This window comes from Stegodyphus dumicola, chromosome X2 (assembly GCF_044657685.1).
Source record: "Stegodyphus dumicola isolate Sdum_Otavi_A_Nest chromosome X2, ASM4465768v1".
NCBI lineage: Eukaryota > Metazoa > Arthropoda > Arachnida > Araneae > Eresidae > Stegodyphus > Stegodyphus dumicola.
The window spans coordinates 82,869,914-83,092,065 of record NC_140781.1 but is presented as its reverse complement, the minus strand read 5'-3'; the positions used below and the strand labels follow the sequence as shown (position 1 = coordinate 83,092,065).

Here is a 222,152-nt window from a genome sequence, read left to right as displayed (position 1 = left end):
GTCATGGTTCCAATTTGAACATGCAGGTCAGTTCTGGAACCCAGAATAATTCCACCCCAAACGAGCATTCCTGCACCACCGTAACGGTGTCGTTCAATGATGTTTTCCTGGTGGTAACGGCTACCTGGAGCTCTCCATATGGAAGTCCGGCGAGAATCAGACTGCAAGCTAAACCTGGACTCGTCGGAAAACATCACACAAGCCCACTGTTGCGGTGTCCACAATGCATGCTCTCTACTCCAGGCTAACCGCAGGCGACAGTGAGTTGCAGTAAGTGGAACGCATCTGACAGGTCTACGAACATATAGACCAATCTGCCCTAAGCGTCTGTACACGGTCTGCCTTGAAATTGTCGTACCAGTGTCTGAAGAGAGTTGACGAGACAGGTCTGAGGCTGTGCTCCGCCTGTTTCTTTTGGCAGTAACTGCCAAATACCGGTCCTCATTCGGCGTTGTAACTCTGGGGCGACCTATGCTGTAACGTCTACTCACATTACCATCATCTTGGAATCGTTGCCAAAGCCTGGAGATGACACTCTGGGCAATTCCAAGTTCGTCTGATACTTCCAGTTGGGTACGCCCACATTCCAGACGGCCGATAATTCTACCACGTAAAAAATCATCCAAATGCGTCCTTTGTGTCATAACTATTCGGTTATTGCACTGAAATGCTTATAAAGCGCCTGCGAACAATTTTACTTCTTTGCCTGTATTCCTTATATATCACTCTTTTACAGTCTCGTCATTGTGACGTACCATCCGTGTCATTTGGTTATTTCCTGAAATTTGCATATGATTCTTAAAGATGCGTGTAGTGATTTTACAGGTGATATATTTATTTTAGAGTTCGATTTCCTCGTGACTCGGAATTATCCTTAATTTACGGACATGAGTGTAATTCAGCTATCATGGATAATTCGCAAAAATCTAAAATCCCAACAATCACGCTCAAAGAGAGCACAATGAATTGGGAAGATATCAAAAGGCATTTTCCTCAAACTAAACTTAAATTTTACGGACAACGAATTCCTGGTGCCATGAAGGTTTATGACGAAAATCCGGATCCGGAAAATTTCCCGTCCGCAAAATCAAACAATTCACCAGAAGAGTAGAAGAAACTTTCGAAAAACTTCCCCTATATTTTGCTGAACTTAACAACACCGACGAAGGAAATGCAATCTACAACGTAAACAACATTTTTAGCTTTAATGTAAGGATCGACAAATATTAGGATTGTTAGAATACTAAATGACCGGATAAGAATATCTGTTAGAATACTAAAAAGCAATTGTTAGAATACTAAATGACCTTAAAGTAGAGCATCACTCTTACGTTTTGCCTGAGGAAAGACATATTCAAGTAGTGATTAAAGGATTAACATCCCGTACTGTAATCGATGATATCAGGGTTGACTGAGAAAGTGAAAATTTCAAAGTAGAGGACATTAAGCAAATGTCTCGCCGTCGTAATGGGGAGGTTACGAAACTCCCACTTTTTATTGTTTCTCTGCCTAGAACGGAAAGCTCAAAGAAAATATATAATGTAAGATACTTGTGTGATATGAGAGTCAGGTTCCAGGAATACAAGGGGCGTCAAGGCCCACTCCATTGTTTCAGGTGCCAGAGTTTTGGCCACACCCAAACAGGGTGTAAGTACGCCCCCAGATGTGTTCGCTGTGGAAAGGATCATGAGTCCAAAGACTGCCCTGATAAAGGCAATCTCGAAGTACCGTTATGCTGTGCCAACTATGAAGATTCTCACACCGCCAGTTTTAGGGGGTGTGAGAAATTCCCCAAGAAAAAAGAAGAAAAGGTAAAAGTTTCCGGTAGCAGAGTTATCGAAAATAAAACATATGCACAAGCCCTGTCTGTGGGGGCCTATTCCGATATGATAAATGAAGCCAAAAAAGTCTGCGGAGATCTGGCAGAATTAGTCTCTGTTATTAAAAGTGCCGGCTTTCATATCACACAACACGTGAGACAGATCACACAACCTAATCAGGAGAACAGTACTTCCAACAATGCTAATAATGGGGAGTAAATCCCCTCTCAGAGCACCCATTAAATTTATGACGTGGAATGCTAGAAGCATTCAATGTAAACTTCCAGAGCTAAACGACTTTTTAGTCTCACAACATATCGACATTGCTATGCTTACTGAGACGCATGCTACGCCGAACATGAGTTTACAAATTCTAAATTTCAGGCGTTATAGATGCGACAGGCTAAGCCATAGGGGTGGAGGAGCGGCTATCTACATTAAGAACACCCTCTAATCATGCTTCATCAGTGGTTACCGGAATAACGGGCTAGAGCTCATTACAGTTTCTGTACTGTTACCATATTATGGTATTGTATATTTTAATTCTCTCTATAATCCTCATCATCAGCTGTTAGACGTGAACCTACTTTAGGATATTTTGAAGCTTGACAGACCTGTGATTCTGGCTGGTGATTTCAATGATAAAACGAAGAATGGTTCTGCAGGAAGTCAAACCCTAAAGGCCCGTTTACACTAGCGAAACTGGTCCCAAGAAACGTACGCTAACGTCCTAAGAAACGTAAACTAAGTCGAACGGTTAATCTCAAAGGGAATTGACCTAAACCCAAGAGATGAAGAATTTTAACTCCGAACCTATGAGATGAAAGATTTGGCGAATCACAGACTTACAAACTATCACGAGGGTTTTGTTGATGCTATATGCGGAAAACATGGCGGAAGATTTGATTACGTCTGATTGCAAATTAATTACAGAAGTGCAACAACACCCGATTTTATGGGATAACAGAAAAAAAAAAAATATCGAATGAAAAGAGGACAAGACGTTGCTTGGCTACTGGTTGCCGAAAGACTACACCGAGATGGTATGTATCCATTTATTTATTTTTTGCTCCTTTCGAATTGCAATGTGCTCTCTTTTATTCTAGCTCTCTTTCGACTAACGCAATTGTTCAAGTACAAAATAGGTTTAATAACGATTACACGATAAAAATTTGTTGACATATATTAAATTATAGCATTTTAGAACATTTCTGAAAATCTGAGTTTTATAAAATTTAAATAAGCTCAGTAGATGGATTTTTTAAATTTAAAAATTATTAACTGCTTTAAACTGTATCTAAATGTACACTGTTCTATGAAAATTATATGCAGCAATCTTCAATTATATATATTTGAAATTTTTTCAAAATTATAGCAATTCAGATGATTACATATTTTTAGCTATTGTCTTTACATTAGTTTGCATTTCCTTTTTGAAACATGTTACTAAAAGCTTATGAGAAGAAGAAAGTAAAAGTATTAAGTATGAAGATCAACAGTAGTAAAAATTTAATTAAAGTTTTCATTCTCAATTTTCAGAAATACATTTTCTTCATTTCTCATGCAAATGTTTATTCCGAAATACATAAAAAATCCATAAATATAAAAATATCCATATATAAAAATATGTAACATCCATATTTCATTTTCGTATGGATACATTTTGTCTTTAATAAATGAATATAATCATTAATCCTATTTCCATAGTATAAATTACTAAGGGAAAAATTACTAATTTAACGCCTTCTAGTAATTACTAATTTACTGATACAAAAAAAGAAATATTTGACAGTCTTTCAATTTTTACTTTCAGGTTTTTGCTAAAAAATAAAAATAACTTACCGTAATTCGAGTATAATTGAAAAATAATTCTGGGTACTTCTGCCTCAGTGACGGAAACAATGTTGCATGAGCGAAATATGTATCTCGCTCTTGAAATATTGACCGAGCTCATTTTCACCATGAAACACAAACGCTTTTGTACAGCAAATACAAACATATTAGATTGCTTCTCAAATGCATAAGGCGCTTTCTTTCTTCAGCCTTTTTAACTTTCTACATTCTACCGCAAACTTTCGACATTGTAAGCCAAAATAGGAAATATTGCCCATGCGCAAATCAAAGCGACTTGATTGGTTGGATTCTTAGGCTTTGAGAATTACAAGTGTAAACGGATGGCATCCTTGGGAGTAACAACTTAACGTTCACGTACGTTTTTTGGGACCAACGTTCCGCTAGTGTAAACGGGCCTTAACGGTGAAAAGCTATTTGAATTTGTCTGCAAATAGCCTATTTTCTTCTATGCACCCAGAGAATACACATATCTGCCTGATCAGCCAGATAAAGGCGATATTCTACACCTAATTATTACCACTACCTCAATCCCTGTAGACATTGAGGTTTTCCACGACCTAAATTCAGATCATGTACCTGTCGTAGCCACCTTAAACACTTAAACACCGAACAACGTAAGATCGCGAACTGGAAAATGTTTAGTAATTACCTTTCCAAGCCTCCGCCCAGTGCCTGCAGTCTGAGAACTACACAAGATATCTATTTTGCTGTGTATCAGCTTACACATACAATAAATACTTCCTACAATAAGGCCGCAAAGTCGATCCAGATAAATCATGGTACAGACAGACTTCCTTTGCATATCAGGGACTTAATGAGTGAAAGAAACAGACTGAGGAAAAATTGGCACAGATCATGGGACCCACACGATAAGGCCAAGCTTAATAGGATTATTACACAGCATATTAGAGAGTTCAGAAAAGAGACTTGGGACGAAAAGATTATGAGCTACAATGAACACAATAACAGTGCTATTTGGTCTCTCGTGAAAAAAACTTAAGAACAACCCCTCGATCTCCAAGCCCATTCGACCCAATAATAAAACTGCCCTGACAAATAAAGAGAAGGCTAATATTTTAGCTGAGCACTTCGTTGACCAGTTCAAGCCAAACGACGATCTATGTGATATGGAATTTACCTAGAATTTACTTAGATATTGTGTTAAAGACTGGTTACAAGCAAACAGTAATGCAAATGTTCTAGAACTTGCAAGTCCCCAGGAGATACTGAGCATTATTAAACAACTGAAAAATAAGAAAGCACCGGGATATGACAACATTACGAATGTTGGAATTAAATTCTTACCTCCGGGTATCATTACTAGATATACAGGTATCTTAAATGCCTGCATCACAATTAACTATTTCCCAAGTTTACGAAAAGTGCGAAAATGATCGTCCTGCCCAAACCAGATAAAGACACTACAAAGCCTGACGGTTTCAGACCGATTAGCCTGCTACCAGGACACAAAAAAAAATTTTTAAAGCGTCGTTTTTAAACGGATGGAACCCTACTTAGATAAATTACCAGCAGAGCAGTTTGGCTTTCGCAAATCACTGTCCACCACCAAACAAATTGTGAGACTCACTGCGTATATTGGAAGCTCTCTGCACAATCGCCAAAGCATCGCCTTACTCATGCTGGACGTGGCGAAAGCTTTCGACTGCGTCTGGCATGAGGGGCTCATCTTTAAGCTCATTAGAGCTGGTTTATCACCTGCACTTATCAAGCTCGTTCACTCGTTTTTGACGGGGAGAACTTTCCACGTCTCAATTGGTAAGGATACTTCGGATAGCAAGAGAATTAGAGCCGGGGTCCCCCAGGGTAGTATCCTTATTCCCGTGCTCTATCTGTTCTACGTAACTGATCTGCCCAAGACCAATTTATATTATAATTACTTCTTAGGATGTTATGCAGAGGACACCGCCATTTCGGTGAAGTCTGCTTGTCCCAACCTTGCTATAATGAAACTGCAAAGAGTTATGCCCCAGATAGAATTCTGGTGCCGTAAGTGGAGAATTTGCATTAATGCGGGAAAATCACAACTCTTATTCATCAGGAAAAGGAACACCAGAACTGTAATAACGACAAAACTTAGACTATTTCTCACTGAGGTTCCAATGGTGAACAAGGCTTCCTACCTTGGGGTTGTCACCAATTCAAAATTTAACTGGTAGGACCATATCATCAGTGTTCGAGGCAAGACGATAGGGGCTATTCAGAGCCTCATGCCACTCCTGAACTCAGACTCGAAAATGGACCTAAGAAGGAAGAGACATTTATACATTGCAGTAATCCGCCCTATCTTCGCCTATGCTTTGCTGGCCTGGGCCGACATCAGAGATAAGGACTTAGAAAAACTGCAGATTACTCAAAATAAACTTCTTCGTACCATGACCAACGCGCATTTCTTCGTCTCGAACAGGACTCTGCATGAAGACTTGAAAATTGAACTGATCCTCACTTTCTTGCATAAATTGAAACGTAACTTCTTTACGAGAGCTCTGAACTGCCCTCATATGAAAAACCTTAAGGTGTTTGATTATATGATACTGGAGGAAGATAAAGAGTTGAGACCACTAGCCGCTTACCTCACCCGCGACTTAAACTTCCCGACATAGCATGCGTATCCATTTGTACATAGTGTATATACTGTAAATATGTTTTTCTTTTCTCACTTGCTATGCATTTACAACTACATAATATCTTATATATAACGTATTTTAATGTATGTGGATTTGTAACTGCATTTTGTATGCACATGTTAACAATTAATTCATTTCAGTGACGTCTTCGAACTTTACTTATCAGGAATAACTACTTAAGAATGTAGTCTTTGAACTCTTAGCGCTTTCTACTAATCCATATCCTATCCTGGGAGGGGTCTCCCAGGGTAGCATTTTAGAATCTATTATCTATATTATTTATGTTCATGATTTTCCAACCTTCCCTGAAGATTACAACTTTCAACTGGCCTGTTACGCGGATGACTGTCTGCTGTTTTTCTAAAGATTGATTTTACAGACACGCGGCATTCAGCGCATATAAACTTTTCGGATAATTTATTAGTTCTCAAATAGTATATAGACGTTTTCACTTAAATAAAAATTTCGCGTATATTTTGTAAAACATATTCAAAATAGCTTATGCTTCAGATGTTTCATTTTAGTTAGCAGAGTAAAATAAATAAGATATGAATAAAAACTTTCAATAGTGTCAAATGGAGAAATAGTTAAAGTGTAGAGTGTGCAAATAAATTGATCTTGATTGCATTTTAACAAAAATTTCAATAAAAACACTGTAAATTCATACTCAAAAAGTAACTTTAGAATATGTTGTCAGTTAAGTCTGAGATATATGGAAATAATTGTGCAAGACTCTGAAGAAACATTTTCTTTTAAATGTGTGAAACGTTTCATAACATATATGGAAGAAGAAAGTACAGCATTCTGAGTTTTGGATGCTTTTCTCCAAATGTAATATAAATACAAACTAGAAACAGTAATAAAACGTCCTTCCCCTCCAATCAGATCACCTTTGTGTTGCATTGTATTTGTAATACTTCTAAAAATCCAGTTTTTACCTAAATTAAAAAACAGTTATTACATAAAAGATAATAAATTTGAACATATAAGAATGAATTTTGTAATTTGAGTTATGTTACAAAATAATTCATAGTTTATATATTTTATGTTAATAATTTAGATAAAAACCTGTCCTTTCACAAAACACACATTCTTAAATTGTAAAAGGACGACTTAACCACATGTAATTCATTTCAAAGCATAAAAGAAAGCTTATTTTTTATTTTACACAGCAACAGTCTCATGCAGTCAAGTTTTTTTAATTGCTAGTTGTTATACATAATACTTAATTTTAAAAACATTCTTATTAGAGGGCATAACTAAGAAACCTCTCACAGAGTGATTGCAAAGAATGTTGTTAAATTTACAAAAGTATTGAACATATATTGAAGAGCACTGTAACAAGAAAGTACTGTATAAAATATGTAAATTTAGCAAAACTTATTTTTTAGTATTTGCACATAGTTTCCTCCAAATGAACCTTAATGGGAAGTTATTTTGCGAAAATTTAAAAGTATTAAAATGGCCTCTAATTAAGATGTAACTGCATTTATAATCATTTTGTAATTGTGAATATTATTGCAATTATATTATGACTTACAACATAATTGCATAAAGTAATGAAATTAAGAATTCACAGACAGAATGTAAAATAATTACAATGCAATTACCTAAATTGTAATTATAATCACTTATTTAATACCACAATATTATTACAATTACAATGTAATTTAAATTGGGTACAACAATTGCATACCCTCCACTCAAAAGGAGGTACTGATAGGCCTGGACGTTATTATCAACAAAAAGCCTGTTCAGGACAGTTTGATGACAATTTCCACCGGGCGGAAAGTACATTCTTAAGCCCAAGCAAATCATGGCAATAAAAATCATTTAGTCTCATGATTCATTATATTTTCTATATATTTATACATGTATAAGTCACATATCCTAAATTTGAACTCTGCACAAAATTATTTGCCTATATTTTAACATACTTTATGAATTATTAGAAGAGATATCGCAAATATCTTCTAAAAATAACTGTCAAATATTTGTATCCATTAATTGATTCAGATACACACTTTTATTATTTAAGTATATCAAAATAACAGTTTCATGTTCCTGAAATACAAAAATTATGGAAAAAGTTAAAGTAATATTCTTAGAAGCATATGATATTACTCACCAGATGCAAAATTATAATTAATTTTTTGCCCTAAGTACAAGTTTATTACACAGTAGTAAAATGTGTAACTTAACAACATGTTATATAAAAAATTAATGATAATAAGTTAATCAGAAGTGAATTAATTCTGCAAATAAACTTTCTGCACTTGAAAATTACTTGAAACTTTTCTACACCTGAAGGGAGAGAGGTCTAGTTAAAATTAGATTTGTTATAATTTCAGTTGGACCAAACACCTTCTATATATATATATATATGCATCACTAAAGAAATAAATAAAATTATCATGCTTAAAAAACAGATGAACATATCAGTTTTTTCCCCTTGTTACCCTTTACATTGAGAAATACAAATAGTACAACGCTGAAAAATATTATCCTTGAAATTTTGTTAAAATGAGGGAACACATACCATCTTTTTATTTAAGCATTTCACTTCAAAGACAAATACACATACCAATTTATTTTCACTATCCTTTTTACTGACAAATAACATGACATATAAAAATGAAAAACATTATCCTTGAAATTTAGATAAAATGAAGTAATACATACCATTTTTTATTCATGCATTACTAAAATCAATAAAACGATTATGCTTCAGAAACAGGATACACATAATATACAAGAGGGCCCACCAGCGGCCGAGCGGTAAAGTCGCTGAACACTAGTAGTTCGGTCCGAGGTTTGAATCTCGCGAATGGGCTGGCTGCATGGGCGTTTTCGTGGTTTTCCCCATGTGTAACGTGTATACGAGCCAGTTTCCCTTAGAAAGTCCTCCACGAAGGCATCCCTCCCCTTAGGCAGATAGCCCTCGTGTGCTTTGCCATAACTCAACACACCACCATAATATACAAGATACACATTCTGACACATATTCATGAAGGTTCACTGAAACATCACAATCATCCAGTACTTTAAATAAAGCAATATGTAATAACAAAATGGGAAAATTTACGCACGCTGGACATCTTTTTTTCTATTGCATGTTGTCTGACATGATCCACAAGTGCCTAAAAATGTACCCAAAGAAACACATTTCAATATTAACATAAAAATTGTTTACTGATTAAAATTCTTTCATTTCATATTAGTATTATAAAGATCATGCACGAAACAAATCTACTTTCCCATATTTTTAAGTAAAACTTAACTGAAATTTTATACTGGAAAATAGGCTATATTTCTATATATTACAAACAAGAAATTAATACCATAATAATATACTCATAACCTAGGAGAAAGTAACATATATAATATCAAACACAGAAATTTATATACTCGTAGCCTATGAAAAAGTAATACATATTACATAATACGCAGAAATTATTTAATATAAAACATATATACCTTCTAAAATTGTTTTATTTATTTCAAGGCAGTCGATTTCTTTCTTATTGGCTGATACTGATGAATATGAAACGTTATGGGCTCTTTTGTTGATAAGCTACTGTGTAAGGCCTTTGCATCTCGTAATAAAATTATCAATAATTACTTTCTTAATTTATTTGATTGTTATGCATGCATTAAACACTACACATGCATTAAAAACATAATTATTTTTGAAAAATACACATGCAGAGTTTTCACAAATTTAATGTTCTTATCTGAATGTTCTGCATTCATTTCGAAATCTTTACTCCATTGCCAAATTGTATAATACTGGGATTATAAATATATGGTACTTGCACAATCCTTGCAATTGTTGAAATCAAATTATATATATTTTTTCTCACACTATTCAATTTATTTTATTGACTTCAGATGTCAGTGTCAAAATTCTGGAATTTATTTTAACCGAGAAACGGTAGTGGGCACCGTGCATAAGCAACTCATCTAACTTTTCAACAACAGTGATTATAAAATAAGGATAAAAATTATATATCATTCCACCAATATTGCAACTCATTATGTTACATATATCTTTAGCAAATATTCAGATTTTAACTCGCGTTTCCAAATTATTACTTATTTTTTAATAAATTTCAATATGCTAATGATTTTCATGTTACATTAGTATAAATTCCACAATTGGCACAGGAAAACAAAATCTGCGCTTTAAATTAGAAGAGAAATTTCTTTTCCACATTCAAAACATCCACATTGGCGATGTTTGGCGACGGGTACATTAACCCTAGACTAATTTAATTATAGCTATTATGACAGAAATTAGCAGATACTTAGGTTATTGCACACAAGAATTTCACTTTACTTGCACATTATAAACATCGGAGAAGATATAAACTCTAAATGAAGGCGTAAATAATATTATATTTACTAAGCAAAGTTGAGCACCTGAACTAGGTTTCCAATTGTCTCTTCGGCAATTCTTTACCCATATTTTTCTTCTTTCTTCCCTTTTAGGAAATTTTACCAATATATGACCTTTCCGTGAATGATTTGAGCAATTAATAGCTGCACATCCCCCCCCATTTTACACAAAAAAGCACAAGAAATTGTTGTACCGCTAACTATGCAGACGCCATTAATACTCCCACTTGGGATCCCGAATGCTTGATGATTCAGCCTGGTATATAGGAGCCTTACCTCAGACAGCTTCTGGACTTTATTTTCTACTCCCTCGCCAGTTTTCAAGGGACTTACTTGAGATATTTTTCTTCTTTTTCCTTCCTCTCCCTGCTCCCTCCATGGGATTAATCCAAGAACCTTTCAACACCATGCTCATAGTGGATTTCCTTCAGGTTTACAGGGAAGTACTGCGAATGCAGTAGAACCCCTGTATAAATTACCTCTGTATCAATATCAACCTGCCCAGACACTTTGAAACTCAGGTGCCCACTGGGCTGATTTTAGTGAGCTGGTAACAGCGCGCTTTGCGCGCTAACCCAGCGATAATTGTTCTGATTGGATTGATTCGACCACAGACGGCGTTAAAGAAAGTCATTTTCCTGGTACAACTGCTGTACCGTCGGTTTTAGGAGGTTAAGTAAGTTTTATGTATATATGGAAAGGAGGGAAAAGAAAGCCTGAAATTAAAACTTGTTTTAAAGCAATAAGTAGATAAATAAAATACACTTGATCTATTAACTCCTCAAAACAGAACTGTTATGTACTCTAAAAACAAATCCCATATATCGCATCATGGTACATAAAACTCTTACAAAAGGAGAAATATGTTATTAGGAATATACTCTTTTTATTTATTTGATAACAAATAAGAGTAAAACATATGCAACATCACATTATGAAAATCCTGCAAGTCATTACAATACTATAAGACATTGATTAGCAAGGTGAACATCAGTTGATCATTCTTTTACAGTAGCAATAAATTTTTTATTCAAAATTCTTAATATGCCAAAACAGATTTACGATCGATGCCTCGGATTTAAGGTCACACAAAAGTAAATTTGATTTAGCAGACCATGAGATCTTCCATGACAAATTTATGAACTATGTCATTTATGAGCAAATTAACTCTCTTCAAAATGTACCCGAAAATTTAACAAGAGCATGCATGAAATTTAATATTAACATTTAAATCACTAGTATTTAATTACAGTTACATGTATTAAATGAATTTAATCACGCTTTCAAGAATGAAATTTTCTGGAAACCGGAACCGATGGAAATTCCCGAAGAGAACAGATTCCAACTGCTGAGGAAAATTGCAGAAGAAAGCCTAGAAGGCGGAGCCAACGCAGAAGCCCCTCCCCCACCCATTGTATTCTCACAGGAAGCGAACGACTCGATTACCCTAGATGAAATGTTTACGAAGAACTGTGTCGAACCTCATGAGTGTCAAATGAGAGGAAAATCAATCTTCGTCTATACCAAAAACTTAAAAGACTACAGTACGATGAACGAGCTACTTTTAGAAAAGAAAATCCCTTATCACTCATACCAACTTTATTGCAAAAAGCCAATACGTGTAATTCTGAAGAACCTCCCAGCAACTTTTAAAGAAGAAAACATCCTACAAGACCTTAAACGCAGGAACTTTCCCATAGAAAAAGTAAAGCAGTTCTCAAAACGACGTGATGGCGAAACAACTAAACTTCCTATCTATCTACTTGAGCTCAAAAGGACCCCAGAAGGTAACAGGATTCATGAGCTTAACAACATATTCAGTTTCAACATCACTATCGAAACGTTTAGCCCTAAGAAGTGACCTGTTCAATGCTACCGCTGCCAGCAGTTCGGCCACTCACAATCATGCTGCAATAACCCCGTCAGATGCGTTAAATGTGGACAATAGCACAGGAGCAATCAATGTTCTATGAAACCGGAAGACAAGCCCTGATGTATATTTTGCGAACTTTGCCATGTCAGTAGTTACAGAGGTTGTAACGAGTACAAAAAACAATTCGAAAGGAAAAGCAGTACACCATAAACTACAGCTCCCGAATTAACAGAGGGAAAACTTTCTCAGACCAAAGACTGCTGAGTTCCCAGCGCTGAAAAAACCATCCCAAGCTACTTATAGCGAGAAACTGAAAAGTAAAATTACGCCTCCACCGAAGGACATCCACGACGCTATGGCATGGATACAAGATGACAAGATTTATTAACGCATAACTCAATTATCTCGTGCATAGGACAAATCAGAGCTGCTAAAAGTCTGGCAGAGAAGCAGGTTTTCAGGCAGCCATGCAGAATCGGAGAATTAGAAAAGTAAATGCATCTTTCCTATTACGGACCATTCAGATTACAGGAAATTCACGCAGCTATATTCTTGACGTCACACTTCTAATTCTATCTTCCTCTACCCACGCAGCAGCGGTCTGACCGTTTCTTTCTATCCTCGGAGTAACTCCGAATTTGTTATACGTAAGGCTCACCATCGCTTCATCGAAAATCCTTTTCTGGAATTCTCTGTCAATGGTCATCTATGTTATGGTAGGAAAGCCATGTTTTTCTCCAGGCGTTACACGCAGGATGAGGCTTATTAGCCCAGGGGCCTGATTTCACGTGCTTACGCACCTGAGCCTTAGAATCGCCTGTTGTGTGCTACCGAACATTTATTCGACAATTGATAGGAAAATTTCTTCTTATTTCTCTTCAAAAAGCGTTGTTCAAAAAGCGTGTTCAAAAAGCGTTCAAACACACAAGAGATGCAGAGGGGTCGAGATAGCATTTTTGTCCTAGCACTCAGATCTGTGTTTATAAACTGGAGTTCCATAACTTCATTAAAAGCAACAATATTCGAACAAAGCGTGTATACTCCCGATTTCTGTTTGGTTGCGTAGTTAACAGAAGGAAAAATAAAACTCTGCGCAGAAACAAGCTCCTGAACCCATATTATACGAGCGACTGCAATGCTATTGTCACATCTCACCTTAGTCGAGATTCCACAGAGATGTGTTAATGCATGGGTGAAGATGATATGCCTGGTTTTACATCTGTTGCTTTAATTTGATTAGAAAAACAGATTAGTATGAGAAAAAGTAAAAAAGCAAAGGACTTTTTAGAAATGTAATATTTATTCTAATGATAGAAAACTGAAATCTACATTATTTTTCTAAATAACCTCTCTGGACATCAATGCACCTTCCCCAATGTTTCACAAGTTGCTTTATTCCGCCGGAAAAAAAAGTTTTTCGGTTGCACTTGTAACCAATTTTGCACTGCATTAATGATTTCTTCATCTGTGGAAAATCTTCTTCCCCCTTTTCAATGGTCCAAACATATGAAAATCGCTTGGAACCAGGTCTGGACTAGATGGCGGGTACTCCAGGTTTCAGTCTAGTTCACGACACATTATAATAGTTCTCACTATTGACAGTTTCGCCTCTTGGAGTGACATGAATGGATGCTACATCTTCCAAGTCCCAAAATAGTGTTAGCATAATCTTATCAGCTGATGGTTGAAGTTTTAAATTTCTTAACTTCTGGTGATAATGAGTATTTCCAAACCATGGAAGCACCCTTACCTTCTGCTTCGTGATGATATACCAAAGTTTTAGCTACAGTAACGATTTGCTGTAAACATCCGTCCCCCTCGCCACGATTAACGGGCCAAGTGCTTACGACAGATTTCCAAACTTCCAAGAGCCTTATGCTGCGCTTATAATTTTTAGGCGCCCATCTTGCACGTACTTTTTGAAAATTTAGCCTATCATGTAAGATGGAATACACGGAACCATAGCTGATATGTAACGTATTGGCGATTTTGACTGTGATTCGTTTGTTTTCCGTCACTATACCCGCAACTACTTTCAAACTGTTCTCAGTCTTTGACGGCGATGGCCTTCCCGATCTTTAGAGTTCTTCCCTCTTTGAAGCGCTCTATCCATTCGTAGATTTTGCTTCGAGATAAACAGCTGCCAGCATAGTGACCTTGCATTCGACAAATGATTTCTGCAGGTTTAACACCTTCCGCAAACTAAAATCGAATCAAAATCTTCATTTCTTCCTTGGTGCATTTCGAAAATAGAGCTTCCATGTTTAACGGCCTGACACAATAAAAGTACTAACGCGGCAGTAAGAGAGACACATTGCATAGAAGTGTTGCTGACTACAACAAGTCAGCGATGGATATTAGCACGTTTACCAGAACGTAGTGCGAGAAATTACAAAACTCCCTTTATAAGGTATTTCTCCCGCCTTCTTAGCATGCCTTTGTGGCGTCAGCACGCTCGACGCGTCGAGCTGCGTTCACACCAACGCGATCACGTGTAAAGCGTTAACCAATCAGAAGTGAGTTCAGAGGCGGCATTTGCCGGATGGCCGGAGATTGCGTGAGTTGATTCAACTTCAACTTTTTGACGCCAAGTGCAGTTTAAGGCTTCTCGTTTCGAATGTCCAGTTTATGTCATGGTTTTTAAATGATTGCACTTTCAAAAATTTTTCTTGATGAAAAAAAAAGTCAAATCGACTAATCTTAGTTTAAAAAATGCATACGCTAATAGAATAAATAGCTTTATAAATTATTTTAAGGAAAATTCTCAAGTTTATTAGTAGTAATAAACCTTAAAAATCAACCATAAATGATATATGGTTGATAATTTTTACAGAATAATCTAAAGCAATAGATTGTTGCAAGAAAATAGTGATGGATTTCGAAATCCCAGATTCTGAATTTTTCTTAAAATATGTCTACATCAGTTTAAGTTTGCTCTTGTTGCCTAACGGATAAAACGTTGGCTTCTCGAGTTAAAGATTTTGGATTCAAGCGTCACCAGAGTGGTGTTGTAATTGAATTGGTATTTAAAAAAAATATTTACAGAAAATATTATGGAGCCCAGATGCTTCTTCATTTTCCTGAAGGTGAAGTTTGAAAACGATGCTCACCCACAAGGTACCTTAGCGCGGAGGTAACACGCTCAAGTAAAAAATTTGACTTTTTTTTGGGGGGGTGACACAAGAAACTTGCACTTATTTCATTCATACAAACCTAATTTTCGCTCAGCATTGTGTTCATTATCCTTCTTTTGGCAATGAGCCTTTAGTACAATTCATAAGATGATCTGACTACTATGATCTGATTCTAATTCGGCTGACATGAGACTAGTAAAAGCGATACTGGTATTAGTATAAAGTTGCTGTTTCATCTAATTAAAAAATTTATTGAGTTCTGAATTTTAAACGAGTGGTGACAAGTAAACTATTTGCTTAAAAAATTTAAGAAAACTGTTGTTTATACAGAAAAGAAGCTCGCTAGTATGTATCTGATTTCATGGAATACTTCTATGCATTTTAATGGCTTCATGTTTGTTTTTTTAACATGCATGACCACTTTTCGACAGGTTTAATCTTGGTGTTAATTTTTCATTAATTTAAAAAACTTTTGCATGAGCATTAGCAAATTTGCTAATTGTGGAATTCAATTTTTAACGCAGAAAAAGAAGTATTATATAAAATGCAGTTACTTCAATGAGCTTTAGACAAAAGTGACCTTATAAAATAAACCTTTAGATAGTGGCTGTTCATTAATATATGAATGACTAATTGAAGTAATTACTGTTACACTTAAGGCATGTACATACGGCATGCACTTAAGGCATGTGTTATGTACATACGGCAGAAACTAAAATATTTTAAAAAAAATTAATGTTGTTTATTAACTTAACTCTTTTTTTAAGTGTGATATTTAATTTAGCAATGCTGTAAATCCTAAATATATTTACACAAAACATACTTTTTTATTGCATTATTTAAACCGATTAAGGGAAGTTTATTTAAGGAAGCATTTAAAGGAAGTTCATACATCATGCGAAAACATTTATGGTATTCTACCACATGAAAAATTTACTCTCCAAAATAGAATCATGCAATTAGGATTTTGAACTATCATTAAAAAAAATTCATAAATAAATTAAATTAGATCTATACAGCGTTTGATATATACAAATGATCTATTTCTGGGATATCCTATTCCTATAGTCCAAATGGTTCTTTTCTGAGATATTCTGACAAAAATTAGTGTTATGCTTTTGAATAAATAGTTCAATGAGCGCTAAAAATTCATCGAATTGATGAGGTGTCATGCGAAAGTAATTAAAAGAAATTTCGTTTCGTTCTAGAGCATTTCTTCAATTAAATTATTTGCATCTCCTTACTGCAGTCATCTCTCACATATTAATATAAACCACTGTATTCAGCTTCTCTTACACAAAACAAGAAGTAAAATAAGTTTTAATCGAGGAGAAATTAAATGCATTTTAATTAAAAAATGTAATCGTAAAAAGTCAAAATACCACACAAAAATTTCACGTTTTTCCCAGTTTCCGATATGAAGCGCCATCTAGTGCGAGCATATTACAACTTATAAAGAGAAAGTTGCCGCGCTGCTGTGAACTGATGTACGCGCAAAGCGTTTTTTTACGCTTTGACACTTGACGTCCCAACGGACCAGTGTGAACGCAGCTTAATCGAGAGGTCCGTGGTTCGAATCAAGACGAGGGCTTTGCTGCTCATTTTTCATCTCTCTTGCTTTCAAAAATATACCCAATGTCTCTATACCTTTACTTTTGACTTTCCCTCGTACATATGCACAAATAAAGATAAACATCACACATAAGTCATTCACCACAGTCAAAGGAGAATGACAGGCGGAATTCCACAGTGGTAGCAAGCATGCTAGTTCCAAAGTTAACCAGTTTCACGCGACATGAGTGAGGTCACTTCAATACTTCACAGATGACTACCAGCGACGGACAGGCCTGTCCAGTCACAAATTCATCCCTACCGGACAAGAGGTAAAGCTAGTAGCGCCAACTTTTTAATCTTTCTGCTGTCTAAAGGACCGTTCTGACTGGGGTTTATCTGAGTTAAAGGAGTGAGTTCCTTGTGTCGACTAGCTCTCTTATGCGTGCAGTACATATTTTTTAAGTCGCTGCGCTATGGGAAAAACAGGTTTTGTAGACGGGTCAGCTACGTCAGTTGTTTCTGTTAGCTCAAATAAACTCCAGTCTGTACATCCCGGAATAGTTCTCTGCACTGTACTCCTCGAGTTCCGAAGGTACGAAGAAAGAAGTCACAAATATCTGGTGTTCAAGCGGACACGTCTTTCCGAAGGTGTGACGACTGGTAGGGCACCAAGAGGAAGCGGGAGATCGGGCAAAGGATGAGGATCTGGAGAAGCTAACGGTTACAAAAAAGCAAGAGAATCATTGAGAACAGAAATTAGAGAATTCGAATTCGAAAGCTTCGAAGAATAATTCCTAGGACAGTTTTCTTGTCAGGCACGAGAACGGTGAAATGCTTGTTGCTACCAGCAGACCTAGAAGGGACCATAGTAAATACGAGTGAGCGGAGGTTTTTACCACGTCGGTACGCACAAACACATGAGTACAAGTGTAGGAAGCACGAATGAAATTCCTGTGTTGTGGCATGATGTAACAGTCGAAGACAGCGTTTTTATCACCGCTCGAAAGTCAGGAGAAAAGAAGATGGTTTGTCAGGAGCAGAAAAGAGTTGAAAGAACTCAGATCGCAGTCGAAGCGTCATTCCGTAAAGGAGTTTGGCGTTTGTACCTTGGAGGTCTTGCTTGAAGGAAGAACGTAGACCCAGAAGCATAAAAGCAAATGATATAGTCCAAGTGTTATTATGACACTTTAGGGCTGCTTTTAGATCACGGTAAAAACGTTCCACCGAGCTATTTGCGAGAGGATGATACGCCGAAGTTCGAATTTGACGTATTCCAAGCATTGATGTTACAGAAGCGAAAAAGTGAGACTGAAATTGTCGATCTTGATCAACTGTTATGATTGATGGTACATCAAATCGTGAAATCGAACTAGAGATAAATTTCCCAGCCACAGCTTCAGTAGAGATGTCTTGTACCGCAAATGATTCGGGCAATGGAGTAAATCTGTCGACGCCGCAGGTCAGAAGATATCGGTAACCATCAGACGGAGGTACAGGACAAACGATATCCTCTAATTTCTGTGCTCAATGATTCTCTTGCTTTTTTGTAACCGTCAGCTTCTCCAGATCCTCATCCTTTGCCCGATCTCTTTCATTTTGTACTTTGATTCCTTTTCTTCCAATATACATCCAAACTGAAATCAGATATATTAAAATCTAGCAGAAATTTTCATGTATAATGCATGTGGAAGGAACGAGTCCAATTAGCAATGTTCTTTTATCATAGACGCCCAGACAAATCTTTCTTGTATGAGCTGGAAGCCCCAATACCTGGATGCGACAGATTGTGGAAAGAATAAAAGACTTTCAAGTTTCAAGAAGTACGTAAGGTCGAAGTTTGTTAATAAAAGTGCCGTACATTAATTACTTGGAGGTCTGGCGTAAGTTGTGATGACTTGAATTTCAATGAAATGTTTGGGCCTTCACTGAGACGTTTCAACTCGTCATCTGTGGCTTGCCACGAAACCCAACGGTGCATTTGCATCAATGTTTTGAATGCGGGAGAAAGCACCCGCCTCGATGTTGCTGGAGCCAGCTATATGCCGGAAGTACATACTGAACTCACCTATGCAATTTAAATGCCTAATTTGCCATGGTGAAGCAGAATTTGATTTTGATGTCTAAAATATTTTACAGCTGCATAAATGGCAACTAACATTCTGCCATATGTGCTATATTTTTGCTCAGTGGAAGAGCTTTCGCGAGAAAAACGCTAATGGCTGATAATTGTCAGTGTGTCAAAGGTTTAAGACAGCTCCGGTGGAAGTATCAGAAGCGTCAATCAAAATACATAGCTTTTTACTAAGAGTATGACAACCGAGAGTTGCAGCGTTAATAAGTCGTGCTTACATTTTTTTCAAATGCCTGCAGGTGTTTTATACCTGAGACAGTGGTAAGGACACCTAAGAAGGAAACAGATGGTTTTCCGAGTACGGGTTTAAACTCAAAAATGTTAAAGTTAGGGTTTAAATTCAAATCGTGTTTATTTAAACGATCGAATGATTGACATGTTCCTCTCCGTTTAAATGTAAGTCATAAATTTCGTCGAAGAGATTCTGTATTCAAACCAACCGTGCCCAGTTTTGTAGGAAAACTTGAATGCACAGATTGCATAAGCCACCGGAAACGATATGCCACCTTCTTCCCCATAAAATGAATGCTGCCGATAGCATCAAGTTCATCAAGCAATCAAAAATGATCCTTATCGTATCGTCATTTGTCTACCTTTCAGCTCATTATGTTAAAAGCTCTGTGGTTAATAAGGAGCATGATTCTGTAGCGATGTGATCGGGTGTGAAGGTTACAGGATAAAGATACAGCACAGTGGCAAATTTATGCTGCCGGAATGTCAAAAACCGAAAAGGAAGAATCAAATTTTGCGTTATGAATATAATGCAAGAAAACTAAATATGAATCGTGCTTACTGGTCTACCAACAACTGCCCCGATATTCAGCCGATGCCATTGCAATTGCCAGAGCGTAAAACGGATTGAAAGGATAGCCGATTTCTTCATCGGCACATAGTTTTTCTAGCAAAACATCCATCCAGTTTCCGTCACAGCCACATGTTATGCATAAAGGTAGGCAACGTACGTTATTCTCGAATTTTAGGCACCCTGTGCTTTGCAGAATATCATTTGTTTCTAACACGTGCCTTATTACACGTAGTCACTAGTGAAATACAAAACAGTTTAAAGTCATACCAGTAATCGCACCATATTCCGCTAGATCTCTATTATCCCTGATTTGACACCGGCGGCACTGTGGAGTTATAAAAAAGTCAAAGATCCAACGGAACAATTCGAGTATACCAGTGAATTTACAGAACACGTGAGACGCACTGAATATCCAAGAACTCTCAGATTCCTATCAAACTCTCCGTGGTTCGTTAGGAACACTGTCATCTATAATTCTCTAAAGAATTTACCATTAGATGCCGAATTACTAAACATCAAATTCAAATTCTAAGAAAAATGCGATTCCTCTACTCACGAAGTCATTAAAAACAAAGGGGAGTACGACTATCTAATCAAACAGCCGCATAAACGGCCCAAAACTATATATCATAATGTTAGATGATAGTTGTATATATTTTATTCTTTCGACTATTTAATCTAGATTTTGTTTCATCTTATTATGGACTTTGCCCGGTACCAAGGCTACTGTCTTTATCGGAGATCGGAGATCATCATTCGTTAAGTGGTGTTCGACCCGAGGGCCTTTACCACTACATGTTTATCAATCCCCTAAGGACCTGTAAATGTTCGTTAAATTCCATAAACTGGAAAAGTCCTGTGCACTTGTAATAAAAGTGCAAAGTCTTCAGTAGTGAAGAAGTTGATCAGGGGTGGCGACTTATATCGGCCACAGATGAAGTCTTCGTTGGATAAGCTATAATAGCAACTAAATTTTGGCATATCTTTTACACATTATCGTATATTTGACACAGTATCGTACATTAGTAAGATGAAAAGGATGATAAAGATGAAACAAAATCTAGATTAAATAGTTGAAAATAATAAAATATATACAAGAACTACCATCTAACATTATGATGTATAGTTCTGGGCCGTTTATGCGGCTGTTCGATTAGATAGTCGTACTCCCCTATGTTTTTAATAACTTCGTGAGTGGAGGAATCCCATTTTTCGTAGAATTTGAATGTAATCTTTAGTAAATCAGCATCTAATGGTAAAATCTTTAAAGAATTATGGATGACAGTGTTCCTAACGAACCACGGAGAGTTCGAGAGGAATCTGAGAGTTTTACTCTGAAAACTTTGAAGCCTTGCTCGGTTTGAACGTGCAGTAGCTGCCCACGCCGGAGCGGCATATAGAATTATGGGTCGGATTGCCTGTAGATAAAGTGTTCTTTTAGCGTTGATATTTAACTTCGAATATTTGCACATCAGAGGGTATATGCTCATTAAGGCACGTTGTGCTTTGTCTCTGATATAATTAACATGAAATTTGAAAGTTAACTTCTGGTCGAGATAAACACCTAGATATTTTACTTGGTGGTCACGTGACACGATTTTTCCGTCCATTGTAATTTCTTCTAAGTCTTGAGGGATATTTCCTTTTTTAAAGTAAATCACTTTTGATTTTTCGGGGTTAATTTTAATTTTCCATCCTTTAAACCGGGGTGAAATGTAATTAATGGCATTCTGTAGTTTATTTCTTGCATGATATGGATTAAGTGAGTGACATAAAAGTGCCGTGTCATCGGCATAGCATGCAGTGAGAATATTTTCAATATTAGGAAGATCATTAATATATAAATTATAGAGAAGCGGGGAAATTACCGACCCCTGTGGTAAACCCGCGTGAATTTTTCTTGTGGTAGAATCTTGAATCTTAACTTGAAAAGTTCTGTTCTTTAAAAAATCAGCGATTAGATGGATGATGGCAGGTGGGAAATTATAGTTCATCAGCTTGATGATAAGACCGTGATGCCAAACTTTATCGAAGGCTTTCTCTACATCCATAAAAATAGCAGCAACTACTTCCTTTTTATTAAAATTTTCGCCTATGAATTCTACGATTCGGGCGATCTGCTGAGTCGTTGAGAATCCCTGGCGAAATCCAAATTGATGGTCTTTGATGATGTTATTTTCATTAATAAAAGTGGTGAGTCGAGACTCGATAAGCCTTTCGAAAAGTTTGGCAATCGCAGGCAGAAGACTGATCGGTCTAAAGTTACTTGTGAGATTTCCAGCTTTGCCAGGCTTTTTAATGACAGTTAGAATGGCGTGTTTCCAATTTTTTGGGAATGTATTAAGTCTTAAACATGCGTTAAAAATATTTGTAATAAGAACGATGCCTTTCCTTGGGAGGTATTGCAGGGCCTTATTAGTGATATTGTCATATCCAGATGCTTTCTTTGGATTAAGTTTCTTTATAATTTTCTGTATTTCTTTGGGAGAAGTCGGGTTGTTTTGATTTTCAGGATCTTTGCAGAGGAAATCGGTCACGTGATTGATAATATTGATATCATTCGGGTGTGGGAAATTATTTATATTAAACTGTTGTTCATAGTTATCAGCGAAGAGGTTGACAATTTTCTTATGATCGTAAATTTTGGTATTATTATCATCAAGAATGGGTCCAATATTGGAGGGAGTGCTTCGGATAGCTTTAGTAACTTTCCACACAGAGTGGTCGGTGTGCGAAAGACTTTCAATGAAGTTATCCCAGCAATTGTTTCTGTACTCTTGGATAAGTTTTCTGAGGTTTCGATTGGCAGCATTAAAACTTCTTTTGTCTTGGGTGGAGTGAGAACGTTGATAAATTTTTCTTAGTCTATTTTTCTCTGTAATGTTCTGTCTAATATTGTGTGGGAGCGTATAATTAGTCTGTTTTGGAATACATTTGGCGTGGTTGAGGGCTTCGTTGATTTTACTGATAAGATAGGCTGTGGCATCATAAATTTCGCTGTTGTTAGTCATTTTAGTGGTAGCAGATATGTTTTCTTCAAGGTGATAAGCATAGTTTTCCCAATTAATACGGCACTTTATAGGCGGAAGACCATGCTTTAAGCCATATAAAGTGAATTGTACTGGTAGGTGATCTGAAAAAGTTCTTTATACACTTGGAGAAAAGGTATTTGAGGAACATTGAAGGTAATTAAGATGTCTAATACATCAGAAGTATTTGAGATTTGATGAAGATGCGTAGGTTCATCTGGACCATAAATGTTGATATCAGGGTTGTTGATGATGTAATTATTAAGAATAATTCCGCCTGGATTATTTCGCCTGGAGTTCCAGTTAGCGTGTTTACAATTTAGGTCCCCAGCAATAATAGTTGGATAACCTAAGTTGAGAATATAGTCAAGATCTTGAGTGTTGAGGCTATTGTTGGGTGGCTTATAAACAGCAATGATGAGATATTCTTTATTGTCACTGTTCAAAATACATGCACTTGCTTCAAAGCTCATAAGGGGAAGAGGAAAGATGGTACTGTTTAGGCATTTTTTCATGAGAATAGCTATACCACCACCACGGTTATGAAGACGGTCAGATCTATAGATGTTGTAGTTGGGAATTTTAAATTTGTCATTCGGTTTGAGGTGGGTTTCACTTAATAAAATAACATCCAGACTGTGCTGGTTGATGTAGTTTTGAATTTCAATTTTTTGATTTTTAATACCATTATTATTATAAAACATAAACTTGGCATAATTAATATGTTGCATGGTATTTGGATTAGCCGTATGGGCGTAATTATTCATGCTCGTTCTGGATGAATATCTTTAGTGCTGTCATTGCAGTCTTGAGCCTGGAGTCGGGGTTAGAAGCCTGCTTGTATTGCAGGTAAATTTGGTAAATTTCAGTAATGAACCCGGTGAATTCTTCAAAGGATTGTTCTTCTGTGTCTATGTTTACTGATTTTCGTTTATTTTTGGAGGATTGATCTTCTTTATCGTTATTTACAGATTTCTTATTATTCTTGAGGGGTTTCCTGTCGTTAACCGTCTTCGGGTTGCTCTTGGTAATCGCCGCATATGATTGGTTGTACGGGGCAGTGCCCAAATTACGTGATTGGCTGAGAGTAGCCGGACTCTGTTGATCTTGCTTATTTTGGGAACTTTTTGGTGTTTCTTCTTCATTAATTTTTTCAATAGCTGTATTTCCTGGTCTTTTGGGGCATTCCTTACTACAGGATGCATGTCCTCCTCCACAGAGGACACATTTTGCAGGAAATTCTTTACCTTTTTGAGGGCACTGGAAGGATTTGTGATTCTCGGCGCATCTGAGACACCGGGGCATATTTTTACATGCACGTTGAGTATGCCCGTACCGTTGGCAGTTGAAACACTGCGTCGGTCCGGGCCTGCTTTTGTACGAAACCACTTTTACTCTAATATCAGTAATGTGACGTACATGATTAATTAATTTTCCAGCTTCAGTGCGTGGTAGTTTCAACATAAAAAACGGGTAGGTTCACAGCTATGCCATCGCGCATGCGCTGTATTTGTTTGCATTTTAGTACTGGAATGTTTTGAGATTTAAGATCATCTTCAATTTATCATCATTAAATTCATATATCACGTGACAGTCTACTTCCCTATGAGTATTAAGATATAGGTACTATCACCTCAGACGAAAGCACAAAAATTTTTAGGACTTGAATATAATATTTTCTATTTTTACTGTACGATACTGTGTCAAATCTACGATAATGTGTAAAAGATATGCCAAAGTTATTATTTGCTATTATTGCTTATCCAACAAAGACTTCATTTGTGGCCGATAGACAGCGCCACGCCTGATCAACTTCTTCACTACTGAAGACACCCGGCACTTTTATTATAAGTGCACAGGATTTTTCCATTTTTATGAAATTTAACGAACTTTTACAGGTCCTTAGGGCAATGATAAACACGTAGTGGTAAAGGCCTTCGGGTGGAACACCACTTAACGAATGATGATTTCCGATCTCCTTAAAACGTTATATGCATGTATTTTGAAGCTTTTATCTCTCTTTGCCGTTGAGCGTAGTATGACCTGGATAAATACGATGGACATATTAGATAACTGCAAAATGTATCTGCAATAAAGAAATTATCTTGAGCTTTGTAGTTAAACATCGTTTCATTTAATTTTAGTCTTCTATTATTTTCTCTGTATCACCATCGCACCATTGAGAAACCGATAATTACACACGCTGTTCGAAAGCCTCATGTGCTTCCCGTTCCTCTTTCTAGATTGCATTGTTTGAACTGGTAACTTTCAAGCCTCATACATGTTTTAACCTTATTTCCCTTTAACGGAAATAACTCAGATTATAGATTCCTCTTTTTTATTATACTATAGGTGCCATCAGTACTATTTTTTTAAAAAAATGAGTATTATTTGGGAGCTCGCTGTGGTAAATTTTGATTTAGCCGTGGTTCATATTCAATTAGCTGTGGCTCATATAAAACTTGCTATAGATTATTTTTTCCTCCTTCTTCTCTGCATGCTGTACCTCATCCTGGAAAATCGGAATTTCTTCCTAGAAATCCCATCTAGGATCTACAATTGTATTTCTAGAATCATCAACAGAATGTAAGTTCTTTTATTACACACTTTGCTAACATTTTAATAATAGAAACATTAAATCTGAAATAATCAAAACACAGCAGATTACTGTAATACTATACCATTTAAATATTTTATGTATGAGCTCCAGGTTTATGGAATAATTTAACTATTTAGCTGAATGAACTGGAAATCTTTATAAACCAGGATCTTTAGACGATTTTAGCAAGATTTAAAATAGAATTTCTGCATTAAACCACTTCTGTTTTGATAATTTTGAACATTTCATACCTAGAATAAAATAAAGAAACATCTGCTACCAAACCGTTACAACACTTTATTTCTTTAAATTGCATACAGACTTATTTAAATATGCTGCTAATGCAAATTTGTATATATATTTTTAGACGGAACACATTCGCGGCTGTGAAAAGATCACCAATATCTGACAGCAAATATGATGAATCAAATCTATTTTAAACATATCTTTTTTGCACTTCATTCAACCATACATTGAACTAAATTATAAAATTCTGTAAAAATTTGATTTATATTCACAATCTTCCAGAACCTGCATTGCATTAATTTAACATATTTACTATTTTAAGTAACTTCAATTTGTAAAAACTTTATTTTACGTTTATTAATAATTAAGTCTTCAATACTAATAAATGCAAAGATGTTTAGCAGTAATTTTCTGAATGACACAATTATTTGGATAAAATCAAGAGATTTTTCTCTAATTTGTTTTCTTTACAATATTTTTGCATATTTATTTTACCTAGCGCAAAATATTGCACAAAACACTATAATAGAAAGCACCAAATCAATAATGTTTTATGGAATCTCAAAGATGCTCCTACTTGAAGTTACAGATATAATTAAAAAATAAACCAGATGTCCCCAAACCATTAAGTACATAGATGTTACATAAAACAAGTTTTTATAGTGACTTTATTCCATGCATCTATTGGTTACAGAAATGGCCTTCTATGTGTGAAACCTTTAAATGAAGAAAATATTTATGTTATGGTATTTTTTAACTTTACCCAGCATGGTTTTGCTATTGTGAATATAAACCTAGATTGCATTTCACTGGCAGCAATATTGCTCCAAGCTGGAAACATTATGTAGCTAATACACTTTCACATGTTTTCATAGTGTGTAGCTGTAAGTTACAGACATGAATGTTGTAAGAGGTGTTATTTTTATAAAAATGTAGCTATTAGCACACTTTTACATTATATCTGTAATATATTTTAAACTGGCATGACTTTTATTCTTTTAAAAATTATTTCAATATTAAACATGTGTGACAGAAATAGAAAGAAATGGGGAAATCATAATTTTGTACATGATTAACTCTCTGACTACATAAAATTCTATGTTGCTGTTTAGCGATACCAGGCATTCAATCAGAGTCTGATCATACAAAGTTTCTGTGGTTTTATCCATTGTTTATGTTCTTTTTTAAATAACTAGTTTTTATTATGCCAAAAAAAAAAAAAATAAATAAATAAAAGGCGTTGGCTGGTGAAACTGACTAATGAAGTTCAGTTTTCAGCCGTGCCTAGGGGCAACGAAAATGAAAGTGGGGATGTTAATAAAAATTTATGAAATGGCAACAAATTCACAAAAATAGTGGTGACACAATTTTATGGCTTTTCAAATGAATCTGTAGAGGGCCTGCAAGTAAAATAGACTTTGCTGTACTGTCAGAAAATGCAGGCAGAATGCTGAGTGCGGGAACATAAAACAAAAATTACTGTTGGAGGTGTTCCAGCACCATCTGCAAATAAGTAAAACTGTAGACGATGAAAACATTTATAGATCTTTTTTTTTAGTTCTTGTACAAACAGTAGATGTGGGAAATGAGTTATCACTGAATGCATGCTGTTGCAAAACAACAATAATAACATGTATTCTGGTCACACGTAACACATCCAACTTCAGTACTACGGTTTACCGTAAACCTTCATCAGTTTGCCTTCCACCACACTTTAAATCATGTCATCTGAATAAACAAAAGTTAGCTTCATTTTATTCCTATGTTTTCCGTGCTCTTCAAGTTTGCTCCTTCAAACTATCCCTTAATGAAGAACTAAATTATTTAAAAGCAATAGCTCTTGACAGGAGCTTTTCACCCAACATTATTAATCAAGCAGTTCAAAAATTCTCATCTCAACACACTAAAAGGCACACTCTTGCTTTAGGAGATTATAAAAATTTTGCCGTCATTCCCTTCTTTCCATTAACTAGCTATAAAATTGCACATATTTTGCAGAAATTTAACTTTCAGGTCGTTCATTCTCCCATCAATAAAATTTCGAGTTCCATACTCAAGGACCCCATTCCGGATATGAATTCTTGGGGTATTTATAGGATTCCTTGCTAGTGTGGTTTAATTTACATTGGCCAAACTAAGAAAGCCTTAAAATTTCGCGTCAAGGAACATGAGGCATATGTTAGAAAAAAGGAAACACAAGTCTTCTGTTGCTCAACATTGTTGTTTCCGAAAATTTCACTCTCAATTTTTCTGCTGCCAAAATTATTCAAAAAACATCTTCCATTGGAGAACTGGATTTTCTAGAGACATTTCACATTCAAAAAAATCTTTCTGTTCTAGTTAACCATCCTAATTCCAATCCATCTTTGACTTCAGCCTTTAAAGAAATTATGTTTTAGTTCTGGTTTCATCAACAGATGGCGCCACTTGCTTATTCTTGTCCAGGCTGTCTTAACCTTATCTAATCATTATATCCTATCTCGTTCATTTGCGGTTTTTCAACTCAGGATGGAGGTTCGGTAAAGCCATTGAAACTAGTCTTGTTTAAATTTTGAAAATATAACGATGATTTTTGTTGTTTGACTTCTAAATTAGTATTTGTTCAGTGTGCTATCGTTTCTTAAAAATAGAGCCTGCTTACAAAATGCGTTACTGTTGCAAAAACATAAATTAGGTTTTACCAGCTATGAATGCCTACAGTGATCAAAGATATATTTTGTCATAATCTTTTATACTTAAAATATTTTTTACAGTTTTGGAAACATTCTTTCAACTCCATGCAATTGATTACTAAATACAAAGTTTTATATGCAATTATTCTCTCTGCATACATTGTCGAACAATTGCTACATGGATGACCATAGCAGCAATAACAACTACAAAATGGAAGCCAGGAAAACGTGGAAATTAGCATAAGTATGGGATATAGTATGACGTGTTGTGGGTGTGCAAATTTTGGATCATCGAAGTTGTGCGTCAGGATTAAGTACACTTACATTCATGGCTACCAGCCACAGGGGTTCCACTGACTGCTGAGCACAAGACTAGATGCATTGTGTGGTGTCAGCTTCATAGTGCATCGACCTTTGAATGGCATAGGATTTTGTTCACGGATGAATCTCGTTTCTGTCTGTCAGGAATGACGGCCATCAATGGACATAGTGGCGACCCAGAGAACGCTACGAAACAGCCAATTTTGCCAACCGTAACGCCCATCATTATGGTTTGGGGAGGCATAATGTTTGATCACAAAATGCAACTGGTACACATTAATGGCAGTTTGACAGCGGACCGCTGTGTCATGCAAGTTGTGGAGCCTGTTGTTATGCCTGGTTGCAGTGTGCACCCAACACAGTATTCCAACAAGACAATACCAAGCTGCATGTTGCATGACATACTCATAACAGCCTGACCTGATTTCACATCCTACCCTGGCCGGCAGCCTCTCCAGATCTGAATCCCATCGAATACCTGTGGGATGTCATTGAGCATGATATTAACGAAGGACCAAGGCCGCAAACCCTGGATGATATGCTTACAGCAGTGGATGTGGCTTGGCAAAGGCTACCTCAGGCAACCATCAATGAACTCATTGAAAGCATGCCTCGCCAGACTGCAGCCTGTATCGCTGCCCTAGGTGGACATATTAGATACTGAACAAATTGATTTATAATGATTCTATGTGTCTGTTTTTTTATTCATTTGCATATCAATCTCGTAACTCTCAAACGTGCAATTTGCATAATACTATGAGCATTCTTTCTTGGTGTTGCAATTTCACTTTTGGGGAGTGTATTTCAAGATGCATATATATATATATATATATATATATATGTTTTTACAGACATCACAAAAAATATTTTAAACTGTATATGTATACATACAGCCTTGTCAGTCAGTGAGTTTTAAATGCTACTAAATTACAATGCATAAATCTTAAATTTGAGAATTATTTTTTGCTGTTTTTATATTTTTGTTTTGCAGTATGCTTTACATAAGACCTTTTGAGTTTACAGAGATGTTTTTCATTTCATAATTATTCATTTTGATACTTAAAAATTTTATGAAAAGTTACCATTATTTTAATATTTCTAATGTAATTTCAATTTTAAATTATGCTTTAATTAAAAATTTCTGCGCTATATATTTCCATAAATAAATGCAATTTTTATTATTACTGATAAAAATATTAAAATATCATGGAGAGTAGTAAGAAGTTTACAGCCTGCAGTAAATCTTAGTGGTCATAATTCCAAACACTAACCATGTCCTTGACTGCTTGATTTTAGGGTAACACGGTAATAAATCCAGTTTTTATCTATGGACTACAGGAGTGTGAGGGGAAAAAATCAAACTAAGGCATAGATTTAAATATTATTCCGAAATAAAATCAGTTTTTAAAAGATTAGGAATCAAAGTGCATTTACTATTTCGGGATTTCAGAGCGGAAAGTGTGTTGTGAGTTACCTCACTTGTCTGACAGTAACAACAGAACAAGCCCATGAAATTCATCAGCAAAAGAATACAAGATTGCACTTGTCATTGGCAAGAACCTTAAGCACCATACAGGTAACAGTATGACTTTACTCAGTTCCTCCCCCAATTTTGATTGCGAGCATACCAAGGGGGATGGGACCAAGGATCTCCCATACCTTGTCCAGACACCAAATTCTCGAGTGACTTTTGTCTCTGTACATATCTGGAGTGCCCCCATGCTGTGCAGACACTATACAGTTACAAACATCCAAGCCTTCTCAGGAATTTGAACCTGGCTCTTTCGGTATGCTAGTCAGCATCACTAACCACTATCCCGACTGGGCATCAGCCCTGAAAGTAGAAAGTTGTTACAATAAGAAATGTTAAGTAGGATAATTTAGTGCCTCTAAAGATGTTTTTGAGCTCCCACATGATGCAAAAGTATTTTATGAAATTTTTATTGAGGTTAATGTTGTTAACTGTTTCAGGATAGGATTTAGGTTTCAAGGTAGGTACAAATTTGGAACGGCTCCTTTTAGAAGATGTTATTTTGTGCTCGCCAGGAGCAGCGTTATTTTTTTTTTTTAATTTTATTTATTTATTTATTTATTTATTTATTTTAGATTATCCATTTTGTGGCAAGCACTATTATTATGTTAAATATCAATAGTTTTGATGAAGCTCGATTTCTGGATATTTTGGGCAGACATCAATTCCTAAAATATGACAAGAGAATCTGCATTGCTTAAGAAAATTTTACACCGAAATACATTATTTTGATTTCTTGAGTACTCTGAATAATAATTTTAAAATAAAATATTCCAATCAAAATTAAGTTTCCACTCAATCGTAAATTGCGTGTGACTTTTTATTAACTTCTGCTGTTTTCAAATGGCACTGGCAACTTAAAGATATTTTTAACACAAAATAGAATAAGAATTAAAAGCTTTATGTTAAATTAAGGATTTAAATAATTAAGCATAGTGCTGTGACAGGCTCCTTGATATTCTCGGTTTTGGTGCACATGCATAGATGAATTTTTATCTCTCTGTGCCCGTCAAGTTTGTCTTAGGCAATACTCTTTCAAACGAATTTTTGTCTATGGTGTTTTTATGCTCTGTAAAGTATTATTTCATTTCCCATTCAAAATCTTTCCTTACAGTGAACTAATAAATCTTAATAGTGTTATTTAAACTATAAACGTTCTCTCTGTAGGTATAAATATGTTTACTTAAAACTTATAATTGAACTTTTCTTTCAGATTTTTTTACACACCACCTCCTTTAACCACCTTATACATCCGTCATCAGTCTCGAGAGGTGGAGGAAGTTGACATTCAGTATGCTGCAGAGCAGGGCAATGATTGGTTTAACGATGATGAGAGCTTTTTCAGGGACTCTGATGATAATATTGAAGAACAAGAAAATTAAACTTGATTTTATCATTTAAGAACTTTTATAATAATCAAAGATGCATTTTTGGCTAAAGTTATATGTAATATTTTTTGAACAAATTTTATTATAAACATTTTTGCTGAAGTTATATATAAAATTTTTTGAAATTCTTTGAATAGTAGCCTCTACATTTCTAAACATAAAAAGGTTTACAACAGTTTACTCCTTTTCTTATATTAGTAGTACATTAATCTTACGATGAAAAGATTTTCTTATCTGGGATGGGCAAAAAAACTTATATCAAATCCTGAATACTAACTTTCTCCAAATGTACACACACACCAAAAAGTATGAGCAGGAGAAGAAGGCAAGATCTGTAGACATCATGTAAACAAATTTGCTCATTTTAGACTTCTGAATTCAGGCCAGTATGGAGTCAAGACAATGCAAGAGGCAGAGGCGAAGTTCATTTGTGGACAATCAATCGTACTTTAACTGCTTGTGAACTACAAAATGCTCTGTGCACTTTTACATAAATACTAATTAGCAATTAAAAATAACTGCATATTTGTTATGGGAAATAAGAAATTCAGGAAAAATAAATACAAATTATAAAATTCCTGTACAGTAAAATATTTTCCAACTTACCAAAAGACCATGTCTTAAATTTTATACACATTGCTACAATTATCAGCACAGTTTTAGTACAATGCTTATTTTAATAATGTTTATGATTTATTTCAAGTTAAAACCTATCAAATTTTATTACATTCATGAATTTCTAAACTATGTATTTCTTGATTTTAACTCTTTCCTCGTGTATTTTATTTGTTTACATGATGACAAATACATTAACTTCAAATAATCACTAAATTTTATTACATCTTTTATAACTAAATATTCAACTTAAAATTTTTAAGAACACTTCCCGGACAGCCATCATCCACACCATAGTTTGTGTGCACATCTGCATCAAAATTTGCATGACTACGGGTCATTAAGAAGTGGCAGGACAAGTTAGGACAGGCCACAATCGACTCGCTCGTTCATTAGGCAAGAAAGTGTGTTGGTCATGGTGGAGAGTAATTCAAAGACCAACATACGTGCCACTGCCTCTCAATTAAGAATGTCTCGTGCCAGTGTCCAGCATGTCTTGAATGCTTAGTCCTACCACGTCCTTTTTTCTCCTTTTTTTTTACTTAGTCCTTTTTTCTCCAAAGGTATCAGTTACCGCTCCCTGATGACTATCCAGAACGTGTGTCTCCCGCACAGTGGTTTCTGGAAGAAAGTCCCCGTGATGTTGCTTTCCCAGCTTATGTGTTGTTTACGGATGAGGCCACATTCAACAGGGATGGCGTACTTAATTATCACGATCAGCATTTGCAAGCTCAAGAAAACACCTACGGTGTGTGGCAGGACTTCCAAGTTAAAGTACGGGCAAGTTTACTCGGCGTCTGCGTATTTGAGCTGTTTCTTTTACCATCCAGGTTGAATGCCACAAATAACCTGATTCTCCCGGCTTCCTTGACGATGTTCCAGGAAATGTGAGGCGCAACACATCGTTCCAACATGATGGGGCGTCTGCTCAATTTGGACTGGATGTTCACAGCTATTTGGACAAAATCACCACCGCATCAATGGAGCTGCTACCATCAAAGAAACTCTCAGTGTGTTTGAACATGTCTGGCAATCAATGGTCCATCGGTGTCAGGCATGTTTGGCATCTGATGGTGCAAACTTCGAGCATCTGTTGTAACATTCAAGCTGTTGTACACCATTTGTATTCATGCCCAATAAATGTTTCAAACTCTTGTAACAGGGGTAAGTGGTAGAACATGTGAAAGAAAACTCTTGTTTCCTTTCCCATCTTCTAGATCCGCTACCACTTACCCCTGCCAATGACGGGCATGGGATCCTATGTAATTCTTAATCCTTATGATGAGTTCCACCTTCCCCCAGGTGTCTGTCGCAACTTTTACAGGACACCCTGTATAATTACTGAAATAATTAATTACAGTTGCCATACATCAAATGATGTCAACTGTCGATAAATAGAAGTTAATTGATTTGGACAAATAAATTATTATTATTATTTTGATTACATTAACGGACTATCAGTTTTCACTCATTATCGCGAAGTTCACGCATCTCACACTATTCTTAACATCATTTCAATTAGAACAAGCAATGCAATATTAGGTTGATATTGAAATTATTTAAAGAATTATTTGCAAATGGAATGAATAAATTGACTATAAAAACTTATATTTCTTCACCTTCGTATTATTCACCGTACTTGCCGGATTGTTAGATGGGCCTCTCAATTTCAGTCATCCAACAGAAAAAAGGGATTCAGTTCTAAAAAAATAAAATGAATAAATAGCTAGCAAATAATTTGAAATAATCAATTTCAATTTATTAATAACACTTGTATTCCTATGTAAATTAGTAATTTGGAAAAATCTTTCCCCCCCTTTTTTGGGGGGGGAATCACTAGAAAATGGGGAACAGCATTAAAACACTCACCCATCATGCCAACATAATCTCCAGGCACTTTCTTGGGATTTCTAAAGGTGAAAAGCTAGAGGCATGGAAAGAAGCCCTCATCGGATAAAGAAATAAAAAACTACCACTAATGCAGCACTAAAAGAGATGTTTTAAAACAGGTTACATCCTAATTTTGAATTCTTAATACAAAGCAGAAAAATTCATAAGACAGAAAATGAACTTCGAAAAATAATACAACATCATTTTATTGCCAGCATTTGAAAACAAACCATAAGTGGTTCTCGAACTACTGAGAGAAAAATAAGTTTCCTACATCTGTTCTAGGAAATCACGATGCATTCAAATAATGAGAAGATATGGAAAAATGTATTTTTAATCTTATATCTTAATAATGAATGCAGGATTAAAAAACACTCACAGCCTTCTCTCTTTCTCTACTAGACTACTCTTCCCAGATGTTCCTATCGGCAATGAAAAATGATTTCCATCATCTTCAACTCATATTCACCATTTTTGGCAGGAATATGAAATGACCTCAGTTATCAAGGTGTTCAAGAAGGAAAAAAGGAGGCAGTTTGAATGTGATGTCACTTTCTACATATTTCAACCAGATAATGCACTAAAAGAGAAATAATTCATTGACATAATCAACGATTACCCCTCCGATCAATAGGCATTGTATGCTACTTTAGGCCCATAAGAGGCTGAATGAAACTCCCAAGTGATACTGGGAGGTGCTAATAATTGGTACACAGTTTAAAAGTGTTTATATGGCAGAATTCAAAGCAATAAGAATGCATCAGAGTCGGTTCTAGGCTTTTTGCTGCCCGGTGCAAGCTCTGCAAATTCTAAATTCTGGCACCCGGTTTCTTCCAAAAATTGTAAAAGGTTTGACACCTGTAAATTCTACCGTCTGGTGCAACTTTACAGGTAGCACAGCTTTTGGCGCCAGCCCTGGCCTGCTTTTATTACTCAACCGTCTAGAGTGGCAAACTGTGGCCTGAAATCTTCTCATGATAACCACTTCTAAAGAAGATAAACATCCACTGGAAATGATAATGGCTGTCTTTGAGAGAATTCTGTATATATTCCAAATTCTTATCTGTGCACACAAGATGGATACGGCTTTCAGCTGGGCGTATGGCATGTTTAACAGGGGTTTCGGGGCTCTTCCTCTGTGTAGCCTCATCAGAGCCATCTCTTCACCCACATACAGGATGACCATTGAGTAAATTCAAGAACTAATTGTGACTTTGGAAGTGGAGAATGAACATCAACACTTTCTGGTTAGGTACAGGGGTTTCATGAACTGGCCACCTCCTTGATCCTGCCTTCACAGAATATTTCCGAGCCATTTGGTGGGCAACGTCGACACCAAATTTTGTTGAGTTATAAAATTATATTGTTTCTGGAAGCCTTTTTAGGTGATTATTGTCAAGCTCAATAAGACATTTTTGCTGGTTTTTCCCTGATAAACTGTCAAAATTATATCATTATGCTCCAATAACAATGTATTGTACAATGGCATTATTACCTTTTTCACAAATTCAGGTACTTCTTTCCCATTTTGTTTCATCGTTCCAGTTAAACTAGTGATCTTCATTTTTAACATTTGAGACAGATTTAGTATAGTGAAAAAATTATCCGTAATGATATTTCTTAATTTATTTTTGAAAGGTTCTATCAAATGCAAAACGACGTATTCAGACAAAGTTAGGTTTTAAGGACGTTCCTCATCTTTATCCAAATATGGAAAACCATTGAGCACGTATTTACTTTTAACATCAGCGGCAAGCGAGAACTCGATACCAAATTTATTTGGTTTACTTGGCATATATTGCATGAAATAACATCAGGCATTACAAGAAAACAGCTGTTCTTTAATATATATATATACATGCTCCTGATGTATAGCAAGTTATCGAATTTTCAATAAATTTCTTCCAAACTTCAGAAATGAAACAGAATTTATCTGTTTGAAGGTGTTCAGATCGTGTAATTTTTTTGTCGAATTGCAGAAATTTCAAAAGTTCTCTGAGTCTATCTCTCGCCATAGTATCGCGGAAAAAAGGTGGACCCCAAACAACAGATCATAGATTATCAAGATCTATATTATTTGCACCGTATATACCTCGAGCATACACAATTGATATAAAAGCATCTAGTTCGTCAAAGCTGTTGAATATTCATTTTTTCCCAGTTACCAGTGAGCTTCTTCCTGTGCACAATTTTTGATATGACGAAGCATAGCCTCATCTATAAGTAGCCTCCATGAACTAATTGCTTCCAGAAGTGATGATTTCCCAACACGTTCCATCATTTTTAACAAAAGTTCCAGAGTTCACTTCACCTGAATTTGAATCTGATAACTTTTTACGTTTATTTACACATTGTTCTTTCTTCCAGAAGTGTTTTTTCTGCTAGTACATTGTACAGGAAAATTAGATACGGTATCTTCATCCGAGGAAATATTTTCCTTACCTGGAGGTTCATATTCATCATTGCTGATTTTTTATCATTATCGTTTTTGGATTCATTTTCTCATAATTCTCGCATATATTCGAGGGCCTCGCTAACTGTTAATTTACGTATATTTCTTCCAGCCATTTTCATCTAAGATCAATTTTATCTCTGGGGGTAAACAAGGTGGCAAATATCAAACAGACACTCAAACTATCAGCAAGGCAATGCGAAAAACCAGTTGTGTAGTCATAAAGAACCAGGTGTGCCCCATTAGACTACCGCATTGGCTACAGTAGTATTGCATCACATTCCATTCAATAGTCCAAAACAAAATACATCAGAGGCAAAACAATCCTTGAATACGCTTATTTCTAGACATTGCTAAGGCTTTTGACAGAGATTTGCTGGATGCTCTCACCTACAAATTACCCGCCCTGGGCTTCCCAGGCTACGTCATCAACATTATTAATTCCTACATAACCGGTAGGTACTTCGACGTTCGCGCTTCTGGCACAAACTCCATGCTATCCAGGCTGATGTTCCACAAGGGTCCTTACTTGGACCCACGCTTTTTATTATTTACGTGAATGACATACCAACCACACACGGCACAACATTAGCTATGTAATCAGACGACACTGCGATGCTAGCACAAAGTGCATGCGTAGATCCAGTCATTCAACGATTAAAAAACTACATCCATACATTAGAGAACTGGCTTATAAAATGGGAAATTCAAGTCAACGTGGATAAAACACTGGCCATTATGTTCACGAGAAAAAGCAAATTCAAGAAAAATCTCATTTTTAAAGGCACCTCTATTCCCTGGCCCAAGCACGCCCCTTATCTTGCAGTAATCGTCAACAAAACTCTTACATGGGCCCCACACATTACATCTATAAGTATTTAACGTATCATATTTTCACACATTGTTATTGGTATAAAAATAGGAAAAGTCAAGAAATTTTTTTTCAATTCCGTTAGAACTTTTTAACAAAATCGGAAACAAAATTGCTTTTGGGTCAAAAATGATCCAATCCGCGGTTCTAGAGTTAAATACGTGTCTTTTCAAGAACATTTTTGGCTTTTCTTAGAGACCTATGTCAGATCACTTTTGAAATTGATAGAAATTTTTTCAATCTCTGCACCCAACCAAGGCTCCTTTTAAGCTTAATTTTAAATAAGAGGTAATTCTTTGAAATGATAAGTTGTTTCAAGAAATCTGTATTGAAACTGATGAAGATATCACTTGCTTCATTCTTCATAAAAAAGTGAGTTTGTTCTTTCAGAAAATCTGCTTTATTCGTTTTCTCACATTTTACAATTAAGTTTCAGACTTTTTGGAAGAAAAAGATTCTGCTTTAACAGCAGACTTGATAAAACCTAAAACATATGTAGTTTATTCGATAGATTTGTTTAAAAAGTTTTATAAATCAGTTATCAGCTCCAAGGTGTTGACCTGAATCTAATAAAAACGAAAAATTTAATTTCTGTGTTTCTGGAAAAGTTTTATAGCAAACTTGAGATAAGATAATTTATAAGTGAGTTTTTAAAAGTGAGTTTGTTCTTTCAGAAAATCTGCTTTATTCGTTTTCTCACATTTTACAATTAAGTTTCAGACTTTTTGGAAGAAAAAGATTTTGCTTTAACAGCAGACTTGATAAAACCGAAAACATATGTAGTTTATTCGATAGATTTGTTTAATAAGTTTTATAAATCAAGTTATCAGCTCCAAGGTGTTGACCTGAATCTAATAAAAACGAAAAATTTAATTTCTGTGTTTCTGGAAAAGTTTTATAGCAAACTTGAGATAAGATAATTTATAAATTTAAAAACTGTATAAAAAAATGACAAAGATGAATCTCTAATATTGCCACTATTTGGAAGCTTTGGAATTGGACGTTAAGAAATAATAATTTCCAGATACTTTAAGAATGAATTTAGCCTGGACTTTAGAATCCATTTTTCTACGGAATTTTCAAGCCATCTCCAAACTTAAGAGCATATGACTAGTTGAAATTTATCTTTACATTTAAATACCAAAACCTTAGGCTACAAAAGCAGTTCCTGGACTTTATTTTAGTTAACGGAATATTCTGTTTCAAAGTAAAGAAATTCATCTGAGCCTGGGTAAATGGCAGAAGTAACTATGACTCTATTAATGAATATTGTATAGAAATTTCCCGAAGTATTTTTGCCTTATTAACTGCAAAGCGGTTTAATGCAGTAACAATTCTGAAAACCAGATATGAAACTGGCTGCAGATAACTAATTAATCGCAGAGAACTGAAAATGTTGTTAACTAAAAGAGAGCCGAGTATTCAGAAATCAGGACAAACTCATTACACTTATCATTCTCCTTATAGTTATTTTGTTACAGGTTTAGAATCCCAACTTTTTTATTCTAAATATTACTGTGTATTTACTGTTAAATTCATAAACACTCAGATAACTCAGCCTCGCCATTATTGTTTTATTACATATTCTTATAACAAAAAGCGATGTTGATTCATAGAAGGTATTGAGTATTAATTTTCTTCCATAAATGATTGATTTATTTCATGAAATGAAAAATGTTTCCAAAAACGAATTAATGAATTTCACTTCTTTTTCTGAGACTTCATCGAATGAATCTACAAATACGCATTTCTACAGTTGCTAAAACAAAACTTATAAGTTTTCTTCGCTTCACACAAGAAATATCTCCTGCGTTTCAAACATTATTTACCTCTTGTCTGTGAAAAAGAATTCAGACTAAAAAGAACTTTAAATCTTTATTTTGGGCTACATATATTTGTATACTATTCGTAATTTTGCTTAAATCTTTTCCTTCACTATTATATAACATAATGCAAAAGGACTATTCAACAGTCAAATCCATCTGTGATTCAGTTAGTCGTCTCATCTAAGAGAATGATGCCTACGGTGAACAGCACAGACAGCTCGATATTAAGCACGCTAGGAAGTAGCAAAGGTGCACACAATACAGGACACGTCTTACGCGGGATTCACGCGCCAGCGGCCGAGTGGTAGGTTCGCTGAACACTGGTAGTTCAGTCCGAGGTTCCAATACCGCGAACAGCTGATTGCATGGGCGCTTTCGTGGGTTTTCCCAATGTGTAAGGCGTATACGAGCCAGTCCTCAACAAAACGTCCTCAACAAAGGCCTCCCCTACCCTTAGGCAAACAGCGTTCGAGCACGGGATTCGTAGCCACATTCCCCCTCCTGCAATAATCAGCCTATGTCAGGACCGGAGCTAGGCTTTTCTAAATTCCTTCATCTCTTTTTCTCTAAGTTCTAAAAGTTTCGTCGCCCCTAAATTTTGCAGACCACTTCGAATTCCCGGCCCCTGCCCTGCGTTTGCCACTAAATAGTCTAGGATGGCAAACCGTGGATAGAGTCTTCTCTATGATAATCACTTCCAGAGAAATCAAATATCGATGTTGGTATAAAGTACAAAAATAGTTTGATGTATATTGCTTTTAATATAATTATTAACTTCACAGATAAATTTTACTAGCTTTCGCATCCACCAGTGGCCGAGTGGTAAAGTCTCTGAACATTGGTAGTTCGAATCGAGGTTCAAATCCCGCGAAGGAACCAGCTGCATGGGCGTATTCGGGGTTTTCCCCATGTGTAACGTGTCTACGAGCCAATTTCCATTGCAACGTCTTCCACAAAAGCATCCCTTCCCTTTAGCAGATGGCCCTCGAGGCTTTGTCGTAATCACATAAACCCAAGCAATCCACTCAGTTTTGTGTTCATCAAATTGAGCTCCAATACTGTATTAAAAACAACAGGATTCAAACAAAGCGCATATACACTCGACTGCTGTTTGGCTGCGTATTTAACGTAAGGAAAAATAAGATTTTGCGAAAGCAATCTCGTGCAGCCATATTATACGAACGACTGCAATGCTGTGGAAGCATTAGGTTAATTTCATCAGAGAAATCTTTATTCAAACCAAATACGCACAATTTCTTTGAAGAGTTTGAATGCACGGACTGCGAAATTAAGACGAAAAATATCAGGTAAAAAATTTTTCATTTCTTTCCAGATATAGTGATATTCAGAGGCTTAAAAACAACTTTCTTTAAAAAAAAATATCTTCTCTTTTAACCTCTGGTACACATATTCATTTTCCCCTTCGTTGATTAGCATCATTCTCCCCTTTCTGATCGCATATGAGACAATACCAGCTATTTCACATAATTTCAATGATCTGTTGTTTTTATTATATCGCCATCGCACACTTAGAAACCTAAAACTCTGTTTTGTTTGCTTTACATACGCTGTTGCATTGTCTCATGCTGCTTCTCGTGATGTAGAATTTTGAGCTCTCTTAAAAATCAAATGTTTGAATTGGAATTTTTTCAGATATACAGGGTGTCTCAAAATGTCGTTGGCAAACTTAACACGCTGGTATGTCATACCATTGTAATGTTCTAATCTAGAATTTACAGCTAAGCGTGTGGAACCTTGAGAACTGATAAGCGATTAATCGCTTTAGCTCAAAGAACAGAAACTCAAGAAGGATTAATTACTCTTTATTGCTGAAAATAAAGTTCACAGATGACCCTTTCTCAGGACGTACATAAAAGCCTCCACTTTGGCTTGAACTCAAGAATACCAAGAAATAAAACTTAACTAATGCTTTGTAGTATCGTGTGGCCCCAATTTGTCAGCAACTGTGGTAGTGACTGCTACTAAGCGTAAATTTACACAGACACGTAAGAAGGGTTTAAAGCCCTTTTTATTCAACTATTAAAATAATAGCTGCGTCCACTTGACGCTCACAGACTACGCCGAGCCGGCGGTTTAACTGAAACAGAACGTAAAACTGAACAATAATGACTGGATGAATAAAATAGCGTGAACACTATCCACGAGGCTCTGAGATCTTAAACTAACCTAACCGCGTTCTAAAATACCGCTGAGATTCAGCGAGCTTACTAATTAAGCAGTTGAAGATTCATCAAAAACTGCCGAGATCCTTCAATAGGTGCAAAATTAAGTAATTCTTTTTTCCCAAATACATGCAATATCTCTCAGCTGTAAATTTGTAATGTTACTTAAGCCCGTTGACGACTATCAAAGTTTTTTTTTTTTTTTTTTTTTTTTTTTTTTTTTTGTTAATAAAAAAACACCTCTCTACTTTCAGTAACCATGTGCAGCTATTCTTTTCTCGTTTTCTTCTAGTGCATTCTGGGGATAGTTCAAAGAAAATTATTATGCAGCAAAACATTCTAATAGCTGGGGATACTTACATAATTAATAACTTGTGTCACTAGGATCCAAAAATTACATGTTCCATAATGATTCACTAGGCCAAGTGATTAAGCTAAAGAACACAAAGACTATTTACCTTAGTGGAGAAGGATGCTTTTGTGGAAAATTTGTAAAGGGAACTGTTTCATATTCACAATATGCACAGGAAACACAGTGAAAATTCCCATGCAGCTAGCACATTCGCCAGGATATAGCCCCAGCTGAAATTAGTGTTTAGTGATCTTAGCACTTGGCTGCTACTAGGTTCACAATAAGTATGAATTTTAAAAAGTTAAATTATTCTTAAATGAGGAAAAGAAAATAAATGGTGTTTGTTTATAGAATAGTAGTATATTTCTCTTGCAAGAACAGAAATTAGATATTACCATTTATGAGCTTGTACAACCATCAGACATGTGTTTTATTATAATACTTTATGCTTAATATATTATTTCATATTTTTCTTAAACATTCTTTGAATAGCATGCACTATATTACTAAATATAAAAAAATTTTTACATAAATTTTATTCCTTTCTTATATTAGCTCAAAAGATTTTCCAGTCTGGGATTAAATAAAATATGATAAGCCACTTTGGCAAATAAATGCAACTGAGGATGCTAACTTGTGGTTTGGCACTCTCTATTATGGGCACCCCTTTCCCAGGGACGACAGATCAAAATTTGTAACACCTTTCAAACCGAACCACTAGAGTAATTAGAATTTCTCTACCAATGCAGGATATTTAGCCTATGAAATGAGTAACAGAAGACTGGTTGTCCTGCTACTCACTTGGACGGCTAATGCTACTACCCTCTGGGAGAGCATACACTGCCCTTTTGGATAGTAAGTAGGCTTGGGTATTTTATACCTACGGCGCTATGACTGTCAAAGTACAGATCTCTCTCAGTACAATCAACACCCCCTGGGGCATCATTTTGAGACTGACAAACTTTTTTAAAGTTCTCAATCTTATTCTTTTCATATTGAACAGACACACAGCAAATAATATAAATAGGAGAAGAAGGTAAGTTGTTGTGGACACAATATAAGCCAGTCCATTCACTTTGGGTGACTTTTGAATCCAAACCAGTATACAGTGAAGCTAATGCCCAGGGTGCAAGTGAAATTTATTGGTGAAGAATCAGTCCTACCTTAAACCTCTGACTGGCATGGAGTTTCACAAAGAAAGCCCAAATTTCTGAAAACTGCCAAGATAAAAAGGTATTTTCCTGATTTTAATGCCAAAATGCCCCAGGTACTTTATACCTGGATTTATGCACCTTTAGCTTTTTGGACATACACTCCTCAAAAGTGAAACAGCAATACCAAGAATGCATGTAGCATCATGCAAATTACAGGAGCGAGAGTTGTGAGGTGGTTATGCATGTTAAAAATATATGTAAATGTGCCAGTCCCAATATTTACTTTATGAGAATTGGCAACAACAGTTTTGTTGTCATTCTATCCCTGTCTGGTGTGCATAGCTGTGGTTGCTTGTTCCCATGTAACCTGATATTCCCAATATATTTTTATTTGTTCGACCTGGACTATGTCATTTCTTTAACCCACGACTAATCTCGATTTTTAACACGTTATCAGCACGAAAAGCTCAAAAGGAAATGCCATTATGATCCAGGATTGAAGATCGCACCGAAGCCTAACCGCGCCGATCGCCGAAGCCTAACCACGTTGTGAATCTGAAGTGAGCTGGATAACCATCCTTTAACGAAGTAAATAAAAATTGTTTTGGTTAATTTAGCTCGATATATTTACTTAAAAAATGACATCTGAAGATTATAAAATGCCGAAACTAAACGGCGATAATTATGACACATGGTGTATACGTTCGCGTGCCGTGCTGGTGCAGAAGAGATGTTGGGAAGCAGTGGAACCCGGATATGGAATTGAAATGAATGAAGCGGAGATGAAAAAGAATGACGAAGCTCTTACCCTATTATTCCTCATAGTTGAAGATACATTTCTAGATGATAGCGGAGATTGTATTAGAGCCAGAGACGCCTGGAACTGTTTAAAAGAAATGCATACAAAATTCGGTTTGCTTCACGTACTGCAGCTTATGAGAGAATTTTTTAACATAAATATGAAGCCAAATGAGTCTGTCCAATCCTATCTAGCAAGATTAATGGACTTACATAGAAAATTAGCTAATGGTGGATATGCATTCACAGATAGAGAAGTGGCCCTAGTGATGCTGTTGGGACTGCCTAGAAGTTATGAATCGCTTATCCTAAGTTTGGAAAAAGATGAAGCAAATCTGAGAACTACAATTGTGAAACCAAGGCTACTCGTAGAAGAGAAACGTATAGTCAGAAATGAGAGTTCAGCCAAAGTGTATCATGAAGAACAAGCTCTTCACACTAAAAGTTTTGCCACTAACCAGAAGAAGCCTGCATTTGGAAAACCCATGAAGAAGTATGCAGCTAAAAGGCCAAATGAAGAAGAAACTAACAGAGGAAGAAATACTAAATGCTTCAGCTGTGGCCAGTGGGGGCACATATCTAAAAATTGTGAAGAGGCCAAATATCAGAAACAAAACAGCGCCAAAACTGCAGTTGACCTCAAGACAAACATTGCACTTCTGGCAAATGAAGAAAAATCAAGAAAAAGTAATCTGTGGATTTTAGACAGCGGAGCTACAGAACACATGACCTCTGATAAAAGAAAATTCTCAGTCCTTAAGAAGTACACATCTGAAGTTGAAGTTGCTAATTCAGAAAGAATAAAGGTCACTGGAATTGGAAATATTTCATTTTCTGTTGGAGAAGAAGACGGAGAAAAAAACATCACTATTGAAAATGTCCTATATGTTCCAGAACTAGGAGGAAATCTATTATCCATTGGTAGAATTGAAGAAAGAGGCTTAAAAGTAGAATTTGCTGAAGGAAAAGCCAAAGTAATGATAAGAATGGAGATACTCTTTTATCTGGTGAGAAAAAAGGAAGACTATACATAATCGAAGAAAAGATGGCAACTGCCTACGCTACGAAAACTGAAAGTGCCGACTTGCTGCATCGTAGACTTGGTCATCCACATTCTTGTACAACAAACAATATTGTCCCCATCGACAGAAACCTGAAATCAACAGTATTAGCAAATGAACCTTGCCAGGTTTGTATTCAAGGAAAAATGAAAAGGAAGAAATTTCCAAAAGCCGCTAGTACAAAAGCTAAACACATCCTAGAAGTTATACATTCAGATGTTGTTGGCAAAATTTCTCCCCCTTCCTTTGGAGGCTCAAATTACTTTGTGACTTTCACGGATGAATTTTCTCACTATACCACGGCATTCCCTATGAAAACCAAAAGTGACGTACTAGAAAAATTTGAGGAGTACCGTTGTATGGTAGAAAATCTCCAAAACAGAAAAATCAAATTCTTGAGAAGTGACAATGGTGGGGAATATATAAGTGGAAAGTTTGACAAGTACCTTGCTGCACATGGGATCCAAAGACAACTAACTGTACCTGACACGCCTCAACAAAATGGTCTGGCTGAAAGACTGAACCAAACATTGATAAACACAACGAGATGCTTGCTTATTGAGTCCGGAGCAGATCACAGGTTTTGGGCTGAAGCAATGGCCACTGCGGCCTATCTCCACAACAAGCGGCCATCTATGGCAATTGATGGCGATATTCCGGAGGAACGATGGTCAGGGTATGGAAGCAAAACAGACCACCTCAGAGTTTTTGGATGCAGAGCCTGGAGCCATGTTCGCTCACACTCAAGAGGAAGCAAGCTTGATTCTAAAGCTACAGAATGTGTTTTTGTGGGATATCCTAAAGGAGTTAAAGGCTACAAATTGTATGATCTGAAGAAGAAACATTTTTTCGTCAGCAGAGATGTCATTTTTGAAGAAAATGTTTTCCCTTTAAAACTGAGCAAGTGTGACAATCCTGCAGAAGAAGCTACCCTTAAAATTCAAGACTTTGAATCAGAATATCCTTTGGACCTACCTGAAACAGAAGCTCGTGACTCATCTCTAGATTATATAACTCCTGATGTAAATAACTTGGATGAAACCGAATGTCCCAATACAGATCCAATTTACCGAAATTCCGAAAGATGTCCAGACATACAGCTTGAAAATACTTCAGATTACAAAGATGAAGGCCAATCAGTTGCTCAAATACAAGACGTTGCTAATAACCTAGACCCTGAAATCGAAGTAGCAGCCAGAAACCCTACCCGTGGAAGTGAGAGAGGTGAAAAAAGAAAAACCAAAATTCCTAAACGTTTCGAAGACTTCTATCTGTACGATGCCCAAGAGGTACAACAATCTGAAGAAAAGGACCCAGTAACCCTAAAAGATGTCCTGAAATCACCCGCTGCTGACATGTGGTTAAAAGCCATGGAGGAAGAAATTCAGAACCTCACTCAAGCTCAAACCTGGGAACTAACTACAAAACCACCAGGAGCTAAGGTAATACCATCCAGATGGTTGTTTCGTAAGAAAAAAGACGAGATTGGGAACCGAGCAAAGTTCAAAGCCAGATTGGTAGCAAAAGGCTATCTGCAAATGCCTGGAGTGGACATTCAAGACACCTTTTCACCAGTCATCAAACTCAAATCTGTAAGATTATTGCTTGCCGTAGCTGCAGAGAAAAACCTAGAAGTTCACCAAATGGATGTAACAGCTGCATACCTTAATGGAATCCTAGAAGAGGACATATATATGGCACAGCCAGAAGGCTGCATTGAGAAAGGGAAAGAACACCTTGTCTGCCACCTGAAGAAAAGCATCTATGGTCTTCGACAATCAGGACGTGCATGGAATACTTGCTTGAATGACTTCCTGATCCAGTATGGATTGAAAAGGTCAAATGCAGAACCTTGTATTTACTTTTGTCATGAGAAGAACATCATAATTGGAGTTTATGTTGATGACCTCTTGATAGTTGGAAACATGCCAGAGATAAATGAATTCAAGGAAGGCATTAAGAAAAGGTTCAGTGTCAAGGACCTAGGTCCTGCAAGCCAGATCTTATCCATGCGAATATGCAAAGAAGATAATGGGTCATACACACTAGATCAAATCGTTTATGCATCAGAAATCTTAGAAACATTTAAAATGACTAAAGCAAAATGTGCATCCACACCACTGGACCCCAGCATAAAATATAAAAATGTAGATGAACAGCAGTGGGAAGAAATCAAAGAAAACAGCAAGGGAATCCCTTATAGACAAGCTATAGGAAGTCTTCTATATTTGACTTGTGGTACTCGCCCAGACATGGCTTATTCTTCCACTTATATGAGCCAGTTCAATGAAAAACACACGGAAGAACATTGGAGAGGTGTGAAGCACATTCTAAGATACCTAAAGGGAACACGACACAGAAAGTTGAGATTCCAGAAGACAGGTGAGCCACTTCAAGTCTACTCAGACGCTGACTGGGGAGGTGACAGAACTGACCGTAAATCTTATAGTGGTTATATAATGCTACTCGCAGGTGCTCCAATCTCATGGTCGAGCAAGAAGCAATCCACAACAGCTTTATCGACGACAGAAGCAGAGTATGTGGCAATGTGTCACACTGCCAAGGAAATCCTATGGATTAAAAATTTGATCAAGGAAATCTGTAGTGAATTAGCTGCTTCACCTCAAAAAGTGCTAGTCGACAACCAGGGAGCAATCTTCTTAGCAAAGAACCATGTTACTTCTGAAAGAAGTAAGCACATTGATATTAAATTTCATTTTCTGAGAGACCTAGTGAAGGAAAATGTGATTATATTTGATCATGTGCGATCCAGCGACAATCTCGCTGATCTCCTAACTAAGCAGACCTCAAAAAAACTTTTACGTGACATGAACTATGCCGGGACTTGTACGTAAAAATGATCTCCTTTGAAGTTTACGACTGATAGTGTCTGCGTAGAGACTTGACTTAAAATTTCAGAAAGAAGCCTAGATACAAATTTTTCTTAATTGCTTTTATGTAAACATTGTGTTTCCTAGTATAACTTAATATGTGTTCATTTAATGATGTAATTCATAAGTAGAAGTCAATAGTGTTTAAGCATGTAATAGCAGCTACATTGTTTTTCTGTAAATGTGTACAACCACAGCGTGATAAATTTTTGTGGAAGTATGTAAGTATCTTGCAAATAGTGTGACTGGCAAGGGGGCGTGTTAAAAATATATGTAAATGTGCCAGTCCCAATATTTACTTTATGAGAATTGGCAACAAGTTTTGTTGTCATTCTATCCCTGTCTGGTGTGCATAGCTGTGGTTGCTTGTTCCCATGTAACCTGATATTCCCAATATATTTTTATTTGTTCGACCTGGACTATGTCATTTCTTTAACCCACGACTAATCTCGATTTTTAACAATGCAAATGATAAAAGTTGTGCACACATTGGATCATGTGGTATGCATATGCAGGCGTTAAAAGATCAGCCACTTTCCCTTCTCGTAAACAGCATCTGAGGGTTTATGAAGCATTGGAGACTTTAGAAGAAAAGTGGAAAATTCCACTGAGATGTCGGCGAGTTCAATACCATCAGTTAACAACCGAGGAACGTGACCGTATTATCGAACTCCATGAACTTGGTTTGTCACTGCGCACAATAACCACTTGTGTTAGGCACAACATATGTACCATCCAATGCTGTCTCAAACGATGGATTCAGGTCAGTGCACGTGAACGTCGAAGAGGAAGTAGCGTGCACAGGTGCACATCAGAGAGCAAAGACAGGCACATTCGGCGTTCAAATAATGGAGACCCTTTCTCTAAATCATGTGACATCAGAAGCTGGTTGCCTCCAAGAGCAGGTGGATCTGCGTCCACCCAAATTATACGGTACAGACTGCATGAAGTACACTTACATTCATGGGTACAAGCCACAGAGACCATTAACTGCTGAGCACAAGACTAGATGCATGGTGTGGTGTCAGCATCATAGTGCATGAACCATCGAATGGCATCAGATTTTGTTCACAGATGAATCTAGTTTTTGTCTGTGGAGGAATGACAGCCATCAACGAATATGGTGGCAACCTGGAGAACACTATGAAACAGCCAATTTTGCCGAGCATCACAGAAGGCATAGTGTTTGATCACAAAATGCCACTGGTACACATTAACGGCAGTTTGACAGCGGACCACTGTGTCATGAGAGTTGTGGAGCCTGTTGTTCTGCATGGTTGCAGTGTGCACCCAAAACGGTATTCCAGCAAGACAATGACAAGCTGCATGTTACACGGCATACTCATAACAGTCTGACCGGATTTGACATCCAAACCTGGCCGGCAGCCTCTCCAGATCTGAATCCCATCGAATATCTCTGCAATGTCATTGAGCACGATATTAACCGAGGACCAAGGCTGCAAACCCTGGATGATATGCTTACAGCAGTGGATGTGGCTTGGCAAAGGCTACCTCAGGCAACCATCAATAAAGTCATTGACAGCATGCCTTACCGCACTGCAGCCTGTATCGCTATCCTAGGTGGGCATATTACATACTGAATAAATTGATTTATAATGATTCTATGTGTCTGTTTTTTTATTCATTTGTATATCCATCTCGCAACTCTCGATTGAGCAATTTGCATGATGCTACGAGCATACTTTCTCCGTGTTGCAATTTCTTTTTTGAGGAGTGTATTCCAAGATGCATGTATATACATGTTCTTACAGACGCAGAAAAAATATTTTAGACTCTATATTTATACATATATGGCCTTGTCAGTCAGTGAGTTTTAAATGCTAGTAAATTACATTGCAAAAATCTTAAATTTGAGAATTATTTTCTGCTGTTTTCATGTTTCTGTTTTGCAGTACGCTTCACATAAGACGTTTTGAGTTTACAGAAACTTTTTTTCATTTCATAATTATTCATTTTGATACTGAAATATTTTATAAAATGTTATCATTATTTTCATATTTCCAATGTAATTTCTATTTTAGACTTTAATTTAAAATTTATGCGCTATATATTTCCAGAAATAAATGCAATTTTTATTATTACTGATAAAAATATAATGGAGAGTACTAAGAAGTTTAAAACCTGCAGGAAATCTTAGTGGTCATGCTTCCAAACACTAACCATGTCCTTTACTGCTTGGTTTCAGGAAAACATGGCAATAAATCCAGTTTTTATCTCTGGGCTACTGAAGTGTGAGGGGTAAAATCAAACTAACACATAGATTTAAATATTATTATGAAATGTAATCAGTTTTTCAAAGTTTAGGAATCAAAGTACATTTTCTATTTCGGGATTTCAGAGCTGAAAGCGTGTTGTGACTTACCTCACTTGTCTGACAGTAACAACAGAACAAGCCCATGAAATTTATCTACAAAGGAATACAAGATTGCACTTGTCATTGGCAAGAACCTTGAGCACCATACAGGTGACAGTACGACTTTGCTCATTTTCTTCCCCAATTTTGATTAAGAGTATCCCGGGGGGAGGGCGAGGATCGGCCATTCCTCATCCTGACACCAACCTCTTGAGTTACTTGTGGCTCTGTACACATTTAGAGTGCCACCATGCTGCACATACACTATACAGTTACAAACATCCAAGCCTTCTCAGGGATTTGAACCTGGGTCTTTCGATATGGTAGACAGCATCACTAACCACTATCCCGACTGGGCATCAGCCCTGAAAGTAGAAAGTTGTTACAATAAAAAATGTTAAGTAGGATAATTTAGTGCCTCTGAAGATGTTTTTGAGCTCCCACATTATGCAAAAGTATTTTATGAAATTTTTATTGGGGTTAATGTTGTTAACTGTTTCAGGATAGGATTTAGGTTTCAAGGTAGGTACAAATTTGGAACTGCTTCTGTTAGATGTTATTTTGCGTTTGCTAGGAGGAGGTATTTATTAATTTGTGGCTAGCACTATTATTATGTTGCATATTAATGGTTTTGATGAAGCTCGGTTTCTGAATATTTTTGGCAGGCATCAATTCGTAAAATATGATAAAGAATCTGCATTGCTTAAGAAAATTTTACACTGAAATACATTTTTTTTTTTTTTTTTTGATTTCCTGAGTAGTCTGAATAATAATTTAAAAATAAAATATTCCAATGAAAATTAAGTTTCCATTCAATCGGTTATTGCATGTGACTTTTTATTACCTTCTCCTGTTTTGAAATGGCAATGGCAACTTAAAGATATTTCTAACACAAAATAAAATAAGAATTAAAAGCTTTATGTTAAATTAAGGCTTTAAATCATTAAGCATAGTGCTGTGACAGGCTCCTTGATGTTGTTGATTTTGGTGCACATGCATAGATGAATTTTAATCTCTCTGTGCCTGTCAATTTTCTCTTAGGCAATACCCTTTCAAACGAATTTTTGTCTATGGTGTTTTTATGCTTTGTAAAGTATTATTTCATTTCCCATTCAAAATCTTTCCTTACAGTGAACTAATAAATCTTAATAGTGTTATTTAAACTATAAACTTTCTCTCTGTAAGTATAAATATGTTTACTTAAAATTTATTATTGAACTTTTCTTTCAGATTTTTTTACACACCACCTCCTTTAACCACCTTATACATCTGTCATCGGTCTGGAGAGTAGAGGAAGTTGACATTCAATATGCTGCAGAGCAGGGCAATGATTGGTTTAATGATGATGAGTTATTTTTCAGGGACTCTGATGATGATATTGAAGAAGAAGAAGATTTAACTTGATTTTATCATCAAAGAACTTTTATAATAATCAATGATGCATTTTGGCTAAAGTTATATGTAATATTTTTGACCAAATTTTATTATAAACATTTTTGCTAAAGTTATATGTAACATTTTTTGAAATTCTTTGAATAGTGACCACTACATTTCTAAACATAAAAAGGTTTACATCAGTTTACTCCTTTTCTTATATTAGTAGTACATTAATCTTATGATGAAAGATTTTCTTATCTGGGATGGGCAAAAAACTTTATATCAAATCCTGAATATTAACTTTCTCACAATGTACACTCACGCCAAAAAGTATGAGCAGGAGAAGGCAAGAACTGGCAGACATAACGTAGACATATTTGCTTATTTCAGACTTCCGAATTCAGGCCAGTATGGAGTCAAGCCAATGCAAGAGGCAGAGGCGACGTTCATTTGTGGACAATCAATCCTACTTTAACTACTAGTGAACTACAAAAAGCTCTGTGCACTTTTATATAAATACTAATTAGCAATTAATAATAACTGCAGATTTGTTATGGGAAATATGAAATGCAGGAAAAATAAATACAAATAATAAAATTCCTGTACAGTAAAATATTTCCCAGCTTATCAAAAGACCATGTCTTACATCTCCAATTTTATACACATTGCTACAATTATCAGCACAGTTTTAGTACAATGCTTATTTTAATCATGTTTATGATTTATTTCAAGTTAAAACCTATCAAATTTTATTACATTCATGAATTTCTAAACTATGTATTTCTTGATTTTGCCTCTTTCCTTGTGTATTTTATTTGTTTACATGATTACAAATACATAACCTTCAAATATTCACTAAATTTTATTAGATCTTTTATAACTAAATATTCAACTTAAAATTTTTAAGAACACTTCCCGGACAGCCATCATCCACACCATAGTTTGTGTGCACATCTGCATCAAAATTTGCATGACTATGGGTCATTAAGAAGTGGCAAGACAAGTGAGGACAGGCCACAATCGACTCGCTCGGTCATTAGGCAAGAAAGTGTGTTGGATATGGTGGAGAGTAATTCAAAGACCAGCATACGTGCCACTGCCTCTCAATTAAGAATGTCTTGTGCCAGTGTTCAGCATGTCTTGAACACTTTGTCCTACCGCCCCTTTTTGTCTCCAAAGGGATCAGTTACCGATCCCTGATGACTATCGTGAACGTGTGTCTTCCGCACAGTGGTTTCTGGAAGAAAGTCCTCATGATGTTGCTTTCCCAGCTTATGTGTTGTTTACGGATGAGGCCACATTCAACAGGGATGGCATATTAAATTATCACGATCAGCATTTGCGAGTTCAAGAAAACACCTACAGTGTGTGGCAGGACTTCCAAGTTAAAGTACGGGTGGGTTTACTCAGCGCCTGCATATTTGGGCTGTTTCTTTTAGCATTCCAACATGATGGGGTGCCTGCTCATTTTGGACAGGACGTTCATAGCTATTTGGACAAATCAGCCCTGCATCAATTGAGCTGCTACTGTCAAAGAAACTCCCAGTGTGTTTGAGCATGTCTGGCACTCAATGGTCCGTTGGTGTCAGGCATGTTAGGCGTCTGATGGTGCAAACTTTGAGCATCTCTTGTAACATTCAAGCTGTCGTACACCATTTGTATTCATGCCCAATAAATGTTTCAAACTCCCTTAACAGGCGTACGTGGTAGAAGATGGGATAGAAAACTCTTGTTTCCTTTCCCATCTTCTACATCCGTTACCACTTACCCATGACAATGATGCGCATGGGATCCTATGTCATTTTTAATCCTTATGATGAGTCCCACCTTTCCCCAGAAGATTGTCGCAAGATTTACGGGACACCCTGTATAATTACTGAAATAATTAACTACAGTTGGCATATATCAAATGATGTCAACTCTCGATAAATAGAACTTAATTGATTTGGACAAAAAAATTATAATGATTATTATTATTTTGATTACATTAACCAACTGTCAGTTTTCACTCATTACTGCTAAGTTCATGCATCTCACACTATTTTCAACATCATTTCAATTAGAACAAGCAGTTCAATATTAGGTTGATATTTAAATTATTTAAAGAATTATTTGCAAATGGAATGAATAAATTGGCTATAAAAACTTATATTTCTTCACCTTCGTATTATTCACTGTACTTGCCAGATTGTTAGATGGGCCTCTGAATTTCAGGCATCCAACAGACAAAAAGGATTCAATTCCAAAAAAGTAAAATGAATAAATAATAAATAGCTAGCAAATAATTTGAAATTATCAACTTCAATTTATTAATAACACATGTATTCCTATGTAAATTGGTAATTTGGAAAAATTTATCTTTTTTTTTTTTTTTTTTTTTGAATCACTAGATAATGGGGAACAGCATTAAAACACTCACCGCATCATGCCAACATAGTCTCCAGGCGCTTTCTCGGGATTTCTAAAGCTGAAAAGCTAGAGGCATGCAAAGAAGTCCTCATCGGATAAAGAAATGAAAAACCACCACTACTGCAGCACTAAAAGAGATGTTTCAAAACAGGTTACATCCTAATTTTGAATTCTTAATACAAAGCAGAAAACTTCATAAGACAGAAAATGAACTTTGAAAAATAAGATATCATCATTTTATTGACAGCATTTGAAAAGAAACCATAAGTAGTTTTCGAACTACTGAGAGAAAAAATAAGTTTACTACATCTGTTCTAGGAAATCAGGATGCATTCAAATAATGGGAATATATGGAAAAAGGTATTTTTAATCCTCTATACTTTATACATATTTTAACCAGATAATGCACTGAAAAAGAAATAATTCGTTGACATAATCTGATGCTGTAATGTAAAAAAAAAAAAAAATGCTTTCTTGCTGTAGTCTTAGGTAAATTATCTTAACAGATAGGGAATGCTCTCAAAGTGATTACTTCATACGAATGCCTACTTGTCAAAAGACTAGCATTTCTGAGAAAACAAACATAACCCAGGATTAATGACTAAATTACAATTTCATACAACAATCATTCCCTAACCTGACCAACAAAATCAAACAACAGTTTTACGCATATGTGTTAATTAATATGTTGAACTTCATTTGTTTTCCAGAATACATGTGTGGCATTATATTATGTTAATTAACCGGTTATTATGGTTTAAACTTTACTGTCCCTTCTTTCGGTTTCCACGGCAGAATGCAAATTAGCTTGCGTGTATTTAAACTGAGGTTTTAAGATTATAAAAACAGAGCGCGTTCTGACTCCCGAGGTCCCGTTAAGTTGCTGTTAACTCAGATAAGAATTGTAGACTTCAGTCTTCCATTATAATTGCCGGTATTTGAATAGTTATGCTGGTTGGATTGCAAGAAAACTTTGTGTTAAATTGAATTGTTTAGCCTTTAACTACTTGCTTATTTTAAATTTGAACTTACTGTTATTCAAGTTAGCTCGCCATAAGTGTTGGCTGAGTTGTAAGCACAAGGTACGCCTTGTACATCTGCTTTGTTAGCATTGAATATTTTCTAAGCTTGATTCTGCACTTTCAACCCCAAATACATTAAATCAACGATTCGAAAATGTGAGTGGTACCCCTCTGATCAATGGGTATTGTATGCTACTTTAGGCCCATAAGAGGCTGCATGAAACTCCAAGTGATACTGGGAGGCGCTAATAATTGGTACACAGTTTAAAAGTGTTTATATGTCAGAATTCAAACTATCCCTCTGCTTAATTTTCCGGGAGCATATTATTTGCAACTGATACCTGTATCCCCAACATGATCCGTTGGTTGCCTTGGTCTAGCGTTAGCGTTTTGTTTTCATGGAACACGCCTCCCTCCCCCCGCCCCCAGGAAGCAATGAGAATGCATCAGAGCCGGTGCTAGGCTTTTTGCTGCCTGGTGCAAGCTCTGCAAATTCTAAATTCTGGCACCCGGTTTCTTCCAAAAATTGTAAAAGGTTTGCCACCTGTAAATTCTACCGTCTGGTGCAACTTTACAGGTAGCACAGCTTTTGGCACCAGCCCTGACCTGCTTTTATTACTAAACCGTCTACAGTGCGCAACTGTGGCCTGAAATCTTCTCATGATAACTACTTCTAAAGAAGATAAACATCGACTGGAAATGATAATGGCTGTCTTTGAGAGAATTCTGTATATATTCCAAATTCTTATCTGTGCACACAAGATGGATACGGGTTTCAGGTGGGTGTATGCAATGTTTGACTGGGGTTTTGGGGCTCTTCCTCTGTGTAGTCTACTCAGAGCCGTCTCTTCACCCACACACAGGATGATCATTGAGAAAATTCAAGAACTAATTGTGACTTTGGAAGTGAAGAATGAACATCAACACTCTCTGGTTAGGTACAGGGGTTTCATGAACTGGCCACATCCTTGACCCTCCCTTCACAGAATATTTCCGGGCCATTTGGTGGGCAACGTCGACACCAAATTTTGTTGAGTTATAAAATGATATTGTTTCTGGAAGCATTTTTAGGCGATTATTGTCGATATCAACAGTGGGATGAAGGAAGCTCAATAATAAGACATTTTTGCTGGTTTTACCCTGATAAACTGTCAAAGTTATATCATTATGCTCCAGTAACAATGTATCTTACAATGGCATTATTACTTTTTTCACTAATTCAGGTACTTCTTTACGATTTTGTTTCTTCGTTCTAGTTAAACTAGTAATCTTCATTTTTTAACATTTGAGACAGATTTAGTGTAGTGAAAAAATTATCTGTAATGATATTTCTTCCTTTATTTTTGAAAGTTTCTATCAAACGCAAAACGACGTATTCAGACAAAGGTAGGTTTTAAGGACGTTCCTCATCTTTATCCAAATATGGAAAACCATTGAGCACGTATTTACTTTTAACATCAGCGGCAAGCCAGAACTCGATACCAAATTTATTTGGTTTACTTGGCATATATTGCGTGAAATAACATCAGGCTTTAGACGAAAACTGCTGTTCATTAATATATATATATATACATGCTCCTGATTTATAGCAAGTTATCGAATTTTCAATAAATTTCTTCCAAACTTCAGAACTGAAACAGAATTTATCTGTTTGAAGGTGTTCAGACCATGTAATGTTTTTGTCGAATTGCAGAAGTTTCAAAAGTTCTCTGAGTCTATCTCTCGCCATAGTATCGCGGAAAAAAGGTGGACCCCAAACAACAGATCATAGATTATCAAGCTCTATATTATTTGCACCGTATATACCTCGAGCATACACAATTGATATAAAAGCATCTAGTTCGTCAAAGCTGTTGACCATTCATTTTTCCCCAGTTGCCAATGAGCTTCTTCCTCTGCACAATTTTTGATATGACGAAGCATAGCCTCATCTAAAAGTAGCCTCCATGAACTATAATTGCATAGCCATTTTCAATATTTCGCTTTGCATAACTGTTTGGGCCATTCTTTTCTTTGAAAACATCACGTTCAGCAATTCTTCTATGCATACAACTTCCAGAAGTGATGATTTCCCATCACGTTCCATCATTCGTAACAAAAGTTCCAGAGTTCGCTTCACCTGAATTTGAATCTGATAACTTTTTACTTTTATTTACACATTGTTCTTTCTTCCCAGAAGTGTTTTTTCTGCTAGTACATTGTACAGGAAAATTAGATACGGTATCTTCATCCGAGGAAATATTTTCTTCACCTGGAGGTAAATATTCATCATTGCTGATTTTTTATCATTATCGTTTTTGGATTCATTTTCTCATAATGGCCGCATATATTCGAGGGCCTTGCTAACTGTTAATTTACGTATATTTCTTCAAGCCATTTTCACCTAAGATCAATTTTATCTCTGGGGGTAAACAAGGTGGCAAAAATTGAACAGACACACAAACTATCAGCAAGGCAATGCGAAAAACCAGTTGTGTAGTCATAAAGAACCAGATGTGCCCCATTAGACTACCGCATTGGCTACAGTAGTATTGCATCACATTCCATTCAATAGTCCAAAACAAAACACATCAGAGGGGAAACAATCCTTGAACACGCATTATTTCTAGACATTGCTAAGGCTTTTGACAGAGTTTTGCTGGATGCTCTCACCTATAAATTACCCGCCCTGGGCTTCCCAGGCTACGTCATGAACATTATTAATTCCTACATAACCGGTAGATACTTCGACGTTCGCGTTTCTGGCACAAACTCCATGCTATCCAGGCTGATGTTCCACATCCACGCTTTAAAGGAACCATGCTAAAAACAAGTAGTATCCAATTAATCTCAAACTAGTCAAATTTATGACAATATGGAAGATTCATAACGTTTTGTGTTCATCAAATTGAGCTCCAATACTGTATTAAAAACAACAGGATTCAAACAAAGCGCATATACACTCGACTTCTGTTTGGCTGCGTATTTAACGGAAGGAAAAATAAGATTTTGCGAAAGCAATCTCGTGCAGCCATATTATACGAACGACTGCAATGCTGTGGAAGCATTAGGTTAATTTCATCAGAGAAATCTTTATTCAAACCAAATACGCACAATTTCTTCGGAGAGTTTGAATGCACGGACTGCGAAATTAAGACGAAAAATATCAGGTAAAAAATTTTTCATTTCTTTCCAGATATAGTGATATTCAGAGGCTTAAAAACAACTTTCTTTAAAAAAAAATATCTTCTCTTTTAACCTCTGGTACACATATTCATTTTCCCCTTCGTTGATTAGCATCATTCTCCCCTTTCTGATCGCATATGAGACAATACCAGCTATTTCACATAATTTCAATGATCTGTTGTTTTTATTATATCGCCATCGCACACTTAGGAACCTAAAACTCTGTTTTGTTTGCTTTACATACGCTGTTGCATTGTCTCACGCTGCTTCTCGTGATGTAGAATTTTGAGCTCTCTTAAAATTCAAATGTTTGAATTGGAATTTTTTCAGAAATACAGGGTGTCTCAAAATGTCGTTGGCTAACTTAACACGCTGGTATGTCATACCATTGTAATGTTCTAATCTAGAATTTACAGCTAAGCGTGTGGAACCTTGAGAACTGATAAGCGATTAATCGCTTTAGCTCAAAGAAGAGAAACTCAAGAAGGATTAATTACTCTTTATTGCTGAAAATAAAGTTCACAGATGACCCTTTCTCAGGACGTACATAAAAGCCTCCACTTGGGCTTGAACTCAAGAATACCAAGAAATAAAACTGAACTAATGCTTTGCAGTATCGTGTGGCCCCAACTTGTCAGCAACTGTGGTAGTGACTGCTACTAAGCGTAAATTTACACAGACACGTAAGAAGGGTTTAAAGCCCTTTTTATTCAACTATTAAAATAATAGCTGCGTCCACTTGACGCTCACAGACTACGCCGAGCCGGCGGTTTAACTGAAACAGAACGTAAAACTGAACAATAATGACTGGATGAATAAAATAGCGTTGTAGAGACATTAGGATATTTTGGAAGCCAAAGAGATGAAAAATTAGCAACCGCCTTCGCCGGGAATCGAACCACGGACCTCTGAATACCGGCTCAGTGTGCAGAACCACTACACCACGAAGGACGCTAGGAAAGTGGGAGAAATACCTTATATACTCCCCTTTTTAAAGGGCGACTAGGGTTTTAGTGGACCTAGTCGCCAAATCCTGGGTGTGGAGAATCATCATCCACAACCCTTTTAGTTCGGGCGCCACTGTAGAGACATTAGGATATTTTGGAAGCCAAAGAGATGAAAAATTAGCAACCGCCTTCGCCGGGAATCGAACCACGGACCTCTGAATACCGGCTCAGTGTGCAGAACCACTACACCACGAAGGACGCTAGGAAAGTGGGAGAAATACCTTATAGCGTGATCACTATCCACGAGGCTCTGAGATCTTAAACTAACCTAACCGCGTTCTAAAATACCGCTGAGATTCAGCGAGCTTACTAATTAAGCAGTTGAAGATTCAGCAAAAACTGCCGAGATAGGCGCACAGGCCGAAACGCGCGGTTCTTAAATTTCTACCTAGCCGCCTTCAAGTTCGCGATTCAAGAAGCACACCTGCAATCTCGTTTTCCTTCAATTTAAAACTCAACTTACTTCTGCTAAATTTGAATATACTGCGCGCTCTACTACAATTTACATACTCTAGCATTGGCAGTTCTAGGGAAAAGTAAAGGCTTGACATGAAAGACAGCTTAAACTTAAAATAAATGTTAGTTAAAATAAATATAAACCCTACAGCTTAACTAAAAAGATATCAAAATGCTAAAGGAGTTGGTCCCTTAAACGCTAATCAAGGGCCTGAAATACGGCCGAGAATAATAATAGCTTAGAGAGAGTGTAGGCAAAAGGAGAACGTGCGCTATACAATATCTGGCTCTCTAACGAAGTCAGTGGAACTTCGACTTTAACTACGGCTCTTCCTTCATTTGCATTTAACCGCGATTTCGAAAACACATTCTGGCAGAAAATCGTAAGCTGAAATTAAGAGCGACAGGAAAGTGGCTTTAACTAAAAATAACAAGTTAGGATAGACGTTTCACCGTGACAAGCAAGATTTACATAGGAACTTGTGTACGAAAATGCGAACGGTAGCCGCGAGACGATAATGTTCGCAAGAGCAAGAAAGAAAGGATATCGAAAGAGGTTGTTAATATGACTTTTATTAAAGAACATGGTTAAGTCACAGAAGATGTTCAAAAGTCTTTCCAATTGTCACAAGGCATGCTTCACAACATAGACGCATGGATTCGCGGGTCCGTTCAAAATGAGCAGATGTGTCACGGACACGTCCCTCCACTTCCAAGATCATGCCGACGAAATCCATGTCTGATGTTGCGGTCGTCTCGTACACCATAGACTTCATGTACCCCCATAAGCAGAAATGCAGGGGATTCAGGTCGGGGGATCAGAGCGGTCATGCGACTAATCTGCCACTGCCAATCCCGCGATCACGGTATGCCCTATGGAGGTATTCTCGCACAGTGCTCTTAAAATGGGCAGGCACTCCGTCATGCTGAAACAAGATTCGGCGTGTAGCTGCTGGGACACATCTGGTTGCCATCAGATCCGGCAACACTCTTTCCAAAAAATGTCCATAAAGACCCGAGTTAATAAACCGATTCATTCTTCTCCTGCAACGTCCTCGCCTAAAATGATCACATTTCCCACTCTCCCATAAGCCTGCGAACACTGCCTTTTAGCGGTCGCCATTGTAATTTTCGGAGCCAAATTCCCATGTAAATCTTATCTATTATGGTATAGCAGACCAACATGTAAAGTTTGACAACGACCTTTTAAAACACCCTCTATTTGTCAGCGTGATATATATAGCCTTATATTCCCATACACCACAAGCACATGCCAGCCTACTGGAATATTTGCAACGGATTTCATTTTTTGTGCACCAGTGGTTGTCATTAATACCCCGAATTGTTTTATGATCCTGGAACTCCATGCCTGCCATGCACCTGATAAGCTGACATGCAGAATTCTACGTGCGTGTCTCTTAACCTTAACTTGGTTTCATACCATCCACTCTTTAAAGGAACCATGCTAAAAACAAGTAGTATCCAATTAATCTCAAACTAGTCAAATTTAAGACAATATGGAAGATTAAACTCAAAATCGCTCAGCAACTCTTATTTCTTTCTATAATTTATTGACATCTCATGGGCTAGCTACTCCGAGGTTTTCGTTTTTTTTCCTGGGTATAATTCTGAATACAAATCAATTATTCTTAGACTATCCTACACAAAGGCATCTAGGCCCACGATAGAGAACATTTGTATTTTATGCCTTAAAAAAAATTACCATAAACCAGGATCCGGTGAAATTCTTATGGCCGTATAACGAATTATCAATTTCTGCTTGATAATTTTCATTGCCAATGATAGAAGAAATATAATCAGTGATTGGTTAAAATATTTTGCGTCCGTTACAACACTTATGTGCTACTTATGCTATGTAAAGACATAAACAGCAGAGAGAAAATATAACACCATTTATATGGACGGTTATGGTTAAAACAATGCTGTCCCTCAATATTTAAAAAGCAAAATGGCTCCCATGGCATTCCTTTTCCTCCCCACAAAAGAATTAGCTTTTATTTTATTATTAATTAGCTACCTGATTTTCGATTTTTAATGTGAATGTACGGTACGATACGATACGATACGATATGATACAATATCACATGACACACTTTCCTTTCCTGGAAAACTGCAACAGTAATAAAAAATGTTATACTCATTCTACTTCAGTACCAATTGGTCTTTGGATTTACCCATCAGTATGAATACATTTCTTGATTTCCGTGTGCTTTTATTCAAGATATTTGAAATAGGTATAGTGATTTTTCTCCTGTATTGGATCTGCAGAATTTCTTACATCTTCATCAAGAGGAAGTAGGTCCTACATTTACATACTCTATTAATATTTTAATAATAGATAGATCTGAGAAAATACATGTTTCCATAGTGGTTCATAATCATGTAACTGGTTTTTACTTTATTGCATCTGTTTCAGAAATAATGAAGATTTTTATTAATAATAGCTTTATTCAATATAAGCATAAAATTAACTAATTCATACTTTAACATGGTTTTGGCTAAATTATAATAGCTTGAATGCAGTTTTTCTAATTTCATTTTCACAAAAAACGTTAAAAATTTTTAGTTGGCGCATTCTGTGATTCTCATTCTGAATCGCACATAATTTGTACTACAGAAAAGCTTTATTATTCACCCAAATTTTTCTTTTGTAAAACAGATGCAGGTTTTAAATCAAATAAAACCTTTAGACTAGGTAAAATATTAATGTTCAGCATTACATTACTTTTCATTACAATTCGAATATAGACGTCAATTTCTCCAAAAGAAACGAGTTTCTTATTTAACATTTTCTACGCTTGTTTTAAAGAAAATGAAACGAAACTGATGGATTCTATATAAGAGACTAACAGTAATAAGTTAAGCATAGTTAGCATTCAATTTAATCTTACTAATTGAAAGTTTCTTCACCATTTTAATTAACTTAACAACTACATTAAATAATATTTTGGGTAATTCTAAAACGGTGACATTCCTTATGCAACAAAAGTAGAATTTGAGTTGCATCGCTTTAAACTAAGGGTCAGAATGCTTCATAAAATTTTAAATCATCGAAAGAAATCAGACTGTTATAATATTCTATACCTTTTACCAATGATCTACAAGTTTGCAAAATAATTTAACTTCCTAGCTGAATAACCCAGAAATATTTATTTATTAGGATCCTTTAAGCAGAATAATTTTAGTAAGCTTTAAAACAGAATATTTATATCAAACTGTTTCTGTTTTGATAATTTTCTAATCATTTTGAACATTTCATACCCAGAGTGAAATAAAGAAACAAATATTCCTAAATACAAACTGTTAGTTATAAGACTTTGAACAGCAGTTTTGAAAAATTATAATTAATATCTTAAGAAAGTGTGTGTGTGTAATTATGGCAAAGCCTCGAGGGCTATCTGCCTAAGGGTAGGGATGCCTTCGTGGAGGACTTTCTAAGGGAAACTGGCTCGTATACATGTTACACATGGGGAAAACCACGAAAACTCCCATGCAGCCAGCCCGTTAGCGGGATTCGAACCTCGGACCGAACTACCAGTGTTCATCAACTTTACCGCTCGGCCGCTGGTGGGCTATCTTAAGAAAGAAAAACTATCTTACTCAATATTAGCCTTGGACCAATTAGCTTGAGCATAAAAATGATTACTCATTTATGAGTATATATATAGCTAAAACAAACAAATATCTTAAACAAGCTTTACAACCAAATTTTAGCTTTCAATATGTGGTTTCTTTCTAAACAAAATCAAAATTAATGTTTTGTTCAAATTTTGAATAGAGTCAAATGCCCTTAATTTAAAGCATTTGACTATGACTCTATTCAGAAATTTCTTAAATCTATTTAGGTGACTTATTTGTCATTAAATATTATAAAAATTTAACTTATCTTCTAAATGACACACAGTAACAACATTCATGCTATGGAAAATGCAGTTTTTAATGCAGCTTTAGAATAATTGTATTCCAGACTTATGGTTTCTGTTTTCTTTTTTAGCTTCTGCACTTTTTCCTACTCTTTTTTTGTTGCCAACTCCCATTCTTTTTAATTTTATATAGATTTATATATGCTTCCAATGCAAATTTTATAATATATTTTTAGAAAGAAAACTACTTGTGGATGGATCCCAAAATGTCTCAAAAAGTATCTCAATAGCTATAAATGTGAAGCAGAAGATTCATGGCTGTACACCTAGTTTACCTTTATTACTGAATAATTTACTTTTAATGAAAAAATTAACACTATTCTTATATTCCAGATTACATACAATTAAATAAATTACTGTTATGAATAAAAACAACTTCTTAATAGCATAAAATCTGCTGTTATTGCCGTAATGTTGTCTTCTCCATTTCGCATTTTTAACAGAAAGTTTTGTTTTACATGATTAATTTGTGATCCTAATTTCTACACTGATGGCTGAGTGAATCCCTAAGCCAATTTATCATGAACTGATTAAACAGACATGTGTATATATACATACATATATAAATAAAAGAGTAACATTAAATTTAAATAATTCTCTTGCGCACTGCTGCAAGGAATGAAATTTGAACTTTATTTGTATAAAGCTAATTTAAATGAAAATTTTAAATTATGAAATTTTAATTGCGTACAAATAAAAGGTTAATTATTGATAAATTTACAATATCATTTAAATTCTGAGAGCATATGTAAATTAAGTGTCAGTATATAAAATCAGGGATAAATATATAATATTCCAAAAAATTATTCCCCCCCCCCCAATTTTTTTTAATTTGTTAAGACTAAATTAATTTACATAAGTGAATAATTGTTGAGCAGGCAGGAGACAGATCTTATCAAGGGGAAGTTGCCTACAAACCTAACTCTTCAATTATACAATTCCTGCTTCATCATCCATATAGGTATGGGTATAGTAATATTCAAAATCAAAAGTAAAACCAAATGTAGTGAATTACTTAAAAAAGAAATTTAAATTAAAGGAATTTTGACAAATTTAGTAAGCAAATTGGCTATGAATCAAAATATTGATTAAATGTTGATTAAATTTAGGAAAACCAAATTTTTTTTAGAAAAGTTTAAATAGTTTTTTAAGTATTATTTTTTGTATTTTAATAGATTATATATAGTTTATTTTTGGTTTAGATGCATAAGTAGTGTCGAGGAAGATTTCAATAGGCAGAGGTTTCTAAATTACTTTGGTTTTCAAATTTAATGATGCACAGTAATGGATTAGAAATCAGAAAAAGGCCTGTCAATTGCTTGCATTTTGCACCCAAAAAAGCTCTTACAGTAATTAATGCAAAGAATATGCCTGAACATGTGGCTAACATAGAACCAGAATATCTCTACCTTATTTTGCCTTCTAAAATGACTTAAGACAGTAAAAAGTGCTTTTCTGAAAATATAAAGGCAAACCATAATTGTTTTGCAAATAGTTTTAAATTGAAACTGGTCTTACTTTAAGTAAATGAACAATTTGATGTCCATTAGAGAATAAAAAGGTGTAATCGTGAAGTTCATGGATGTTCTATTTCTTAAAGGAATGCATATCAAACATGTATGCATTTTACCAAATTGTATCATATCAGAAATGACTAGACAAATCAAAGATATTGCAAAGATATATACTCTGGAGCAAAGAAACAAAAATTAATTTATTTGGAATTAATGGGAAACAAATTCCTTGCCAACCTGAAGCCCAGGCATAGAATTCAAAATACACAAGGAAAATTGTTAAAATTAGAGACAGCAGTCTTATGTTGTAGAATTTTTTTCTTGGTATGCTGTGGAACCAAGTTTCTTCTATAGATGGTATCACAACCAAAGATGTGGATATCTTGAAGAACACACTTACCATGGGCAGACAAATTATGTCACTAAAATTGCTTCATTAACAAGATAATATCTCAAGCATTCAGCAAAACAGACATGCTGGTTTAAATAAAATAGATTTTTCTGCCATAGCCTTCTCACTCATTAAACCTACATCCAACTGGGAATTAATGGTATGAATTAAAGACTGAAAAAAAAAATATCCCCATCAAATCAGAAGGAACCTAGAGAACTATGCACGATGCATCATGTTCAGTTCTTGCAAAATAATGTAAACCATTAGTAAACCCCACAGCAAACAATACTCCTGTCCTTGCAACTAGATATTAATCCTTCAGTGGGTGCAAAATTAAGTAATTCTTTCTTCCCAAATACATGCAATATCCTCAGTTGTAAATTTGTAATGTTACTTGAGCCCGTGGACGACTATCAAAGATTTTTTTTTTTTTTTTTTTTTTTGGTTAATAAAAAAACACCTGTTTAATTTCAGTAACCATCTGCAGCTATTCGTTTCTCGTTTTTTTCCAGTGCATATTGGGAATAGTTCAAAGAAAATTATTATGCAGCAAAACATTCTAATAGCTGGGGATACTTACATAATTAATAACTTGTGTTGCTAGGATCCAAAAATTACAAGTTTCATAATGATTCACTAGGCCAAGTGATTAAGGCAAAGCACACAAGGACTATTTACCTTAGTGGAGAAGGATGCTTTTGTGGAAAACTTGTAAAGGGAACTGTTTCATATTCACAATATGCACTGGAAACACAGTGAAAATTCCCATGCAGCTAGCACATTCGCCAGGATATAGCCCCAGCTGAAATTACTGTTTAGTGATCTTAGCACTTGGCTGCTACTAGGTTCACAATAAGTATGAATTTTAAAAAGTTAAATTATTCTTAAATGAGGAAAAGAAAATAAATGGTGTTTGTTTATAGAATAGTAGTATATTTCTCTTGCAAGAACAGAAATTAGATTTTACCATTTATGAGCTTCTACAACCATCAGACATGTATTTTATTATAATACTTTATGCTTAATATATTATTTCATATTAAGCATAAAGTATTATAATAAAACACAGTGTTTAGTGATCTTAGCACTTGGCTACTACTAGGTTCACAATAAGTATGAATTTTAAAAAGTTAAATTATTCTTAAATGAGGAAAAGAAAATAAATGGTGTTTGTTTATAGAATAGTAGTATATTTCTCTTGCAAGAACAGAAATTAGATATTACCATTTATGAGCTTGTACAACCATCAGACATGTGTTTTATTATAATACTTTATGCTTAATATATTATTTCATATTTTTCTTAAACATTCTTTGAATAGCATGCACTATATTACTAAATATAAAAAAAAAAAACTTTACATAAATTTTATTCCTTTCTTATATTAGCTCAAAAGATTTTCCAGGCTGGGATTAAATAAAATATGATAAGCCACTTTGGCAAATAAATGCAAATGAGGATGCTAACTTGTGGTTTGGCTCTCTGTATTAGGCGAGGCAGTGGTCTCGCAAGTTCCCTGTTGAGAAATAATTGCACAAACTCATCTACATCGTACCATTCTGGGCACCCCTTTCCCAGGGACGACAGATCAAAATTTGTAACACCTTTCAAACCGAACCACTAGAGTAATTAGAATTTCTCCGCCAATGCAGGATATTTAGCCTATGAAATGAGTAACAGAAGACTGGTTGTCCTGCTACTCACTTAAACCGCTAATGCTACTACCCTCTGGGAGAGCATACACTGCCCTTTTGGATAGTAAGTAGGCTTGGGTATTTTATACCTGCGGCGCTATGACTGTCAAAGTACAGATCTCTCTCAGTACAATCAACACCCCCTGGGGCATCATTTTGAGACTGACAAACTTTTTTAAAGTTCTCAATCTTATTCTTTTCATATTGCACAGACACACAGTAAAGAATATGAATAGGAGAAGAAGGTAAGTTGTTGTAGACACAATATATGCCAGTCCATTCACTTTGGGTGACTTTTGAATCCAAACCAGTATACAGTGAAGCTAATGCCCAGGGTGCAAGTGAAATTTATTGGTGAAGAATCAGTCCTACCTTAAACCTCTGACTGGCATGGAGTTTCACAAAGAAAGCCCAAATTTCTGAAAACTGCCAAGATAAAAAGGTATTTTCCTGATTTTAATGCCAAAATGCCCCAGGTACTTTATACCTGGATTTATGCACCTTTAGCTTTTTGGACATACACTCCTCAAAAGTGAAACAGCAATACCAAGAATGCACGTAGCATCATGCAAATTACAGGAGCGAGAGTTGTGAGGTGTTTATGCAAATGATAAAAGTTGTGCACACATTGGATCATGTGGTATGCATATGCACGCGTTAAAAGATCAGCCACTTTCGCTTCTCGTAAACAGCATCTGAGGGTTTATGAAGTATTGGAGACTTTAGAAGAAAAGTGGAAAATTCCACTGAGATGTCGGCGAGTTCAATACCATCAGTTAACAACCGAGGAACGTGACCGTATTATCGAACTCCATGAACTTGGTTTGTCACTGCGCACAATAACCACTTGTGTTAGGCACAACATATGTACCATCCAATGCTGTGTCACACGATGGATTCAGGTCAGTGCACGTGGACGTCGAAGAGGAAGTAGAGTGCACAGGTTCACATCAGAGAGCAAAGACAGGCACATTCGGCGTTCAACTAATGGAGACCCTTTCTCTAAATCACGTGACATCAGAAGCTGGTTGCCTCCAAGGGCAGGTGGATCTGCGTCCACCCAAATTATACGGTACAGACTGCATGAAGTACACTTACATTCATGGGTACAAGCCACAGAGACCATTAACTGCTGAGCACAAGACTAGATGCATGGTGTGGTGTCAGCGTCATAGTGCATGAACCATCGAATTGCATCAGATTTTGTTCACAGATGAATCTAGTTTTTGTCTGTGGAGGAACGACAGCCATCAACGAATATGGTGGCAACCTGGAGAACACTATGAAACAGCCAATTTTGCCGAGCATCACAGAAGGCATAGTGTTTGATCACAAAATGCCACTGGTACACATTAACGGCAGTTTGACAGCGGACCACTGTGTCATGAGAGTTGTGGAGCCTGTTGTTCTGCGTGGTTGCAGTGTGCATCCAAAATGGTATTCCAGCAAGACAATGCCAAGCTGCATGTTACACGTCATACTCATAACAGTCTGACCGGATTTGACATCCAAACCTGGCCGGCAGCCTCTCCAGATCTGAATCCCATCGAATATCTCTGCAATGTCATTGAGCACGATATTAACCGAGGACCAAGGCCGCAAACCCTGGATGATATGCTTACAGCAGTGGATGTGGCTTGGCAAAGGCTACCTCAGGCAACCATCAATAAAGTCATTGACAGCAGGCCTCGCCGGATAGAAGCCTGTATCGCTATCCTAGGTGGGCATATTACATATGGAATAAATTGATTTATAATGATTCTATGTGTCTGTTTTTTTATTCATTTGTATATCCATCTCGCAACTCTCGATCAAGCAATTTGCATGATGCTACAAGCATACTTTCTCCGTGTTGCAATTTCTTTTTTGAGGAGTGTATTCCAAGATGCATGTATATATATGTTCTTACAGACACAAAAAAAATATTTTAGACTCTATATTTATACATATACGGCCTTGTCAGTCAGTGAGTTTTAAATGCTAGTAAATTACATTGCACAAATCTTAAATTTGAGAATTATTTTCAGCTGTTTTCATGTTTTTGTTTTGCAGTACGCTTCACATAAGACCTTTTGAGTTTACAGAAACTTTTTTTCATTTCATAATTATTCATTTTGATACTGAAATATTTTATAAAATGTTATCATTATTTTCATATTTCCAATGTAATTTCTATTTTAGACTTTAATTTAAAATTTATGCGCTATATATTTCCAGAAATAAATGCAATTTTTATTATTACTGATAAAAATATAAAAATATAATGGAGAGTACTAAGAAGTTTAAAACCTGCAGGAAATCTTAGTGGTCATGCTTCCAAACACTAACCATGTCCTTTACTGCTTGGTTTCAGGAAAACATGGCAATAAATCCAGTTTTTATCTCTGGGCTAGTGAAGTGTGAGGGGTAAAATCAAACTAACACATAGATTTAAATATTATTCTGAAATATAATCAGTTTTTCAAAGTTTAGGAATCAAAGTACATTTTCTATTTCGGGATTTCAGAACTGAAAGCGTGTTGTGACTTACCTCACTTGTCTGACAGTAACAACAGAACAAGCCCATGAAATTTATCTACAAAGGAATACAAGATTGCACTTGTCATTGGCAAGAACCTTGAGCACCATACCAGTGACAGTACGACTTTGCTCATTTTCTTCCCCAATTTTGATTAAGAGTATCCCGGGGGCTGCAAGGATCGGCCATCCCTCATCCTGACACCAACCTCTTGAGTGACTTTTGGCTCTGTACACATTTAGAGTGCCGCCATGTTGCACAGACACTATATAGTTACAAACATCCAAGCCTTCTCAGGGATTTGAGCCTGGGTCTTTCGATATGGTAGACAGCATCATTAACCACTATCCTGACTGGGCATCAGCCCTGAAAGTAGAAAGTTGTTACAATAAAAAAATGTTAAGTAGGATAATTTAGTCCCTCTAAAGATGCTTTTGAGCTCCCACATTATGCAAAAGTATTTTATGAAATTTTTATTGGGGTTCATGTTGTTAACTGTTTCAGAATAGGATTTAGGTTTCAAGGTAGGTACAAATTTGGAACTGCTTCTGTTAGATGTTATTTTGTGTTCGCCAGGAGGAGGTATTTATTATTTTGTGGCTAGCACTATTATTATGTTGCATATTAATGTTTTTGATAAAGCTCGGTTACTAGATATTTTGGACAGGCATCAATTCGTAAAATATGATAAAGAATCTGCATTGCTTAAGAAAATTTTACACTGAAATACATTTTTTTTTTTTTTTTTTTTTTTCCTGAGTAGTCTGAATAATAATTTAAAAATAAAATATTCCAATGAAAATTAACTTTCAATTCAATCGTATATTGCATGTGACTTTATATTCCCTTCCCCTGTTTTGAAATGGCAACTTAAAGATATTTCTAACACAAAATAGAATAAGAATTAAAAGCTTTATGTTAAATTAAGGCATTAAATCATTAAGCATAGTGCTGTGACAGGCTCCCTGATGTTGTTGATTTTGGTGCACATGCATAGATGAATTTTAATCTCTCTGTGCCTGTCAATTTTCTCTTAGGCAATACTCTTTCAAACGAATTTTTGTCTATGGTGTTTTTGCTGCTTTGTGAAGCATTATTTCATTTCCCATTCAAAATCCTTGTTGACAGTGAACTAATAAATCTTAATAGTGTTATTTAAACTATAAACTTTCTCTCTGTAGGTATAAATATGTTTACTTAAAACTTATAATTGAACTTTTCTTTCAGATTTTTTTACACACCACCTCCTTTAACCACCTTATACATCCGTCATCGGTCTGGAGAGGTGGAGGAAGTTGACATTCAGCATGCTGCAGAGCAGGGCAATAATTGGTTTAACGATGATGAATTATTTTTCAGGGACTCTGATGATGATATTGAAGAAGAAGAAGACTGAACTTGATTTTATCATCGAAGAAATTTTGACCAAATTTTATTATAACTATTTTTGCTAAAGTTATATGTAACATTTTTTGAAATTCTTTGAATAGTAGCCACTTCATTTCTAAACATAAAAAGGTTTACATCAGTTTACTCCTTTTCTTATATTAGTAGTACATTAATCTTATGATGAAAGATTTTCTTATCTGGGATGGGCAAAAAACTTTATATCAAATCTTGAATATTAACTTTCCCACAATGTACACTAATGCCAAAAAGTATGAGCAGGAGAAGGCAAGAACTTGCAGACATAATGTAAACATATTTGCTCATTTCCGACTTCCGAATTCAGGCCAGTATGGAGTCAAGCCAATGCAAGAGGCAGAGGCGAATTTCATTTGTGGACAATCAATCCTACTTTAACTACTAGTGAACTACAAAATGCTCTGTGCACTTTTATATAAATACTAATTAGCAATTAAAAATAACTGCATATTTGTTATGGGAAATAAGAAATTCAGGAAAAATAAATACAAATAATAAAATTCCTGTACAGTAAAATATTTTCAAACTTATCAAAAAACCATGTCTTACATCTCCAATTTTATACACATTGCTACAATTATCAGCACAGTTTTAGTACAATGCTTATATTAATCATGTTTATGATTTATTTCAAGTTAAAACCTATCAAATTTTATTACATTCATGAATTTCTAAACTATGTATTTCTTGATTTTGCCTCTTTCCTTGTGTATTTTACTTGTTTACATGATTACAAATATATTAACTTCAAATAATCACTAAATTTTATTAGATCTTTTATAACTAAATATTCAATTTAAAATTTTTAAGAACACTTCCCGGACAGCCATCATTCACACCATAGTTTGTGTGCACATCTGCATCAAAATTTGCATGACTACAGGTCATTAAGAAGTGGCAGGACAAGTGAGGACAGGCCACAATCGACTCGCTCGTTCATTAGGCAAGAAAGTGTGTTGGATATGGTGGAGAGTAATTCAAACACCAGCATACGTGCCACTGCCTCTCAATTAAGAATGTCTTGTGCCAGTGTTCAGCATGTCTTGAACACTTAGTCCTACCGCCCCTTTTTTTCTCCAAAGGGATCAGTTACCGATCCCTGATGACTATCGTGAATGTGTGTCTTCCGCACAGTGGTTTCTGGAAGAAAGTCCTCGTGATGTTGCTTTCCCAGCTTATGTGTTGTTTACGGATGAGGCCACATTCAACAGGGATGGCATATTAAATTATCACGATCAGCATTTGCGAGTTCAAGAAAACACCTACAGTATGTGGCAGGACTTCCAAGTTAAAGTACGGGCGGGTTTACTCGGCACCTGCATATTTGGGCTGTTTCTTTTACCATCCACAAACAACCTGATCTTCCCAGCTTGCTTGACGATGTTCCAGAAAATGTGAAGCACAACACATCGTTCCAACATGAAGGAGCGCCTGCTTATTTTGGACAGGACGTTCATAGCTATTTGGACAAATCAGCCCTGCATCAATTGAGCTGCTACTGTCAAAGAAACTCCCAGTGTGTTTGAGCATGTCTGGCAATCAATGGTCCGTTGGTGTCAGGCATGTTTGGCGTCTGATGGTGCAAACTTTGAGCATCTCTTGTAACATTCAAGCTGTCGTACACCATTTGTATTCATGCCCAATAAATGTTTCAAACTCCCTTAACAGGCGTAAGTGGTAGAAGATGGGAAAGAAAACTCTTGTTTCCTTTCCCATCTTCTACATCCGTTACCACTTACCCCTGATAATGATGCGCATGGGATCCTATGTCATTTTTAATCCTTGTGATGAGTCCCACCTTCCACCAGAAGATTGTCGCAAGATTTACGGGACACCCTGTATAATTACTGAAATAATTAATTACAGTTGGCATATATCAAATGATGTCAACTGTCGATAAATAGAACTTAATTGATTTGGACAAAAAAATTATAATGATTATTATTATTTTGATTACATTAACGAACTGTCAGTTTTCACTCATTATTGCTAAGTTCACGCATCTCACACTATTTTCAACATCATTTCAATTAGAACAAGCAGTGCAATATTAGGTTGATATTTAAATTATTTAAAGAATTATTTGCAAATGGAATAAATAAATTGGCTATAAAAACTTATATTTCTTCACCTTCGTATTATTCACTGTACTTGCCGGATTGCTAGATGGGCCTCTGAATTTCAGGCATCCAACAGACAAAAAGGATTCAATTCTAAAAAAATAAAATGAATAAATAATAAATAGCTAGCAAATAATTTGAAATTATCAACTTCAATTTATTAATAACACATGTATTCCTATGTAAATTGGTAATTTGGAAAAATTTATATTTTTTTTTTTTTTTTTTTAAATCACTAGAAAATGGGGAACAGCATTAAAACACTCACCGCATCATGCCAACATAATCTCCAGGCGCTTTCTCGGGATTTCTACAGCTGAAAAGCTAGAGGCATGGAAAGAAGTCCTCATCGGATAAAGAAATGAAAAACCACCACTACTGCAGCACTAAAAGAGATGTTTCAAAACAGGTTACATCCTAATTTTGAATTCTTAATACAAAGCAGAAAACTTCATAAGACAGAAAATGAACTTTGAAAAATAAGATATCATCATTTTATTGACAGCATTTGAAAAGAAACCATAAGTAGTTTTCGAACTACTGAGAGAAAAAATAAGTTTACTACATCTGTTCTAGGAAATCAGGATGCATTCAAATAATGGGAAGATATGGAAAAATGTATTTTTAATCCTCTATACTTTATACATATTTTAACCAGATAATGCACTGAAAAAGAAATAATTCATTGACATAATCCGATGCTGGAATGTAAAAAAAAAAAAAAAAAAAAATGCTTTCTTGCTGTAGTCTTAGGTAAATTACCTTAACAGATAGGGAATGCTCTCAAAGTGATTACTTCATACAAATGCCTACTTGTCAAAAGACTAGCATTTCTGAGAAAACAAACATAACCCAGGATTAATGACTAAATTACAATTTCATACAACAATCATTCCCTAACCTGACCAACAAAATCAAACAACAGTTTTACGCATATGTGTTAATTAATATGTTGAACTTCATTTGTTTTTCAGAATACATGTGTGGCATTATATTATGTTAATTAACCGGTTATTATGGTTTAAACTTTACTGTCCCTTCTTTCGGTTTCCACGGCAGAATGCAAATTAGCTTGCGTGTATTTAAACTGAGGTTTTAAGATTGTAAAAACAGAGCGCGTTCTGCCTCCCGAGGTCCCGTTAAGTTGCTGTTAACTCAGATAAGAATTGTAGACTTCAGTCTTCCATTATAATTGCCGGTATTTGAATAGTTATGCTGGTTGGATTGCAAGAAAACTTTGTGTTAAATTGAATTGTTTAGCCTTTAACTACTTGCTTATTTTAAATTTGAACTTACTGTTATTCAAGTTAGCTCGCCATAAGTGTTGGCTGAGTTGTAAGCACAAGGTACGCCTTGTACATCTGCTTTGTTAGCATTGAATATTTTCTAAGCTTGATTCTGCACTTTCAACCCCAAATACATTAAATCAACGATTCGAAAATGTGAGTGGTACCCCTCTGATCAATGGGTATTGTATGCTACTTTAGGCCCATAAGAGGCTGCATGAAACTCCAAGTGATACTGGGAGGCGCTAATAATTGGTACACAGTTTAAAAGTGTTTATATGTCAGAATTCAAACTATCCCTCTGCTTAATTTTCCGGGAGCATATTATTTGCAACTGATACCTGTATCCACAACATGATCCGTTTGTTGCCTTGGTCTAGCGTTAGCGTTTTGTTTTCATGGAACATGCCTCCCTCCCCCCCGCCCCCGGGAAACAATGAGAATACATCACAGCCTGTGCTAGGCTTTTTCCTGCCTGGTGCAAGCTCTGCAAATTCTAAATTCTGGCACCCGGTTTCTTCCAAAAAATTGTAAAAGTTTTGCCAAATGTAAATTCTACCGTCTGGTGCAACTTTACAGGTAGCACAGCTTTTGGCACCAGCCCTGACCTGCTTTTATTACTAAACCGTCTACAGTGCTCAACTGTGGCCTGAAATCTTCTCATGATAACCACTTCTAAAGAAGATAAACATCGACTGGAAATGATAATGGCTGTCTTTGAGAGAATTCTGTATATATTCCAAATTCTTATCTGTGCACACAAGATGGATACGGGATTCAGCTGTGTGTATGGCATGTTTAACTGGGGTTTTGGAGCTCTTCCTCTGTGTAGTCTACTCAGAGCCGTCTCTTCACACACATACAGAATGATCATTGAGTAAATTCAAGAACTAATTGTAACTTTGGAAGTGAAGAATGAACATCAACACTCTCTGGTTAGGTACAGGGGTTTCATGAACTGGCCACATCCTTGATCCTCCCTTCACAGAATATTTCCGAGCCATTTGGTGGGCAACGTCGACACCAAATTTTGTTGAGTTATAAAATGATATTGTTTCTGGAAGCATTTTTAGGCGATTATTGTCGATATCAACAGTGGGATGAAGGAAGCTCAATAATAAGACATTTTTGCTGGTTTTTCCCTGATAAACTGTCAAAGTTATATCATTATGCTCCAGTAACAATGTATCTTACAATGGCATTATTACTTTTTTCACTAATTCAGGTACTTCTTTCCGATTTTGTTTCTTCGTTCTAGTTAAACTAGTAATCTTCATTTTTAACATTTGAGACAGATTTAGTGTAGTGAAAAATTATCTGTAATGATATTTCTTCCTTTATTTTCGAAAGTTTCTATCAAACGCAAAACGACGTATTCAGACAAAGGTAGGTTTTAAGGACGTTCCTCATCTTTATCCAAATATGGAAAACCATTGAGCACGTATTTACTTTTAACATCAGCGGCAAGCCAGAACTCGATACCAAATTTATTTGGTTTACTTGGCATATATTGCGTGAAATAACATCAGGCTTTAGACGAAAACAGCTGTTCATTAATATATATATATACATGCTCCTGATTTATAGCAAGTTATCGAATTTTCAATAAATTTCTTCCAAACTTCAGAACTGAAACAGAATTTATCTGTTTGAAGGTGTTCAGACCATGTAATGTTTTTGTCGAATTGCAGAAATTTCAAAAGTTCTCTGAGTCTATCTCTCGCCATAGTATCGCGGAAAAAAGGTGGACCCCAAACAACAGATCATAGATTATCAAGCTCTATATTATTTGCACCGTATATTCCTCGAGCATACACAATTGATATAAAAGCATCTAGTTCGTCAAAGCTGTTGACCATTCATTTTTTCCCAGTTGCCAATGAGCTTCTTCCTCTGCACAATTTTCGATATGACGAAGCATAGCCTCATCTAAAAGTAGCCTCCATGAACTATAATTCCATAGCCATTTTCAATATTTCGCTTTGTATAACTGTTTGGGCCACTCTTTTCTTTGAAAACATCATGTTCAGCAATTCTTCCATGCATACAACTGCCAGAGGTGATGATTTCCTAACACGTTCCATCATTTATAACAAAAGTTCCAGAGTTCACTTCACCTGAATTCGAATCTGATAACTTTTTACGTTTATTTACACATTGTTCTTTCTTCCCAGAAGTGTTTTTTTCTGCTAGTACATTGTACAGGAAAATTAGATACGGTATCTTCATCCGAGGAAATATTTTCTTCACCTGCAGGTACATATTCATCATTGCTGATTTTTTATCATTATCGTTTTCGGATTCATTTTCTCATAATTGCCGCATATATTCGAGGGCCTCGCTAACTGTTAATTTACGTATATTTCTTCCAGCCATTTTCACCTAAGATCAATTTTAACTCTGGGGGTAAACAAGGTGGCAAAAATCGAACAGACACTCTATCTATCAGCAAGGCAATGCGAAAAACCAGTTGTGTAGTCATAAAGAACCAGATGTGCCCCATTAGACTACCGCATTGGCTACAGTAGTAGTGCATCACATTCCATTCAATAGTCCGAAACAAAACACATCAGAGGTGAAACAATCCTTGAACATGCTTATTTCTAGACATTGCTAAGGCTTTTGACAGAGTTTTGCTGGATGCTCTCACCTATAAATTATCCGCCCTGGGCTTCCCAGGCTACGTCATCAACATTAATAATTCGTACATAACCGGTAGATACTTCGACGTTCGCGTTTCTGGCACAAACTCCATGCTATCCAGGCTGATGTTCCACAAGGGTCCTTACTTGGACCCACGCTTTTTATTATTTACGTGAATGACATACCAACCACACACGGCACATCATTAGCTATGTAATCAGACGACACTGCGATGCTAGCACAAAGTGCATGCGTACATCCATTCATTCAACGATTACAAAACTACATCCATACATTAGAGAACTGGCTTATAAAATGGGAAATTCAAGTCAACGTGGATAAAACACTGGCCATTATGTTCACGAGAAAAAGCAAATTCAAGAAAAATCTCATTTTTAAAGGCACCTCTATTCCCTGGCCCAAGCACGCCCCTTATCTTGCGGTAATCGTCAACAAAACTCTTACATGGGCCCCACACATTACATCTATAAGTATTTAACGTATCATATTTTCACAGATTGTTATTAGTATAAAAACAGGAAAAGTCAAGAAATTTGTTTTCAATTGCGTTAGAACTTTTTAAGAAAATCGGAAACAAAATTGCTTTTGGGTCAAAAATGATCCAATCCGCGGTTCTAGTGTTAAATACGTGTCTTTTCAAAAACATTTTTGGGTTTTCAAAGAGAGACCTATGACAGATCACTTTTGAAATTGATAGAGTTTTTTTCAATCTCTGCACCCAACCAAGGCTCCTTTTAAGCTTAATTTGAAATAGGAGGTAATTCTTTGAATGATAAGTTGTTTCAAGAAATCTGTATTGAAACTGATGAAAATATCACTTGCTTCATTCTTCATAAAAAAGTGAGTTTGTTCTTTCAGAAAATCTGCTTTACTCGTTTTCTCACATTTTACAATTAAGTTTCAGACTTTTTGGAAGAAAAAGATTTTGCTTTAACAGCAGACTTGATAAAACCGAAAACATATGTAGTTTATTCAATAGATTTGTTTAATAAGTTTTATAGATCAAGTTATCAGCTCCAAGGTGTTGACCTGAATCTAATAAAAACGAAAAATTTAATTTCTGTGTTTCTGGAAAAGTTTTATAGCAAACTTGAGATAGGATAATTTATGAATTTAAGAACTGTAGAAAAAAATGACAAAGATGAATATCTAATTTTGCCACTATTTGGAAGCTTTGGAATTGGACGTTAAGAAATAATAACTTCCAGATATTTTCAGAATGAAGTTACCCCAGACTTTAGAATCCATTTTCCTACGGAATTTTCAAGCCATCTCCAAACTTAAGAGCATATGACTAGCTGAAATTTTAATTTACATTTAGATAACAAAACCTTAGGCTACAGAAGCAGTTCCTGGACTTTATTTTTGTTAACGGAATATTCTGTTTCAAAGTAAAGAAATCCATCTGAGACTGGGTAAATGGCAGAAATAAATAGGACTCTATTAATGATTATTGTATAGAAATTTCCCGAAGCATTTTTGCCTTATTTACTGCAAAGCGGTTTAATGCAGTAACAATCCTGAAAACCAGAAATGAAACTGGCTGCAGATAACTAATTAATCACAGAGAATTGAAAATGTTGTTAACTAAAGGAGAGCCAAGTATTCAGAAATCAGAACAAACTCATTACACCCTATTCTTCTCCTTACAGTTATTTTGTTACAGGTTTAGAATCCCAACTTTTTTAGTCTAAATATTACTGTGTATTTACTGTTAAATTCATAAACACTCAGATAACTCAGCCTCACCATTATTGTTTTATTACATATTCTTATAACAAAAAGCGACGTTGATTCATAGACGGTATTGAATATTAATTTTCTTCCATAAATGATTGATTTATTTCATGAAATGAAAACTGTTTCCAAAAATGAACTACTCAATTTCACTTCTTTTTCTGACATTTCATCGAATGAATCTACAAATAAGATTTTCTACAGTTGCTAAAACAAAACTTATAAGTTTTCTTCGCTTCACACAAGAAATATCTCCTGCGTTTTGAAACACTATTTACCTCTTGTCTGTGAAAAAGAATTCAGACTAAAAAGAACTTTAAATCATTATTTTGGGCTACATATATTTGTATACTATTCGTAATTTTGCTTAAATCTTTCCCTTCACTATTTTATAACATAATGCAAAAGGACTATTCAACAGCCAAATCCATCTGTGATTCAGTTAGTCGTCTCATCTAAGAGAACAATGCCTACGGTGAACAGCACATACAGCTCGATATTGAGCGCGCTAGGAAGTAGCATAGGTGAACACAATACAGGACACGTCTTACGCGGGATTCACGCACCAGCGGCCGAGTGGTAAGTTTGCTGAACACTGGTAGTTCAGTTCGAGTTTCGTATACCGCGAACTGCTAATTGCATGGGCGCTTTCGTGGTTTTTCCCAATGCGTAACGCGTATACGAGCCAGTTTTCCTTAAAACGTCCTCAACAAAGGCCTCCCCTACCCTTACGCAAACAGTACTCGAGCACGGGATTCGTAGCCACATCCCCCCCCCTGCAATAATCAGCCTACGTCAGGAACGGTGCTAGGCTTTTCTAAATTCCATCATCTCTTTTTCTCTAAGATCTAAAAGTTTTGTTGCTCCTAAATTTTGCAGCCCACTTCGACTTCCCCGCCCCTGCCCTGCGTTTGCCACTAAATCGTCTAGGATGGCAAACCGTGGATAGAATCTTCTCTATGATAATCACTTCCAGAGAAATCAAATATCCATGTTGGTATAAAGTACAAAAATAGTTTGAAGTATATTGCTTTTAATATAATTATTAACTTCACACATAAATTTTCCTAGCCTTCGCATCCACCAGTGGTCGAGTGGTAAAGTCGCTGAACACTGCTAGTTCGAATCGAGGTTCAAATCCCGCGAACGAACCGGCTGTATGGGCGTTTTCGTGGTTTTCCCCATGTGTAACGTGTCTACGAGCCAATTTCCATTACAACGTCTTCCACAAAAGCATCCCTTCCCCTTAGCAGATGGCCCTCGAGGCTTTGCCGTAATCACATAAACTAAAGCAATCCACTCAGTTTTGTGTTCATCAAATTGAGCTCCAATACTGTATTAAAAACAACAGGATTCAAACAAAGCGCATATACACTCGACTTCTGTTTGGCTGCGTATTTAACGGAAGGAAAAATAAGATTTTGCGAAAGCAATCTCGTGAAGCCATATTATACGAACGACTGCAATGCTGTGGAAGCATTAGGTTAATTTCATCAGAGAAATCTTTATTCAAACCAAATACGCACAATTTCTTTGGAGAGTTTCAATGCACGGACTGCGAAATTAAAACGAAAAATATCAGGTAAAAAATTTTTCATTTCTTTCCAGATATAGTGATATTCAGAGACTTAAAAACAACTTTCTTTAAAAAATATATCTTCTCTTATAACCTCTGGCCCACATATTCACTTTCCCCTTCGTTGATTAACATCCTTCTCCTCTTCCTGATCGCATATGAGACGACACCAGCTATTTCACATAATTTTAATCATCTGTTGTTTTCCTTATATCGCTATCGCACAGTTAAAAACCTAAAACTCTGTTTTGTTTGCTTTACATACGCTGTTGCAATGTCTCACGCTGCTTCTCGTGATGTAGAATTTTGAGCTCTCTTAAAATTCAAATGTTTGAATTGGAATTTTTTCAGATATACAGGGTGTCTCAAAATGTCGTTGCCAAACTTAACACGCTGGTATAACATACCATTGTAATGTTCTTATCTAGAATTTACAGCTAAGCGTGTGGAACCTTGAGAACTGATAAGCGATTAATCGCTTTAGCTCAAAGAAGAGAAACTCAAGAAGGATTAATTAACCTTTATTGCTCAAAATAAAGTTCACAGATGACCCTTTCTCCGGACGTACATAAAAGCCTCCACTTGGGCTTGAACTCAAGAATACCAAGAAATAAAACTTAACTAATGCTTTGTAGTATCGTGTGGACCCAACTTGTCAGCAACTGTGGTAGTGACTGCTACTAAGCATAAGTTTACACAGACACGTAAGAAGGGTTTAAAGCCCTTTTTATTCAACTATTAAAATAACAGCTGCGTTCACTTGACGCTCACAAACTACGCTGACCCGGCGGTTTAACTGAAACAGAACGTAAAACTGAACAATTATGACTGGATGAATAAAGTAGCGAGATCACTATCCACGAGATCTTAAACTAACCTAACCGCGTTCTAAAATACCGCTGAGAATCAGCGAGCTTACTAATTAAGCAGATGAAGATTCAGCAAAAACTGCCGAGATAGGCACACAGGCCGCAAAGCGCGGTTCTTAAATTTCTACCTAGCCACCTTCAAGTTCGCGATTCAAGAACCACACCTACAATCTCGTTTTCCTTCAATTTAAAACTCAACTTACTTCTGCTAAATTTGAATATACTGCGCGCTCTACTACAATTTACATACTCTAGCATTGGCAATTCTAGGGGGAAGTAAAGGCTTGACATGAAAGACAATTTAAACTTAAAATAAATGTTAGTTAAAATAAATATAAACCCTACAGCTTAACTAAAAAGATATCAAAATTCTACAGGAGTTGGTCCCTTAAACGCTAACTAAACCGCGAAGTTATCAAGGGCCTGACATACGGCCGAGCATAATAATAGCTTAGAGAGAGTGTAGGCAAAAGGAGAACGTGCGCTGTGCAATCTCTGGCTCTCTAACGAAGTCAGTGGACCTTCGACTTTAAGTACAGCTCTTCCTTCATTTGCATTTAACCGCGATTCCGAAAACACATTCTGGCAGAAAATTGTAAGCTGAAATTAAGAGCGACAGGAAAGTGGCTTTAACTAAAAATAACAAGTCAGGATAGACCTTACACCGTGACATGCAAGATTTATATAGGAACTTATGTACGAAAATGCGAACGGTGGCCGCGAGGTGATAATGTTCGCAAGAGCAAGAAAGAAAGGATATCGAAAGAGGTGTTAATATGACTTTTATTAAAGAACATGGTTAAGTCACAGAAGATGTTCAAAAGTCCTTCCAATTGTCACAAGGCGTGTTTCACAACATAGAAGCATGGATTCGCGGGTCCGTTCAAAATGAGCAGATGTGCCACGGACACGTCCCTCCACTTCCAAGATCATGCCGACGAAATCCATGTCTGATGTTGCGGTCGTCTCGTACACCATAGACTTCATGTACCCCCATAAGCAGAAATCAAGGGGATTCAGGTCGGGGGATCAGAGCGGTCATGCGACTAATCTGCCACTGCCAATCCCGCGATCACGGTATGCCCTATGGAGGTATTCTCGCACAGTGCTCTTAAAATGGGCAGGCACTCCGTCATGCTGAAACAAGATTCGGCGTGTAGCTGCTGGAACGCATCTGGTTGCCATCAGATCCGGCAACACTCTTTCCAAAAAATGTCCATAAAGACCCGAGTTAGTAAACCGATTCATTCTTCTCCTGCAACGTCCTCGCCTAAAATGATCACATTTCCCACTCTCCCATAAGCCTGCGAACACTGCCTTTTAGCGGTCGCCATTGTGATTTTCGGAGCCAAATTCCCATGTAAATCTTATCTATTATGGTATAGCAGACCAACATGTAAAGTTTGACAACGACCTTTTAAAACACCCTCTATTTGTCAGCGTGATATATATAGCCTTATATTCCCATACACCACAAGCACATGCCAGCCTACTGGAAAATTTGCAACGGATTTCATTTTTTGTGCAACAGTGGTTGTCATTAATAACCCGAATTGTTTTATGATCCTGGAACTCCATGCCTGCCATGCACCTCATAAGCTGACATGCAGAATTCTACGTGCGTGTCTCTTAACCTTAAGTTGGTTTCATACCATCCACCCTTTAAAGGAACCATGCTAAAAACAAGTAGTGTCCAATTAATCTCAAACTAGTCAAATTTAAGACAATATGGAAGATTAAACTCAAAATCGCTCAGCAACTCTTATTTCTTTCTATAATTTATTGACATCTCATGGGCTAGCTACTCCGAGGTTTTCGTTTTTTTCCTGGGTATAATTGCGAATACAAATCAATTATTCTTAGAATATCCTACACAAAGGCATCTAGGCTCACGATAGAGAACATTTGTATGTTATGCTTTAAAAAAAATTATCATAAACCAGCATCCGGTGAAATTCTTATGGCCGTATAACGAATTATCAATTTCTGCTTGATAATTTTCCTTGCCATTAATAGAAGAAATATAATCAGTGATTGGTTAAAATATTTTGCGTCCGTTACAACACTTATGTGCTACTTATGCTATGTAAAGACATAAACAGCAAAGAGAAAAAATAACACCATTTATATGGACGGTTATGGTTAAAATAATGCTGTCCCTCAATATTTAAAAAGGCAAACTGGCGCCCATGGCATTCCTTTCCTTCCCCACAAAAGAATTAGCTTTTATTTTATTATTAATTAGCTACCTGATTTTCGATTTTTAATGTGAATGTACGGTACGATACGATACCATATGATATGATACAATATCACATGACACACTTTCCTTTACTGGTAAACTGCAACAGTAATAAAAATCTTATACTCATTCTACTTCAGTACCAATTGGTCTTTGGAATTACCCATCAGTATGAATATATTTCTTGATTTCCGTGTACTTTTATTCGAGATATTTGAAATAGGTATAATAATTTTTCTCCTGTATTGGATCTGCAGAATTTCTTACTTCATCATCATTAGGAAGTAAGTCCTACATTTACATACTCTATTAATATTTTAATAATAGATAGAACTGAGAAAATACATGTTTCCATATTGGTTCATAATCATGTAACTGGTTTTTACTTTATTGCGTTTGTTTCAGAAATAATGAAGATTTTTATTAATTATAGCTTTATTCAATATAAACATAAAATTAACTAATTCATACTTTAAAATGGTTTTGGTTAAATTATAATAGCCTGAATGCAGTTTTTCTAATTTTATTTTCACAAAAAAATCTTAAAAATTTTTAGTTGGCGCATTTTGTGATTCTCATTCTGAATCACACATAATTTGTACTACAGGAAAGCTTTATTATTCACCCAAATTTTTCTTTTGTAAAACAGATGCATGTTTTAAATTAAATAAAAGCTTTAGACTAGGTAAAATATTAACGTTCAGCATTACATTACTTTTCATTACAATTCGAATATAGACGTCAATTTCTCCAAAAGAAACGAGTTTCTTATTTAACATTTTCTACGCTTGTTTTAAAGAAAATGAAACGAAACTGATGGATTCTATATAAGAGACTAACAGTAATAAGTTAAGCATAGTTAGCATTCAATTTAATCTTACTAATTGAAAGTTTCTTCACCATTTTAATTAACTTAACAACTACATTAAATAATATTTTGGGTAATTCTAAAACGGTGACATTCCTTATGCAACAAAAGTAGAATTTGAGTTGCATCGCTTTAAACTAAGGGTCAGAATGCTTCATAAAATTTTAAATCATCAAAAGAAATCAGACTGTTATAATATTCTATACCTTTTACCAATGATCTACAAGTTTGCAAAATAATTTAACTTTCTAGCTGAATAACCCAGAAATATTTATTTATTAGGATCCTTTAAGCAGGATAATTTTAGTAAGCTTTAAAACAGAATATTTATATCAAACTGTTTATGTTTTGATAATTTTCTAATCATTTTGAACATTTCATACCCAGAGTGAAATAAAGAAATAAATATTCCTAAATACACACTGTTAGTTTATAAGACTTTGAACAGCAGTTTTGAAAAATTAGAATTAATGTCTTAAGAAACAAAAACTATCTTACTCAATATTAGCCTTTTACCAATTAGCTTAAGCATAAAAATGATTACTCATTTATGAGTATATATATAGCCGAAACAAACAAAAATCTTAAACAAGCTTTACAACCAAATTTTAGCTTGCAATATGTGGTTTCTTTCTAAACAAAATCAAAATTAATGTTTTGTTCAAATTTTGAATAGAGTCAAATGCCCTTAATTTAAGGCATTTGACTCTATTCAGAAATTTCTTAAATCTATTTAGGTGACTTATTTGCATTAAATATCGTAAAAATTTCACTTATCTTCTAAATGAAACACAGTAACAGCATTCATGCTATGGAAAATGCAGTTTTTAATGCAGCTTTAGAATACTTGTATTCCAGACTTATGGTTTCTGTTTTCTTTTTTAGCTTCTGCACTTTTTCCTACTCTTTTTTTGTTGCCAACTCCCATTCTTTTTAATTTTATATAGATTTATATATGCTTCCAATGCAAATTTTATAATATATTTTTAGAAAGAAAACTACTTGTGGATGGATCCCAAAATGTCTCAAAAAATATCTCAATAGCAATAAATGTGAAGCAGAAGATTCATGGCTGTACACCTACTTTACTTTTATTACCGAATAATTTACTTTTAATGAAAGATTTAACACTATTCTTATATTCCAGATTACATACAATTGAATAAATTACTCTTATGACTAAAAATAACTTCTAAATAGCATAAAATCTGCTGTTATTGCCATAATGCCACATGTTGTATTTTCCATTTCGCATTTTTAACAGAAGGTTTTGTTTTACATGATTAATTTGTGATCCTAATTTCTACACTGATGGCTGAGTGAATCCGTAAGCCAATTTATCATGAATTGATTAGACAGACATGTTTATATATACATACATATATAAATAAAAGAGTAAAGTTAAATTAAATTTAAATAATTCTCTTGTGCATTGCTGCAAGGAATGAAATTTGAATTCTATTTGCATAAAGCTAATTTAAATGAAAATTTTAAATTATGAAATTTTAATTGCTTACAAATAAAAGATAAATTACTGATAAATTTACAATACCATTTAAATTCTGAGAGCATGTGTAAATTAAGTGCAAGTATCTAAAATCAGGGATAAATATATAATATTCCAAAAAACTATTCCCCGCAATTTTTTTAATTTGTTAAGACTAAATTAATTTACATAAGTGAATAATTGTTGAGCAGGCAGGAGACAGATCTTATCAAGGGGAAGTTGCCTACAAACCTAACTCTTCAATTACTCAATTCCTGTTTCATCATCCATATAGGCACGTGTATAGTAATATTCAAAATCAAAAGTAAAACTAAATGTAGTGAATTACTTAAAAAAGAAATTTAAATTAAAGGAATTTTGAGAAATTTAGTATGCAAATTGACTAGGAATCAAAATATTAATTAAATGTAAATTGCCAAATTTAGGAAGTATTATTTTTTGTATTTTAATAGATTGTATATAGTTTATTCTTGGTTAAGATGCATAAGTAGTGTCGAGGAAGTTTTCAATAGGCAGAGGTTTCTAAATTACTTTGGTTTTCAAATTTAATGATGCACACTAATGGATTAGAAATCAGAAAAAGGCCTCTCAATTGGTTGCACCCAAAAAAGCTCTTACAATAATTAATGCAAAGAATATGCCTGAACATGCGGCTAACATAGAACCAGAATATCTCTACCTTATTTTGCCTTCTAAAATGACTTGAAGACAGTAAAAAGTGCTTTTCTGAAAATATAGAGGCAAACCATAATTCTTTTGCAAATAGTTTTAAATTGAAACTGGTCTTACTTTAAGTAAATGAACAATTTGATGCCCATTAGAGAATAAAAAGGTGTAATCGTGAAGTTCATGGATGTTCTATTTCTTAAAGGAATGCATATCAAACATGTATGCATTTTACCAAATTGTATCATATCAGAAATGACTAGACAAATCAAAGATATTGCAAAGATATATACTCTGGAGCAAAGAAACAAAAATTAATTTATTTGGAATTAATGGGAAACAAATTCCTTGCCAACCTGAAGCCCAGGCATAGAATTCAAAATACACAAGGAAAATTGTTAAAATTAGAGACAGCAGTCTTATGTTGTAGAATTTTTTTCTTGGTATGCTGTGGAACCAAGTTTCTTCTATAGATGGTATCACAACCAAAGATGTGGATATCTTGAAGAACACACTTACCATGGGCAGACAAATTATGTCACTAAAATTGCTTCATTAACAAGATAATATCTCAAGCATTCAGCAAAACAGACATGCTGGTTTAAATAAAATAGATTTTTCTGCCATAGCCTTCTCACTCATTAAACCTACATCCAACTGGGAATTAATGGTATGAATTAAAGACTGAAAAAAAAAATATCCCCATCAAATCAGAAGGAACCTAGAGAACTATGCACGATGCATCATGTTCAGTTCTTGCAAAATAATGTAAACCATTAGTAAACCCCACAGCAAACAATACTCCTGTCCTTGCAACTAGATATTAATCCTTCAGTGGGTGCAAAATTAAGTAATTCTTTCTTCCCAAATACATGCAATATCCTCAGTTGTAAATTTGTAATGTTACTTGAGCCCGTGGACGACTATCAAAGATTTTTTTTTTTTTTTTTTTGGTTAATAAAAAAACACCTCTTTAATTTCAGTAACCATCTGCAGCTATTTGTTTCTCGTTTTTTTCCAGTGCATATTGGGAATAGTTCAAAGAAAATTATTATGCAGCAAAACATTCTAATAGCTGGGGATACTTACATAATTAATAACTTGTGTTGCTAGGATCCAAAAATTACAAGTTTCATAATGATTCACTAGGCCAAGTGATTAAGGCAAAGCACACAAGGACTATTTACCTTAGTGGAGAAGGATGCTTTTGTGGAAAACTTGTAAAGGGAACTGTTTCATATTCACAATATGCACTGGAAACACAGTGAAAATTCCCATGCAGCTAGCACATTCGCCAGGATATAGCCCCAGCTGAAATTACTGTTTAGTGATCTTAGCACTTGGCTGCTACTAGGTTCAAAATAAGTATGAATTTTAAAAAGTTAAATTATTCTTAAATGAGGAAAAGAAAATAAATGGTGTTTGTTTATAGAATAGTAGTATATTTCTCTTGCAAGAACAGAAATTAGATTTTACCATTTATGAGCTTGTACAACCATCAGACATGTATTTTATTATAATCCTTTATGCTTAATATATTATTTCATATTTTTCTTAAACATTCTTTGAATAGCATGCACTATATTACTAAATATAAAAAAAAAAATTTACATAAATTTTGTTCCTTTTTTATATTAGCTCAAAAGATTTTCCAGTCTGGGATTAAATAAAATATGATAAGCCACTTTGGCAAATAAATGCAACTGAGGATGCTAACTTGTGGTTTGGTTCTCTGTGTTAGGTGAGGCAGTGGTCTCACAAGTTCCCTGTTAAAAAATAACTGCACAAACTCATCTACATCGTACCATCCTGGGCACCACTATTCCAGGGAGGCCAAATCAAAATTTGTAACACCTTTCAAACCGAACCACTAGAGTAACTAGAATTTCTCTGCCAATGCAGGATATTTAGCCTATGAAATGAGTAACAGAAGACTGGTTGTCCTGCTACTCACTTGGATGGCTAATGCTGCTACCCTCTGAGAGAGCATACACTGCCCTTTTTGGATAATAAGTAGGCTTGAGTACTTTATACCTACAGCACTATCTCTCTCAGTACAATCAACACCCCCTGGGGCATCATTTTGAGACTGACAAACTTTTTTATAAAGTTCTGAATCTTATTCTTTTCATATTGCACAGACACACAGCAAAGAACATGAATAAGAGAAGAACGTAAGTTGTTGTGGACACAATATAAGCCAGTCCATTCACTTTGGGTGACTTTTGAATCCAAACCAGTATACAGTGAAGCTAATGCCCAGGGTGCAAGTGAAATTTATTGGTGAAGAATCAGTCCTACCTTAAACCTCTGACTGGCATGGAGTTTCACAAAGAAAGCCCAAATTTCTGAAAACTGCCATGATAAAGAGGCCTTTTCCTGATTTTAATGCCAAAATGCCCCAGGTACTTTATACCTGGATTTATGCACCTTTAAGTTTCTGGACATACACTCTTCAAAAGTGAAATAGCAATACCAAGAATGTGCATAGCATCATTCAAATTACAGGAGCGAGAGTTGTGAGGTGGTAATGCAAATGATAAAAGTTGTGTATTCATTGGATCATGTGGTATGCATATGCAGGCTATAAAAGATCAGCCACTTTCCCTTCTCGTAAACAGCATCTAAGGGTTTATGAAGCATTGGAGACTTCGAAGAAAAATGGAAAATGCCACTGAGACGTCGGAGAGCCCAATACCATCAGTTAATAACCGAGGAATGTGACCGTATTATCGAACTCCATGAACTTGGTTTGTCACTGCGCACAATAACCACTTGTGTTGAGCACAACATAAATACCATCCAATGCTGTGTCACACGATGGATTCAGGTCAGACATCACACGATGGATTCAGGTCAGACGTCGAAGAGGAAGTAGCGGGCACAGGTGCACATCAGAGAGCAAAGACAGGCGCATTTGGCGTTCAACTATTGGAGACCCTTTCTCTAAGTCACGTGACATCCGAAGCTGGTTGCCTAGAGGAGCAGGTGGATCTGTGTCCACCCAAATTATATGGTACAGACTGCATGAAGTACACTTACATTCATGGGTACAAGCCACAGAGACCATTAACTGCTGAGCACAAGACTAGATGCATGGTGTGGTGTCAGCATCATAGTGCATGAACCATCGAATGGTATCAGATTTTGTTCACAGATGAATCTCGTTTCTGTCTGTGGAGGAATGACAGCCATCAACGAATATGGTGGCAACCTGGAGAACGCTATGAAACAGCCAATTTTGCCGAGCTTCACAGAAGGTATAGTGTTTGATCACAAAATGCCACTGGTACACATTAACTGCAGTTTGACAGCGGACCACTGCGTCATGCGAGTTGTGGAGCCTGTTGTTCTGTGTGGTTGAAGTGTGCGCCCAACACGGTATTTCAGCAAGACAATGCCAAGCTGGTATATTCATAACAGCCTGACCGGATTTGACATCCAACCCTGGCCGGCAGCCTCTCCAGATCTGAATCCCATCGAATATCTGTGCAATGGCATTGAGTACAATATTAACCGAGAAACAAGGCCCCAAACACTGGATGATATGCTTACAGCAGTGGATGTGGCTTGGTAAAGCCTACCTCAGGCAACAATCAATGAACTCATTGGCAGCATGCCTCACCGGACTGCAACCTGTATCGCTGTCCTAGGTGGTCATATTAAATACTGAATAAATTGATTTATAATGATTCTATGTGTCTGGTTTTTTTATTCATTTGCATAACCATCTCGCAACTCTCGATCGAGCAATTTGCATGATGCTACGAGCACACTTTCTCTGTGTTGCAATTTCTTTTTTGAGGAGTGTATTTCAAGTCGCATGTATATATATATGTTCTTACAGACACAGACATCAAAAAAAAATATTCTAGACTGTATATGTACACATATACGGCCTTGTCAGTCAGTCAGTTTTAAATGCTAGTAAATTACAATGCATAAATCTTAAATTTGAGAATTATTTTCTGCTGTTTTGATATTTCAGTTTTGCAGAATGCTTCACATAAGACCTTTTGAGTTTACAGAAACTTTTTTCATTTCATAATAATTCATTTTGATACTGAAATATTTTATAAAAAGTTACCATTATTTTAATATTTCCAATGTAATTTCTACTTTAAATTAGGCTTTAATTTAAAATTTATGTGCTATATATTTCCATAAATAAACGCAACATTTATTGTTATTGATAAAAATAAAAAATATCATGGAGAGTAGTAAGAAGTTTCAAGCCTGCAGGAAATCTTAGTGGTCATGCTTCCAAATACTAACCATGTCCTTCATTGCTTGGTTTTAGGGAAACATGGCAATAAATCCAGTTTTTATCTCTGGGCTACTGAAGTGTGAGGGGTAAAAACAAACTAACACATAGATTTAAATATTATTCTGAAATGTAATCAGTTTTTCAAAGCTTAGGAATCAAAGTACATTTTCTATTTCGGGATTTCAGAGCTGAAAGCGTGTTGTGACTTACCTCACTTGTCTGACAGTAACAACAGAACTAGCCCATGAAATTCATATACAAAGGAATACAAGACTGCACGTGTCATTGGCAAGAACCTTGAGCACCATACAGGTGACAGTACCACTTTGCTCATTTTCTTCCCCAATTTTGATTAAGAGTATCCCGGGGGGAGGGCGAGGATCGGCCATTCCTCATCCTGACACCAACCTCTTGAGTTACTTGTGGCTCTGTACACATTTAGAGTGCCACCATGCTGCACATACACTATACAGTTACAAACATCCAAGCCTTCTCAGGGATTTGAACCTGGGTCTTTCGATATGGTAGACAGCATCACTAACCACTATCCCGACTGGGCATCAGCCCTGAAAGTAGAAAGTTGTTACAATAAAAAATGTTAAGTAGGATAATTTAGTGCCTCTGAAGATGTTTTTGAGCTCCCACATTATGCAAAAGTATTTTATGAAATTTTTATTGGGGTTAATGTTGTTAACTGTTTCAGGATAGGATTTAGGTTTCAAGGTAGGTACAAATTTGGAACTGCTTCTGTTAGATGTTATTTTGCGTTTGCTAGGAGGAGGTATTTATTAATTTGTGGCTAGCACTATTATTATGTTGCATATTAATGGTTTTGATGAAGCTCGGTTTCTGAATATTTTTGGCAGGCATCAATTCCTAAAATATGACTGAGAATCTGCATTGCTTAAGAAAATTTTACACTGAAATAGATTATTTTGATTTCTTGAGTAGTTTGAATAATAATTTTAAAATAAAATATTTCAATGCAAATTAAGTTTCCATTCAAACGTATATTACATGTGACTTATATATTCCCTTCCCCTGTTTTGAAATGGCACTGGCAACTTAAAGATATTTCTAACACAAAATAGAATAAGAATTAAAAGCTTTATGTTAAATTAAGGCTTTAAATCATTAAGCATAGTTCTGTGACAGGCTCCTTGAAGTTGTTAATTTTGGTGCACATGCATAGATGAATTTTAATCTCTCTGTGCCTGTCAATTTTGTCTTAGGCAATACTCTTTCAAACGAATTTTTGTCTATGGTGTTTTTGCTGACAGTGAACTAATAAATCTTAATAGTGTTATTTAAACTATACACTTTCTCTCTGTAGGTATAAATATGTTTACTTAAAATTTATTATTGAACTTTTCTTTCAGATTTTTTTACACACCACCTCCTTTAATCACCTTATACATCCGTCATCGGTCTGGAGAGGTGGAGGAAGTTGACATTCAGGATGCTGCAGAGTAGGGCAATGATTGGTTTAACGATGATGAGTTATTTTTTAGGGACTCTGATGATGATATTGAAGAAGAAGAAGATTGAACTTGAGTTTTTCATCAAAGAACTTTTATAATAATCAAAGATGCATTTTTGGCTAAAGTTATATGTAATATTTTTGACCAAATTTTATTATAAACATTTTTGCTAAAGTTATATGTAACATTTTTTGAAATTCTTTGAATAGTAGCCACTACATTTCTAAACATAAATTGTTTTACATCAGTTTACTCCTTTTCTTATATTAGTAGTACATTAATCTTATGATGAAAAGATTTGCTGGGATGGGCAAATAACCTTATATCAAACCCTAAATATTAACTTTCTCACAATGTACACACGCACCAAAACGTATGAGCAGGAGAAGAAGGCAAGATCTTGTAGACATAATGTAAACCAATTTGCTCATTTCAGACTTCCGAATTCAGGCCAAGAGGCAGAGGCGAAGTTCATTTGTGGACAATCAATCCTACTTTAACTGCTAGTGAACTACAAAATGCTCTGTGCACTTTTATATAAATACTAATTAGCAATTAATAATAACTGCAGATTTGTTATGGGAAATATGAAATGCAGGAAAAATAAATACAAATTATAAAATTCCTGTACAGTAAAATATTTTCCAACTTATCAAAAGACCATGTCTTACATCTCCAATTTTATACACATTGCTACAATTATCAGCACAGTTTTAGTACAATGCTTATTTTAATCATGTTTATGATTTACTTCAAGTTAAAACCTATCAAATTTTATTACATTCATGAATTTCTAAACTATGTATTTCTTGATTTTACCTCTTTCCTCGTGTATTTTATTTGTTTACATGATGACAAATACATTAACTTTAAATAATCACTAAATTTTATTAGATCTTTTATAACTAAATATTCAACTTAAAATTTTGAAGAACACTTCCCGGACAGCAATCATCCACACTGTTACAACTCGAAAGCGAAATGAGCGAAAGTTTCTGTTCTGCCTGTGGCAATGGGGAGTCGAAAAACGAACTTGGAAGAGAGCGGTCGCTCACTCGGTTTCTCTCGATAGAATTTGATACGAAGGGAGGATAATCCCCACCTTTTGATTTGAAATTAATCTTGAATTATGTATATATTATAATATAAAAGATGTGTGTAAATAAAAGTCATTAAGACTTAATTGAAGTAGTTATTTGAATCGAATATAGAGATCGAAAGCTCTCCCAAATAGAACTATGGATTTTAGAAATGACATATTTTAGTGGTGCCTTCACCAAGGGACATTTGGATTAGAATTTCGAAGATTAGCAGATGGATTACCTGTAAATAGGTAAGTAATTCCTTTTTCTTTGAAAATTTGGAAAAAAACTGAGTTTCAATATTGTGATTAGTCAATATTAAACATGGAAGCTTTAGACAAACTGAAGCAGAAACGTACGAATGAACACAGTAGCGTTATGAAATTAATTACAAAAATAGAATCTTTATTATCAGAAAATATCGAAAACACAAACATTGAGGAATTGCAGGAGATGAATGAAACAATTATCGAAAGAGAAAACACGTTGAAAATGTTGAATTCACAAATCGAAACTCAGTTAAAAGATGCTGAAGAATTTGAAAAAGATATTACTGCAAGTGATAAATACAATGAACAAATAATGATTGTAAAGTTTAGAATTAAAATAAGATTAAATAAATGTAATGAAAATTTGTCTGTGAAAAAGACATCAGATGCAAATTCTTCGAACACTTCTGTTTCTGAAATAAATGTATTGTCATCGGCTATGAAATTGCCAAAGTTAAATATTCCAAAATTCTCAGGAGATGCAGGAAAATGGTTAGAATTTTTTAACAGTTTTCAAGCTGCAATGATCAGAACAAAGCGTTAAGCAAGATTGAAAAATTCATACAGTTGAAATCATTATTGATAGGGCAAGCATATAATGTTGTCGAAGGATTTCAGTTAACTGAACACAATTACAATTCGTGCTTAGAACTTTTAAAAGAACGCTTTGGAAAACCAGAGAAAATTATAAAATCACATATAAATAATCTTTTGGACATAGAACCAGTTAAGAATTCTTCTAACTTAAGTGCACTAAGAAGATTACACGACGCTTGGGAAATAAACATTCGAAGCTTAAGTAATTTAGGAGTAACTTCAGGTTCGTATGGACACTTGTTAAATCCGATATTATTGAATTTATTGCCTCATGATTTGATTCTCGAATATCTCCGAAAGCATGATCCAAAAGAGGAATCTGATGTTACAGGTTTAATTGCTTTTTTGAAAATCGAAATTGAATGCCGCGAACAAACGTAAATGGGTTGGATTTTAATGGGAAAACTATTTGATCGTATTGAAGATGGGGAAAATGTAACTAATGCCATCTCAGTGACTTCTTTATTAATTCACACATCGAAGATTGAAATTTGTGGAAATTAGATTTATTGGGGATTCAAGACCCTGTTGAAACAAAATACTTACGCAGTTAACAAACCAGAACCGAAACTCGCTCCATTTAACGGAAAGAATAAACACTTCGACAAACACATAAGTTATTATAAATACATAAACAATAAGTTTAACTCTAAAGTTAACCCCTTGTCGGCGGCAGAATTATTAGCTCCCGTAAAAGAAGAAAACTGTATTTTTTGCAAAAATAACACACATAATAGTGAAAAGTGTAATATAAGTGTAAATGAAAAATGAAATGTATTGCGATTAGAAAGTCGTTGTTATGTTTGTCTGGCTCAATCGATTTTCTGATTGTTCTGAGAACTCTTGTGTATACTGATACAAAAAACATAATGCAACCCTTTGTTTTTGTTACAAAAATGAGAAAAAACCCGAAATATCCCAATCAAAAAGAGTAGAAAATTCAGCGTGCAATCACATTACCATCGGTAGGAATAAAATATTTTTATAGATGGCGACAGTAGAACTTAAAAGTAGGTGAAGCAATAAATTAGTTCGTTGTTTATTTGACAGCACTAGTCAACGCTCATATATTCAGAAACGTCTGTCTAAACAACTGGGATTAAAAGTCGTGGGAAGGGAAGAAATAATGATTCATACTTTCGGATCTCAAGTGCCTACCAAGCAGAACTGTGCACGAGTAGAAGTAAAAATAAAAAACATTTTCGATAACAAGGAATTAATTATTCAGGTTTTAGAGACTGATGAAATATCGAGTGCTGAGCTAGACTATCCTCCTGAAAATATTCGGGAGTTGTTAAAAGATAGGGGAATAATTTTAGCGGACGTTGATCACGAATATTTAGATAACAACAACGTATCTTTACTTATTGGAGCTGATAATTATTGGAAATTAGTAAAAGACAAAATTGAACGTTTGAACTCATCATTAGTTACAATGGAAATGGGTTGGATTTTAATGGGAAAACTATTTGATCGTATTGAAGATGGGGAAAATGTAACTAATGCCATCTCAGTGACTTCTTTATTAATTCACACATCGAAGATTGAAATTTGTGGAAATTAGATTTATTGGGGATTCAAGACCCTGTTGAAACAAAATGCAGAAAGGAAATGGAAATTGCCGCATTGAATCCTTTTAACGAAACTGTTACCTTTAAAGAGGGAAGGTATGAGGTTCAGTTGCCTTGGCATACTTGCCAACCTATGACACTCAAAAATCAGGAGATTTTTCACAATGTTAAAAAGACTTTAAATGATAAAAATATAGTTTTTAATAATGAATTTACTTTAAATAGTTACTAAGTCTTAAATGCAAGCAAAACAAAAATACCTTAGACATAAAAAACATTTTTATTACTTTCATCATTTAAAAAAAAAAGGCACTTTAATCAGTTTTCATACAAATGTTATGGACAGTGGCAGATTTTGCTCTCGTTAAGAAAGAAACTTCATAATTTTGTTCATAGCAATTGCCACGTAGGCCTGCTTTCGCTAATAAAAGTTTTTCTAATGTGTCATCACTAATATTAGATCTAAATTTAGTCCTCGTTTTCGCAACAACACTGAAAATCCTCTCACACTCTGCATTACTATGGGGAACTGTCAAGATGGCCAACATAATTCTAGAGAGTTCACTATATTTTAAAATTCCATCAGCACCTTTCAATTTTCCAATTAACCTCCACTGGGTGTCAATCCTAGCTGATTTTATAACTTCATCCAAGTTTTCTAATTGTAAACTGCAAAATTGCGACTGCAGTATATCAGTAGCAACATCAATATCATCATCTTTCATGACTAAACGAAGTAACACAGGAAATCTGTTCAAAAAGTACCTTATATCAAAAAAAGATGCATTTGCTAGAGCAGAAACATCAGCAACTTTAGCATGCAAAATCACTTCATCTTTGACTAGAAATTTATGTAGTGTGTAATCACATACTCGACAGAAGTAACTTCTAACATGAAGATAAAACTTATTTTTGTCTTCTTCTGAAAGTTCTTCCACTACTTTTGTAGTTGCAGCTCCTATTACCAAATCTTCATCTTCCTTCTGGTTTTCTGTTTCACCATAAATCACATCATATATAGAATTACAAGACAAAACACAGACTGGTTTTACAAACTTTGATAAAATGTCTTTAAACAGATCATAAATCATTGATTGCAAAACATGAATTAATGGAATTCTGCTTTGTATAATTGTGTTCAGAACATCGAATGATGGCAAAATGAATTTAAAAAAAAAAAGGGCAAAAAGCTTTGTTAAGGTCTGAAGAAAAAAACATAAATATTCGTTCTTCACAAGATAAACTTACAGTAATCGGAAAATGTTTCGTGTGTTGAGCAATTTTTTTTTTTATTATTTTGAGAGAAATTTGTATCAGCTTTACGCTTATATTTTGCAGTATTATTTTGAGAACTGCCAGTTGAATTGCTGAATGATGCAGAAATTACAAAAAATCAACAATGTGTTCATCCACATTTAATGGTAAAGAATCTGCCCCTTCTTCAGCTGCTAAATTTAAGAGGTGACAGGTGCACCTCATAATCTGCAAATCTGAATTTGCCTTTCTTAAGATGCCTGCAACACCAGTCTTCAAGCCTACCATTACTGGTGCATTATCGGCACCAAGCGCTAAGCAATTATCCAGAGGGACTGCATTTTATTTTAAAGTTTAATAATTAGCTGTGGTATATTAAAGCCTGTCAAATGTCCTTCTAAAATGGGGACAGAAAGTAAACTGCACTCAATTTCTTAAGAATCTGGATTAAAAAAAGAAACAACAATTGGATACAGTTTTGAATTGGTATTATTGCTTCCATCCGTAGAGAGGCAGAACGGAGCTGTTTTAATGCAATCAATAACTGAAGATTTATTTTTCAAACCCATTTCTTTAACAATTGCACCTGTTTTGGTCCTTGCACTTGAGTATTTCTTAGCGATTTCACTATCGGGAAACATTTTTCTAAATAAAGCTGCAGTGTGATCCGATGCATTCAGTGGCAGGTTGTGCTCCAGTAAACAAGCAGAGAACAGACATTCTGCATTAATAACTTTTTGGTCCTTTGTTTCCGAAGAAAAATTTAATTTTTCGTTTTTTTCAAAATAACTCATGTTATCCTTGTGTTTTTGTGTACGCACATGTTTGAGAACATCCGCTCTTCCAACATACGAAATCGAAAAATCGCAACGACAGGCGGTACACATCGCAAATTTATTACATTTCCTTGAGGAAATAATGGAAGGAAAGTCAACTGTGTACAATTTTTGAAACGTGCACGAGTATTTCACCTTTCTCGCAGACATATCAAAAGACGATAATTTCTAAAACTATTTCCTAAAGGCACGTGTACTCACACAACTCAGGACAAGATGAACGAAATAGCGAAAGAACATCCAAAGAACGGCCAACGACCTTGAGCTTGCTTTGTGCTCATTGGCTAATATATGCCAGATGACACGCAGTGGAGCTCGATGCCCATCGGACAACTGGAGAACGACGTTTCTGGATACGCATGCTGTCAATCACAAAGCAGAAATTCTCATCTGATTCGCAAGGTTTCACTTTAGATATAATCTAGAGAAAATTCAGTTGCTTTCAGATGTCCAAAATCACTTTTTTTTTTTTTTTTTTTTGTTCATATAACGAAGTATTAAGCCAAGTTCCATAAAAATCATGAGAAATATTAAGAATAAGAAAAAGTCGGGAGAAATATATTGTAAATCGGGGGCGGGAGAGCGGTCAAAAATCGGGAGTCTCCCGCCTAAATCGGGAGAGTTGGCAACTCTGCCTTGGGTAACAGAAAAAAACTGTTTAAGTCAAAATTTCGGTATTGCTAGACAGCGTTTAAACAGTACGACACACAGGTTGATACAAAAAGGCAAATTCGAGGATTACGAAAATGTTTTCACAGATTGTTTAAATGAAGGAATTATAGAGGAAGTTCCTGAACATGAAATGAATAATCAGTGTCACTATGAACCACATAAAGGGGTATTAAAAGAACCAAGAAATTGACCACGAAATTGCGACCGGTATTTGATGCTTCCTGTAAAGACAAAAATTCGTGCTCACTTAATGATTGCTTAGAAAAGGGTCCAAATTTGCTGGAACAAATTATTCCTATAATTTTAAGATTTCGCAAGAATAGAATAGGAGTTATTTCAGACATAAGAAAGCTTTTTTGCAAATGTCAGTGAATAAGAGTGATCGAGATTTCTTACGATTTTTATGGTGGAAAGACTTTGACAAGAAGAAACTTGAGGTTTTAGACAAAAATGCGTTGTTTTTGGATTGAACTGCACTCCCTTTTTATTGGCTGCTGTATTAAGCCATCACATTGATCTAAATTCGTCTAAATATCCTGAAACAGCGGAAAATTTAAAAGAATCATTCTATGTAGATAATTGCATCACATCTGTTCCTGATGAAGAAACACTTACGCGATTCATCGAGGAATCGAAACAAATATTATATTCTGCGTCATTCGATTTGAGAGGGTGGGAACACATTTCTCTTTTGAAATCTGAAGACAGTATAGAACCTACACCTGTATTGGGAATTTTATGGGATAAAGAAGATGATAGCCTTTTCTGTGAGGTGAAGACTGCTACTTACAAACCAGTGAATCTTACTACAAGAAATATATTGTCTGCGGTCTTCACATTTTCGACCCTATGGGTTTTCTCTGCCCTATAACGCTAACACCTAAACTACTCATACAAAAGACGTGGTTGTTAAAAATTGGTTGGGATACAAATATACCCGAAGACTTAGGAAAAGAGTTCTATTCGTGGATTGATGATTTGTCACTTTTATCCAGTATTAGAATTCCAAGGGCTTTACATATAAATGGAAATGAAAGTCTTAGTCTTCATACGTTCTGTGACGCAAGTAAACAAGCCTATGGATGTGTGATTTATTTAAGAAAAGAAACAAGTGTAAATGTATTGGTGTATTTTCTTCTAGCTAAAAGTAGAGTGAGTCCATTAAGAAAAATGACCATAAATCGTCTAGAATTATTATCCTGCTGTATAGGAGTCAGACTCGCAGCTCTTGCTTTACAAACACTCAAATTAGACAACGTTCCAAGCAACTATTGGACAGATTCGAGTACTGCTCTTTCTTGGATCCAAAGAGATGACCATTGGGTGCCATTTGTCGCAAATAGAGTAAAAGAGATACGAAAATTGTCATCGGAATCTGAATGGCGTCACATTCCAGGAAATTCGAATCCAGCAGATATACCATCATGAGGGTGTTCGATTAAGAGTTTTGTGAAATCTCGCTGGTGGCAAGAGCCAGAATGGCTTATGAAGAACGATGAAGAGTGGCCAACTAGGGAAGTGATTACTAACGAAGAAGAAATTATGAAAGAAAAGCGAAAGAACATTATTTCGACTTTGGCTAAGATCACCGCTGAAAAATGGTATCTGATTTACTTTTCAAGTTACTTTAAAATTGTGAGAATGATTTCTTGGATTTTAAGATTCATAAATAATTGTAGACATGGAGGAAGAAATTATGGCAAAACCCTGAGTGTTGAAGAATTGGACATTGCTGAGAAGAAATTAGTGAAGATCGTTCAACAAGAAGTATTCTCTAGTGAAGAACAGTTGAAGGGACATTTTACTTTCAAAGATGAAGAAGGGATTATAAGATTGAAAACGAAGATTTTGAGAAGACATGATGATGAAAACTTCCGGTACCCCATTGTACTTCCAGCGAAACATGAATTAGTAGAAAGAAGGATACGAGACTACCATTTACAACTTTTACATGCTGGTATTCAAGTTCTTTTGACCAATATTCGTCAAAAATTTTGAATAATAAAAGGAAGAAAAACAGTACAAGGAGTCATATCGAAGTGCGTTCAGTACAAGAGACACTCGGCGAAAGCTCTAGATACAGTGCCTTGTCCTCTCTCAGAAGATCGAGTCAGAGATGCTTATGCATTTGAGGTGACAGGTGTTGATGTAGCAGGACCACTTTATTTAAAAAAAAATAGAAAAGCTTGGATCTTGCTTTTTACTTGTGGAGTTTATCGTACGGTTCATTTAGAATTAATTCAAAGCTTATTGACTAATGGATTTTTTCTCGGATTTAGAAGATTCATAGCACGAAGAGGACGGCCTAGAGTAGTATACAGCGATAATGGCACAAATTTTGTAGGGGCAAGGAATTTGCTCCGATCTGTTGACTGGAACCAAATTATCAGAAATTCTTCGATAATGAAGATTCAGTGGAAGTTAAATCCACCAACCACAGCATGGTGGGGCGGCTGGTGGGAAAGACTGGTTCAGATGATCAAGAAATTATTGAGAAGAGTCCTGGGAAAAGCATTACTTTCATATGAAGAAATGTTAACTATCCTGTGTGATGCAGAAGCAAATATCAACTCCAGACCATTAACATACGAGTCAGAAGATTCCACCGATTTATGTGCACTCACTCCATCTATGTTTATTCAGGATGTGCAAACTGAAGGTGTTCCGGATCTGGACAGTTTGGATAAAATCAACTTATCGAAAAGATGGCGATACCACCAAAAGTTACGTGTGGAATTTCGTAAAAGATTTAGAGAGGAATAGCTTGGTATATTAGTACATTGACCAAAGACTGTACCTTGGCAAACTATCAAGAAAGGTGATTTAGTGTTTGTAGAGGACGACAGAAGGAAAAGAACAGACTGGCTTATGGGTCGTGTGATCGAAACATACCCAGGAAAAGACAACAACATCAGAGTGGTGAAAGTAAAATCATCTAGTGGTGAACTGTTAAGACCAGTTCAAAGAATATTTCCAATGGAGATAAACAATAAAGAATCTATCTTTGACCTTAAAACTACTGAATCATCCACATCTCCGAGAAATACTGGTAAAAGGAATGATTTAGTAATTGATACCAAAAACTGTGTACTTAAAAATTCTGATAAAAACATTCAGTTTAGTAAATATGGCAGAAAAGTTGTGAAACCAAAGAAGTTCATTTAGTTTAATTTTGTTTTCATTACCACTATTATTTGTTTTCTTTATTCCTTTCTTTGAATTTAAATTTTGTATACAATTTGATTTTCCAGTTTAGTGAATTAATCTCTTTTGCTAGTATTTTTCAGAAAAGAATTTTTTGCCTGTTGTTTTAAGAATGTAAGTTTGCAGAATATTAAGTAAATTAAAATATTCAAGATATTTGTTACGCCTAGGTGAAATTGTTGATTTTTGTAAGATTTAAATTACTCATCTTATATTCGTATTTCAATTTTCATTTCAGAATTGTTTTGATTTTTTCATACGTTGTCAAAAATCAAAAGGTGGGAGAAATGTTACAACTCAAACGCGAAATGAGTGAAAGTTTCTCTTCTGCCAGTGGCAACAGGGAGTTGAAAAACGAACTTGGATGAGAGCGGTCCCTCACTCGGTTTCTCTCGATAGAATTTGATATGAAGGGGGATAATCCCCATCTTTTGATTTGAAATTAATCTCAAATTATGTATACAGTCAAAAGTCGTTAATTCGGACACCCATAATCCGGAATGATCTATAATCCGGACCTCAAAGCTACAAACTTTCTGCGCAAGCGTTGCGTTGACGCATGCGTGTAAGACCTTTACGGCTGCGAATATGCGTGTGCGCAAAATATGTTTACGAATGCGCGTTTAATGTATAACGGACGGTATAAGCTAAGCTAAAATTATCTAATTCAGTTAATGTTGCAGATTGCATTGTTCCTTAATCTTCGAATTGGATTTGGCTTATTATTTTTTGCAGACTGATAGAGCAACGTTGTAAAAGCAAGCTTGAACTTTCGATTATGTTAAATAGAATTTCTGATATATATTTACTAATATGTAAAGGATCTACAAAGCGAAAGTATGTTTCGAAGTCCATTAAACAAAAAGTGGAATTACTGCAAAAAATGGATAAAGGCATATCCTTTGTTTATCTAAACTTTGTTTATCTTTAACGCCGCGGCGCCGCGCAATGAATTGGAAGTTGATCTGTCAGCACTATCCTTATTATCTGGGCAGATGTTTTTATTTTATTTGGCTTATAATTCCTTACTAAATGTAGTATTTCATCTCGATGTACTCCATCTTTGATATGATTAAAATCGAATTCCTCGTCATTATAATTCGATTCCGATAGCGAAGAAACTGACAGAGGTTATTGAAAACGAAAAAATTTCGATTGACAAATTAGTCGGCATTCTCGACACAGCAATTATAGGACTTGAACAGCGGAACTTTGTAACTGAACAAGAAATTATGTCTGTTTATAGAATTAAAGAGAATGTATTATGACATAAAAACCGAAGCAACTTAAACAACTTACATTGAAAGAAATGTTTAATAAAGTAAACAAATAAATATTAAGCTTTTTTTTTTTTTTTTTTTTTTTTTTTTTTTTTTTTTTTTTTTGTAAATTTTGATACCCTTTAGATCATAATTGTTCTCTATTTCATAAATTAGGTTTTCATATTTTTCATTTTATAATTTCTGCATGCGATCTTACCAGATTTAAACTGATGATCTATAATCCGGAAAAATCGATAATCCGGAATCGCCGAAGTCCCGACGAGTCTGGATTAACGACTTTTGACTGTATATTATAATATAAAAGATGTGTGTAAATAAAAGTCATCAAGACTTAACTGAAGTAGTTATTTGAATCGAATATATAGATCGAAAGCTCTCCCAAATAGAACTATGGATTTTAGAAATGAAACACACCATAGTTTGTGTGCACATCTGCATGAAAATTTGCATGACTACGGGTCATTAAGAAGTGGCAGGACAAGTGAGGACAGGCCACAATCGACTCGCTCGGTCATTAGGCAAGAAAGTGTGTTGGATACGGTGGAGAGTAATTCAAAGACCAGCATACATGCCACTGCCTCTCAATTAAGAATGTCTCGTGTCAGTGTCCAGCATGTCTTGAATGCTTAGTCCTACCACCCCTTTTTTCTCCAAAGGGATCAGTTACCGCTCCCTGATGACTATCCTGAACGTGTGTCTTCCGCACAGTGGTTTCTGGAAGAAAGTCCCGTGATGTTGCTTTCCCAGCTTATGTGTTGTTTACAGATGAGGCCACATTCAACAGGAATGGCATATTAAATTATCACAATCAGCATTTGCGAGTTCAAGAAAACACCTACGGTGTGTGGCAGGACTTCCAAGTTAAAGTATGGGCGGGTTTACTCTGTGCCTGCATATTTGGGCTGTTTCTTTTACCATCCAGGTTGAATGCCACGAACAACCTGCTCTTCTCACTTGCTTGACAATGTTCCAGCAAATGTGAGGCACAAAACATCGTTCCAACATGATGGGGCGCCTGCTCATTTTGGACTAGATGTTCATAGCTATTTGGACAAATCAGCCCCGCATCAATGGAGCTGCTACTATCAAAGAAACTCCCAGTGTGTTTGAACATGTCTGGCAATCAATAGCCCGTTGGTGTTAGGCATGTTTGGCGTCTGATGGTGCAAACTTCGAGCATCTCTTGTAACATTCAAGCTGTCGTACACCACTTGTATTCATGCCCAATAAATGTTTCAAACTCTTGTAACAGAGGTAAATGGTAGAAGATGGGAAAGAAAACTCTTGTTTCCTTTCCCATCTTCTACATTAACTACCACTTACCCTTGACAATGACGGGCATGGGATCCTATGTAAATCTTAATATTTATGATCAGTCCCACCTTCCCCCAGAAGATTGTCGCAACATTTATGGAACACCCTGTATAATTACTGAAATAATTAATTACAGTTGGCATATATCAAATGATGTCAACTGTCGATAAATAGAAGTTAAATGATTTGGACAAATAAATTATAATTACTATTATTTTGATTACGTTAACGAACTATCAGTTTTCACTCATTATCACTAAGTTCACGCATCTCACACTATTCTTAACATCATTTAAATTAGAACAAGCACTGCAATATTAGGTTGATATTGAAATTATTTAAAGAATTATTTGCAAATGGAATGAATGAATAAATTGACCATAAAAACTTTTATTTCTTCACCTTCATATTATTCACTGTACTTGCCGGATTGTTAGATGGGCCTCTCAATTTCAGTCATCCAACCGACAAAAAGGATTCAGTTCTAAAAAAATAAAATGAATAAATATTAAACAGCTAGCAAACCTAATAGCAAATAATTTAAAATAATCAACTTCAATTTATTAATAACACTTGTATTCCTATGTAAATTGGTAATTTGGAAAAATTTATCTTTTTTTTTTTTTTTTTTTTTTTTTTTGAATCACTAGAAAATGGGGAACAGCATTAAAACACTCACCGCATAATGCCAACATAACCTCCAGGTGCTTTCTCGGGATTTCTAAAGCTGAAAAGCTAGAGGCATGGAAAGAAGTCCTCATCGGATAAAGAAATGAAAAACCACCACTACTGCAGCACTAAAAGAGATGTTTCAAAACAGGTTACATCCTAATTTTGAATTCTTAATACAAAGCAGAAAACTTCATAAGACAGAAAATGAACTTTGAAAAATAATATATCATCATATGTCAATAATGACAGCATTTGAAAAGAAACCATAAGTAGTTCTCGAACTACTGAGAGAAAAAATAAGTTTACTACATCTGTTCTAGGAAATCCCGATGCATTCAAATAATGGGAAGATATGGAAAAAGGTATTTTTAATCTTCTATACTTTATACATATTTTAACCAGATAATGCACTGAAAAAGAAATAATTCATTGACATAATCCGATGCTGTAATGTAAAAAAGTAAAAAAAAAAAAAAAAAAAAAAAATGCATTCTTGCTGTCGTCTTAGGTAAATTATCTTAACAGATAGGGAATGCTCTCAAAGTGATTACTTCGTGCAGATGCCTAGCATTTCTGAGAAAACAAACATAACCCAGGATTAATGACCAAATTACAATTTCATACAACAATCATTCCCTAACCTGACCAACAAAATCAAACAACAGTTTTACGCATATGTGTTAATTAATACGTTGACCTTCATTTGTTTTCCAGAATACATGTGTGGCATTATATTATGTTAATTAACCGGTTATTATGGTTTAAACTTTACTGTCTCTTCTTTCTGTTTCCACAGGAGAATGCAAATTAGCTTGCGTGTATTTAAACTGAGGTTTTAAGATTGTAAAAACAGAGCTTGTTCTGCCTCCCGAGGTCCCGTTAAGTTGCTGTTAACTCAGATAAGAATTGTAGACTTCGGTCTTCCATTATAATTGCCGGTATTTGAATATTTATGCTGGTTGGATTGCAAGAAAACTTTGTGTTAAATTGAACTGTTTAGCCCTTGACTGCTAGCTTATTTTAAATTTGAACTTACTGTTATTCAATAAGCTCGCCATAAGTGTTGGCTGAGTTGTAAGCACCAAGTACGCCTTGTACATCTGCTTTGTTAGCATTGATTATTTTCTAAGCTTTATTCTGCACTTTCAACCCCGAATACATTAAATCAACGATTCGAAAATGTGGGTGGTACCCCTCCGATCAATGGGCATTGTATGCTACTTTAGGCCCATAAGAGGCTGAATGAAACTCCAAGTGATACTGGGAGGCGCTAATAATTGGTACACAGTTTAAAAGTGTTTATATGGCAGAATTCAAACCATCCCTCTGCTTAATTTTCCGTGAGCATATTATTTGCAACTGATACCTGTAAACGCAACATGATCCGTTTGTTGCCTTGGTCTAGCGTTTTGTTTTGTTAGAACATGCCTCCCTCCCCCCCGCCCCCGGGAAACAATGAGAATGCATCACAGCCTGTGCTAGGCTTTTTGCTGCCTGGTGCAAGCTCTGCAAATTCTAAATTCTGGCATCCAGGTTCTTCCAAAATTGTAAAAGGTTTGCCGCCTGTAAATTCTACCGTCTGGTGCAACTTTACAGGTAGCACAGCTTTTGGCGCCAGCCCTGGCCTGCTTTTATTAGTAAACCGTCTAGAGTGGCAAACTGTGGCCTGAAATCTTCTCATGATAACCAATTCCAAAGAAGATAAACATCGACTGGAAATGATAATGGCTGTCTTTGAGAGAATTCTGTATATATACCAAATTCTTATCTGTGCACACAAGATGGATACGGCTTTCAGCTGAGTGTATGACATGTTTAACTGGGGTTTTGGAGCTCTTCCTCTGTGTAGTCTACTCAGAGCCGTCTCTTCACCCACATAGAGGATGATCATTGAGTAAATTCAAGAACTAATTGTGACTTTGGAAGTGCAGAATGAACATCAACACTTTCTAGTTAGGTACAGGGCTTTCATGAACTGGCCACCTCCTTGATCCTGCCTTCACAAAATATTTCCGAGTCATTTGGTGGGCAATGCCGACACCAAATTTTGTTGAGTTATAAAATGATATTGTTTCTGGAAGCATTTTTAGGCGATTATTGTCGATATCAACAGTGGGATGAAGGAAGCTCAATAATAAGACATTTTTGCTGGTTTTTCCCTGATAAACTTAAGCTGATCAAAGTTATATCATTATGCTCCAGTAACAATGTATCGTACAATGACATTTTTACTTTTTTCACAAATTCAGGCACTTCTTTCCGATTTTGTTTCATCGTTCTAGTTAAACTAGTTACCTTCATTTTTAACATCTGAGACAGATTTAGTGTAGTGAAAAAATTTACTGTAATGATATTTCTTCCTTTATCAAACGCAAAACGAAGTATTCAGACAAAGGTAGATTTTAAGCACGTTCCTCATCTTTATCCAAATATGGAAAACTATTGAGCCCGTATTTACTTTTAACATCAGCGGCAAGCCAGAACTCGATACCAAATTTATTTGGTTTACTTGGCATATATTGCGTGAAATAACATCAGGCTTTAGACGAAAACAGCTGTTCATTAATATATATATATACATGCTCCTGATTTATAGCAAGTTATCGAATTTTCAATAAATTTCTTCCAAACTTCAGAACTGAAACAGAATTTATCTGTTTGAAGGTGTTCAGACCATGTAATGTTTTTGTCGAATTGCAGAAATTTCAAAAGTTCTCTGAGTCTATCTTTCGCCATAGTATCGCGGAAAAAAGGTAAAACCCAAACATCAGAACACAGATTATCAAGCTATATATTATTTGCATTGTATATACCTCGAGCATACACAATTGATATAAAAGCATCTAGTTCGTCAAAGCTGTTGACCATTCATTTTTTCCCAGTTGCCAGTGAGCTTCTTCCTCTGCACAATTTTTGATATGACGAAGCATAGCCTCATCTATAAGTAGCCTCCATGAACTAATTGCATAGCCATTTTCAATATTTCGCTTTCCATAACTGGTTGGGCCACTCTTTTCTTTGAAAACATCACGTTCAGCAATTCTTCTATGCATACAACTTCCAGAAATGATGATTTCCCAACACGTTCCATTATTTGTCACAAAAGTTCCAGAGTTCACTTCATCTGAATTTGAATCTGATAACTTTTTACGTTTATTTACACATTGTTTTTTCTTCCTAAAAGTGTTTTTTCTGCTAGTACATTAAACAGGAAAATTAGATACGGTATCTTCATCCGAGGAAATATTTTTTTTTTTATCTGAAGGCATATATTCATCATTGCTGATTTTTACATCATTATCGTTTTCGGATTCATTTTCCCATAATTGCCGCATATATTCGTAGGCCTCACTAACTGTTAATTTACGCATATTTCTTCCAGCCATTTTCACCTAAGATCAATTTTATCTCTGAGTGTAAACAAGGTGGCAAAAATCGAACGGACTGGTACACTCAAACTATCGGCAAGGCAATGCGAAAAACCAGTTGTGTAGTCATAAAGAACCAGATGTGCCCCATTAGACTACCGCATTGGCTACAGTAGTATTGCATGCCATTCCATTCAATAGTCCAAAACAAAACACATCAGAGGGAAAACAATCCTTGAATACGCTTATTTCTAGACATTGCTAAGGCTTTTGACAGAGTTTTGCTGGATGCTCTCACCTACCAATTACCCGCCCTGGGCTTCCCAGGCTACGTCATCAACATTATTAATTCCTATATAACCGGTAGATACTTCGACGTTCAAATTTCTGGCACAAACTCCATGCTATCCAGGCTGGTGTTCCATAAGGGTCCTTACTTCGACCCACGCTTTTAATTATTTACGTGAATGACATACCAACCACACACGAGACAACATTAGCTATGTATTCAGACGACGCTGCGATGCTAGCACAGAGTTCATGCATAGATCCAGTCATTCAACGATTACAAAACTGCATCCATACATTAGAGAATTGGCTTATAAAATGGAAAATTCAAGTCAACGTGGATAAAACACTGGCCATTATGTTCATGAGAAAAAGCAAATTCAAGAAAAATCTCATTTTTAAAGGCACCTCTATTCCCTGGCCCAAGCACGCCCCTTATCTTGCAGTAATCGTCAACAAAACTCTTACATGGGCCCCACACATTACATCTATAAGTATTTAACGTATCATATTTTCACACATTGTTATTGGTATAAAAATAGGAAAAGTCAAGAAATTTTTTTTCAATTCCGTTAGAACTTTTTAACAAAATCGGAAACAAAATTGCTTTTGGGTCAAAATCAGCTCCAAGGTGTTGACCTGAATCTAATAAAAACGAAAAATTTAATTTCTGTGTTTCTGGAAAAGTTTTATAGCAAACTTGAGATAGGATAATTTATAAATTTAAGAAATGTAGAAAAAAAATTACAAAGATGAATATCTAATATTGCCACTATTTGGAAGCTTTGGAATTGGACGTTAAGAAATAATAACTTCCAGATATTTTCAGAATGAATTTACCCCAGACTATAGAATCCATTTTCCTACGGAATTTTCAAGCCATCTCGAAACTTAAGAGCATATGACTAGCTGAAATTTAAATTTACATTCAGATACCAAAACCTTAGGCTACAGAAGCAGTTCCTGGACTTTATTTTAGTTAACGGAATATTCTGTTTCAAAGTAAAGAAATTCATCTGAGCCTGGGTAAATGGCAGAAGTAACTATGACTCTATTAAATGAATATTGTATAGAAATTTCCCAAAGTATTTTTGCCTTATTTACTGCAAAGCGGTTTAATGCAGTAACAATTCTGAAAACCAAAAATGAAACTGGCTGCGGATAACTAATTAATCGCAGAGAAATGAAAATGTTGTTAACTAAAAGAGAGCCGAGTATTCAGAAATCAGGACAAACTCATTCCACCCTATCCTTCTCCTTACAGTTATTTTGTTGCAGGTTTAGAATCCCAACTGTTTTATTCTAAATATTACTGTGCATTTACTGCTAAATTCATAAACACTCGGATAACTCAGCCTCAGCATTATTGTTTTATTACATATCTTATAACAAAAAGCGACGTTGATTCATAGACGGTATTGGGTATTAATTTTCTTCCATAAATGATTGATTTATTTCATGAAATGAAAACTGTTTCCAAAAATGAACTACTCAATTTCACTTCTTTTTCTGACATTTCATCGAATGAATCTACAAATAAGATTTTCTACAGTTGCTAAAACAAAACTTATAAGTTTTCTTCGCTTCACACAAGAAATATCTCCTGCGTTTTGAAACACTATTTACCTCTTGTCTGTGAAAAAGAATTCAGACTAAAAAGAACTTTAAATCTTTATTTTGGGCTACATATATTTGTACACTATTCGTAATTTTGCTTAAATCTTTCCCTTCACTATTTTATAACATAATGCAAAAGGACTATTCAACAGCCAAATCCATCTGTGATTCAGTTAGTCGTCTGATCTAAGAGAACGATGCCTACGGTGAACAGCACAGACAGCTCGATATTGAGCGCGCTAGGAAGTAGCAAAGGTGCACACAATTACAGGACACGTCTTACGCGGGATTCACGCACCAGCGGCCGAGTGGTAGGTTCGCTGAACACTGGTACTTCAGTCCGAGGTTCGAATACCGCGAACAGCTGGTTGCATGGGAGCTTTCGTGGGTTTTCCCAATTCGTAACGCTTATACGAGTCAGTTACCCTTAATACGTCCTCAACAAAGGCCTCCCCTACACTTAGGCAAACAGCGCTCGAGCACGGGATTCGTAGCCACAGTCTCCCCCCCCGCAATAATCAGCTTACGTCAGGAACGGTGCTAGGCTTTTCTAATTCCTTCATCCCTCTTTCACTAAATTCTAAAAGTTTTGTCGCCCCTAAATTTTGCAGCCCATTTCGACTTCCCCGCCCCTGCCCTGCGTTTGCCACTAAATCGTCTAGGATGGCAAACCGTGGATAGAATCTTCTCTATGATAATCACTTCCAGAGAAATCAAATATCGATTTTGGTATAAAATACAACAATAGTTTGATCATATATTGCTTTTAATATAATTATTAACTTCACACATAAATTCTCCTAGCTTTCGCATCCACCAGTGGCCGAGTGGTAAAGTCGCTAAACACTGGTATTTCGAATCGAGGTTCAAATCCCGCGAACGGAGCAGTTGCGTGGGCGTTTTCGTGGTTTTCCCCATGTGTAACGTATCTACGAGCCAATTTTCTTTAGAATGTTCTCCACAAAGGCATCCCTTCCCCTTTGCAGATGGCCCTCGAGGCTTTGTCGTAATCACATAAACCCAAGCCATCCACTCAGTTTTGTGTTCATCAAATTGAGCTCCAATACTGTATTAAAAACAACAGGATTCAAACAAAGCGCATATACACTCGACTTCTGTTTGGCTGCGTATTTAACGGAAGGAAAAATAAGATTTTGCAAAAGCAATCTCGTGAAGCCATATTATAGAACGACTGCAATGCTGTGGAAGCATTAGGTTAATTTCATCAGAGAAATCTTTATTCAAAATACGCACAATTTCTTTGGAGAGTTTGAATGCACGGACTGCGAAATTAAGACGAAAAATATCAGGTAAAAAATTTTTCATTTCTTTCCATATATAGTGATATTCAGAGACTTAAAAACAACTTTCTTTAAAAAAAATATCTTGTCTTATAACCTCTGGCCCACATATTCACTTTCCCCTTCGTTGATTAACATCATTCTTCTCTTCCTGATCGCATATGAGACGACACCAGCTATTTCACATAATTTTAATCATCTGTTGTTTTCCTTATATCGCCATCGCACACTTAGAAACCTGAAACTCTGTTTTGTTTGCTTTACATACGCTGTTCCAATGTCTCACACTGCTTCTCGTGATGTAGAATTTTGAGTTCTCTTAAAATTCAAGTCTTTGAATTGAATTTTTTCATATATACAGGGTGTCTCAAAATGTCATTGCCTAACTTAACACGCTGGTATGTCATACCATCGTAATGTTCTAATCTAGAATTTACTGCTAAGCGTGTGGAACCTTGAGAAATGATAAGCGATTAATCGCTTTAGCTCAAAGAACAGAAACTCAAGAAGGATTAATTACCCTTTATTGCTCAAAATAAAGTTCACAGATGACCCTTTCTCAGGACGTACATAAAAGCCTCCACTTGGGCTTGAACTCAAGAATACCAAGAAATAAAACTTAACTAATGCTTTGTAGTATCGTGTGGACCCAACTTGTCAGCAACTGTGGTAGTGACTGCTACTAAGCGTAAATTTACACAGACACGTAAGAAGGGTTTAAAGCCCTTTTTATTCAACTATTAAAATAACAGCTGCGTTCACTTGACGCTCACAAACTACGCTGACCCGGCGGTTTAACTGAAACAGAACGTAAAACTGAACAATAATGACTGGATGAATAAAATAGCGTGATCACTATCCACGAGGCTCTGAGATCTTAAACTAACCTAATCGCGTTCTAAAATACCGCTGAGATTCAGCGAGCTTACTAATTAAGCAGTTGAAGATTCAGCAAAAACTGCCGAGATAGGCACACAGGCCGAAACGCGCGGTTCTTAAATTTCTACCTAGCAACCTTCACGTGTGCGATTCAAGAAACACACCTACTATCTGGTTTTCCTTCTATTTAAACCCGGCGGAAGTCGCATCAAGAAAAGTTACTAGAGTGAGTGCGTGGGGTATCACATAACCCAATATTTAAAATATGATAAAAATAGTATTATTTAGTTTTAAAACAGTTTTTTTTCCCGCGGGTATTATAAATACGTGAATAATAATTGGGTTTCAAAAAATTAATTTCCGAAACAATCTTAAGAGTTAAAATTAAGATAAATAAAAATAATAAAAAAATAAACATAATGCCTCTAAGTTTCATTGCATTTCTAATACACCATGCTTATTTTATTTCTTCACACTTTGAACGAAATACATTCATGTGTTCTTGGCACAGAATGTTTTCACATTTTAAACATTGCAGTCACGTTCCTCTGTCCTTGGCGCGAGGGCAAAAAATTTATCACATCTTTCATACTTAGTTGTGTGGTGATGGCGATAAGTGTGGCAATCCTAGAGGAGAAGTTTCTTACGAGTAGCGAGCAGAGCGAAACAGGCCGGCTGTCGGGGAGCGTGCGCGAAGTTCCGAAATAAAGCTTAATTTTTATTGTGCACTATGTCTTGTTAATATTTATATTCAGTAAGAACATAATCTGTGATATGGAATGCGAGGATTGGCGGTAACAATATGATAGGAATCACCATAATGGTAACCCGGGCTGTGTTAAATCAGGCCGTATGAACAGTTCTCAAGCATTTTCGGTTTTGACTACAAGCCATCACTCAAGATCTCCAAACCAGAAGTAATGGATTACATCGGTTTTCATCCTCCGGATCACAGATGAGTAGTAATTATAGATCATTTTATAATTCTGTTTTCTACTTATCATTTAATTTCATTTTCTTTAGTTACATTTTTGCTTTTATTTTGGCTTAAAAACCTTGCACAATGTCTGAAGTTCATGCCGTCCAAATTCCGGTTTATAACCGATCAGACCCATCTTTATGGTTTATTATGTGTGAAAGTACCTTTGCTCTTGCCACCCCCAAACCTATCACAGAATCCATTACTAAATATAATTATGTAGTTTCTCATCTTCCTCCAGATATTGCATCGTAGTGAGGGATTTACTTATGAAACCAGACCCTATTGATCCATATACAAAGCTCAAAACAGAGTTAATAAATCGTTCAGAAGAATCTTCTCAGCAAGAAATTCGCCAATTAGGGTTTTCATCCGCAGAGAACCCGTTGGCGCTTCGGGAAAGAACCCGTTGGCGCCGTTGCATTTTTACTCGCCAAGCTCGCGGTTCATCGAAGATGATCCGAGCCGTAAACAGATTATTTACCGTAAACGTGATATTTTGTTAACGTGATTTTTAGTGCATGTAAATTCAAGTTAGCAAACAAAACAATATATTAAGCATGTGGTAGTAAAAATTCACAGATAATATGCATGTAGACGTAAAACTAACCGGTTAAACGTGATATATTCATTTAAAAATATAAATTAGTATTAATGTACTGAAATTAACCGGTTAAACGCGATAAACGAAAAAAAAATTGTCTTAAATTCCAGTTAACACAGAAAACAATATATTCCTTACACCAGCAGTGGTTTGCTAATTTTGATAACCATGGTGATGCATCAAACTATTCTGTCATCTTAGATAATCAATAATATTTTTGATTTCAATTTAATCATCTATTTATGTCACACCTGCCATCCTCTGAAAGGTTATTGTTAAAAAAGCATTAACATTATCTCGTTAAAATTTTACGCCATCAAAATTGATTTATTCTCATAATTTTAGATGACAATAACTAATAATAAAAATAAAAGCATTATTTATTTATTTAAAATGCACATGCACATTTTTGCGGCCTACGGAAACAAATTATTTTAGAGGTTGGAAACCTCATGATTCTGCTCATGGTTCTTAAGAGCTGTTAATAATTAAGAACACAACGTGAACAGCCTTGTTACAAATTAGCATTCACCCCTCCCGCCGTATTTTCTTCCTTCATCCCCGAGGAGAACCGGCATCTATCTACGAAAATATTTCTATCTATTCATTGTTAAAAAAATTCAGAAAAAATAATAATAAATAAGAGAAGAATAATATAAATCTGCAAATGCGAACAACAACAGTGATAATTCAACAAAATGAACGCAAGAGGAATGGTTGCAAACTTCGAACAAGCGAATAGGATAAATCTGCTGGGTTACCAGTCTTGATATATTATCGCCAAAGTTGGCAATGTTTACATTTACCGGGTTCTCTGCGGAAGTGCTTCCGCCAATTATTATCTGGAGAGGAATTAGGTTCTCGAAAACCTTCCGATTTGCTTAGAAATATGAAACGTCGAGCAGAATCTTTAAATGTTCCTGATAACGTAATGTTAGAATTATTCCTTCAACGTTTGCCTTCGACTGTTCAGTCTATTTTGGCAGCGGTTTCCAATTTAACTGTAGATAAAGCTGCAGAAATTGCCGACAGAATTTTAGAAGTAAATCCAACCCCAGGGACTTGTGCCGTTTCTCGCACAGTCGATCAGTCTTTTGAGGATAAATTATTTAAACAAATAGAAAAATTAAACAAACGTATTGATCGCATTTCTCTTTCTCGTAGTCGCTCGCCAAATCGCGGAGATCGCAATAAGGAAAGAAGCAATTCCAAAAGGAGAGATTATTCTGTTTGCTGATATCATAGACGCTTTGGGAAAAATGTAGAGAAGACAAATGTACAAAACCTTGTTCATGGCGGGGAAACGAAACCAGCAAAGAATAGAGGCGACTTATTCTTTGCCTCAAGTTTCACGTCGCCTGCTCGTTCGTGAGCGTAGAACAAACCTTTCATTCTTAGTCGATACCGGCTCTGACGTGTCCTTACTTCCAGCAAATAATTCTCAAAAACGGAATTCTAATCAACAAACACTTTTCGCTGCTAATTCTTCCACTATTCATGTTTATGGTCAAAAAACACTTTCTTTGGATTTCAAATTAAGACGACAGTTTACATGGACTTTCCTTATAGCAAATGTTAGTACACCCATTCTTGGAGCAGATTTTCTCCATTTCTTTGAATTGGTGCCTGATCACAGAAACAAATGTCTCAAAGATTTAAAAACGCAATTTAAAACCGTCGGCTGCGTGAAAAACGCAAGCATTTATTTAGTAAAAACTGTGTTTAGTGATACACCATATCACAAAATTTTAAAAGAACTTCCTTCAATTACTAGATTACCAGATCCTAAACAACCTGTTAAACACAACACCGTTCATTATATCATAACTAAGGGTCCACCTGTGGTTGCAAAACCTCGTCGGTTAGCTCCAGATCGCTTAAAAATAGCAAAACAAGAATTTCAAACTATGATGCAATTGGGGCTTTTGAGACCTTCCAGCAGCAATTATGCATCCCCACTTCACATGGCTCCAAAAAAGGGTAGTCTGGAATGGAGACTTGTAGGAGATTATTGAGCATTGAACGCTCAAACAATAAAAGACAAATACCCTATTCCATGCTTAGCCGATTTTACTGCTGCATTGCACGGTACTAAAATGTTTAGTCATGTTGACCTGATTAAGGCATACCATCAAATACCAATTAACCCAGCCGACATCCACAAAACCGCCATATGCACACCATTCGGTTTATTCGAAAGTACCCGTATGCAATTCGGCTTATGCAATGCATCCGCGACTTTTCAACGTTTTATAGATGGAAGTCACGCGGGATTTAGAAGGTGTTTATGCTTTCGTCGATGACTTGCTCATAGCCTCTAAAGATTCTGAGGAACATTGCAGGCATTTGAAAGCTTTATTTTCCAAACTTCAGGAATATGGACTTTGCATAAATGTTTCAAAATGTACCTTTGGTCAAACGTCTATTGATTTCTTAGGTTTTCACCTTAGTGAAAACGGAATTGAACCTCTTCCTGACAAAGTCAAATGTATTTTAGATTTTCCTCAACCTACGACTCTCACTCAGCTTCGCTGATTTTTAGGCATGTTTAACATTTACAGATGTTTCATACCTAAAGCAGCACATATTCTTTCTCCTTTAATAAAATTGTTAGAAGGCTACATTAATAAAAAGAAATTTCGTTCTCGTGTTCAGGATTCATCCCCACAATTAAATTGGAACGAAAATGCTGAACAAGCCTTTATTGCTGCTAAAAATGCCATTGCTCGGGCTACCCTTTTGAGACACCCTATTCCCGGAGCCCAGCTAAGCATCTAGGTAGATGCCTCAGACGTCTCAATAGGCGGCACACTTATGCAATTGTCTCAACAAACATGGGAACCTATAGCATTTTTCTCTATGAAACTCAATAAAAGTCAACAGAAATGGTCCGCGTACGATAGGGAATTATTTTCAATTTATTCTGCAATTAAGAAATTCCGACACATGTTAGAGGGCAGAAATTTTATAATTTATACGGATCAAAAACCGTTAATATACGCTTTTAAACAGAACCCTCATAAATGTTCACCTCGGAAATTGCGCCTTTTAGATTCTATTTCCCAGTACTCTACTGATATTAGGCATGTGCAAGGTTCAAAAAACGTCGTTGCTGACGCTCTTTCAAGAATTGAAATTGATTCCATAACAAAATCTCCATTTTTGGATTTTAAAAAATTTTCGGAAGCTCAACGGCATGATCCGGAGGTACAAGACCTTCTCAAAAACAATACATCATCTCTGAAACTGGAATTTAAATCGTGCAATATTCTGATGGTAATATTCTTTGTGACATATCAACGAACATTACTCGTCCATTTGTTCCGAATTCCTTTCGCACACTCATCTTTAATCATCTGCATAATCTGTCACATCTAGGAATTGCAGCTACTACGAAGCTTATTTGTTCTCGTTATGTATGGCCAGTGGCGTAGCTAGGATTCTAGAGCCCAGGGACAACTGAAGAATTTGCGCCCCTTTCTGTGTGCCAAGAATGCAAAACATTTCATTAAAAAATTTCGTAGCATCAATTTGGCGCCCCCTGGATGCTGCGCCCGGAGACAGATGTCCCCTCTTGCCCCACCCTAGCTACGCCACTGTGTATGACCCGATATGAAACGTCATATAAAAAATTGGGTGAAATCCTGTGAATCTTGCCAAAAATCGAAAATTACTAGGCATACTAAAGCACCACTGGTCACATTCTCTTTTCCTGATGCACGTTTTTCAGAAATCCACCTGGATATCGTCGGACCGTTACCTCCATCAGAAGGCAACGTGTACCTTTGACTCTAATAGATAGATTCTCCAGATGGCCTGAAGTCATTCCCATCCCGGATATGAAAACGGAAACCATTTGCAGAGCCATCTTCAACTGTTGGATATCTCGTTTTGGCTGCCCATCGATCATAACAACAGACCAAGGTTCTCAAATGAGATCCGCACTTTTTGCAGAATTTACGCGCATTTTAGGTACCAACAGAATCACAACAGCCTATCATCCAATGTCCAACGGCATTGTTGAACGATTTCATCGACATTTAAAATCTTCTCTCAAGGCTCACGAGACCAATAACTGGACTGAAACACTACCAGTTGTTACGCTTGGTATTCGGAGAGCCGTAAAGAAGGATCTACAGTCATCTCATGCTGAACTGGTGTACGGCACAACTCTCAAGCTGCCCAGTGATATGATAACGTCATCTAAGATATCTCCGTATGACACAATTTATCACGAATCTTCGGCATAGAATGCAACAATCGAATCCAATAGCAACATCTGCACATTGCTAAGAAAAGTGTTACGTAAGTGCTACCTTAAAGTCGTGTACGCATGTATACTTACGTGTCGATCGAGTAAAGCCACCTCTGGCCAACCATATACAGGTCCGCATAAAGTCCTTTCTAGAACGAACAAAACTTTCACAATTGATATTAACGGTCTAAAATCTACTGTGCCTATAGACCGTGTGAAACCAGCCTATTTGCTTTCGGACTCTTAATTTGCCTGAACTGAAAACAAATAAAGACTTAAAGACAATTCAGCAGAATAAATCTGAAAACGAATTCTCTAAGACACGAACTGTCAAGAGATCGGGAAGACATGTTCACTTCCCTAAGAAACTTGCTTCTTACATAACAATTTAAAACTTTTTTTTTTTTTTTTTAAATTCATATCGTAACGTATTTTTTGTTATTTCATGTTTATTATATGTTATATATTGAACTGCATTTTGATCTTTTCTAATTTTATATTCTAATTTTGCAATCATGAAAAAAATACCCGACAGTACGGATCCTCTGAGATAATTTCATAACCTGATGTCGTTCCTTTGAATAGCCATCAAATGAACTGGGCGGGGAACTCCGTGGTGATGGCGATAAGGAGCGCGCCTTGCGCCCTCCGATAAGTGTGGCAACTCTAGAGGAAAAGTTTCTTACGAGTAGCGAGCAGAGCGAAACAGGCCGGCTGTCGGGGAGCGTGCGCGAAGTTCCGAAATAAAGCTTAATTTTTATTGTGCACTGTCTTGTTAATATTTATATTAATGCAGTAAGAACATAATCTATGATATGGAATGCGAGGATTGGCGGTAACAATATGATAGGAATCATATTGTTTCGAATTTCATGTATTCGTTTTAATTCTTCGTCGAAACTTCTGCTTTTGTTTTGCATGCAGTACGTCAATTTCTTGGAAAAGTATTAATCTCTGATCTTTGTTCAATACTTTTTTTCATTAATTGTAATGCTAAGTCCTTCAAAAACAGACTTCTGTTTCTGGTTTGTGGATTAGCAGTTGAATGTAATTCAAGCATTTATTACAGCAACATTCAGTGCAGGAAAGAAAATTACCTTTGTCCACCTCCTTGTTATTCTGGCAATTGAATAATTGGCTGACATTTCATCCCCCATATCCACTGCTCCTTTAGTCATATTACATATTAAAACATATAATTCCTGACGTTTTATTTTCTCCAATAGTATCATGTATAGCATGATCGTTAGATAATGTTGAAAGCATAAGAACAGTTTTTCCTTTTTTTAGGAACATCATGGATTAATGTTTTATCTTTTTCGAAACCAAAGCATTGTAGAAAATATTCTTAGCTTCATCTTCAGTTTCCGAAAGGCAATCTTCATCGCTTTCAAATATCTCTAATAAATCTCACATGCGTTGCATCTCCAGTTCATAGGGACTCATTCTTTTTATCATAATGCAGTTAGAAATTTTTAAGAATTTAATGTTAAGTACTTTAAAATCACTTGCGAGTAGAAATACTTACTGTTACACTCTAGAAATAAATTTCTGGACTAAATATTCAGTCAGAAAAGCACTTAAACGGACAGGCGCGTGGGGTGTGTCATACCCCAGTTCCAACAAAATACCGATAAATCTTTTTCTGAAACAAACAGGCAAAGAAAAAGCAGTTCTGTAAGTCAACCACAACTACGAACTCAGCTACTGAAAGCAGCACAGAATTTCAGTTTCACAAGTTAGGAATATTCCACTTTTATGTAGGGTTGGATTATGATACAGCCCACGCGCTTTGCCGCGGGTTAAACTCAACTTACATCTGCTAATTTTGAATATACTGCGCGCTCTACCACAATTTACATACTCTAGCATTGGCAATTCTAGAGGAAAGTAAAGGCTTGACGGGAAAAGATAGTTCAAACTTAAAATACATGTTAGTTAAAATAAATATAAACCCTACAGCTTAACTAAAAAGATATAGCCGAAGCTATTAAAATTAAATGCTACAGGAGTTGGTCCCTTAAAAATAACTAAACGGCGAAGCTATCAAGGGCCTGAAATATGGCCGAGCATAATAATAGCTTAGAGAGAGTGTAGGCAAAAAGAGAACGTGCGCTGTGCAATCTCTTGCTCTCTAACGAAATCAGTGGAACTTCGACTTTAAGTACTGCTCTTCCTTCATTTGTATTTAACCACGATTCCGAAAACACATTCTGGCAGGAAATTGTAAGCTGAAATTAAGAGCGACAGGAAAGTGGCTTTAACTAAAAATAACAAGTTAGGATAAAACTTACACCATGACAAGCAAGATTTACACAGGAACTAGTGTACGAAAATGCGAAGGGTGGCCGCGAGACGATAATGTTCGCAAGAGGAAGAAAGAAAGGATATCGAAAGAGGTGTTAATATGACTTTTATTAAAGAGCGTGGTTAAATCACAGAATATGTTAAAAATTCCTTCCAATCGTCACAAGGCGTGCTTCACAACATAGACGCATGGAATCGCGGGTCCGTTAAAAATGAGCAGATGTGCCACGGACACGTCCCTCCACTTCCAAGATCATGCCGACGAGAAGATTCCAAGATCATGTCTGATGTTGCGGTCGTCTCGTACATTATAAACTTCATGTACCCCCATAAGCAGCAGAAATGCAGGGGATTCAGGTCGGGGGATCAGAGCGGTCATGCATTTTATCTGCCACTGCCAATCCAGCGATCACGGTATGCCCTATGGAGGTATTCTCGCACATTGCTCTTAAAATGGGCAGGCACTCCGACATGCTGAAACAAGATTCGGCGTGTAGCTGCTGGGACACATCTGGTTGCCATCAGATCCGGCAACACTCTTTCCAAAAAATGTCCATAAAGACCTGAGTTAGTAAAGCGTTTCATTCTTCTCCTGCAACGTCCTCGCCTAAAATGATCACACTTCCCACTCTCCCATAAGCCTGCGAACACTGCCTTCTAGCGGTCGCCATTGTCATTTTCGGAGCCAAGTTCCCATGTAAATCTTATCTATTATGGTATGGCAGACCAACATGTAAAGTTTGACAACGACATTTTGAAAAACCCTGATTTGTCAGCGTGATATATGTAGCCTTATATTCCGATACACCACAAGCACATGCCAGCCTACTCGAAAATTTGCAACGGATTTAATTTTTTGTGCACCAGTGGTTGTCATTAATAGCCCGAATTGTTTTATGATCCTAGAACTCCATGCCTGCCATGCACCTGATGAGCTAACATGCACAATTCTATATGCGTATCTCTTAACCTTAACTTGGTTTCATAACATCCACCCTTTAAAGGAGCCATGCTAAAAACAAGTAGTATCCAATTAAACTCAAACTAGTCAAATTTAAGACAATATGGAAGATTAAACTCAAAATCGCTCAGCAACTCTTATTTCTTTCTATAATTTATTGACATCTCATGGGCTAGCTACTCCGAGGTTTTCGTTTTTTCCTGGGTATAATTGCGAATACAAATCAATTATTCTTAGAATATCCTACACAAAGGCATCTAGGCTCACGATAGAGAACATTTGTATGTTATGCTTTAAAAAAAATTATCATAAACCAGCATCCGGTGAAATTCTTATGGCCTTATAACGAATTATCAATTTCTGCTTGATAATTTTCCTTGCCATTAATAGAAGAAATATAATCAGTGATTGGTTAAAATATTTTGCGTCCGTTACAACACTTATGTGCTACTTATGCTATGTAAAGACATAAACAGCAAAGAGAAAAAATAACACCATTTATATGGACGGTTATGGTTAAAATAATGCTGTCCCTCAATATTTAAAAAGGCAAACTGGCGCCCATGGCATTCCTTTCCTTCCCCACAAAAGAATTAGCTTTTATTTTATTATTAATTAGCTACCTGATTTTCGATTTTTAATGTGAATGTACGGTACGATACGATACCATATGATATGATACAATATCACATGACACACTTTCCTTTACTGGTAAACTGCAACAGTAATAAAAATCTTATACTCATTCTACTTCAGTACCAATTGGTCTTTGGAATTACCCATCAGTATGAATATATTTCTTGATTTCCGTGTACTTTTATTCGAGATATTTGAAATAGGTATAATAATTTTTCTCCTGTATTGGATCTGCAGAATTTCTTACTTCATCATCATTAGGAAGTAAGTCCTACATTTACATACTCTATTAATATTTTAATAATAGATAGAACTGAGAAAATACATGTTTCCATAGTGGTTCATAATCATGTAACTGGTTTTTACTTTATTGCGTCTGTTTCAGAAATAATGAAGATTTTTATTAATAATTGCTTTATTCAATCTAAGCATAAAATTAACTAATTTATACTTTAAAATGGTTTTGGTTAAATTATAATAGCTTGAATGCAGTTTTTCTAATTTCATTTTCACAAAAAAAATTTTAAATATTTTTAGTTGGCGCAATTTGTGATTCTCATTCTGAATCACACATAATTTGTACTACAGGAAAGCTTTATTATTCACCCAAATTTTTCTTTTGCAAAACAGATGCATGTTTTAAATTAAATAAAACCTTTAGACTAGGTAAAATATTAAAGTTGAGCATAACATTACTTTTCATTACAATTCGAATACAGACGTCAGTTTCTCCAAAAGAAACGAGTTTCTTATTTAACATTTTCTACGCTAATTTAAAAAAATGAAACGAAACTGATGGACTCTATAAAAGAGACAAACATAACAAGTTAAGCATAGTTAGCATTCAAGTTAATCTTACTAATTGAAAGTTTCTTCACCATTTTAATTAACTTAACAACTACATTAAATAATATTTTGGGTAATTCTAAAACAGTGACCTTCCTTTTGCAACAAAAGTAGAATTTGAGTTGCATAGCTTTAAACTAAGGGTCAGACTGCTTCATAACATTTTAAATCATCAAATAAATTCAGACTGTTATAATATTGTATACCTTTTACCAATCATCTACAAGTTTGCAGAATAATTTAACTTCCTAGCTGAATAACCCAGAAATGTTTATTTATTAGGATCCTTTAAGCAGGATAATTTTAGTAAGCATTAAAACAGAATTTTTATATTAAACTGTTTCTGTTTTCATAATTTTGTAATAATTTTGAAAATTTCATAACCAGAGTAAAATAAAGAAACAAATATTCCTAAATACACACTGTTAGTTATAAGACTTTGAACAGCAGTTTTGAAAAATTAGAATTAATGTCTTAAGAAACAAAAACTATCTTACTCAATATTAGCCTTGACCAATTAGCTTCAGCATAAAAATGATTACTCATTTATGAGTATATATATAGCTAAAACAAACAAAAATCTTAAGCAAGCTTTACAACCAATTTTTAGCTTGCAATATGTGGTTTCTTTCTAAACAAAATCAAAATTAATGTTTTGTTCAAATTTTGAATAGAGTCAAATGATCTTAATTTAAGGCATTTGACTCTATTCAGAAATTTCTTAAATCTATTTAGGCGACTTATCTGGCATTAAGTATTATAAAAATTTAACTTATCGTCTAAATGAAACACAGTAACAAAATTTATGCTATGGAAAATGCAGTTTTTAATGCAGCTGTACTTGTATTCCAGACTTATGGTTTCTGTTTTCTTTTTTAGCTTCTGCAATTTTTCCTACACTTTTTTTGTTGCCCCCTCCCATTCTTTTTAATTTTATATAGATTTATATATCCTTCCAACGCAAATTTTATAATATATTTTTAGAAAGAGAACTATTTGTGGATTCCCAAAATGTCTCAAAATTTTGCACGGCGAGTGGTAAAATCACTGAACACTAGCAGCTGAAGCCAGATTCAGACCTCCATAAGTGGGCTAGCTGCGTTACAGTTTTCTTAGTTTTCCTTACATGTAATATAAATACAAGACAGTTTCTTTCAAACCCCTTTGATGCAGGCACTCTTTTCAGGCATATACCCCTCATGTGTTTTGCCATACTCTAAACAAACCAATCCAATTTTTAGTCCAACAATCATAGAAAACATTCATTTGATTGAAAACATATTTCATTTATGCATATAATTTAATGCGTTTGCTATAAGCCTGTATTGAAAGACTAGCGCTGTTTTCTCAAGTACAAATTCTGTAACATTCTAAGAATTAATTCTTCTTTTTGAAAAATTACCCAATCATCAAAATTTTCTTAACAGTGTGTATAACAACACTTGTTCACAGTTACTTGTTAACTACACTTGTTAGATAAAAACCTAATTATTTTGCTCTTCAATCAGTATACAACTACTGAAACTGTGTTGTATTTTATATGTGTTGGGTACGTGCTCAGTGATGATTACAAGATGTACACAAACATCGTTTATTCTACATTACTCATCTACTATATTATATTACAGTTACGATTAAAGATAATAATAGTTACAGTTACATATATAACATCTCCCTTTTTTATAAAAAATGATAATAGTAGTAAAATTAAACATATTCTTTTAAATAATAAGGTTTCTTAACAGTCCTACCAGATCGAGTGACGTAGTTATGTCCATTTGAAGAATTTGATGATACTATACCTCTTTCACTATTTGGTGACACAACACTTCTGTTAGATTTCGAAGGACTTACAGGCACATCTAAATTTGTAGTGCTCCTACTATTTTCATGTATCTCGGGTTCATCTATAACTTCATTCTCATAGTTGTTTTGTATTGCAAACTCTTCCTGATTAGTTCCTTTAAGAAGGTCTCTTCTGTTCCTTTCTGCAATTCTTCCATCTGTTCTTATAATCCTATATGAACGTGGTCTTTCTGCTTCTTCTATAATTTTCCCTCTTTCATTTAGTTTTTTCCCTTTCTCTTTTATGTAAACATGATATCCTGTTTTCAGTGGTTTTAATGGTCTTGCATTCATATCATAATAACTTTTTTGTGAGGTTTGTCTCTTCAGTAAATGCTGTTTATGGTCTTCATATCGTTTAGCTTGGATGAAATTCTCTTTTATAGGCATCAATCCATTTACTTTTCTTCCAAACATCAATTCAGAAGGTGACTTAATTTCATCTGAAATAGGAGAGTTACGATATTCCAGTAAAACTAAATATGGATCCTTGTTGTCAACTACAGCTTTTTCTAACATTCGCTTGACAGTTTGAATATGTCTTTCAACCATTCCATTAGACTGTGGATATTTTGGACTTGAAGTTCTGGTTTCAAAATTCCATCTTCTTGCAAAATCTTTATATTTCCTGCAATTATATTGTGGACCATTATCCGAATATACTATTTTCAGAATACCATGTCTTGCAAAAACTGATTTCAATTGCTTTATCACTGCTACACTTGACAAATCTTCCAAACGTCCAATTTCAACATATTTGCTAAAATAATCTATAACTATTAGATAATCCCTTCCTTGAAAGTAAAAGAGGTCTGTTCCCAATACTTCCCATGGACCATTAGGTATTTCTTTAGATATCATTGGTTCTTTAGTATTAGCATTTTGTAAACTTAAACATGTTTGACAATTCAGTACCAAATCTTCAATTTCTTTGGACATTCCTGGCCAATATAATATTTCTCTTGCTTTGATCTTGCATTTTACTACTCCTAAATGACCATAATGAATTCTGCTTAACATATCTTTTCGTAAACTTCTTGGTACAACAACACAGGAATTTTTAAATATTAATCCATTTGCTTCTGATAGTTCTTCTCTGAAGTTAAAATATGGTTTTGCCAGTTCTGGAACCATACATTTTTCATCTGGCCATCCAGTTTTAATTAATTTTCTTAAAACTTGTAGTTCTTCATCTTTTCCTGTTTCCAGTTGAAAAACTTCCATTTTACCATTAGACATTGGTATACATTCTACAACTAATCCAACATGAGCTTCTATTTCTCCTTCAAAGAAATCAGATCCTTTATCAGTGAATGATCTTGATAATGCATCCGCTATAAAAAGTTCTTTTCCTGGTTTATATTTTATCTCAAACTGATATGGCTGTAATCTTACACGCATTCTTTGTAGTCTTACAGGACATTTATTTAATGGCTTTTTGAAAATTGATTCCAGTGGTTTATGATCACTTTCCACAGTAATATTTTTTCCAAATATATACTGGTGAAATTTCTCACACGCAAATACAATAGCTAAAGTTTCCTTTTCAATTTGAGCATAATTCTTCTGTGTATCTGTTAATGCCTTAGATGCATATGCCACTGGTAAATTATTCTGCAGTAAGACTGCTCCTAGTCCTTCTTGAGATGCATCTACAGATAAAACTACTGGCATGTTTATATCATAATACTGTAAAATTGGTTTATTTACCAAGACATCTTTTAGTCTTCTAAATGCTTTTTCATGTGTTACATTCCAGTTCCAGATAACTTGTTTTTTCAACAAATCTCTTAAACATGATGTCAATTCTGATACATTAGGTATAAATCTAGAAACATATGTAATCATTCCTAGGAAAGTTTCTAATTCTTTCACATTTTTTGGTGGTTTTATATCTAGAATAGCCTTAATTTTGTCTTCATCTGGTTTTAAACCATCTTTAGAAAATATATGTCCCATATATTTCACTTCATTCAGCCCAAATTTACATTTATTTAAATTAAATTTAACATTCTTTTCTCTGGCTCTGTCCAACAACTTCTTTAATCTTGAATCATGTTCTTTTTTATCTTTACCCCAAACTAATAAGTCATCTATATATATTTGAACTCCTTCTAAATCACTAAAAATTTCAGAAAAACTTCTGTGGAAAACTTCTGGTGATGAACTCAGTCCATATGGCAACCTCAAAAAACAATATCTACCAAACGGAGTGTTAAATGTAGTAAATTCACAACTTGAAACTGACAGTTTAATTTGCCAAAATGCTTTGTTTGCATCTAAAATACTAAAGACCTTCGCATTTGTCATTTGAGATGAAATTTCTTCAAAGGTTGGTATGTGATAATGTTCTCTCAGTATATTTTGGTTAAGGTGCTGAGGATCTAAACACACTCTTTAATTTCCATCCTTTTTCCTTACTACCACTAATGAATTCACGAATTCTGTTGGTTGGTTAACTTTCTTTATAATACCATCTTTTTTCCATTCTTGCTATTCCTTTTTTAATGGATTTAATAAGCTAAGTGGAATTTTCCTACAGGGTTCTATTTTACTAACAGCTCCTGGTTTTAATTTAATATGATATGTATATCCAGTTAAATTCCCAGTTCCTTTAAACAAATCTTGATATCCTTTTAAAAGTTCTGGTAACTTTTCATTAGAATCAGGATTTACTGTACAAATCCTTTGTATTAGGTTTAATTTTTGCAATGTAGGTAAACCTAAAATAGCTGGAACAGTTTTATCACATGCTACGACTTGAAATTCTATTTCATCCTTGTCCCCTTTCGATGTTTCACATAATAATTTACATTTTCCAACTACATCAATTGTAGTACCATTGTAATTATTTAAAGTGACTTTTGATTTAGTCAAACATTTCTCTCTTAAATTTAATTGTTTAAATTTAGGCAATGGTAGCACATTACACTGAGCTCCAGTATCCAACTTAACAAATAAATATTTAGATATGTTTACTTTTAGTTTTTCAAACCATTCGGTTTTATTTTTAGAAAATGGCTTTATATCTTCTACTAACCCTAAAATATATTCATTACCATTATTATGTAACTCATGCTCTAAATTATTCTGTACAACATTAACATTTTTATAAGTGCACATTTTAGAAAAGTGATTTTTCTTTTTACAGTACAAGCAAATCTTATTATAAGCAGGACAGTTGTATAACTTATGAAAAGTTCCACATTTTCTACATGGTTTTGGATTATTGTACTTATTTCCTTGATAGTTTGAAGAAGATTTAGTACTTTGTTGCTTTTGGTTTACATGAAAGTCTTTCTTACAAGGCTGACTTTTTTCCTCTGAAGGTCGAAATTTATTACGTTTGATAGCTTCTATTTTATTTTCTTCAGTTAAAGTTTTCAGCTGAAGTTCTGCTAATTCAGAAGCTTTACACATTTTAATACATTTCTCAAATGTTAACTGATCTTCCCTTAATAATCTATCTTTGAGATTTTTATTTAGAATTCCACTTACTATTCTATCCCTTATTAAACTATCTTTTAATTCTGCAAATCCACAGTTGCTACTTAATTTCTTTAAATCGGTCAAGAAATCATCAAACGATTCACCTACATGTTGTGTTCGACAGAAAAATATATGTCTATCAACACTTTCGTTTGCTTTCGGTATGCAAAAATTTTTGAAAGCTTCAATTACTTTGTCAACATCCTTCTTATCTTCTTCACTTAAATTAAAAGTATTAAATTTTTCAAGTGCTTCTTCACCAATTATATGCAATAAAATAGCTACTTTAATTTCAGGTGATTTAGTAATACCACCAGACGCTAACATATAAATTTGGAATTTCTGTTTCCATTTCTTCCAATTTTCGCTTAAATTTCCTTCGAAACTTAGATTACTTGGTGGCTTTAATCCATCCATATTTAATTTAGGACTTTAAATAGTTTATATATACGTATTTTTAGCCACTTCCAATAATAATAAACAACTCACTTAACAGCGATATAAGTTTCGATTTCACAGTAAACAACTCTTCATGATGTTTTTGTTTAGAACATCTTTACCGAGGCTGCATGGTTCTTCAAAAAAGATTTTCTTTTCTAATCAACGACGAGCTGCGCCATGTGTTGTATTTTATATGTGTTGGGTACCTGCTCAGTGATGATTACAAGATGTACACAAACATCATTTATTCTACATTACTCATCTACTATACTATATTACAGTTACGATTAAAGATAATAATAGATACAGTTACAGTTACATATATAACAGAAACTTCATCTTAAAATTTTAAACTAAATCATTTATTCAATTTTTGTCAGTACCAACACTAAATTACTTTCTCAAATATCCTAGTTTTCAAAGTTATCTTCGTAAGGACATGTGGTTGCAGTGACACATTAAGTTATATTCAAATGATATACATCATAAAATACTATAAAGGAATGCCAGATCAATTATATATATAACATGAAGAAACTATACAGGAAGGCCAAATCAATGATCTTTGCAATCAAATGAAATAGTACAAAATTATTTAATGAAAGATAATAGAGAGGCAACCCCTGTTTAAGGTGGTTATGTTAAAGATGATGTTGATGGCTCAACCAAACTTATGTTGAATTCAAGACCAGTCAAAACACACAGAAATAAAGAGTAACCCATTAACCTGCAGAAAATACTATTAACAATCTGTACTTTCAAACACTTGAATTTGCACTAAATAAACTCAAGTTCTTTTTGTTAGTAAATTAAATGAGTAAAAAAAACATTGATTTCATTTATATTACATGAGTATCTCAATAGCAATAAATGTGAAGCAGAAGATTCATGGCTGTACACCTAGTTTACTTTTATTGCTGAATAATTTACTTTTAATGAAAGATTTAACACTATTCTTATATTCCAGATTACATACAATTAAATAAATTACTCTTATGAATAAAAACAACTTCTTAATAGCATAAAATCTGCTGTTATTGCCGTAATGTTGTCTTTTCCATTTCGCATTTTTAACAGAAAGTTTTGTTTTACATGATTAATTTGTGATCCTAATTTCTACACTGATGGCTGAGTGAATCCCTAAGCCAATTTATCATGAAGTGATTAAACAGACATGTGTATATATACATACATATCTAAATAAAAGAGTAAAGTTAAATTAAATTTAAATAATTCTCTTGTGCACAGCTGCAAGGAATGAAATTTGAACTCTATTTGTATAAAGCTAATTTAAATGAAAATTTTAAATTATGAAATTTTAATTGCATACAAATAAAAAGATAAATTATTGATAAATTTACAATATCATTTAAATTCTGAGAGCATATGTAAATTAAGTGCCAGTATATAAAATCAGGGATAAATATATAATATTCCAAAAAATTATTCCCCCCCCCCCCAATTTTTTTAAATTTGTTAAGACTAAATTAATTTACATAAGTGAATAATTGTTGAGCAGGCAGGGACAGATCTTATCAAGGGGAAGTTGCCTCCAAACCTAACTCTTCAATTATTCAATTCCTGTTTCATCATCCATATAGGCATGGGTATAGTAATATTCAAAAATCAAAAGTAAAACTAAATGTAGTGAATTACTTAAAAAAGAAATTTAAATTCAAGGAATTTTGACAAATTTAGTAAGCAGATTTAGTTTTTTATTATTATTATTATTATTATTATTTGTATTTTAATAGATTGTATATAGTTTATTTTTCGTTTACATGCATTAGTAGTGACGAGGAAGTTTCCAATAGGCAGAGGTTTCTAAATTACTTTGGTTTTCAAATTTAATGATGCACAGTAATGGATTAGAAATCAGAAAAAAACCTGTCAATTGGTTGCATCTTGCACCAAAAAAAGCTCTTACAGTAATCAGTGCAAAGAATAAGCCTGAACATGTGGCTAACATAGAACCAGAATATCTCTACCTTATTTTGCCTTCTAAAATGACTTGAAGACAGTAAAAAGTGCTTTTCTGAAAATATAAAGGCAAACCATAATTGTTTGGCAAATAGTTTTAAATTGAAACTGGTCTTACTGTAAGTACATGAACAATTTTGATGCCCATTAGAGAATGAAAAGGTGTAGTCGCGAAGTTCATGGATGTTCTCTTTCTTAAAGGAATGCATATCAAACGTGCATGCATTTTACCAAATTGTATCATATCAGAAATGACTGGACAAATCAAAGATATTGCAAAGATATATACTCTGGAGCAAAGAAACAAGAATTAATTTATTTGGAATAAATGGGAAACAAATTCCTTGCCAACCTGAAGGCCAGGCATAGAATTCAAAATACACAACGAAAATTGTTAAAATTAGAGACGGCAGTCTTATGTTGTAGAACTATTTTTCTTGGTATGGTGTGGAACCATGTTTCTTGTATAGATGGTATCACAACCAAAGATGTGGATGTCTTGAAGAACACACTTTCCATGGGCAGAGAAATTATTTCACTAAAATTGCTTCATTAACAAGATAATATCTCAAGCATTCAGCAAAACAGACATGCTGGTTTAAATAAAATAGATTTTTCTGCCATAGCCTTCTCACTCATTAAACCTACATCCAACTGGGAATTAATGGTATGAATTAAAGACTGAAAAAAAAAAAAATATTCCCATCAAATCAGAAGGAACCTAGGGAACTATGCACGATGCATCATGTTCAGTTCTTGCAAAATAATGTAAACCATTAGTGAACCCCACAGCAAACAATACTCCTGTCCTTGCAACTAGATATTAATGCTTCAGTGGGTGCAAAATTAAGTAATTTTTTCTTCCCAAATACATGCAATATCTCTCAGTTGTAAATTTGTAATGTTACTTGAGCCTGTTAACGACTATCAAAGATTTTTTTTTTTTTTTTTTTTTTTTTTTTTGTTAATAAAAGACACCCCTTTACTTTCAGTAAATATGTGCAGCTATTCTTTTCTCTTTTTTTTTTTTTTTTTTTTTTTTTTTTTTTTCCAGTGCATACCGAGGATAGTTCAAAGAAAATTATTATGCAGGAAAACATTCTAATAGCTGGGGATACTTACATAATTAATAACTTGTGTTGCTAGGATCTAAAAATTACATGTTCCATAATGATTTACTAGGCCAAGTGATTAAGGCAAAGCACACAAGGACTGTTTATCTTAGTAGAGAAGGATGCTTTTGTGGAAAATCTTTAAAGGGAACTGTTTCATATTCACAATATGCACTGGAAACACAGTGAAAATTCCCATGCAGCTAGCACATTCGCCAGGATATAGCCCCAGCTGAAATTACTGTTTAGTGATCTTAGCACTTGGCTGCTACTAGGTTCACAATAAGTATGAATTTTAAAAAGTTAAATTATTCTTAAATGAGGAAAAGAAAATAAACGGTGTTTGTTTATGTCAAAGTCAAAAGTCAGTCTTTAATCAGTCAAAAGTCTTTAATCCGGACTCGTCGGGACTTCGGCGATTCCGGATTAGAGATTTTTCCGGATTATAGATCATGAGTTTAAATCTGCTAAGATGGCATGCAGAAATTATAAAATTAAAAATATGACACCGTAATTTATGAAATAAAGAGGAATTATGATCAAAATTTAGGAAAAAAAAAGTTTATATTTATTTGTTTACTTTATTAAACATTTCTTTCAACGTGCGCATGCGTAAAGCATACATTACGCATAGTCAAAATTAGAATATTGCAACCAGAAAACTATTTGGTGTGTATTCGTGATATTTATAATGACGAGGAATTTGATTTAAATCATATCAAAGACAGGTTACATCGAGATGAAATACTACATTTAGTAAGGAATTATAAGCCAAATAAAATAAAAACATCTGCCCTGAAGATAAGGATAGTGCTGACAGATCAACTTACAGTTCATTGCGCGCCATGTCGTCCCTCCCCCCACAGCAGCGTGATATTGATAAACATATTTTGGAATGATTAGAGAATCAAAGGATATACCTTTATCCATTTTTTGCAGCAATTCCACTTTTTGTATGATGGACATCGAAACATGCTTTCGCTTTGTAGATCCTTTGTTAGCCCCAGAATCGGAAATTCTTTTTGACTTAATCAAAAGTTCAAGCTTACTTTTATAAAATTGCTCTAACAGTCTGCAAAAAATAATAAGCTGGATCCAATTAGAAGATTAAGGAACAACGCAATCTGCAACATTAACTGAAATAGATAATCAGATAATTTTAGCTTAGCTTATACTGTCCATTATACATTAAACGCGCATGCGTAAACGTATTATGCGTATGCGTAGACGCATATGCGCTTGCGTAAAGGTATTATGCGCATGCGTTGACGCATGCGCAGAAAGTTTGTAGCTATGAGGTACGGATTATAGATCATTTCATACGAGGGCTATCCAGAAAGTAGATTACGTTTTGGAATAAAAAAATAAACAAAGTATAGGAAACAAATTTTATTATATACAGATGAAAGCCACACTCAAATACTACTTTTCTACATAGTCACCATACAAATTAAGGCATTTATCGTAGCGATGTACAAGCTTGGAAATTCCTTCGTCGAAAAATTCGGCCGCCTGCGCCTTCAACCACTTCGTTACCTCTTCTTGCCTTCCATCTTGCACAAAACTTGTGGTAACCAAGCTTTTCGCTGATGATTTCGTGCAACAAACTTCGCGAAATTTGTGGAAAACTCAAAGAAAGTTCCGTTATTGTGAAATTTCGATTTTCACGGACTTTAGCATCGACTTTTTCGAGAAGTTCGGCGGTCACTATGCTGGGTCTCCCACTTCGATCTTCGTCGTGAACATTGGTTCGGCCATTTTGAAATCTTATGACCCACTGACGCACTCCACCTTCAGTGATAATGTTGTCCCCATACACTTCACGAAGCTGCCGATAGATTTCTATCGGTTTACAGTTTTTTGCAGTCAGAAACCTTATTACTGAGCGCACCTCGCAGCTCGCGGGATTTTCAATTAACGCAGACATTTCAAACCGTCACAGTATCTGAACGGAGCACAGCACGAACCTCTCACTAGCACGGCTAGATGCAGACTGAGCTGCGCAACGCTCTGACCCCAAGATGGCCGCGCTAGCCCCGCCCCTAGCGGACACAGACGGAAACGTAATCTACTTCCTGGATGGCCCTCGTATTATGGACATCCGGATTAAAGACTTTTGACTGTAGTCTATTTCTCTTGCAAGAACAGAAATTAGATTTTACCATTTATGAGCTTGTACAACCATCAAACATGTATTTTATTACAATCCTTTATGCTTAATATATTATTTCATATTTTTCTTAAACATTCTTTGATTAGCATGCACTATATTACTAAATATAAAAAAAAATTACATAAATTTTATTCCTTTCTTATATTAGCTCAAAAGATTTTCCAGTCTGGGATTAAATAAAATATGATAAGCCACTTTGGCAAATAAATGCAACTGAGGATGCTAACTTGTGGTTTGGCTCTCTGTATTAAACCCATGACGGCAGAGTATTAAACCCTTATCACATTACGATATTTGTTGCCGGAACAAAACGTTTGCAGCAACAGTTCTGAGAAACGGCCTTTGGTGAAATAGGGTTACCATCTTCACTTGGTAAACAGGCTGAAAGCCAAACAAGAATCAGTTATCGCTCAGATTGGTGAAAGTCACGTTTGCTTCTTCGTGTTGTTTTGTATCGCTCACACTCTTTTCGATTTAAACTTTATTGTTAGTAATGGAAGATAATAGACAGATGATTGCTATCAAGTATCTCCTGTTAATCACTTTGATCTCCACTCTGGCACTTCAAGTAACAGATAAAGACACTTCTGGTTATAGCAATCCATTACATCAGTAATAGCCAAATTCTGTATACACTAAGAATAGTTTAAAACGTGTGCTGGATAATATATTTATTTGACATTAGTTATGTTTATTTTCTGTTGTCTGCATTCCATTGATGGCTCACTGGAAAATTTGTGACCTGGTGAAAGCATTTTCTTGACTAACTTTATGGCTCATAATTACTGTTCTGTCCATTCAAACAAACAAACAGACAAAAAAAAAAAAAAAAAAAAAGAAGAGACCTTCTATGAGAAAAATCTATATGGCTGATATTTACATCCTCACAGCCAGGAGATACTATTCAGCAAAATGAAGATCAAATAAAGCATGTGAATACATGAGCAATCAAACATGTGCGAGTTGTTTACTGTCCCATAGAACACTCGGTAATATACCTAAAACACATTAATTATACCAACTCTAGAAATCAGGTGTACATCATGAGTTTGTATTATGTGATTACGGCAAAGCCTCGAGGGATATCTGCCTAACAGGAGGGATCTCTTTGTAGAAGATTTTTTAAAACTGGCTCGTGTATCAGTTACAAATGGGGTAAACCAAGAAAACGCCTATGTAGCGAGCCTGTTCGCGGCATTCTAACCTGAGACAGAACTACCAGTGTTCAACGACGCTTCGGCCACTAATAGGCCCGTGCACTTAATTGGAAAGTACAATTCATTATGTAATCAGACATGAAGGTGATAATCAGTTGTGCACTGTTTTAAGTAATCAAATGTTATAAATACACAGCTGTTACATCTTATTTTATTTATTAGTCATGTTTATGTTACGTAGATCATACGTATGATATCATTATGAATTAGCCCAATAACAAAACGTGTACACTCTTTAGTACTCAAATGCTCAGCAATTATTTTTCAACTGATTATTACATATCCATAATAATTTGCAAAGAACTGATGACTACAGTTGCTGCCAATTACATGATCGTTATATGAATTAAAAGTAACTTTAAATAAACTTTTTGGCAATGTTCATTTTTGTATTCATACATACATTTCTAATAAGTCTATCTTTCTATCTGTATGTAAATATATGACTTATTAGATACACATGATTTAGAAGTTGTTAATATATATTTATTAGTATTAATGTAATGAATAAGATTTATATTAATGAATGTATATACAAATGTTTTTCATCATGCATAATAATAAATCCATAAATTTCCAATGTTTCAATATGTAGCATTTACAATAAAAGTATAGTTTCTAATGTATTTATAATCCAAAAAGTATTTGATTAATAACATGAAAATAATAGAAAAATTTAATGAGTATTCTCATTATTACATAAGCTATGCTTCACTGATTATGCAATTAACAATTTAAAAGAAAAGTAATTAGGAGAAAAGCCGCGCATATACAAATGGATTTTAAAAAATTATTAAACTTAAATTTAAGAAATAAAACGCTATTATATAACAGTGATAATACACGATCAGCATGAAATACACCATATTTGGCGAACTGTTGGCGACGAACAATTTGTAAACAAATCCGAACTGCAAGAACTAGTAAAATACTGTCAATTCTGAAATTTCCACGATTATATATTTAATGAATATATAAACATTTTAAAAATGACTCAGGCAGTTATATTACAACAAAACAGCAATAATTAAATAGGCCTCTATTTCCACTGTAATTGACTTCACAGTGAGAGCCATCGCCATATCGAAAGTTACCTGTGATCCTTCAGAAGCAGATCTTTCATCTGATTGGTTGAACGTTCGAGGAACACGTTTCCAGTCGGAACATTTTCGGAAAAGTTTTAAAATGTTGCTCGCAGCCGGGACATGTTCCTCCTAGCTAGACGAAACATTTCTCGGAAGCCTCCAGCTTAAAGCAATGCTACTAGAATCTCGTTTCTAAGAATTGTTCCACATAGCCACGCATGTTCCTAGAAGTGATAGCCTCTTTGGGTGAGACAGTGGTCTCGCAAGTTCCCTGTTGAGAAATAATTGCACAAACTCATCTACATGGTACCATTCTGGGCCCCCCTTTCCCAGGGAGCCCAGATCAAAATTTGTAACACCTTTCAAACCGAACCACTAGAGTAACTAGAATTTCTCTGCCAATGCAGGATATTTAGCCTATGAAATGAGTAACAGAAGACTGGTTGTCCTGCTACTCACTTGGATGGCTAATGCTACTACCCTCCGGGAGAGCATACACTGTTCTTTTGGATAGTCAGTAGTCTTGGGTATTTTATACCTACGGCGCTATGACTGTCAAAGTACAGATCGCTCTCAGTACAATCAACACCCCCATGGGGCATCATTTTAAGACTGACAAACTTTTTTAAAGTTCTGAATCTTATTCTTTTCATATTGCACAGACACACAGCAAAGAACATGAATGTAAGCCAGTCCATTCACTTTGGGCTACTTTTGAATCCAAACCAGTATACAGTGAAGCTAAAGCCCAGGGTGCAAGTGAAATTTATTGGTGAAGAATCAGTCCTACCTTAAACCTCTGACTGGCATGGAGTTTCACAAAGAAAGCCCAAATTTCTGAAAACTGCCATGATAAAGAGGTCTTTTCCTGATTTTAATGCCAAAATGCCCCAGGTACTTTATACCTGGATTTATGCACCTTTAATATATTGCTTTAAGTTTTTGGACATACACTCCTCAAAAGTGAAACTGCAATACCAAGAAAGAATGCACGTAGCAATTCATTAATTACAATTAATGCAAATTACAGGAGTGAGAGTAGTGAGGTGTTTATGCAAATGATAAAAGTTGTGCACGCTTTGGATGTGGTATGCATATGCGGCCTATATAAGATCAGCTACTTTCCCTTCTCGTAAACAGCATCTGAGGGTTTACGAAGCATTGGAGACTTTAGAAGAAAAGTGGAAAATGCCACTGAGACGTCGGCGAGCCCAATACCATCAGTTAACAACTGAGGAACGTGACCATGTTATCGAACTCCATGAACTTGGTTTGTCACTGTGCACAATAACCACTTGTGTTGGGCACAACATAAGTACCATCCAATGCTGTGTCACACGATGGATTCAGATCAGTGCACATGGACTTCGAAGAGGAAGTAGCACGCACAGGTGCACATCAGAGAGGAAAAACCAGCGCATTCGGCGTTTAACTATTGGAGACCCTTTCTCTAAGTCACGTGACATCTGAAGCTGGTTGCCTCCAAGAGCAGGTGGATCTGTGTCCACCCAAATTATACGGTACAGACTGCATGAAGTACACTTACAATCATGGGTACAAGCCACAGAGACCGTTAACTGCTGAGCAAAACACTAGATGCATGGTGTGGTCTCAGCGTCATAGTGTATGAACCATTGAATGGCATCAGGTTTTGTTCACGGATGAATCTCGTTTCTGTCTGTGGAGGAATGACAGCCATCAACAAATATGGGGGCAACCTGGAGAACGATATGAAACAGCCAATTTTGCCGAGCATCACAGAAGGCATAGTGTTTGATCACAAAATGCCACTGATATACATTAACGGCAGTTTGACAGCGGACCACTGTGTCATGCGAGTTGTGGAGCCTGTTGTTCTGCGTGGTTGCAGTGTGCACCCAACACGGTATTCCAGCAAGACAATGCCAAGCTGCATGTTGCACGGCATACTCATAACAGCCTGACCGTATTTGACATCTTATCCTGGCCGATAGCCTCTCCAGATCTGAATACCATCGAATACCTGTGCGATGTCATTGAGCATGATATTAACCGAGGACCAAGGCTGCAAACCCTGGATGATATGCTTACAGCAGTGGATGTGGCTTGGCAAAGGCTACCTCAGGCAACCATCAATGAAATCCTTGACAGCAGGCCTCGCCAGATTGCAGCCTGTATCGCTGTCCTAGGTGGGCATATTACATACTGAATAAATTGATTCATAATGATTCTACGTGTCTGTTTTTTTATTTATTTGCATATCTATCTCGCAGCTCTTGATCGAGCAATTTGCATGATGCTACGAGCATACTTTCTCCGTGTTGCAATTTCTTTTTTGAGGAATGTATTTCAAGATGCATGTATATATATATGTTCTTACAGACACAGAAATCAGAAAAAATATTTTAGACTGTATATGTATATATATATACGGCCTTGTCAGTCAGGGAGTTTTAAATGCTAGTCAATTACAATGCATAAATCTTAAATTTGAGAATTACTTTGTGCTGTTTTGATATTTTTGTTTTGCAGTATGCTTCACATAAGACCTTTTGAGTTTACAGAAACTTTTTTCATTTCATAATTTTTCATTTTGATACTGAAATATTTTATAAAAAGTTACCATTATTTTAATAATTCCAATGTAATTTCTATTTTAAATTAGGCTTTAATTTAAAATTTATGTGCTACATATTTCCATAAATAAATGCAACATTTATTGTTATTGATAAAAATAAAAAATATCATGGAGAGTAGTTAGAAGTTTAAAGCCTGCAGGAAATCTTATTGGTCATGCTTCCAAACACTAACCATGTCCTTGACTGCTTAGTTTTAGGGAAACATGGCAATAAATCCAGTTTTTATCTCTGGGCTAGTGAAGTGTGAGGGGTAAAATCAAACTAACACATAGATTTAAATATTATTCTGAAATGTAATCAGTTTTTCAAAGTTTAGGAATCAAAGTACATTTTCTATTTCGGGATTTCAGAGCTGAAAGCGTGTTGTGACTTACCTCACTTGTCTGACAGTAACAGCAGAACAAGCCCATGAAATTCATCTACAAAGGAATACAAGATTGCACTTGTCATTGGCAAGAACCTTGAGCACCATACAGGTGACAGTACGACTTTGCTCATTTTCTTCCCCAATTTAGATTGAGAGTATCCCGGGGAGGAGGGCGAGGATCGGCCATCCCTCATCCTGACACCAACCTCTTGAGTGACTTTTGGCTCTGTACACATTTAGAGTGCCACCATGCTGCACAGACACTATACAGTTACAAACATCCAAGCCTTCTCAGGGATTTGAACCTGGGTCTTTCGATATGGTAAACAGCATAACTAACCACTGTTATTTTGCGTTTGCCAGGAGGAGGTATTTATTATTTTGTGGCTAGTACTATTATTATGTTGCATATCAATGGTTTTGATGAAGCTTGGTTTCTGGATATTTTTGACAGGCATCAATTCCTAAAATATGACTGAGAATATGCATTGCTTAAGAAAATTTTACACTGAAATACATTATTTTGATTTCTTGAGTAGTTTGAATAATAATTTTAAAATAAAATATTTCAATGAAAATTAAGTTTCCATTCAATCGTATATTGGATGCGACTTTTTATTCCCTTCCCCTGTTTTGAAATTGCACTGGCAACTTAAAGATATTTCTAACACAAAATAGAAAAAGAATTAAAAGCTTTATGTTAAATTAAGGCTTTAAACTTAAAAATTTGAAGAACACTTCCCGGACAGCCATCATCCACACCATAGTTTGTGTGCACATCTGCATCAAAATCTGCATGACTACGGGTCATTAAGAAGTGGCAGGACAAGTGAGGTCAGGGCACAATCGACTCGCTCGGTCATTAGGCAAGAAAGTGTGTTGGATATGGTGGAGCGTAATTCAAAGACCAGGATACGTGCCACTGCCTCTCAATTAAGAATGTCTCGTGCCAATGTCCAGCATGTCTTGAATGTTTAGTCCTACCACCCCTTTTTCTTCAAAGGGATCAGTTACCGCTCCCTGATGACTATCCTGAATGTGTGTCTTCCGCACAGTGGTTTCTGGAAGAAAGTCCCCATGATGTTGATTACCCAGCTTATGTGTTCTTTACGGATGAGGCCACATTTGACAGAGATGGCGTATTAAATTATCACAATTGGCATTTGCGAGTTCAAAAAAACACCTACGGTGTGTGACAGAACTTCCAAGATAAAGTATGGGCGGGTTTACTCGGCGCCTGCATATTTGGGCTGTTTCTTTTACCATCCAGGTTGAATACCACGGCTAACGTGATCTTCCCGGCTTGCTTGACGATGTTCCAGAAAATGTGAGGCACAACACATCGTTCCAACATGACGGGGCGCCTGCTTATTTTGGACTGGATGTTCATAGCTATTTGGACAAATCACCCCGGCATCAATGGAGCTACTACTATCAAAGAAACTCCCAGTGTGTTTGAACATGTCTGGCAATCAATGGTCCGTCGGTGTCAGGCATGTTTGGCATCTGATGGTGCAAACTTCGAGCATCTGTTGTAACATTCAAGCTGTTGTACACCATTTGTATTCATGCCCAATAAATGTTTCAAACTCTTGTAACAGGGGTAAATGGTAGAAGATGGGAAAGAAAACTCTTGTTTCCTTTCCCATCTTCTACATTCACTACCACTTACCCTTGACAATGACGGGCATAGGATCCTATGTAAATCTTAATATTTATGATCAGTCCCACCTTCCCCCAGAAGATTGTCGCAACATTTACCGAACACCCTGTATAATTACTGAAATAATTAATTACAGTTGGCATATATCAAATAATGTCAACTGTCGATAAATAGAAGTTAATTGATTTGGACAAATAAATTATAATTATTATTATTTTGATTACGTTAACGAACTATCAGTTTTCACTCATTATCACTAAGTTCACGCATCTCACACTATTCTTAACATCATTTAAATTAGAATAAGCACTGCAATATTAGGTTGATATTGAAATTATTTAAAGAATGATTTGCATAAGGAATGAATGAATAAATTGGCCAAAAAAAATTTATATTTCTTCACCTTCATATAATTCACCGTACTTGCCAGATTGTTAGATGGGCCTCTCAATTTCAGTCATCCAACAGACAAAAAGGATTTAATTCTAAAAAAATAAAATGAATAAATATTAAATAGCTAGCAAAACTCATTATTTGAAAAAAATCAACTTCAATTTATTAATAACACTTGTATTCCTACGTAAATTAGTAATTTGAAAAATTCCCCCCTCCTTTTTTTTTTTTTTTTTTTTTGAATCACTAGAAAATGGGGAACAGCATTAAAACACTCACCGCATAATGCCAACATAACCTCCAGGTGCTTTCTCGGGATTTCTGAAGCTGAAAAGCTAGAGGCATTGAAAGAAGTCCTCATCGGATAAAGAAATGAAAAACCACCACTACTGCAGCACTAAAAGAGATGTTTCAAAACAGGTTACATCCTAATTTTGAATTCTTAATACAAAGCAGAAAACTTCATAAGACAGAAAATGAACTTCGAAAAATAACATATCATTTTATTGACAGCATTTGAAAACAAACCATAAGTGGTTCTTGAACTACTGAGAGAAAATCACGATGCATTCAAATAATGGGAAGATATGGAAAAAAGTATTTTTAATCTTATATACTTTATACATATTTTAACCAGATAATACACTGAAAGAGAAATAATTCATTGACATAATCCGATGCTGTAATGTAAAACACTAAAAGAAAAAAAAAAATGCTTTCTAGCTGTAGTCTTAGGTAAATTTTCTTAACAAATAGGGAATGTTCTCAAAGTGATTACTTTGTACAGATGACTACTTGTCAAATGATTTGCATATGTGTTAATTAATACGTTGGACTTCATTTGTTTTCCACCATACATGTGTGGCATTCTATTATGTTAATTAACCGGTTATTACGGTTTAAACTTTACTGTCTCTTCTTTCTGTTTCCACAGGAGAATGAAAATTAGCTTGCGTGTATTTAAACTGAGGTTTTAAGATTGTAAAAACAGAGCTTGTTCTGCCTCCCGAGGTCCCGTTAAGTTGCTGTTAACTCAGATAAGAATTGTAGACTTCGGTCTTCCATTATAATTGCCGGTATTTGAATATTTATGCTGGTTGGATTGCAAGAAAACTTTGTGTTAAATTGAACTGTTTAGCCTTTAACTACTTGCTTATTTTAAATTTGAACTTACTGTTATTCAAGTTAGCTCGCCATAAGTGTTGGCTGAGTTGTAAGCACCAAGTACGCCTTGTACATCTGCTTTGTTAGCATTGAATAATTTCTAAGCTTAATTCTGCAACTTCAATACCAAATACATTAAATCAATGATTCGAAAATGTGGGTGGTACCCCTCCGATCAATGGGCATTGTATGCTACTTTAGGCCCATAAGAGGCTGAATGAAACTCCAAGTGATACTGGGAGGCACTAATAATTGGTACACAGTTTAAAAGTGTTTATATGGCAGAATTCAAACAATCCTTCTGCTTAATTTTCCGGGAGCATATTATTTGCAACTGATACCTGTAACCCCAACATGATCCATTTGTTGCCTTGGTCTATCGTTTTGTTTTGTTAAAACATGCCTCCCTCCCCTTGCTTCCGGGAAGCAATGAGAATGCATCAGAGCCGGTGCTAGGCTTTTTGTTGCCTGGTGCAAGCTCTGCAAATTCTAAATTCTGGCGTCCGGTTTCTTCCAAAATTGTAAAAGGTTTGCCACCTGTAAATTCTACCGTCTGGTGCAACTTTACAAGTAGGACAGCTTTTGGCACCAGCCCTGGCCTGCTTTTATTACTAAACCATCTAGAGTGGCAAACTGTGGCCTGAAATCTTCTCATGATAACCAATTCCAAAGAAGATAAACATCGACTGGAAATAATAATGGCTGTCTTTGAGAGAATTCTGTATATATACCAAATTCTTATCTGTGCACACAAGATGGATACGGGTCTCAGCTGGGTGTATGGCATGTTTAACTGGGGTTTTGGGGCTCTTCCTCTGTGTAGTCTACTCAGAGCCGTCTCTTCACACACATACACGATGATCATTGAGTAAATTCAAGAACTAATTGTGACTTTGGAAGTGGAGAATGAACATCAACACTTTCTGGTTAGGTGCAGGGGTTTCATGAACTGGCCACCTCCTTGATCCTGCCTTCACAGATTATTTCTGAGCCATTTGGAGTGCAACGTCGACACCAAATTTTATTGAGTTATAAAATGATACTGTTTCTGGAAGCTTTTTTAGGTGATTACTGATGATATCAACAGTGGGATGAAGGAAGCTCAATAATAAGACATTTTACTGGTTTTTCCCTGATAAACTGTCAAAGTTATATCATTATGCTCCAGTAACAATGTATCACACAATGGCATTATCAATTTTTTCACAAATGCAGGTACTTCTTTCAGATTTTGTTTCATTGTTCCAGTTAAACTAGTGATCTTCAATTTTAACATTTGAGACAGATTTAGTGTAGTGAAAAAATTATCTCTAATGATATTTCTTCCTTTATTTTCGAAAGGTTCTATCAAATGCAGAACAACGTATTCAGACAAAGGTAGGTTTTAAGGACGTTTCTCATCTTTATCCAAATATGGAAAACCATTGAGCCTGTATTTACTTTTAACATCAGCGGCAAGCCAGAACTCGATACCAAATTTATTTGGTTTACTTGGCATATATTGCGTGAAATAACATCAGGCTTTAGACGAAAACAGCTGTTCATTGATATATATATATATATACATGCTCCTGATTTATAGCAAGTTATCGAATTTTCAATAAAATTCTTCCAAACTTCAGAACTGAAACAGAATTTATCTGTTTGAAGGTGTTAAGACCATGTAATTTTTTTGTCGAATTGCAGAAATTTCAAAAGTTCTCTGAATCTATCTCTCGCCATAGTATCATGGAAAAAAGATAGATTATTAAGCTCTATATTATTTGCACCGTATATACCTCGAGCATACACAATTGATATAAAAGCATCTAGTTCGTCAAACCTGTTGACCATTCATTTTTTCCCAGTTGCCAGTGAGCTTCTTCCTCTGCACAATTTTTGATATGATGAAGCATGGCCTCATCTATAAGTAGCCTCCATGAACTAATTGCATAGCCATTTTCAATATTTCGCTTTCCATAACTGGTTGGGCCACTCTTTTCTTTGAAAACATCATGTTCAGCAATTCTTCCATGCATACAACTTCCAGAGGTGATGATTTCCTAACACGTTCCATCATTTATAACAAAAGTTCCAGAGTTCACTTCATCTGAATTTGAATCTGATAACTTTTTACGTTTATTTACACATTGTTCTTTCTTCCCAGAAGTGTTTTTTCTGCTAGTACATTAAACAGGAAAATTAGATACGGTATCTTCATCCGAGGAAATATTTTCTTCATCTGGAGGCACATATTCGTCATTGCTGATTTTTTATCATTATCATTTTCGGATTCATTTTCCCATAATTGCCGCATATATTCGAGGGCCTCACTAACTGTTAATTTACGCATATTTCTTCCAGCCATTTTCACCTAAGATCAATTTTATCCCTGCGTGTAAACAAGGTGGCAAAAATGGAACAGACTGGTACACTCAAACTATCGGCAAGGCAATGTGAAAAACCAGTTGTGTAGTCATAAAAAACCAGATGTGCCCCATTAGACTACGGCTTTGGCTATAGTAGTAATGCATCACATTCCATTCAATAGTACAAAACAAAAAAACATCAGAGGGAAAACAATCCTTGAATATGCTTATTTCTACACATTGCTAAGGCTTTTGACAGAGTTTTGCTAGATGCTCTCACCTACAAATTACCTGCCCTGGGCTTCCCAGGCTACATCATCAACATTATTAATTCCTACATAACCGGTAGATACTTCAACATTCATGTTTCTGGCACAAACCCCATGCAATCCAGGCTGGTGTTCCACAAGGGTCCTTACTTGGACCCACACTTTTAATTATTTACGTGAATGACATACCAACCACACATGACACAACATTAGCTATGTATTCAGACGACACTGCGATGCTAGCACAAAGTGCATGCGTATATCCAGTCATTCAACGATTACAAAACTACATCCATACATTAGAGAATTGGCTTATAAAATGGAATATTCAAGTCAACGTGGATAAAACACTGGCCATTATGTTCACGAGAAAAAGCAAATTCAAGAAAAATCTCATTTTTTAAGGCACCCCTATTCCCTGGGCCAAGCAGGCCCCTTATCTTGCAGTGATCGTCAACAAAACTCTTACATGGGCCCCACACATTACATGTATAAGTATTTAACGTATCATATTTTCACAGATTGTTATTGGTATAAGAATAGGTAAAGTCAAGAAATTTGTTTTCAATTCCTTTAGTAACTTTTTAAGAAAATCGGAAACAAAATAGCTTTTGGGTCAAAAATTATCCAATCTGCGGTTCTAGTGTTAAATACAGTCAAAAGTCGTTAATTCGGACACCCATAATTCGGAATGATCTATAATCCGGACCTCAAAATTAAAAACTTTCTGCGCATGCGCCGCGTTGACACATGCGCATAGGCGTTTACGTGTGCGCGTAAGACCTTTTACGACTGCGCATATGAGTGTGAGCAAGTGCAGAATACGTTTTCGCGTGCGCGTTTTATGTATAATGGACGTATAAGCTAAATAATTATCTATTTCACTTAATGTTGATGATTGCGTTGTTCCTTAATTTTCGAATTGGATCCGGCTTATTATTTTTTGCAGACTGTAAGAGCAATTTTATAAAAGTAAGTTTAAACTTTCGATTATATCAAATAGAATTTCCGATATATATTTGTTAATATATAAGGATCTAAGGCGAAAGTATGTTTTGAAATCCGAAATCTGTTTATCAATTTCACGCTGCTCGGCGGGGGGATGAATTGGAAGTTGATCTGTCAGCACTATCCTTATCTTCAGGGCAGATGTTTTTATTTTATTAGGCTTATAATTCCTTATGAAATGTAGTATTTCATCTCGATGTGCTCCGTCTTTGATATGATTTAAAACAAGTTCCTCGTCATTATAATTCGCTTCCGATAGCGAAGAAAGTGACAGAGGTTATTGAAAACGAAAAAATTTCGATTGACAAATTAGTCAGTATTCTCGACACAGCAATTATAGGACTTGAACTGCGGAACTTTGTAACTGAACAAGAAATTATGTCTGTTTAATAGAATTAAAGAGAAAGTATTATCATATGAAACGAAGCAAAACTTAAACAACTTACATTGAAAGAAATGTTTAATAAAGTAAACAAATAAATATTAAGCTTTTTCTTTTTGCAAATTTTGATACCCTTTAGATCATAATTGTTCTTTATTTCATAAATTACGGTTTCATATTTTTAATTTTATAACTTCTGCATGCCATCTTACCAGATTTAAACTGATGATCTATAATCTGGAAAAATCGATAATTCGGCATCGCCGAAGTGCCGACGAGTCCGGATTAACGACTTTTGACTGTATATTATAATATAAAAGATGTGTGTAAATAAAAGTCATCAAGACTTAACTGAAGTAGTTATTTGAATCGAATATATAGATCGAAAGCTCTCCCAAATAGAACTATGGATTTTAGAAATGAAACACACCATAGTTTGTGTGCACATCTGCATGAAAATTTGCATGACTACTTTTAATTTTAGAATTTCTGCATGCCATCTTACGAGATTTAAACTGATGATCTATAATCCGGAATAATCGATAATCCGGAATCGCCGAAGTCCCGACGAGTCCGGATTAACGACTTTTGACAGTACATGTCTTTTCAAAAACATTTTTGGCTTTTCAAAAAGAGACCTATGTCAGATCACTTTTGAAATTGATAGAGTTTTCTTCAATCTCTGCACCCAACTAAGGCTCCTTTTAAGCTTAATTTTAAATAAGAGGTAATTCTTTGAATGATAAGTTGTTCAAGAAATCTGTATTGAAACTGATGAAGATATCACTTGCTTCATTCTTCATAAAAAAAGCGAGTTTGTTCTTGCAGAAAATCTGCTTTACTCGTTTTCCCACATATTACAATTAAGTTTCAGACTTTTTGGAAGAAAATGATTTTGCTTTAACAGCAGACTTGATAAAACCAAAAACATATGTAGTTTATTCGATACATTTGTTTAATAAGTTTTATAAACCAAGTTATCAGCTCCAAGGTGTTGACCTGAATCTAATAAAAACGAAAAATTTAATTTCTGTGATTCTGGAAAAGTTATACAGCAAATTTGAGATAGGATAACTTAAAATTTCTGAAAACCAGAAATGAAACAATTCTGAAAACCAGAAATTAAACTGGCTGCAGATAACTAATTAATCGCAGAGAACTGAAAATGTTGTTAACTAAAAGAGAGCCAAGTATTCAGAAATCAGGACGAACTCATTACACTTATCCTTCTCCTTACAGTTATTTTGTTACAGGTTTAGAATCCCAACTTTTTTAGTCTAAATATTACTGTGTATTTACTGTTAAATTCATAAACACTCAGATAACTCAGCCTTCATGATTCATTCATTTATTCATGATTCATTTATATTTCATGAAATGAAAAATGTTTCCAAAAACGAATTAATGAATTTCACTTCCTTTTCTGAGACTTCATCGAATGAATCTACAAATAAGCATTTCTACAGTTGCTAAAACAAAACTTATAAGTTTTCTTCGCTTCACACAAGAAATATCTCCTGCGTTTTGAAACATTATTTACCTCTTGTCTGTGAAAAAGAATTCAGACGAAAAAGAAATTTAAATCTTTATTTTGGGCTACATATATTTGTATAATATTCGTAATTTTGCTTAAATCGTTTCCTTCACTATTTTATAACATAATGCAAATGGACTATTCAACAGCCAAATCCATGTGTGATTCAGTTAGTCGTCTCATCTAAGACAATGATGCCTACGGTGAACAGCACAGACAGCTCGATATTAAGCACGCTAGGAAGTATCAAAGGTGCACACAATACAGGACACATCTTACGCGGGATTCACGCACCAGCGGCCGAGTGGTAGGTTCGCTGAACACTGGTAGTTCAGTCCGAGGTTCCAATACCGCGAACAGCTGGTTGCATGGGCGCTTTCGTGGGTTTTCCCAATGTGTAATGCGTATACGAGCCAGTTTCCCTTAAAACGTCCGCAACAAAGGCCTCCCCTACCCTTAGGCAAACAGCGCTCGAGGCTTAATCACATAAAACAAACTTACACGGGATACGTAGACACATTCTCCCCCCGCCCGCAATAATCAGCCTACGTCAGGACCGGTACGAGGCTTTTCTAAATTCCTTCATCCCTTTTTCTCTAAGTTCTGAATGTTTTGTCGTCCCTAAATTTTGCAGCCCACTTCAACTTCCTCGCCCCTGCCCTGCGTTTGCCACTAAATCGTCTAGGATTGCAAACCGTGGATAGAATCTTCTCTATGATAATCACTTCCAGAGAAATCAAATATCGATGTTGGTATAAAGTACAAAAATAGTTTGACGTATATTGCTTTTAATATAATTATTAACATCACACATAAATTCTCCTAGCTTTCGCATCCACCAGTGGCCGAGTGGTAAAGTCGCTAAACACTGGTATTTCGAATCGAGGTTCAAATCCCGCGAACGGAGCAGTTGCGTGGGCGTTTTCGTGGTTTTCCCCATGTGTAACGTGTCTACGAGCCAATTTCCATTAGAATGTCCTCCACAAAGGCATCCCTTCCCCTTAGCAGATGGCCCCCGAGGCTTTGTCGTAATCACATAAACTGAAACAATCCACTCCAATACTGTATTAAAAACAACAGGATTCAAACAAAGCGCATATACACTCGACTTCTGTTTGGCTGCGTATTTAACGTAAGGAAAAATAAGATTTTGCGAAAGCAATCTCGTGAAGCCATATTATAGAACGACTTCAATGCTGTGGAAGCATTACGTTAATTTCATCATAGAAATCTGTATTCAAACCAAATACGCACAATTTCTTTGGAGAGTTTGAATGCACGGACTGCAAAATTAAGACGAAAAATATCAGGTAAAAAATTTTTCATTTCTTTCCAGATATAGTGATATTCAGAGACTTAAAAACAACTTTCTTTAAAAAATATATCTTCTCTTATAACCTCTGGCTCACATATTCACTTTCCCCTTCGTTGATTAACATCATTCTCCTCTTCCTGATGGCATATGAGACGACACCAGCTATTTCACATAATTTTAATCATCTGTTGTTTTCCTTATATCGCCATCGCACACTTAAAAACCTAAAACTCTGTTTTGTTTGCTTTACATACGCTGTTGCAATGTCTCACGCTGCTTCTCGTGATGTAGAATTTTGAGCTCTCTTAAAATTCAAATGTTTGAATTGGAATTTTTTCAGATATACAAGGTGTCTCAAAATGTCGTTGCCAAACTTAACACGCTGGTATAACATACCATTGTAATGTTCTTAGCTAGAATTTACAGCCAAGCGTATGGAACCTTGAGAACTGATAAGCGATTAATCGCCTTAGCTCAAAGAACAGAAACTCAAGAAGGATTAATTACCCTTTATTGCTCAAAATAAAGTTCACAGATGACCCTTTCTCAGGACGTACATAAAAGCCCCCACTTGGGCTTGATCTCAAGAATACCAAGAAATAAAACTTAACTAAAAAGATATAGCCGAAGCTATCAAAATGCTACAAGAGTTGGTCGCTTAAACGCTAACTAAACGGCGAAGCTATCAAGGGTCTGAAATAAGGCCGAGCATAATAATAGCTTAGAGAGAGTGTAGACAAAAGGAAAACGTGCGCTGGTCAGAATCTCTGGCTCTCTAACGAAGTCAGTGGAACTTCGACTTTAACTACGGCTCTTCCTTCATTTGCATTTAACCGCGATTTTGAAAACACATTCTGGCAGGAAATTATTAAGCTGAAATTAAGAGCGACAGGAAAGTGGCTTTAACTAAAAATAACAAGTTAGTATAAACCTTACACCAAGACAAGCAAGATTTACATAGGTAGTTGCATACGAAAATGCGAACGGTGGCCGCGAGAGGATAATGTTCGCAAGCAGAAGAAAGAAAGGATATCGAAAGTGGTGTTAATATCACTTTTATTAAAAAACATGGTTAAATCACAGAAGTTGTTCAAAAGTCCTTCCAAGCGTAACACTGCGTGCATCACAACATAGACGCATGAATTCGCGGGTCCGTTCAAAATGAGCAGATGTGCCACGGACACGTTCCTCCACTTCCAAGATCATGCCGACGAAATCCATGTCTGATGTTGCGGTCGTCTCGTACACCATAGACTTCATGTATCCCCATAAGCACAAATCAATGGGATTCAGGTCGGGGGATCAGAGCGGTCATGCATTTTATCTGCCACTGCCAATCCCGCGATCACGGTATGCCCTATGGAGGTATTCTCGCACATTGCTCTTAAAATGGGCAGGCACTCCGTCATGCTGAAACAAGATTCGGCGTGTAGTTGCTGGGACGCATCTGGTTGCCATAAGATCCGGCAACACTCTTTCTAGAAATTGTCCATAAAGACCTGAGTTAGAAACCGATTCATTCTTCTCCTGCAACGTCCTCGCCTAAAATGATCACACTTCCCACTCTCCCATAAGCCTGCGAATACTGCCTGCTAGCGGTCGCCATTGGCATTTTCGAAGCCAAGTTCCTATGTAAACTCATCTGTTAGGGTATGGCAGACCGACATGTCAAGTTTGACAACGACCTTTTTAAACACCCCGTATTTGTCAGCGTGATATATATAGCCTTATATTCCCATACACCATAAGCACATGCCAGCCTACTGGAAAATTTGCAACGGATTTCATTTTTTGTGCACCAGTGGTTGTCATTAATAACCCGAATTGTTTTATGATCCTAGAACTCCATGCCTGCCATGCACCTGATGAGCTAACATGCACAATTCTATATGCGTATCTCTTAACCTTAACTTGGTTTCATAACATCCACCCTTTAAAGGAGCCATGCTAAAAACAAGTAGTATCCAATTAAACTCAAACTAGTCAAATTTAAGACAATATGGAAGATTAAACTCAAAAGCGCTCAGCAACTCTTATTTCTTTTTATAATTTATTGACATCTCGGGGGCTAGCTACTCCGAAGGTTTCGTTTTTTTCCTGGGTATAAATGTGAATACAAATCAATTATTGTTAGAATATCCTCCACAAAGGCATCTAGGCCCACGATTAGAGAACATTTGTATGTTATGCATTAAAAAAAAATAACTATAAACCAGCATCCGGTGAAATTCTTATGGCCGTATAGAGGAATTATCAATTTCTGCTTCATAATTTTCCTTGCCACTGATAGAAGAAAAATAATCAGTGATTGGTTAAAATAGTTTGCGTCCTGACTGAAGAAGAGGTCCATACGTCGCACAAAACCTAATTACAATACTTAAGTGCTACTTATGCTATGTAAAGACATAAACAGCAAAGAGAAAAAATAACACCATTTATATGGACGGTTATGGTTAAAATAATGCTGTCCCTTAATATTTAAAAAGGCAAACTGGCGCCCATGACATTCCTTTTCCTCCCCACAAAAGAATTAGCTTTTATTTTATTATTAATTAGCTACCCGATTTTCGATTTTTTAATGTGGATATACGGTACGGTACGATACGATATGATATGATACAATATCACATGACACACTTTCCTTTACTGGAAAACTGCAACAGTAATAAAAATCTTATACCCATTCTACTTCAGTACCAATTGGTCTTTGGATTTACCCATCAGTATGAATATATTTCTTGATTTCGGTGTGATTTTATTCGTGATGGGTATAATAATTTTTCTCCTGTATTGGATCTGCAGAATTTCTTACTTCATCATCATGGGGATGTAAGTCCTACTTTTACATACTCTATTAATATTTTAATAATAGACAGATCCGAGAAAATACATATTTCCATAGTAGTTCATAATCATGTAACTGTTTTTTACTTTATTGCGTCTGTTTCGGATATAATGAAGATTTCTATTGATAATAGCTTTATTCAATCTAAGCATAAAATTAACTAATTCATACTCTAAAATGGTTTTCGTTAAATTATAATAGCTTGAATGCAGTTTTTCTAATTTCATTTTAACAAAAAAAATGTTAAACATTTTTAGTTGGCGCATTTTGTGATTCTCATTCTGAATGACACATAATTTGTACTACAGAAAAGTTTTATTTTTCACCCAAATTTTTCTTTTGTAAAACAGATGCATGTTGTAAATTAAATAAAACCTTTAGACTAGTTAAAATATTAAAGTTCAGCGTTACATTACTTTTCATTACAATTCGAATATACACGTCAATTTCTCCAAAAGAAACGAGTTTCTTATTTAACATATTCTACGCTTGTTTTAAAAAAATGAAACGAAACTGATGGACTCTATAAAAGAGACAAACAGTAATAAGTTAAGCATAGTTAGCATTCAAGTTAATCTTACTAATTGAAAGTTTCTTCACCATTTTAATTAACTTAACAACTACATTAAATAATATTTTGGGTAATTCTAAAACGGTGACATTCCTTATGCAACAAAAGTAGAATTTGAGTTGCATCGCTTTAAACTAAGGGTCAGACTGCTTCATAAAATTTTAAATCATCAAATAAATTCAGACTGTTATAATATTGTATACCTTTTACCAATGATCTACAAGTTTGCAGAATAATTTAACTTCCTAGCTGAATAACCCAGAAATATTTATTTATTAGGATCCTTTAAGCAGGATAATTTTAGTAAGCATTAAAACAGAATTTTTATATTAAACTGTTTCTGTTTTCATAATTTTGTAATAATTTTGAACATTTCATAACCAGAGTAAAATTAAGAAACAAATATTCCTAAATACACACTGTTAGTTATAAGACTTTGAACAGCAGTTTTGAAAAATTAGGATTAATATCTTAAGAAAGAAAAACTATCTTACTCAATATTAGCCTTGGGCCAATTAGCTTCAGCATAAAAATGATTACTCATTTATGAGTATATATATAGCTAAAACAAACAAAAATCTTAAGCAAGCTTTACAACCAATTTTTAGCTTGCAATATGTGGTTTCTTTCTAAACAAAATCAAAATTAATGTTTTGTTCAAATTTTGAATAGACTCAAATGCCCTTAATTTAAGGCATTTGACTCTATTCAGAAATTTCTTAAATCTATTTAGGTGACTTATTTGCATTAAATATTGTAAAAATTTAACTTATCTTCTAAATGAAACACAGTAACAACATTCATGCTATGGAAAATGCAGCTTTAGAATACTTGTATTTCAGACTTATGGTTTCTGTTTTCTTTTTTAGCTTCTGCAATTTTTCCTACTTTTTTTTTTTTTTTTTTTTTAACCACCTCCCATTCTTTTTTATTTTTTATAGATTTATATATGCTTCCAATGCAAATTTTATAATATATTTTTAGAAAGAAAACTACTTGTGGATGGACGCCAAAATGTCTCAAAATCTTGCACGGTGAGTTCTAAAATCAGTGAACACTAGCAGCTGAAGCCAGATTCAGACCTCCATGAGTGGGCTACCAGGATTACAGTTTTTTTAGTTTTCCTTGCATATTATGTAAATACAAGACAGTTTCTTTTAAACCCCTTTGATGCAGGTACACTTTTCAAGCAGATAGCCCTCATGTGTTTTGCCATATTCTAAACAAACCAATAAAATTTTTAATCCAACAATCATACAAAACATTCATTTAATTAAAAACATATTTCATTTATGTATATAATTTAATGCATTTGCTATACGCCTGTATTGAATGACTAGCGCTGTTTTCTCAAATGCAAATTCTGTAACATTCTAAGAATGAAGTCTTCTTTTTGAAAAATTCCCCAATCATCAAAAGTTTCTTGACAGTGTGTATAACAACACTTGTTAACAGTTACTTGTTAACAACACTAGTTAGATAAAAGTCTAAATATTCTGCTCTTCAATCAGTATACAACCAGTGAAACTTCATCTTAAAATTTTAAACTAAATCATTTATTCAATTTTTGTCAGTACCAACACTAAATTACTTTCTTAAATATCCTAGTTTTCAAAGTTATCTTCGTAAGGACATGTGGTTGCAGTGACACATTAAGTTATATTCGAATGATGTATATCATAAAACACTATAAAGGAATGCCAGATCAATTATAAATATAATATGAAGAAACTATAAAGGAAGGCCAAATCAATGATCTTTGCAATCAAATGAAGTAGTACAAAATTATTTAATGAAAGATAATAGAGAGGCAACCTATGTTTAAGGTGGTTATGTTAAAGATGATGTTGATGGCTAAACCAAACTTATGTTGAATTCAAGACCAGTCAAAACACACAAAAATAAGGAGTAACCCATTAACCTGCAAAAAATACTATTAACAATCTGTATTTTCAAACACTTAAATTTCCACTAAATAAACTCAAGTTCATTTTGTTAGTAAATTAAATGAGTAAAACAAACAAACATTGATTTCATTTATATTACATTAGTATCTCAATAGCAATAAATGTGAAGCAGTAGATTCATGGCTGTACACCTACTTTACTTTTATTACTGAATAATTTACTTTTAATGAAAGATTTAACACTATTCTTATATTCCAGATTACATACAATTAAATAAATTACTCTTATGAATAAAAACAACTTCTAAATTGCATAAAATCTGCTGTTATTGCTGTAATGCCACATGTTGTCTTTTCCATTTAGCATTTTTAACAGACAGTTTTGTTTTACATGATTAATTTGTGATCGTAATTTCTACACTGATGGCTGAGTGAATCCATAAGCCAATTTATCATGAATTGATTAGACAGACATGTGTATATATACATACATATATAAATAAAAGAGTAAAGTTAAATTAAATTTAAATAAATCTCTTGTGCATTGCTGCAAGGAATGAAATTTGAATTCTATTTGCATAAAGCTAATTTAAATGAAAATTTTAAATTATGAAATTTTAATTGCTTACAAATAAAAGATAAATTATTGATAAATTTACAATATCATTTAAATTCTGAGAGCATGTGTAAATTAAGTGCAAGTATCTAAAATCAGGGATAAATATATAATATTCCAAAAAATTATTCCCCCCCCAATTTTTTTTAATTTGTTAAGACTAAATTAATTTACATAAGTGAATAATTGTTGAGCAGGCAGGAGACAGATCTTATCAAGGGGAAGTTGCCTCCAAACGTAACTCTTCAATTACTTAATTCATGTTTCATCATCCATATAGGCATCGGTATAGTAATATTCAAAATCAAAAGTAAAACTAAATGTAGTGAATTACTTAAAAGAGAAGTTTAAACTAAAGGTATTTTGAGAAATTTAATAAGCAAATTGACTAGGAATCAAAATATTAATTAAATGTAAATTGCGAAATTTAGAAAAACCAAAGTTTTTTTAGATAAGTTTAGATAGTTTAGTTTTTTTTAGTATTATTTTTTGTATTTTGATAGATTGTATATAGTTTATTTTTGGTTTACATGCATAAAAAGTGTCGAGGAAGTTTCCAATAGGCAGAGGTTTCTAAATTGCTTTGATTTTCAAATTTAATGATGCGCAGTAATGGATTAGAAATCAGAAAAAGGCCTCTCAATTGGTTGCACCCAAAAAAGCTCTTACAATAATTAATGCAAAGAATATGCCTGAACATGCGGCTAACATAGAACCAGAATATCTCTACCTTATTTTGCCTTCTAAAATGACTTGAAGACAGTAAAAAGTGCTTTTCTGAAAATATAGAGGCAAACCATAATTCTTTTGCAAATAGTTTTAAATTGAAACTGGTCTTACTTTAAGTAAATGAACAATTTGATGCCCATTAGAGAATAAAAAGGTGTAATCGTGAAGTTCATGGATGTTCTATTTCTTAAAGGAATGCATATCAAACATGTATGCATTTTACCAAATTGTATCATATCAGAAATTACTGGACAAATCAAATATATTGCAAAGATATATATATTCTGGAGCAAAAAAACAAAAATTAATTTATTTGGAATAAATGGGAAACAAATTCCTTGCCAACCTGAAGGCCAGACATAGAATTCAAAATACACAAGGAAAATTTTTAAAATTAGAGACAGCAGTCTTATGTTGTAGAACTATTTTTCTTCGTATGGTATGGAAACATGTTTCTTGTATAGATGGTATCACGACCAAAGATGTGGATGTCTTGAAGAACACACTATTACCATGAGCAGAGAAATTATGTCACTAAAATGCCTTCATTAACAAGATAATATCTCAAGCATTCAGCAAAACAGACATGCTGGTTTAAATAAAATAGATTTTTCTGCCATGGCCTTCTCACTCATTAATCCTACATGCAACTGGGAATTAATGATATGAATTAAAGACTGAAAACAAAAATCCCCATGAAATCAAAAGGAACCTAGCGAACTATGCACGATGCATCATGTTCAGTTCTTGCAAAATAATGTAAACAATTAGTCAATCCCAAAGCAAACAATACTCCTGTCCTTGCAACTAGATATTAATCCTTCAGTGGGTGCAACATTAAGTAATTCTTTCTTCTGAAATACATGCAATATCTCTCAGTTGTAAATCTGTGATATTATTTGAGCCAGTTGACGACTAACAAAGATTTTTTTTTTTTTTTTTTTTTTTTGTTTTGTTAATAAAAAAACACCTCTCTACTTTCAGTAACCATGAGCAACTATTGTTTTTTCTTTTTTGTTACAGTGCATACTGGGGATAGTTCAAAGAAAATTATTATACAGCAAAACATTCTAATAGCTGGGGATACTTACATAATTAATAACTTGTGTCGCTAGAATCCAAAAATTACATGTTCCATAATGATTCACTAGGCCAAGTGATTAAGGCAAAGCACACAAGGACTATTTACCTTAGTGGAGAAGGATGCTTTTGTGGAAAATTTTTAAAGAGAACTGTTTCATATTCACAATATGCACTGAAAACACAGTGAAAATTCCCATGCAGCCAGCACATTCGCCAGGATATAGCCCCAGCTGAAATTAGTGTTTAGTGATCCTAGCACTTAGCTGCTACTAGGTTCACAATTAGTATGAATTTTAAAAAGTTAAATTATTCTTAAATGAGGAAAAGAAAATAAATGGTGTTTGTTTATAAAATAGTATGTTTCTCTTGCAAGAACAGAAATTAGATTTTACCATTTATGAGCTTGTACAATCATCAAACATGTATTTTATTAATATTTTATTATAATCCTTTATGCTCAATATATTATTTCATATTTTTCTTAAACATTCCTTGAATAGCATGCACTATATTACTAAATATAAATAAAAAAATTTTACATAAATTTTATTCCTTTCTTATATTAGCTCATTAGTCTTTATGAAGAAAAGCTTTTCCAGTCTGGGACTGAAAAAATATAAGCCACTTTGGCAAATAAATGCAACTGAGAATGCCTACTTGTGGTTTGGCTCTCTGTATTAGGTGAGGCAGTGGTCTCGCAAGTTCACTATATAGAAATAATTGCACAAACTCATCTACATCGCACCATCCTGGGCACCCCTTTCCCAGGGAGGCCAGATCAAAATTTCTAACACCTTTCGAACCCAACTACTAGAGTAACTAGAATTTCTCTGTCAATGCAGGATATTTAGCCTATGATATGAGTAACAAAAGACTGGTTGTCCTGCTACTCACTTAAACCGCTAATGCTGCTACCCTTTGGGAGAGAATACACTGCCCTTTTGGATAGTAAGTAGGCTTGGGTATTTTATACCTACGGCGCTATGACTGTCAAAGTACAGATCTCTCTCAGTACAATCAACACCCCCCTGGGGCTTCATTTTGAAACTGACAAACTTTTTTAAAGTTCTGAATCTTATCCTTTTCATATTACACAGACACACAGCAAAGAACATGAATAGGAGAAGAAGGTAAGTTGTTGAGGGGTCTTTTCTTGATTTTAATGCCAAAATGCCCCAGGTACTTTATACCTGGATTTATGCACCTTTAATATATTGCTTTAAGTTCCTGGACATACACTCCTCAAAAGTAAAATTGCAATACCAAGAAAGAATGCACGTAGCAATTCATTAATTACAATTCATGCAAATTACAGATGCAAATGATAAAAATTGTACATGCATTGGATAATGTGGTACGCATATGCGGGCTATAAAAATCAGCCACTTTTCTTTCTCATAAACAGCATCTGAGGGTTTACAAAGCATTGGAGACTTTAGAAGAAAAATGGAAAATGCCATTGAGATATTGGCGAGCCAAATACCATCAGTTAACAACCAAGAAACGTGACCGTATTAACAAACTCCATGAACTTGGTTGTCACTGCACACAATAACCACTTGTTTTGGGCATAACATAAGTACCATCCAATGCTGTGTCACACGATGGATTCAGGTCAGTGCACGTGGACGTCAAAGAGGAAGTGGTGCGCACAGATGCACATCAGAGAGCAAAAACCGGCGCATTCGGCGTTCAACTATTGGAGACCCTTTCTCTAAGTCACGTAACATCCGAAGCTGGTTGCCTCCAGGAGGAGGTGGATCTGTGTCCACCCAAACTATACGGAACAGACTGCATGAAGTACACTTATATTCATGGGTACAAGCCAAAGGAACACCATTAACTGCTGAGCACAAGACTAGATGCATGGTGTGGTGTCAGCGTCATAGTGCATGAACCATCTAATGGCATCAGATTTTGTTCATGGATTTCATCTTGTTTCTGTTTGTAGAGGAATGAAATCCATCAACAAATATGGTGGCAACCTGGAGAACGCTATGAAACAGCCAATTTTGCCAAGCGTCACAGAAGGCATAATGTTTGATCACAAAATGCCTCTAGTATACATTAACAGCAGTTTGACAGTGGACCGCTGTGTCATGCGAGTTGCGGAGCCTGTTGTTATGTGTGGTTGCAGTGTGCACCCAACACGGTATTCCAGCAAGAGAATGCCAAACTGCATGTTGCACGGCATACCCATAACAGCCTGACCGGATTTGACATCCTAAACTGGCCCGCAGCTTCTCCAGATCTGAATCCCATCAAACACCCGTGGGATGTCATTGAACATGATATTAACCAAGGACCAAGGCTGAAAACCCTGGATGATAAGCGTACAGCAGTGGATGTGGCTTGGCAAAGGCTACCTCAAGGAACTATCAATGAACTCATTGACAGTATGCCTCGCCGGAGTGCAGGCTGTATCGCTGCCCTAGGTGAGCATATTAGATACTGAATAAATTGATTTATAATGATTCTATGTGCTTTTTCTTTTCATTTGCATATCCATCTCTCAACTCTCGATCGTGCAATTTGCATGATGCTAAGAGCATACTTTCTCCATGTTGCAATTTCACTCTTGAGGAGTGTATTTCAAGATGCACGTATATATATGTTCTTACAGACACAGACATCAGAAAAAATATATTAGACTGTATATACACGGCCTTGTCAGTCAGTGAACTTTAAATGCTAGTAAATTACAATGCATAAATCTTTTGCATTTATTTTTTGCTGTTTTGATATTTTTATATTGCAGTATGGTTTGCATAAGACCTTTTGAGTTTACAGAAACTTTTTTCATTTCATAATTATTCATTTTGATACTGAAATATTTTATAAAAAGTTACCATTATTTTAATATTTCTAATGTAATTACTAGTTTAAATTATGCTTTAATTTAAAATTTCTGCACTATATATTTCCATAAATAAATGCAATTTTTATTATTACTGATAAAAATATAAAAATATCATGGAGAGTAGTAAGAAGTTTAAAACCTGCAGGAAATCTTAGTGATCAGGCTTCCAAACACTAACCATGTCCTTGACCGCTTGGTTTTAGGGAAACATGGCAATAAATCCAGTTTTTATCTCTGGGCTATTGAAGTGTGCGGGGTAAAATCAAACTAACACATAGATTTAAATATTATTCTGAAATGTAATCAGTTTTTCAAAGTTTAGGAATCAAAGTACATTTTCTATTTTGGGATTTCAGAGCTCAAAGTGTGTTGTGAGTTACCTCACTTGTCTGACAGTAACAACAGAACAAGCCCATGAAATTCATCTACAAAAGATTACAAGATTGCACTTGTCATTGGCAAGAACCTTGAGCACCATACATGTGACAGTACGACTTTGCTCATTTTCTTCCACAATTTTAATTGAGAGTATCGTGGGGGGGGGCAAAGATTGGCCATTCCTCATCCTGACATCAACCTCTCGAGTGATTTTTGGCTCTGTACACAGTTAGAGTGTCACCATGCTGCACAGGCACTATACAGTTACAAACATCCTAGCCTTCTCAGGGATCTGAACCTGGGTCTTTCGGTATGGCAGTCAACATCACTAATCACTATACCGACTGGGCAGCAGCCCTGAAAGTAGAAAGTTGTTACAATAAGAAATGTTAATTAAGATAATTTAGTGCCTCTGAAGATGTTTTTGAGCTCCCACATTATGCAAAAGTATTTTATGAAATTTTTATTGCAGTTAATGTTGTTAACTGTTTCAGGATAGGATTTAGATTTCAAGGTAGGTACAAATTCGGAACTGCTGTTAGAAGATGTTATTTTGTGCTCGCTAGGAGCAGGGTGTTTTTCTTTATTTCTTTCTTTTTGTTTTTTAGATTATCCATTTTGTGGCTAGCACTATCATTATGTTGCATATTAATGTTTTTGATGAAGCTCGGTTACTAGATATTTTGGACAGGCATCAATTCGTAAAATATGATAAAGAATCTGCATTGCTTAAGAAAATTTGACACTGAAATAAATTTTTTTTGATTTCCTGAGTAGTCTGAATAATAATTTAAAAATGCAATATTCCAATGAAAATTAAGTTTCCATTTAATTGGTTATTGCATGTGACTTTTTATTACCTTCTCCTGTTTTGAAATGACACTGGCAACTTAAAGTATTTCTAACACAAAATAAAATAAGAATTGAAAGCTTTATGTTAAATTTAGGCTTTAAATCATTAAGCATAGTGCTGTGACAGGCTCCTTGATGTTGCCGGTTTTTATGCGTACACATAGATGAATTTTAATCTCTCTGTGCCTGTCAAGTTTCTCATAGGCAATACTCTCTCAAAGTAGGTATAACTATGTTTTCTTAAAATTTATTATTGAACTTTTCTTTCAGATTTTTCAAAACAGCACCTCCTTTAAACACCTTAAACTTCCGTCGTCACTCTGGAGTGGAGGAAGTTGACATTCAGGATGCTCAAGAGCAGGAAAATGATGAGATCTTCTTCTGGGAAGATTAAGAAAATTAAACAAATAGATTTTTATAAGAATTAAAGATGCATTTTGTTATAAACGTTTATGCTAAAGTTATATTTAACATTTTGTGAAATTCTTTGAATAGTAGAATTACTAAACATAAAAAGTTTTACATCAGTTTAGTCCTTTTCTTATATCAGTAGCACATTAATATTATGATGAAATGATTTTCGATTCTGAGATGGTCAAACAAACTTTTATCAAATCCTTAATATTACCTTTCTCACAACACACACCAAAGAACATGAGCAGGCAAAGAAGAGAAGCTCTTGAAAACATAATGTAAACAAATTTGCTCATTTCAGACTTCCGAATTCAGGACAGTATGCAGTCAAGCCAATGCAACAGGCGCAGGCGAAGTTCATTTGTGGAGAATCAATGCTACTTTAATTGCTAGTGAACCACAAAACGCTCTGTGCACTTTTATATAAATACTTATTAGCAATTAATAATAACTGCAGATTTGTTTTGGGAAATATGAAATGCAGGAAAAATAAATACAAATTACAGTACAAAGTCTTTAATTCGGACGCCCATAATCCGGAATGATCTATAATCCGGACATCAAAGCTACAAACTTTCTGCGCATATGCGTTTACGCATGGGCTGTTAATGTACAACGGACGGTATAAGCTAGGCTAAAATTATCTAATTATCTATTTCAGTTAATGTTGCAGATTGCGTTGTTTCTTAATCTTCTAATTGGATCCGGCTTATTACTTTTTGCCGACTGTTAGAGTAATTTTATAAAAGTAAGCTTGAACTTTTAATTATGTCAAAAAGAATTTCCGATTCTGGAGCTGCCAAAGGATCTACAAAAGGAACGCATGTTTCGATGTCCATCAAACAAAAAGTTTAATTGCTGCAAAAAATGGATAAAGGCATGAAGAAAGTGACAGAGGGGTTAGCGAAAACGAAAAAATTTCGATTGACAAGTTAGTCGGTATTCTCGGCACAGCAATTACAGGACTTGAACAGCGGAACTTTGTAACTGAACAAGAAATTATGTCTGTTTATAGAATTAATTAGAAACTATTAGCACATGAAAAGAAGCAACTTAAACAACTTACATTGAAAGAAATGTTTAATAAAGTAAGCAAATAAATATTAAGCTTTTTTTTTGTAAATTTTGATACCCTTTAGATCATAATTTCTCTTTATTTCATAAATTATGGTTTCATATTTTTAATTTTATAATTTCTGCATGTCATCTTACCAGATTTAAATTGATGATCTATAAAGCGGAATCGCCAAAGTCCCGACGAGTCCGGATTAAGGACTTTGTACTGTACAAAATTCATGCACAGTAAAATATTTTCCAACTTATCAAAAGACCACGTCTGATACCTCTAATTTTAAGCACATTGCTATAATTATCAGCTCACTTTTAGTAATGTTTAGTTTAAAAAAAGAAAAAAAAAAGGGTCTCAATTCAAACCAATAAAAATAACACGGCAATCCCTGTCCTTTATCTGCATCCTTTATCAAACTCACAGTAAGACTTTTCTTTGAAGAATTCAACCCACTATTTGTTTAGACCTGCATCCATTCTTCTTTGTATTTATTATATAACCAGACAAAGGAATTTCGAAGAGAAGCATAAAGAAATTTTTGTTACCTTTACGTTTTTTGAAACTTTATGGATATTATGAATTAGACAAAATGGATTTGTTTGCTAAAATTTCAAAAAAAAAAAAAAAAAAAAAAAAAAAAACAGATCTATCTTGTGCCTATCAACAGCTGAGCAGGTAAGACCAATAAACATTGTTCCTTCCACCTCGGCTCAAATACCAGAGAAGAGACTGCCTACATGTGCATTTTACTATTTCCTAATGCTTTCCTCCTCTTAGGCAGTCCTGCATGAAAGCATCCCTTCTCTTAAGCAGACAAGCTTGATGCCCTTTCCCATAATATAAGAAATTAAATCTGTCATAGGTATAAACATTGCTTTTATTCCTTTTTTAATGCTTGCCTACCTAAGAGGGCAATTTTCATTGAGCTCCCTATCTTACATCTTAGAATGCAAAAATGCTTTGGATGGATATTTTCTATAAATTTTATAATAATAATTATAATATTTTATACAAGACTAATGCTCTGAACTCAGCTGTTTCATAAGATGAAAGAAATTTAGACTACATTTCATGATATTAATGAACTGTAACTTCTTAATGCAGCTAAGAATATATTACTGTTACTTTAAACTTCCACAGTTACATATGCTTTTAATAGTCTAAGCTTTCATGATAAAGCTTTTAGAGATTTAATTGCAGCTACAGTAAATAACAAGTTTTTAAGAAACATAACAACAAGGAAATGCTATATCATTTCAGCTATTTTAATAAAAATATTTCATATTTCTGTCTCCTGAAAAATTCACAGAGGTTATATTTTAATTTGTTACATTTTCCCTCTCTTATGAATATATACATTTTTCTTATGCATGTGCAGAAAGCATCCCCCTTTAAAATTAATTCAGTGTAATGTAGTTTCTCGAATCACTAAAAAAAGTCTAAACTGACACTGATTCTTTAAAATGTAGTTACATTCAGAGCCCCAAAAGGTGCTAAATTTTCATTAATATGTAATTGTTGAAAAGATTAATTGCAGTTGCATATATCAAATTATGTCAATTCTCTATAATGATTTGGACTATCAAACTATAATTACTACTATTATTATTTTGATTGGCAGAGAAATTTTTACCAATTACCAAGTTTCTTCCTCATCATTACATTCAGGCATCACTACCGTTTGCATCATTACATTTGATGTAAGCAGCATTCAGGTGGCAAATAGTGCATTCCATAAATATGTTTAAACAAACAATACTTAGTTAACATAGAAATTATTTTAAGAACTAAATACAGATGGAAACAATGATTAAAACTGACCACTAAAATTTATACTTCTTCAGCTTCATATTATTTACCATGCTTGCTCGGTTGCAAGACACTAATTCTTTAAGGAAGCACCCTTGAATTTCAGTCTGACAGAGAAAGAAAATGATGGTTTAGGAATATTTGATTACAGTAAAGCACTTGAAGGGTATTTGCCTAAAGATAAAGCATGGAGGACTTTCAAAAAAAATCTGGCTCATATACATATTAAACATGGAGAAAACAATGAAAGTGCTCATGCAGCCAGCCCATTCGCAGGGATTTTTAACTCTCATTGAACTACTGGTGTTTAGTGATTTTACAACTCAGCCACTGGCGGACCAAAAAAGAGTTCGGTTTTAAGAAAATAAAATTAACAAATATCAAATGCTATAATATACATAACCATAGCTTCCAACCTTACAATATGGAAAACTAGGAGTTTTGGGAAGGTTTTTGCACTGTGCAGTGGCACTATTTAAAAGAACTCAAAATCGTTTAATTTGATTTACAATGCACAATTCAGTTTGATCAACTCCTTACATTATGGTTCTGATGTAAAAGGTATTAATTACATATTCTAACTTTAATTTTCTTTGGCTAGTTTCATTTTGCAACTTTCATACTGAGAAAATTCTGAGTAGGGAAGGAAAACTTCAGTATATGAAAATACATTTAAACAAGATAAAAAAATAAAATTAATAACTAATGCACATACTACTGGGTGGATAAACTTAGTCATTTGTAAGAGACTATCTCCCTCCTTACCACGATTCTCGTGATGTAACTGGAAGCACATACAACCAGCAATCATGGATTCTCAAGTTCAAATCTCAGCGAGAACCATACGCACTTTTATATCACCTACTAAAAAATTTAAAAAAAAAAATATGCTTTACAGTGGCCCAAATTAAAATGTGTTAGGTGTTACTTCGTCAACACTAGGATCTGGTGGCTATATCCAAAGGCCGTTGTGCTTTCGTGATGCAATAAGAAGCACATCTGGCTATTAATGGGTTGGTCAGGAGATGGCATCATGGTGAAGGTAATGCACATTTTTCTTGTTTCCTGTTCTGAAACTGCCTTAGTGATTCTACATATTGATTAAAACAAAATTAAATACAGATATTTACTCATTAAATATATAGCTGAATCCTCATATAAAGTTCCAGAAATGTCTATAATATATTAAGACAATTCAGATCAAATAAAATTTTTTAAATTATACCGAAGATCACTTAGGATGAGGGAATGAAATTTACACAACCTTAAAAGCTTCATTAATTCAATAATGAAACTAAACTGGGAAAAATTTTATTTTCAGAATTTAGTTTCATAACCGAAAAATACTTATGAATTTATTAATAAGTATTGTTCATTATAAAAGACATTTATTAATATTTAATTTTTATCTCTGGAAAGGCTAAAAGTTAAAACCATGAGATTTGGTTATCTTCCAAACCAGGAGATGTATATCTAAAAACCGGAGGTGAAACCGGGAGAGTTGGCAACCATGCATACCAAATAATTCTGAAGAAATCATGTCCAATTTATTAACAATTTCAAATTATTAAATAGAAAAACTATTTTTTGGAAAACATTAGAAATCGAGAAGAAACTGCAGTTTGAAGATGTTGATTCTAGTTTCCAGCCCATTTTTAAGAGAGTTGATACAGCAAAAAAAAGACACATCATAAATTTATTAATATTATTATTAATTAAGTATTACATTTATTCATTTTTATTCTGCCATAAGACTAATCAATTTATTAATATCCCCTTTTTACTTTCAGTGATAATATAGTGGATAATTTGTTACAGCAATCTTATGAAGAGCGAAAGATTTTTTTTTTTTTTTTTTTTTTACTGTTGATTACAAAATTCAAACTTGAGAAATAGTACTGTTAGAGAACTGTTTACAGATAAGAAGGAGGGGAGTAAATGTGCAAGAGGCTAGCTAAAGTTTAAAGCCTGTCTCCGTATCTTCTCTGTGAAATTTGACAACATGAAAGCATGTTCAAAAACATGTTAAAAGAAAATTATATAAAAAACAATACATATTTTGTATATACAGGGTGTTTATAAACACCTAGTCTTTCATACACATTCTACCAAGAAAATGTTACATTTCAAACTTCAGTGTGAAGAAACCACTCTCGGTGTTCGCGTTGACAAGTTGCAACATCTATGAATGTTATCTATACATACAACGGTTAATATGTGATAATGATAAGTTTTTTATTTACTCGTAATCTTTCAGAAACTTGGTTAACAGTGTAAGTGTAATATCAGAATTTAAATTTTATGATTATGTGTCTTTTTTGTTACCATTTTCCTTTAGTGATGGTGCCACTTTCATTTTTGCTTTGTTCCACCCATTGTTTTTAATTATAAAATGGCATTTGCTCCTCCCAATTTTTGCAACATTTGCATGATTATTTCCAATTTGTATGGATTTGTGTATGTTATGTGTATTTTCAGTATCATATATCATTCATATATATTGTGTACAGTACGCATAGGTTTTAAGCTGCCAATTTTGCATTGGACTTTTCTTCTGATGTTTAATTCAGTTCATTACATCTGAACAACTTGGAAATGTCGTATATACACTGGTGTGCAAAAATTAAGGACGAGACGGTTTTTTCAATATAACTTTGTACAAAAGCTTTCCAAATCAACACATTTAATACCGTAAGATCCCCAATACGTAAGGACATGAGTAATGTAAGCAACACTTACTAAAAGAGAAATCAGAGGGATAAAAAAAAAAGCTTTATTGAAAACGTAGCATGGAGCGCAATGAGATTGAAGGCCAAAACATCCCTGTGATGGGTGTCCAGCAAGAAACATCCGGTCTTTAATAGGGGATATGATCTCCCCTGACTGCTAGGCAGGTTTCACAGCATCTGCCCATGCTGAGAATGAGGGTGTCAATGAGTTGTTGAGGCATTGCTGCCCATTCGTCTTGCAGCGCCAATCGAAGCTCCGGAATCGTTACTGGTGGTAAGGTACGAGCTGCCGAGCGTCTGCCTAGAAAATCCTATGCATGCTTGATGAAATTGAGATCTGGAGATCGTGCCGGCCAATCCATACGTTCAATATCCTCACTCTCTAAGAGGTGTTTGGCAGCTACTGTGCGATGACATGGTGCATTGTCGTCCATGAAAAGGAACTGTGGACCCATAGCGCCTCTAAAAAGACACACATATGGAAGAAGAATCTTGTTACAATAACGGGTCCTGTTGACTGAACCTGCGTCGAAGATGTGAAGGTCTGTACGACTACCAAGCATGATACCTCCCCACACGAGAACACCGCCACCTCCATACGTGTCCCTTTCAATGATGTTCGAGGGATGATTGCGGCTTCCCCGCACTCTCCAGATGAGTATGCGATGAGAATCGCTACTCAGACTGAATCTGCTCTCATCTGTAAAGAGTACTCGTCCCCATTCATTGTCTCTCCAATTCCGGTGTTCCCGGCACCACAGAGAACGCCTTCTCCGATGGGCAGGCGTTAGAGGTACACACCGTACAGGGCATCGTGCAAATAGACCACCACCGTGCAGTCTTCTGGCCACGGTAAAACGCGATATCGGTCGTCCAGTCGACTGAATCTGCTCTCATCTGTAAAGAGTACTCGTCCCCATTCATTGTCTCTCCAATTCCGGTGTTCCCGGCACCACGGAGAACGCCTTCTCCGATGGGCAGGCGTTAGAGGTACACACCGTACAGGGCGTCGTGCAAATAGACCACCACCGTGCAGTCTTCTGGCCACGGTAAAACGCGATATCGGTCGTCCAGTCGCCTGTGTCGTGTGTCTAGAGATATTTCCTGCTGTCTGCTGCCTGTTTCTTCTGGCCTGTAAGGCAATATACTGGACATCTGTGGGTGTGGTTCCTCGTGGACGACCACTACTAAATCCCCGGATAGCTGTCCCTGTAGTTTGAAATTGTCTCCAAAGTCGTGAAACGATGCTGTGAGCAATTCCAAACTCTGCAGCCACACTTGTCACACTGCGGCCTTCCTCCAACTTCCCAATGATTCGACCTCGGGTAAAAGCATCCAGATGTCATCTAACAGATTGATTATTCGCCATTTCTCGCTGAGGCAGCAACTCGGTGTGATTTTAACTGCTATACGGCGTGCAATCTCTTTGCCAGAAATACTGATCTTACACCGACAACATGCTTTATACTACTCAGACACTCCCCCATTACGTCTACCTGCATATTTGTGCATGTGCTACCGTACATCATCTTACTTAATCTCCTGATTGGTCTTTCTGTCCGCTCTGCCTCTTCGTTCAGCTGATATGCTAATTTTTCGACTTCGTCCTTAATTTTTGCACACCAGTGTATCTTGCTGGTACTATTTGATTTAATTTTTTGTTTTGTTTTTTGGGAAGGGTGCCATAAAATTTGCTTCTTTTATTTAATTGTAGCTAAGGTCATAAAATAAGTTTCCCCTTTTAAAAAGTTCCAGATCAATTAACTTAAAGATAAAAAATTTTTGCTAAATAAGAACAACAACTGAACTATTGGACGACTTTTTTAGCTTTTGAAGGAAGGGCCTGTGTCAGATCGCATTCAAAATGAGTACAGTTTTGTTCAATCTCTACACCAAACTAAGGTTGCTTTTTAGCCTAATTTTGTTTTGAAATCGATGAAGATTTCAGTCGTTCGTTTCTTAATAAAAAAATGAGTTAGCTATCAAAGATAATCTGCTTCAGCTGTTTTTCCAAAATTTTCAACTTTTCTAAAGTTTTCCCGAAGCGAAAGATTTTGCTTAATTAGCAGACATGAAAATCGAAAACATATACAGATTATCTGAAAGATTTATTAAATAAATTCAAGGAATTGAAATTTCAGATCCAAGGTCATGAACTGAATCTAATGAAAACTAAAAATTTCATTTTTGTATTTGTTTTATAGTTTCATATGCCTAATAGAAACTTGGGAGGATAGAGAAAATATATAAATATGTCAGTTGAACCCCCCCCCCCAAAAAAAAAGATGATGATGGTGAAATTCAGTATTTTTGCATTTGAAAGATTTGAAATAGGAGGAAAAGGAACTCAAAATATTTTTTTAATGAATGAATGGTATTTTAAACATGAATGCCTATGCATTTTCCTGTGGAATTTTCAAGCCATCTCCAAACTTAGAAGAATCTGTTTAGAGCAAATGAATTGCTGAAATTTAAATTCACATCTAGATACCTTAGGCTGCAGAAGCAGACACTGGAATTTTTCAAGTGGAGAAATTGATCTAAGCGCAGGTAAATGGCAAGAGTAACTACAACTCTCTTAACCTTTTAACTGTCATGCCCGAGATTCACTGGTGTTCGAAAATGTCACGTCCGAGTATTTCTCGGAGTATTTTTTTTTTTTTTTTTTGAGTGCATCGTATTGTCATACCCGAATATATATCGAGAGATGTTTATTTCGGCTACATTTGGTTTTTCCAATAAAAAAATTTGACAATTTGTGTAGCCAAATCATCAAAATAACTTGACAGTTAAAGGGTTAAGGAATATTGCACAGAAATTTCTGATTACCTTCGTCTTACTTATTGGAAAGGTTGGTTTAATGTAGTAACAATTTTAATAACTGAAAAATGAAACTGGCTGCAGAAAACTAATAGCAAACCTTTGAATATATTGTGTAACAAAATGGAGTCCAGTCGGCACAAATAAATAGGCACAAACTCATTACACAAAATTAACAGTCTCAAAAAAATTATTAATTAATTTACTACCTTTTTCTGAAACTTCATCGAATGAATCTACGAATAAGCATTTCCGCAGCTACTAAAACAGCTTTTTTTCGTTTCACACACATTTTTTGCGTTTACGGGGCGGGGGAGATTAAAATAATGATTTTTTTTATGACTTTTTTATTTTTGACGATATTATTTGCTGCTTATGTTCGTATTTTATTTTTAATTTTGCTCAGATTCCTCATTTTTTAACAGACTGCTAAATGGTTTTTAAATAATCAAATCCATCCGTCATTTAGTCGTTTAATGTAAAAGAATATTGCCTACGGTATATCTATTAGATCAACATTATGCGCACGAGGAAGGAACAAAGATGCATAAGTACAAGCCTAGCCTTACACAGGGTTTGAAACCATATACTTTCTTTTCGCCAAGCAAACGGCCGCTATACACCAGTAAACCATGTATACAGTAACAAAGCGTAAACAGAAATATTCTCAATGATGTGATAACAGAAATAACCTGCAAATGTTAGTGACTGTCTTTGAAAGGGTTCAAAATGTTTTCCAGATGCTTATCTCTGCATTATAAGACGGATACGACTTTCAGCTACGAGTTGAAGGGGACGGCTAAGTGAAGTTTTGCCGCTTTTTCCTTGTGTAGTCTACATATGAGCCAGTTTTAGGTTAAAAAGTGCTTGACGAATGCATTCTGCCCAGACCAGGGAAAAATGAAATCGCTACATGAATTACTTAAGACCCTGGAAGAAAGTCACTTTGTTCAGATCCCGGTGGAAGACTGGAGGCACTGTGTTTTCGTGTTTTTTCCCTTATTAATTTTTCTCTTAAAAAAATCTCTACGAAGGCTCCCTCCTTTAAGACAAATACTCCCCATACGCTTTAAGGGCCTCCTCGCTTCATTCCCAAATAAACAAAATCCCCACCTGACCTTGCAATTCAGTCTCGTTGCAATAATTTCTTTACTACAGTTACGTCACATCCAAAAGGATTTTAGTGTAGAGATTTTTCTTCAAACTAAGGGGCTTGCATAGGTCGCTGCAACTTTGATATTTTGCTGTTTTTATAACATTCAACTTGGAATCGTCTATTATGTGGTACCAAACATTTATTCGACTACTGGTTGAATTATTTTCCACTAATTTCTTCTTTGTTCTCTTTAGCTTAATTGTTCAAAAATCGTTCAAGTACAGATGCAAGTACAGATGTTCAAGTACAGATCGTTCAAGTACAGAGTAAGAGATAGCACTTTATTCCTAGAACTAACCTCTGTGTTTATCAACTGAATTTTCAAAACTGCATTAAAAAAAATATTCAGACAATGTGCGTATACCCACGATTTCTGTTTGGTTGCGTATTTAACGGAAGGAAAAATAAGACATTGCGCAGAAGCAAGTTTTTGAAGCGATATTATAATAACGGCTGCAATGCTGTAGAAGCATTACTCTAATTTCCTTAAAGAGGTTCTCTGTTCAAGCCAACTATACACAGTTTCATTGGAAAGTTCGAACTTGTGGACTGCATATGCCACCGAAGGTGATCTTGCACCTACTCCCCCCTCCCCCCCCCCAGTGAATGAAGCCGACGGCGCGGAGATTCATTAAGCAGCCAATCGTACATCGTGCAGGATAATTGTTCCAACACATTTAAGTTCATCTCAACCTATGCTTGACCACCATACTAAAAGTTATATTTTTTACACGAAATAGATTTTTTGTAGCGATTTGATCAGGTGTAAAATTTACAAAATAGAGATCCAGCAGAGCGACAGACATTTGGAATGTATGAACCTAAACGCGGAGGATGTTTTTGCACTATGAATATCGTAGACATAAGACGTACATATTAATATAAACTGACAAATAAACATGGACTGTGTTTGCCAACGCCACTGCAATAACCAAACCGTAGTACAAATTGAGAGAATGGGCGATTCCCTCCTCGGCGCAAAGTTTTATTTGAAAAACCCCACACACACATACAATCTACACTATTAATGTAACACAGCCACAACTTACGCATTAGCAATATACGTTATTTCGGAATTTTAGGTACGGTTACTTTAAAGAATGTTCGTTGGCTCTAACACGATGCCTTATTACATTTAGTTGGAAAATTCTTCACGAAGGTATCCCTCCCTTCAGGCAGATAGCAGTAGCGTGCTTTGTTATAATCAAATAAATAAAAGCAGACCCGAGCAAGTAGCGTAGCTAGGGGGCGGCAAAATTTTCTTAAGGATAGTTACATGGATCTGCGGAGTAGAAAGACAAATTATAATTTTATGAATTACAGCAAATGCTTAGGTGGTCAAAGGCCACGAGAAATGTCCTCCTGGGCTGGAATCCTTCTGAATAGTCTGGAAACGTTTCCAGACTATGTAATTTGCAGGAATTGAACAAGTAAGTAGCATTTTAAAAGATACTAAATAAAAAGTTCGAAGTGAGGTAGCGATAAGTATTTCAATAATGAAGAAGAAACCGAGGTGTGGAACCGTGGTGGTGATTTACCGGGGACAAAATAAAGAGTTCGTAGAGTGCTGCCGAAAGCAAGATGTGACAGTAGGTTCGTTCGAATTATTGAGGGGCATGAAAAATAAATGCAGGGGAGACTGAAGAAAGACATACATCCAACATGGCAGGCGAGACTTGAATGAAGGACAACGGTGGAGTAGAGAGTGTTGTGGACGGGGTCAGGAGTCACAATAAAAGCTTAGCTATTGGCTGAAAGTAAAGAGAGCACCAGAGCAAGAGAATACTAAAGACTTTGTTCCAAATTAAAATGAAAAGTACGTAAACAGGGCTTCCGAGAGATGGGGGCACTTATGCGAGCTATATTATAAACATTATTATATGGTTTTACATATAGAATACGAATACAGTAAGCTATAAAATAAAAATCAAAGTATGAGGAATACAAAAAACAAAATGCAAACGGAACATGGAAGGTTAGTGAGAGTATATAGGTACCATACTTTTAGAAACGGTTAGCCATTAAAATGGGGAGTGAATGGAAAACATACATAACAAAATACAAACAAAAATTAATTCAAGTTTCTAAGTACAGCCCCTGGTCGTCGTCTGTTACCCACACGAAGTGGAGAATAATTTAGCATGTGAATAGAGGTATTTTTTACTAAAGTGATTGATTCTGTTAAAGAATTTTTTAGCAGTCTTTAGTCATGAAACAAGCAACTGGTTTTATATCAAGCTCTTCGTTTATCTTCACGTTTCGGTAAAACCAACATGCCCGTTAGATTCGTTTAAAGTAACATTTTGTCTGACTTGCAGTCTAATTAAGGTGGTTTCACAAAACCCCAGACGAGACAGACATAAGTGATAATGGGACGCATCATGGTCTTACAGATGAGTAACTTCTTATTTAATGATAAAACAGTTCCGGGGAATTAGAGTAGAGGTGAAAAGCAGATTTACACTTCCAGAATTTGGAAATTATATGTGCACTGTAGGGTTTCCATGTTAATCTTTGGTCTAGATAACACCAAGATAGGTAACTTGCTTGGACCAACGGATAACAGTATTGCACATACTGATACTAACGTACTAACGATGATTGTCTGTCGGTGAATGAACATCACTGCAACAGTCTTATCCACATATCTTTATCCTCCATCGCTGAAGCCAGAACTCCAAAGCGTGTTATGTGATTTTGTAATGCATATGTAACTGAATTAAAGAAAGCATTTCCTGCGAAGATCGTCAGCATACATGGCCAGTGTTGTGCTGGGAGTGCGAAGTATGTCATTCACATAAAGTAAGAATCCAGCCGATTATCGACCCCTGTGGAAGTCAACTTTGATTTGCCTGCTTGTGGAATACGTACTTTTTAAGCGAACGACAGTGTCTATCGGTAAGATATGAATTAATTCTGTGAGCAGTGTAGTCTGGGAAAGAATATTAAACAGGGGACAGAGTATTTAAAAAAAAAGAAGTTTCAATAACTTCACTTTCTTCCTATGCCTTTCTTACTCCGTCAAAACGTTTGAATAGAAGATATACATGACATTTAAACTTTGAACTCAATGACATAACTAAAGAAGAATCCCTGACTGACTTAGAAATACCTCAGAGTTTCATTTCTATTACAGCTTTGGGAAACGAAACGGAGAAATAAGACGATAGCCATTAAACCTTTTACAATATATTCTAAAATACAATCTCCATAACAAAATTGCAGATACTGTAACTCTACTTTGAATTTTCCTCACACTTCCAAACGTGAGTTTTTCTAGGTACGAGAGTGAGTGAGAGTGAGGTTTTTGGCGCAAAAACAAAGATGATTATGACGCGCCAAAGTTTTTCTAGATTCAAACCGGTTAATAATCACCTAAGACAGAAAAATGAGTATCTTGTTTTTAATAATACTGTACTCTTTAGAGACTCCAGTAGAAGTGGTACATCACCGGAGTACCTAGCTGGAACCGCCTATCTTCATCGAAGAATATCCTTTCGAATAACCTTGTCGGAAAATGCATGATAGCCAGATTCACAACATAGATTTTGACATACCGATCACATAGAAACGCAGCTAAACTAACTGGTGAACATAAAAACAAATATGTAAAAGTAAAAATAAAGTAATAAATAAAGTAAAAGAAAATACGAAAAATAATCAGGCAAAAATACGTATAAGAATAAAAGAAATACCTAACATGAGAAAATACAAAAACACCAAGTATATACTCAAATAGAAATATTACATACTATACGAACCTGGTATATTAATTAATTACAAGTGGGAAAGCATAAAAATCACTACATTATAATTTCTATTTCCACATAAGTTGGGACTATTCAATATGTCCACTCGAAAATACTAAACGTAAAAGTGTTTGTCAATGAGAGTGGGGGTACTGCGAATTTCATTTACCCTTCCCAAGAAAGGCCTAATAATACTAATAATTGAAAAATCTGCTAAAATATTATTTATTTGACAATCCCAGGAACGTCAGTGAAGGGACTTGCAATATTGGTACTATTTCCATTACCTTCAGCGTTTTCCTTAGCTGCTTTTAGGTTCGCACGTGGCTGGTTACTACTTCTGGTTACTACTGTATTGAAGACCTGTACTCCAGCGGAAGCATCTGTTTTTAAGAATCCTTGATTGTGAAACTTTTAATTGGTTTGACTAGGGCTGCAGACGGTTCAACAAAAGAACTTCTGGTGACTTGCGAGCCACTGAGTAGCCGATCCGTAGGTATCCTAGATTCATCAGTTTTACTTTTCAGATTCAATGGGTTTTTAGGGCATAATCTAGAATTAGCAGCATGTTTTTGATTATAGCTACAACATTTTAAATTTTCAATCCATTTAGCAGAATATTCAGAGCTTTTGTGACCGAAACGACATTTAACACAGCTGGAAAGAAGCCTGTATTCATCCGAAGAAAGTATAGTAATGCTGGCTGGCAGTTATGGTATTGTGCCACACACACACAGAGCCCTTGAATTTATATGGTTCAATTTTAATTTCGAAATTTAAGACAACAGAGAGTTCGTAAATTTTTCCGACTCCAGTTTCGTTAACTAGTTGTGACATGGATTAACAATTAATTACATTAAATAATTCATCCGCACAACTGCTTTATTTCATCTGAGGGCAACCCCCGCAGATTTACCTTGACATTTTACTGAGGCATTACTTACAACAAAATGCTTAACAGAATTACTTTTTAAGTACTAAGTAATTTTTCTGTACGCATACGGGCAAAATTTTGAGAAAATCATCAGAAAATGAGCCGTAGCAATAGCTGCAGTATGCTCATTTAACTTTTTAACATAGTCAGAAAATTTCCAGGGGAAGGGTGCAGTTATTAGAACAGGTTCAAACTCGCACCCTTCCATGCTGATAGCATCCATCGGTTATCATTACCATTATTATCCAAATTCCGAACATTATTTGCATCCAATACGTCAAACTTACCAGAATACGTAACATCAACATGATATTTTAACATTTTATTTGGCCGCGCAATTTTCCTGGGCGACAAAAAATTATCGTTAGTTACACTTTTCTCTTGGACATGCTTTTTTGATTTTTTAGAAACAGTTTTAACATTTTTCAAATCCGATTTAGGAGATTTGCATTACCCCGGTCTACATGAAAGTTGTCCTTCAGAAACCGTTCCAATAACTCAAAAAGCTTTGCAGCAAGTCCCACCAAAGTGGTGAAAAAGTGCACAACGTGAACGAAATTTGTCTCGTCGAATTTTTCTTTCCGAACCAGTCCGTCAAAAACCTGACACAGTTTCGAAACTGGGAATTAAAAGTCCATATCCGAATCACGTTACATATAGTATAGTTACATACGGTATAGTTTGATTTATTTGATTATGGCAAAGACCTCTAGGGCTATCTGTCTAGGGAAAAGAGATGCCTCCATGGAAGACTTTCCAAGGGAAAGTGGCTTGCAAATACGTTACATATGGAGAATACTACGAAATACCCATGCAGCCAGCCTGTTCCCCGGGATTCGAGCTCCGGTCCGAGCTACCAGTATTCAGAGATTTAAGACCAAAAATATCAGGCAAATTTTTTTTTTTTATTTCGTCCCTGATATAGTGATATTCAAAGAGACCTAAAAACAATTTTCATTTAAAAAATATCCCCCTCTTATAACCTCTAGAACACATTTATTTTCCCCTTCGTAATAAATGTTATTCTCCCTTTCCTGACGACACCCGCTATTTCACATAATTTTAAATCATCTGTTATTTTCAATGTATCGCCGTCGCGCACTTTAGAAATCTGTAACTCTGTTTTGTTTGCTTTACATACACTGTTCCAATACCTCATGCAGAATCTTGTGCTCTTTTGAAATTCCTATGTTTGAACCGGAATTTTTTTAAATAAACTGTAAAAGTGCTATATATGTCTTAACTTTATATTTATATAAAGAAAGCATTTGCCAGCTCATAGCAAAATTAGCAATGAATTTTTTTTTTTTTTTTTTTTTTTTTCCCCGAGTTGTTTTATGACTCCCAGAATTCCGCGACTTCTGTCATTTGATACACGGACGTGCAGAATGCTATATGTCTATCTCTCATCTTGACTCGTTTTCCTAATTTCCATCTTTAAAAATGGGCGTTCACAATATTAAGTAATAAAAATCTATTGGCTCCAATTAAATCCAAACTAATAAAATCTAAGGCAGTATTGGAAGATAAAGCTAAAATTCAGCAATCGGAAACAATTTTCTTCAGATCAGGGTTTGCATACCCTTTTCATGCATCGATCCCCTTATTTTTTCTTTATGCAATATGCCAAATAGAACATAATAATAACGCACATAAATAACTTAAAACAATTACACTAAAGAATATGAACAGAAGTTTTGGAAAAAAAAATGGTTTATTAGATTTGTTTTATTTTTAATTTCGCAAATATAAACAGGTTTTTAGACACAAAAAAAAAAAAAAAAAAAAAAAAAAAACATATTCGAATTGCACAAGAGTTCGATATTAATTAATGTGTATTGATGCAGTATTTTTTATATTTGAATGAATCTCTTAACTCTTAAATCACTTCGTTCAATTTGTTTCTTTCTTAACGAAAAAAATTATTGACTTGAGGAAAGCTTGCTTCCACAAGGGAAGAGGGGGAAGTCAATAATGTTTGTCGGTAACAGTGTTTTTGCACTTACTGCACAAAATACTGATATAATTTTAAATGATTATTGATTTAAAAATATATTAAATACTTTAGAAGCAACTTAGAAGTAACGAACAGGAATTTGATGGTGTAGAAATGTTGATCCATAATGAATAAGAAACTGGCATCCGAGGCAGATTAAATCTTCATTTTATTTCAGTAAACGTGTTACGGTCACAAACAAGTTAGCACATTATTTGTGCCTATTTCAAGAGGTTTACATTTTTGATAACTTTGCAATAAGAAGGAAGCAGCAGTCAGCAAACCGAAGAGTAGAGAGCGAATGTGTTATATTGTGACTTGTTGGAGTTTCAAGCGTTCAACCCTCGAATTTTTACTTGTCGATAGGGGTGTTCTTGGCCAGCGGTCATATAAAAAAAAAAGCTTGCAATGAAATTTTAATTCAGAGTGAGTGAGCTTTTGTTCTCAATGCATTTCATTGGATAATTATTATTGCTGTAAAAATATTAATGGCTGTTTTAGTTCCATTTACATCATCAGAATTACGTAAGAAACATATGACATGGATTAGTTTCGAAATGACGCAGGGCAAACAGAGGTTACTATTTTTAGAATAGAGGGAGGGAAATTAATTTAAGCTGCTAATTTAAATTATAATTTATCTTTTACTTTCCATATATATAAATGTTCGTAATCAATAGGATCTCTCCTAAGCTTATCAATCGCCGGTGCATATTTATTAACCGAGGTCGGTATTCATTACCCCGGGGTCGGTATTGACCTCTTTCGGTCGGTACCAGCATTCAGTGAAATTCTTATGGCTACAGAGATAAATTATGCTGATTATTAAAATAATTTTGATAATTCTCATTGCCACTGATGGAAAAATAATAATTTAAAAGTTCTGTGCTTGGTTAAAATATCTTGCATTTTGACTATGGAACAGGGCCTTACGTTGCAGAAACCTAGTTACAGCATTTAAGTACTACATATGCTATATAAAAACATTAGCAGGAAAGAATAACAATAATACAATTTACATGGACAGTTATTGATTAAAATAATGCTGTTTCTTACCATTTAAAATAACCCACTAGCGTTTATGGAATTATTATTTTTTTTATTATTTTTTACGTTTACAACTATAGCATTTGACATCGCATTCCGCTTAATGTTTTCATAATTAAAGTAATCGCCACTAAACTTAACCCCCCTCTCTCCCCTCCAAAAAATTAGCTTTTAGAGTTAACTAGTTAACATTTTTTTAACGCGGATAACTAACAACACGATATGATGCGATACATTTCCTTTATTGTATAGTGCTGCCCATCCCAAATATAACATGAAGAAAGACAAGAAATATCACAGCCAAATTTATTTCAGATATTACACATAGTGCCAATGTTAACTGATTTGAAATACGGCCTTTTTTAAGGTTAGGAAGACGAGAAAATCAGTAATGAGTGTTGCCACCACGTTTGTCAATAACCGCTGCTACACGCAGAGGCACTGAGTAAAACGTAAAGCGCAAACATATGTGGCTTTGGATGCGTTGGGGAATGTCAGCCTATGCTGCCTCCACACCCAGCCAAAGTTCATCTGCTGTACCCGCCATTCCTCATGAAGGGCTACGCATTCTCCAGTCATTGACCAGACGTGTTCGATGAGCAATAGATCTAGAGAACGGGCAGGTTTGGGTAGCAAAATACAATATTGTGTGCTAAGAAAAAAGCTTGAATGTTGCGTGCAACATGTGGTTACGCACTGCCCTGTTGAAATGTGGCCACAGGCAAGCCCTGAAGGTAAGGAATGAGAACAGGCTGCAAAACCTTACATCTATAGCGTTGGTTGGTAAGTGTACTGATAATGCGTACTAGGGGGCTCGGGAGTGGAATCCAGTACCACTCGACACCATAACACCACGTGCAGAATCAGTATCACGGTGCATAACATAATAGCCCAGCAGCCTTTCTTCACGGTGTCTCCAAACTCTAATCTGACCATCATGGTACAGCAGACAGTAGTGTGATTCGTCGGAAAACACAATTTCATGCCATTTGAATAACTATCTCCGCCATTCAGTGCACCATTGCAAGTGCAAACGTCTGTGATTTAAAGCTAAGTGAAGCAATGGATGCCTAGCGAATAGTCCATTGTACTGTATAAACGACGACGAGTTGTTGGTGCAAACACCGATTATTGCGTTACAGACTGTATTCGTTGTGATACGGTTGCGGATGTAAGCAGTGCGCTTCATCAGTGCCATGCGTACAATATGCTTGTCTTCCCGTGGAGTGATGCGACAAGACGGTTGCAATTGCTCCTGTTCGTCAGTCGTTCTCTCCTGCATCCACCGATTCCATATTCGCATGGCTGTTACTCGGCTACATCCGACAAGATGACCAATTCCCCTGAAGGATAATCCGCAATCTCTGTATGCAACGATTCGGCCTCGGTTGAACTCGGAAATGTGTTCAAATGATGTTCGTGTTTTTCTGTGAGGAATATTAAAGCTGCACACCCTCAAAATCTCACAAAAGAATAATGCCATGTTATTCAAAACGCATATTAAGTTATAAACGTATCAGCTACCTAGGGTAGCTCTTTTCTGTAAATTCAGATAATCTCCAGTGTGACAAAAGAGATGAGTCTTTATCTGCTTTCTCAAGGAGTGATTCGTGAAATTAAAAAGAGAGATGAGGCACTTTATTCACCATCGAAGCTCTTGCCAGTATTCGGGAGGGAAACTGTCGATACATCAGGGTTGTCAATTCATATATTCGCAGCACTCGTTCAATAAGCAAAATTCAATAAATCAAATGCAAAAATTTAGCAGATAATAAAATGCACTGTGTACATAAATAAAGATTTAAGGAAGTATGTGCACGTCCACTAAGAGAGCTGAGGCGACTCCTCAAAAATGAAGCAACAATGACTTACGTTTAAATTTTTTGCCCAAGTTTGTAAGCTGCAAATGATCTAATATGGAGATCTCTGATAATTTCAGAATTTAGATTTTCGACAAACTTGGCAACAGCTCCGCGGAAAAAATTTTCGTTAATTTTGCTGAGTCTTTCACTTACGATTTCAATTTTGAGATTACGATGAAAAGAATTTTTTCCGAATGATGTAAGGGCCCCTGTGCTGATTCCCAGTAACTTATGTAGGATAACTTGTAGTCATCCAAAATAAGTAGTGGCATTGTGGTGGTAAATTTTCGGTGGCATTTTCCCATGCAAGCGAGGTGTAAGTGAAGAAGGGCCTAATGATGAAAGTGTAGATTTTCCTTTTCCTGGTCAGGTTTATGCCGGAAGTACTTGAGAGGATCTAGTTAAGCTTGGAGATAATATTGAGGGTCTTCCCTTTTATCCGCTTAATTATTTTTCCAGTTGAAGAAGCAATTTGAGCGACTCCTAGGTATTTTGCTGGGGAAACAAAAGGAACTGAACATGACATGATTTATTATTTTTCTTGAACTTTCTTATAAGTAAAACTTCAGATTTATCCAGAGTGCTTTTGGTCTTCGACTGGCAGCACCAATTTGCGATGACAGGTATCTTATTTTACAGTCTCTTGATAGCATGATTTGGTCTCTTGGATTTTGCCAGAACTGCCGTGTCTTTGGCATACCATGAGAGTAGCATGTTGCTATCTTCATTATACTTGGGAAAATCGTTTACGGAAATTATGTGTAAAGAACCGAGCATAGTACTGATCCCTGCGAGACTCCTGCATTAATCTTAGCGGAATCGAAGAATTTATTTCGTCTAACCACAAAAGTCATATTTTTCATGAAGGATTTAATTAGCAAAATGATTTCACGGGGAAGATTTATCTTGATTAACTTGTAAATAAAACCCTCGTACCAAACGCGGTCAAAAGCTTCGGCCATGTCTAGCATGAGCATAGCCAAACTTAGCTTATTCTGACAAGCCGATCCAATGTATTTACATACTCTTACAAACTATTTTAGTAGTAGATAAATCCTTTCGAAATCATACAGTACATCCGAGGTATCTTACAGTTAGGGCTTTATTCTGTTGTAAATAATTCTCTCTAGCAGCTTTCCAAGCATAGATAGGAGAATAATTGGTCTGTAGCTGCTGGAAGAATCAGCAGGCAGACTTAAGAAGCTTTACTATCAGGAAAACTGATGCTTGCTTCCAAGCACCCGAATAATGCAAATTCCATAGACATGCGTTAAAGGTACTGCACACTTGTTAGGCAGATTTTTTAGCATTCCGTTACTAATATGATCTAAGGCTGGGGCTTTTCTGGACGATGAAATCTTGATGATATGACTTATTTAAGCAGGGAAGATTATTTAATGATGCTTCTAAGGTGCGGAGAGTTGAACCAGATATTTACTTAGTCTCTTTATCCGAATCCTTGTTGCAAAGGAATTCGTTAGGCTGAAAGTACATTTTAAGATATTCGGCATATTAGTATAGGCCATGTTATTGTCAGTTCTGATTGGCTAAATACACTGCTTAATTTTTCCAATGCAGTTCCAGAAAGAATCATCTTCGAGATTGAGATTATCCACCTTCCGTTGCAGGATTCCTGATGGGGGGGGTGTAGTTTGCTCGTAGTATGGTCACTAATAAGAATTTTAATTATTCTGTTGAGTCTGTTAATTCGGGTCTTCGTATCAAGATCTCAAGTTTAGTTAAAATATTTCCTTAGCCTGTTTTCTTCTTGGATAAGATTTTTGAAGTGAGTGGAAAGTTTTCCATAATTATTATCGGTCTTGATAGTTTTCGTGGAGTGCTTCAAGAGAACTAGATCCTTATTTTGAAGCTATTGATTTCACTATCTATGCCACTCGTTGTTCTCAGGCCGCTAATTTTTTATGGAGTGGTGTAAGGAAAATTCCAGAACAGATCCCAGTCGGTGATTTTTTTTACCAGAGAATCTTTCTGCTTCGTGATACATGGTTGAGCAATTATTGGTACACGGTCGGATGAAAGGTCTACGGCTATTAGAATGTTGATGGTATTTAAAAAAAAATACAGGACGTCAAGTCTACGACTAACGATATATGGGCTGTAAAGTTGTTGTGTCCGGTACGTGAAAATGTATATGATCATTTAGAATGAAGTTGTGAATTCTGTTCGCGTTTTGGCAGCCCTAATCCATATCTTTTCCATTAAAATCTCCGCCGACGTAAGTGGGGTACTGGTGGCAGAATAGTTTGCTCAGAAAGGCGTCGGATTATAAATTCCACAAAAGATAATCTTTCCATACTTTGGAAGATACACATAATTTTTCACTATTTCATACATTTTCATATTATCCGTATTGAATGAGCTCGGATTTAAAGAACGTTTGATGTATATGACAATTCCTCCTCCAAGATGTCTTAGTCTATCACACCTGTACGTGCAGTAATTTCCCAGACGTAAGTTGTGCTGCAGCGTTGTATGGGTTTCAGTGATGCTTGCGACCTGAGTATAAAATTATGGCACTCCGCTAAATTTGCATACAGGTTACATGCATTTCATAGCATGACCGTGCATGGTGAAAATGTTATGTGGGGCGTGCTATTCATGATGTTGGTTTTGGTTGGTTCAAAACGGCAGCACCAGTAGTGAATTAATACTGAATTATCGCATGAAGCGCGATTTTACCAGATCTGTTGAAGTACTGCCGGTAATAGGGTCGTGGCTTTAGTCCTTTCTTAACGATTCAAAACAGTTTCAGGTTCCGCTGTTAGCCGCAATTATCGTGCTCGTTGGCACGACTTGTTCCGGCTGTCCTGTAGTTGTATCCATAACGGGCCTAGAAGTAAAGTGATACATAAGCTTGGTCCACGAAGACATAATAGCAAATTCAACCCTCCACCTTTATATACGGATTGTAAAGAGTGCTGTAGTCGCTCTTGATGTGCGCATACGCTGAAATCGTAATCATTTGCGCATTCCATTGCGGTATACACATGATGTAAGTTTCATGCTGTTTGGAAGCTTCTTTCATATTGCTCCATTTTGGATGGCCAATAATTTATAACTGTCATAATTTTAGCGTTTTCCTAAACTGCAACACTCGACTCGTCCAGAATTTACAGTTCTTGCATTTTTAAATAAGAATGGGGATGAGTTATGATTCTGAGAAGGAAGCTTTTCTTCATTTAGCCCTATTCATAATCGTGGTGCTTGCGATCGTCATTGAACTGAAAATTCTTTATAAATTCTGGCGAAATTTGCAACAGTTTCTCAGATGGGTGTAAGTTTTGTTATTACATACTGCTCAAATATTTTAATAGCTATATTCTATAAAAGACAACATGTTTTCAGACGTATATACCGTGCATTTGTTTGTTACTTTACTGTGCCAATTCTTTGAATAATAAAAATGTTAAGCAATAAGATATAGCGGTAAAAAAAAATAACTTCTACTAACTTGATTCCAAACACATAATTAACTAATTCATAGTTTAGTTATTTTGTTAAATCCTGACTACAGCTTTTTGAGACTCCCATACTGAATCATAGGACTTGGAAATTGAGCATCCCGTTTTTTTTCATTACAAATCGTATACGAGTAAATGTACATTTTCTCCAAAAGAAAGGAGTTTATCATTTAACATATTTTAGTTTATCATTTAGCGCTTGCTTTAAAAAATGAAACGAAACTAATGGATTTCATAAAAAAGACTAACAGCAATAAACATTTCGCATTTGAATTAAGCTAACTACCTGAAGTAGTTTTCCCCTTTTAATTAATGTAACAATTACATTAATTAATATTTTGCGTAATTCTGAAACAGACTTGCTGTATACAATAAAAGTAGACTTTGAGTTCCATCACTTTAAAAGCAAGGGTCAGGCAGCTTCATTAAATTTCAAATAATCAAAAGAAATCAGATTACTGTAATATTGTAGACCTTTTATCTATAAGCTACAGTTTACTGAATTATTTAACTTCCTAGCTAAATAATCCAGAATTTTTTTTTTATCAGGATCCTTAAAGTAGGATAATTTTAGTAAGATTTAAAACAGGATTTTGCATTAAACTGCTTCTTTTTTGATAATTTTTAATAATTTTGAACATTTCATATCCAGAGTAAATTAAAGAAACATACACTCCTAAATACAAACTGTTGTTCATTATATGATTTTTGACAGCAGTTTGAAAAAGTAGAATTAATAGCTTAAGAATGAAAAACAGAAAAAAACTATCTTACTCAATATTAACCTTGGACCATCAGCTGCAGCCTAAAAATGACTACTTAATTATACTTAAATGACTGTATTAATAGCTGAAAACAAATTATCTTAAACAAGCTTTTCAGCCAATGTTTAGTTTGCATTAAATGGTTTCTTTCTTAGCAAAATCAAAATTCATTTTTTATTCAAATTTTGCTTAGTGCCAAACAGCATAAAATGCAAAAATTTCTTAAAACTATTTGGGAAACTGATTTGCCATTAAATATCATAGAAATGTATCTAATATTCTAAAATGGTGACAAAAACACAATCTTGTGATTGAGAATGCAGTTTTTAATGCCCCTTTACCATACTTTCATTCTAGAATCATAATGTCTGGTTTCTGTTTAATTTCTGCAATTTCCCCCTTTTTTGTTCCTTCCCATTCCCTTAAATTATATACAGATTTATTTGAGCTTAAATATACTTCCAATGCAAATTTTTAAATATACTTTTAGAAGGAATACAGTTATCACCCATATCTCAGAGCCATGTGATGAATCTATCTATTTTACATGTCTACTTTGCACTTCATTCAACAATATATTGAACTAAATTCTAAACTTTTGCAAAAGTTGTATCTTACGTAAAATATCCTAAAGAATACATTGCATAAATTTATTAGGCTTACTATTTCAAATAATTTCGGTTTGTAAAAACTTAATAATTAAAATCAAATACTAATAAATGCAAAGAACTTAAAGGGCAACTTTCCAAACGGCACAAATATTAGATGCTATAAAGAGGTTCCTCTACATTTATTGCCTTTCTCTATACAATATTTTACCCATTCATTCTATTAACTGAATTATTATTTTATGGTCATGATATGAAAACATAGCTTAAAATATTACACAAAACAGTAACAGAAGCAACAACTGAGTAATGTTTCATGAAGGAATCTAAAAGATGCCCCCACTTAAAGTGTAAGTTATATTAATAATTATTTAATGAATAAACTATGAGGGTAAGTTGAAAAATAAGTTTCCCCTGTTGACTGTGGTCAGAGTTGTGTATGAAAGTCAAAAAATAGAATGAGACATTAAAGATATGACATACCTTTATTTTTCCACATAGGTACCAAGTACATTGAGACATTTGTCATATCGCTTGATAAGCTTCAAAAAGCCCTCCAGGAAAAAATCAGGTCTTTGCATATGGAAGAAGCGTTGAACGGCTTGTTTTCAGTATTGCTTCCAAAGCGCCTTCCCCCGAGATTTTTCTTCAAAGCCGGAAACAGATGGAAGTCGCTTGGTGCAAGATCAGGACTGTATGGCGGATGGTGTAGGCACTCCGAACCAAGAGTTGCAATATGGTTTTGCGTTGCCGTCGCCGAATTTGGTCTGGCATTGTCATCACACAGCAGAACGCCAGATGTGAGAAAGCCAGGCCTCTTTTTCCGAATCACCTCTTTCAATTTCGACAGGGTGTCACAGTAGCGCGTAGCATTGATGGTTCCAACCTCCAAAAAGTCCAGCAACAAAACTCCTTGGGCGTCCCAGAAAACTGTGAGGAGCACTTTACCTGCAGAGGGAGTTGTCTTGAACTTCTTTCGGACAGGTGATGACGGATGTTTCCCCTCCATAGATGCAGCCTTCGATTCTGGCGTGAAATGGTGGACCCACGTTTCATCCCCCATCACAATCCGAAACAGAAAGTCATTACCATCTTCATGGTAACGCACAAGATGTTCCAGGCTGACCCCCATGCGTTGTTCCTTGTGTGTCGAGGTCAATTGTCGGGGCACCCATCGTGCTGACACTTTTCTGTATCGAAGAATGTCATGAATGACGTTTTGAGCTCGCTCATGTGAGATTCCAAGTTCTTCCGCTACTTCATCGATGGTGATACGCCGGTTCGCTCTAATCATGTCATCCACCTTCCTGAAATTTTGCATCTGTAGTGGCAGTGCGCGTCTGTCCAGCTCTCGGTATGTCCTCCACTTGCTGACGTCCATCACTGAATGTGCGATACCATTTCCACACCATTTGCTTCGACATCACACCTGGCCCATAGACATAGACACGAGGCGGTTATGAATTTCTGTTCCTGATACTCCATGTGCCCATTCAAGGCGGATAACCGCTCTCACTTCCTCCTTTGACCACGAATTCAAAACGCACCTTCTCTCCATACCTACTGGGGCTCAAATGAGAGGCTGGTCTCCGCTTTGCGCAGGCACTGCAACAGCGCCATCTGCTTGATTTGCAGCGACCTCTACCCAATGGTGTATCGGTGACTTGCGCATTTTCCTGCTGTGTCGCCTTTCGCCCATAGCCGTTCAACGCTTCTTCCATATGCAAAGCGTGAATTTTTCTTGGAGGACTTTTTGAAGTTTATCAAGCGATATGATGTCTCAACATACTCGTACGAGAATAATAAAATAAAGGTATGTCATATCTTTAATGTCTCATTCTATTTTTTGACTTTTATACACAACTCTGACCACAGTCGACAGGGGAAACTTATTTTTCAACTCGTAGATATTTTATAATTTTCAGGTATACTTCAAAGTTATTACGTGAAGTCCTTACACTGCCTTTTTCCCCCACAAATGTTGGTTAGAAATATGTCCTCCCAAATGCAAAACTGTTTGGAATGATGCAAATATTTATGCTAAGGCATTTTTTGATTCTGCACTGTATGGTGTTGCTATTTGTCAAAATAAATGTAGATTACATTTTATAGGCCCCTATCTTGTTTTCAGTTGGAAACAAAATGCATCTAGTTAATGTTCTTATGTGTTCTTTGCATGCAGTTTTTATTTACATTTATAAATGTAGGACATGTATATTCATAAATGGAAAAAAGACAACTTTGCATAGGACTGACTGCATTCAGTCTGCTGGTACACACACATACACATATCAGCTCACAGCTGATATATGTGTATACATATCAGTTTACAGCTATGCATTTTTTCATATTTATGAAGTTTTATACATTGTTTACAAATCTTTTTTAACAAAATATAATGAAACGAGAAGTGAAAAGTTTATATTGCGGAACATATCAGCAGTTAGTGAACCTGATTAATGAAATATGGTTTTCAATAACATTTCCCATTGACAGTGAAGATGAAAATGGGGGACAGTTGAAATATTTATGACAATGGCAACAAATTCACAAAAGCAAGTGGTGATACAGTGGCTTCTGAAGTGAATGCTGTTATCCAAACAGGGTCTTCAAGTGAAACTGACAACGCTGAACAATCAGAAATTGCAGGCAGAATGTCAAGTACCCAAATCGCATATGAAATTGCTGTTGGAGATGTTCCAGAACCAGTTGTAGAAAATAAGGCATAAAAAAAGTAAGATGAGATGTACATTAGAAGAAGTAGAAGATAAAGTCTGCAGACCTTTATTTTGAGAGGGGGGCAACGGTCTACTTGAGGAAAAACTGTGCATGAAACTGATTTATTAACCAATTTTCTTGTTTGTAGGCCTACTGTGCAAGTAGTAGCAGTGAATGGTGAGTTGTCACTGAATGCATGCAGTTGCAAATTAGCAATCTCTACATATAATAAAAGGAATAGTCTGTGTGTGTGTGTGCGTTTCTTTTGTTCGTGCTATGCATAAGCTAATAGACCCAGGGCTATAAAATTTGGCACATAGATTAAGGTGACCAGACGTCCCGCTTCAATCCCGATTTTTAACAATTTGTCGCGTGGCGTTTAAAGAAGTCCCGATTTCGGGAAGCACGACAAAATATATTCTTATGGCTATATATGCAGTGGGCTCATTGAAAAAGAATCTTCAAAAATTTGGCTAGAGTTTGTACGCTATCAAGTAGCTTTTTTTCAAAATGCTATAAAACTTATTGCAGGTGACAAAGTTTCGTTAATCGAAGTAGCAAATAAATTTAATAATTTAAAATTTCGATGTCAAGAGCAGTTAGAAAATAATTTTCCTCCGTTAACTTTCTGTACAGATAGAACAAGGTGCAATAAATTGCGCAGATATCATGAATCACATTAAAATGTTCTATAGTAACTGCATAGATTATTTAGAAGAGTGGACGGTACATTACAATGACACTAAGCATTTATTTTCATTGGGTTACATTAAAACAAGAACTTAATTGGAATGATGTGCAAAAACCATTCGATCATATTGCTCAAAATTTCCCATATAGCAATATTTCCGAAAATGATATTTTTAATGAGGTACCATTATTAAAAAAATATATTGATAAGGAAAAAGTTAAATCTTGGGCATCAGCAAAAATCACACTAGAGAATAAATAAATGGTTAGAAATATTTCATCATTTTGAAACAAAACCATGTTCCCTACAATAATGCACTAAAAATTGTGGAATACGCTTTGTCCTTACCAGGAACTAATGCTGTGACTGAAGGTGTTTTTTTCTACAGTAAATAAAGTACGGACATCAGAAAAATCACAATTAAGTGTTGACACTTTAAAAAGCCATTTTATACCTGAAATGTAATTCAACAAACTCTTGTGAAAAGCTTCATGACCTTTTAAACAACGACAGCAGTTTAATAAAAAAAAAAAAAAAATTCACTCAAATGAGAAGTATGCCAAATAATAGAATAATACTATACATAATTTTTTAAAGTATAATATTTGTAAATTGTACTTATGTTGAAATTTAAAAAAAAATATATTGCAATACTATTTTTGCATTTATGAAAATTTTACTTGCTCCATATAGACCAAATTTTTGATCAAGAACCACACTCCTTCTGGTCAATGGTGTCCCGCTTTACCAATGTTAAAATTTGGTCACCTTAACACAGGTGCATCTAGACAAGAGCCAGTACATCTCGAAGTGATTTTTATCAAAATTCGAATAAGTTTTTTCTATTTTATGTTTCTTGAGGAAAGAAATCGCATCAGACATAATGGGCATACCAGCAACAATGGAACGCAGCCATTGTTGCTGATATCTCACTGTTGCCACTCAGAAAAATGAGGGAGAAAATTAGAGTTCGAAGATTTTTTAATTAATATCTCTAATATTTTTTTTTTTTTTTTTTAAGTGGACGTTGACCTTTTCCAGGACCCACAAAAGAATTGTAAAAGCTTGGTGATGATAGCTACAGTAGTGACCGAGTTATTAGCGAACAAGCACACAGACTTTCTCACTATGCTTTGTATACTGGACTGCTGTTTTCTCTTGAAAATATGAGATAAAATATTATTAATTACACTTTCCTTTTCAGAATTTTTTATTTTTATTTTTATTTATTTATTTATTTATTTATTTTGTGTGTGTGTGTTTTTTATGCTATTTATTGCTTATTTCACTGTTTTTAAGATACTGAAAAGTTATGCATGATTTTTTTTACATTATTTGAATTCGTACGATTTTGTAATGCGAAGTTGGTTAATTAATATTTGTATTAAGGGATATTGCTTATTTCATTGTTATATATATATATATATATATATATAGTAAAAAGAAAACTCTTAATGCTTTCGCTTAAAAGTTGCTATGATACTGTGGTTCCAGTGAAAATTTTTTAAACATAAGTTAAAATAAAGTGCAATGAAAAGTGTAAATACAAAATAAATGAAATTAATCACTAGAATACTGATAATTAAAAAGCATATTTAAAACTCAAATGAAATTAGAAGTAATGTGTTGATTAAAGTTAAGACAAGCTTTAAACATTTGAATAAAAATACAATTGTGATATAAGACAGAAGCAAAAAAGCTGTAAATGTTTAGTTTGTTCTCCTTTCTTTAATAATATATATATATATTCATTGAATTTTTTTTTTTTTTTTTTTTTTATAAAGTTGTTCTGCAGAGTAAAACTGCAGTTTTTAAATTTAATGTTTAGTGTTTCCTTTAAGCATTTTTCTGGTACATTTAAAAGCCAGATAAAGGCTGGCCACATAGCGGGTAGTAAGCAATAAATAACTTAATAACACAAGAAATATATATCTGCTAATGATCACCCCTGTTTCTGACAAGTCTTTATATACTACATCTTTTTAGTGCTAAAATATTCATTCGTGGTTTATTTTATTGATTTATTTATAAAATATATGAAAACTTAATAACACAAGAAATATATATCTGTTAATGATCACTCCTGTTTCTGACAAGTCTTTATATACTAATACATCTTTTTAGTGCTAAAATATAAATTCATTCATTCGTATTTTATTGATTTCTTTATAAAATATATGAAATTATATTTAGTCTGCACTCATTCTTAAAAATGCAAAACCTTTGCCTCCCATATGTCAGAAGTTAACCAGACTATCCAATTTCATATTTGAGGATTTTCGTACACTTTTCGGCAGGGGAAAAAAAAAATTTAATCACTAAATTTTCAGAGGTACATTAAAACATTAGGATAATTTGAGGTTGATATTTTTTCTTCATTTAATACTATTCAGTGTAATTCATTGACTTATTTATCATTGTGTCTTACTCAAATGTCATTCATACTGATATATTAAAGTATAAAACTATTTACTTAATAGTGTTACATTAGAAATGCCAAAAGGGTTTTTACATCAGTAATTAAAAAGTTTTCAAATAATACAACATATGTTAGTAATATTCAACAAATATTCTCTATTTGTATAAAGCAAATTTAAATTTGAAACTGTGAAAATTTAATATACTTATAAATAAAAATACTAATAAAAGTTAAATTAAAACTTACTATTTACTTGCATTTTTAGTATTATTTTTTGTATTTTTATATATTGTATTTAGTTTATTTTGGTTTACATGTACAATTCGTGTCAGGGAAGTTACCAATAGGCAAGGTATTCTAAATTACTTTGGCTTTCTAATCTTAATTACATTAGCAATTTTTATTTTAATAATTTTGATTCCTGTCAATTTACCTACTAAATTTCTCGAAATTCTTTAATAGTTAAAATTTCTTTTTTTCTTTTTTTAAGCAATTCACTACGTTTGGTTTTACTTTTGGTTTTAAATATTACTATAACCATGCCTATATGGGATGATGAAACACAAATTGAATAATTGAAGAGTTAGGTTTGGAGGCAAATTCTCCTTGAAAGGATCTGTCTCCTGCTGCTCAACAATTATTCACTTTATGCAGATTAATCTAGTTGTAATTAATAATTAGTCTTAAAAATTCTTAAACATTTTTAGGATTAATTTTTTGGATTTATTTAAATAATTTTTTCATAGTTTTAGATACTTGTACTTAATTTACATATGCTCTCTCAATTTGAATGACATTGCAAATTAATTCACGGCAATAATTAACCTTTTATTAGTACATTAATTTTCATAATTTTAAATTTAAATTAAAATTTGCTTTGTACAAACAGATAATATTTGTCTGTAGAATTATGACTGTAATTTTTGCTATTGCGTAATAAGCAAACTAATTTTTGCTTCAAGCAGGACCCAGTTAAACAACAATCCCAATGTTCTGCCCCTGGTCCACTGGGGTTAACTTTACATACATGTAATGCAAAGTAAGAAGAAACTAAAAATGCTCATGTAATGAATTCCCTTATCCAATGCAAGTGGATCAAAGGGCCAGTTTGTTCAGGCATAAAGTATTTCAATAATAGAAATAAATAAAAAATAATTAGATGCAAGTTTAATGGAAATTCCAGTTGCGTAAATTGTGAACGAAAAGCCAAAACTACATATCAGTGAATCAAAATAAACCACAAATTCCTTGCAATAGAATTTCAAAAGCTTACCAGATGTTCTGAAAGTTAATAAAAGCATCTAGTGGAAAAATTAGACATTTAAGTGACACTTCGGGAAATGTTCTAACATGATAAAGAAAGCAACGAAAAATGAAACTCTGCATATGCCTCATTTGGGGACCATACACCAAATATGACCATGTTACCTTATGAAACCTTCATTGCCCGCTGATACTTTTTGGTGATGTCATCTGGCTTCATTAACAGCAAACAAATTTGCATTCATTGTCATACTTATTTTATTTAATCCTATCAACATACCTGAACTCAAAGAGCAACATTAACATTTTAAATTTGCATGAAAAAATAATCAAAAGTATGACCTCTTATGAAGGAAAGAATTATGTTGGACTAAAAATTTTGATTTGGTCAAATTTCAAGGTTTTCATAGATCAAAATTTTTATAAAAATGAAATTGTTTAAATCGTGATTCGTTAGCAGCAGAACTGTAGCAAAACCAGAGAGGATTACATATATATATACAGTACAAAGTACGAAATCCAGACCTCAAAACCACCACCACCGTTTTTGTTGTAGGCTTTAAGCATGCGCATTTCATTCCCCCCTCTGTGCATAATAAAACTTCTGGAGAGTCCTGATTCTTAATTTTACTTTGACACTAAATAAAATACCTTGTCATTGAAGAAATCATTTTAGCAAAAATTTGTATGATCAGTAATTTGGCTCTGCTGCTGCGCATCTGCTTGGCACACATCTCAAACCGAAACATTCCACATAGATACATCATTGATCTGACACCAACCTGGCAAATCATTATTTATTATACTTTTGTTTCATCATTGTATATTTATTTATCAACACCTGACAACTTGAGTAATGACTCAAGTAGTGATGCCTAAATTTTTTTTATGTTAGTAATTGAATAATAAAGGAGTATGGTAACCTTTTATGTTGACATTACGCTTGGCGATGATGACAGATTTAAGTTAAACGTGCTAAAAAATGTTGACGAGGAAAAATTTAACAAAAATTTCTTTCCATATGCTAAAAATAAGATTTTGTTGGTGATACTCATAGACCCAAAAATTACATTTAGGGCTATTTGAATTACAAATAACTGATTTGTTATTCATATAAACCCAGAACCAGTGCCAGGGCTCATATGGCCGCACGGGGTTGTGAATTAAGGACCCACAGAGACTGCATCAGGCTGTAAGATATCTACCCTCAATAAGGTTTAAGTATATGTAGGAATTTATTTATTCAGAACTCTGATAAGCCTTAAGCATGCGCAAGAAATAGACATAAGTATAATAAATAACTAATACAATCTGGGCTTAATTGTCTCAATGCACGATAGAAGCAAGATAAAATTTAACTGAACAACTTGCTATTAGTCGCCAAGCTCATGATGCATAGCCAAATGCGTATAGTTAAGGATAGCTAAATTTGATGATGATAGCCACTAACTTTAAAGGTCTTTGTATATCACAAAACAAAGGTGAAATTTTCCAATTAATGAGCAGACTAGTATAAACATAAAGTCTGTGGCAGCCCGCAGGATATTTCGGAATTTCAAAAGGGCTAGCTGGGATTACTTCAGGCTGCTTACTGAAAGAGCACTTGGTATGGGGACATTCACCGATGATTTGGAGCAGGACTGGCATACTCTCAAACAAGCAACTATCCATGCTTTCCATCATTCCATTCCTAGAAGTAACTTCAGACACCTGAAATCTTTCTTTCAACATAAGGGTCCTGAGTTAAATGCCTTCATCCTAAAGAGAAATGAATTACACAGGGCATTCTCCAGGTCAGGTGACACTGAGACAAAGTTGAACTCAACAGACTTAATACTGCTATTAAACAGCTATATATTAATCGTAAGAGGAAAGCATTCATGTAGCAACATTCAAGACAGAGCTCCTAACACAGAATTATGGCATCTTGCTGATTCCCTCGGCCGTATTCAGTCTAAATCTGTAGCCTGTAACATTGTCCTTACTTCAGATGGCAAAATCTCACATCATGACAAAACTGCTGCAAACTTGGGAGATTTTTCTAACAACAAAGAAATCAGCAAACTGACCTTCAATCAAAACAATACTGTCATCAAAAATAATTTAAAAAAAAATATTCACAATTGGTGCACTTCCAGTACTGGTAACCCTATTTTCATGGATGAAATTTCCTTGAATGAACATAATACTGCTTTTAAAAGCTATGGATCTTGGCAAATTACCTGGTACTGACGGCATTCATGGCACTATTAGCAGTCATCTTGGACCTCTACGTAGGCAGAGACTACTTGATTTCTTTAACCTCTCTTGGAGACTTGGTCGACTCTCTCATAAATTGAAAAGAGCATTTATTGTCCCTATTTAAAAATCAGGTAAGTATGCCAGCTTCCCTGGGAGCTTTAGGCCTATTGTGCTGACTTCTTTTGTTTGTAAACTAATGGAAAGACTTATTCTTGCCAGGTTGAAACTCCATCTGAATTCTGAAGATTTGCTGCCAAAAAAGCAATATGGTCACACAGGGGACTATAGAACAGATTCTGTTTTTCTGCCAGAGTGTCAGGGAGCCCAGAATATGAATCCAAATAACCACACTGCTGCAGCCCTTTCAGACATGTCTAGGGCCTTTGATACTTTTTGGTGGCAGTTGTTGATTATCAAACTTCATGATGTATTTAGTATCAGGGGAAGAGCCCTGCCCTGGATTTCAGACTTTCTTTACAACAGATCCAATAGAGTAAAATACAGTAATGTCATGTCTGGTCTATTTGGTTTGATAGAAGGCATTCAGTAGGGTTCAGTTTTAAGCCCCATCCTATTTTCTCTACACATTGGCTGGTACTGAAAGAGTGATTTCTAGCAGTTGTAAAGTGGGAATCTTTGCTGATGACATTATCATTTGGCACTCTGGATCAGACAATGGTACAATTGAGCAAAACCTAAATTGTGCTCTTGAGTAAGCTCATTATTTTGGAGTGCATCATAAGTTGACTTTTAATACTTCAAAGTCCTTGACAACGTTATTGACAACTGATAGACACCTCTACAATTATCAGCCCAAGATCTTCCTGAATGGAACACAATTATGTTAAAAAAGGTAAATATCTGGGTTACACTTTAAGATCAGGAAATTACAAGCAATAAACATACTAATGTCCATGTGGTCAAGGGGAGAAATAGACTAAATATTCTGAAGTGAACTAAATATTCGTCGTGACTGGGGAGTAGACGGTTAGCATTCTTTAAACTACCTACATTTCTCTTGTTAGGCCAATACCGGAGTATGGTTTTTCCATCTATGCTTGCGCTGCCAGTTCCAACCTAAATAAACTTGAAAAGGTGCAGTTGAGTGCTGCTACAGTTATTACTGGACTTTTTCACAGTTGTCCAAATGATACAGTGCTCTAAGAAAGTAACTTGCCTCCTTTTCATTGAGAAGTTATCTTCTCTAAAAATACTATAACAAGCTCTTCAGTTACAATGATCAACACAGAACCTCAGCCTATCTTCATACTTGGAAAGACAATTAACGCTTGAAGAAGCTCAGTTCCTTTCCGTTTGCTAAAACACTGGGGTTTCTCTTTACAAATGTGGAAACTCATTCTCTATATCATCTGGGAGTTGGCTTGACACTTGGTAGGATTCGTTTTCATGAGACCCTTTTGACTAGAGTGAAGAAAAATATTGAGAATCCGGCTCTCATCAAGCAATTAGCCCTGGAGACTATCAATGAAATCCCACAATCTTCTTTAAATATGTATACTGATGACAGTAGAGGAAATGAGGGAATTTCTGGTAGTGAAGTGGTTCTGTGAAATTTAAGACAAGAAATCCCGACTTATGCTTGGTTTTTAGATCACAGCTCATTGCTCTCAGGAGGGGCTTACAATATGCATACTAAATTGAGAAACAATTACATAGTGTCTAGACTATAATTGATAATCGTGCTTCAATTAAACACCAATCTAATTGGATAGCGATAGGAGACAATACAAGCCTGGATATCTTTGATCTTCTTATCCGGCTTTCTTTTGGACACTCTATCCAATTTCAGTGGATCCCATCTCATTTTGAGATCGGCAGAAATGAAAGGGCCAACTACCTGGCCAACTAAATATTAATAAACGAGTTTAAAATTTTAAAATGAATGTTTTCTGTTCTCACTAACCACGTGTTTTTATTTATTTATTTTTAGTTCAATGCAAACTGAGATTGCTACCAGAAAAATATTACGATGTGAAAACTTCTGAGCAATTGGCAATGATACAGAATGGAGAGTTAATTATGGTGTTGGAGTATTTAATTATGGCAAAGCACACTAGGGCTATCTGCCTACGGGGAGGACTTTCTAAGGGAAACTGGCTCGTATACACGTTACACATGGGGAAAACCACAAAAACGCCCATGCAGCCAGCCCGTTTGTGGGATTCGAACCTCGGACCGAACCACCAGTGTTCAGCGACTTTACCGCTTGGCCGCTGGTGGGCCATGAGTAAATTATGTGATTAGGGGCAAAACAATATATATTAGCCAGAATTAGGTAAATGATTAAGGCAAAAAGTACATGGAGTCTAATCTGCCTAAGGCCAGGCATGCATTTGTGGAAATATTTTTACAGAAAACTGTCTCGTACTTATGTTACTCAAGGGAGAAATTTAACAAAACTCCCCCAACCTTACCATTTAGCCTCTAGCAGGAACGCATTAACAATGACTAAAAAAAAAAACTTTAATTTTAAAAATCTGCCAAAAATAAATAAACAAAATAAAAGTAATGGGTATGTCTTTGTCTTATTTAATATTTATATATTATAACTGTACGTGAATAATTGCTTATAAAGTATGGTTGCAAAAAAAAAATACATTATAATGTTTATGAAATTTTATAATGAACTTTTATGCTTAAATATATCCTTTTTTTATATAAGTAGTATTTATTTATATAAATAGCCTTATATAAGTACTTTTTTATATAAGTAGTCTTATGATAAATAGTTTTTCCATTCTGGTATTTTCAAACAAATGTTTATCTAGTCTCGAATACACTCACGTTTGTGAAAATTGCAACACCATGAAGGACTTACGCGAGTGAGCTGAAATTTTCAGGAAATGCAAAGTAGCGCATGATATGCAAATGATTAGAATTGCAAATCCGTAGCGCATGCGTATGCTGAGCAGCGCCCTCTGAACGGCTGATGGATCCGAATAAATAGACGGCTGTAGCGAGGCGTGTATGGTTACCGGTGGTTATCTGCTAGTGGTAAACGTTAACTCAATCTGTACTTATGCCTCGTCGACGAAAGAGAGCGAGATTTGAACAACTTACAGAGTTTGAACGAGGGAGAATCATCGGCCTTCGTGAAGCTGGATTGTCGTATCGTGCAGTAGCCTCTCGTGTGCAGCGTAACAGCAGCACAGTGATGCGCGTTTGGAAGCAGTGGACGGACGAGTGTCGGATAACTCGGAAATCCGGGAGTGGACTCCGAAATGTGACGTCAGCTCGCGATGATAGACACCTGGTCCGCATGGCGCGGTACAGGTGTTTCATTGTGTGCTTTATCAATTCGTAGACGTCTGCTGAGTGTGGACTGCGCGCACGGCCTCCTTTATACAGGATCCCCCTAACGCACGACCATCGCCGCCTGCGGCTACAATGGGCCAATCAGCATAGAGACTGGCGTGCTGATTGGCAGCATGTCGTGTTTTCTGACGAATCCCGCTTTAATTTGTGGTACCATGATGGCCGCATTCGTGTCAGACGCTATGCCGGTGAATGCCACCTTCCGGAGTGCATTATCGAACGCCACAGTGGACGAACACCCGGAGTTATGGTCTGGGGCGCCATAGCATATCATAGACGATCTCAATTGCTACGAATTGTGGGCAATCTGAACAACAATCGGTATATCCGTGAAGTTCTACAGCCCGAAGCTGTTCCCTTCTTTCAAAGCTTGCCAGGCGCTGTATTTCAACAGGACAATGCCCGCCCTCATACTGCTCGGATTGTTAAATCCTTCTTTGCAGCGCAGCAGGTACAGCTTCTTCCTTGGCCTGCGTGTTCCCCGAATATGTCGCCAATTGAACATGTGTGGGATGTCATTGGTCGGCGTCTTGCTCGTGATCCTCGTCCTGTTGCGTCTGCAGACGAACTTTGGGTACGCGTACAAACGATATGGAATGCTCTTCCTCAGTCAGACATTCAAACTTTGTTTGACTCCATGCCACGTCGTGTAGCAGCACTTATTGCGGCGCATGGTGGCCACACAAAATACTGATTCTGATCTCTTGTTCTTGTTTGTTTGCTTTGAACATTTAATCATTTATTTGTACCACTACCACTCAACTGTGTATTAAATTGCATTCAATTATGACGATTCCTTCTTGGTGTTGCAATTTTCACAAACGTGAGTGTATTATCTTTTTCATAATGCATACGCTCATAGCATAAAACATAAATTGGAGAAGAAGGCAAGCTATTCAACACAATGTAAATATAATTGCTTGCTTCAGGCAACTTTCGAACCCAGGCCGTATACTGTGATGCCAGTGCACAGGGTGCAGGCAAAAATCCATTCATGAATAATCAAATTTATTTTAAATGCTAGTGAACTAAAATGCATTCTGTGCACTTTTATATAAATATTGGGTTGAAAGTATTTTCGGTTATTTTAGTGTGAAGTAAAACTCAAATTTTCCTATACAGAAAATTAACTTAATAATAAAATAAATTCTTCCATTCTATTCAGTGACTTTTTGCCATCTTTCTGGTAAATTTGCGAGTCTATGCTCATAAAACTTCTTGTCTTTATCAGCAAAAATACTTGACCTAGTGCAATTTGAGGCCATTGTTATTACTGAAAGTTTTACCATTTAAGAAGTTTAGTAGACTTTGAAATAATGATACTCTGATGGCACAAGGTTAGGGCAATATGGAGGATGTGACATTACTTCCCAGTCAAGCTCCAATAATTTCGAACATGCTGCTAAAGATGTGTGAGGCCTTGCATTGTCATGGTGGAACACAATTCCTTTGTGATTTGCTAATTATAGCCTTTTCTCTTTGATTGTTTCTTCCAATTTGACAAGTTGTTGGCAGTAAACATCTGTGTTGATCATTTGGTTGCTTGGAAGTAGCTTAACACTCCGTCGGGCACATATGATCTGCTAGGCACACCTTGAGCACTTTTGTTTGCCCTGGCTCCTTCAAACGTTGTCACTCCTTCCCCATCCAGTTAGCTTTCCCTCTTCTAGTGCCACTGGCAGTCTTAAGGTGAGTCAGTGAATATATTTCTTCATTTCCAGCTGACAAGTGAAATAATCTAACAGGCTCATTGCGCTCGATTACGTTGCTATTTGATAAGTAAGTTTTCTGAGATTTTTTAATATGGTATCACATTTTTGGGTTAGCAATTTTGTATAATAAAATATTTTATGATTATCTATACAAAAGTGAGTACATTTTGGGGCTCTGGCTTCTCAAGCACATTGCCCCTGATCATGTCATGAATTGTAAAATATCTTAATAATTAAAAATATTGCTTATAACAAAATTTGACAGACATTTTTATAACAACATTATATATATTTGTTTGATTCAGGCTTCGAAATGTTAAAAAAGAAAGGTGTAAAAGGTGGTCCATGGTAATTAACAGCTCTTAAAAAAAGGTTGTTCAAAAAATAACTGTCAAATGGACTTGTGCTTGGACAAATTGCTCAACGGCATCTGAAGTTTATTGGAATGCCTGCATACTTACAACAAAAATTAAAAAGATATTCTTCCAACCAAGAACAACTTCAAAAGTAGAATGAACCAGAGATACCTCCAAACAAATGCAAAAGTGAAATATGCTATTTGGAAACTCATAAGAGAAGATTAAGCCAACATGAGTGCAAAAAGTGTCACACGGCAACCTGCCTCTCATATGCTGTTTTTATTTGTCCTCCATGCTATAAGAGAGTAGAAGAACAGATATTTCCTAAATTAAATTTAAATCTATAATTAGTCTTGTACAACCAACATTATAAAAGTTATTTTATAAAATTTGTTTAATATAAATAGTTTCCTTTTAAGACTATAAAAATTGTTTTATTGTACCTTAAGTTTTATAACTTGTGGAAGTTCAATAATAATAAATAGCATTTGAATTTTATGTACAAAAAAGTTTAGTAAATCAAAAAGTACCTCTCAGGATCAATGTGCCCAAACTTGTTCCAAAACATATTGTGTCTGAAGGAGTGTTAAAATGCTCAACACCTTTGTAATCCCCTGAAATTGACAACATAATCTTTTCTTGATGCAGTTTAGCTTTCAATATTCATTGGCACTAATTCATCATGCTTGGACCATGATCTTTTTTTATTAATGCTACTGTAGACGATCCATTTTTTATTGCCAGAGATAATTCATATAAAAAAGGATAGATTGCATTACGTTTGATATGCCTATTGCAAATATGGATTTGTTAAGTGAATTTCTTTTATAATTCATGCAGAAGTCAAATATCGAGCTTCTTAACTAGTTTAAGACATTTTATGCAATTTTCAATTGTTGTGCATCATACAATTAATCTTTTTGCAATCTCTCACACAATTAAATGACAATTTGATTCAACTATGGCTTTAATTTTGTCATCAACTTCAGAAGGTTTGCCAGAATGCTGCCACCTTCAAATGAAAAATCTCCAGAATGAAATTTTTTAAACCAATTCTAAGACAAGCTTTCTATTAAGAAATCAACACCATAAATTTGATATATCTCTTTGTGAGCCTCAATCACTTTCTTGCCTTTATGAAACTAAAAGCGTAAAATATGTCAAAAATGTTTATTTTGCACTCCTGTTAAAATTGACCATAAACTAACAGTTGTAAACAAAAATACACTGTATGTGTTACTATAGCCATCTAAAAGTGTCAGCTGCCACATCTCAAAAGTAAAAAAAAAAAAAAAAAAAAGGAATTCAGATTGACAGAAGAATAACAAAATGAACATGAGACTATTGTGCAATTTATATCTATTTGTGCAAACCGAAATTACTTTCTTGCCAATCCAATACTTACTAGGAATGTTAAATAATTGCAAATTTGTTCCAGGAAATAGTAACAAATTATGAAATGCAGAAAAAAACAAATACAAATTATGAAAATCACCTATAGTCAAATGTTTTCCAGCTTGTCAAAAGACAATGTTTTACATCTCCAGTTTCATACATATTGTTATAATTTTAAGCATAGTTTTAGTACAATACTTACTTTAATAGCATTTATGTCTTATTTCAAGTCAACACCCATCAGTTTCTAATATTTTTGATGAGCTTCTAGATTACTTATTTCTTGAATTCACCTTGTTATGTATCTTATTTCCTTTTGGGATGACAAATACTTTACCTGCTGATAATCACTAAATTCTGTTAAATCTTTCATTATTAAATGCCCAAATGATTACACATGAAACCAAAAAATGTACATAAATTCAAACTAATAAAAATAACAGAACAAGCCTTGTTAATGTATTTAACTGCATTCTTAATAATACTCATGGCAAGATTTATCTTTTAAGAATTCAACCCAGTATTTGTTTAGCCTCACATCCATTCTTCCTTGTTCTTCCTTGTATTTGTCATGTAGCCAGACAAAAAAAAAAAAAAAAAAAAAAAAAAAAAAAAAAAAAAAAAATCCTCCCTTTACACTTTGAAGGTTTATGCAAATTATGAATAAGATAAAATGGATTTGTCTGTTAAAACTTAACCAATTGAGATCTTGTGCCCACCTGCAGCTGAGCAGATAAGAACTACATTGTTTGTTCCACCTTGGCTCAAATACCAGAGAAGGGACTGCCTACATGGACATTTTACCGAGTTTCCTAATGTTTTCCTGTTTCTCTTAGAAAGTCCTACATGAAAGTATCCCTTCCCTTAAGCAGACAGATCAAGTGTGCTTTCCCACAATATAAGAAATTAAATCTGCCTTAGCTATAAATGTTGCTTTCATTCTTTTTTCAATGCTTACATACCGAAGAGGGAAATTTTCAAAGAGCTCTCTATCTCACGTCTTTTAATGTAAATATGCATTGGGTGTATATCTTCTACAGATTTTATAATGTTTTATACAATGCTAAACCAATCCTTCCATCTGTTTCTTAATGAAATTTTCACTACATTTCAGAAAATTAAACGTGACATTTTAAAATTTTTATACAGATAAAAATTATATTACATCTATTACTTTAAACTCTCAAATTTTTAAATGGTCTGAAACTATATAAAAAAGTTTTTAAATACTTAATTGCAGCTAAAATGAATAACATCAAGAAACATAAAGAAATATCATGCTATTATTTTGCCTCTTCTTATAACATTTCAAATTTCTGAATCTTCTGAAAAATTTAGACTTAATAGTTCATTAGACTCACACATTGTTATGCTTTTATAAATAAATCCATTTCTACTATTTCAAATCCTAAATAACATTTTTTCACAATGCAAACACATATAGTAAATTAATAAATACTGAGTAATCAAGTGTTATTTAAACTCTGAACCTTCTCTATATTTTTCATTAAAATTTATCATTGAGCTCTTTTTTTTTTTTTTTTTTTTTTTTTTTTTTTTTTTTTTTTCAGATTTCATGATGAAAATAATAATGTAGTGTTACCACAAGTAGACCATCCACGATTCTGGGTTATTGCTCGCCAACGTGGATTTGTGAACCTCAATCCAAGTGAAGAGAATGCTGAAGAGGAAAATAATTTGATGAATCAAGAATTTCCAAATGAAGAACAGAATCATCTACAGCAAGACGAATTTGACGATGAGGAGGACTTTCTGCTGTATGATGATGATGGTGATTCTGAAATGGAAGAAGATGACAGTGAGACCAAAGATAAGAAGTTAAGCTAAATAAATATTTTGCTCGACATAATATAATATTTCTTTCTTAAGTACTTTCATACTTATAAAGTGATTCCATGTTCTTAAAATCTTGCTTTGAAAATGCTCTCAAAAGACATCCAACTGTGTTTGATTTTCCTTGAATCTAATGACTACTTGACTTTTGGTGTTTCCGAATAATCTAAACTAGTGATTCTCAATCTGTTTTCCCCCATGCACCCCTTTCCCAAAATTAAAAAAATACATACATGCATTTTTAGATTCAGATTTTTTATAATGTGTTTTATAAATTTTACAACTAAAGGTGTAGAAAATATTGATAAATGCCAAAACATGAATAAAAGTAGTTTCCTATATTCATAAACTAAAACTGAATATTACTCAATAGCTACATTAAAGGCTTACCCCATCCCCACTGAAAGCATGAAATTTCCCCCAGGGGGAATTTATCCTGGTTGAGAACCCTCAATTTAAATAACATCTTTCAGAGAAATTAATAGCATCTGATCGTTTTGTAACCTACAAATTTATGTTTAACAGTGATATATGCATGATATATAACTTTCCTATTATGATTTGTTCATGTTTGACTTATTATCATATTGTGTGCACAAAAATTTGTTTTTGGTTCAGTAGAAAGTCTGTATATTACCTGTCTAAAAAACATAAAGATAATGTTAATATAATGAGAACAGTTTTTCTGATGTGATGAAGCTTGACAACCAGTAAGAGTGACCTCTAATGCACATGTATAAATGAGCAAAAATTTAGTGGTCACATTAGCTAGAGGATAAGATGCTGGTAAGTGAGCGCATAACATTTGCAATGACTTAAGAAGCAGTGTAAGATGTAGGGGAGAGACCCAGCACATCTACCAAATCCTAAACATTATATATGGCAATGTCCACTACTTTCAGTTACTACAGCGAAGCATTTACCAGGATTTGCATCAAAAATTCCACTGAAAGATTTATTCTACAATACAAACTGCATGTCTGCACTTCAACAAATTATGAAATGTGTTATTGGAAATGAAGGCACATTGATTATAAATAATTAATCTGATTACATGAGTGAAATAGCAAGTATTTAAGAGCAAGTAAAAACTATAACATGTCCTGTCTACTTTTGTAAAGAAAAAGAGAATAATATATCTTCTTTCCATCTGTATATGTTTTCCTTCCTTACTCTATTATTTTATTACTTCATATGTTTAACAAATGATCAGTGGGTCTCATTGACAAGGTTAATGAACGTTTATGCTCTCAGTTTTATGGTTGCATATGCTGAGTGGATGCCTGCTCAATTATTTTGGCTGTTTTGGCGCAGGATTTAAGATTAATTTTCTCCCCACAGTGTTCTTCATTGAATGGGATGGGAGTTCAAAAGATAAGATTAGATAGATAAAATGCAAACACAGCAGTAAATCTGCATTAAATTTCATGTGAAACAAGGTCATGATTGCTAGAAATCCATTCAATGTGATCTACATTTTGGAAGATGAGCCAAAAAAGAATAGGAAAATGTTGGATGTGTATATACAACAATCAACAATAATCAGAGAGTTATAATCTGAAAACCTGATGATGAGATCAGAGATTTGAAAAAATAATATCTGAAATTTTGACGGATGAAACATTTTAAAGTAAAAATTCATTTTGTAGCTATTGTTTTCATGAGAACATGAAAGTGCTCAATTTAGCAAATTGCCACCTGATATTTGGAAAAGTTGCAAAAACAAACAGCAGGAAAGAAGGATTAAGAAATATCCTGTCTTATTTAATTAAAGACAGTGTAGGAACATCTCTTCAATAGTATGTGGGACGAAAGAAGCGGAAGCATTTCTGAAGAAACAGGGCCTGGAGTCCTAAAGGAACCCAAGTGCCTGGTTCTTAAGTTATTTTTACTTTCTAATTTTTGACAGCTATTTTTGCAAATAAGCTCTCATGCAAGTTTTGGGGCTCAACTCAAAGGTTAGCCTCAGGTCACTAGCTGGCTCTCTATGGTACTCAAAAATACTTTAAATTTGGATTATGTGACTGACACCGCATCGTTTCACGGAGTGTACTTTTAACAAATATGAATAGTAACTGCTTTACCCACACTCAAACATCTTTCAACATTTGCTTACTAAACAACTACAATACATGTTCGTCCACCGTTTAGTGAATAATAAAATTATGCATTAACAAAATAGGCATAAGTGATCTCTTTTAATAAGAGAGAAACTAGAGATAAGGCAATCCAAAAAGATCTCATGCAGTAAGAAAATTAGTAAAATAATGTCACTTTTAGTTTTTATCAGTTTTTAGTGGAAGCAAAATTTAAAGATGCACATGACTTTTGCAACACCCCCTCAGTATGTCACTATATGAAAATGATATAGAAAACTCGAGAACATTTTAATTATGAATTTTGATTAGAAAAGCACTGTCAGCCAAGAGTATGCTCTTGCAAACTGAAGTGAATTATGAAATTTTATTGAAGAAATTTAGAGACTGATTTTAGTCTAAGTTAATCATAACATTCTTCTTCAAAGCCATGAATAAATCTGTAACCTTTTTACTTACTTTTCTTTAGAAATCTCTACACATTTCCAGTATTAAATAAAACGCTATTATTATTTTTATTAATGCTTTCTATGTAACAGATTTTTTTTTCCCCCAGAAGCTGAGATTATATCTAAAATGTAAAAAATACTGAGATCTAAAAATCATTAATTTACACATTTACAACTTTTAATTTTTAATGCTTTACTTCTGTGTTCAATCTAAGTAAATAATTTTCTTTTTCTTTTCAAAAAAGGATCTAAAATTCCAGTCTTTGGAAAATATCTTTTATTTCCCATTCGCAAAAATCACATAAGATTTTCAAAAACTGATAAATTGCATTATTATTATGTTATCCTTATAAATCTTTTCCCATCTGACAGTTCTTCACAGAAAGTTCTTTTACATTTTATCTAAATACCTGACAAGAAATATCAGTTTAATCACATGGATTCAAAATGTTAGCACAGAAATGTATCTAGATACTAAGTACTGTTAAATAAATTCTTTTTATTGTATTATATATTGTAACTTTTGCCAGTTCACTAGTATTTTTTCTGAAACTGGATAACCTTGTTCCCAAAAAAGCATTTACTATGGTATTTTTTTCCTTCTTATGCAAACCTCAACTAATTTTAAATGTGTATTAATACTATACTACTCAATACTGATTATACTGCATTTATATTGATTACAATGCTTAACATTTAGAGTGTTCAATAATGAAAGTGCTACCTCAAGAATACCATTAGGTTATGTAGATTATGAGGAGGGGTTGCACGTGTAGCTAAAAAATGCACACAATGGAATATTTAAGTGCCTTGTTTCAATCAGTAAAGCAGTCAGTGGCTTAACAGTATAAAAGCCTGATCAAATGCATTATTTTTCTGCCACATGGCACTTCAGAAACCGGATTAAATCTTATGGTCTGAGGGTGATGTCTAAAGTTGCCAACAAGATAGTCATTATCAAGTGTCACAGAAAGGAACAGAAAACTTAAGTGCAAAGATGCTGGTTTCTCCTTCCAATACATTATTGAGTGTTTAATGCTAAATAATTTGAGGAGGGTTTGTTTTATATTAAAACAGCATTATGAGAACAATGGTGAAATCGCATGACAGCAAGTGGTAGCCTCAGGGAGAAGTCTGCTCGAATGGATCGCCATGTTAGAGAAATGCTACAAAATAATTTTTATTCTACTAAAATGAACTTACATATCACATATTAAGCTCACTGTATCCAGAAATAGCAATGCAAACTATAAGAAGACACTTGCACAACCTAGGGAACAAGTGTTAGATATTCCTTTGATCATGAGTTACCAATTTCAGAGACATCATAGAGTATATTCAGACAGCAGTGGAGGTTGGAATGGAAGACTATCCTTTTTAGCAATGAGTTCTCACTTCTGTGCGAGAAGCATGACTACCAGTCAATATTCATGAAAGGACATTATGTTGGTCCTGCTCTTCGAATAATTGTGCAGGGTGGCACACTGCATGGTAAACAGACTGTTTTAATATACATGGCTTCTACATTGAAAGCTTAATGTTATGTTGATATAGTCATTTAATCAGCTACAGACTCATTCTAACAAGATATCCCAACGGCCATTTTTCAATAGGAAAAAAACTAGGCTGTATGTTGTTTGTGGTACTGTGAAAAGCCTGCATGAAACTGATATGCTACCATAACTTGCCACATGTTTGCACTTTCTTCCATTGAGCAAATCTGCAGTATCACTGGTCAGCTAATGTAAAAGGAAGAGCCAGCTGCTAACTTTAACACTTTTTGTACCCAAGTACTCAAAATGAGGCAAAATATTTCTCCAGCAGAGCTTAATATTTTCACTCATAGCATGTCAAGCATAGATCCAAGGATTTCTGCATGTGGTCATTGTATTCTATATTGAATAAATTGATATATATTGTTTTTAAGTTTCCGATCATTTGTGCATGCAATTAATATGTCTATCAATCACTTCAGGTTTATATTACCTTTCCCTCTTGGAGTTGCAAATTTCAGTCTTGACCAATGTGGTATAAAAATGCTAATTTGAGACAAAGCATAATATTAAAACCTTTAAAAAGATTGCTGGAACCATTTCCCATGCAAAGCATAATAAATGTACTTTATTATTCAAAGAAAATCTAGTCCCACATATAAAATTATATAATAATTCCAGTAAACGTTAGCACTTGAAGATGTTTTTTAAGTTTCTATGAAAGATTAAATCCTTATGCTTACTGCTGTTAGAAATCTAAAAACTGAAAAGGTACTAGAATTGCTAATTCAAAGTTATGGACTTTTCTTGATCACAAGAATTTTAAGAGTTATGTATCTGGCATGCAAGCCAGAAACATTATTACCAAGGATAAAGTAAATATATGCTTATATATTTTATTTCAGAACTTATTACACATAGATAATTTTCCATAGCAGAACCCCAAATTAAATTCCTGAGTTTCTCCACAAGATAAATTAGTGTCAGAGCTAATTATTCAGAATAAAAAAATTGCACTTTGTTCAGCTATATATAAGGCGTGCATCTTACAGCAAATGGATTACAGAGACCATACCCAGACTTTTTGAAGAGAAAATTTATTGTTTGACCCACTGATGGGTGAATGAGTTTATTAAAGTCCAAAGGAGCATATCTTACCTCATTAGCTGCGAATAAAAATGGTATGAAATGTTTCTCATGATTTGTGTTTTAACTCTCCTAGAAAGATACAAGGATAGTCCAGGTAATTTGAGCCTTTCTTTTAAATGTTTATGATAACAGTTTAATGAAAGTGGCTTGCTTCCTCCATGATGACAGGCATATTTACATAATAAGTTCCAGGAAGTATGTATGATTTGAAAAGGCATTGCTTTGATGAAAGAAGGAAGAAAAGAGAACTGTCTGGCATCTCACAGCTCCGCCACTATCCCCCTGAATATTTGAAATAAAACATGAGCTACAGCATGTCATTTAGTACCAATGATGCTGAATAATTTTATTTAGCTTTATCATTAATATTTATTTTGGATGAATATAATCTTAATTCTAGCAAGATTTAAAAGTCTAGCAACCTTCCCAGACAAGTGGAGATGGTAATAGAAACAAAGATCATACTAAATTCCCATTAAAGTATTTAACAGAAAAGTTTGTTAATGGAAGAAAAGGCTCTCAGGTACTTTAGGGCAAATAATAAAGATACTGCAGGAAAAAACTGGGATTTTAAACTGTACACTTTTCTCTCAGAATATTATTTTAAAAGAAAATCTCGGAGATTCCAAATGATATATTAGTGCAATCATAAACTATGCTTGTTTTATTTAATGCACAAGCCACTCACTTGCACAACCTGCCTTAAGTCTAACATGCCCATACCAACAAAAAATTCCAAAATTCTATACTTCGAATAGTGTTTAAAAAAAAGTGAGCGAGAAAAGAAAAGTTGTATAAAAAATCATAAAAACTTAATTTTTTAAAATACAGATAAAATCTCTAATCATTTTGGGACTATCTAAAATTTGGGTTCTAGGTGCTAATGTCTTTTTCATGGTACTACAAACTTACATACTCCTTCAAATTCTTAACTTTGTAATTACAATGTACAGTACAAAGTCCGTAATCTGGACGCCCATAATCCGGAATGATCTATAATCTGGACCTCAAAGCCATAAACTTTTTTTTTGTATGCTTTACGCATGCACATTTAATGTATAACAAACGGTATAAGCTAGGCTAAAATTATCTTTCCTGATTCTAAGGCATTTCAGTTAATATTGCAGATTGCACTGTTCTTTAATCTTCAATTTGGATCCGGCTTATTATTTTTTGCAGACTGTTAAAGCAATTTTATAAAAATTAAGCTTGAACTTTCGATTATGTCAAAAAGAGTTTCCACTTCTGGAGCTGCCAAAACATCTACAAAGTGAAAGCATGTTTCGATGTACCACTTCTGATAGTGAAGAAAGTGACAGAAAGGTTATTGAAAACAACAAAATTTCGATTGACAAGTTAGTCGGTATTCTCAACACAGCAATTACACAAGAACAAGAAATTATGCCTATTTATAGAATTAAAGATAAAGTATTAGCACAAAAAACGAAGCAACTTAAAACAACTTACTTTGAAAGAAATGTTTAATAAAGTAAACATTAAGCCTTTTTTTTTTTTTTTTTTTTTTGTAAATTTGGATACGCCTTAGATCATAATTGCTCTTTATTTCATAAATTACGGTTTCATATTTTTAATTATATAATTTCTGCATGCCATCGTACCAGATTTAAACTGATGATCTATAATCCGGAAAAATCGATAATCCGGAATCGCCGAAGTCCCGACGAGTCCGGATTAAAGACTTTTGACTGTGATGCAATTTGACAAATATTTAAATGCTCTCAAGAACAAAGTAAAATTACTGAATTTTTTAAAGAAATAAATACATACAACATGCATGAAAATTAATAGTTTGGACTACCTTTTTTTTTTTCAATTATCCATGACCTGCTTCCCTGGCATTAGTTGGAATTATCAAGAGTACACTGTATAGAGATTTATGCAAAGCACAGAAGGGCCAGCTATTTGCCAGAGAGGCATGCCTTCATGGGAAACTTCCAAATGGCAACTAAGTTGCATGTATCTTAAATATGCAGAATGTCCCCCTCCCCCCCCCAAAAAAAATACCATGCAGCCAGCCTGTTTTCTGAGATTCACACCTAGGTTCAACTACAAATATCTGGAGGTCTTACTTATTTGCAATTGGTGAAATTCCATGAAATATGAGATAACACATTTAATCCAATAAATTTTACTTAGTTTTAGGAAATAAATATTTATATAAATTGCATGATGTTGTGAAATCATTTTCTTTCACACAGGACATAAAACAAACTTTTTTATGCCCTTTTTGAGCATAATTTCCTGTTTAGAATCTGTCAATAGTTTTTTACTTTTTTTTATGTTATGTTCCAGATAATAAAATATTCTAGAGGTAACACAAGCTAGTTTTACAGTGTATTCTTCCGATTTGAGTTTTATGCATTTGGAGGATCTTATACAGCAGTTTGTCACTATGTCTACAACTATGATGAGTTTCATTAGCTTAATTTTGAATACTGAGCATATCATTTTAGATTCTACATGTATTAAGAATTCCAAAAAGAATATCCTTAATTTCAAAGTGGAATTCAACATTTGGCATCCGTGACAGGATCTGCAAGTAAGGTGACTCAGTTTTGTTTTTGCTGATAAATTAAAAACATTTCAGAAAGAGAACAGATGATTATCCACCATTGCAAGCAATAACTTTTATGAAAGTACATTACCTAATGATGAAAAAATTTCAAAGCTACCACTAACAGAATCTCAAGCCAAAGTAATTAATGTGAGCATGTGAATATGAATGTAGGGAGGTTTTACTAGAATCTGAAGAAAAAGATCAGGTTGCTGATAAAGAAATTGATGATTAAGAATATTACATTGATAAATGTCCATCTTCTGAAGTTAAATAATCTTCCGAATGAGAAAAAAGAATTTGTTGCCAACAGTGTTGACAATTTGCCAAACACTTTATTGCATTATCACAATTCAATTACCCTTATTGGACGGTAATATAAAGAACTGGCTATGCTTATGGAGACAATTCAAGTCGGTAGATAAGGATCCAAATCTGGATAATCATGATAAATTTGCACATTTTGCATAAGCCACAGATAAAAATTCATCAGATGAAGAGTTAATAAAAGATTTTCCTTCTGGTGGAGAAAGTTATGAGAAAGCTTTGAAGCAATTACAAGCTTGCTACGGCAGACATGAGTTGCTGCTAGAAGTCTATGTGCGAGACCAATTATCGATAATAATGTCAAAACAAAAGTCAGGAAAAACTGCCCTGTGAAAAATATATGATCAACTGGCATTGAAACTGAGAGTCTTAGAAACTTTATGAGTTACAAAGAATAAGTACACTGGTATGCTTTATCCTCTGGTTGAGTCTGTTCTCCCTAATGACTCTTGGTGTGTATGCCAGAGATTTAGATCTGCCAGTTGTTGCTCGAGAGATGAGTTATCACAAGAGCAGTCCAACTAATCAAAGAAAGTCACAAGAGATTTGGACCACCTTCTTACCTTTCTGCAAGATCAGTTGAAAGTGAAGACAGAATTTTTATAGTAGCTCAAAGTTTTAACAGTTTTGTGAAAATAAACCATTTTGATGATTGCCAAGAGAAAACCTCAAGAAAGTACCAGTCCCACATTTCCTACAGTACCTGAACTTCTACATTCTAATGAAAACAACAAATAATCATGCATATCACAAATTTTGGAAGTGTAGAAAAGCTCAAAAAAAATGGCCATGCATGAAAAACTAGTAGAAAATGCACATTGTTGTTCCTTGCCTGAAAGAAGAACATGGAGTTAAAGTTTGCAGGTCGAAATTCCACTGCCAGTTATGTGGGAAAAGGCATGAGTGTTTTGAAAGAGCTCACTTCTTCAATGAATCAGAAGTATGAAGTACAACCTAAAGTACAAGATTAAGCTCTTGTTAGCTTTTTTGTCTAAAGCTTCTAATGTTACTTTACAGACATCCATTGTAATCATGAAAGAAAAAAGAATGAAACATAAGTTAAGACCATTTTAGATGCTGGATCAAAATATCTAAGTCACATATTCTAAGATCTACTGCTAAAGAAATGAATTATCAGTCCAGAAGAAAAGAGTACCTATAATATTCATTGTTTGGAAGATGTAACACAGCAGTTTTCCAACATGAAGTTTTCACAGTGAATTTATGAAATTCGTCAGAAACATAATTGTCATTCTGATGTTGAGTCAAACAATAATTTGAGAGGCAAATAACAGCTGTGACATAAGAACCATACATACAAGAGCTCCCCAAGTGTGACATTCATTTCACTGATATTAATGGATCTGTAGTGGTTGTTACATCCCAAAGGTGTTATTTTTCTGTTTAAAAATAACTTGTCACTACCATATTTTAAATAACATTACTTATTACTTTTTAGACATCAATCTTTTTTAAAACATTATTATTATTCTAATCATTCTTATACATTTTTACCATTGCCACTTGCAGTCTACATAAAGTTGTAAAAACAAAGATTATATATCGTTTGTAGAATCACTCTACTCCCCCCTTCCAAGCAGAGTTGTCAATATCACCTAAATACTTGCACTGCAGCTAGGTACATCAAGACTTTTCACAAAATATTCATAATCATTAAATCAAAAATTAATAAAGAACATTAAATGTTCACGTAATCTTGATAACATGTTAACAAAAGTCATTCTTCTCCCACTATCTGCTATTTTAAATCCTCCATCTTTATATTTTCATGTCTGTTTAACGGGATGTTTTGTTTTTCTTTAATTGTTAGGTTCGTTCCGAGTATCATTTTCATCTGAGGCTAACAAATAGGCTTGCTTAATGGATCGACGGAAACATTGACGTCCTTTACCTTAATTCTCACTGTATAATACTTGCCATTTCTGGCAATTACAGGAAAAGGTCCTCGATATCGGGGATTCTAATGTTTTCTTGATACGGTCCACTCTGACAAATACATGTGAACATGAATCTAAATCCCTATGGAAAAATAATTTCTTTTCTTATACATTGGCTTACTTGGTTTTAATTTTTCCATTCGTTCTTGCAGTTTGCTAGCGAAGGTTCTAATTTATTTTCTGATTCTTGAAAGAATTGTTCCCCTAGCTTCAGTGATTTACCATAAATCATTTCTGCAATGCAGCTGTTGGTATCATCATGTAGAGATGTGCATACACCGAGGAGTACAGTTGGTATCACTCCACTCCACTAAATTGGAAGTTCTAATGGCTGCTTTTAATGTTCTGTGTAGTCTTCCAATTTTTCTGTTGCATTGTGGATGGTATGAAGTCGTTGTTTGCATTATAATTCTGTAAATAATACCTAAACTTCTGAAAATTTCTGATCTGAACTGATTTCCTCTGTCTGTGATCACACTGTATGGAGAATCTAAGCGACTAATACAATTTGCATAAAATGCTTCTGTGGTAATATTTTCTATCACCATAACTTCCATCCACCAAGTAAAATGATTGATGCATGTTAAGCAAGATTTATTTCCATTTTATGGTGAATAGGGCCCATATATATTGATATGGACAATGCTAAATCTTTCATCAAGTTGTTTAAATGAGTTTAATTTGAAATGTGCGTGTTGAATATTTTTATTTTTCTAGCAATTAATGTTACTTGTTTCACTGAGGTATTAATGCCAGGATGGTTCAAGTCATATATTTTGTGGAAAACATTCATTCGAAATGATTGTGGTATGAATGGTCAAAAATTTGGAGTTGAAATAGCACACCAGATTATTTCTCCAGAAGGTAGTAGGTATTGTGTAAAATTTTGGCACTCTTTAGCAATTATTTTAGTTTTTCATTACTAATTTGTTCATTCACAGTTTTGTCATAATCGATGTTTGAAACTGATTTTATTCTGGACATCGAATCTGCAATATTATTATCTTTCCCAATTACGTATTTTATATTTGTTGAAAATTGAGAAATGTACTCGAGCTGTCTTAATTATCTTGGTGATGATTTATCACTTTTCTGTTTAAATGCATACATGAGTGGCTTGTGATCTGAGAACATCGTAAATTCTCATCCTTCTAGCATATGTTTAAATTGTTTGATTGGAAGATTAGACAGTTAAAAGTTTCCAGTCATATGTGCTATAAGCTTTTTGAGTGTCACTTAACTTTTTGGAATATAAGGTTATTGGTTTCCAATCTCCATCTTTATAACTGTGAAATTAGAGGTGTTTGTACATAAAGCTAACATCAGATCTGGATTAGGAAAGGTTAATAAAGCAGCACTAGCTAAATCTTCTTTGCCTCTGTGTATTTAATTTCCCTTCAATCTTTTTTGTTGAACGTTTTAAATGTTCATTTAAGAAAGCTTGGGTATTAGCTTCATCTTTTAAGTATCTTCTATAAAAGTTAATCATTCCAAAAAATTTAGGAACTTCTTGAATAGTTTTAGGAAGTTTGTAATTTGTTATGGCTTGTACTTTTTCTGGAAAAGGTTTTGAACCATTTGGTGTTATCAGATATCCTAAAAATTCTAATTTGTTCAGTTCCATCACTGACATCAGTTGGTTGATGCGTAGACCATACTGTTGAATTCCATATGCTGTTCAGTTTCTGATGCTATTAGGATGTCATCCAAATGCGCTATATTAATGAATCTCTGAAAAGTGGAGGGAGCATTTCTCAAGCCAAAACTTATTACATTAGATTCAAAAGGCCAAAATTAACTTATCATTGTTCTGTTTATCTTCTTTTATTGAAATTTGGTAATAAACTTTAAGTAAATCAAGTTTAAAAAATATCGTCTTGTTTTTTAAAATGCGATGGAAGTCTTCAATTCTGAGCAATCTGGTACAGAGATTTATAATTTAAGTGGTGCTAATCTCCACATGGTCTCAGAGCGCTGTCTGTTTTTGTGGCTAAATGAAGTGGGCTTGAACATGGCAATTTTGAAGGTCTTATAATATTTTCAAGCATTTGTTTGGCTTTTAGGATCTTTATTTATCAAATGCCTGGCCATTGACCATCAGGTAATTAGGCAACAAGCTTCCCAGTATATCTTTACAATACAGTCCAAATTAGCAGCATTCATGACTTGTCCAGAGTCACACAAAGCACATGAAGGTGAGGCAGTCAGAATAAAATGAAAGGCAGAAGTGTCCAGTCAATATTCTAAATTCAGACACAGCAGTAGCACTAAGAGAGTTTGAGACACAGTCAGCTTTTAATAGCACCCTCCATGACTTATTTTCAGTAGCACTAACAGCAGCATTACGAAAGGATTTTATAAATTCCATTAATTTCAAATTTAGACGAGTGAAGAGATAGGTCTCTGGAAGACCATTGGAGAATATCCGTACCTTTTATTTGCCAAAAGGTCTGCCATCTCATTTCCCCAAAGGCCAAAATGTGATGGCATCCACTGAAAAGCAACCTTTCTCTGAATTCTGCTCAACAGCTCTCTGCTGCTCTGGACACGAGTACTTTGTTTTCCTAGGTTACTTGCTAAGGCCTGAAGAGCAGAACTCGAGTCCGATAAAATTACAGAATTATCAAGAAGAGAGAGATAGGCAGAAAACTGTTCAAGGGCTAAATGGGTGGCCTCGACTTCACCGTCAAAATGTGTTGTATATGAGCCAACATGAAGAAGGTTCTTAGAAGGTTCAACAGCAGTACAAGCCATAGAAGATTTTTCTTTAAGAATGGCAAGGTATTTAAGATCTAACTGTCTTGCTTTTGAATAAACTGGCTTGCCATTAATAGTTATATAATGCTCAACATTGTGCTTTGTTTCAGAAATTAGTGAATCAGGTTTCGTTCGTTCCAGAAATTGTGTCAAAATCTTATCAAGTTTATTATTTTTGTTTAAGGTGCTTATATTTGATTCATCATCAGCTGACAATGCAAGTTTACCAATAATGCTCAGCTTAGTTACACAATCAGTTTTTTTTTTCCTCCATATCGATCAATAAATTAAAGAGGTTAAGAAAATCTGCACCAAAAATAAATTCATTAATTTGGCTATAATAAATGGCTATCGAGAATCACAGCAATGTCTCAAATCAAGAGTTAAAATCTTGTCTAAAACATGGGATTTCAGTACCATTTGCAGCATAAAGTTAAAAGTTACCACTCATTTTGTCATTACATGAGGCTGGAATTAGATTTACATCCACATTACTATCGACCAAAAATTGTATCCCACCGTTTTTGGTCAGTTACAAAAAGTCTATAATTGAATTCACGGCAATTCTTTAAATCTTCAGCAGCAGAACCGGTTGCTAATTCTGATATGCAGGTGAGTTTTCCTGGTTTTTCAAGTTACATTGGCGGCTTACATTTCCCCATAAAGCATCTTGATTCAAAAGTAAAGCGATCACAGTTCACCATCCAGGTTGTAACACATCCAACTTCTGCCTCTACACAATGATCTGTAAATACTTTCTGTACTATGACTTCTTTCATTTAACTGGTGATGGAAATGGAACTCTTCAAATCCACTGTTCCAACGAAAATATCTACTCCAGTAATTGTGAAATGATAATTTGCGATGTGCTCAAATTCTTAACTTCGGTTGAATGAGTCTTATGCACTTCTTTTTGTAAATACATGTAAAAAAACCTTATAAGACATAATCGCCAGTTTATCAATACCTTCATCACTAACCAGCAATGTTTGTTTAATATTGTGCAGCAATTTTTCAATACCATGTTTTCAGTTGTCTTTTTAATACCATGTTGAAATTACCATTAGTTGCCAGAAGTTAAATTTTTTGTAATAGATGGCTTGGTTTCATGTCACCAATTTCAATGCCAGCGAAAAGGCATTCTATTTGTTTTCCTTTTTCCTTAAATATATTTAATAAACAAAATTTTGCCAAAGAATATTTATTTTGAGACTTATTATGCCTCAAATAGTATCTTTATGTTTAGGTTCCCTTTGTAGGACATTATCTAAAATCTTCAGCAATATGGTTTACCATAAACCTTCATCAGTTTGCCTTCCACCACACTATAAATCATATCATCCGACTAAACAAAAGTTAGATTCATTTTATTCCTATGTTTTCTGTGCTCTTCAAGTTTGCTCCTACAAACTATTCCTTCATGAAGAACTAAATTATTTAAAAGGAATAGCTATTAACAGGGGCTTTTCAACCAACATTATTAATCAAGCAGTTAACAGATTCTCATCTCAACACACTAAAAGGCACACTCTTGTTTTAAGAGATTATAAAAAGTCTGTTCATTCCCTTCCTTCCATCAATAATTAGCTATAAAGTTGCACATACTTTGCAGAAATTTAACTTTGGGGTCATTTATTCTTCCCATCAATAAAATTCCGAGTTCAGTACTCAAGGACCCCATTCCAGATATGAATTCCTGGGGTATTTATAGGATTCCTTGCCAGTGTGGTTTGATTTACACAGGCCAAACTAAGACAGCCTTAAACATCAAGTGTCAAGGAACATCAGGCATATGTTAGAAAAAAGGAAACACAGAAGTCTTCTGTTGCCCAACATTGTTGGTCTGAAAAATCACACTTTCAATTTTCCTGCTGCCAAAATTATTCAAAAACATCTTCCATTGGAAAACTGGATTTTCTAGAGGCATTTCACATTCAAAAAAAATCTTTCTGTTCTAGTTAACGATCCTAATTCCAATCCATCTTTGCCTTCGGCCTTTGAAGATGTTTTAGGTCTGCTTTCATCAACAGATGGTGCCACTAGTTTATCTTCTGTCCAGGCGTGCTTATCTTATCTAATCATTATATCCTACCTCGTTCATTTGGGCTTTTGCAGCTGAGGATGGTGGTTTGGTAAAACCATCGAAACTAGTCCTATGAAAATTTGAAAATGTAACGTTGATTTTTGTTGTTTGACTTCTGAATTAGTACTTGTTTGGTGTGTTATTGTGTCTTAATTATAGAAGCCCCAAACAGGCTTATTTTTTGCTTTCTTTTTTCCACGTGGTTTTCGTCATCTTGCGTTTGTATGTGTTTCAGAGATGAAAATGGCTTATTTTTCGCTTCCTTTTTTGCACGTGGTGTGGCCACCATTTTGTGATTGCATGGGTTTTGGTAAGTACTTTTTTGCAATTTTGAAGTTCAGTTTGTGTTTCGCATATTTGGATATTGTGCTTTGCTTGTGCGATTTCATAAATTTTGGTTGCAAACGTTTTGTTTTCTATTTATTTCAGTGTGGAACTTTTCTGCTGTTTTGTGCGTGCTTTACTATTGGTTAGTTTATTTTGTATGATTTTCTGCATTGTTTATCATGCCTTCATCCGTTAATCGTTTCACTAAATTACACCTCAAATGGCAAAAATTCCTGAATCACCTTGACTTAAGTGTAAATGTAAAAACATTGATCCCCAATATCATTCAAATCAAATCTAATCAAAAAAACTTCCACTTGTGTTTCAAGAATTCTGTTAAACTGCAAACTTGCCTTACTCCGGTCCACCATAAGGGATACATGTCAACAATTGTCCAAAATTGAACATGGGCTCTATAAGCTTCATCTGGAACTCGCTAATTCATATCCAAAATTCACTGCCCTTGAACAAAAGTCTTGGTCTAGAGTGGAGAATGCAGTTAACCATCATAAAAACACCCTTGCAGTTAAATTCGAAAAACTTCTTCTACAGTCTTCCAGTTCAAGTAGTTCATAAAATCTTCGCATTGTAAACATTAAGCCAATAGTTAATATTTCTAATGTTAGTTTATCAGAAGAACAAGAGAGAATTCTAAAATATAATTTTAACTTCTCAGAAACCTCAATTCCAAAGATTTTGACTCCTATCGAAAAAGATTTCAAGTTCAGGAAAGTTTCAGGTTCACAGAAAGAAATGATTAGGCATCTTATTGCTCATAATGTGAAATTCAATAATAAACCTTTGAAACCAAATCTAATTGCGAGAGAAAGAGCTACAATGCGCGAAATTCATTCTAACCTGGATATTATCATTTCAAAGGCCGACAAAGGTGGCCAGATAGTCGTCATGGATAAGAACACTTATATCGATAGTGTCACTAAACTCTTAAATAAAGGACCATATAATCCGATCCCTAAAGATCCTTCACCTTTGGACCTCTCAAAAATAAAAACTGCGATCAAATCTTCACAAATCATTTCAAGCAACTTAAAAACATTCACTTATCCCATCTGTTGCAAATTGTGCCAGATTATATGCTCTTCCCAAAATTCATAAAAGTGGTATTCCTTTCCGCCCTATTATATCAAATTTAGGTACTGCCTCATATCCAGTAGCTAAATATTTAGTTTCTAGATTTTCAACTTTATTAGACAATAATATTTACACCATAAAAAATTCAATAGAATTTGTAAAAAAGGTTAAAAACATTTTTCCCTTACTCATGGTTTCCTTTGATGTAAAATCATTATTCACCAATGTTCCAGTGGAGGGTGCATTAAGATGTCTAGAAACCAGACTTCGCGAATTTCATTTCTCTTGCATCGAAATTGATGAGCTAATTTCTCTCACTCAACTCTGTTTGAAACAAACACATTTTGTTTTACAAAATAAATATTACAAGCAAACTGAGGGATTAGCCATGGGAAGCCCCTCAGTCCCTTCCTGGCTGATATCTACATGCATTATTATGAATCAAAATTGTTTGAAACTTAACACTTCCTGGTATAGTCCCGCTATGTAGACGATACCTTTACCCTGTTTGAAGGTAATAAAGATGACTTAAATAAAGTTCTTTCAACTATGAATTCTATTGATCCTGCTATTGAGTTCACTTTTGACTTTAGACTTGCAATTCTCTTCCGTTTCTCGACATTCTGGCCACATGTAACACATCCAAATTCAGTTCTACGGTTTACCATAAACCTTCATCGGTTTGCCTTCCACCACATTTTAAATCATGTCATCTGACTAAACAAAAGTTAGCTTCATTTTATTCCTATGTTTTCCGTGCTCTTTAGGTTTGCTCCTCCAAACTAGCCCTTGATGAAGAACTAAATTATTTAAAAGCAATAGCTATTGACAGGGGCTTTTCACCCAATATTATTAATCAAGCAGTGAACAAATTCTCATCTCAATACACTAAAAGGCACACTCTTGTTTTAGGAGATTATAAAAAGTCTCTTCATTCCCTTCTTTCCATCAATAATTAGCTATAAAGTTGCACATATTTTTCAGAAATTTAACTTTTGGGTCGTTCATTCTCCCCATCAATAAAATTCCGAGTTCAGTACTCAAGGACCCCATTCCGGATATGAATTCCTGGGGTATTTATAGGATTCCTTGCCAGTGTGGTTTGCTTTACATAGGCCAAACTAAGACAGCCTTAAAATTTCGTGTCAAGGAACATCAGGCATGTGTTAGAAAAAAGGAAACACAGAAGTCTTCTGTTGCCCAACATTGTTGGTCTGAAAATCGCACTTTCAATTTTCCTGCTGCCAAAATTATTCAAGAAACATCTTCCATTGGAAAACTGGATTTTCTAGAGGCATTTCACATTCAAAAAAATATTTCTGTTCTTGTTAACGATCCTAATTCCAATCCATCTTTGCCTTCGGCCTTTAAAGATATGTTTTAGGTCTGGTTTCATCAACAGACGGCGTCACTAGCTTATCTTCTGTCCAGGCGTTCTTATCTTATCTAATCATTATATCCTATCTTGTTCACTTGGTCTTTTGCAGCTGAGGATGGTGGTTCGGTAAAACCATCGAAACTTGTCCTGTGAAAATTTGAAAATATAATGCTGATTTTTGTTGTTTGACTTCTGAATTAGTATTTGTTCGGCGTGTTATTGTGTCTTAATCTAAACGCTTATCTATCCAAAAAGTAGGAATTTTTATACTTACCTTAATAGTTTCCGAAGATTTAGCAGCATTTGCTGGTTTTCTGTCTTCTCGCTA

At 35.0% G+C, this 222,152-nt stretch overlaps 3 protein-coding genes and 2 long non-coding RNA genes across 13 annotated transcripts; 4 read left to right on the top strand and 1 right to left on the bottom strand.

Annotated features, from left to right (window-relative positions):
* The first annotated feature begins 25,623 nt into the window (after nucleotides 1–25,623).
* On the top strand, nucleotides 25,624–32,009 carry LOC146992800 (uncharacterized). The gene is made up of 2 exons (XM_085809495.1): nucleotides 25,624–25,829; nucleotides 31,826–32,009. The coding sequence occupies exons 1-2, from the start codon at nucleotides 25,624–25,626 to the stop codon at nucleotides 31,992–31,994; spliced, it is 375 nt and encodes a 124-aa protein (XP_085665621.1). The 3' UTR covers nucleotides 31,995–32,009.
* Nucleotides 32,010–33,118: 1,109 nt separating this feature from the next.
* On the bottom strand, nucleotides 33,119–204,028 carry LOC146992797 (uncharacterized). 6 transcript variants are annotated; one of them, XR_015039085.1, is made up of 12 exons: nucleotides 203,890–204,028; nucleotides 142,133–142,250; nucleotides 141,864–141,945; nucleotides 105,437–105,554; nucleotides 105,160–105,241; nucleotides 91,405–91,760; nucleotides 73,781–73,898; nucleotides 73,524–73,605; nucleotides 54,265–54,381; nucleotides 54,005–54,087; nucleotides 34,485–34,601; nucleotides 33,119–34,316 (listed from the first exon to the last, which is right to left on the bottom strand). It is a non-coding gene; the product is annotated as an uncharacterized LOC146992797 (long non-coding RNA). The 6 variants fall into 6 exon arrangements; XR_015039086.1 differs by lacking the exon at nucleotides 91,405–91,760 and adding an exon at nucleotides 50,477–50,832; XR_015039084.1 differs by lacking the exon at nucleotides 91,405–91,760.
* LOC146992799 (uncharacterized) lies at nucleotides 61,932–71,498 on the top strand. Its single transcript, XM_085809496.1, has 2 exons — nucleotides 61,932–62,219; nucleotides 71,195–71,498. The coding sequence occupies exons 1-2, from the start codon at nucleotides 62,053–62,055 to the stop codon at nucleotides 71,361–71,363; spliced, it is 336 nt and encodes a 111-aa protein (XP_085665622.1). The 5' UTR covers nucleotides 61,932–62,052; the 3' UTR covers nucleotides 71,364–71,498.
* Nucleotides 122,574–162,240, top strand: LOC146992798 (uncharacterized). 4 transcript variants are annotated; one of them, XR_015039081.1, is made up of 3 exons: nucleotides 122,574–122,888; nucleotides 154,274–154,323; nucleotides 161,984–162,240. It is a non-coding gene; the product is annotated as an uncharacterized LOC146992798 (long non-coding RNA). The 4 variants fall into 4 exon arrangements; XR_015039082.1 differs by lacking the exon at nucleotides 122,574–122,888 and adding an exon at nucleotides 152,441–152,702; XR_015039080.1 differs by lacking the exon at nucleotides 154,274–154,323 and having other exon boundaries at nucleotides 122,612–122,888.
* LOC146992796 (uncharacterized) lies at nucleotides 184,312–205,279 on the top strand. The gene is made up of 2 exons (XM_085809494.1): nucleotides 184,312–184,593; nucleotides 203,858–205,279. Exons 1-2 carry the CDS (start codon nucleotides 184,457–184,459, stop codon nucleotides 204,132–204,134), a joined length of 414 nt encoding a protein of 137 aa, XP_085665620.1. The 5' UTR covers nucleotides 184,312–184,456; the 3' UTR covers nucleotides 204,135–205,279.
* The last annotated feature ends 16,873 nt before the right edge of the window (nucleotides 205,280–222,152 follow it).

Coding starts and splice junctions, on each gene's coding strand:
- LOC146992796 (XM_085809494.1), top strand. CDS start 184,457: ATGGGGATGAGTTATGATTCTGAGAAGGAAGCTTTTCTTCATTTAGCC. Junction 184,594..203,857: donor CAACAGTTTCTCAGATGGGT/GTAAGTTTTGTT, acceptor TTTTTTTTTCAG/ATTTCATGATGAAAATAATA.
- LOC146992799 (XM_085809496.1), top strand. CDS start 62,053: ATGTTATACTCATTCTACTTCAGTACCAATTGGTCTTTGGATTTACCC. Junction 62,220..71,194: donor TACATCTTCATCAAGAGGAA/GTAGGTCCTACA, acceptor CTTTTCTTTCAG/ATTTTTTTACACACCACCTC.
- LOC146992800 (XM_085809495.1), top strand. CDS start 25,624: ATGAGTATTATTTGGGAGCTCGCTGTGGTAAATTTTGATTTAGCCGTG. Junction 25,830..31,825: donor TCTAGAATCATCAACAGAAT/GTAAGTTCTTTT, acceptor CTTTTCTTTCAG/ATTTTTTTACACACCACCTC.